Source organism: Melanaphis sacchari, unplaced genomic scaffold (assembly GCF_002803265.2).
Source record: "Melanaphis sacchari strain LSU unplaced genomic scaffold, SCAv2.0 Contig64_pilon_pilon, whole genome shotgun sequence".
Classification (NCBI taxonomy): Eukaryota; Metazoa; Arthropoda; class Insecta; order Hemiptera; family Aphididae; genus Melanaphis; species Melanaphis sacchari.
The window spans coordinates 572,996-794,582 of record NW_020271462.1 but is presented as its reverse complement, the minus strand read 5'-3'; the positions used below and the strand labels follow the sequence as shown (position 1 = coordinate 794,582).

At 26.3% G+C, this 221,587-nt stretch overlaps 8 protein-coding genes and 2 long non-coding RNA genes across 11 annotated transcripts in view; 4 read left to right on the top strand and 6 right to left on the bottom strand.

Annotated features, from left to right (window-relative positions):
• Positions 1–17,495: 17,495 nt before the first annotated feature.
• Positions 17,496–18,900, top strand: LOC112600382 (cilia- and flagella-associated protein 251-like). Its single transcript, XM_025347577.1, has 4 exons — positions 17,496–17,531; positions 17,828–18,056; positions 18,117–18,229; positions 18,844–18,900. Exons 1-4 carry the CDS (start codon positions 17,496–17,498, stop codon positions 18,898–18,900), a joined length of 435 nt encoding a protein of 144 aa, XP_025203362.1.
• Positions 18,901–22,964: 4,064 nt separating this feature from the next.
• Positions 22,965–26,995, top strand: LOC112600464 (farnesyl pyrophosphate synthase-like; the record flags this gene model as incomplete). Its single annotated transcript, XM_025347696.1, has 8 exons — positions 22,965–23,180; positions 23,315–23,483; positions 23,563–23,703; positions 25,729–25,932; positions 26,200–26,364; positions 26,445–26,522; positions 26,582–26,716; positions 26,807–26,995. Coding segments are annotated over exons 1-8 (1,179 nt in total), but the record flags the coding sequence as incomplete, so codon positions are not given.
• A 3,389-nt stretch (positions 26,996–30,384) lies between these two features.
• On the top strand, positions 30,385–33,978 carry LOC112600475 (telomeric repeat-binding factor 2-interacting protein 1-like). Its single transcript, XM_025347711.1, has 7 exons — positions 30,385–30,974; positions 31,447–31,607; positions 32,198–32,308; positions 32,836–32,916; positions 33,003–33,120; positions 33,342–33,469; positions 33,578–33,978. Exons 1-7 carry the CDS (start codon positions 30,846–30,848, stop codon positions 33,678–33,680), a joined length of 831 nt encoding a protein of 276 aa, XP_025203496.1. The 5' UTR covers positions 30,385–30,845; the 3' UTR covers positions 33,681–33,978.
• Positions 33,979–35,242: 1,264 nt separating this feature from the next.
• On the bottom strand, positions 35,243–37,048 carry LOC112600455 (tigger transposable element-derived protein 4-like). Its single transcript, XM_025347683.1, has one exon. It carries the CDS (start codon positions 36,734–36,736, stop codon positions 35,243–35,245), a length of 1,494 nt encoding a protein of 497 aa, XP_025203468.1. The 5' UTR covers positions 36,737–37,048.
• Positions 37,049–41,730: 4,682 nt separating this feature from the next.
• Positions 41,731–42,113, bottom strand: LOC112600481. Its single transcript, XR_003115002.1, has 3 exons — positions 42,078–42,113; positions 41,952–42,011; positions 41,731–41,860 (listed from the first exon to the last, which is right to left on the bottom strand). It is a non-coding gene; the product is annotated as an uncharacterized LOC112600481 (long non-coding RNA).
• Positions 42,105–42,514, bottom strand: LOC112600482. Its single transcript, XR_003115003.1, has 3 exons — positions 42,468–42,514; positions 42,342–42,401; positions 42,105–42,143 (listed from the first exon to the last, which is right to left on the bottom strand). It is a non-coding gene; the product is annotated as an uncharacterized LOC112600482 (long non-coding RNA).
• Positions 42,515–58,197: 15,683 nt separating this feature from the next.
• On the bottom strand, positions 58,198–68,344 carry LOC112600466 (cyclin-dependent kinase 9-like). Its single transcript, XM_025347697.1, has 8 exons — positions 68,014–68,344; positions 63,471–63,783; positions 60,917–61,001; positions 59,414–59,504; positions 59,181–59,347; positions 58,984–59,102; positions 58,650–58,920; positions 58,198–58,589 (listed from the first exon to the last, which is right to left on the bottom strand). The coding sequence occupies exons 2-8, from the start codon at positions 63,722–63,724 to the stop codon at positions 58,284–58,286; spliced, it is 1,293 nt and encodes a 430-aa protein (XP_025203482.1). The 5' UTR covers positions 63,725–63,783; positions 68,014–68,344; the 3' UTR covers positions 58,198–58,283.
• An 8,373-nt stretch (positions 68,345–76,717) lies between these two features.
• On the bottom strand, positions 76,718–94,531 carry LOC112600456 (peptidyl-prolyl cis-trans isomerase-like). Its single transcript, XM_025347684.1, has 5 exons — positions 94,373–94,531; positions 91,269–91,476; positions 81,010–81,129; positions 79,476–79,701; positions 76,718–77,152 (listed from the first exon to the last, which is right to left on the bottom strand). Exons 1-5 carry the CDS (start codon positions 94,439–94,441, stop codon positions 77,041–77,043), a joined length of 735 nt encoding a protein of 244 aa, XP_025203469.1. The 5' UTR covers positions 94,442–94,531; the 3' UTR covers positions 76,718–77,040.
• Positions 94,532–95,631: 1,100 nt separating this feature from the next.
• Positions 95,632–194,892, bottom strand: LOC112600430 (zinc finger protein ush-like). Of its 2 annotated transcripts, none has more exons than XM_025347644.1 (8): positions 194,189–194,892; positions 107,441–107,833; positions 105,898–105,999; positions 104,060–104,226; positions 99,750–100,253; positions 97,512–98,711; positions 96,843–97,073; positions 95,632–96,324 (listed from the first exon to the last, which is right to left on the bottom strand). In XM_025347644.1, the coding sequence occupies exons 1-8, from the start codon at positions 194,271–194,273 to the stop codon at positions 95,752–95,754; spliced, it is 3,255 nt and encodes a 1,084-aa protein (XP_025203429.1). In that variant the 5' UTR covers positions 194,274–194,892; the 3' UTR covers positions 95,632–95,751. The 2 variants fall into 2 exon arrangements, with proteins under 2 accessions (XP_025203429.1, XP_025203430.1); XM_025347645.1 differs by lacking the exon at positions 194,189–194,892 and adding an exon at positions 123,160–123,345.
• Positions 194,893–219,800: 24,908 nt separating this feature from the next.
• The window catches only part of LOC112600429 (cytochrome c1, heme protein, mitochondrial-like), a 4,094-nt gene continuing 2,307 nt past the window's right edge, over positions 219,801–221,587 (top strand). Inside the window, exon 1 of the mRNA XM_025347643.1 lies at positions 219,801–219,967. The gene's annotated coding sequence lies outside the window, so the exon portion shown is untranslated. The remainder of the gene's footprint in view (positions 219,968–221,587) is intronic.

The following is a 221,587-nucleotide window of genomic DNA, read 5'->3' as shown; positions in this document are numbered from 1 at the left end:
TATTCAACAAAAATCACACAGTTCCGATGAAACGTTTTTGTAATAGTTTCAATTTTTGAATTGACAAATAATATCGTATTATAATATCGATTGGTCACGTACGACTAAAATATCATATTTATTTTGACGACAATTATTGCTGATGTTTCAGCCATACGTCGCATTGTAATAGCGTTAATAAAATCAATAGATTTTACTTTTAATTGTATAGAAAAATGATAAACTGTGAGCACGCTGTACTTATAAACAATAGACAATGAGTCAAAGAGGTACACGGTTTTAGCCACCACTATTGTTACTAAAGGATCAACAGAGCAATAAAACCAAAAGTTTTTGTTCTTTATTATATAGACAAAATTATTTTTAAAACAAAATAAAATATTATTAACTATATTTATATATAGTAAATTATATATATATAATAAATAAGTAATATTAAACAGTAAACACTACATTATGTCAACGGTTACACCAATTAATGATGGTCGCCTGACGTTTATAGGTACATAATCATAACAATCAAAATATATACAGTGAATTTACGCAAAATCGAGTACAGCTTATTACATAGAACATATTTTCATTTTAAAATTATTTGTCTTATAATAGCCAAGGATATTTCTTATCCTTTGGCATTTTTTTAGATCGGTTTATAATTTATATAGTTTGTTCTAATTTTTCTCAATTATCTAGTACTTTTTGTTTACAATGGGTAGTATCTCATCAGAGTTAAAGATATATATTTTAGGCTCTTGTGAACATACCGTAAATGATAATTTACGATTAGATCAACAGAATTCTATGCCAAAAGTACTAGATAATTGAAAATTAGAACAAACTATATAAATATATAAACCGATCTAAAATAAATGCCAAAAGGATAAGAAATATCCTTGGCTATTATAAGTAGACAAATAATTTTTAAAATGAAAATATGTCTATGTGTATGAATAATGCTGTACGCTTTGATTTTGCGTAAATTCACTGCTTATATATTTTGATTAGGTATGATTACCGTTGTAAGGATATACATATGTTACTGTGTGTTGCACCGTAATCTATAATAACTCCGGAAACACGTGGTGAGGTTGAACTCTTCCTAACTGCTTCGGACAAAATTCTTATATTTGGAGTTAGATATTAGTCCTTGAGACTAGTGCAAGGAACACATGAAAATAATAATATAACTTTCAACGTCATGACCAGTTAAAATCCAGAACCTTATTCTCGGAATAAAAATAATTGATTTTGGCGTCGAGTTTAAAAATGTCCAATAATATTGGTATTGATTGTAAAATATGTTAAGTAAGATGATTCAGACAACAAGTATGGGTATATTGCATTCCTGGTTAAAAATTAACTTGGTAAATATCCTCTACTTAAATTAATTTTTTTAAATCAATATAGGAGACTGATGGAATAGTGTAATCTAACATACTTACTTTAAATATTTTAATAAATTGCTTGATTTTTATTTTCCTTGCACCACAATTATCGATAATACTAGCTTGCTGACGATTAGATTAAATCTGGCACTATTAACCCAAATACTAAAAAATTGATTTATTGATAAATATATATATATATATATCAATAAAAATTATTAATTTAAGTACCTAATTTTTATGAAAATAAACTTTTATTTAATTTTGAAGATTATTATCTAACATGGACAACTAGTTGGCTACTAATAAAATAACAATGTAGCTAACTGGACTAAAATTTATTAGTTACAATATTTATTACGTATGCGACATGTAAGTTTGTTTTAATATATAGAATTATTTTATTTTTATACTTACTCACAGATGCCAGTCTCAGTACACTTTTAATAAAGTATAGACATATTTTTATTCAAAGTAATAAGAAATTATTTTAGTGTGCAGTGATAGGATTTTCATTCTCAACGTTCAACATTATATGCACCTTGATTGTATAATATCCATTATTAAACATGCAGACGACAGTACAGATAAACGATAACGTCGATAACTTATCGGAGAGTAATTTGAAGTGCCGTAGGTTAATCGGTTTATTAAATATTGTAAGTTTAAAAACTTAATTTAGTAAGTCATAAAATAAAAAATCTTAAATTTTAACTTTCAGCGATAATAAAAACTGACAAACAATAGTGTTAAAGTTGAAGTACATACATAAGTTTTTGATAAAATTGATTTTTCATCATAATTCCTAAAGGAATAAGTGTAATAATTTATAACTTACGATAAATATTTACAATACCATTTTTAAGAATTAATCTAGTTTAAAAAATATTTTGTTAGGTACTTTTGTGGCTCTATTATATTATACTTATATATATTTAAAATATTAGTTTTTTCTATTTACTTTAAAAATAGATTTGTTTCTTACTTTTTTAATCAATAGCTTAAAAATTACTTATACATGACATAAACATGCATCGAAATAGACATGGGTATAGTTAGAATTTTAATCAGGGGAACAGTTGATAACCTGCCTTTTTTTTTGCTTTTTTGATTTTATAGTAAAACTTATACGTTTCGTATAAGAAATAAAATTTTTAATAGATATTTATCTATTTTCCATAATTTATAACGATTTTAATATAAATAATCTTTTGACTAAGGGTCTATCCGAAATTTGTAAGATTCATTTTTATTACACCTTATGATGATCTCATATCGGTGCAAGGCCGCATTATTTACTGTGATGAACGCGTAAATAATATTTAATATTAAATACAATTTTTTTCGATTTCTTAACATGTCCATAATCCAATGTCATTCACAACGAGAATACAATTTGTTATTTTTTTAAACACAATGATTTATTTTTAAATTCTAGTATATCATAGCCATCAAATGTAATTGTTCAATGACGATATACACACAAATGCAACTTAGGTGCTCGATGATGTTTATTATTACTGTTATATTTTAATACCATACTATTTATTTTCAGATATTACTTATTGGTGTAATACTGACATTGATATCATCTTATACCGTCTTCTTAATTTATAAAGATGGTACGTATGAACAATTATTTATTTTAATAAAAAGTCCTAAAAATAAATATGATTAGACCTAGTTTTTACGCTTTAGGAATTTTACTCGTTAATGCTTATACACAATTATATTGGACAAAATGTTCTCTATTAGATGTTGTTTACAGATGAAATTCTGGTTTTTATTATGGTTTCTTATTTTAAAATTATGTGTTATCTTATGCAATAATACTTCTTGTCTTATTGAAAATTATTTATTTTTTTAAATCATTGAATTGAGAAGATATTGTCTTTCTATATTATATTATAAATTATCCTTGACTTAACGATTTGTAAAATATATATTTTTATAATTACTATTAATTTAGTACTGGCAGGAGCCCACTTAAAAAAAAAAAAAAAATTGAACCTTTTGTATATAATATATATATATATGTTTGTGTGTGTGTGTGCATAAATTGTTTAATATTATTTAATTTATTGGTATTTTTAGCATTAAAAGTAAATAGAAAATGTAAGTTAAGAATTAACAGTCATTAATTGTAAAATAATTAAATTTACAAATGTATAACTCTTGCTTTCTTTTACTAAAACAGTATTTATATCATACGTATTATTTTAATTTAATTTAAAATAAATAATTTTATTTTTTAGAGTATTTTAAGGATTCAAATCTTAACTATACTTCTGATGTATATCTATATATTGATATCGTTGTAATAATTGTGATGATCGTGTTGGCCTGTACGTTAGTAATATGTAACTTTGGATTATTAAATCGAAACACGGTAAATAATTGAATTACGAATTACAAAGTTGAAAAAACCATTTAATTTTTTTTTATTAAGTTAAAATTTATGCATATTTTCTTAAGATAAATTAAATTAAAAAAATAATAATATTTATTTAGTAATAAATTATTTAAATTTCTAGTAAAAAAAGCTTTTTAGTTTTGCTATATGAATAAATATTATTAATGAAATCCGTTATCCTTAACTAATTTTTAAATTTGACTATTTTTAAATTTCATAAGAACTATTTGAGAGCTACTCACTCAACCATTAAAAGTAATATTAATCATTATTTCTTGCATAAGTTCTTTTGGTTTTGGATTCTATTTATGTATTATTCTACGTATATTAATTCATAATTAGTTTTTAAAACACGTGATCTTAAATATAAAAATAAATATCAATTACTTATATCTTATTATTATTAATAGTAGTGAGATTAGATTATATTTCCATATTATGAGAATTATATATGTATAATTGATGGACATTAATATTTTTCTTTTTTAGCCTATTGATGGAAGAATTATTAAAAAATGGCTGATTTCCCATACAGTCTTCGTTTTTTTCTTTGTTGCATTTTTTGTCGTCCAGCTAATAATTGATTATAAATTTACAATTGTACTTATTATTACGGGTGGCCTGATTATCGGTATGTTTTTAAATTTTAAATTCCATACAACTAAATTAATTTGGATATTGATTTTTTATAGTGCCATTGATTGAGATAATAATTGTCTACAATTTTTATCAAAAAATTACAAAATCTCGTTAAGAAAATCGGCCTTCTGCAAGTGCTTAAATCTTGCCGTACCACCAATGATAACATAAAAATGCTTTAAATTAATCATAAATATGTCATAGAGCTTATTTTTTAATACAGTTATTATGCGCATATATGTTTTAAAATATAAAAATAAATATAAAATAAATTTATAACTTGTTTCTACAATGTACTACAATGTTTTTATACAATTTAGACATATTCTTATTAAAAGTAATAGGTAAAAATATTAAAATACTGTAATAAGGAAAAAATATGGGAATTAAAGTTTTAAATAAAAGTAATAAAAGTACGATAAAAGGGTAGATGTATGATGCGGCTGGACTAACACAAGGGACACAAGCCTTGTATGTAAGTCCGGTATTAATAAATATTGAATATAATTGTTCTCGTGTTATTACCTTCCTCCTGTTCTTCGGAGCGTTATCGAGGTTTTGTGTTCAAGAATGTAATCAAGTACATCATTATACTAATTAGATAGAAACAAAACCTGTACTATGATTTTAGTATTTTAAACATGCACCTTACCTGATTCGCCGCAGTGAATACTTATAGTACGTTCCTCGGAGAAATATGTAAGATGACACAAGTTACGATACGACTTAAGGAAAACTTAAGTTTAAATAAGAAAAAAAAACTCTGATTTAACTTAGAAAAAAAAAAGAAGTCCAGCTGTCGCTCGCAGAGTTTTGTGTGTATGTCGTATGGTGGTTTTAGGAACGCTTATCTGGTGCGCCTGCACTCGGTGGCTTGGCTGGTGTTCATGCACTCATCGCTTAGCTGATGCTCAAGCACTGATAAGAGAAGACGACGTGGTCAAGTCAGCCAGAGTCGCAGGCGATACCATAGAAAAAAAGGACTCAGCGTTTTTCGAAGAAATAGTCTTTCTTCTAGACGACAGAGAGCTTCATTGTCCTATGAGTCATAGGCTATGACTTGTCTCTGGTGGTTAACGAAATTGGTTCACACGATTTGCGAGACATTGTCACAACTCATGTGTCAATCCCTTTGTGACCATATAACCATATAATATAAGTCGTTTTCTTTCATCAGTGCTTGAGTACTTGAGAAGGATGTTTATAGGGTTTAGTCTGCGTGCGACAACTTGACCGTTAATTTATTTGATTGAATTTTATGTATATGTAATAAATAATATGTGAGCATATCATTACAATACTGTCAAAAATTTAGATTCCCGACGTTCAATAATTTTATAAAAACCTACTTATTGTAGTATAAAATATGTAGCAAACAGTACAAACGAAAGATCGCCTACAACTGAGTAGAATCGATGTAGAATAATTATTGATATAATAAATACCTATTATAAACAGAAAAACTTGATTAATATTAATCAAATAAAAAATTTCTAATTCTTTTCGTCATAATTAATTTGGAATTTTTCTTTATTCAGTAAGAAATATGTAAATGTAATGACTTGATGTATGCCAAACATTTATATAAATATTAAATGTTTTTTTTTTTTTTTTTAACTAATTTGAAATATTTTAGAGTAAAAATTTAAAAATAATCAATAATTTCTCATACTTATAAGTTATTAGTTATTAATCCGTAGTTCAAAATGTTTTTTAAAGTATATGAAGAATGTCAAACTAATTGTATCTGATATTTCATTCTGAACATCCAAGAGATAAAATTTTTTGGTCCACAAGACATACAGTAGATATCTTATGTATGTTAAAAAATTTTGTACAGCGTTATTTAAGATATACATTAGATACATAAATATAGAAATTAATCTTCAAGGGATATTCATGCAATATTTCTTTGCTATATGGTATATTATATAACATAATTGATTTTTTAAAACCTGTAATTTCTAAAAATGAGAATTTTTAACTAATTTACGCTTTCATACTATCTACATTTTTTTTTCAATTGTTTACTTTGTGTAAACTTATAAATAATTACTAAAATATTATTTAATATTTTCTCTAATATTTTGTTTATTAACAAATAAAAAACCAAAAACCTAATAGAAAGTTTATGTTAAACTACTTAAATAATCGGGAATTTTGAAACATTTCATTCGTACTTCAATCAACAGTTTTATAAATATAATTTAATAATGAGTATATTTTTAAAAATTTTAATTGAAAATGTTTATGCAAATACTTTTTTAAAATAAATAGTGCCAATTTAAATATTCAAAACTCTTCAAAACATAAATCCGCTTTATTAAAATGTACTAAAATCAGTAAAGTAGTTTGATTTTAAAGATTTAAAAAAATAAAAATATATCGCATTACTCATTTATTAAGTGTGTTGTATTTAATGACATTGAATAAATAATCAAACTACGTATATTATGTATCGTGTGTAATAGACTTTTATGTTTTTTATTAGATTTTATTAATACAATTGTAGAAACTATGACCAAATATTATGTATTACATATAATTATATAAATGACTTTTTCATATGACTTATTAATTATTAGTTTTTATGATTATGTTTTTAGAAAATACGCAATTATATTGAGTTAACTGATAAAAATTTCAAATCATAACGTTACAATTTTAAAATTTAAATATACCTCAGAAATGGTAGCATTTGTTTTCAATTCTAAAATACAGCAAAATAATGATAGTGCAAATTATCGATTATACATTTATGTAAAAGAAAATACAGAAGTATTATTATTTTACCATAGTAGGTATATTGGTAGAAATAGGAATCAAACCATGTTAAGATTGGCAAAAACCAGTGATGAAAAAACCGGAAGGTACATGAACACGAGTTGCGTCCCATAAAAAATGTATACACGAATTGCGTCCCAAATAATCTAAGGCGCAATTCCTGTATTTTAATTCTTAAACATCTAATAAAAATAAATAAATAAATAAAAATAATTATAAATAAAATCACAAGTCAATCAAAAAGTTGTTTACCAAATTTAATAAAAAAGTATATAGACCGTTAAATCACTTAGATATATTCAAAATCAATATAGCCCATATTGTAATATATAAATAAATAATAGTAATAATGTTATTAATCACAATTTCAGTCAAAAATTAATTTATTAATAAATATCAACTATAACATAATATCAGAGCCCATGCTCTCTTGTAATTAATACACCACGTAGAATCCCTGATAACGAAATAAAATTTTTGCTATTTAACCAATATAATGGGACGTAATTCGTGTATACCTTTTTCACAGGACATAACTCAGCTGTCCCGAATCAAAAACGTGTTTAGTGTAAAAATCCCTGCTTTACCTCAATTTTTTTTTATTCATTTTATCTTATTTTTTAAATTATAGTTTTAGTATAAAATATTTTAGAGTAGAATTTTAAAAGTATTTTAATTGGGTTATAATAGTATTTAAAGTATAATTAAGCTGAGTGTAATAGTACGGGTATATCTCGCAAAATGTTGGTCTACTCGGGTCTATTGCTCGCTCACCTATCTTTAAATACTTATAAAGTTATAAGTTATAACTAATAATTGAATTGATAATAATTTAATGGTCCTTTAAAAATGGTTTAGTGGGCCCATGAGAAATCCATTATATTTCAATAATTAATTAGGTAAATAATTATCTAGATTAGTCAATTTTTTATACAACCGGCCACGCTACCGCTAATGTAATAATATGAGTATATTATAATGTTTCCTAGGAACGTCGTAGTATTACAATAGAGAAAAAAATATTGCACTAATAGGATACACTACGGATAATTTATTAATGCAGAGTTATATAAATTTATAATTTTGTCCACAAAATAATAAAAGAAAATATAGAAATGACTAATAATAACCAAACGCGATTTCAGATCCTTAAAAATCCTGAAAAAAGTGCGGATATTATTTTCAAAAATAACATTGATACTCCATTTGTAAGTAAACATTTTAATTACGATTGATATTGCTTACTTAAGTTGTATCGTTATTTTTGTTGATAAAAATTTCAATTAGACAGGATAATTTTTGTTAATACAGCCTTATATTGTTCCAATCAATTAATAAGGTCTTGAAAAGAAAACAACGTTTTATTTAATTTGATATAGGTATTTATAATATTATATTTAAAAAAAAAATTTTATCATTAACACTTACAAAGTCGTGAAAAATCATACATTTTATGAAAATATCGAATATTAAACAAACAGTTTCTCTTATTAAGTATTTAAAGTTTTGGTGAATGGTGAAAATATTATAGTCACTGCTGATTAAATACGTGTTTCTTTAAGATTTGACTGTTAATATCTAACAACTGCTATTGGCCCTTTAGGATTAGTTAAAATAATTAATAAATTATACAAATTATACAGTTATCAAATAAATTCATATGTTATGTATTTGTTCATTTTTTTTTTCAATAGAGCCCTATGTGGACTTTTGGATGGAACTGTAAAATCGGATTGAAAAGTATCATAAACAAAGATTTTAACAAAACTAAATCACTGCTGATATTTTTTGTTAGTGACCAATTTGGTATTGTTTTTGAGTATAATACTATAAGCAAAGAAAAAAATATGAACATGTTAATCGGCCATGTAAATATAATACTATAAAATATCTAACCGAATTTTTAAATTCTGTCTGCAACTTTGATTAATCAATAAAAACAATTAACATTTTAAATTTTACATAACCGAATATTATAGGCAATATATTGTATAGTCAACAATTTCTATATTCCGTCATTTACTTTTTTTCAATAAAAGGCGTGGGAGTTGTTTTAGGCAATTTCTTGTGATGTATTGGTATTCATATAATATATGTAGCACAAACTTTGGTGATAAATAACAATCATATAGATATAAATAGGCTTATCATATAATTTTTTTATTTTGACTTCTATATTATTTTTCTATGAATAATTGTTGATTTTGTATTAAACTACATCATAATTTAATACGAATTAATAAAATAACTTTATTGTTAAAGGATTTAATAATATTGGCTTAGCACATTTTGTTTAAAATGTAGTTTAATTACTACTTTAATAAAATGGATAACACAATTTGCTGAAAACGGAAATAATAAGTTAGGAATAAAATTATGAATATATAGATACTACGTTTTAGAAAAATATGAGAAATAAGATCTATGATTTAGTACAGGAAATATTGCGTTTTAAAAAAAAAAGTGGATATAGAACGTTTTGGAAAATAAATTATTGGAAATAACAGGTTTTGAAAAAAAGTAATAGTATAAATTGAATTTTATTTGGGACAAAAAAATAACGGTTTGATTGATTTCTCGCAATTTTATCCATAAGAATCGATGTAGGTACCTATAACCTACCTACCTATAACTCGATTTTATTGAAAATGGAGATAACATGATTTGTATCGGGAAATCTCAATTACGTGTTTCATATTTAGTATTTACTATTTATTCATCATCATTCATTTACATTCAATGGATTTCAGCGCAATAATATTTGTAGTTTTGATGTCAATCCGGACGGTTGTTGGGTCGTCACAGTTGACAAAGGCGACGATTCAATGCTAATAGTTTGGAATAATTTACTTAGGTATTAATTGTCTAAAATAGTTGAAATGTTTGATCACTAAATTAATGTAAATATGTATTGTAATTTAATATTAATATTAAAGTCATTGTTACTGTTGTATGGATAAAAGGGATTGGTGCATCATGTATACTACTATAATTAGCGTTATAATATCTTATGTTATGTTGTGAATTTTAACTTGTTCATTTGGTTTTCCAAATAATAATAAAGTAGAACCTCGATTATCTGTACCCTCTATTATCTGAACATAAATACATATCAATTGATATAGCTGAACGTATTGGCCGATAGATCAATTTTATAATTTTTATCATAATTATTTATAATTAGTGATATGTTTATAAAAGTAGTATGTAATCCATAAAACTTTTTAATACATAATAAATTAATATAATGTAATAATTATAAATAGGTATAATATAATAGATACACGTATATTACATTTAGAATTTTTAAAAAATTTTCAATACGTATTAAAACTAAATATGATTCTTGCAATTAGTTTAGCTAATTGAAATACTTAAAAATGAAAAACAAGTAGAAAAGAATTTTTATTTTTTTATTTATGTTTGTAAATCATAAACAAAAAAATTTAGATACTCGAAACTTTTAACAAATGTTTACATATATAATAATATATACTTTCTTTATAATATTCTTAGATTTTAAAAATTGTTGACTCTTTTTGACCTTTGACATTATTGATTTTTTTTTCTTTAAAATTTTTCTTTTAACTAAACAATATCAAAAAACATAATAAAATATTTTTTATATAAGTGTGCTTAAAGTTAGGTTTTAAAATAATTTTAATTCGAGGTTTCTCATTTTTTTATAAACACCTCAGCTTAAATTTTATCAAAGCTAGATATTCACACATAAAATAACAATTTCTCATTAAACAGTTTTTTAAAAATTTTTTTGTAATTCTTTAATAATTTTAAATACTTGAAATTTTCACCAAATATTTAAATTGGTATTGTTTATACGTCTTGATATTTTATTGAATGCGTGATATTTTTATGATTATGGATCAATAGTATGAAATTTCGAAAAAAAAAAGAAAAAATACATGTCCGTGTCATTAAATATCGATTTGTATAAAAATTTATTAAATTGCATTAAAACATAGTTAAAGAGAAATTATTTAATTCTAATAAATTTAATTTATTCTAATAAGTATTTCAATAAATATAAGAATTTACTTAACTTCAGGGGACCAAAATTAATAAAATAATGAATCAAAACTGATAATTTGATCACAAAAATGATCAAATAAAAAGCCCTACCAGAATCCATTAAAAATTATAGTATTTTGCTATTAATTGTTACTTTAACAAAGAATAACGATATCGGTTATTTTATTGTAATTTAAAAATATTATTTTTTGTTCTTGAAATTTTTAAAATATATTTTTATATTTTATACATACAATGATATTTTAAAACGTAGTGTTTTTGACAAAATAAATAAAAAAATAATCAGATTAATTTTATTACAATGTAAATATATCATAAAATATACTTAATAATATGTCTATGTTAAGACTGACGTATCATCTTTTCTTAGAATCCGTCTTTCGTATACAATAATTTATCATTAAGTTCAAGTTTAACACATAACATGCATTATAATTTTTAACGGTTTAATCCTCAACGGTGAGGTACATTTATACTATATAGCAGAATGGTATCTTACTTTCCTTCCTTATTTTAGGACTCCAGTTTTTTCGGTATTGTCACCATTTAAAATGGGAATATCTATTGTAAAATTCAGCGTCGATTCACAATATGTGATTACAGTATCGGTTGCAGATACTAACGGTAAACAGACGATTAGCATATGGAAATATTCAACGGGCAATGATGAAACGATTTGTACGTAACAGCAATGTGTAAATGTACTTTAGTGCACACGTAATTTAAATTAACATTGTATTATTTTCGTTGAAATATATTAATTGGTTCCATTTATTCCATTAATTAGGTTCAACAAAACTCGATAATAATATTGATACGATTGTGCATCTGTCATGTTGTTATGATAATTCAAATTTCTACTGTCTGACTACCGAAAAGCTTGTATTTTTTATAACTCTGGAAAAAATGGATATAAATAAAAAAAATAAAAAAAATCCACAAACAAATGAAGACTATACGAATAAATTAATTACCACTGTTCCGGCCCAAAATATGCAAAAAAAATATAATTATACACAGTCGGCGTATTTAACAAACAATCGTCAAGTTGTATCAGGATCTACTGGAGGTACCTGAAATACAAATAAATGTTTTTTAATTTGTGTAGTAAGGTATCTTAAAATATTTTAATATGTCTTTTTTGTTTAATCCGTTATTAGGTTGGGTAACTATATGGGATGATACTGATTATGATGTATTGGAAATAACAAATGAACCGATAACGAACAATAAACTATATTTAAAACACGTCAAATTAGACGAGCATTCTATTACTACTATAATTTGTATCCAAAAGTATTAACCACTATTAGGAAGCTTTTATAACTTTCTCAGTGTACTTTTTTCCAGCTATATAGTAACAGGCAATACGAACGGTGATATATTTTTTTACGATAAATCATTGTGGGTACTGTACCACTTGAACATGTTTGTAGGTGATCCCATTTCTTGCATTGATGCAATGCTTGACACTCAAATGCGTGTAGAAAATGGTTGGTATTAATGATCTAGTTTTATAATGTATATGTTTCCGGAGTTATATTCTCAGATGTAGTATAATAATACTTTACCCTAGTGAAAGGAAATTTAAGTACGCATGAAAATTCAGAAAAAGAAATCTTGCTCGTTGATGACTCTTTGTCGTGGTGTGACAATAGCCCCGAAGTCGGTGTCGATTTCACCACCAATCAAGATTTTACATGCAGACCATTTTACATAAGTAATCATACTTTATATTTAACTACGCACTACGTAAATCAATCAGAAGAAATTATTGCTCATTAAGTTGCATATTTGTAAATGTATCTACATTAGGCACGAGAAACTGTAAAATTTATCACATCGATATTTCCAACAAGAGTTTTGATTATATATTTGAACAGTGTGAAGTGGAGTTAATTACCGCATTAGAAGTAAGAAACCGGTAAGAGGGCGCATTTTTGGTGTGTATATTTTACGACGGTACTCACAATGCTATAATAGAAATTATGTTATTCATATTAATATAGAAATGAATTAATAATGGGTAATTCAATCGGAGGACTCGTTAAGTATAACTACAAAGAGAATAAAATTATCAATAGCGTAGTCGGCGATCAGGAAACTATAGAAGACCATCGAGTCACTTGTATAAAATATTCTCCAAATGGCATGTATTATTTGCACGAAAAAAACTAAAAATATATTTATTTATATACTATAATATAACCACATAGTTTTATTATACGATTGAGATGCTCTTCTTTTAGGATTTTATCTTTGTTACGGTCGTGCCGATGGATTATTTCAGTTTATTGATCCTTCAAGCTTAACAAAATATACAATAAATAACAAATCATTTAAGTGGAACAATTCAGCAGTTAAACACATAACGTTTAACAAGTCTTCAACGTATGTGGCTTATACTGTAAGTTTTACTAATATGAAATTTTATTTAAAATGCAATGTATGCTGTATAAACTACATATGATATAGTATTTATATTATGTATATACATTGTAATTTTATAAATAATATCCATCACGAGTATTTTAAATATTAATAAACTTATATTTATATCGTCACAAATTTCACGAACTTATTAACAAGTGTAAACGTGGGAGTCTAATAAATATTCTAGTTGCAAACATCAATCAAATATTTATTTTTAAGTATGACTTTTATGGTTTTTCATGATTTTTAAAACCCTTACATTTATGGTAAAGCCGTATAGGTAATATAGGACACTTATAATGTAGATAGTAGGCATGTACATCTTTACATAATATAATATAGAGTATAACTATGAGAAAATAAGTAAAATTTCGAAGAAAAATATTGTCTTTTGATTTTATTATTTAATGTATTTAATTTATTATTATGTTTAGATAGTGTTTGATCATTTATTCATACGGGTAGTATACTGGACATTTTGTACATTATAATAATATATAATCTGATTAGTATTACCACAGTCAGTCTATCACAGTGTTTCACAACTTTTTTACTCTGACAACTGGCGATGCACAAATATACGGATATATTTTATAACACATATTAAATTAGAACTAAAAATAAATATTGTCAATAAAATACTTATAAAACATAAAGCACAGATATTTCAATTTTTTAACTGTAATCCTCGTTTATTTGCTTTGCCATAAATGCATGTAAACACATCTTCAAATAATCATTATTAAATTAAGATTTTCAATAGCTTTATTGTCGTTGATGATCTGAAAACATTTAGTTTATCCTTAGACCCTTAGTTAAATAGAATTTGTTACACTATTTATTATATAGTTGTAGAATTTATACATGATACAGAATTATCGTAAATATGTGATATATTTATTATTGAGATTTCTATTTTTTTTTTTTTTTTTTGATGATTTAAATTTTATTTTGGTGACTCTTGGTTTGATAAATACTAATATAATAATATCTCCTATACACTACGATGTTCAAGTTCAAGTATTATATTTTCTGATTTTCAAACATATATTATAATGCTGCAGGACGATTTGTTTGGTATATATCTATATGGCATTATACAACTGCAGGATTCGAACGAATTCACGGTTAAATATTACGGGTGTTACGAAGTTCACGAGGGAATTATTCGAAATATTTTAATAGACGAGTACGAAAATAATAATACGATTTACAGTCTCGGCGCGGATCACAGAATAATCGCATTAAATATCGATAAAACGTAATTATTATAGTACAATTAATCACTACAATAATTGGACGCTTAAACTGAGCTTATTGTTTTATAATAGCCCAATTGTAGTATTAATGACATATATAATTGATATCATGTAAAAACTATATCAATTTTTTTTTATCGATACTCAGATGTGATTGTTTTGAAATTTTTACAGAAAAGATAACATGCATCTCAAACTCGTGAAAATTATGAGAACAGAATCATATAACGAACCTCAATGTATGATGAGATCGAACATAGAAAATGATAAATTTAATTTTATTATTACCGGCAATGATGTACATACCTACATAGCGTTTAATCTATTAACGGTTTACTATAAATTGTTATTTTTTCATTATGTTTTTACGGTTTTATATAGTTACGTATATCCTTGTGGAACGACAAACGGTGCATTCGTACCACTCTAGGAGTCAATCTTAAAAGTCAAATACGAGTAATGAAAGTAAATATTATACTTAATAATTAACAATATTAAGACTAGCAAAATATGGCATCTAAACAGAATAAAGGTACAGTCTCGAACACAAAAAAAATTAAGTTTCTCATTATTTTAAATATTTATTTTATTTTTGAACATTTTTAAGAGTTTTTGAGTCACTTATCGAGTCATTCAAGTAATTCCTGGAATTTTTAAAAATTTTCATAAATATTATATCCCATGTTTCTTGTAATTCATTTGTTTTATCGTAACTTTAATCGCATCACATATTTTATACAATTATCTGTTCTTAGTATTATGGGACGCACGAATTAAACTTGACACTCGTTAGTTTTTGTTTAGATTCTTTTCGAATATTTAATGATGTTTTTAAAGTCATAGTAAGGTGGATATTATTATTATATTTAATTTTCAATTTAAAGTATGCTATAAAATATTAGACTACAAAATTCCCTTGCAATCATTTAAATCTTATTTTATTAAAATAATACAATTTATTAGTATTGCGAAAAATTTTATTTTTACAAATCACAATATTTAAAAATATTTACAATTTCTATGGTATATTTTATTTTTATTTTTCTTAATTTCGTAATGACCGATTTTCTTACGAGAATATCCCACTCCCATGTGTAAAATATTAGGTATATAAACATAATGATTTAAAACGATCCCTATCAAAAACCTTTCGAAAATCGACCTGATCGAGTGAATGTTAATGATATATTCTACCACTGTAAAGTATTCGATATGTTTATTATCAAGTAGTTGATTATTTCAGATATACACAGATGTTAACAAAAAAATTATATTTCCAGGAGGGTCACAAAAAGTTCAACAATAATATATTTTTTTGCACTGACACAGATATTGGAATTTTACGACAGCCTATTGATGGAAACCCATACAAAAACGCGGCAGTGCTTGGTTCCGGAACAAAAGTCAGTTGTCCTTTAATGATCAAATATTAATTTACCTCTACATGTATTTTGAGGTAATAAAAACAGTATCTATGATTCCATGAATGGAATTAGTGTCCCATAATCCAGTAAATTATGCAAACCATTAAGGTAGTGTAATTTTATATTGATCACGTTGTAGCTGCAAGCTGTATGTTTTTTGAATTATTTATTAATTATTGATCTTGTAAAGATGAAAAATAATTATAAGCTATTAATATAATTACGTATTATGTATTTTGTGTTTCAATATATTTTTTTTTTTTTAGATTATCAATTTTGGCGTTTCAATGAGTTGCAAGTATATTTTTGTTATTAACGAAAATAGCTCTTCGATGATAATTTGGTCTGTGAATATGAGGTAATAAAATGCGTCTTATTCAAATAATAATTATACAAATAAAAATACAAAATTAATTGAATATGTTTGCAAATAAAACTTAAAGATTACTTATAAAAATATGCATTTGTACTTACATATGTTATTATGCATAATTTATTTTCCATTTGACTGCAATTTCTTTTACAATAATTTCTTTGTTTCTATAATTTTTTAAGCTCTCGAATAGTCTTTTAATTTATGTATATATATTGTGTATCGATTGACAATTTAGTGTGATCAGTTAAAGGTATGCGCTTTGAAAAAATAATTTTAATAGTTTTCATACTTAACTATCCAACAATTTACGAAAAAAAAGATAACAATTTCAATAAAGCATGATAATCACGACCTAAACGACTCGATTTCTATGATTAGAATCATTTTTCAAATTTGTACGCGATTATTTATATTTATATTTATTCTATAGTATAGAACATATATATATATATATATATATACACAAGTTAAACCTAATAGTTAACCCCTCGGTATATTTTTGTGTAAATTCTAAAAAATATTTTTAATTTTTTGCTAAGTTTTTTAGATGAGTTAGAGAAACACGGTGGTGTTGGTTTAAAACCATACAGTTCTCTTCTAGAAGGCGGTGAAAATGGACTAGAAATTACAGAGTTAAAAGAATATTTTTCTTGTGTTCAATTAGCAAACAGCCGAAATCCAGAAACCACAGTTATCAACAAATACGTGGAAGTTTACAATATCTCTTTTCTCATGAGAGCCATGGGATATTTTCCTTCTGAAACAGAAGTAAATCTGATAATGGGCACAGCCTCTATTTTTGATTATAAAATGTCCATGCAATATATCGACTTTTATCAATTGTTTTTTGCTATACTAGGTTGGTATTATAATAGGTACATAATATACTAATCTAAAATCATAAATCACGTGTTGTATATATATAATATTGTGTTCATAACTATTTATAATACACAGCAAATAAGGGCTGTAATACCATATTTTTTATTGCCTATTAGAATATTATAATATACAATAGTTTAAATAATATAATCGTTTGATACAAATGTATTGGTTATTTTCAGTTGTCAAATATGCTTTATGAATTGTTCAATAGAACAGGCAATCCTACCACGATTACATTCGAAGAATTTGTTATTTTGTATTTGAATTATAGGCCACAATTAAGAATTAAATGTGAAGAACTCCGTGCGGCGTTCAATGAATTAATACAAAATGATCAATTTGTAAATGCTTATGGAGAAAACAACATATTGACAAGGGAATCGTTTGTACACATGATGAAAACTAAAGGTCAAATAACGATCATTAGTAAATATTTTGCCCTTCTAAATAATTTTTGTTATAATTTAGGTGAAAAGATTAACCCTCATGAATTAGAAATTATTTTGAATACATTGCTAAAAACAACAAGAGACATAGGTTCAAATACTAATGCCGACTTGATTCACTTGGCTTTGCCATTCGTACGTATATTTATAAAACACATTTTAAAAATGTTAATATTTAATAATTTAAATTACTATTCTATTTTATATGCTATTTAGTTATCCTGATTTATACTTATCATGACAATACGATTTTATTTAAATATAGCTTTTGTTGATACCTCATACTAGTCATATTTTCTGTCATAGTCATTCCTTTGAGGTCCATTCACTTTTAAATATTGCTAGCTATTCGCTCAAAAACTTAATTAGATACTCTTTATACATCATATATCTACATCAAGTTTGTACAGAGCCACCAGTCTAATTAACGCTTAATTGTTAATTTTTTTTTTTTTTTCATACAAGATGTTTGACTTGTAAGAATATATTTTATAATTGTTTAATATAATATCAAATACTATTGCATTATAATAAAAATATGATTGAGTCATATGTAATGAATTTAAGTTAATAATATTTGTATATGCTAAAATACACTATTTTCATAAATAAAGAAAAATATAAATCATAATTCACAGATTCACAGCATATATTTTCAATTTTTTTTTTTTGTTCTCATAATTATCTATGTATGCAAAATGTTTAATCTATTGAATAGCTAGATACATTAATTTATGTTTAAATTACAGACATACACGTTTGAAGAAATGTTCACTGATTTATTAGGATTCCAAAGTACAGACTGAACAAAAAACGAAAATCAAAATATTTTGTACGTGTCTATGTACTAAATATAGAATAATATGTTACATAAATGCATGGTTGTAATGATTTTTTTCTTTCAATAAATTTTAACTTGTAGAGACTAGAGCCTGAAAGTTTATGCACTAAAAATTATTGAAATATGTAAGCACTTTTTTGGTTAAAAATACTGATATATTACCGTTAATTTATTTTTTCAAATTTATAAATATAAGTAAAAAAACTTTTTAACACAACAATTTTTATTTTTATTATGTAGATTGATAGTTTATTATACATTTCAAAATTAAATTAATAATTTCAGTTATTGAAATAATATGTGTCAAAAATAAATCACAGAATTAGTAACTTCCCTTTAAAATGTTAAAAAAAAAAAAGAAATCTAAGAATTGGTTGTCTATATTCGTTTGCTCATGTTTTAATTTTGTTCATACTACATGACGAATGACAATACACTACACATATTTTAAGCAATGATTTAAAAAAGTCTGTCATCTTTTTAGAACCAACAACGGCAACAACTAAAAACCAAAAATATATGTTAAGTATTAGTATATACTATATTAGTAGTGTTGAATGAGGATTATAATTTATAATGTAGATCGACAAAATATAAAATAACAATACAAATCACAATTATACAATAGATAATATTTCACTATAACTAAAAAAACATATATACCAAAATAAAAGGAAAATTGTCTTCTATAGTTCTATACAATGCAAGTACCTACTATGCTCATTTTTAACGAGAAATTCATGACGTACACATAAACACAATACTAAAATATGCAGTTACAACGTGTATTTGGTTGCCTTGTTTGTATACAAGTCACCTTACGACCCTGTTATAGAAATGCATAACCGAATGATTTACATTTACAGTAGCCCATGTGTTACTATATGGTGTCATATTTTATAATATTTAACAGTTACTAAAATGTTTATTTTTACAAGTATTATAGCTACTGTACAATATTTTTTACGTAAAAATACTTAGATATTCGTGATTGTAATAACCGTTGCTAAAAAATATTTAAACCTACTTTCCCTAATTATCACGGGATTTTACTCTAAATCTCAAACTCATTCGTAATAAATAATACCATTTAGTTTATATAATATGTACTATATATACTCAATGATGATACTCTTATAATAAAATTGTATAATCCCAATGAATAAAATTTTTTCTTACCAGAACATTCCCCGTATCATTTATTTCATTTTTACTCATTTGAGTGATAGGCTTTCAAACTTAGGACACTAACTTAGGACTTTACCTTCATACGTTCTATGCCAGCGTTTCTCAACCTATGGTACGCGTATCACTAGTGGTACGCAGAAAGCTCAAAGGTGGTACTTGAATGAAAAATAAATATTTATCATAAAATAAAATATTATTTCGTTTATTTGATTACTAAACCAAATACGAGTAGTCGGTTTTACTCACGTTAAAGATAGAAATTTAGATAAACAATAATCTCTATAATGTTGTAATGTTTGGTTGATTTATGTTTTAACAAATTGTACATGCTTAATTTTACTCTTGTTTAATAAATCTTAATAATCTATAAATTTTTTTTTAAACAAAATGAAAAAATAGAGTTTTCTAAATTAAATGGTACGTGAAAATTTTCAAGATGTATAGGTGGTACTCGGAAGTTAAAAGATTGAGAATCGCTGTTCTATGCTAATGACCAAAATTTAATTTGGCTAGATCTCTGCTATCTTATGCAGAACCGTATAGGTACGACGGTATATACGTTTACTGTTTCGTTTTCTCCAGGTTTAGGCCTTATTATCATTATGATAATAATATCTAACGCTATAAAATCTTAAAACCTTATGACCAACATTATATTATATCCCTACGCTGTGAAGATAGAACGTCAAATGATTGTAAGAAAGTTTAATAAAATATAGGGTCGGAAACATATATATCACATAAAAATAAACTTACAGTGTTAATCCTCTTAGGTCCGTGTGATAGCTATGTTTGCCTCTCTGCAAACAACTGTAACACACACTCATACTCTCGACTCTCCCCCCCCCCCCGCCGAACTCGACACCAGCAGCGACACTCCTCGTTCGCACGGCAGCGGTGGTGCAGTTTACATAGTATTTTGTCGCCCAGTAGATATTTTAACTAATATTATACTGGGTGACAATGATTTTTTTGTAAAAATGACGATATTTAAAATTCTTGTTTAATTTTGTTATTTATTTATATTTATATCATTTCGTTTGATAACTTTAATTTGGGAGTACAAATAATTATTTAGATTTTCTACAGTAGAAACCCATGTGACCGTTCATCGAAGGTAATCATAGAATAATACAATATGCAAGAAGTAATTTATTCCACGCTACAATACGATATGTTTTATCTGGTTGTCAGTCATCTAGGAAAATATCTACTAATTAATTGTTTTCGATTTTATTTTAGTCCTTGTTCCTACAAGCTATTAACTGAATATTTATTTCACTTTGAATCTTTAAACGTTCAAAATTCAATACATACGACAACTTTTGTGTTTCGGTAAGTGTAAAATAATTTAAGATCTAATTTTTTATACTGAAACTTATAATAATACAGTTTTTTCAATAATTATTGATGTATAAATAACAACAATATTGTTTGAAATATATACTTAAATAATACGTATAACATATTACGTACTTTGTTATAAATCAAAATATATTAATATACAGACAATTTATTTTTGACGGTCAGTAAAAGCTGACTACAGTGTTATAGTATAAAGTTACGTCGTAACACAAATAATTTCAGTATAATACACTAATAACCCAAAACGGGGATATCACAACTATCACACGTAAATAATGTATAGACCAGATAGTGTTTCTCAAACTTAATTTCACCACACTTAAAATATTTCATACTTTGCGACAAGCAATAAACAAATAATAATAGTGGATAAATTTAATTTCAATTGCAGGTAATATACAATTTGTCGATTTATCAGATAACTTATTTTTAATCATCAAAGAAATTATATCAAATAGTTATTAGTTTTTGTAAATCATATTAAAAATATTTGAATATTTTGTGTCATTTAATGAACTTCGTGACACAATTATACTTATTTATGTGTTGTAAGTTTTGATGGTATTGTTAGACATAGGTAAAATTTTGTTTATTTAATACTGAAAAGTTTTTTTTAAACTTTTATGTTGATTTTGATTATGGCGGTGTAACGTGATTTTTTATTAATGTTACCCAGTGATAATTCTTTAAAATATCCCATTATGTCACTTCAGCATAATTTGATTCTCGGGCCTTACGTATGTTATTGGCACGTTAAAACATATTATAATAGTGTGTCCGTATATGCTACATAATATATAATATATATATTATAATATAATGTTAATGTCCGTTTATAGGCCTATACTATACGACATTTCCTATCTCTTAGGAATATTCTAAATTAAATTTTCACAATTATGATTTATGACAGTACTTACTGGGGGAAATAACATTTTATTTCACAAACTTAAAATCTAAATTTTACATTGACTAATGGATAACTAACATTTAATTATTAAATTAAAATTAGACTTGTACATAATATAATGTTGAAGTCACCAAAAATTCTTCTTATTATCCTCTTATATTTTTGTGCATGGAATATTTATCATTAGAATATAATTTACAGTGTTTATAGTTCACTGAAAGTAAAATCGAATAATACATCGAAACAGTACGTAAAAAATAATTGTTTTTCTGGTAAATTTTAGGTCTATAATATTTTTACATCACTGTATTATAATATTATAGTCAGGAGTCGTAACGCAACAGATGAAGATGAGCGATAACGTAATGGTGGCCTTGCGGCCACACCTCCCTACCACCTTCATACGGAATTTTATAACACAAGTCGTTGGATGACATGTAATATATATGCCGCACTGCTACGACGCAATCAGTTCAGAGTCAGCCGTCTGGTGTCTGCATTCCTGCAATCTAAACCTGTTGAACGGGTCGTCACTCGTCTCACGCATATCGTACCGTACGCAAGATATTATAAAAATTAAAAAGTGATTTTCTTTGCCCTGTCACATTGATTTTCGTCATAAACCGCTCGATCTATAAACGAATAACGTTCTACATAAGTCTATCATCTACCTTGGTATAAGATATGAACAAAATACTTAGTACGTTCGAGAGAACCCTGAACAAGCGGACCGCTTTTTCGCTATTCCACACGGCTACAGCGAATCGAGATAATCAATTTCGGTAAGTTCGGAATACGCCTCAGTATATTATTATAATGATATAATTTACATATATATACAAGCATCATATTTAATCATAGAATGACATATACCATTATACTATATTTTTTTTAAACGATTCGTCCCATTTTTTAGATCTACGAGTGTGGTTTGCCCGCCGCAGTTGACTCCGGTTTCAATCGGTTCATCGATCAGCAAGGACGAGTATGAAAAATTCATGGCAGTATTCCCAGAAATTGTCAACGATTTGACGGACAACGACCTTAACTTAGACGTGCCCGACGTCAGTAAGTGGCTCGAAAAGGTATGTGCCGGTGATTTTGCTTTGCAGCAACATATTATCATAATGTATAATGTATATTACAATTTCTTTTATTATATAGCTGTTGCGATATAACGTACCTAGTGGTAAGAATAACCGAGGACTGACGTTGGTACTATCATTCAAGATGTTATCCTCGCCATCTGTCCAGACCAATGAAAATCTTAAATTATCCTATATACTAGGATGGTGTGTCGAAATCGTAAGTCGTTTTGGATTTTAACTGCAGAAAAAAAATTACTATTTAGTACTATTGAATTAATAGTTTTAAATGTTACCAAAATATTAAAAATGAATTTAAAATGTAAAGCTTTTAGTTCACTAAGCAAATGATATGATGATCAAAATATTTAGATAAATTAAAATGTTTGTAGATGAGATCTGTTGGTTCTTATTCTTTTTAAGATGTCAAAAAATAACTTTTCTGAAATAAGTTTTTATTTCTATAATATCCTTATATTGTTTTAGAATTTATATGATTAAAAATTCATTACACAATTTCTGAAATTCATGCTTCTATGTTAAATTATGATGTTATAGGTATCTTAAGTACATTTATTGAATTTACAAAAGAGTTGGTAGAATGGAATAAAAATTAACCACATTTTATTTTAGAATACTTATTATACTTGACATATTGTCTCCGATTATTCTCTCTTTTATCGATAAGAATCATTTTATTTTATTATTTTTAAATTAATTTATTTGATTATAATAATTATTGCCATTTACAATAATTGTTATTAATTATTATTATTCATGGATGGCTTAATAATAAATATAGTTTTTTATACATAGATTCAATTTAAATAATACAAATATTATTTTTTATAGATTAAGGCTTGACTAAATGGATATATATTACCCATGAAATATATTTTTTATACTTGAATTCCATAATATTATATCATTATATACAAAAAATGATTTTAAAGGAAAATGGTCTGTCAGCTTATATTGCTAAATACATTGTACGCTAACTAGTAACTACGCCATACTGCAAATAAATAAATAACCAAATATCTGTTATTATGATAAATATTGATATCAAACGAAACTAATTTATTATGCTATTAATAAAACGGTATATTGATTTAATTTTTGTCAAAAATATTTATTATAGGTACTTAATTATTATAATAATATATAGGTATAAGGTTTATACTACGTATATTACATTATTATTATTAATTTTTGGGTAAAATTAGTCAACACCATCTTACTGTAAAACCGTTAAATAAGTTAATAGTATAAAATATATAGGTAATATTTTAAAATTAATTTACTTATTTTGAAAATTTTGTTACGTAAATTATATGTGAAAGTTAACTCGAATAGTATTTTTAAAATATAACAAAATAAAATATGTATGAAAAAAATGTAATTTTATCAACATTTTAAATTCATATGCTTATTAAAAAAATGACACCAATTATTTTTAGTATATTTTTTACAGGTATAATAAAGTAAAATAAAGCTTTTAAGCGGTCCTTTATTACATTTTCAAAAATATTGACCAATAAATAATAGTTAAATTTTAAATATCTATAAATAACTCAAAAAGAGTCAAAATATTTTAAAAAAAAATTTGAAAATTTTATCATGTAATAATAACATAATTATTTGGTCAAATTTTTCATATACCAGCAGTTGTTTGTTTTTTCATCATTAAAAAATATTAACTTCAATTATGGTTCTTCTAAATTTGGATATAAATTTATTTTTAAACTGAGTTAAATTTGATTTAAAAATAAAAATAATAATATTTTTTTTAACCATATGAATAAAATTTAGCTCATATATTATGATAGAGTAAATATTTTATACTTCAAGATATAATTTTAGACAATTATTTACAATGCCTGTCAATGCAATAGTAATTTTATTTTCAAATATCTATAAATATTCGTACACCTATTAACTACGTATTTCTATTTTTAATTAAAAAATATTGTTATACACAATTGCATTATTTAGTTAGGGTAAGTTAAGAAATTTAAAGTAAATAAACCTACTTCTATCAGGCATCAATTTTTGTGAACTTAACCTTAATTTGTCATTGTTTAGTGATATTACGAAGAATAATAATTGTAAGTACCTACATATTAGAGTATCTATTTAATTGAGAATTAATTAGATAATATTATCTGAATTAATTTTTTGAAGTGTGAAATGCAACGAGTATGGGAAACCAATAAATACACAAATATGTTCATTTTTATTTTAGCTGCAAGCTTATCAATTAGTGTTAGATGACATTATGGATAATGCTATTACCAGACGAGGACGTCCGTGTTGGTATCGACAAAACGATATTAGTCTAATAGCAATTAACGATGGTATTCTCCTAGAACAGGCCATTTACCAATTGCTTAAAAAATATTTCAAGGATAAGCCTTACTATAAAAACATTCTGGAACTGTTCTATGACGTATGTAATAATAAAAAATAGTTTTATATTAATTTTAATGTCGTTCAATTTACACAATTTAAGACCATTCGTTAGACATTTAAAGGCCCTGGGTAAAACCTTTTTATATGGATCATTTTATATCATTGACTGAAAATTAAAAACATAACATTTTATATTATATTCTATACTATTTTAATTGCGGTTTCAGATGTAATTAAAATATAGTAGGGGTTTAGGGCCCTAATCTTGTTTTGAATCGATTTTGACATGAATCAATAATTATAGGTTACAATGAAATCTGCAATGGGTCAGTGTCTCGATATGTTAACTGCGAAAAGCTTCAAGTCTAAAAAACTTGAAAAATACACCATGGATAATTATACAGCTATTGTGAAATATAAAACTGCGTATTATTCATTTTTTCTTCCCGTGTGTCTCGCCATGCATATGGTAAGCACTAAGCACGCAATACGTTTGTGATTTGATCTATAAGTTTATAATATATTGTGTAATAATAATTAATATTGCAGACAAACATAAATGACCAAGAAATATTTAGACAAGCAAAAGCTATATTGCTTGAGATGGGTCAATTCTTTCAAGTTCAAGTATATGCTGTTAATTTAAATCAATTAAAATAAGTGAAGTAAACAGTTTTTATTTTTAGGATGACTTTTTAGATTGCTATGGAGATCCGGAGGTCACGGGAAAAATAGGTACAGACATAGAAGATGGAAAATGTTCGTGGTTGGCTGTAGTAGCTTTACAAAAAGTCAATTCTGAACAAAAAAAAATTATGGAGGTAACATAATATTATGTTACTATAATACTTTATATTATATATTTATATTTTTTGAACGTTTCCCAAATGTTTAATTGTTTATAATTTTAGGACAATTACGGTATTGACGATCCAACCAATGTTGCAGTCATTAAAGATTTGTATGAACAATTGAAATTACCAAATGCGTTTCAACTCTACGAAGAAGATTGTTATAAATTAATAAATTCTCGTATTCAACATTCATCCCAAGGATTGTCACAAGACATGTTTTTCAAATTCTTGGAAAATATTTACCAGAGAACTTTTTAATTTTAAATCTTTACCAATTACATAATATTGGTTAATCGGCATTTATACGCACCTACATTATACATAATAATTATTGTATTATTTAAATTTAGTTAATTAGTTTTATACAGTTTAAAAAAATTAATTTTCTCAAAATATATTATACAGTGCGTCGAGTGAATCATTACTATACTTAATCATAATCATTTTTTTTTATTATTCCATTATTTAACGTACAATATTTACTTACTATTTATAAATAATATAAGTTTAATACCTGTAATTTTTTTAATAATAGCTTTATGACTATATAATAAATACTAAACTATATACTATTTTATTATATCTTATACATTTTATATTTACTTTTTAGTACTTAAGTAATTAAAACTTATGATAATGTTTTAAGATTAGTAATATAACAATACAATATTCTAATTATCTTACAATAAAAGACCATACGTGATGGCAGTGACAATAGAAAAAGTAAAACAACAAAATCTCTTTAAAATAATAAATATTGTAATATAAAGCATTATAAATAACGCTTTACAAATACAAACTCATTGTATTGCGGTTGTTGATGTAAAATTGATATTCCGGTATAACAAACGTACGTATATGAGACAAGCGGAAATCGAAAATCTTAGTTATATTACCTATGCATCCAGATCCGGAAGTAAAAAGGTTATCGAATGTTTACAATATAATATGTATCTATAATATATTTGTTGATCACAAAACAGTTACAAAAACTTAGACTCATTAAAATATGGTCGATAAGGCCAACTTAGATTTAAACATAATAATTTAACAACAATAGACCTCTTTTAAAATAATGTTTACCAATTTTTACGATTACAAAGCTTGAAATTAACATAAATATTTATACATTTTCTATTTGCATTTAACAAATTAATGTGAAAACAATGAAATAATATACCTTGAGTGTTTCTAACGTTTGATATCAATCATCAGCGCTTGCATTGTCGATAACGTTTTTTGTGAGAGCGAAGTGTGAAATATGAACACGTTTCGTCGAATTAGTTGGTCAACAGCCTAACCTACTAAAATAGAAACATCGCATAATACGTCATAGGTCATAGCGTCGCCTTACAAATTGCCTCCTTCCTATACGGCTATAGGTACACACAGGCACGTATACAAAATACAATTGGGGGGGGGGTTACAAAATATAGTAATTCAAATTGTACCGCAACATAATAAAACAATTTCTTCCTCGTTACTCATTATTTTTTAATATGACAATTATTATGCTAAGTATCCAAATTTTATGTATGTCATTTATTCAGAAATAAGTTTATAATAATAATATATAAAATTTTAAATATTATGAACAGAACAAACATTTATTTTATTAGTACCTATGCACATAAAATTACCTATGTAAATTATACTACTAAGTACCTAGATAGAAGAAAAAAATCAAACAATTTATATATAATACATTAAAAAATTTCAAATTAAAGTATAAAATCCCATTTTTGTGGTAACTTAGCAAATCTATCGATAAATTCTACCACATTTAAATCAAAATGTCGGTATATGTTTAGTAGTGCCAATCCAGTAAGTTTAATTTCTCTTATACCTATTGTATCATAAGTACGTTTTAAGTTTTCGTAGAGTTGAGAATGACCGTTCGCAGTAACATTTGTAGGTAATAGATAATGTGGCCAAAATGTACCTTACAGTCAGTGGCGTATTTACGGAGGGGGTTCTCGGGTCTTGACCCCCCCCCCCAGAAAAAAATAATATTAATTTATATTATGTGTTTTTAATGTTTGTATTACAATATTTTTAAAAATAACTTGGGTTTAACTATTAATTGACATTTATTTTCATAATAATAGTGAAATATAATATAATATAAATAATATCATTATTAAATCATAACTCGTATGTATTTTATTATAATGTTTTAAACTTATATTTAATATTAAGAACACCCCCCCCCACAAAAAATTGAAAATACACCACTGCTTACAGTAATGATTTAATAATACATAAATTAGCAATTTAATAGGAATTTTTGGTCATCGATTGAGATATAAGAAAAGATTATTGACAAAATGTGAGTTTTCTAGGTATATAAGGCTTATATCGCAATGTTCAGTTCTCACACATGCGTAATTCTCAGTAATCAGTTTACACTTTTTTGACTATAATACTAGATTATAAACTTGTATTTCATACCCGACTAATATAAACATAAGAAAACTTATCAATAGCTAGTAATAAAAATATTTTATAATAATAGGTGTATAATTTGACTTAATTTTCAAAGAAATTATTTCTGGGGGGGAGGTTGAACCCTAAACCCCCACTGTATACGTGCCTGGGTATACAATGACAAAAGTACTATATACGCCATCAGTTCGTTTAATTTATAAAATATTATTCTTACATATAACTTATAAGTATTATAATCAGTGAGGCGACCGTTCCCTCCCTAATTTATAAAAAAATGCTATGCCCGTAGATTGTAGTTCTTAATAATTAAAAGTTTTTGTTACTAGTGTTACTACAGTATTTCTTTGACAGTGTATTAAATTGAAAAATATTAGATATGAATTATGATATTATTTTTTTGCAGTATCTGTACCTATGTTGTTTTTTCAAAACGATTGCGTTTATCGGCCTTGGAGATTTTCTATTTAAAAGTTTCTCGTTGATACAACTGCCGTCTGACGAGTGATGACTACCGACGTTAGCGCACTTATCAGTTGGTTGAAATTTGAAATTATAATACAAACCCGCTTAATTTGTAATATGTAATAATAATAATAATAATTTGTAATATATAATAATAATAATTTGTAATATATAATAATAATAATAATTATTATTATTATTATTATGATACAGATGTAATACCTGACACGTGTAGCATACATCATACGATGAGGAATGCCTGTAATAACGATTTATGATATTTTATATATTTTTTAAATATTATTAGGTAATTGTTGTTCAGAGGACCGTTGTCTGTGAGTCGTGGTTTGGAGATCCCTAACAAGTATCAATCAATATGTACCCGAAAACAATTTGTTTATTGTTAAGTTCTTTCTACATTAAACATTTTACACTAGTCACTAGATTTAATAACATACGGATACCATATTATTCAAATAAATAGCTATAGCGAATCAGAAATCGTAATTACTAATTTCTTTATAAAAAATATTCAGTTATTTTATTTTTTGTATATTTTTTTACACTTACCGTGGTTCAATTCTGTTCAGACCATGACGTGTTAATATTATTATCAGTTTATCACTTTAGCGATGAGCGGTCGACGGTCGTGAAAGCGTTTTAAACCATCGTGTGATAATCTTACGCAATACGCGTCGTTTTTTTTTTTTAAATAGTTTCACGAACTAAGAAATGAATTTTATCGACGATAGCATCTTAAATTTTTTTAGTTGGAACAACTAACTATTGACGTATTTTTTTTAGTCGATAGTCTTAATTATAATCAATTAGTCCAACGTTGGTTAGTTAAGTGGTCATGAGTAATGATCAACAGTAATGATATGGTGAAAATACAATAATATGGCAATTAACTTAAATATCGACATATCGGCCGGTCTTACGCGTATTATTATGTCTAGTTTGTCTTTAAATGCATTTTTGACATAACCAACGATAAGCAGCGTTGCAGCGAATTGACTACTACCGTCATAAGCGTATCATTACATTGTCAAAATACCTTGTTAGTTGTTATTTCATCATGGTGTCATGGTACCTAATAACGAGGAAATACGGATTAAAAATATGTTTATAGCGTTATTTTCTGTATGAGACGAGAGCACGAGACCATTAAGTACTATCGTCCAAAATGGATATTACGTGGACAGATTTTCATTTGGATGAAAATATATTTTATTTTCACAATGCTGATCTAAAAAGTTTGACGTTTGTGCTCGATAGTGATACAAAAGACAATTTTTATTTGAACCTTTTAACTGTTAGTATTGCTATTGTCGTATTTATAATTATATGTATTACGAAGTAGAGAACAATTGAATTATTTCCTATTTTGTATTATTGATTATACATTTTGCTCTGAATCATACGTGAAATATGTATTTCGCTGAGTTCAAGGAAATAAAAGCATAATTTCTATTATACATATTAATTTGATTAGGTATGGGGGTTAACATAATAATTTTAAAATGTTTTTTTAGTTATTGCTCTTTTTATAATGTTATAGTGTAATACTTTGATTTAACTTAGTTGTTATTTAAACACATTTTTTTTTAAATATTGTATTTGTAAAAACCAATGATCAACAATACATTTTATAATTTAATTGATACCTTAGTGTTGTACTTAGTTACTAATTGACCTTTTTACTCCTATTTGTATATTATATTTTCAGTAAAAACTATTTATATTAATGTTGTTTTATTAACTTTTATGAAATTTTATTTTAACAGAAGTCCTTGGCAAATGTATTAGATGCACCAAATGATCATTCAATGGTGCTTGCAGTACCAGGAAAAACTAATTATTTTCATCCAAAGATCCCAGCGTTTGATGTTAAATATATTGACAATTGTATTAAAATCAATGACTTTCCTGATCCAACCAAATATTTGTGAGTATTACTGTTATTATTCTTTTCTTTTTTTTTTAATTAAATATAATTTATTGGCATTAGAAGAATAATTGAAATATATCACTATAAATCGCATATTCTTGATAATTATAGGTATATACTCAAAAATAGCTAAGCTTAAAATATATGTTAGTAGTTGTAACGGTATTTAAATTTCTTGTCAGAGCATTAAAATACTATGATTTCAAAGTTATGCATTTACTTGACTTTTAAATTGAAATAATTATAATAATAATAATTTTTTTTTTTAGTATGATTATTTGGAAAATAATATAATCTAAAATAATTATTTAGAACAGTTCTATCAATTTACTTGTGCACCATTCCTTTAAATTTATTGTTGTTATGACATAATCTTTTTTTGATTGTAAGTGCAATGAAAAGTGTGTAATATATATGGTAGGATCTGTATATAATTAGAATGATAAATAATAATTTTTTGTACATAAATTTGTATTTTATACATATTATGTATGATGATCATCAACATTTGATATATACATATAAAAATAAATAATATAGTAAAATATTTTTGATACTTAATATTGAAATTCATTTTTTATTTTTAGAATTAAGAACACAAGTACTGCAAATTATACTAAAGATCAAATATTTGATTGTTGGCTACATCAAAATCAATCATGGTCTGATTTAGTCTCAGTTTCGGAAAATCAAAAAAAGTAATGATTATAAAACCAAAATCAAATTTTATAATAATCTTTATTTTTAAGTTTTTAGATATGTTTTGTTGTTTTTGTATTTAAACTTAATTATAAATATATAATAATTATAGTTGATGTTTTATCCTAAAACATACGTTTGTTAATCAATAGTTATTATTACATCTGTGTCATGAAATGGAACCATACTTTCTGCATTTTATTTAATTACACAATATTAATAGCATTTTACAAAATAGATAACAAAAAAATTTTTAATTTAAAAAGTATGTAGATTACGTTTAGTGAGGTATTACAATTTTTTAAATCTTAACAAATACTGTTGTTTTATTTATCACTATTTCCATTGTGATATATATGATAAAATTACCTCTCAATCATATGAAATTTATTTTTATATAAACATATTTAAAATACATTTATCAAAAAAAAAAAAAAATTAGTTAGTTAAAAAATAATGTACATTTTATTATATTTTTAATCTTTACTTGTATATTATTATTGTCTGAAAATTATTTTTATTTTAGCTCTGGTGAAGATTCTGATGATATATTTTCTATAAATTTACATTTAGCTACTACTTCTTTAAGCGGTTCATCTTTAAAAAAGTAAATATTATGCATAATATATTTATCATTGTATGTAAGTTATTTGAAAATATAAATTTAATAATGTTAAAATCATTTTTTTAAAGCACAAGAATACCCTATTCACATAAAGAAGATGTCAGTATTGTAAAATACATTATCAAAAATAAATATGCTTTCAATGTTAATGTGGTATCAATGTGGCAACGTATGGAACATGATAATGTAAGTCAATGAAATGTATTTGAAGTTATAACTTTAGTATTAATTTAAAAAAAAAAAAAATATTTTGTTAATCTCGTGATTTTCCATTTTTATTTATGGTGTGAATTTAAACTTAATTTACTTTCAATACATTTTTAATTTTTTATAATTTAGTAATAATCACAGAAACAAAAATAATGTTTCTTCAAAATTTGTAAAAAGTCATATTTTTTATGTTTCAGGTATGTAAATATCGTTCATGGCAATCGATGAAACAGAGATACTTAAAACATATTAAAAATGATTTAAATTCTAAAAAACATAGTTTTCCATTTCTCACTCCGAAAAAATTGCAAATATTACAACAAGGGTATAGCTTATTTACATATATATATATATATATATATATATATATATATATATATATATATATATATATATATTTAGGTATTAATATAATTGTTAATTTATATTTTAGCTTAAGGTATGGAAAAAAGAAAAATATTGATAGAGAAGCAATCAAATTGAGATGCAATAAAACTCGCAATTTTTATGGGTCAACTACAGATAGCAGTTCCTAATTAATTTCTTTAGTAAAAAAATATACAATTATAATTTACTATAGCAGAGGTTCCCGAACTTTTCACGGTACAACCTATTTCAGTAAATGTTTTAATTTTGGCAATTCACGACATACTAATGACCTTTATTTTTACCATTATTGATCGTTATCTTTAATCTAACAGCAATGTGGTGTACTTAATCTTTGTGAATATTGATATAAGATAAAACTTAATTCAAATGTGGAATGTAGTTGGGGCAAGGAAAGTACTGTATCATATTTATTAGAATTTACTAGTATTATTTATACATAAAATGTATCTGTTCTTTATGTGTATGTGTTTGGTAATATGTTATGATATATTTAAATATTATATTACTATAGAATATATATATATATATATATATATATATAATAAAAAATAGATATATTTTATGTATAAATATGTGGAGCCTCTGTAAAATAGTATTTATTTTCTGTTTAGCATTAAGGATTGGATTTTTGATACTAACCGTGCCTAGTTACAGGTAATTTTTTAAGTTTATATAATTGAAAAATTTAAATTTGTGCATAGTAAATGATCATTAGTGTATATAAAACAATAATTAGTAGAGCACTCCTGTATGTGCATGCTTATGTCAATAACATGTTTTGCGAGTATTAATTATTTTATTGTTTATTTGTTGTTGTTTTAAGTATCAATCTTTCACCAATCATATTAATCAACCTATTATCTTTTACAATTTCTGAAAACATTTGAATTTTTCTTGAAAAAGTATAAAAATGAATGTTTATATTTTTAAATTAATGAATTTATTTCAATATTATCAACAATTTAAAATACTAATACTTAAAAATCTATTAATGAAATTTTGTTTTTAAATAAATTTCACGATGAGTTTTATTATATTTTTAGAAGTTTTATCAGATGATTGGTCTATTTTAGTAGAAATTAGAGGGAATTTTAGATCCAAAGTATTAATATTTTTTGTTTGCACTGCATTTTAATTTTTAAATGCTTTCAGTATCACATTTAGAACGTTGTTATGTTAAATCACAATTAAAGCTCAAAAATTATAGAAATTGTATTATAGATATTATCTTGTATTTTAAAATGATATATTTGATTTCCCAAACTTAATAATAATAAAACAATTATTTATTTTTTGCAAGTACAAATGCATTTTTATTTCTTTATTAAAAATACTTATTTTAACTTAGCTTTTTTGTATGTATAATACAACAAAACAACAAAATGTATACAAGTTATAAATATACCTAATATCATATTGTCAATTGAATAGATTCCAAGACTTAAATCATGAGATTTACCGGATTGATCACTTAAAGTGTATTACATATATAAATCATGTTGTTACTACTATTTATAGAAACATGTTCGATTTGATAATGTCAAATAATAAATACAGTCGACTCTCGGTAACTCGAAGTTCAAGGGGGAAAAAAAAATTCGACTTACTAAAAATTTCGAGTTATCAAAAACTTTTAAAAAGTATGTTTATTTTTAAATTAAGTATTATACATTAAAAAAATTAAAAAAATGTTTTCTTACATTCCTACTTACATATTATTATCATTTTTAAAAAATTGGTGTAAAGTTAATTGTTTTTGTTTATTTAAAACATTGTTCTCAATTCTATTTTCTAAAGTACCTAGTGGTTTAAATAAATCTTCCATACCTTCATTGCCTTCAATATATTTACGTAATGTTTCTAATGCAAGTTTCGCTTCTTTATTTGTAATGGTGGATTGTATTTGTTGGTCTTCAATTTCTTCTTCGTTATCTTCGTCTAATATATCGGAGATAATATCGTTCTCAGTCCATTCTCCACAAATCTCCAAATTTTCATCGACATTGACGTATGACGTAAAAGTTTCATTAAGATTTAATTGATCCCATTCATCGTTATTATCATCAGAAGGTTCATCTAGAATATTTTCAGTCGAAGTTCTAAAACCTGATTTTGTAAAACAGTTTACGATCGTTTCTTTTTTTACGTGTCGCCATGCTTTATCGCATAGCCGTATAGCATCCAATATGTTTATTACAATTTGATTGGTATCATTTATAGCCGATACAATTTTTTTTACCATTTCTTTTCTGTAAAATATTTTAAAATTATTTATAATACCTTGGTCTAATGGTTGTAATACAGACGTAGTATTAGGAGGTAAAAACTGCACTTTAATAGCATTAAAAGTCGAGGTTAAATTGTGTGCAGTACAATTATCAATAAAAAGTAAGATTTTTCTTTTTTCGGAGACCATTTTTTTATCTAATTTCATTAACCACAAATTAAAAATTTCAGACGTCATCCAGGATTTTTTGTTTGCATAATAATCTAATGGTAATGATTTTATTTGTTTAAAACATCGTGGTTTTTTCGACTTACCAATCAGAAGTGGTCTTAATTTTTCTGTGCCCGACATATTTGCCCCTAACAGAAGTGTTACTCTTTCTTTACTATGTTTTCCACCTGAACAAGATTGGCCTTTAAATATGAATGTTTTGTCAGGTAAACATTTGAAAAATAATCCTGTTTCATCTACATTAAAAATATCGTCTGGTGAATAATTTTCGATGAGTTTCGGTAAATTATTTATCCATACGGAACATTTTTGTACATCTACAGCGCCACTTTCACCACAAACTTGTTTAAATACAACGCTATTTCTGATTTTCCAATTTGTTAACCATCCACTGCTAGCTTTAAAATATTCATGCCCTAACTTATGTCCAAACTCTTCAGCTTTTTCTCGTAGAATAGGTCCATTAATTGGAATTTTTCTGTCAAGACATTGTTGAAACCATTTTAATAAACATGATTCTATGTCAGAGTATTCTCCTAGTTTCATTTTTTTTCTAGTTGCCGAGTTTTCGTTAAAGTTTTTTAAAATTACATCTTTATTTTTTATTATTGTAGATAATGTACTCGCCGGAATTCCAAAATCTTTGGCTATGTCTTGTTTTTTTTTTTCGCCTTTTTCAATAATTTTAAGCAAGTTCACTTTTTCTGCAAGTGATAATGTTGTTAATTTTCTTTTTTGAGCCATAATAACCACTGATTAACACTGTCACACTCACACGATAAACGATTAACCGAACGAACAGACGGCAGAACTAAAACTGATTGTATCAAAGTTATCAAGAGTTAAATTACGGTCGGGTTTTACGAAAAATAATCGCCTTGATAAACTATTTTTAGTACTAAATTTGGATAAGAAAATTCGAGATATCAAAAACTTGTCAAATTAATTTTCGAGTTAACAAGATTATTTAAACATTAAGTGTTATTGTTATTTGAAGGGGAATTTTATTTATTCGAGATATCAAGAATTTCGAGTTATCGAGGTTCGAGTTACCGAGAGTCGACTGTAGATGTATCTTGCTTGGAGTTACTACAACAATTATCATATAAACTGTATTCTCTAAATATATTATTCCAAATTTAAAATATTACAAGTAAAACTATTTAAACATAATACATAATATATAGTAAAACAGAACGATATTCTGTTACTATGTAATTCATTTAGGGCTATAAGTTATTACTCTATTCATACTCATTATGCAATATTATGTTGATTTTATGTACCTATGTAATATTTCACTGCAACATGCGTAAAGTTACTAAATTTGTAATTCTAATATATCATATTATATATTGCTGTGATTGTTAATGCTTGCATTTGCTGACATTCAAAAATGATTACATATCTATGACCTTTACTTCAACAATATTATAATTATTATAAAATCATATTTATTCAATGTTATGGATATTATATAAATGTCACAATGTATCATTATTGCAACATAACTAAAAAATATTTTGAAATATTTAATAGTAACAACATAACATACAAGTAATTACTTCATATCTATGTGATATTGATTATTAAATACCTAATAATATTTACAATGTTATCCAAGATCTTTTAGCAATATTGCAATGCAGTTGATTTTTAGGGTATTCGATAAATAATACTTTTTTAATATTTATTTATTTTTTTATTAATCTCTTAAACTTTAACAATAATAATATTTAACTTATTTTATATTATACAAGTTAAAAATGCATAATATATGTAAAAAAAAACAGGGTTTCATATAAAATATCAATAATTTATTATTTATAAAAGAAATATAAAGGCAATAAAGAATAACAAAACATAGTATAGAAAATAAATAATTATAAAATTCAAATTACATTAAGAGTCATATTTACTACATATACAATGTATTATGTATAATATACATTCATAGATGCCTACTCATTATTAATTGTTTCATGCAATAAATGACTTAGTACAGTCATGATTGCTTTGTCTAAACTGGCTAAACTTATACTTGCTACAAAACATGTGTGCTTAATATCAGTAATGGATATAGTAAGACTTTCAAATACCAAATTAAGATTTAATAAATATGAGCCAATGGTTAAAGAAGAAAAAAGGGATGAAAAAAATTCTAAAACCCTCAAAAGTTTATTCACAATTAATTTAATATAGTTGACTTTATTTTCTAGGATACATTTAATAATTACCAAACGATTTTTTTTTAATATATTTAAACTTGTATTTTTCTTTTGATTGTTATTATTAAATTAAGTAAAATTATACCTGGTCTAGTATTAGGTTTAAATTATTTTGCTTAAATAAATTGATATGTTATCATAGTTAGACAACCTTAATTAAAATTATCTTTAAAGCATACCTAATACCATATTATAATATTATATTATGTACTATGCTAATATCACAGTGATGTATTTATAATTAATGTGTTCAAAACTCTAATTTAATTTTAAGTTAATAATAAAATTTATTTGTTTCATGTATCATGTAATTCTTGTATAAAATAAAGGTATTCATTAATCAATCAAAAATATTTCTTTTAAATTATATTCATTCAGAATTATCAATATATGTTTTAATGACTTTAATCGAGATTTGAGTTCACAGTTTGATTATTAGTAGTGTCATTCATTATAGAAGTCTAAAAATTAAATAAATTATATTAATAAAATAGGTGCTTAATTTAAATTGTTATATTTTGAGTAGATACCTATATTATTTTTATCAACAATTCATTATTTTAGAGTAGAATACATTTAAAAATGTATGAACTATCGTGGTCAAATTATATGAATAAGTTGCTGAGAAATAAAACAATTAAAACGTGTTTAAAACTATCGAAAGTAGGAATTTATCTGTAGAAACAGTTATTAGTTATTACTGTTCTATCTACAACCGCCAGAGTAGTCCCCCTCCACTTTGACTCCGTTTATTGTCGAATGTCGATCTCTCGCGTTTGGGTACTAGTGAAGAGAAAAAATTGTTGTTTAAAGTCTAGATTAATATAATAAATATTTTATATCTATAAAAAATGATGGGAATAATCGAATGATCAGTGAAAGAAATAAAAAAATAATTGAATAATCGAATAATTAGTAGTCAAAATAAAAATGATTAATTGACCGAATGTGATTCATTCGATTGAATTATTATTTACATTTTTTGAAGTGGTTATTTAAAATAATCGAATGAAATACTATTAGTGCGAAGTTTATAATGTTTAATATGACATTTGACATTATTGTTAACAAATGACTAATGTCTAACATGTTAATAAATGGACATTCCTATAATTTAGTATTTATTTTATTAATTTGAAATATACCTATATTATTAAATATCGTGAATTTGCTAAGTATCAAATAAAATTATAAGTTTAGGGCAAGAGCCCCTTACACACGAGCGATATTTCATAGTTCACTCTACCAGATCGATTACATTCATCGGATGATGTACCTGCCCATTTGCTCACCTTTTTCTCGTTATACATGGAGTTTTACAGTTATTGTAAACAAACATACATACATATTATCTATATATCAGAATTGGTCATTTAGAAAAATAAAAACAAAGCAATAGTAATTGGTCATTTAAATTAAATAAAAGTCTATCATTTTTAAGATCAATAATAAACAAATGTCTTAGAAAAAATTGATAAGGATCTTATAGAAATATCTGATACCCACTCATTATAAAGAAAAAGATTTAAATACAAAAATAAATATCTAGAAAATATCTTGTAGTTGTTTTCGGATGATATTCGTAATCTGTTTAATAAAAGAGTAAAACACAATAATTGGTTGAAATTAATTTAGATACAGTCATTGTGATTTCAATCATTAATTACTTATGTGATTTAAATTATCTCAGAAAAATGGTTACATAATTTAAAGACTTATCAGTGGCTCCAGGACAAGGAGAATTTTTTAAGACAGCTGCCCTTGTCCCCCTTGTAAAACAGGGAGATAAAAATATTATTTCACACCCCTTCTCCCATTTATCAACAAAAAAAAAAAAAAAAAAAATGTAAATAAAACTATATGTAATAAAAATTAATATTTAAATTAAATTTTAATTAATACTTATTAATTATAAACCCCTCACCAAAAAAATATTTAATATTGAAATTTCAAACATATAGATTTTAATGATTTGGTTATTTTATTAAAAAAGACAACTCAATTTGTGAAATATCTTACAGTAGTCCGTATAACATTCTGTATCCGGGACTCATGAAGCAGTTGTTATGATCCTATATGAGCGCTAGCGTAATGTTTGACCTCAACGCTATCCGCATTTACAGCATGAGTGACTTGCCACGATGATACGATGACAACCGTATGGGCCCTAGAACTGGAGGAGCCCGGAACCTTTGATAAAACAAGCAATAAACAAAATTGCAAATCGTAATGGTTAATACCTTTGTGGTATTATGTTATGCCAAGTATTAATGGGTAATAACACAAGCGACGACAACGGCGCGAAAGTGTAATATACATACATTAGCGGGTAAAATAATATCATATGATTTGATATGATTGTGATAACATAAAAATACAAAAAAAATGCTATATAGTATATTTTAAATTTTAATATAATAAAGTGCTTCTTTTTTTACGTGTCGCATGCCAAATTATTATGTATATCAGCATACATGCTTATTGTAAATTTAATTACAAATTGTTTGTTTTAAAATAAAGTTAAAAAAAAAATTTTAATATTCATATCAAATATCAAACTTATCATATTAAGCATCTATTAATTTCATAATTTATAAACGCAACAATTTAATTTATTTTTACTGTGTATACTTATATGTTTGCCAGTATATGATTAATGATTATTATAACTATGATAGTGTACTGGAGCAGACAAGCAATAATTGAGGACAATTATTTTTTGAAACTATTTTTGTTTGATAGTACTGTTACTGTCTGTCATTTCCTAAAAATCGTTATTGTCGACCAGCGATTTACCTTTCGTGCCTAACAGCGTTACATATTCGCCAAATATTCGATCAATGTTATGTCTTTGTAAGCTGTTAGAGGCATAATTATTATTGGAGAAGGAATAATCTTGTATATTTATTATTTAATTAGCATCACTTACACTATTCACGGAACAACCAATACTATTGTCTATGTGGAACACCGAATACTCTATTCGTCCACTGTATTGAGTAAATAATAGTATGTAATTGTCATAATCACTACTAGATTTTAAAATACTGTATTTTTTTCCATTTTGGGAGGATTTTTATGTAAGAAATATATTTATATCCACAAATGTCAAAAGCTGTAAATCACGTAAAACCTGGTTAGCACTATAGTTAATCTATTAACTAATATAATAAGTTAAATCAACAAAGTGTGTTAATTAATCCAAATACCAACCTTAGAAAATATAGTATAAATCATGTATATTAAGAAGTAAAAGTAAAAAGCTTTAAATATGTAATTGCAATAAATGATATAATGAGTAACTGTAAATACTCCAAAGCAGAAACCATGTAATTCATCCATATGATAGGATTGATAGAAAGCAGAATAAATGTTTAGATTATTTTTAAATAGTTTTTATTTAATTGAAACAACTACTCAATCCTAAATGTATATTAAAAAAATGACTATTATATAAATTATTATTTAATAAATAAGATATTTTAGATAAAATGTTATACATGTGAAAAAAATAAATAGGTTAATTAATAAAAAGTATGATTAAAACGTTATAGTTTTACAAATTGTTTTTATGGTGTTGCATTTTTTGATGTTGAGCTATCTTCAACAAGGTTCAATTTTTTTGGTATTACAGTATAACCTTTAAATTATTAAAAAAAAAAAAAAAAAAACAATATAATAGTAATTTAATTATTTTACAAACATTATTTTACAATAATTTAAGTTCTTACTTAAATAATCAGGTTCGTCACTATCATCATCAATTTCGCAGTCAATATCTGGCCCAACACCTAAAAAAAACAAAATTTGATAACAAAAGTAAAAATTAAAAAAATGAATTAAAAATGTAATCATACCATATGCCAAAAATTTTTTTTTTTTGGGGCGAGTTTTAATTTTTTTTGGTCTTTTGCGTGCATATGCTACAAAATAAAATAAAAATATTAATCAAAATTCTTATTTGCAATAGGGAGGTATATAACTTGCCTATATACGGTACACACTAAATAGTAAATATCTTGTATTTTTTTTGTATGTTTTTACATAATATTGTAACTGACTATTGTACAAATAAAAAATAATTCTAGTAATTAGTTAAAATTAAATGTTTCTATTTTTACTTGAATAATCGGGTTCATTATCTTCATCGTCAATTTCACAGTCAATAACTGGTCCAACACCTTGTAAAAGAAAATGTAATAAGACAATGAAAAACTAAACAATATTAATTATAAACATATTTTTACCATATGGTAAAATTTTTTTTTTGTCCAGTAGATAATCTTGATTTTTTTGTTTTTGTTTTACATTTTCTATGAAATAAAAATATCAATCAAAATTGTTATATATAATAAATTAATAACTTAAACATTAATGATGGTGCCTAAAAAATGATAATGATAATTTATAATGCATTTTTTGAATACTTTTCACTTTATATAAAAGTAACAAATATAATAGTAAATTTGCATTTTAACTTTTAAAAGCTATAAGATATTTCAGATCTTAGTACAATTTGTCACTTTTCCAACAATTTTAGATTGTAAAGTAGACATAATGACATTATTGTGCATTTCTAATAATAATGAACAATTTATTTTTCAAGCTATTTTAAAAAGAATGTATTTCTTATGCCAAAATTAATATTTTATTATGTATTAGCTATCAAAGCATATTAAACAGTTTTAGATACTTAAACTCCGAATAATCAGTAATTATAGTTTTAAAGAATATAACACTATGTAAGTTATCATAAATAGCAATAATTTTGAATTAAAGTAATAAAATTAAAATTTTATTTTAAATACTATTGCAATTGTTTCAAGTAAATGTGGTAAAAAGATAGCTTAACTTTGGTTATAAACCTATAAAAAATAATAAACTACGATGGCGTTGTTACAAGATAACCAACTTTACTAGGGACATTATACCTACATGTGTTGTCACCATTTTTAAGCAAGCTTTTGATGGTATTACAATTGTAAAGCAAATTAAGAGAGTTTTAAAATTGTGATACCTATTTTACATAACTAACACATGATCAACACGTTTTAGTACAATGTCCTCTTAATATAAATAAAAATGAAAAATACTAATTTAATTTATTGAACAATAACTTAATAATCAATATAATTAATATTATGTAATGGAAAATCTTAATACTAAATTTGATAAAATACTTGGTTTACTTCAATATAAATATACTTAAACTAAAACAAAAATATAAGGTTATTTATTTTATTTTAATGACAAATTAGTAGTGAAATTAAAGATAAAACAAAATACTGCAGCACTCATATTAATAATGGTCAACTATATTATATATTTTATTAGGTAATAAAAATTAATTAAAAATGATGGCATCCCTTTCAGATTAATAATGCACATTGCAATAGTGGTTTGCAACATATTTACTATGTTTATATTTTTATATGTATCTAATGTGTCTGAAGTACTTAAAACCCATATTAAAATATTTTACAAACTAGATAAAATATTATTAAAAATGTAATTCTTTTTAATATGATAAAAATGATATGTAGATCATTATATCCAATTTAGTCCTTAAATTTAATTAATTCTTAGAATACTTAATTCATAATCCAAATTATAATTAAGTATGTAAATAATCCTATTATAATCTATACATTAAATAGATAATAGTTACCTATAATAATAAAGATTAAGAAACAACAATATACAATAAATACATAGAATACTACATAACAATATTAGTTATTACCGTTCACTAATTACATACACAAAAAAATATTATGAAAAATATATTTTTATTTTTTTTTAACAATTACCTGAAAATTCATCTTCTTGTTTATTAATTTCTGGAACTTCACTACAACTGGGTTTACAATCTTTTTCTTCCATAATTATCTTAATATATAAAACAACCTAATTATAAAAATTACAAAATTAAAACATAATAAAATATAGTATATTTTTTAATTTTATATAAGCAAAAAAAGATTTTATGAAAATGTTTTGAATTAGAGCATTTTATTTGATACTTTATACTCAAGTAACATATTCCAATATAAATATGAAATTGAAGATATGAATGTTTCAATTTACTATAATTTTATCAAGAATTGTCAATATGATTTAAAGTACAAACTAGACTATACCAAAGCGTCCAAAGCAATTGCATTATCACTGTATGATTCAATATAGCTCTTGAAAGACTGATCAGAAATATAAATTAGAAGATCAAAAACTAAACCTCGGTGAATTGGATTTATTACTTTCATATGCTGATAACATAGTTAATATGAAAAACACAAGAGGTAATGTTATATAAACCACCCAAGAATTGCTGGAGTTGAACAAAATTACAAGGCTAAGAGTAAACCCACATAAAACTAAGTTAATGTGCACATCACAGACAGAGGTAAATAACTTAAATTTAAAAGTGTATAATATTATCTTCAAGAAAGTTAATCAATTCAGTTACCTCATAGTAAATATAAATAGTACAAATATCATGTATGATAAAATAAATAACAGATTAACAATCACTGCAATCAGTATTACAACTGGAGTCTATTAAATCTATTTAAATTAAAAAATGTATCCTCTGAATCAAATAAAACCTTAAAGACTAACTACTTAAGGTTAATATTAACAAATGGATATGAAACTTTGTCAACTACCAAGAAAAACAACTTGATTCTAATTATTTTTAAGAGAAAAATTTTAAGAAAAATCTATGGTACACTATACAATAGAGAAACAAAATAACATGAAAGAAGATATAATATTAAACTACAAACATTTTATGGAAGACCAAACATTCTCTTATGTACAAGAGGTAAAACACTTGAATAGTTAGGACATATTGTACGGACGGAAGGCAAAAATGAACAAATTATTAAACAACTAATGGTGGCAGAAATTAAAGGTAAAATATTTTTAGGCAGACTTAGAACAAGATGAAGGGACTCTGTCATGAAGAATTTAAAAACACTACAAGGAGTTCAGATAGACAGATAAAATGTTGTATAATAGATAAGAATGGTAAAAGTTTGTGATGGTGGTTTTGGACTTCAATAGCCCTTTTACCTGTATTTGATGTTGATACTTCAATTATTGAAAAAAAAAAACATACAGTGAAATCATGAAACTGTAAAAACTTCTTTCAAATACATAATTTTAGATAATTTGTTCATACAAATTGAATAAATAATTTATACATTTTTTAGCTAGTTTATTTAATTATCTACTATTTAATAGCAAATGCTGACTTTGAAATAGAAGTATGCTCATTTATCACATCATATTATAATATTTAATACTAAAAAGAGTTTTACCTACAATTTAGTATTTACTTATACATTTACACACTAACATATCAATAGTACTCATGAGTTACAAAATAAAGTAAGAAATAAAACAAAAACAAATTGTTATAGGTAAATTGTGTACAGTATTTCAATGTTTCTTTGTGATGATAAACACTATTTAGCTAGAGCTTTCACATACCTGAAGAGTTTACCATAGCTACTACCAATATTTACTAAGAGAATAGAACTAATATTTAAGCAAAATATGAATCCTGTGTGTCTATTTATTGAATAAGTGAATTAAAGTATTACATAACATCTGTTTAATATACCTATGGAACAAATTTACCAAATTTAAAATATGATGGTTAAAAACAAAAAATAAAGATTATTAAAAGCGGTTTTTTCTAAAACTTCAAATACACTATTACCAATATATTATACTAATGCAGTATACAATATTATATTTTACTTACCAGATAAATGTTTAAATATCAAGATTTGTAGAGACGTATTAGAAATAGAACACACACATACACATACATCCGAACGTCATTTGCGATATCGATATAAAATAGCACCTAAGTACTCAAATATTGACAATAATGAGCTGAATTTTAAAACACGAGAAACCACCAAGACCCCAGTTCGTCTAATTACACCGGAACTGCCTCGAGATTAGTTGAAAAATCAATAATAAAAATTGATCAGTCATCTGAACACGCCTAAGATTTATTATCTAACATTGAACGCGTAAAAATATTTATGTTATAATCACAGAATGTCAGAAAACACTAAGGTTTATAGATATTATTCACAAACCTTGAATAAATCTATATATACGTTCTATCTATTTAAATAGAGGAATAAATTAAAGGATTGGATGCGCGTTGCCGTTTAGAGGAAAACCCATATCATTATCTATCAAAAGAGCCGAAAGAGGTAAACAACGTAAAAAATTGTTTTCAATAATTCCATAAGAACAGATGTTTGTCTTGATAAATGATAATACGCGTCTAGACATTTTTGTTGATAATGCGCGCATGTGTACACCGTGAACGGATAGAACGCGCCACAAGTAGATCAAAGAGTAAAAAATAAAAATACAGTATCTTCTTGGATTCACTTGGACTAGAATATTCGTTTTTTATTATAGAATCTGCGTGTTTATCGTTTACTTGGAATAACAAAATAAAAATAAATTTAATTTTCGTTTACTTTTATAATTCGTTGATATCAAATCTTATTGACATGAAAAAAGCGTTCATGTGGATGATATGGCCCTGAATCAGGAAATCTGAGTACGATTATACCTAAGTAGTAGATACTCTGCAAGTGGATAGTTACTAAAAGTTAATGGCGTCTTCGAATGACTTTGAATGCGTTATTTGAACCTACCTAATTATCATACGAATAAATAAAAAAAAACCTTCCTAATTCGCACGGGCGTCCGGAGGGGGGCAAGGCACTTGCCCCCTCAAGAATTTCAAATTTGTTTTCCAATGTATTATCTGTAACGCGCCAATTTAGTAAGCATAAATTATTTTAATTTTAATATAACATATATTATATATTATAAATAGAAAAAAAATTATCTTTTACAATATATTGATAATTAATAATTATAAATTATAATTAATTACGAAACATAATAATGTTTTACAAATAAAATATACAAAAAACTCTTCATTTATTTTTAAATTAATTTTGCCCTCTCCCCTCTAGAAAAATGTCTGGTGACGACAATGCTGATTTGTTCTATATAATGTTCAATAAATATATTCGTATATTATAGATTTACAAATAACAAAACTTTTTATAATTATTCCGGGTTTTAATTGTAAGAAAAAAAAATTAATTGATGACGGGCATAAGATACTAATAAATGTTTATGTTTGACGATTACACTATTTAGCTAATATATTAGTAGTTTGAATTGTTTCTTTTTTAAATCATTTAAAATTATTTGTATATGAACTTGGTCTGGTATATTCATTTAAAAAGAATAAATATATTTTAGATTTTATTCACTACAAATAGGTACATGAATTATTAAATCAGATGATTTATAAATTATAATGAACAGAATTCTTAATTTAATTAAAACTTTTCTAAATTAGATATATATGCGCGTTAAATTTATTTTTCAGTTCTTGTAAATGATTTACATATTTAAAAGAACTGAAATCATCTAATAAACAATATGGTGTAGATATTAAAATTATTAACAAACATTAGCATATATATAATACATTATATATTATACGATAAAAAGAAAAACATATTCAAATCATAAAACATAATTAATTTAAATATTTTAAAAATATAAATGTATTTCGAAAATGGTAATATGGTTTAGTATGAGTATAATAGTGGAATGTTTTTAGTTTCTACAGATAATGTTGTTCAATTAGGTATATTAAAACTATTAGTTTTAATGATACAGTATTCATTATATTTGTTTTCAATTATATTATCGTTATATGAACATTACAAATTAAAATGTGTAGACTTTTAAACCATTTAGATTATTTTTCATTTTGTTGAAATTCACAAAATTGTTTGTAGAAGTATTTAATCAAATATAACATAGATACAGGTAAACACATTATCATATTTATTCTTGATAAATCATCATTATATTACAATATTTTGACGAATGAACTATAATTTTTAAGACGATATAATGTATCAAAATGTTATCGAATCTTATACATACGCACACTATAAAAAGTTATTTGTCTATAACAAATCTCATTATACCCGATAGGCGATAACAGATTGATTTTTGAACTGTAGCATACAAAATAAAATTCATTATTATGATTCATTGGGAAACGTATAACCAAAATATAGTATAGTATGAAAAAAAATCAATCAAATGAAAAAAAAAAAAATAAAAAACTGGCAAGTAGGCAATTGTAACTCTGTATAATAAGCGTCAAATTTACTTAATGATTTAGTATTTAAATAAGCCACTGTAATAATGTACGTAAATATGAACATAATGATAATTGGTATTTAGTTTCAAAGATTATATTATTGACATATTTTCATAGTGTTTAAAATTCGAAGCCATCGCAATAATTATGAGTTTCACCGCTAAGCATTTTTATTTTTTAGTTTTTACCACTGGACAATTTTTTCGATATCGTTTCACTATCAGGAAATTTCACCGCCACGTTGGTGTCATTTTTAGCCTTTACCTCTTTTAAAAGTATTATTTTTATACATCATTCAAATAATAATTATTATATATTTGTATTATTATACTTACGCAAACGTCGTATAAACTTATTTTGTAGTGATTTAAATTAGCGGCTATTTATCGATTCTTCGTGGAATTGTTATTACAGTTAAAGTTGTATTAAACATTTTAAACAAATAAATCAAAATATGTTTAATAGTCCAAGTATATTGACTAAAAATATTATTTACAATCGGGTATTTCGTCAATTTACTTCTAAATCAGTTTTATTTATAAGATGTAATTCAAACTTGAGATTTTCACCAAATTTTAATGTTAGTATTTCCCACATACCTATAGTGTTATTGACAAAATATCTAAAAAACGTAATCGTACGCGTTTCTTGTGCTTTGCTGGTAGACCATTAGTTTGTCTTGACCACAACCCGTATTTACGCACACTTGTCAGGGGACTGCATGTTTTCTGGAAAATTTCAAACATCGAACCGATTGTTTAAGTACCCATCTCTCTATTTCGTGCGTTCAAATTGGCACCGCGGACTGGTTGGTTAGGTAGTGGCTCGATAATATCACGCCAATTAACCGCTACCTACTAATTTTATTTTTATATGATTTTGACTCCACAGTCCATCATAACGAAGTCGCGTGCAAACTCCGTTATCGATCGTATCGTGACACGGATTCTATGTAAATAGTCTTTACACGTCGTTTCGTGATATGACGCCAGTTTATTATAATTATTATTCACAATATAATACTGCCTGTACAATTTTAAATTTTAGATTTGTTCATGAACATAAATCTAAAGAAACAAATAACTGATAAATTGAATATTACGTGTATTATCGTCTATAATCAACATAAAAACCCTTTCATCGAGTTACTGACGTCATCGTCGTCCAATTAGTACCTCGAAATCGTTGAATTTAAATCTTACGATTATTAAATACAATTATCAAACAAAAGAATTGTTTATGTAAAAATATCGTTTAAATCGTATTCGTAGTATTCTGGTAGGTACCTATTTAATTTTACAACGTCCAGTGATAAGTGAATTTTATTTGATTGCCACAATATGATATTACATATATTATGAGCCATAACATGATTTAATTCGGTAGATAAAAGAAATTACATATATATCATTAAAGTAATACGCGTCGATTATAAATTCCGCCCGAGATACAGGTACCTAAACACAAAATAACACATGTAAACGGCGCCCGAGTTCGTATCAAGTGTATAAAGTTGATAATATTATGTGAACTGGATCCGGATTGAATTTTAAAAATTAATGGCTATAATTTTGCAAAATCAAACAAAACTACAATATTACAATCTCTAATTTTTATCTACTAATATAATATAAATAATGAATAGAATAAAATTAAAAAAAAAAAAAATTATAATATTAAAATGTACAATATTGAGACGAAATATAATAACATTGCTAATGGCGTATGTAGCCGGATTAGTATTTTGGTTTTTAAGACAAAAATAATTTATGTAACATTATTGAAAAATACACACTATACAATCACAATTATATTTTACAAACGGTACACAGTTTACGTTATACTACCTTATTAGTCTAAATAAAAATTCGGGCGAAGTTTATGAAAAAAAAAAAAAAGGTCGTTTATATACAATTAACGTATTAGGTACCCTAATTATGGTAATTCAATACATGAACTGCAGACAGACGGCATAATTGCCGTAAACAGTCAAACAACTATGTGTGTTTCATTACATTTTTAAGTCTTATGAATTTCGCTGTAAGTGTGTTACGGCCCAATCCTTAAATAACGTACAAATTGCGACCATAAATGTATATATTACATATATATAATATATAACTTTATTAAATATTCACAACAAAATAAAATTAGAAGTGTAATAAAAACACGTAAATATACGTATGTTTAGTCACGAGGCTCTTTCGACTTGTGCGATCGTACAGCACAAGAAATCGATCATAAATATGATGGTTTTAACGCAACCGTACGGACTTAATGCGACAAAAGTAACGTGGCCGGGTCTTTGGCAACAACGTGAAGACGGACTTGTTTACAAGTAAATATCGTACGAATAACTGCTCTACGTCTACTTTTAAAAATCTGACTTATCATATTATATAAAAATATAACTTCTCATACTTATCAAACATTTCGTTTACCGTTATTAGTTTATCGCTATGCATATCCAACATAGGTAATGATAATTACTTGGGCCCAATTCACCGGTTTCTAACACCGATAACGACACGTCGGGCCGCAACTCACCCACATTCCATGAATTTAATTATATTTTTTACTATAACATAAAGGACAATTATTTTCTATAAAAATTAAAAAATTATTAAGTACGAAAAATAACAATTATTAATTATTTATTATTTTATTGATTTAACAGTGATGCGTGTTTTTTTTGTGCAAACGCATGATAAGTAAACAAAATAATTTTTTTAATATTTAGCTTTAATTTTTTTTCTAATAGTAGATACTTAAAATGTATATAGTGTTATTTATAGTGATGTAAAACTTAACATTTTTTGGGCAAATTGCGTGGAGAAAAGTTTCAGGAGCGTAACACAATGCGCAATTTTTACTTTTTAATATTTGAAAAAATACAACACAAATGCCCACAAAATGAATTTAATTCCATATTGTTAGCTAAAATAGTTATAGGTCAAAATCTGTACTAGGTGTTTGGTGTTGTATTTTTTCAAATATAAAAAGGTAAAAAGTGTGCAATCGTGTTGTGTTTTTTTTCCAGGAAAAAGGTAAAAAGTGTGCAATTGTGTTGCACTGTATTTCAGCCAGTCGATCCAATAATTATTAAGGTAATAGTGGTAGACCCGGGGACTACTTCTTAGTATTTACCTACCGACCTACCTCATCTATCCATTCTTTCACGATACCGATTTGGACACGTTAAAAAAAAAAAAGAGAAATCTTAACAATTTAAAACGGGCATGTACCGTTTCCGTTAATATGTGAAATGACCGATTCCGCCATCGCCTGTTTCCGCCACATTAAAAAAGGTTCGATTCCCGTTTCCGCCAATCTACCTGTTATGTTAAAAATATTAGAATATATTCCATATTATTAGAGTATTATTACTATTAAATAAAAAATACATAATATTTGTAATTTTTAGTTTTAATATAAATATAATGATTAAAATAATTAAATAGTCATAATATTTTATTAATTTTGTCTGGACATTTTAAACTAAAATTTTTAAAAATATATTTATATTTGGGTCTGATTTATAAAACTGTTGGTTAAAGTATAAATGTAATGATTTACAATTGTTTGTAGTAAGACTTAAAGTATAAATTATAAATATAACTTAAAAATAATAGGAATATAATATGGAACATATTATAATAATTTTACCATAGCAGGTAGATTGGCGGAAACGGGAATCAAACCTTTTTTAAAGTGGCAGAAACGGGCGATGGCGGAATCGGTCGTTTCACATTTTGGCGGAAACGGGTAATTTCCTCAAAAACAACACAATTCGATATTTGAAATCGATGCGTCGACATTTTTCCGAAAACATATGGCTTTCCACAGACATGTATGCATAAATTGATGTTCTAATAAGCCAAGTGAAAGAAATATATGCAAACACTATAGTATACATTTTTAGTAGAATACTGAATATTGTGCAAAACTCTCATTTTTCTTTCAATATTCATTTGTGGCCCAACTTTTTAGTATTAAAAATAAAATCTATAAAAATAAAGGTTAACACAAAATAAGCGGCAAATGAATAGATATTAACTCTCAAATCATATATTGTTTCTTAACAAGTAATAAGTCTTAACTAAAAATATTATATATGTTATATATATATATGTTTATTTTATTCATACATATTATTTTAAAATTTAAAACTGGTTATTTTCAAATAAGCTTTTAAATTTTAAGTATTTGTCTACAACTTAATAGCTACTATACTATTACTTTCAGAATCAAGAATAAACTTTATTAAAAATAATAATATATATAGTCAATCCTAATCTAAATCAGAAAGAGCTTATTGCTATAGTTAAGGTAAATATTGATTTTTAAATTGTCTTAATGTCTATTTATTGTTTGTTTTTAGAATTCCGAAATCGTCGACGTCTAAAAAACACACACATATATATCTGTATGAATTACAGATATGTGATATGATTTAACCTATTGAACGTTGATATTATTTTCAAACAGATAAGCGTGTATATTATATTACGAATATGATATATAATTTGATCCGTACGAATCAAACTATGGAATATATTAATTAATAATATTTAATGATTTGTAGAAATAGAATATTTTAAAAACATACTAATATGAATCACTGAACAAATAAGTAAAACAGAAAATTATCACTCAAAAGAGTAACACTCATTAAATATTGCGTATAAACGCCGTAAACCATATACGAAAGTTATAAATCCCTAACATTATCCAATAGGTCTAGTAGTTTATGGCCCATAAAATTTATCCAATTTTAAAAACGTTCTAAAAGCAAAAATATTCTATTCTGTTCTGATTGTCTTGTTCGTCTTTTATTTTCAGTTTGTTCGTTAGTCTGTGGCCCATAGGCAAAACTAGAAATTTGTGTAAGAGTAGGCCAACATTTTTTTTAAAGTATCCCTTCCCTTGTCAAAAAAATATAAGCTATTAAAATTGATATATTTTTAAATTGTGGGGTAGTGTGGTACATGGTGTCACAGCTGGCCATAATTCGTGCAGTCATTGGTTCAATCTCTGTATACAGTGCAATAAATTACTACTTGGTATTCTACCCGCTGTTACCGCCAGTCCAACCTACTCCACTAGGAGTGCCGTTCACACGACCATGCACGTGAAAAACTATTTTCTAAGACAACGGGGTAGTAGTAGTTAGACACACTCTGCCCTTCCCAAGTGATAAGTCATGAATGAAGATTGATAAAATCGTTTCAATAAATATATAACGATAAAAAAATGTCAATGTTATAATAAAACTTACTTATACAATTAATACTTTGGGTTTTGATTTTTGTGTTTATATTTTAAATATTTATTTATTGATATTATTATTTTTTTTATTATAATCATATTGCCACAATATACCTATTTCTGTTAACATCGAATTCTAAGGAATTATACCAATAATTATTTAATGCTACACAGCTTATTTGCGAAGTGAATATCGTGTAATCGCAACAAATATAAATGGCTTATCCACATCGACCACTATCGCTATTCCTATACATGATTATATTACTTATAAATATGCGTATATTTATTTATTTATTTATTTATACATTATATACGGATAGGTACCCTTTGGTATTAATTGTACAGTAAGTATAACGTATCAATGTGACAAATAGAATAGTTAACAATAATTAAGATAATAATAATAATAATAATAATAATAATAATAATAATAATAATATAATATGAATACAATAATAAAATAATATAGTGATAATAGTAATTAATCATTAAATAATATATGACATGAATTAATTAAATAACATTTAATATTTTACAAATTGGCTAACAGTTAAAAATACATTTAAACTTAATAAATATTTATCTAAATAATGAAACAAGTATGTATTTAATTTAGTATTTGATTTAAACTTAAGTATACATTTTGTTTAAAAAAATCACGAGTCATAAAGAAGAAATCTATGTGGTCGACTATAAGATTACATAATGAGAGAGCTCTAGGGAAAAAAGATGCGGAACTGTAGTTGTTTTTATAAAAAGGTACATGAAATAAATTCATGAAAAATTTTGATGAAAACATATTGTACAAATCTCCTCACAATTGAAAATAGTACATTATACTGAAATAAATGTATATAAAAAAATTAAATATTAATAAAAATACCTATAACAGTAATTTTCATTTGTTGATTTTAACAAAATATTTTAAGAAAACTATTCTTATTTACTATAATTGATTAATAACTACATTCAGTAGCGTACGCAGGGTTAAAGGAATGCAGGAAATACGCCATTCACTACAGCAGGTAGAAGAAACTAATGATGTAAACAAAAAATAGTTACTATCATATCTGTAACAGACAACAGTAGTTTAGTTTTTTTTCTATATAATTTTTTTTATATAATATAATATTATGAACTATATTACTATATTAGTTCATTTCTGAGGGCGATAACCAGTTAGCATTAGGTCAGGTCATAGCCTGACTAGCTTGACCTTTTGTTTCATCTATGAGTCTGTCTGTCTCATTTAGTACACACACACACACATACACACACATTTTTAAATTTGTAAAAATATACTGTTTTCATATTCTTTCTCTCATAACTGCCATTAAAGATAATTCGATGAACGTCCGGAAAGTATCTATTTCACGTGCATCTTTTTTTATTGCTGTTTCACATGAATTTTATTTTCAATGCGTTTAGTATATTTTAATGGTTTCTAATTTCTACACCCCAGTGATCAGTAATCAGTTATTAATTTTGAACCCGAAGCATTAGCTTCAATCGTCCTATCTTTTAAGGATAATACTGTTTATGAAACATTTTTTTTAGAATAGTAGACTAAGGTACAAATATTTTTTGTTTTTTAATATTTTACAGCAAATATATTTATTTTTAATAGTTAATATTATATTATTATGTAATACGTTTAGTAAATATTATATTTTAAATACAAGTGAAATAAATATCCGTGATTAACCAATTTATTACACGTGAAATAATTTTACAGATTTTCAAATTCAAATACACGTGAACAAAAAGCACATGATAGTTTAAATTCAGATAACATTCAAGAGCTCTACGAAGGAAACTGTATAGTTTCGCTAACAGTTGTAGCTTGTAAGTGTAACACATAATAATCTCTTTAGAAAAAAACCTTCGAACTCTAACCTATAACTTGTTAATGATCTGTTGTATCTGTTTCTGTGTTACTGATTATACTTACCATTATTCATATTTAATTGAAATGTTTCCTAACCATATGTAGGTATGTAAATTTAAAAAGATCGTATATTATGTATTTAAATTCAAGTCATGAAGATAAGTTTTATACCATTCAACGCAATGCTACTAAAATAATACAAGTGGTAAGGTAGTAGGTATTACTGTTCATTTTTATTACTGTTCATTTTATGTTTAAATAAATATTACAAATGTACAAATCAACAGTGAACAGAGCATGCTATAAACGTTTAATTAAAATATAGTATGTATTATGAAAAATAGAAGAATTTAGGCCCAGCAATTAACACATTTCTATTTTTGTTATGTTTTTTATTTATTATTTCTATTCAAATTTAATATATCACGCGTGTATCATATATATATTCTAATAATATTGCAGATATTCGTAATCCATAAATTGTAGGCACCTCGTCACGAACGCCTAAAGTATAATAAATGTGCATCGGAAAAATGTATACACAGAGCAGGCGATTTGACATATGAATTCTGAACTTATTGTGTCAAACACATTTATAATGCTTATATACTCGGTGGCGTATCCAAAATTGTTTTTTAGGAGGGGGGCATATATTGTCTAAAATTTTACCAAATATATTACCCAAAAAAAAAAAAAAAATTAAGGGATCCTGATGTATAGAAAGCAAAAAAAGATTATCAGATAAAAAGGGTCATAAACCGCCAGTTACCCAAAAAGCTAATATTTTCAGTAATAAAAAAAAAATATAATATACGATGGAGAGGCGGACACAGACTCTCTTTAAATATGTCCATGTACATAACATTACAATGCAAATTGGTTTAGTTAATTTTTTATACCTATAGACTACAACACAATGAATGATTCCATAAGATTGTCATTCTAGTTGTCACTGGACTTACGCGTAAGATGTCGCCATAAGCTGTAAATAAAATAATATGAACTATTATTTCTAATTTGTGTTAAATATATAATATTGTTATGGGCTACGAGATACATTGTTAAATATAAGGATATACTATAATATAATATATAATATTGCTAATATAAGTATTAGCATGACCATGACACGTGTTGGGGAGTAAACATATTCTTACAGATCATAACACAAGATAGTAGATACATATTATTATGAATCTCGTTGCATTAGGATCATAATGCATTTTCGGGTGTAATTATCTACTTCTCAACAAGATCATAACAAACATCGCAATAGTGCATTACGCGTGCCGAGGAAATGCATTATTAAGGTTACTCATATGCAACAACACATTGCATTGGCACGTGTTGGCAATTAGGAGCAGATTGCATCCTGGATATTGTTTTTCCAAAAACAAGTATCAAAACAACTCCAAGGATATAAATGGAAATCAAAGCTATGGACTACAATAACAAGAAGCTTTTTCATATATAAGGGAGCCCAGAGACCAGCAACGACAGATGTACCAGAGTCACGAAGACCTGAGCAACTTCACAACACTCAGCCACTTTTTGTATCAGTTACATGAACTTTATTTATACGTAATAAACACATTATTGTTCTTAAGAGTTGTAAATTTCATTTAAATAACACCCTGAGTCTGGATCTGATATTGGCACGCAACAATATACACACATTTAAATAGAAATTATTATTTTTATTTATGTTCAATTTACGTCATAACTAGTGAACATAAACGGTTAGGTGAAAAAATTATTTAAACCGAGGTTTTAACCACGTATAGTGTTTATATTGTGTAAGAGTTGCGTTACAAGTGAAAAAATCAACATAGTTTAAACTCGTTTAAAATCCACAGGAAAATTATTCACCCTATGTGTAATCATCTTTAAGATTAAAACGATCAGCTAGCAGTTTCATTTTAATGGTTCTCTTCGTATACCTAGACATGACAACAAATCAATCATAATAACTATATTTAAAGACTATGTGGTATAAAATAATGAAGAAAACCACGATATATTTTTAAATTATGATAAGAATTTCAATATGATTTGTTAATTCTAGCATAATAATTTATTAGTAGATTAGGTTTTTTTTTAATGAGAATCTCTCACCGTAGTATGGCGTTAATAGATATTACAATGAACATAAAAAATATCAGAGATTTTTATTATTGATACAGATTGCATAAAAGTAAATTTAAAAATTAATAATTATTACATATTTTGTATCACATTTATATAGAAAAATATTATACATATGTTATTTTAAGTTACTATATCTGACATAGTCTTACAATATTTTAAATTCAAACATAAGTACATATTCAAAACTTAGTTCTAATTCAATTAAACAAAAAAAAAAAAAAAAAAAACGATAATAAATGTAAACAGTATTGTATATTAACTAACTAAACAGTAATTAATGATTTAATTAGTTAATATATAATATACATATCAATAAAAATTTTATATGGCCACTAAATATTTTGTAGACAATTTTCAGATAAAAAATTATAAATTCTACAAATATCAGTCTTTTGGTCATTCATAATATGTACATTTTTAATGGATTGTTTAATTAATAAAAAAATTATTTTTATTTACAAAAATATACGATAAATTCATTATCTATTGGATTCAACAGCTATAGGTAAATAATACTTTTTAAAAAATGCGATCAGGAAAGCTAGAGGTAGATGCACCATTGTTAATAGCGTTTGGTTTTTCCAGTTTGGCGATTTGTTGATTATTATTATTAGTTTGCCGTCTAAGCATACTAAATTCATGGCAATGGTTTTTAATTTGCGACATAGCTTTAGATAAATCGCTTGGCATGGGATCTTTCCAAAAAAAGTCATGGTTCAAAGCTGTGTTAGCGTCAAACCTTTTATCCGGGTCTAGTGTTAATAAATGGTCAATAAGATCACATCCCAATTTGTTAGGAAGATAGTGCATAAAATACGTCTCTATCTGTAAAAAACGTTTATCTAAAATCTAAAAAACAAAGTTTGAAAAATTTTAAATACTTACCTTTCGTTTATTTTGTTTTGGTAGTTTAATGCTGTTGTACACTTCGTATTTTACAACTTTAGGCCATACTTCTGGTGTTATTGATCCACATAAAGAGGATATCAAAATTAACTGTTGCATATCCGAAGAACCTTGTAGAATTGGAAAACGAGTCCAGAATTCTGCCATAATGCACCCAGCTCCCCACATATCTATAGCTGTTCCGTAATTACGTTCACCAAGCAGTAACTCAGGAGGACGATACCATAGTGTAACTACACCATTAGTATAACTGCGTACAATTAATAATAATAGATTAAATAAATAGTAAATATTTGAAAGATTTTGTAATTACTTATTTGGTTTATTTTCTAACGGCGTGCTAAATGCGCGAGATAGACCAAAATCTGCCAATTTTAAAATTCCTTTTTTTGTAACCAATATATTTGATGATTTTAAATCTCGATGTAAAATCTATTTAGGTACATTTCATTAGTTTAGTATTTATTACATAAATTTATATAATTCTCATTAAGTGGTAAATCTATTTACCTTATTTAAATGTAAGTAAAATAGACCATTGAACAATTGTTTCATGAATTGTTTAATATCAGCTATATCAATTTTGAATTCTGTATTAGCTATTAAACCAGCCAGATCATGTTCACAAAATTCAAATATCAAAAAAAATGTTGATCGATATTTATTTTCATTACAGGCTATAAAACATTAATATTACATTTATTTTATAAATGTATGTAAAAATAAATTACTCTCAAATTTACCTTTAGTATGACAAACTTCTATCAATTTGATCACATTTTCATGACTTAATTGTTTAAGTATACGAACTTCTCTTAAAGATGTCATCGGAAACTGAAATTTGAAAATATAATATCAACAATCATATTGACTATTACGGAATATTATTATAAAACACCACTAAAATAATCTAGGTATCGATTAAAAATGTATGTTTTTATTTATTTAGGATCTAAATAAATTAACGTGCTTATTTAAGAATAAATTTTCATAAAATATGATAAAATTTGTATGGTTTCAAATTTGCAAAACAAATATATTAAAATGTTGATATAAATATCATTTAATTTGTTATCAATAAAACACCATTTATTCTAATTATTTATAGATTGATGAAAATATGTAATAATTATGTCCATATAGTGAAATTTTTCATTCCATAAAATGAATATAAAAATTTTCCTATGACTGATTTGTAAAATGAAAATATATTTAATGCTAAGAATTTTTACTTATTTAATTATTTTATGCAAGCAGTATTAATTTTTAGTATTTATAACCTAACATTAGTTATCACTAGATATATATTTATTTAAACATGATTTTTTTTTTAATTATCATAAAAAAATTAATTATAACTAGTTGGATTATTAACACTAAAAAAGATTTTTAATTGTTTTTGTAAAGGAAGGTAAACACTTGAGCACGACTTCAACAAAAAGTAAAATGCATTAATTTTTACCATGTTTCACTAAATTTGTTAATTAATAAATAATACCACTATGTATACCATTTTTTTATGTATGTATAAATAAATAAAGAAAAATACATGTTTCAATAAATACATATTCAGTTATAAACACAGTTTATAATAAAATACTGAAATTATAAGTACTTAATAATAACTTTAGTTATAACATTATAATATAAATAATTAAATAGCAATAATATATGTACATTTTACCTTACTATAATAATTTATTGATATTATTCTAATAGAGTTATATAGCAAAAAATACCCCAAAACAAATAATAAAATGTATTTCATATACATATTTACATATTATATTTTTACTATATGTATGGTTAAATGATAAGATTATATGATGGAAAATAACCTTGTCCATTATTTATAATTTCACAAAATGAACAATTTATGACCTAATATACATATTTTATTACATATATTAAATTATTTAAATTTTATATACCAAAATAAATTATAAAATATCATAATTATAAGTTATAACAGTCAAATTATAAAACTAATTGGAAGAGTTATTTGAATTGAAGTTATTTGTATGTTTATTGAATCAATAATAAGAAATTAAAAATAAAAGTAATTGAATTCCTGATTAAAAGGATATTTTTCAAACCTACTTTTCACTGTTATTCAGTGTTGAATTTTGATAAAATATTTTTTGTTATTGTATACTTAACAAACAAATTATTGATACCAAAAATATTTTCTATTATTAAAATTACTTAAATTACATTTCATGAAATATTAATAGACATTAACTTACTCCTTCTGTTTTATGTATTGTATTAATTTTTTTTATAGCCACTATAACATCGGGATTTTTTGTATCTTGAGCTTTGAACACATCACTAAAAATAATATATAATATTATATTTTTAAGGCAGTAAATTTAATTTATTCGTAATAAATTAATTTTTTTAACAACAACAAATAGTATCAATTTATTGAGCTGATATTGATATTGAACAATATAATGTAGAGATTGCAAACGTTATACAGTGAGAACTCTCTAATGCGGAAAAACATGAGACCAATTAAAAAATCCACTTTAAGCAGTTTTTCGCTTTATTGAATAAAACGGAAAAATTCCTGATCATAAATTCGTATCAGTTTTTTACATGAAAAAATTAGTTTACAACATTTATAATTTTTATTTTTTGAGTTAGAGACATATTACATAAGTATAAAGGTTGGGAATTAAATTAGAACATTAGATTTTCCAAAAATCATGTAGAATTTTTGTTTTGTCACTGTTGTTGCTATTTTTCCAATATTAATTATTATATGTATTTGAATAGACATCACTTAGTGTGTACAAGCAAATTATTCAATGTAAGACTGTTGGTGCATAACTGTACCTATACATAAACATACGGGATAAGTTTGTATCGCAGATACGATAACCAAAAAATACAAATTACCTAACTAATATAATGTAGTGCAGTTTTATCTTAATTATTATTGTTTTACAATGTACCTACATATTTATATCAACGTAACATAACGCGTGTCATATTTCCGGATTATACAATGTTTTTACTTGCATTGGACCTACAAAACCGTTCCGTTTCCGCATTAGAAAGATTCCGTTTTATTGAGGTTTAACGTCTATATAAAACGGGCGGAACCTTTCCTTTTTCGGACAGATCACTTTTCAGCCATTTTGAAATGTCCGTTTTCGACCAGTAGGTACCTACACTATTTTATCATCTTGGTACCTATGGTTTTTATCCTGACGACTCCGAACTTTTTCATCTTTTGGGAATTTTGGAATATTCACATTTTGTATTTTTACATATGACTCCGTTTGAATTTCATAAATTATAATCAACTAATACATAATTGGAAGGGGTCTTTGTAAAAACATTGATTAAAATAAGGATGATAAGATTCGCATGCATTTGTGGTTCTAGTTAAGTCAGAACAGCTAGACGTCCAAATAGTAGGAAGAAATATGCTATCTTCATTAATATAAGTGTCTGTTATTAATAAATTGGCAGTTTAACAGAAAAAAATGTGAAAAATATTTCATTGGTAACCAAAATAGTGTACTGGCCGAAAACGGACATTTTAGAATGGCTGAAAAGTGAACTGGCCGAAAAAGGTGCCGCCCTATAAAACTATAGGAACATGCCGAGACCATAGAAAAATTCCGTATTGGATAGTTTTCCGTTTTATTCAGAGTCCGCATTACTGCTTTCACTGTAATAACGTTAAATTTGACAAAAAAACGACTAAAATTTGCAAAGGTAATTATAACAGAAAACGATATACATAAATAATTAAATAACACAAAATATAAAATATATCATCAAACAAAACATAACGCAAAAAGTAATGAGTATATAGTATATTATTAAAAATAATAATTAATTAATAGTTATAAATTTTAAAATATATTAAAAATTTTAATTCTGAATAACGATAAACTCAAAATTTGTATAACGTTTTGATTGTAAATAACGTATAACAATTTTTTTTTCAAATGCAAGCTCTAATATAATGATGTAAATTGTGCTACTGCAGCATGTACAAATATTGTCGAATAATATTAAGTAACAACATTTTGATTAGCTATCTATAGTTTATTAGTAGCCAAATGTTAATAGATGGTACTTCGAGAAGACAAAAGCAGAGTTTGATTAAAATAAGGGAAGTAAAAAACTAAAAATTATAAATGGTAGTATTTGCAAAAAAAAATAAGATTTATAAAATCAATTTTGTTTTTTGTGTTGCTAACAAAAAATGTGTAAGTATTAAAATTTTTAATTTTCTTAAAATATTTATATTTATACTTTCCATAAAAGATAAAATTAAAAAAATTGTTGACCATTTTAAAATAATTTAAAATGATTAACTTTTAAAGATTTTCTTTAATGTAAATATTATAATATTGTTGTTTATGAGTAAAAATTTGAAAATTTAACACGTTACTCTCAAATTTTTATTTATTATTTGTAATAATTAATAAATGAAAAAAAAAATTAATATTTATTATAAAAATATTAAAATTAAAGTATTTAAATTATCATTTTTTCTTTTTTTTTCTATAAGTTGTTACTAAAAAATTTTTATGCAGGTCTTATACTTTTGAAACTGTTAACTACACTAGTTATAAAATGTACTTATACAAAATTATATAGAAATGAAGAATATTTTTTTATTTTTTTTATTTTTATTTTTATTTTTTTTTTTTAATTAAAAATTTCATAATTTTTTTAATAATAAATATAATTATTTATATTGTTATAACGCATAACAAAACAATCTTAAAAATAGTAATGATTGCGTTAAAAAACAAATTTAATTATACTTACCCGTAGCTTCCTTTACCAATCTGCACCAATGGTTGGTATTTATTCACGTCATTGCTGAATTCAAATCCATTGAGTTTTTCAAATTGTTCCAAATATTTTTCTTTTTCCAATTTCAAATTATGAGTAACTTTCAACTCCAGTGAAGGCGACGGCAGCGGCTCAGGCGAATAGCTGTTTTTTGCCGAAGTCATGAATTTTATAAACTCATTCGAAAATTCTTGAGCAGCTGGTAATTTTTCTTTATTGTTTTCCATGGTTAGTTAACAATCGGTTTATGAAACGTATCACAAGGGCACATAAACTCGTAATGACACTGAAGAAATTATTGCAAAATTACAGTTCAATTTTTACAGTAATGAAAATATATTATGGTAATTGATGGAAATTATGACTGTAGATCACAAACACTTCAAATGAGAATCACCGGACAACCAGCGTGAATCAATTGAATACAAATTCTGAATACAATTGATGGAGCTTCTCTAATACTGGTTTGTATAATTCACCACTAACATGTGTGGGTGACTACAGCGCGCTGTGTGGAGATTTTTAGGTAGTCGGTAAACATTGCTCACGTTTCCTATTGTACTATGTACCTACCTACCTGGAAATTTGGCCTTTAGTCCTGGATAATACTATGCGTATTGTTAGTGACCGATAAAAACGGTCATGACCGAATTACAATTGGCATGACCGTTCAGCCTACGCGTTTTATCGGTTGCCGATTTAAAAAGCGCGGTAAACATTTTAATTTAAAATATAGTACTGAAAATTTTTACACTTGAAAATATTGAGGTTCACAAAATCGTGAAAAAATGATGTATATTTTTTTATTTATTTAATAAAGTGTTATAAGCTGGAGGTATTACAGCCTACGAGTACGAAACAGAAGATTATCACTTAACAGACTTATCTGGTTGTTGCTTTGTTTCACCAAAAGTATTTCAATAATGAACATTTGTTTTTGCATAAATTGTATCTCATTTTTCAATGTTAATATTTAATAAAATATATTTAATAAAACTGCTCAGCTCGGACTCTAAACGATGAACGTGTTGGCTTTACACAGGGATCGAAATTGTTTAAAATTTTAATAGTTTCGGTTTTTAGTACAATTTAAAATTTTTTAGTTTTGATTTAGATTTTATAATTGAATTTTTAAATTCTTCGGTTTTTGCAAATTGTTTAATAATTCAGTTGGGTAGTTGAGTTTTTTTTTAACCATCTAGGGTTCGAAAATGTTTTATAAGATTCTTTATAAGTTTTTTTAATAAAAATAAAAATTTACTATTAAATTTATGACTGAAGTATACCTATACGTATTTACACTTATATAATAAATTATTGGTTTGTAAAGTTCCTTGTTCAAAGACAATGAGTCATCTTGATTCGTATAAGAAATTTGCAAAAAACACAACTAGAGTATTTATTTTTACATTTAAGATAATATTATAAAAATAATATGAAAAAACCTAGATTTTGAAGATAAAAAAAAAAATTCAAAAAAATCTTTATTGGGTCATCACAGTGAAATACGCGTACACTAGTGACCTTATTCATTTCAGAAACGCCCTGTATAACCTAGCACTTTGAGAGGTTTACTTTCAATAATATTAATACGATGACCGAAGTTTAAAAACGATGTAATATATACCAAGATCCTTACACAAAAAAAACTCACTGGAGAAAAATATCATTAATGGAGTAAGAATAAGAGATTGGATTATGTTGCTTGAAAAGTTATGACATGAAATCTATCAAAATTAAGCTTTAGGCTGAGGTATTCTACACATGAAAAAACAAGTTAAGCTCAGATTGGAGTAGGAGATAACTTCCCTGATCAATATTTTTAAATTATGTATTTAAAAAAAATATTAGGTCAATTTGTATTGTAAATTATTAATAAAAAAAAAAAAAAAAAAAAATTAAAAATAATATATAATATGTATAATTCTAAAGCATGCAATTTATTATTTGTTTGAATATGGAGTAGTATTATAATTTATGGCAATAGCTATTATATTTTAGATTTAATTTAAAGCAGGTGATATAATATATTTTGAAAAAAAAACTTTTTTACAATTGGAAATGTCTTTAAAATATCTAGGTTTTTGTTTTTCGTATCCAAATAAAATGGTGCTTAAATAGTTGAACCATTACTATTATCATTATTTAATTGAACACTTTCAGCAGCCAAATGATCTAATGAATATTTACTCTGTTTTAAAATACCATAAAATTTTTATCACTATCATTTAGAATCATTTTCATTAGGATTTGAATTTATAAAATTACATTCAGATAAAAAAATATTTTAAGCACAGTTAAATACCTAGCAGATATCTGTGAAAGCTTAAACTTTGGATATGATATTGAAGCAATAATATATCGCTTGCTTTTGATATTTACCAAATTAACTATAAAATTAAATCTATTTTGAAGACTTTTAATAATTAATAATGCTAATCAAAATGGTTTGTCTTAATGATATAATGGTAGATGCAATATATCCCAGAAAACAAGATGTTTTGCTTGTAACTGATTAAGTGGAATAGGAAATGGTTTGATAACGAAATAGAATTCTTCTAAGGATAACCAATTTTTTTTTTTTCTTAGTTGTTGAAGTTTTAAATCATTAAATGAAGATATTACAGTTGCTTTATGTATAATTATCTTTTTACAGCGTAAAATGATGAATTCTATCATTTAACAATAAGTACAGGAAATTTGGAACTGCATATTTCACATACCTTGTCTGAAGCAACCATACTTCGACTTAAAAGATTCCAAAAATTACATAATTTATTAAAATAATTTTTAAAATTTGTTAAACACGATTTTTCAAAAATTTATTACACATCAACAGTTGTGATTAGGCTTATGCATTTGTATGTGCAGAGCATGTAATATGATCTGGTAAGCATATATCATCACTTTCCATGTCTTCATAAAAACAATGTGGAGAAATTTACAGTATCAAAATATGCACTAGAAAAATTAACTTTTATCTCAGTATTATGATCCTCACATACAGATTCACCATCAAACCAGTTATCACTATTAATATTTAAAGACTTCTAACCAATGGATTTTAAAGAATATATTTTGAATGCTTTGTTAAAATTGTTAGCATTACTAGCTATCATAAGAGATATTTTAGAATTCTGGATACTTTATGTATGAGTTATTTCATTCAATATTTCAGTTATATTAAAATATACATAAGTACCTTTAATTCTTCTACAATTAAGAACATATGATTATCTAACATAGGTATTCAGTGACAAGTCATGCCTAAATAATTCTCGTTATTGCAAGACCAAATATCAGTTGTAGTACTAATACAATTTTACTTAGTTATCAAAACAATTATAATAGTAATATATGATGTACATGTTATTTAATTCTTTAGACATACTCTACAATCAAGTAATGAAGTTGTATTATCAAGGCCACATAAATCTTTTACAAGATGTTTGATTGTTGATTTTTCACTTCACCAATGGCCTCATTCTTCTCTATGTACGCAAAAGTGAAGTCAATAAACTAAAATATTTAATAAATATACACTAACAAATTAACAAGTAATAAAATACATGTAAAAAAAAAAAAAATTGCAATGTATAAATTTAATTGTTTTGTATATTTCTGACGATTAAAAATATAATTTTATAAAAATTGAAGGTAGACATTAATTTATCATAATTATTAATTTAATTTATTCTTAAGTCAAAATACTTATATATGATTAGCAAAATATTTTATTGACCAGTTAAATATTGATCAATCTTATATTTTTCTACACTAGCTACTTAATAAGTGAATGTATTGTCAATTTGAATAACAATCTCAATAATCATTTATCTTTCAATTTCTTACACTGTAAGTATTAAATAAATATGAAAACTGCTATCTAAATCTATACTTTTTTATTTAATAAATAAAAATTATTTTTTGAAATAATTAAAAATGTTTTGAGATTTTGCTCATAAATTTGTTGAATTATTGGCTCATTAAATTTTTAAACATAAATCATATTTGAACAGTTCCTATTTCATATTAAGTTGTATAAGAATGAATATATTCATATATCATATCTATAAATATTATTAAAGTTATGTAGATAACTAGTACTTATAAAATACTTACACTCTATATTAGTCACATATATAATGAAATAGGTAGGTAGTAAAATTGTCACTATGTAAGTAAAATTAAACTTTTAAGTATATATCATCTAATTAAAACAAATAATACTTTTTATTTTGATATTTTATTAGAATGCAAGATTGGCAGTTTCTTGTTTTTTTTTACAGATTGTAAATTTTTCTTATCAGTTTAAGCTGCATTAACTTATTCCATAAAATGTGAATGTTTAAACTATAATAGAAAATTTGTAATATGTGTATATATATATATATAGTGTAATGTGGATGCAAAAACAAATACTGAAATCGACACTTTAATTTTAAAGAATTTGGATATTATAATAATAATAACTTATTAATTTTATATAAATAATTATAAGTAATCAATGATCTACCTTAATGTGACTTAAAAAATTCCCAGTCGATCCTTTATGAACATGCATAATTTTATAGCAATATTGGCATTGTGCTGATATTTTATTTTCTTCATAATGGTTTTCATTTATAATTTTGAAAAACTTGCCATCAAATACATAGGTAGGTAACATATTGATTTTGTTTCCATTGTTTCTAAATTATGTGGATCGAATTCACACTCCATTTTTTGTCTTTTTGTTGTTCTTCGAACGGAGAACTTTTTCTTATCCATGGTAACAAAATTCTAAATTTTAAATCGAATAAAACTGGTAACACACAAAAACAAAACTAAACCGAATGTCAACTAAATATTAGTTATTACCAATGCCCAATATCGGCAATATCACACGACGTCAGTACGCCACAATCATATTGTAATCTATACTTTAATGGAATAGGTTTTAAGTACCTATTTATAAATAATTATCAACGATTTAAAATTGGTACCTTTATTTATTATATATAGTATCTACATACTAAATTACTAGTATTACATTTATACATTATACACATTAATACACTATCATAAAAGTATAGATCATACTACCATACTTTAACATATTATATTTACTATTTACAGGATCTATTAATATATAAAAAATACATTAACGTTTAGGTATATAATTAAATAGGTATCTATACCATTTCCAATAATCAATGCATTAGTCTATTTATGATAATTATATGAAGAACTTAAGGGATAATATTTAATATTAATACGGTACATATATTATGTGAGCCAATCAAAATGTCGTTGTGTACTTGTGTACATAATGTGTCTATAGTATCTGTGTGGCTTATCACTTATGGTCTACTTCTAACAACATCATAAGTCACAACCTATTACGACTGTAAAAACCAAATAGAATTAAAATAAATTACGTTAGTGGATGTCTGCACAATATTTGTTTTCTCTCTCAGACTCATCGACCCATGCGTCATATAGTTTTCACAACGCTTTCGCCTAAAATCGTTACTTATGGACTTTAGAATAATCATAGAGTAAAAACGCATAACTCATAAGTACCTAATACAAAAATTATAGAAGATAATATTTTTGAGGGTGTATCATATCGGTTTTATATTTTATTAACATTTGACTTAATATTCAACTTTCAAAAAAAAATTATAAACTTAAATTATGTTTAAAATTGGTTTGAAACAATATTTAGATAAATCGACGTCATAACTTCAAAAATATTATTTTCTATAATTTTTTTTATGAGTGATTTTACTCGAAAATACTTATAATAAATATAAATAATTATAAAATTTTTAAATATATATAAAAAAAAAATGATCCTGCGTAAATGCGTTTTGTACATGTTACACGTGGGCCAGAGAGAGAAAACAAATAGTGCGCTGATATCCTTTTATTACTTTATATTTATAATTTTGTTCCGTTTCTATACTTTTAAGAATCTTGACTAGCGACTAGTGAGAGTGTGATACTGATTTCAACTATTACGATAATAGACAATAGTTGTATACTGAAAGCTAATAAAAAAAAATATGCAACGTTCTATTTTTTATAAAAAATGTATATATCTAGCCAACACAATTTTTCATTTTTCAGTTTAAACTTTAAATTTACTTAGTAAAATAAGTCGTGAGATTGTCTTACGAGTAGAACCGTTTGTCGTATGGAAATGATTTATCATTAAATTCAAATTTAAAACATATACATGTATTGTATTGGTTTATTCAACGACAAGATTCACTTGATATCTATAACTATACAGCAAAATGGTTATTTATTTTTCCTCTTTTCATTTAAGACATTTAATAATATTTTCAATTTAATTTATTTTAATTAATAACATTTTTGATCTATAGACAAAAAATGTTTGTAAAATGAGTTATTTTTATTGTAAAATGATAGGTAAGTGTACAATTAATAAATTCGAATTTTTACAAGAACATTTCACAAATTACAATGACGATAAAAAAAAAAAAAAATACCCATAATGAAAATTACAAATTAATGACTTTGAAGAAACTATCGAGATTTTACACAGTCGAAAAAGTATCATTATTGTACGCATTTTTTGTTATATGGGTATTTTAGGACGTATTTCTACAATGATAGTTTAATGTACCAGTTAAATTATATTTGTCTACCAGCTGTTCGAGACGGCGAGACAACATTATAAAACGTTTAATATTCCTTAATAGCTGATGATACTATAACGATATTTAAACGTTTTACTGTCGTCGCATTACTAATAATTATTAACATTGTTAAAAACCTCACTTAATACCTACATCATACAGTAAAAATGTAGAATATGTGCGTATGTTGGTAGACGGTAGTTGTACAAACTTGAAATCTTGTAAACGTTAAATTAACTATGGTAAAATTTACAGTAGTTATTCTTTTAAGAAAAATTCAGCCACTATTGGCAATTCAAATTCAGGTCAATAAACATAAAATATTTGCGGAAAGATTATTTACCTCAAACTTACTTCAAAAGCCGAAAGGGTGCCATAACGATAGTATTTAGTGTATTAGTAATTTATATACATTTAACAGCATGTTCTAGTTTACTTGTTATGCATTTTTTTTTTTTTTTTTGATAATTTTAATAATTTAAATTACGTTATATTTGCCTAATTCCAATATTGTTTATATCAACTAATATAAAATAAAAACTAATTTAATTAATCGTAGAAAAAAAGGTAAGTGCCTAATGCCTACATAACAAATTTATTGAATAATAAAAATTAGTTAAATAAAATAAAACTAATAAATGCTTAAATTTTGAAACAAATTTGTGATGATAATAATTGTGATAATGGTACTGAATTATAATCGATTTCTATAGTTTGTTTGAAGTCATTTATTTGTAATTTTGATTACAACTATTTTTATCAATACGATAATTATTATTAATAATTAAAATTGTACTTAAATATTCGGTTTTATTCTTCATAAAGTTTTATCTACATTTTATTTGTGGGTTGGGAGGAGTACAAAATAATATGTTTTCCCCCTATGTTTTACAAGCAGGAGGATTAATGCCTTTGTTTTTATCCCACTAATCTATTGCTAAGAAATTAAAATTTTTTTTTACAAGTTATTGCGATAAAAATATAAATATGCATTGCAATATATATCATTTATAGTCAGCATATACTAGTTTGAATTAGCTTTATTAGTTCGATTAAATTAACAAATTAATAACAATAAAATTTTTAATTTATAATTATAAACATATTAAATGTATTAATAGTTCTAGATATTATATATATTTTTTTTTACATTATAAAGACACTGTCATGTCTAGTTATGTGGCCCTGCTTCCTATAGGAGTTGAAGCCGGTGGAGACCTCTTTAAATACAGAAGTTGAGTTATTAAATAGTAAGAATCTGATGATACTTGTGTTATTTAATGTATGACAATTACTTTAATATTATGTATATTTCATACTGTTTATATGTAAAAAAACTGATTGGTGCTTAAACTAATAAAATAAAATAAAAATAATCTTTAAGAATTATAATTACAGTCAATATTGAAAAATAACCCTGAAATAAAATAAAATATAATAACAATTATGTATATTTTCAATCATTTAAATAATGATATTAGATATTGGTGGGTGGAACTGTGATTTTTTGAATAAAATATTCATTTATTGTCCGCGAATTAATCAAAATTAAATTTTTTAATAAAGTCCTATGTGGCATACCTATTGTAAATGATAAATAATTATAATTTTAAGTAGGTACATGCTAAATCTGGAAGAATTTGTCTTGGTAATATTTTGTATTTCTCTTTCTTTGTAGATAACTCTCTATATAATTACCAGTGTTAGAAATATCTAGATAAAATTGATTTATCTTTTATCTTATGTAGCTAACTCTCAACTCATTTATATTTATCTTCATCTAGATAAAATTCTAGATATCTATGAGTACTTATCTAAATAATTTATTTTCATGGGCTAAAAAAAAAAAAAATTAAAATTCAAAATATTATTTTTTTTTAAATGTAAAAAAAAAGTTTTTTGTTTTATTAAATCAGAAATTGACTAGTTATCTTCTAATAAATTTTATTCAAAAATTAACTTTTTTTATTTTTTCAAATTTAAGATTTTTTGTATTGTTAAATCAGAGAATAACTTTTCATATGTTCTAATGAATAAACTACTTTATTTTATATTTACATTTAAAAATGTTTTAAATGATATATTTTTTATACCTAATATTTGTACTTATATCACAAAATATTTGCAAAATCAATGAAATTATCTGATATTTATCTTTATTTAGATAAAATTTAGTGTAATTATCTTTATCTTTATCTAGATAAATCATTAATTATCTATTCCCAACACTGAATTAATTATATATAAGCTACTTAATTATTAAGTCAGTCATATAACTACAATTTATATCTAAGTCTGCTGTTTTTAAATGTTTAATCATCATATATAATAGCTATAGCCTATAACTTATATTACTAAAATACTGGATATTTAAATATAATATTATTATACCGACATCTTAAACATAATCGTATTACGTTTTATAATATAATGTGCTGTTGATCTGGTATTTTATAATATTATTAAATAAAGTTATACAATTGTGTTAGTGCGGCAACTCGTATAGGCAACTTATCGTACACAATCTTATCAATGACTAGGCCGATTTATTATTATTTTTAACTTTGCACTCGATTGATTTTCATCTGTGAGTTATTCTTCTATTGAATATAACTAAAATCTACGACTAGACCTTTCATCGTATTATGTTGTTATCATAAATATGTTGTTTATTGAATTGCAAGCTGCTACAATCACATTTAATCAGCTATAATCTTTCTTATAAAGGGAACCACTGATCTCATATTTTCATCAATAGGTAACGTCTATGATTTTTATGTTCATGTGTAGACATGAGTTATGTTAGAGTAATTTCCCTCACTAACACGAATGATTTGATTCGAAGTCAGAAAGTTCGCCACGCAGTTAAGGCACAATAGAGTGTACATATTTTTTGTGAAAACACAATTGCGTCAATAAAATTTTTTATTAAGATAAGATCGACAATGAACGACGTGAAAGTCGGTGAGTGCCGCGACTACTCGCAAAGAATAGAAAAACAAATAGTAGGGAAACGCGTCGGTTAACATTTTCGGTGGATGTGATGAGGACACTTCAGAGCGTGCATTTATGCGTCGCGTACAAAAGCGTAAGGTAGCGGCGAACCTGGGATTATAATATTTATTATTTTTGTAGATACTGCACAATTTATACTAAAATTTGTAATGTCATGGGAGCTTGGTTATTTCCCAAACCATAAATAAAAATTAATCAGTTTGTTTTTATTAAGTTTATATACTATAAATAACGATATAATTTATGTAAACATAATACACAGTTAGCAGTTACGCATATATGCGTAGAAAAAATATTTTTACAAAACATCAACACTTTTCAGTTAAATTGAGTATTCTATGACTAGTAATATTATCCGATAGTGGTGTTATAAAATAATGGTTCTTCAATTGCTCGGAAGTATAGCCTCCTCAAGCATAATTGACATCATGTCCATTGTTGCTAGTAAAATTAACTGTTCTGCAATAATGCGTGGTTTTTAATATTTAGCGACTTGATAATAACTTCTTTGTAAGATGAAAGTAAGGCCTTAGTCGGGATTTTAGCATGCTTGGAAAAGGTTGATTTTTGTTCACATATTGCTTTTAATTTTGACTTAATGTATGCACATGGTGTATTTATCAAAGTTCTATTTGCTGCTAACAAATGGCGTTTTATTTTATTTGGAAGCATGCTTTCAATAGCTATCACTTTAAAACAAATAACGCACTGTGAACGCTCTTCATTTCTCACTACCGTATACGTAAAATCATAATCCATGTAATTTTCATCATATTTATGGTGCTTTAGTTTTCTTACAATATTTGAACTATCAAATTCCGGATTATTATGCTTAGGTTTGTTTAAAAATTTATCCATTCTTATATTTATTCAATGAAAACTACCATGAAAAAAAAGAAGCGTGTAAACCTTGAGAAATTATATAAATAGATGAGAGCATAATTGTATCATTGCGATTATTTTTTAACTACTGTCTGTAATACAAAGTTTGTCACAGAACACGAAACCGTCAAAAACAATAATCGCCAATAAATCGCATATAAAAAGTCAAGTGACCTACCACCTTGTGTCTAAGCTTTAATCTGAGTCGTTATAAAATCCACTCGGGTAGACTTTATGAATCAAGTAATAGACCTATGTCCTGGACTCTAACGAACGGTCTGTAGTGAGGAGTTTAGTGGTGAAATAAGAATATTCCAGTATTGTATCGGTCGACTTACTCATCGCATTCCATAGAGAGTACTTCCGGTATTTCACTATTTGTTATATCATTTTGTCTTGATTTCTATCTTTTCACAAACGGGCGTTATTGCCAGTGCATCAAGTAATTGTGGCCTTTTTATTTTGTCCTTTTGTATCGCTAAAAGAAAAAAAATGATTTTGTTTTGTTTTGTTGTTTCTTTCAATATTTGTTAATTTTAAATTACATTATTACATAACCATGAATAACAAATTGTTTTTTCTCCCCATTACAATCAAGCCTGGGCAAGTTTATGATAATTTTTAACTGAATTAAGTTAAATTGATAGAATACATTTTGAAAAGTTAAAAGTTAATAGTTAATCTAATTTTTTTTTTAACTCAATTAAGTTATAAGTTATATGGAAATTTTCAATTAACTTATTAACTTAAGTTAAGTTAAGTTATTATTATTATTATTTTTTTTTTTAATGTATAAAATAGCCAGTAAAATAGTTTGAAATTATAAAATTCATAAACATTATTAAGCCTAAAAAATAGATTTACTATACATAAAATAACTAAATTTGGAAAATTAAAATACAGGTGAAAAGAATTAAGTAGTAGGTACTAAAAGATAAATAAAATAAAATATAATTTTTTAATTTATTAAAACAAATTTTATACATTTTTAAACAAGTAAATGATATCAAAATGGAATTTTTTTTTTAAATTTCCTTAATTTGGGTATGATTAAAAGTAACTCGTTATTTATTAAGTTAATACCAATAAAAATCAATTAAGTTAAAAATTAATTTAAAAAAGTTAAGTTAAAAAGTTAAAATTAACTTAACTTTAACTTTTTAACTCTTTTATGCCCAGACTTGATTACAATTAATAATTATAATATTCAATTAATGTTTAAACAAATAATAACGACTTTCAATTTAATTTTAAAACAACTAAATTTTACATTTCATACATTAATTAACTAAGGTCTAAGAACTAAAAGAACTTATACTAAAAAGATAAGTAAATTAAATAAATTGTTTTAATATATGTCTATTACGTTTTAAATTAAATTTGATGAAAATTAGTTGTTACATTTTATTGGTAATAGATACCTGAAATAATTGTTGATTTAGTTGCCTATCTAGCACCTAGAAAGAGTATGATTTGTCATACAAAAATATTTGTTTTTGAACTCGTATACATTCATAAAATCAGTTAATTTCAGGAATTTTGTTAACTAAAATATATAACTATAATCTAAGTATAAAAATTAAATACTATTCGTAGGTAAGTGCATCATTTGAGAACAGCCGGATAGATTTGGCTTATTATTTTTGTTTTTAATATTTATTATAGCTCTAATAAGTTTTTATAAAAAGAATAATTGAAAAAGTTATCTAGAAAATTGGAAACTCCAGGAAAAACTAAAAGCGATTTTAGCCATGTGATTTTTGTAGGAACTTGGAACCATATACGTGGATTTTCTGAAATTTAGCACACATGTAGAGTTCTAATAATAACACTATATTATGGTTTAATGTTTAATTATAAATACTTTTTTTAATTGAACACTTTGAGTGCAAGAATTTTATTTAAACCACTCTGTATATAAGTTTATGATTATCGAGATAAAATGTCTCTAGAATGAACTCCTCCTAAAGTTGAATAATCATTATAAAAATAGTCAATAGAGACAATGATCAATCAAAATATTTTTTTCCTCATTTTTGTACTTAGTGTGAATTTGTGAAATACTATTGAAGATAAACATCTTCAATAGTATTTCACAAATTCACAGATCAATCACAAACAAATTAATAGAAATTTGAATGTCTGTCGGAATAGCTAGTATAGGTTTATATAAAATCAAGTCAACATATTAATTTACAACTGAGATATTAGTACATTACAATTTACTAAATCTTTCAACCCTATACTGTTTAATAATTGAAGATATTAATAAAAAATACAGACATAAGCTATTTTAGCTATCATAAATCACTATAGAAGTTCAATAAACATGTTCATGGTTCAGTGTTACATAATTATACAGTATTCATATTGTTATGTATTCCCAATCCCAATGTACATAAATAGGTTCTGCGTTTTTTTCGACATACTCGTTTGAAATTGTTGAATAAAATCGCAACAAAAAATAGTTAGATTTTCATTACTAGAAATGTTCGTTTATAAATAATACATTTATCCATTATTATGGATTTATTTTACCTTGCACAAGAAAGAAAACAAATGTTTATCATGTAGAAATTTATTAAGAAAATACGTAAATTACAGAAAAATAGTGTGATAAGGAAATATATGAATTATTTTAAACAAACGGAATTCAAAATATATTATGCGCATACAAATATAAACAGGTATGTCGTATGTGTAATAAGTAGTAAGTACCTACATATAATATATATGAATATTATTTGTGGAGATATAATTTGTTTGTTATTGCTGTCTACGCGTAAAAAAAAATCATTCAGATTGTAATATTATGCATATAGCTTTTAAACGAAAAATGAAAAACGTTCGATTTTTATCCCATTATTTTGTGTGGAACAATGAATAATATTTAGCCAATTATTGTTGTTTATTATGTTGATTGTTGGTGTACACACGTCCAGATATCTATGTCGCTTGGTGTTTGTAGTCATGTTGTGTACTAGCTTCGTTACTCATTAGAGAATCGCTTTATTGATTTGAGCTATCATCCACTGGAATAGTAATAATATAGCCGTAGACATTGAAACTGGTAGAGCAGACGCTCTTATCCATTTCCAAACATTCGAACTGTAACAAATAAAATAAAATAAAATCAATTATTTAAAAAATCTAAAGTATTTTATTCGTGTAGTGTTGGTCAAAAAACTTTATCTTTGGCAGATGATTCAAGTTTATAACGATTATACATCAAGAATAATATATAGTATTAATAAATTTCAATAAATATAAATTTATTAAATTTAAACTAAAGGAAGAACATTTTAATAGAAATCGTTTATAATTACGATCAAATGGTCAGGAAAAATAGTCCATAACAACTTGCATTCTGTATTATATATATTAATTATTGTATTTTTCATACTGATTGTAAATAATATTCATTTTAAAATAATTATAATAAATAAAAACTAAAACAACTAACATTTAAAAAGAATGTAGATATATATAAATTAATAAATTATAGGTATAAAATGCTAAAATAAAAATATATAGATTTAGACCAATCAACGTAGTTAATACTAAATATATAGGAAACAATTCTAAGTACATCTACATCTACTAAATAATACTGCAGTAGTGTACCTAATTAGTGAGGAATGAAAAAATTTTATTACATACCTATTATAGATTAAATATACTAGTATATTTAATCTATGATACCGACTAACATAGAATAAATAATACGAATAAATGCGGTATGAATAATTGTTATAATGGCATTTACGGTATCAGAAAAAAATGTGTCACAATAACTGATAGTTTTAGAGACCAAATTTAAAGATAAATTATTACAAAATAGTAAGTTAACATTGTATATACTAGTATATACATTTATTCAAATCATAACATTTTAATTGATAGTTGTAACTTATAAGTTATAATAATTATGTTTACTGTAATATCATATATGAATCTGTTTAGTGACCGTGAGCCCATTATCTTTTAGAAAAATAATAAAAATAAAAAAAGAGTCGGATTTTTAAGGTTTTTGGACTGATGGATGTTACTGGTGTCAGACTAGCGAAGGCTTACTGTACTATTAAAATTTAGTATATTTCTATTACACATTAGTACATTACCAATACCTATACCATTATTATTCATTACATATTAATGTTATAGTTTTCGTTTGTAATATTTTTTTTTTGAATATGTTATACTTATTTTCTTTTCTATTTTATGCATTTCAAAGTTTACATTTCAATTTCAAAATTTGATGTTTGAACTGATTAACATATTTTGCCTGATCTCGATATTTATAATTCTTGTCATTAACCAGCCGATAATATGCCCCAAATATTTCGTGCTCATTATAGATAAACTATTTATCTAAATTTATTAATAATATATGTCAATAAATCTGTATGGTAATTATTATAGCGTAATTACAACCGATAAAAATTAGCATATAAAACATAGGAATTCTATCAGGAACTTCAATTAAGCTCGGTATGTCAATTTAAAATGTGTCATTATAAAAGATTTCTATTTTATATATTATTGACGTTAAAATAAATTCAATTTAACTACGAAAAAAACTAGTCTGATTCCACTTATGCCCTCAAATAAGTAATTACTAAACAAAACAATTTATACTTTGCACTTAACAAAAACAGAATATAATATTGAATTATAAAAAATGTACATAGTTTTGTATCTGATAAATCATTTTTATTTGTAACAATTGAAATAATTTGTTCAAGATCAATATCTAATATTCAATATTTTTTTCTCTAAACTCTGTCAACTAAGGCCCAAAGTTAAGTTCCAATATGCCATCAGAACAGTTCGCCGTTGACGCAAAATACAGTTGTTGCAATAAACATTTATTTATTAAAACCGACATAGTGTGACGAGTATAATATAACTAATAAATTTAATTCTCGTTGGATAACCTGTTGGGAAATTTAACGTTAACTATAAATATTGAAGTGTATTAGATTGATACTCGAAAGGCTATACAACTTAAAGTCACTCATTAAAATTACTCATTTGTAGGTGTCAAAAATCGAAATAATACAGATTATAGATAGAATCTTATCAAATATCAATCAACACTTTAAACCAATGTTCATATTTTTAAACTTTAATTTTATAGTCTATAAGATGTGTGATGACTGATAATCATTTGATTATTAATGCGGTTACAGGGTAAAATTTTGTTTACCGACTAGTCGCATCACACATTTTTTATCATTCATATTACATTTCCTATTTATGAAATATATTTACAGATTGAACCGTCGCATTTATCTATATTTCTGTATACTGTATAGTTACAAAGCACGAGAAAACAAAATTGAACACAGTGGACCAAATGGGTCATATAGGCTATAATATGCTTTCGTATTCGGATTCGGACCGATCACGTTCGCAATCTGTGTCTTACTTGCGCGGATGGTCCGTGACGTCGAATGGCGGCCGCCGCTTCAGCAAGCCGCATTTCGTTATTCGTATCTCTTTAGTGGGCCTGCCCAGATGGTCTGTCAGCTGCTGTTCAACGGCGTGTATGACCTCCTGTCCTTCGATCACGATGCCGAACATTACGTGCTCTCCATCCAAACTCGGCGTGGACCTGGTCGTTATGAAAAACTGACATCCGTTTGTGTCTGGACCTGCACCGGATTGAGAAAAAAGATATCACTCGACTATAATTTGTATTGAACGTGATTTGATTACTGTACGCTGAGACGGTAATTTAATTTATCTGTCGGTTGATGGTACAAGGGGCGATGGACAGACACGGAATATGCTAAAATTAAATTATAACGGGTGCAAGGAACAGCGCTATTCATTATTTATTATTTATAAACGCCAATCCTAAATAATAATATTGTACATCGCCTGAGATAGTATTGGGTTGCGACGATGTTACATTAATTGTACCTACGCGTGGCGTAATTTCGTTAGAGTATTTTTCAAGCAATGAAATTATTATTTGATTATTTTATAAAACCTAACTCAACACGTTTTCCCCCTTATCCTCTCGCCAAAAAATAATAGATTATGATTTTCACTGTTGGGTAATATGAAACTGGTTATTTACGATTCTATATTATGTACACTTTCATTCACACAATTCTACATAAAAATAAATTCGCGACGTTGCTAGGAAATTTTATTTTAAAAATTATTTTAGGTATCAAATTCCTTGATAATATAGTTATAAGAAAATGATAAATGCATAAGAAAAATAGATAATGATAATTCACCATAAATTTATGCAATAAATAAATAAAATCAAATTGATATAATTTAATTTTTATCACATTTATTGGTACTCAATATCAAGAGAAAAAATTATGGTATACTAATTTTATTTATTTATTTTTTATTATTACTATTATTTTTTATAATAGGTACAATAGAATTTAAAAACAAATAATCATTATTCTTATTATATATATAATATAAATATAATATAATAATATAATAATATAATATAAATTATTATATATATAATAATACGTATTAAACTATCATTATTAGTTAAAATACTAAGAAAAAAATTGAAATCAACTATACCTATCATATTGTTTTATACATTTTATTATTAATCTTTTGTTTTATTATCCTAAAAAAAATTGTTTTATTTTTATTTGAATAAAATTTGAAAACAAATAATCATTATTATATATTTTTTTAGTCTGATCTAACAAAGTTTGCAGCAATTTTTGTGTGTGAAATCGTGTTACATTTAAGTAGAATAAAAAAAATATTTTATATAACAAAAATTTGCAGAATTGGATATATTAAAAGGTATATTATGCGAAATCGTGTGTTAAAGGTAAATGATTTAAGCTAAATATATTTAGTTGAACTGGTCCAAAATTGATCGCATAATATAACATTTAGATCATTTTCGACGTGATTCCGTGAACCATATAGTTTTTAAGCTTATTATACATTTTTGAAATACTGACCAGAATTAGCCATTCCTACAAATCCTGGCTTTGTAGCGTTCACTTTCAGATTTTCATCGGGAAATGTGTCACCGTATATGCTTATAGACCCGCTTCCGTCATTGTTCAATATGTCTCCACCTGTGGATATCATGCATGATATTAGTTTTTTAGTGAATACTCGTACATATTACTCATCATTCATACTGTTTCATAAATTTCAAACGATTGAGGAATCATATTACATAAATATTTAAGTATTTAATCTTGATAAATTGTTAATTTTCAACATACGAATCAATAATTTATGCATATACAATAATAATAATAATTTACGTAATATATAGATATAATATAAAATGTTTATTTATTAAATACGTTTAGACATTTTGTGCTTGCAAAGCATAGAGATTGTAGTATTATACAACTTATGTGTTAAAAAGTCTACAGAACCTATACTTAGACATGACGTCATGTCCTTATTTTTAATAGTATTATTATAACTAACGTTAAACGTTCATAATAACAAAGATTTAATGAAAACCTTTAAGTATATTATATTATATTGATTTTTGTTACGTAAACAAATTAGTACATACATAATGAGATTAATAGCGTTATTGATTTTAATTTCACTTATTGCATAGACTATTTTGTTGAAAGTTTTAATAGACCACTATATTAGTTAGGTATGCCTATCAATGTTATGTATAATATAATTGATTAAGCATTTAAATTATAAATCAAAGTAGCTAAGAATTGAACTTTATTTGGAAGTTAATAATATAATAGATATTCAGGTACTTTAAGTTTTTCTGATCATCATAGCATGTAAATAATTTGATTTGGTATATGAATACAATATGAGATACGAGAGGAGTAATAATAACCTTAATATGTAAAAATAAAAAAGTCATCATTTTAAAATTTGAATATTATAATATGATATTTTTTTTTATATATCTACTTATTTCTCGACCACTGAATTTCGATTAAACTTAAATAACAAATGAAATATCCATCAAAATAAATTGTATATGAAATTGAGATTTTGAGCGGAGCGGAGCGATGGATGTATTTATTTATAATAATAATTCATTTATTTTTTTGTGTATATTATCATAAACTCATAACATTTTGAAGTGAACAATATTATGTTTCAATTTTTAAGATTAAGGATCTTGGAAGTAAATCGGATGTATTGATACTTTCGTAGATTTTAAGTAGAAAATTTCCAATAATTTTCAAATTAATTAAGAAAATAAAAATATTTAAGCAACGTCTGCAGTTTTCAAAATGAAAAAATTTAAAAAAATTTAAATTTACACCAAATACTTGTAATAAAAATATATTAACATGGTTTAGTTTTTAAAATAATTAACTCTTTTTGAGCATTCTATACTAACATTTAAAATTTTCAAAATGTTTTAATTTTTTTTACAAATATCAATGAAAAAAATTTGTCGGCCAAAAAACTAAAATTTAAGAGGAGATTTCTCATCACATTTTTATTTAAATTATTTAAAAATAAATTGTCCTAGTTACGAATATTTGCAAATTATTATGCAGATAAAATAATATGCAAAATATTTAGTTTTCCATAAGACAAATAGTTTATTTTGAAATGAAAAACTCCAAACAATTTAAAAGCACAATTTTTCATGTAAATTTTAAGCTTAAATTTGGAAAATATTAAATAAAAAAATAAAAAAAAATTACAAAATTATTTTATTGTAGGTAACTCAAAAATATTGTTTATGAGAACTTGAAATTTTTATATAATATGTTATCTATTTTATTTATTACACACAATGACATTTTCAAAACGTTTAGATTAATTTTAAGCTAGGTATTGCCAATTTACATCAGGAGTCAAAAACCTATTAGGTACTCACACCATTTTGTAAAAAGTTGATATTGACTCAAAATTATTTACCATAATACATTTTATAAATATTAAATATATAATATTATAATGTTTAATATTGATAAAAAATAAATGTAATGTTTTCGGCAAAAATGTAGTCGACAATTGCTGCAATAATAATAGTAAAAAATAAATAACTTTAATGTTAATATCAAAAACGTATCATGAATTAATGTATTTATTTATTTAGACAGATCTCTAAAATGGATTTGTTTTCGCTTTATATTATTATTATTTTTTTTTTTACAATGATTTACCTATCAATAAATTCAAATTTAATACCTTTATTATACATATTATAACGACTTGCTAGTTGCTAGTGACGACTGACGAGATATATTGCATGATAAAACGGTTTCTAACTTTAACCTTTTTTAAAGTTTATGTTGATTAGATCTTTTTTATTTGAGTTATATTTCATTGTTGCTCAAAATATGTTAACAATACAGACTCAAAAATGTTCACCTTCATGTAAATACATTATATCTCATAGTAATTGTATGATATTATAATAAACTATAATAATTAATAATATAATATATTCATATTATATAATTATAGTTTATTAAGTATTAGTATTATCCTGTTAAATATTTGTCGGGGTAGAAGTATTTGGTAGCAAACAGATTCGTATGACCTAATCGCTATATCTCTATTGCCTTACCGTTGCAATATTCGTATTACTTTTCATAGAATTTTTTTTTTTATATTCACAAAACCAACCAAACTGAATCGAATAAAAAAATGCCTTACGAAATAATAAGAAAAATATTTATTTATACATATGGTAAACTATTATTTATCTTAAATTATGATATAATTCGTATTGAAATTAAATACAAGTTATAATTTTAAATCGTACGTGTTTACTAAAGTCTCAAAAGTTCAATTGGAATTTTTTTTTTTTAAGATTTTAGAGCTGAACTAAACGTCTTAAATTCAATTAATTTCAATATTCAAACCATTTTTTATGATTAATATTTTATGTATATATATGTATTTTAAATAAAACCTGCAAAGGCATCAGTTGAAAATAAGTGTTAAATTTTCTATTCTCAGGACTATTATTTTTAAGTTTACAACTAAATAATTAAAACAAATTTCATAATTCGGCAAACGTACCATTTTTAGTCGAATTTTAACAATTTAAATTAATTGTTTAAGACAACAGCTTTAAGTGAAAAAAAATATTCAATTTCTAAGAAATGTCAAAAAAACTATTGAGAATTTTGAAAAAGTATTTATCTAGTCTTTAAAGAACTAACCGATGTAATTTTTGATCTAAAGATAGGTTTAGATGGATTTTTGGATCTATGTATGGCTGTATGTCTCGCCGAAAACGTATACCTAAATTAAATTTTAAAAAAAGACGAAAAAATAAAAATATAATTTTAAAACCAATCATCAAGTAGTACCTACATTCCTCCATTCAGAATCTAAAATCGTAATTCAATGTTAACGATTATTTGGTGTAAATTTAATTTAAGCATGTAAAATAGGTATTATTTTTTTAGCTTCAACCCCCAATAAATTATTTTGGAGGCTAAGCCAGAAAGCTCCCGTAATCCCTCAGCTCACCGATCTCCGTCTATGAGTATTTATTGTACCTGTATAACTTAATATTTTTAACAAACCTCATTGGCATGTCAAATTATTTATTAATATTTTAAATTCCCAGCGTTATAATTATATAAATATATTGGCGCCTAAAAAAACGATTAAACGACTTAAACGAAGGCGTTAAACTCGCGTCGACAACATACCTCAGTTGAAACGGTCAGAAATTCGCATTATATACAGTCTGCACTGCCGGGAATCTCGAATAATTACCGTATTCAAATAATTCCAACAATTTACGAGTGTATAGATATTATATTTATATGCATCACAGGTATATAATATCATGTTATTATCAGTATATGTTCACTATCCGTCTACGCGCGCACTGTCGCTGCAAAATCGATTGAAAAGAGATAAACCGAAATGGAAAATAAAAATAAAACCTATATATTCGTTTAAAAAGATCGAGAGACGTATTCGCATTATTATTATCATTATTATTTTTTCCCAAAGATATTATTAAATAAAAAAAAAAAAAAAAAAATGAAAAAAATGAAAAAAATAAAAAAATAATGTATTCGTATTGCGATCGGACGGATTCGATTTAAATCGTTTTATTATGTCTCGCACTCTGGCTGCGCGTTTACTGCCCCGCATGTAATACACGCGCGCGATTGTCGTAGACGATAATCGCTAGACGGTCCGGCTTGTACGCATATAATGTGATACGCGTGCATAATAATATTATTTCAGTATTATAAAAAATAAACATATTTATATACGTATACAGAGGGTACTCGAGCGCGTATCGCATACAATATCAATTCGATATAACGTCACGAAACGGGAACAGTTTGAGTAAAATAATAATAATAATAATAATATATAATATTATAATATTATTATTATTACGTAATATATATATATATATATATATATATATATAAGTGCACGGCCCTCGTTATTTTTATTTATATATAATATTTTCATGTACGCGCGTGCGGGTTGCAGTAAATTCGACGTTTGTCTTCATCCTCGTTGTCGTCGTCGTCGTTGTTACTGCTGTAGCGTAGTTATAATAATATTATTATTATATATTATTATTGTACGCTATCTTTCGTCGCCGGGTCATTTACCCAAATATAGTAATACAAGGTGAAAAAACTTGTAAACCCGAACGCGTGTTAGTGTGTGTGTAAGCTCGTGTATATCCAAGTTCGTGTGCGTTCGTGTGCGTGAATAATATAATGCCGACCCGGTGATTGGACAGTATCACTGACGGGGATCTCAAATTCAACAATAAAAACCGTCCAGCAGGAATACACATTCGGCGGCGATTTCGATCAGCGATAGTCATCTGAGTATAAAATGGCAGTCGGCTGAATATAAATTGACTAGATTTCAATCTGTGATAATCGTCGAAAACTGACTGCGCGTATTATATTAGATATGTACAGGATATTATGTACAGGGTGATCACCGTGTATGATCTCTGCTCGGTGATCGCTCCAATTTTTTCCTTTAACAATGAATTCATTCAAAGTCATGAATGTTTTTGTACTAATTGAGATAGGATACCTGCACGTGTTGTTTAATAAGTTCGTTTAAAAAGTTATTTTTGTTGAACAACTAGCATTTAATCAGCATGGATTTGCATGACTATTGACGGAATTTGTATGCTAGAGTTTTGCATCTCAAATCGCAAAAATTATTCTGCCAAAATTTAATACGTGATTAGTATCTTCGAATTTGCATGATTATCTCCGAAATTAGCACAATAATATTTCAAACAATTTCTCAAAAGCAAGATTAAAAGATTAAATATTTTTCAATCACAAATTTCAGCAACAGTTTTTAAATTATTTTTCATAACAATATTTCAAAAAATAATTTTTAACAGTTTCGCAATAGTGATATCTCAACATCAATATTTCGAAAAAAGAACTTTTCAACTATGGTGTCATAAAAAAAAAAATTAAAAAAAATAGGTTAACTATTTTTTAACAACTATATTTTTCAATAATTTTTTTCCCATTAATATTTCAACGACAATTTTTGAACAATAATGCTAATTATAACTTATAACTTTTATCGTATGGTTACAGATATTATTAATATTTTTTTTTTTATTTATATTTAATATTTTAAAATGCCACGTGAAACTTATCGAGACGCTGAAAATTTATATTGTAGTTTATTACAATAAATGTCATAGGTAAATTAATAAGTATATGGGTAAATTTTACGTAGGTTTCACTACTTTAAATTGTTGTTGAAATATTGACGCGGAAAGATTGTTTATAAAGATTGATTTTATAATCTATACTTCATTGAAAAGTTCTTTTTTTTTTTTTTTTTTGAAATATTGTAGTTGTGTATATTATTACTGGCGACGTGCGAAATGGCTGAACGAGTTTTGCTCGTTATAAGACACGTGCGAATTCCGGAGACAGTCGTGCAAATGTATGATAATCACGTGCTAAATGTTGGCATAGCAGTTTTTTTAATATAGTTAGATGTTCGAGTAGGGCGGTGTTGGAGAGACGTCAGCCGAATTTCATAACAGTGGTGTATAGTTGGTTAATGTGCGTTGAGGAGGGGACTCAGACGATTTAATCAGACAACGAAAAACCAAAATATCTAAACTAAAAATCCACGTATGAATAAATTATATGTAATAATAACAAGTGTACCTAAAAGTATATAATCATCTACCCATACTCACTTTGCACATAAAAAATTTCAATTATCATTCTTAATAAGTTGCATTAGTAAGAAATTTCTAACCCAAACGTCTATGTACAAGTCGGCAAACTACCCTCCTGATTATAGTGGTATATAATCAAATTCTTGAAAATTCTATTAAGGTGTATTCAACAGAATTTTTGAACACCCAGGAATTGGAAAATAATAATGAAACTTTTTAACAAAGTATACGGCATTTGGATTATTAAAATTTTATATTTAAAACACGAGAGCCGGGTAATTATAGCTGATACTATGTTTTAAATTTTAATACATTTATATGATAAATAATTTATTATATAATACAGCAGTATACACGGAATTTCACTAGAAACAACTGTGTACCTTATTAAAAGGTAATAAATTATTCAATTTAAATGATAGAGAGTTTTCAGTTTCAACAAAAGCTATCGATTGTTATTAAATGAAATAGATAAAAATAACCAAAACCATGTTTATAATTTAAAAATGTTATGAAACAACGCGATCGTTTAGTATTGTATGCATAGTAAAATAATATAATAATAAATAAACTATAATACTTAGTATATATACTAGTAAAATAAGTATTTTTTAATGAGTACTATAAAAATTATAAAGTCCTAGAATGGAAAAAAAATATTGATTTTTTATAATTATTATAAAAAAATTTTGCTCGTGAGAATCAATGTGGCAACTATAAAATTCGTTGGTGACGTGCCAAGAAAAAATTTTCAGCAAAAATAATATGAGTGCAATTTTATTTTGCAATTTATAATTTTTATATACCTATGTATATATTCGTATACCTACTATTATTTTATCAGTAAAAATACTAAAACAGGTAAGTAAAATTTGGCCCAATTATCGACCACTTAAATTTTATATTTACTTAAATCAGTTCGATATGAACTGACCGTCTTTATATGTAAATATAGTTTAGTGTCTTATATAGTGCTGTATAGGCTAAGGTAAATTAAATTATTTACTTTTGTTAGATAAGACACGTCATCGTAAAAAACGTAAGTTGTAAGTGAATACTTACATGGTTATAGTCTATATTATATATCTAGTTAATAAATAGTTTATATTTAACTCTAAAGCCTTGAAATTAGTTTATAACTTAAAAGTTAGAAATTAAAATGGAAAAAAATTTAATTGGTGTCAGTATCAAAAGCTGACAATTGTTAATAATATGTATTTCATGATGGTATTTATGTATTTTAAGATAGGTAAAAATAATATATTATAGTATTAATGCTGTGTATGCAATTTAAATTTAAATTACAAGCGTTGAAGTGTATCGAATGACAATTTTATACAATTATTTTAATTTTTAGACTTATAGAACGATATTGTATAGGTGTATCAGTTTTCAAAAATACATTTTTGATTAGACTATCCTCCCTCCCCTCCTCCCGAATTCTCGAGACGTTCAACGAGCAAATCTAACATAATAAATATATAATATTATAATAACACTGCTTTTGCACACCGTTTTGGAGTCAGAAATTCGATCAAAAAACGTAGGAAAGCATTCGAAATCGCATCAGACATACAAAAAAAAAAAAAAACTACATACGTATACAATACGTATTACGTGCTTATATAATAACACTATAACTACATAAAAGATAAAATACGTATTAGTTAGCAACGTTTCCGTTTAAGGACATATATATACATAGCAATATAGCCACTGGCGCAAGTGTTATTGAGACTGATTTCGACTTATGCGACGACAATGGTTACGACGATAATAGTATAACTATAACAGTAAAACGCAATAATATTATTATAATATTATAGTACGCACTGTCCAAAAATGTGAACGTCGAAAACCGAATGTGGTCGGAGTGAATGACGTATGTGTACGATATTGTGATAATAAAACACTATCGCCGGAAAATGTTTGTACTGTGCAATTTTTAGCTTGACAATCTTTTCTGTAGGTAAGTCATAAGTTTTGAGTTATAATCAACAAATATTAGTAAATTTTTGACCCTTTATTATATTTTCAATAATTTCTCCACTATTGCTATTTATATTTATTGTAAATTACGTAAATTTAGAATTTAAAATGTACCTATGTCATAAAACTTAAAATATTTTTAAGTTCATGTGCACACTGCACATACCGTAATCATTGAACTGAAAAACTTATAGATTAATTCATTGAATTAATTAATTTTTTATTTTAATAAGTTTTTAAAGATTAAGGTTGTGGTGGAGATTACATGTAATGTATATTTATTTTTTGGGTGTGGCGCATATTATTACATAACATAGGCACGTTTTTATTGGTTCATTTTTTGGCGAAAATTACATTCACCGATCATGTGATAATGCGTACCAAACGGCAAGTTCCCATTTAGGTTGGTTTGGGATGCAAGCAAAAACAATTTTAGTGCACATTTTATAACTATTGATTTCTGTTGTCTGCAGCAGAACCTACGCAAACATTGCAAACTACGTGAAGCGATTAATATTTAAATATCATTCAAACATGAAATAGACATATTCTCGACTAGGATATACTATGTTATATAATTATAATATTATGTAATTTAACGTACTTCCCAGAAATTTAAGGGAGGTGGTATTAACTTACCATACAGTTTAAAAGCACATAACGAGCTCCTCATGTTACATCAACACAAACAATTTAATATTGTTCACACTATGTGAGTCAAAATAATTTAACTATTTAACTTCCAATTTTAAATTATATTATTATTTTATTATCAACGCATATATAATAAACATATTTTAAGTCATTTAAAAATAATAGTGTTGCCATTTTGATTAAAATATAGATAGATACAATTTCTCATTGATCATACATATACTTATGTAACTATGTAAGTACCAGAGGCATAGAAAACGGCCCGTTCAATTTACCTGCAAACTCAAATTTATTATCCATTGAGACTATTAAAATGTTGTTATTAGTTTTCGTCAACCCAGTGTCGTTACATATACATATTTATAATACTTTATTTATTCATTCAGATTTCACTGAGAGATTATAATACTTTAAGTATAAATAAATCATTTGTATAATATACTGATTCGTTTAGAATTTAAAAATCAGAAAATTTAATAGTACTTTGTTACAATTTGTTTTTACATAAAAAGTTATTTTCAACAAAACTGTAAAAAGCATGAAAAAAAACATCATTCAAAGATTGAATAATACTAAATTAAAATAAATCCTTATCGGTTTAATTCTCTCCCTCGGCCTCTTCATACATTCTGTAATAACCATTTATTTTTCAATCAATATTATATTATTAACTTATTTTAACCTACAATTAAAATGGCCCTTAAGTATATACTTATAAAAAAACGACATGTAAGCCTATAATGTATTTTAATTAAATACTTATTTGTACAAATAAAATTATATAAATACTAAATATATTTTTATGATAAATTTATATTACTATTGAAGTCAATTATTTTTATTATTAGTAATGCAATAGGTTAAATTAATTTTGCCAAAAATATCTTTTTTTGTAAAAAAACATAATGATATATCTACGATTAAAATTTAAAGTATTACTCAAAATAATTATTATTTTTGATTTATAACAAAATAACTTAAACCATCGATCTTTGTTTAAATATCTAATTTCGTCCTAATTTGATCATAAAATATTTATAAAGAAACTGTATTTATATATTTTTAAAATTTTTAATTTCAGTATGAATAATTCACGAGAAAACTTTTGTTAAATTTTCAAGTTTTATGATCTAAAAAAAATGTTGAATTTCAAATACGTGATGTCTATAAATAGCTAACAAAAAGAACTTTGTAAATTATACCATGTATATAAGAAGTAATAATTTAAAGGTTTTGTTAAAATGTCTAGTATCTACAGTTAATCAGTTTCGAATTACAACATTTTCATATGCGACGCTGAATGGTTACTAAATACCCTCTGTAGATTGAAACTATTATTTAAAATAATATTTCAATTGCCTAATTTACAAGTTCAAAATATTTCGGCAAATCAATGGTGGATATTTGACTCAGGACAAGTGTTATGGTTTTTTTTTAACGAACCTTGAATGACGAACTTATTGAATACCCGATGGAATTTGGTGCCAGCGTAAGTTCGGCCGTTTATACCTTCTGTCAGAATGGTGATAAAGTTAGTCACCGTTTTCGGTGCAATTTCACCAAAAAGACCGATTTCAATCGTACCCAACTCTGTTCCAGCTACCTCCACATCCAAGTATGCCACGTCGGTCACCGTGAACGTCTGGAGGTCCTATACATAATTATAAATATACATAAATTTATATAATATATATGTTTTTACGAAATATATCAAACTCTGTCAACACGAATTGTACCGCGTGCCGACTTCCTACATCAATGCAAGTGAATGTAGGGATGCATTTAGGTCTACAATCAGTGTTAGACAAATAAAGTACTACTAATAGATGATTTAAGTTTAAAGCTATAATTATAGTTGTTAAAAATTGATAAAATTTAATAATAATTATTTATTGAAGTTTTCGATACTAAATGAAAATAAAATGATGATGACTACATCATTGATATGTTTAAACAAAAATTGTTTTACTGCAAAAAAACTAGTTAGAGAAAATTCATGCATGGATTAATAATTTAACATTGTTTTTGATTAATTTTATTTTACTTTAAACTATGTATATAATATTTATAAATTTTTATCTTTGGTAAATCATAGTTTTTTTCTCAATACCAAAGAATCGCCAACTGTATACAATTTTAATACATAAATTTACTCTCATCAGACAGGCAAGTAGCATAACTTTTAAGTAAAAGTAGGTACTTTATTGGGTCGAAAAATCAATAATAGGTTAACTAAAAAATTACTTTTTAATAAAAAAAATTGACTTCTATCATTATGCATCACAAAAAAATTGATACTATTTTTTAATATAACAATTATTTACAATAATACATTATTATGCATAATATAATGTATGCATAAATGATATATTATGAAATTAAAATTAATAAATTAAATTATCACAGTAAAATAAAATTAATAAATTATTTTATACTTTTTACTATACAATTATCAAAATAAAAAAAATGACGTCAAATAATAATTATAATATTAATGTTTTATTGGTCTGTGATTGTATATATACTAATTTACATTCCTACGACCCGCACTGTAGCAATTTAATTACTTTCAAAAAATACTCGTCGAATAAACGTTTTGAATTATTGTTATCAAAATTAAATCATCTTAAAAAGTTAAAAAAAAAAAAATAACTTTTGAATTCGTTGTTGCCCGGATAATAATTATTACTCTGCAGACTTTATAGTATCAGAGTACATGATTATACCGTCTCCGTCGTCTATCAAGTGATTAGACTTATAATAATTAAAGCATAGAAACTAACAAGTTACTTTTACCACGAAAAAATCGTGTTCAATTCAAAACACACAATTGTTGCACTTTTAACATATTATGATGGTACAATTATGTGTTGTGGCGGCAATTTGTCCGAGCTTATACAACGATAGGCGAGCCGAAAAACGGTGACTGCCAGCACCGGAACATCAAACATACATACTATATGATATAATATTATTATGATGGTCAGCTAGAGGGTAAAAGGGAATAAGTAATTATTTATATTTATATTTTGAAATCGAAAAATGTGCCAGATCAATTTTTAATAGATCATCGTGATCCATAATATACTATGTTGTATGTTGTATTAATCTAGCATGATGGTCACCCGCCTAATTTTCCTTCGACTGAAGCTTTCATTAAAATAAAAAGTACTGATTTTTAAAATGTTTAGGCGCATGCAGTTTTAACGACCATATTATTTCCAAGTACGCACATTGATTTGTTTAAATGTGTGCTAACATCATATTCGTCTTAACACTTGTTAACTCTTAACTTTACAAAATTATAATTTATAAACTCGTTTGAAATTAAAAAAGTGTTACGCTTTTAGTACCTATATAAAATTAAAATTATTGGTAATAATTAGAGCCCAGAAATTGATGATCTAAAAATCTTTAACTTGATCTTTGACTTATAAACATCAAAAAATGACTTAAAAATTATCCTAAAAATACCAAAAAAAAAATATTTTCAAAAATTACGTTTTTTTTTTTTTTTAAATAAATTATCAAAAAATCATCGTTTTTAAATAAATTTTTTTAATCATTTATTATTTTATTTATCTGAATTTAAACAATGCTAAAATTTCTATACTTTTATTATTTTTAGAAAAATAATTGAAAGATTGGGCTGTACAATACGTTAGTTTTTTCAAATATTTAGTTTTGCCAAAATAATATAAAAGAAAAATGTAAAAAAAATTTACCAAAATCAGTAAAAAATGATCGTATAACCAAAAATTACTAAAAAATGGTTTAATTGAATTTTACATGACATAATTCACATTTTTGTAAAGACAAGTCTCGTATAAAAGCATTAGAAAAAATATGCAAATGCATCAAGTTCCAAGCCCAAGTAATAACTAATAAATATTCAAAAATTGTAAAAAAAATATAATTTTTTTTCCAAAATGTTTATTTGCTGTGACAACAGAAGAGTCATAACTTTTTAAAATAACGATAGTGTATAGACACTCAAACGAATCACTTTGCATAATAGAGGTTTATTATAATATTTTAAAATTGAAATCCAGCGGAACTTGAACATAAAGATGAGAAGCTGTTTTGATGAGTGGTCAAAAAATGTATAGTCCATTTAAACAGCTCTCTTATACCGTTTGGATGAATGAAATTATTTTTGTCTTCGTTAGCAATACCTACGGAATTTAATGCGTATTAAGTGTTTATTAATCGTTTACAGTACATTAATATACTACAATATCTATATGACAATATAATATATTCTTGAAGTGCTTACAATATACATAACTACTAATAATTAAGAATTTATATATTGTATGTGTTTTTTTTTTTTTTTTTTTTTAATTGATGATATATATTAATATACAGTTTATTATAAATTGATTTGCGTATAAAACTGTCATATTCGTTCGCCTAAAACCGTATTTTCGCCGTATTTTCGGTGGAATGAACGAGAGCCCGGAACAGACCACACTCGCCGATTGGCTCCAATGATCGACGCCGGACATTTTCCGCAAAACGAGAGTTTTCGCCAACAATATACTTACGGTCGCATGGCATCCGCCGTCGACGATTGCCACCAACGCGCACACGACCGCAGGGAAATTGAAAACCATCGTTCACACACACGCAGAGAGACGACCCGCACTGAAGGAGACGACGGTAAAATAATTAATATTATTAGTCTGTACGACGTGTGCTGAACAACTGACGTGACCGAATGCGGCCGTGTAACGCAGGTTATTTGTACAGGGCGATTATCGTTTTTCTACGGATTCCTCTATTATATGTTTCCACCGCGGGGGTAGAATTACAGCGATTGGGGTACTAACCACAAGTCACTATCATCATAGCAAAAACGAAAACAACAATAACAATAACACACGTAGGGCACGTACACGTAATGCAGCAGGACTATATTTTATTACAATGTTATTATATTTATATACTTTAAACAGTCTATAGTAAAAACATCAAACGTTTTCGTTTCCATAATAATAGTAATAATAATTATATCATAAAATAAGAACGTAATAATAATAATAATAATAATAATAATAATAATATCGCGCTGTACAATATATAATAATATAATATACGAGGATGGATATTTTTATATATAGTTACCGCTTATAACATAAATACTACTTTAACTCGTTAGAATAATAATAATATGATATTATGTAGTAATAATGACAATATGTTAGAAATATAGGTGTTGATTACTCTGAACAATATTAACTAAAAATAATAATATAATGCAAATAATAGTAAATAAAGAAACAAAACAAATACAATATATATATAAATGAAAACAACGTCTGGAAATGATATCTCTTTAATAAATTGTTTAATTATTCAGTTAAAAAAAAATATATATATTTATATATATTAAAAGTTAAAACATGATCGATTCTAATATAATATGCCATATTGCATGCGTATCGTAACGACACACATGGAAACGGTGGTATATTATAATATTTAAATTTTACAGTAAACATATAGATAATAATAATAATCATTACCATCATCGTAATAATAGTTAATTTAATATTATTTGGAAATGCAAACGAAGAATATTAGAGTCGTCGTTTTTCAGTGATCACTGTTTGTATAGGTACAGTTTGCAACAAGTTGTCCGTCAACGTCGTCGTTATAATATATTATGCGTATAACAATATTATATTTATATAGGATCGCCATCGTTGGCCGCAAGTCGTTAGCATATTATACGTTAAAATAATTATAAATGATGATGATGATGATGATAATAATAATAATAATAATAATAATAATAAAAATAGTAATAATAATAATAATAATCATATAATAATAATAATCAAAATAATAATGTTAATAATAAAAATTTAATACAACAACCGTAGGATTTATCGGTCGACTGCGCGCGTTATATGCACGTCACCTAAGTGACGGTGGCCGTCTTGGCGTTTTCCGTGTTGCACTTGTACTCGGCGCTGTTCCGGCAGTAGTACTTTTTGTGCGCGATGAACGTGGACAGATAGTTGAACGATATGTCGCACGCCTTGCAATATTTCGCGGTGATGCCGGCCCGCTTGTTGCCGACGGCGGTCTGCAGTTGCAGTTGCGGCGGCGGCAGTTGTTGCTGCAGCAGGTCGTCGGACGCCGCGGCCGGCTGTTCGCTCTGTGGACGGTAGCCGCCGGTGGTCGACTCGTCCGCCGACGGTGCAGCCATGCCGTTGACCGGTTCCTGCTTGATGGTCACCAGCTCTTTTGGCTCGTCGTCCACGACGACGATGGCGGCCGCGGCTGTGGACGACAAAGACGACGACGGCGACGGCGACGATGACGACAAAGAGGCGGTGGCGGCGGCGGCGGCGGTGGCAGTCTTAACGAGGACGGTCGACGGTGCAGACGGCTTGTCCGTGGAATCCGAAGTCGTCGGCGTCTTGGCACGTCCGTCGACCATCGATGACGCCGAGTTCTCGTCGATCAGACACGTCACGTAATCTTCTTCCTGCACGGACAAATGTTTCAAACACTTTACATAATGTTTCAATAGTGGCGAGTATAAGAAAAATCAGGTCCGGATTCAAGGTTAATATATATATATAGTTGATTTTTTTTACTTTTGAATAAAATATTATTTGATTTTTGTATTGTTATTATGACGTGTGTGTTAGATAGGGGTACTTAATGACCAGAAAATAAATCACTCTTAAATAAAAAGAAATGTTAACAAGGGGTGGCAAAAAAAAGAAATATTGATGGTGTTGGAGTAAATCTATCTGTAAGTTTCACGTTAAATACACGTAAATTAATAATTTTTTAAGTGATTCTATTGTTTTAAACATACAAATATTTAGTAATTCAATCATACGATGTTCTGAATTTTTTTATTGTAAATTTAGTCGCTAAACAGTAATTTAGCAACTAATTAAACAGGTAGGATGATATAATATTGTATAATAATACGAGTATTATATAATATATCATTGAAAAAACAAAGCGCTCGAAAACGGCTTAGGGACTCACCATGAGATCCGGAATCATACGTTTGTTGAAGTGCATGCGGATGTGTGTTCTGAGACCCCTGAGTGTGTTGCCCTTGTACTGGCAAATAGTGCATACGAACGCCCTTATGCCGTTATGATTGTCCAAATGTTTTTGAGCAGCCGACGCGCTTGAGCACACGGCGCCGCACACCGGACACTTCCAACAGTTGGCTGGTTGACATTGGTGATGATGTGTCCCGTCGATGTTCATCTGCGGAAAATGTTGCAATTAAAACATATATAATAGTTGCACGTAGTTATAGTATAAATGTATAATCCAATATACTCTAATGGGTTATTATTTATTTCTATTGCAGTAGTCAATGAGGAGTCTGTGAAATCTTAAATCTTGCTCTATATATATATCAGAAATCAACAAGAGCCATTTTATAAATTTAGAAAATTTTGAGAAAGATTATACATATATTTGTTCCAAGGAAGTAATAGAAAAATTAAAAAATTAAACGAAAATTAATGCATTTAATTCACCATCAAAAAAAAAAAAAAAAAATGCATTGTCTTGCTGGCCTGCAATTAAAGGTCCTCCAAGGGTCACCATTAATTGATGACTCCCAGCTCTACACGGGTGCTGGGGGGGCTAGTCCCCCTCTTTATCCACAAAGATCTAACCCGAGATTGACACACTTACTTTGCACTTTGGACATTTTAACGGCAGTGCGAGCGGCGCCGCCTTATTTTCAACAGGTTCTTGCAGCGCCACGGCAGTTCTATTCGGGCAGTAGAAAGTCTGATGCGTGGTGAGGTTATCGAACGACGAGAACTTGACGCCGCACGTGGAGCATATGAACTGGATCATAGGTGGCTTGAGCACTGGCGTGGGGCTCGCGCTGTCCTTGGACGACTGCGGCGACGACACCGTCAGCGGCTTGGGTCCTGGCGATCCTTCGGGGCTCGTCTTGTCCGCGTCACCGTCCCCGCCATCCGGGGGTGGACGGGACGCGCAGTAGTGCTTCTTGTGCGCCAGGAAATTCTCGTACTTGCAGAACACAATGTTGCAGCTCTCGCACTTGGACGGGCCCTGTTTCAAGTAAAACTGATGGTGCGCGGGAGGCATGCCGCCACCGTCTTGCGTCGAGTTCGAAGTCAGTCGGAGCGTCATGTCAGGCGTGAAGTACGGCAACATGGGGGCCGGGTTTAGGAGTTCACCAAGGCCGCGCGACTGGACGCCGGGCGGCATCGGGGCCACGACGGCCGAGGACAATATCGATTTGTGCATCACGCTGAACCTTTGATGCGCAGCCGGCATGTGGTGCAACGCCGCGTGATGCGGCGGCTCACCGTTGTTGGTCGGTTCCTGTTTGACGCCGTCTTGCATTCGGCCACTCGGCGCGTGCAACAGACTGGACACGCTGAACTTTCCACCGTTCCGGTCGGTGCCGTCGTACACGGCCGTTACCGGAACGGACTTGCCGCAATGCTGTACCATGCCGTTAGTCGGCGGCTGCAGCGGCAGCGGGTTGTGGTTGCGAAGGTGGTGGTGCTGCTGTTGCTGTTGTTGCTGCTGCTGTTGCAGTTGCTGATTGTGGTGGTGGTTCACTCCGAGTCGGTGTTGTGGCGTCTTGCTGCCGCCACCGTCGCCGCCACCGGATGTCGGAGAAGACGACGGCGACAGTATCATGCAAGGAATGGATGGCGCGCACACTATGTCCTCGGCGTCAGTTACGTTACCGTCGCTCCGTCTGTTCTCCTTTTCCTCTTCACCGTCCGTGCAGCCGGCAGCGTCCTGCGACGACTTGGCCGCGCGCTTCAGTCGCAGGTCAAGCGGCGACGACGGTTGCGCTGCCGGTCTCATTTTCGTCTCCGGGCTGATGGACTCCGCTTTTTTGGGCTATAACAATAACCATAATGTTCGTCGATTTTAAACATACTCAAAACACAGAATACATTTTAATATTATAAAAAACAGTTGTAAATTTGTTATTTTCCATACACCTGTATGGGCTATATGCCATACATCAGAGGTCCCGTTATGCCGAATAATATTAAGGGAAATAAAAAAAATGTTTGATACAGAGAAATTCGAGATGTTGAATGTTATTCTAATAGCAATTTCAAAGGAATTGAAATTAGGTTCGAGACAACGAAAAATTTGATATAGTTAGAATCTTCTGTACAGGGCTGTGAACTGATAAATAAAACAAAACAATTTATATTAAATATGCATGTTCTTGCGTGTTCATTAAAAAATTTACGAAATAAGATATCATAAGACTTTCAAAATATTTAAACTCTTGCAATTTAAAAATGAAAAGAAAAAATAATTTTTAAATATTTAAAAACATGATATTATTAAATTCAAAAATATTAAACAATAAAAAATAATATAATTTTTATAAGAGTATTTTACAACATAATTTCTAAAATATTTCAATATAAAAAAGCTGATAAAATGAGAATATTTGGAGACAATTTGCAAACATACGCAAAACAATGTGTTTATAAATTGGTGTATGCGTTCCTTTATAGATATATAATATTATATTATATAGCATAAAAATAGTGTAAACAAAATTTTGATCGAAATTGACTCTTTTTATAAACATCAAAAACTAATTATGAAAAGAAAAAAAAATGTAATACTAAATTGGCTAAACTGAAATAAACAAGTTTATGATATAATTTGTTTAATATTCAGTATTAGCACTTTTCTCTTAACAATGGGTAAATGTATAGTTGTATAGTAATCCAAAGTTGCTAGTTTTAAACTTTATTCTGAATACAATCCAAGTCTAACATTAACTCAATAGTGAATATATTACACACATTCGCCTACTAATTTTTTCCGTCATCGCCGCGAGTATCAGTGCAGAGTATAATATGAGATACAATAAATTCACGAATATAACAGTTTTTATCAATTACTTACCGGTGAATAGAATTCTTCCGGCGGAGACTGCGAGTGGGCTCTTTGTATATTGTCGTTGTTAGCAATCATGTTGAATTTAGTGGGCACCAGCGCCTGGGCAATGGGCTGAAGCGTGCCGTCGGATAGGACGATGCATGCGGTATCGGTAGGCGGAGACGGGCCTATGTCCGCCGATAGGGCAGATAGGACGCTTGCATTTTGTACGAGTGTGTAAGGAACTACGATGACAGGATTAGTGGGCAGTGCCAGGTAAGTGGGCACCACGCCGGTGGGCGACGGGTTGTTAGGCATAGGCGAACTGGACGGGGTTGGCTTGACCACGTGCCGTGTGTTGCAATAATGCGTCTTATGCGCCTGGTACGTTCGCAGGTTAGAGAACCGGATGTCACAGTTCTGGCAGTACCGGTCCACCACCGATGGGTCAGCATTGTCCGACGGACACGGCGGCGATTGCACCAACACTGGTGATATGGAATGCATACGCATGTGCCTGTTCAGACTCACCTGAAACGAATTGAAATTTTACATGGAGGTTTCGAAAGTACTCAGAAAGAACTTAATATATGTATATGTATAAGTGTACTATATGGAGGTCCACAGAAAACTTATAAAAAAGGGTCTTAATAAAATCAAAAAGTGCAATAAAAAAAATAAATCTATACTAAAGTTAGAATATCAATAAAATGTTTATTCAAGCAATAATATAGGTAAAAACTTTAACAATAGTTGAAGTCCAGGAGAGGAATGTATAGTCTTTCTCCCTTCCCAGGCGCCCAAGTATACCATCCAATTAACTTACTGCGGTTATACATTATTATTAATATGGCCGGGGCTTATTATTATGACTTTAAAACTCTATAACGCTATAATCTGTACTTATAACAATATGTCCAAAAAACATCAAAGTATGCCCTTAAAACAATATCAAATATATGATATTACAAATAATTAATTCTTGTTATTTAAAAATAAACTATACATTTTGAACATTAATCATTTTTAACAGTTTAATACAATATGAACGTAAAGGCATATTATAAACTAAAACTATAAAGTACTCTACGTGGTGTAAATTTAATAACAATATTTCTAGAGATTAACTATAATTTTAAAAAAAATTTTTAAAATCTAAAATTTAAAAAAAAAAAGAACTAAAAGATGTAAACAGTTTACAAAAAATTACCTATATACTATAAAAAATGTCATATTATAATAAGTAGGGCTGTACAATTAATGCATTAGAAAACCTTAAAATATGCGTTAAAAATGTCAAAAAATGCAATAAAATATGCACTTAAAATGTCAAAAAATGCAATAAAATATGCACTTAAAATGCAAAATATGCAATATAAAATGCTAAAAATTATAGTATAAAATACACTTAAAATAGTTTTTGATTTAATTTTTATATTTATATTGATATAAAAAGATATTATAAATTTAGTAGGTACATTACATTTTATATGTATAAAAATGTTGATTTAATTTGAATTTTGTATAGTACTATTCACCTAAAACATTTTTTAATATTTTTTTTTATGTATACATTTTGTTAATAATTAGGTTTTTAAAAATGTTAATAGACAGAATTTAATTAAAAATATCGGAAAATGAACTAAAAATAAAAATATGACCTAAAAAATTAAAAATGTTCAAAAAAATGCAAAATAAAAGTTTCATAAATGGATTTGTTGTTACATAATTCAAATTGTGTACTGACAAAGCTACGTTTCACAATCGCCCAAAAGAAAAAAAAGCACTTTCCTACAAATTCACAGCCCTAATAATAAGTAATATGTAAAATAAAATTTAAATTAACTGTCACTACTCGTATCAAACGGAATTAAAATTCACTCTGCAATCAATTAAATCATGAGAATAAATACAAACAAGTTGTTTTTAGTAAAACTTATAAAACTCTAAAAATATTTAAATGTGCTGTTTTTACTGATAATATGTACCCAACTATGCATTTTAATTACAGGAATATTTTATCATAGATTTCGTCTGAGATATATTTTTGAAACTGTATTTGATTATACATACATGTTATGCTAGTATGATGTATGTACAGAGTGATTCCTTATTCTTGAACTAGGAAATATTAATAATAATAACTAAGGGTATAAAAAAGGATTTTTATTTATTTTAGAAAAAAGAATTGGTAATTGTAAAAAAATGTAAGATAGTGTGTTTTTAAACGTAAAAAAAAAATCATTCAAAATGTTATCGATTTTTTTTTAAATATTGCCTGGTTGACGATTAAAGAATCACCCTGTATACGTGTATAATATGTATATAGGTTCTTTTTTCATAAAGATATAGTTTTCCAATTTTTACAACAGTTGTATAAAAAGTATTACCTAATATTAATCGTCAACCACCACAGTATTTTCACACCATGTTTTAAAATGTAAATTTAATTTGTGAATTATAATTGAAACATAATATCGAAAAAGTTATTCAGCGATTTAAAAACATGTGACTTGTATATTTTCTATTACGTTGAATATTTTAAGTATTGATCGATTGGATATATATGAAACGTTTGCTAATATACCTATAATCTCATGCAAAGTCATCATGTTTCTGTTAATATTAAAATCGAAGATGATACCACCCAAAATATTGTTTTCTCTTTTACACTCTTTACTAAGTAAAATCCAGTTTATTAAAATAAAAACAGATATTCTTAGAGAATAACGAATATATATTGATAATTTTATAAAACGTGTAAATAGTAATACTTAATAAACTATGATCTTGTGTAATTATATTAATATCTCCAAACGTATATAAACAAAGTAAATTATATTGTTGTATTATGATTTATAACTATAATAGCCACTTAAATTAATATATTAATTTGTATGAAATAAAATATTAATTAATTGATTTAGGTATTTATATATAAAATAAAATCAAAAAATATTTGTATTTTGTATATATATATATATATATATGTATAAGAGAAAAAAAATGTTCACTGATGTATATGTTTTGTAGTATGTAAATGACTGTTGTAATATAAGCTTTAACTTTTAAGCCTTCAGTTTTGGATTTACCAAACGGGATTTTACAACGTTATTAAACGTGCGTGAGAAACCAAGATAACAGATCTTGGCATGTCGTCACGTATTTTATTTATCTTTAATATATTTTCATTGTTTTCATTTCATTTATGCGAGTATTTCATAATTATTTTCGGGTCTAAAGAAATCGTATCTACAATACTATAGTATATAATACTGTCTAGCAGACAGTACTTTTGAAATTATTACAACTAAAAAATACATGGCACAGCATTACTATTGTCTAAAATATTTATATTTGTAAATTAGTATTAAAATATCTATACATTTAACCGAGATAAAAAAATAAAAAAAACCTTATTCTGTTCGTTACACAAATAGGGGTATTTTAATTAAATTGTTATCTACCATCAGTTTATATTTTTTCTATTATTCATATTGTATTAAAGGTAATTAATATCCTACCCATAATGGTATGAATATTATAATATTTAGCTGGTAACAATATTAAATATATGTTTACTATTTACCTCTCTTAATAATACTATATACCTAGCATTCTGTAAAAAATAACATCTGTATAATATGTTAACCTGAATTTAAAGTTTAAATGTAAAATTATTTTGAGCATAATTTTGCCTAAATAGTAATGTATTGTATAAACGAAACAATACGTTTGTATAATCAATTCATTAATTTATAATACCACATGATTTTCCAAATTTATATTATTATTACATGAAATTGATTCAAACACTTTTAGTTTATTCGTAATTTGCATTTTGTAACATAACATTTTTAAAACCATATAGATTTAATTCAATCGAATTTTTATTTATTATGCTGTATAAATACGTGAATAATATTACAATATTACAGCATTTCGTAAAAAACAAATAAAAATAATTTTAAATTTTACTATAAAATTAGCCTGAATTTTTTTAACAAAATCAGGAATATTGTTGGATATAGGTACGTTGCTCTAAAATGTACACTCGCTATTACTACGGTCTACGGTAGTAAATGTCATTTTTACACATTATTAAAATAAAATTATAAATTTATATGACAAGAAATTTTTTAAAATGTATAAAATCTGTACATTCTATCATTTTAAAGAAGTTAAATTAAAATGTAGTTATAACAATTTATTATTATTATTATTATAAGTTATAATTATGTGTGTAGTATATTAATTTATCATCGAATAATTAATCAATCATAATCTCGTTTATAAAAGTCATGTTGGATCAAGTCTAAAAATAAATAGACACATACTTTTTTATCGGCGCTGTATGAACAGTGAGGGCACTTGTACTGTTTGCCCGTTCTCATCGACTTAGCGGACGGTTCGACAGACGACGGACGGCTGTCTGTGTCGTTGCCCAGGGTCACCTCATCGGGCTCGACGACCATCGGTAATTTGACATCGTCCGATTCTGAATCTGTCGATAGTAAATATTTAATCATATAAATACATATTGAAATAATATTATACGCAGTAGGGTGGCAATCTAGTAATTCAGTCATCTTTTTATTTTCAATAATAATGAGATTATAAAGCTCGATGGCGTATCTGGGAAACTATATAACTGTTCCCGAAATTTTAGAAAAATGTAAAAATATATTCAGAGTCATTTGAACGGATAATATGTAAACCATAATCATGTATTAAAATAAATTTAAATTTGTTCTAAAATTACTAAAAAATCTAAAATACTTAGTTAAGCTTCTTTCATGAAACATATTATTTCTTCCCCTCAATCAATAAAATCTTGACTATACCACTGAACGTTTGTAAAACCTATAAACTCAACTGACAATCCTGATAAGCTTGATACATATTTTATTTAAGAAAACTGTAAGAGAATGCGATTAGGAATATTCATACTGGGAAAAAATAGAAATAAAACATTAGATGATTACAACGATAATAATCACGGAATGTAATATATTATTATGATTTATGGGTAATATTTTTATGATACTAAAGATATCTATACTATACTACATTATTTTATTATACAGAATAATAACAATATGTATGTAGTGTATAAGTAATTTAATACTTTTTAAATTCTGGGTGAAGCTAGAGAAGTAATGATTTTACAAAGAAACTTATTTTTTTTTTTTTTTTTTTTTTGAGAACCATTTTTCAAGCAAATGACTTATTTTGATTTTCGTTTGGTACATGAGTACATGTTTTCCTGATAATTATAGATTATAAATTACAATATTTTACTTTATTTTGCCCCTCTATTTCTCTAAAATTATTGTTACACACATATATTATTATTACTAATTCCTACACACAAATTTACACAATATGCATACGCTAGAAAATTGCCTATATTTAACTCCTTAAAAACATAATACAGTAAAACTTCTAAACACCGGACACTCTATCAATTCTGTTCGCTATTTAGAGATGGTATCTAGGTAATTGAAAAATAAACAATATCAAAAAAAAAAAAAAAAATATACACATTTGTATACACGAATATACTTATACATATTATTACTTAAAAAAAATTAATTACTCAATGAGACGGGAATTTCGGCCATTTCTTACGGATAAGATAAACTATAATAGTAAAATAATGTGCGAAAATTAAAAATGTACATATAATAAAATGCACTTAGATAATAATAATTAATAACAATAAAAACTATCAAAATCTAGCCATAAAAATATCCGCTTTTTAAAGGTGGTCCGTTAAGGAAGATTTCCCTGTATGTTGAATACATAACTTTACATGTGTAACATACCAAAGATCGCTAAGATCCGTTTTATATTGAATGAAATTTTGAAATACAACCATTACTCAATGATCTATTTGATGATAGATACACTTAATTACTAAATACCAAATTGAGTTCCCCAGTTTTTAATTTTTAATCTATATATTCTAATAATGTATACTTCTATAGTCTTATACTCTTATATAATATCTTGAAATATCGATGCAACTCTACCGTACCTACTACAAATTCGGAAGATTCGATAAATATACAAAGACTTCGAGATTGCACTGCGATGCAGCAGGTCTACAACAAGTGCATTCGACGAATTTCTAAGATCTCGAATCGTTTTTTACATAATACAATATTATTACCTTTTTTGTGTCTGCGTGAACAATAGTACGTCTGATGGGCGTCCAGCGTGCTCAGTGAACTGAATCGTATCCCGCACGGGTTGCAAATGAATATTTGTATCGCTGCAAACAAACACACCACAGATTAAATAAAATGTCGTGAATGATTCGATTTATGATAATAATAATACGTAATAATGATGATGATAACAATATGTATGGTTATCCGGCACAAGCACGGATGACTGAATACAATGATATTCAGGTGCCATTTCAAGACAGAGGTTTTTTCTAATTATTAGTCATTTCACCCCAAAAACAATAAAACATCGGTATGTCTATATAATTATCAGTTTTTACATAAAGTATAACATTATATGCATATATTTACTTTGAAATTTTACATTTGTAGATTATTCTAAATAATAATAATATTTTTATTTTTATAATTCTTATTGTTGGTTAATTTAGAAACAGTATATATTATTTTTATATTATTGATATGTTAACAAAAAATCTCATTTTTCTCTGTTTTTTTAATTGTAAATTCTACTTGAGCACTTATAGTTTAAAATATATCAACAATTTGTAAACTAATTTTAAAAACAATTAATTAAGAATATGATAAATCACTTTGATAAAAAAAAAAAAAAAACAGTGAACAATTTGACCTAGAAAATTAATGTACCGGGTTAGATATACCTGTGTATAATACTATAATATGTATATATCTATACATATATAGGTAAGGATTATTTTTATTTAATATACTCTGTACTTGACCAAAGTATCATGTTACTCTATATACATATACTATATAGGATGTCTATGCACATTTTGTTTGTCTTTTTATACCCACATACATAGGTAAGTAATATATAATATAATTTTCTATACAACTTATACTGCATAAATTTAAATAATGAAAATCAGAAACTTAAAATTTTAAAATATGTACCTTGATAAGTAAACATATATAAATTGACTGGAAATAATACTTTAAAAAATATTATTAATTTTTAAATGCTCCAGTCTGGCTGGCAATACCAATAGAGAAAAAATTAAAAATTAAGTCAAATCAATTTTATATTTCAATGATTTCAAAGATCTTTTTATTATTATTTGTAAAAACTGTTCAATTGTAAAACAACTACTCAGGATACACTTTTAGTTGAAAATCCCAAAGTTATACACTACAGTATACAATATTTAATTTTTTTTGATTTCATAAATTAAAAAAAAATTATTTAAGTTTGAAAAATACAACAATAACGCATTTTCAAACAATAATAAATTTTTCTATTTATTATCATGATAACCAAAGCTTTTTAATATTATAATCTCATACGTAATAACACAACAGTCAACAATAAATGGGTCTCACACTTTATAAGTTACTTTAAATTTATTTTTAAGTATTCTCAAGATGAATTTGAATTTATTCTCAAAACTGTATTAACATTTCCATTATCAAACTCCTTAAAAAACGCGGGGGTTTTTTTTAAAGGGGTTTTCGAAACAGTATACATAGGTATTTAAAAATATATATTGGCTATATGAATACCTCTAGGTGCGGTAATAGTAACTACGTTGTGATTAGACTCGCCGATCGCCGACGATGACAGTGACGACGACGAAGACGATGAAGACGACGATTCCGAAGATGAAGCAGCTGCAGCGGCCGTTACAGTCGCTGATGGTGGCGGTGGTGGTGGCAGTGGAGGCGGCTGTGGCGGTGACGGCTTGTCTGTAAGCGACCATCTGGCTGGATCAGTGGCTAAATTCGGATTAAGTCTTAACGTTGAGTGATGGTCATTGGAGGGTGGTGGCTCTTCCGGTTCTTGTCGCGAAGACGGCGATAGTTGTTGCTGTTGTTCTGTTTTTACCTCACATTTTACTGTCGCGTCACTATCACTGACCACTTCATCGTTTGTGGTCCATTCGCTATCTTCGCCGGCTGCGAAATTATAAAAAATAAACAGTTAGTAAGAAAAACAGACTAATTCACATTTATATTATTATACATAAATATCATTGGTCATTTGTTGGGGGTTAGATTATACGCTTATTTAATATTTACGATTGTAAATTTTATTTCATATAATTCATCTCTTTTTATAACACTGAAATCTTATATTTAGCTAACAGAGAAAATTCCATCATCCGAATAAGTTCTCTAGATGCTCAATTATTTTACGAGTGAATATTTATACGTATAGTTTTATCAACACAAACTGCCTTCTACAGAATAGGTATAGAAACATTTAATAATCGCCAACTCCACGTCTAAATGTTTATCTTAATTTTTGCAGAAAACAACCAATCACAGTCTTATTTTCAAAAATATGCAAAATTCACACAAGAAATTTGTAATTTCTATAAATCAAATTGTTGATTGAATATTCGTTTATAAGGTTTATATAATCATATTATTTAACTTCGCAAATTATACCTATACAAAATCAGTCAGCTAATTTTAATAAAACTGAATGCGTAAACTGTGTAGGTAGCGCAACCTTATAATAGTTATTAAATGAAAAAATTATTTTTGTTAAATTTTCTAATCATAGTTCATTTTAAGGAATTTAAAAGTTGAATATGCGTATAGTAAACTTTTTTGTGTGCCTACCTGTTTACCTACCTACCTATATATATATTTGACTTTATATACACAAACAACTTACTAAAAATCTGTATATACAAATATTTTTTGATAATTTCCGCATATTAAAATTATATTGTAATAGAGTAATATTAGATAGAATAAATCACACACAAAACCCTATTTTTACTTTTATGTTTGTTCACAAAAGCTTAATGTCAACTGTTGTTGATTTCGCGGACTTAACAATTTTCGTAGAACTAAAAAGAAACAAATATAAAAATAATGTACTAAAAGTGTTAACAGAAAATATGGGATTTGCTATTAAATTGCTTCGTTTCCGCTTTCGCTTTCGTTTCATCCGCAGTTTACACAAAATAATATACCGTATATATTGTTTAATTTTGTATATATAAAAAAAAAAAATAATAATAAACTTTTAAGCGTCTAAAAATGTATTTTTGTGTGTGATTTTTTTTAATTTCTGATGTTGATAAAAAAATGTCTCTTTTGCAGAAGAAATCGGGAACATCAAAAATTGTCTATCACAGTACAGTGTGAGAACAAATGTCCACAAAATCCATTACCGATCCGACTGTTCAACAAACCCCGCTGTACACGTGCATAATAATTAACCCGTGACTTTAACACGCATAATAATGATATAATAATCTTAAACGGGCAGCAATGAAAATAAAATAATATATTATTATTATTGTATCTACCTGTTGTACGCGCTACAAACTGTTTGGTCGACAATTAGTAAGCCGTCGATACATAATATGCATTATAATAGGTGCATGGAATACATACAAACCGCGTTGGCTATTGTCTCGAAAGTCATCCAACCGGTTTGGTATTCGGTTCGACGATGATATTTATCTATTATATGATATTTATACAAATGTTCGATACGCAAACGATAACACAAAAGTTTATCGGAATTTCCGTTTTTTTTTTCACCGTTTTAAACGACACTAATAACTACATAGTACATGATATATAATTTTATATAAATTTTTTTTTTAATAAATTGCCAAATCACGTTGTACGAGTACACGATATGCCACATTATATCTACCGAGATGGTTTATACTTATTTTTTTTTTTTACCAAACGATATTTTTCGGGTAATTTCGACGGATCGTGATTGGTTCTTAAACAATAGCCGATTAAAATTAGTGTGTGCGGCAAGGAACCTACAACATACGTTTATAATGTTATGTGTATATAGTATTTAAGATGTTACTTTAGATACGCAACGGGTAATCTAGATGATGGAAACTATGCTAGACGCCGTTAAAAATCCATGAACAACTAATTAAAAACGAATTTATGTATACGCTACATATGTGTTACTACAATATCGTTTCGAATCTATTACGTCAATAATTCAATATGAATTGTAAATGGCGATTTTCATTAAGCTAATGCGTCGTCGTGGAATTTCTTTCTTCGTAAATAATTGGAAGCCATCATTATGATCGAAATATAATTAATGAAACATTTTTGTATTTAATTTACTATACCATGATAATGAAAAAAAATATATACATACATATACCATATAGGTTCAAGTTTTAAAGTCTAAAAAGAGTTTATATCTTTACCATCATCTAAGTACATAGGCGCCTACTGGGGTTGGGAAAAGACGGGGAACTTTTCGGGACTCCTCCCCTTTTTCAAATAACAAAATAATAATACGAGTATAAATAATTAATTTAATTATAATATTATGTGGGTTACAATTTTTTTTATTGTAGTTATTAAAACGTATTTCGTTGTTTCTAGATAGTATAACAGTATAAATATTAATTATTATTTATTGAAATCGCATTAAATCTTTATTTAACTTGAATGGAGAGCAATTTTTTTATTGTTTCACACCTGAAATTTTACAAATGGATGGCATTCATGCTTTAGCCTTTCAAAATCTTTTCAGTATACAGGACAATATGAACATGTAGGTATTCGGTACTTGTATAATATTATACTTATTAATATATAATATAACTCGTTAAATCAATATAATAAAATATTTAATCAATAAATATAATAATATTATATATGTTATATATTATATTATATTATATGTCAGAATTGACATTATGATGGAGTCGACCATAACAATAAACACGCATCGTATTTATTCGTAATTTCATATAATTGATGTTATCAAATATGCAAACGTATGGACCAATTGCGCCAAAAACAAAGTTTTTGTTTAGGGTTAGTGCACCAATATTGCGTTCCTTATATTTTAGGATCAGTGTACCAATTACTCTTGTTTTTAAATTTTCCTATCTTCAAATATGAAAATATTGTTGTTCAATCTAATTCCATCAACATCGGCATAATTAAACTACACACAAAATGCTTAAAAATTAAAAATTAATTTATTGATCAATTGATTACTCGTCTAAGTGACTGGTTATAATATACTTTATAAAAGTATCGGGAATTTTATAAAACATTATTATTATACGCATATTTGATCATACAAGTATGAATTTGAGTGATAGATGAAAATAAGTTTTAATTATCGTTGGATATTTATCAGCCTAATATTGTTTTGTTGCACAATATATAGATACATGTACTATATAGGATAACACATTGATGATAGCCGTTACTTATATCTTGTTATATAGTATTAATTTGAATTGTAAAAAAGTTTAAATGTGAATTATTATGTAACTGATATAACTTTAATTTTGAATAATTGACTATATTTATTTATTTTTATTATATCATGTATTTAATATTTATACTCGCGAAACAATCGATGTGTGTATTAATTTATTATATAATTATAACTAACTAATAAGTTTTCATTAAGTATTTTAAATTTTGAGCGTAATTGGTTTATCGACTCTAAAATGTATAGAGCTTAATTGATCTATCGCTCCTAAAATATTTAGAGCAGCGCAATTGATATACCTATAAAATAGTAATTTTAAGCGCAATTAGTTAACTCCCATTGGATATATCTAGGAGAGGAGGGTTTTTTGTACCAAGCTTGTCAAATTGTTCAAGTTTTAATTTAAAAGATTAATATTTTTGCGTATAATTATTTACATTTTGCAACTGGTACCTTTTGAACACGTTTCGTAATAATATAGATAGACATAGACACCAGTAAAATGTAATCAAGGAGATTCAATACCGATCGCTTTTAAGGAATTAAAAATGTAGACTTATTTAATTATGAATAACTAACATGGCCGAGATTGAATCCCTTTAAAATACGAATTACGTTTTAAAGAATTCCGAGCGTTTAATAATATTAATGTGATGATGTACTTAAAATTATATTTTTCCTGTCAATTCGGTTATTATAAATCAGCTGAAACATTCGATACTGATGGATACATCTAGTTGATGATTGTTTTTTAATTTTTTGTAAACATGCGTATCAGCTACAATGACGATACATATATACATTATTATTATAATACATGTAGGTTGGGCACGGGTATTACACACCGAGATTAGATAACGAGCGCCGACCGTGCGATACTATACGATGCAGATAAATGTGTTAGGTACTACACAATAATTTATATATATAACAACGTATGTGATGTATTATATTGCTTGTAAGAGACGTTTAGGTTACGTTCGGTTTCAGACGTTTATTGTTTTTTAAGTGTTTGTTTATTTTAAATTATATTTTCAAACAAGAAGTATTGTTACGCTTTTGCCTTTCCCACTCTTCAACACCTGCCAAACACGGTTTTTCTTTATTTTTACTTCAAGTGTTACTTATATTGTAATTTTATTAATATTATCTACCACGCCGAACGCGTAAAGATACGGTGGACGATAAGCATTGAAATTTTAATGTTTGAAAAAAAATTAATTATTTTCCTGTTAACAGTACACGATTACAATAATAATAAAATATTAATATGCATGCAGTAATAATTCACTGTTGCGATTACCATGAATGGCACACGGGGATAAAGACCACTAACGACGACGGATACATGCGATGTGGGACGATAGGAATGCGGTAGACTGAAAAATTTTTTTTGTCGAATCAACTAAAATAAAACGTTTTGCGAAATGCACATGTAGTGCATATAATGCTTGAATAATTAAGTACGTAGCACCTCTATGAGAGTTACTGTACATTATGTTAATACTTATTACGATAAATTATTGTCATTAGCCATAAATAAACTATGCATTTTAACCTTGTACAACTGTATAAGATATATCATAGTTCAAAACGCTCTGTCATCGTTTTCGTGTTTTTATTTTTATTTTGCTAAGAGAAAACTACAGCAGCATTTATATGTGACATCCAAACGTATACATAATAGTTGCGCAGGATTAAATAATCTAAGTCTCTGACCTAAAAACTATAATAATACGACCGTTTTGTGTAGTTTTTTTTTAAATTTATATACATTCACAATGTACGTAAAAATGGGTTAGGTACGAATATATGTAAATGTGCATTGACTATGTTCACGGTTCTTATATATAGGTATTTAAAATAATATAATACATAAAATATTACATATACGACTATCCAGACATAATTATTCCTTTATCACAAATGTGAAATATATCTGCAGGTGGATAATCCGTTTTGTCGCATCACAACAAATTTTCATTTTTATTAAACGGCCTATGATTTTTTTTTTCTGTAATATTTTAAAGTACGATACATTCAAAATCAACATATTCTTCCAGTCTATATACATTTATATAATAATAGTATAGTAGTGGCCTGGTGTGGCGCGGTAGTTGGACACAGTCATCAATGTGTTCTGAGGTCAAGCATCGGCCGACGTCGCTGATCACCCGAGTTCTTACTTTTTAGTGACGAATCCATAACGCACACACATACACACACGTGTTCCAACCCTAATAATCAAATCTTACACAAAAATCTTACTATTCCTATCCACAGCTAGTTACACAGCCTTAGTTGCCGGGCTTAAATAAGATCAATAAAAAAAAAAAAAAAAATAACAATAATATTAATAGTATAATTGATTTGTCGTTTTAATACTGTAAAAAACTAAACATTAGAATGTATTGTTCATAAACGATCTTAATTGCTTATTTATATCCTAAATAGTCAAAATCAAATTTATGTCTATAAATATTATATGCGTAATTGCAAGTTGATTAAAGTTATCCATACCATGTAATGAGTTATTATGTTTCAAGCTTTGGTGTAAAATATTATGACTTCTAATATAATATAATAAAAATGAAAAATAAAATAACATATTTTTATTGAAGTAAATACGGGTACACTCAGAAGTGCATTTAGGTTTTCTCCGACAATTGTCACCTCTTTTACCGCATAAAATATATAAGATAAAATTATAAACTTAAAAAAATATTACCATCTATAAAAAAAAAAAAAATTAAACATTACTTAATTAATATTGTTTTTTCATAAAAGAAAAAGTTTCACTGAATAACCACGTGTACAAAAAAAGCGTAGTTTTAATATCCGATTCGGCTGAAATTTTTCGCTTCCAAAATATTGCCTTTTCTACGCCCGTGTCTATATAGATATGTATCAAATACAATCATAGACACACGGCAGTAAATTAAAAAAAAAACATTTTATATTTAATTATGTATAAAACTAATATTAGTCATAATAGTATCACAGGAAAAATATTTTTTCTCGCAATAGAAAATAAACTATACTACAATAATTTAATATTTTTAATATATTATACATATGTCAAGAAGAACCTAAAAAATAGCAATATAACAACCCTCCTTCTCATGCATAATATTATGTATTTTTCTTAGTAAATTTCTCACAACATATTATAATATAATAATATGATATATCCAAAATTGTCGAATAGGTTTTATAACACGTAGTGAAATAATGACTAATAAACATTTTATTTTATACCTTAAAGCTACACATATATATTTATCGACTCGGATAAAATATCGTAGAAGAGTCAGTTGAAACGTTATTACCACTACTGGCACCACTTACTACGTAACCTGTACAATCAGTAATATATTATATTATATTATCTACGCGTGTGTCATCTACAAATCGTAGCTTTTATCATTTAGTTTTGGAATACTTAAAATCGAAACGAACAATCTATAAATCACGTTCAATGAGGAGTAAGAACCCGCACGACGGCGACTCGCCCACAGTATATATATATATATATATATATATTAGTATTATAGTGTTTTTATATGGTGGCGACCGGCTTATCCACAAACCGTTATCGCGCAGTCCTTCTTAACTGCTGCTGCCACGTAATATTAGCCCGAGTGCCTAAAAAATATTATAAGATTGTGTTGGTTTTTGGAACAGGATAAGTGATTGCTCCAAGAGAAAAAATATCATTTGCTGCTAAAATTATAGGAATTGAATGCAAGTTAGTTTTTTTTTTTAAACCATTTGAGTTAATCTGTAAATTTATAATATTATTAGCTTTTTAAAAACACAACATTATAAGACCGAATAATTTTAATGATATCTAACGCGAAACACATAAAAATGTGCACGCAACATGTTACAAAGGATATTTTTTTTCGTGGAAATTCTATTTATTTTGAAGTCATAACATAATAATATTATACACGTCACTTATTTTTTTTATTGATAAAACTGTTTATAATTTTCTTCTCGTTCCGAACGACAGATATCTACACTATAATAATATAATAGCATAATCTGTGTACCAAACTCTTAAACCTATGCGTGGGGTCCTACTTATTTAAACGTTTATTATTGTCATATAGGTATTATAATACGATCTATATTTTGTACGATACAATGAAGGTTCCATAATATTATGTTGTACCCTGCTATAAACTATTATAATATTATAACTATAAGCCATAATATAGTGTGTCATGGATGTATGTTAAATCACCCATCAAATAATACACATATTATCTATATATAGGTAGACGCATAAAGATCATATATCGTAATAAACTCATAGTATATATTTTATTGTTATTATTATATTGTACGTAGGTATTAATAGGTAAAATATAATATAGAATGGGACACCAGTTTAAGTAGTTGTACAACATATGCATACAAAGTGGTTCTATCTCGAATAGAACGAGGTGTAAATAAACGCCTCGTAAAGGGATAGGCTATATTATATACCCAACGATTTTGAAACCTAAAAGTCTGTACACGGACAATCGTTGCGTAAAGAAAAACTAAATACTAATATAAAAAAAAAAAATTAAATAAGATACTTACATTGCACTTAAACATGCATGCATACACAGTGTCGTTAATTAATGAAAAAAATACAAACAGTTAACATCATAATATAAAATTAAAATTATCAATAATATAATAATATTATTAAGAGATTTTCGAGCATTCAAAGCCAAATTTCTACCACATGAAAACCATTAAAATAGGGAGCAAATAAAGTGATAAATATTTACATTTAAATTTAAAAAGTTTTAGAAACGCCTGCAGCTGGCTGTAATATAGTGCCATTCCACTCGCTCGTGTTTTTTGTGAGGCCTTAACAAGTATGAACAATATGACAAATATTCGTTTAGCAGAACAAATTTTGTGTTTTTAACTATGTAATACGTGTAAAGACAGATAATTAATTTTTTTTTTTTTATAGATATTAAAATTTTGAAGCGAATTTATTGCGATCAGTATTATCTAACGATTTACACAATTAGGTACACTATTTATGAATATAAATCGCAAAGTTTGATGTAATCGATCAAATATAAAACATGTAATGTTTATAACTCGAGGAATAAAACAGCAGCGTGTGCACGTTTTCTCCGTAAATATCGTATTAAATGTAACACCAAAAATTTGTTCGTATAATATTACGCATTCACATATTTTTATATATACACACAATAATATACAAGTAACGAGTGACGAGTTATAAAACAATTTAAAAAAATTGTCTACCATCCCAAACGCCAGTGGTATATTTTAAACACTAAAATGTCTGGTCGCGCCACCACCGTGTGTTATGCATACACTTACCTATAGTAAGTGTGCACGGTCGTGTAAAACAGTCATGTCGAGAGGCATATTGTATATACATATACCTCTACTTATAATACGTATTATAATATAGGAGTTTCGCTTACGTATTTATCATTATTATTATTATTTATACATATATAATATATAAAACGAGCGTGTATACATAGGTAAACGAAACACGTTTTGCCGATTGCGTGTTCGCGTCCGCAGATAACCGCGGCGGCGCACATTAATTTTCGAATTTTCCGCGCGCGTATTCGGGCGGCGGCAGTGCGGTTTATCGGGGCGAGAGAAGCGACGACTCCTCTTGTGTCCACGCGCACTTGTTAAACGCTGTGTATACACAACATTACGTCGTCGTCGTCCGCTCGTACGTTCGGACGGCGACGGCGGCGATAGAAGAGGAGCTGATCGTCGACGACCGATATCGGTCAACGGTTTTCGGGCTGCCGCCGCCGATACGTACGAGAGATTACGACGACGAGGCGGCGGCGGCGGTCCCGCAACAATGTTGTGTAACGTACATTATCATACATATATAATGCACTGTATGTATATAGGTACTTCTTCGCTAACGCGATAATCGAATCGTGACAAAACCCTCTGTAATTAGCTCGGAACTAACTATATGCTTGTCCGCCGTGCGTTCGCGTGTGCGCGTGAGAGAGAGAGAGAGAGAGAGAGAGAGAGAACTCGCGAGTCCTACATAATAATAACGATAATAATATATGCATTATGCGTTATATTGGATTCGGTCGTGGAATATAATATCGTTGCGAATAAGAGAGACGACCGGACGCGTTTTTTCCGTCGGGGGATGTATAGTGTTTGTATAGATAATATGTACCTAATAGAACAACTAATAGAAGGTATATTAAAACAGGGCGATTCACCAAGAGCGTTCACGACATTTTTATCCTTTAACAACGTTCAAAGTGTACAGTATATTTTCAAATACTTAGACTTTTGACACGAGTTGAAGAGAATTCTGTAGAGATATACGCTTCTTTTTTTTGATGTGAGCCACGATTTATCGTTTTTTTTTATTTTTCTGTAAACTGTTACCTAGGTGATTTTAATTTTTTTAAATTGTTGACACGTTCAAGTTAAAATAAAGACAAATATTGTTTCTGAGTTACAAAACTCGATGCGTGCTAAAGATAATAGTTGATGATATAGGTAATAATTTTATACAAAATATTAAGTAAATATATTATGTACCTATAGTTTAATACTCATTATATACTAGGACAAATGTTTACAAATTTTTACAAATTATGTATAACATTTAAAAAGAATCATATTAAATAGTAATTACTAATTACTATAATTTTTAAATCATCGTGGCTTTTATTCCTGCCTGTTATTATGAACTATTATTGTTGTAGAAAATGTAATGACTCAAAATCTAATTATTGTTCGAATTTTGATTTTGATTCATCAAATTCAATAAAAGTAATTAGCTCAATAAATAACATTAAAAAACCAGGCTTTCATTTAAAACAAATCCAAGTATTTAAAAATATATTAAAATAATTGTACATGCCAACATTTCAAAAATCAGCATTTGTATAAATTTAATAATAATATGAGCTTACTTATAATGAATCACTCTGTATAATGATCAGCTGCGTTTTCTAGAAGAACAACACAAGGAGAAACGTAAAAATAGATACCTATAGGTCCTACTATAATATTTATGACTTGCGCGTTGAATTGGTTTCCAAGTATTACTTTTACAAATACACTACATAATTCAGGTGTTTTGTTCCTTGTTTTAAAACAGATTATAATAATAGTATGTTTTATCAAGAGCTCTTTAAAAAAAGCAAATAAAAAATAAAATCTTCGTCGTTTTAAATTTCTTTGTTTTATCCTACAATATAAAATTATTGTATACAACTTTTATCGTTATTTGTTGTTTATTAATTTTTGTGATCACAAATTATTGTTTTGTGTATTCTTATTAATTATTCTACTATAATAATTTCACATTACCTAATTATCCTGTCTTATTTTTTTTATAATATAAGTTACACTATATACTTTATTTGAAGGCCTTTGAATAAATAAATAAGATATGTGTCTATATACCTATTTTTTTAAATTTACATATCACTTCTTTTTTAATTTGTATATACATCATCAATTAATGGAAACATTTTGAAAAAAAAAAAGGTGTATACTCAAATTAATGTATTAAAATTTATAATATTTGTTGTAATTTAGCAATGCAACCATAATAATAAATAAAATTGTATATAATCTATGATGTTATTATTAATATATTATTATGCGTTCACGATAGTTTGTTGTACTATAATATTATCAATTTGCGACATTTTTACACGTCATTCATCATAATTAACAATCGCCTTACCCGATCGTCGTTGAGTTTGTCAAAAGTTATTTTTCATCGATAAAATTTCCGTTTAGTATGATGTAGATTGTGTGGTAATATTTAAAGCATTATGAATATGTAAGACCGGTACAAAAACTTTAAACTTAAAATAATAAAAAACAAAGTCATGTCTGTTTGTTTAGGGGAAAGAGTGACGCACGATGATTTTGGCGAAGGATATCATCTTTATCATCTTCATCGTCGTTAGAAAAGTTTCCATGGTGGTAGGAGAAACGTTAAAGTCGTATAATACGATTAAGATAGTTACTGCGATACATTATAATAATATACAATGCATATTATAATAATATACTACACTATACAGCTATTCAACAATATAGGCAAAATGTATACAGATGTGGATATAATTTTATATCAATGAAAAAAATGGGGATGCTGAAGTCTTCAATATATTTCAGTTGTAAAACATTTTATGATCACAAATTACAAATAATGATCAATTTTGTCAATACCCCTTCTCAAAACAGTAAATAATTACATTTTTAATAATGACTAAATATGCCTACATATTAATTTATATTATTAAAAAATAATAAATAATTTACATTTACCACAAACGACATACAATTGAGGCCACCGATTTCAATCCCATTTACGTCATACCTTCCAAAAAATACGCCTATACAGTATATATACACATACAGTATTCAAAAGTTGTTTCAAACTTTGTGAACACCTGATTGTATAATATTTTACGTACTTGGACATGTTTACGATATTTATAGAGTATCGATTAACACCACATTTTTTCAGCGTTCATCATCATAATATTTGTGTATGTTGCGCGGAGACTGCATACTTACGCATATATAATATAATATATATATATTATGTACAATATATTTATATATACATAAATATTATATGTACACGTGCGACATGCGAATGATATGCGGTTTGCGTAATCAGGTCGTTATTATTTAGTTTTGCTTAGGTAATTGTTTATATTTTAAATTTTTTTAGATATAGGCGAATTTTTAGATTTATACAAGTTTGACAGTTCGTTGATATTATACACAGTAATATAGTCACTCGGTTGACCGACCCTGCTTATAATGAATATGATATAATTTCTGTATCTAGTTTCATCATGGTCAATAACCTATTATTAAACAAATATAAGGTTTCAATTTATTGATAATATATAGTTAAATCTATTAAATATTTGACAAGTCGAAACATTCGTGGCATTTAATAATAAAATAAATACGAATCTGTATTAATGCACGGACTTCTATTAACATATATTTGTGAATAGATATTATCAAAGTAGGTATAATTAATAAATGAACAATTAATTTAAAATTTTTTTTTCAATAATTTAAGATTATATTGATTGTAAACATTTATACATGTAAATAAATTAATGAATAATTTGAATTCTATGAACAATTTTTCTTATCAGTACCTGATTAACATGTACCGTATGAAGAAATAACACTCAAATATTCACTTTAAAATTATAAATGTAAGTAATATTTGTATGCATAATCCTTATTTTTACAAATACAAATATTATATTGATATAACAAAATAAAAAAGTGAATTGTATACTAAATTTCTGACCACATTAATATTATATAATATGATATAATAATAAATCACCATTACTTAGTTCATTCATATTAATATATTATGTAGGTATTTAAATTAATTTAAAATGTTAGTATTTTGAATTACTTGTTTATTTAATAATAATAATATATGTATTAAGTATTAATAAATTATCATTTAATCTCAAAATTCCGTTAGTTCTCATGATCGTGACACCCACGCGTGAACGAAACCATGATTATAATGAATAGGAAAAGATCTAAACAAATTTATTTTTAAAAAAAGAGCATATAATGTGGTATATATAGGTACTTTTGGCGAATGCAGATACATTACAACGATATTATACATTTCTAGGGTCAATGATTTATTCGACATAATAATATTCGATGCACATATACAAAACTGAGTTCTTTAATAATATTATAGTATGAAACATTAAAAATATAATGGTGTTTTATTTATTTATTTTTTATCGAACTCGCAGATAATAGGAAAAACGAAATGAGTTTCTCTTTAAATGCTTATAATAATATAATCTTTAGATTTTACGTGCATTATTTGAACACCCTGAGTTTAAGGTTATAACAGGAAATTCGAAAAATTACAAACAGAAACTATGAGTCGGTTCTTCAGAGACGCTAATAAATACTTATTATCTGATCCCAATCTCCTGTTTACCGTGTTGGAATCCTTTCACACACATAAATGTATTATCGCCGTAGCAGCGCGCAAGGAACGCACAGATAAAACGTCGGTTATCTAACTGTTATCTACCCTACTAAAATGGTGTATTGGACGGAGAAATGGGTTTAGTTGCATTATGGATTTTGTGTGTGGCCATTACAAATGAAATGTAGTGGGAGACTATCTCACGTCAAAACGCGATTGGTATAGGTACACTATATATTATAATATGTGCATGTGTGTGTGAGTATTGCGTACCACAATCGTGTATAATATAGATTATTTTAAAATAAATGTTGGATTTTTGTGTACAAGTTGTTTAACGATTACTCATAAAAAAAATACTAAAAATAATTAACGAGAAAAAATCTATTCATAATTTTGTAATACTGACAAAATCATTGATTTTCAATTACAACTGAATATTCATTAAATAGATCGGCAAAAGGCCTTGTCCTCCAAGAAAATAAAAACATGTATCTAATTATACATATACAATATACAACAATATTATATAAACACAGGTTTAAACATTAAGTTCTGAACAAATCGTATAAAATTAAAGCAAATTTTTTTATGTCGTTTAACGGAAAACTTATATTTACTAAATTGTATGTCGTTACTCATTATAATATATAGTTATTTTGTAAATGAAATATTACGTTGAAACAGTGAAAGGTTTTTGATTTGATATCCGACTACGTTTTGTTAAGCAAAAGTCAGACACGACTTAAAAATATTACTATAGAATTATTATTGATGATTGTTATCAGAGTTATGGCTCCCTATCTTGACTCGACCTCGAAGCATAATAATTTATATCGCCCTATAATCGGTCAAATCTTATCAGTGGCATTTGGAATTCGGTCGGCTGCCGGTGATATTTTCCACCTGACTTATCAGTTTTTTCCCAGTGATATAGTAGCAGCGGGAAGTTTATCGGCTGTCGAAATCAATATTAATAATCGACTTTATTATATATTTTATACGCCTATCTATCGAGTCCATTATAGTTATTATTTTCTTTCAATTCGGTCTGTCTGACAATTAAAATTAACTATGCACCTAATTTTTCACATCCTAATGTAATAAGGAATATACGAGTAGTATCAAGTTCTCAGTATGATGCGTATAAATTAAACATATGAATTAAAATGTAGACTTCCGCTACCCGAGAGATATTCATTTAATTAGATGCGAGGTAAATTAAAAATACATTTAAAATATGCGTACTTCCAGTTAACAATATATTATTCATTAAATTAATTTTACGTAAATATACATTAATGGTCAAATAAGAAATATTTGACAATATGTTAAAAGCAATAATTATTTGTAATAATATTTTTTTTCATCTAATTATTCTAATTGTATTTATACTACTTATTTGATTAAATATTTATATTATATTTACAATACTATATTATAATACTCAAACATTTTAAAAGTACGAGATAAATAAAAATGTACTAATTAATATATTAATTTTTCATTATATTTTGTGTTACTCTCTCTCTCTATATATATATATATATCGTTATTTATTATAAATTATGATTATATATGTTTACATATTTACATATTTTATATTTAATAAAAATAAGCGAACGTAGTTACATAAAACTATCCAACGATTATTATCTTAAAATCGGTGTTTTTGTTTACACTTTTACCATATTGTTAAAACATGATATCAGCTGTGACGACTTAGAATCATAAAGTAAATCGTAGTCTAACAAAAAAAAAAAAAAAAAAAAACAAAAATAAAACGTAAGGTAAACATTTCATTTTCGAGATAATGAGATGTACAAACAAAACTCTTGTTGATTAAGCAAGAAATAATTGTATCACCTAATTGAATATTAAATAAATAGTAATAATAATAAAAATTTGATTTCAATGATAATAAATTTTAATATTATCATAATATCAAAAGCAAATTAATATTTGAAAAACAAAAATCGATTGTTTTTTAATTTAACTGTACAATTTATTAAAAACTATATTGCTTACTTATGCTTTTGATTGAATGTCGGATCACTTTCACCATTTTAAATTCGTCAAAGCGGAAAATACAAACTTCAAAGTTTAATAGCAAAAGAACAGGAAAAAAAATAAAATCAGCGACTCGCGCAAAGTGCAACGAGCACCAGACCAATTCAATAGTGGTTTGTGTCGGTACGATTGAAAACGTATTCAAACGACAACTGAGCGCGATATGTGCGTGACACATACAATATACGGATACCATCTAAAACCACTAGATGCGTCAACAGATTAACTACAATATTAGTGCTGTACGCGATAAACGGAATAATAATAATATCATAATAATCGTAATAATAATAATTATAATACGTAGAACGCGTGTGTGATAAATATTCGTCGGAGTTCAGAGCGCAGTTTTGTTATGGGCATCGAGTGAGAGCCACGCGCGACTACAACTGTAGCAAACAAACCAATAATTAATAATATAAACATAATTATGTAAATGATTTTTTTTTTGTATTATAATTATAATGTTTTCTGCGAAGCGATTGATCGAAAACGGAACAAATTTATGTATATTAATAGTATTGTTACCCTGAAAATCGAACTAATGTACGACCAGTTTTATTTTTCGAAAATTATTTGCTATTGGCGTGACGTAATACGAGACATGTTTGTAAGCTTTGAACTGCGATTCCGAGTGCTAGAGCAATGTTTGTATAATTATATATATTAATAAAATATTATTATTATGACGGTATATCAACACTCTTCATTATCGCTCGTCGGCCAATAGTTGTATCACAATATGTATTATATAAATAACCAGAACAACTACACAAGCGGCATAGTCAGACCAACATCAATATAATATAGTATACAAAATGGTGTAATATAACACGACCGTCGACCCTCGAGCATACAAACAGAATTATGCGAAATAGTGTTTTTGCACACTACGTAGTTTTTTGCTAATAGTCGTTTTCCAAACGATATTGATATTATATTATTGTTATGACGTATCAATGTATCATATTTAACAAGAACACGACGCTTTTAAGAGGACGTCGCCCCCGTCGTATGTCTCCGTCTAACTAACGTACAACGTACTAAAATGTAAATGTTCAGCAGTTCCAAGTTTGTCTTGTTAGCATAAATATAAGAGCTAATTGACTTATTAATTATTGCTATTACCTATCAAAATTAAATGTCACATTGGTTTTTTATAATGTTTTAATTTTTAAGCGGGTTATGAATAATATGTATAAAATCATTAACATTAAAAAATTATCATGACTCGCTTAAAAATTAAAACATTGTAAAACACTGATGGGAGAACACATATTATAATGTTTTTGCCTTTAAGTCCAATCATAGGTCAATACACTCTAATTTTATTTAAAATAACAGCAATAAATTAGTTTTGTTAAATGCAAATTTACTTTACATTTGTAAGACGGTGGTGTACCGTATAACGTTCTTTTAATCTACTACGATAATAATAATATGTATAGTATAATATAATTTGACAATTTTCAATCGGGTAAGTGCAAATAGCAGGCATTATAGATAATAATATAATGAGGTGGTTTATTCGAAGTGTACACGTCATATGAAATTGTTTGGCCGCAGTCTGGACAATGCACGCGTATTATATACGTGTATATTACATTAAATGTGTTCATAATAACATACATTATTCGTTTTCTTGGATTACGCGACAGACTATAATATTATTATTATTATATTATCGTCACGTGTGCGTCACCACAACGGTTAACGTAACATAGAACGTAGTAGGTATACAATATCGAAAATAAAACTTCGACGATCTCACATTAACACTAAACATTATGATAATTTATAGCGATTGGTTTTTTTTCGAATTCGAATCATTTGGTCTTTATAACATTATAACTACATAATATTATGATAAGATGCGGTACAACATACGACATACATCCAATTACATAATGTTCGCGTCTGATGCAACTTACGGTGAGGGAGTACCTAGGGGGACGACTTAGGAATATGTAGAAAAAACGAATAAACGTTACATGTTAGACGTCGCTCTACGTTCACTTCTTGGTGCGAGCGTGAGGACGAAGAGTGGTGAGTGGTGAGGTTTAACGCCACACTCGTATAATATGTCACAATGATCGCGCGTAAATCTACACGTATCATATCGTGTGTACATTATTATGTGCAAAGTACACTGTCGCCGACCAGATAATATATACGTACAATTGGCGACCTGGAACTTGGGGGGAGGGAGCAGAAGCGCTAACGGTACGTGTACGGGGTTAGTGACGATGATGACGATAATAATAATAATATGATAAATCCCGTCGGGTCGCATTAACCTTCAGTGTAATATCATTCACTGTTATTATAGCAGGTGCCTGTATACAGTATTACACGATAATGATGACAGAAACGACAGCAGGTCGTGTATGACTCGGCGACGCGACAAGCGAGCGCAAGAGAGATCCACGAGAGCACAAACGTAAATACGAATGGTGAGTGAAAAAAAAAACCAAACCGAACCCAGCTGATAACAGCGGCGACGCGGTATTGACATAACTCTATATACCTACCGGGTAGACACCCGTTCGTCGTTGACGATAACCGTATATACGGGGGTGAAAGTGCGGGAGAAACACAGTTCCAAGATTTACAGGACCCGCGACAAAATAATATATATATATATATATATATATATATATATATATAAATGCTTATCGGTCGGTAGCAGCGATCTGTTAAAGGGAATTAAAGAATGAGAAAAAAAATGATAATGGAAGGACTTCTGCGGGTGGTGGCCCGCCGGAGGAGGATATATCTGTCTATATTTCTCTCTCTCTCTCTGTATATACATACACACACACATTTACATATATATATATATGTGTGTGTGTGTGTGTGTTTGTGTGTGTATGTATGTAGGCAATAGAGAGAGAGGTGGACGAATTTAATTTACTACCTGACGTCGTGTTGAGGTGAGCTTAATTCTGGTAACCCTCACTGCCGTCGCACCAACGCCAAACGTCCACCCACCTGCTCAACCACTATACTACTCGGTAGGTATTTTTATATATATATAATATATGCTGCAAGTGTATCGGTAACTCGCACTGTATACATATTATATATACTATTTACGAGTATATATATATATATATATATGAATGTATATGTATATCTATAGTCTATATAAAGGCGCGACCCGCCTCTGGGCCGCCACCGTTATCTCGGCGTTCCAGGCCAACCGCCTTTATCGCCCGATGCCAGGAATACACTAACGGTCTCTCACGCAGAGCGGCGTGGTTTACACTCTCTCGCCCCAATCGCCCGCTCGCGTCAACCCTTTAGAAGCGGAGATATTTTCAACGGCGTTGTACGGGGGTGACGACGAGGTAGGTGTATATATACCACTCGGGCGCGAGTGTGTATGTGCGTGTATGTGCGCGCGCGCGGCATATAGTTATATAATAATATAACATAATATATATGATGTATATATATATATATAAATATATGTGTGTGTGTGTGTGTATAAGCACATTTGCGCGGTGCTTCGGGTCCCAGCCGAGGCGTTATCGGACAACGTTCGGTCAATGTAAACACTAAATAGGCTTAAAGGGATATTTGAAAAAAAAATAAAAATAACGTGTGTATGATAATAAAATGTTTTTTATTATTATTATTATTATTATTATTATTATTATCATCGTCGCATCGAAGGGGAATAATATATTTCTCCACCATCTGTCTTCTTACCTCTCCTCATCACACCCCACACACTCCTTCATCAGTCATCACTTCCATCCACCCCGTCGGCCACTTGAAGTTCACAACGGCTAGACTATATACGGGAAAATTGAAAATAGATAATATGTACGTACACATATTTGCGAAATTATATATACGACGTAAAAATATTATATATATGTATAATAGTATTATAATATATAAACGTGGTTAACATAAATACATTTATTTTCATGATGGCAGAACACTTATCTATACGTACCTGATGGTGAAATAAAAAAAAACTGCTTTCGTGTGTTTAGGTACATCATTGAAATATAATCCGAGTATAATATATTATTATTATTCAGTATACACGCATACATACATACATTCTACATAAGTACATAAATATTACATACATTCATATGTACATAATATGAGTACGGGTTAAAAATGACAAAACGGCAAAAATCGATTTCGCATCGGATCTGATTGCGCTTTACATATATTTATCACACTATACACATGATATTATACTGCAGTCGCACAGTGGGCTGTACTACGACGCATTTGTATACGCCTCTAGAGAAATTAAAAAAATGTAATATGTCTCAATATCCCGCTGGCGGAAATAATGAACAAACATACTCAAATTTTGTAATAAAGACAATATTTCAATGTTCTAAAAAAATAAGTACAGGACAGGTATTGTATTGTTCATGATTATTAATTTATAGTTTAGCGGAAACCTGTTTATAGCATTTTTGATTTACTGTTACATTAAATAATTAAGCACATATTATATTATACGCATACCTAGACCAGTACTTTTTTCGTGTTTCTTAATTTTTATAATTCTTTGAAAATTACTGATAAGATAACGTTCATGGTTATTTTTTAATATTTAATTAATGAATTATAAGCATAAGATTACTTGAAAATCTGAAGTACAGATACAATATAATATTTTGATACTTAATTGGAATATGTAAATGGATTCAATATAATTTATAACATATTATATAAATACAATGTCACAATAATATATAAATCTATAGTATTAACTTATAATTTAAATTATAGAATTTTTATAATACAATTTAAATATAACTAATGCATTCACTTTTTATGTAATCATGAGGTACGTAGTATATTTTAAAATTAATAAAATATTTAAATCATAATTATATTTAAAAATAAATATATTAGGTATTAATCAATAAAATCAACTATACAACTACAAAAATATATATTGTCATTAAAATATACAAAATTAAAATTATTTTTACTCGAATTTTTTTTTTTTTTTGATTTCTTAATCTAATATAACACGTGTAATACAATCTATTCGCATAATGGATTGTATAAAATATTTTCAAGGTTTTAAGATATTAATTTAATATCATCGAGCTGACAAGATAAAAACTTGCTATCATCGATACGTTATTCTTATCCAAAATAATGTTAACAAATAAATTATAATTTGTATTTTTCATTTCATGCATTATCTGCAAAATGTAATTTACTTTTCGACTTCTTTGTCTTCTAATTATATTGTTTTTTCAAATCTTTATATCGAAACAATTCTATTGTGTGTGGGTATGATGGAGGTGCAAAATTAAAATACGAAAAGAAATTTAATGCAAGACTCGTTAGTTGAAATTAAAACCAATTTAATCTACTATCAACATTTAGTTAATCATTCAGGGGCTTGGGAAATTTATTTTCCCCGTTTATATATTATACGTAAGATATATTTGCCGAGTATGTTAGAGACTGGAAATTTATTTGAAAAAAAAATGATTTTAATAAATAAACATAAACAAATTGTTTTTAAGAGCTTATATTGCTATTATAAAAATAGCCTAGGTATTAATTGCAATTAAAATTTAAAATTCGTGAATTTTAAAACATTCAAAACAAAGTTTCTAACAACACGATTATATATTATGTTTATTGCAACCATAAAATAGATCGATTATTAATTATTATAATAAATGGCAAAAGTTTTCAAGTAAAAAATAGAAAAAAATTCAAGTATTTAATAGAAAACCTAAACTTACGTGTCTACATAATAGTCGATTATTCGAAACAATTACCGGGACTATGATCACAAAAGTAATGCATTGGACATTTATTTAAAAAGATGGCGTGCGCGAGTATAACGGACAAGCGTGTTATATACTTAAACTGTCATGTATGTAGTGTGTTGAATTTAAACTACAATAATAACTAAAAAAAAATTGATCGAAATTAATCATATGTAAATTACATTACAATTTTCTATCAACAAATAAAAAACGTTGTAATCTTGTGCATTTCATTAATTAGAATTATAAAACACATACTTTAAATAAAAATCAAAATCAAAATTGAACACACAAGTATATGATTAAATAATATTAATAATAATAGTAATAATAACTTATTTTTCTAATTCACTCAGCAGAATATAATATTATATGAAATATAAATATACATTTATAATTATTGGCTATAGGTACTGTATAAAAATCTGATAAATTGAAACGCAAAACTATTTCATAATGAATTAATATACAATAATAAAATGGCTTAAAATTTCGAAATGTGAAATTAATTTAAATATGTTATATGAACATTTTACTATAATTTTAACTACATAACAAGAATAACAATAATAACAACAGTAATAACTAGAAATCAGAATAATATGTGATAAAAACGATGCTAGTATACAAAGAAAATGGGTCAATATATATATATATACTAATATGCACAAAATGTATTTAAATATGTTTCAATATGTATCATAAATTTACACAGTAAAAAAAAAATATTAATTTTTGTTTTAATCATGTTTTTATTACAATTGAAACTAAATAAAATTAATGTTGTATCTTTAAACATTAAAATATTGTCAGTTCACAAATCACTTCAATACAAAAGAAATCATTATTTTGGTTTTTTGTAAAAGTTCAAATACTTTAAATAAAACAAATTTTAAATAACAGCATAATAATAAAAATTATTTTAACAAAATAATAAAAGAATAGTTCAAATTTTTTATGCAGACAACGAACAAATACTAATTTGAAAACAATTTTGAGAAATTAATTTTTAGTCATTTTGCTTATCAAATAATAGTTATTCAATAATGACAATATTACTTTCTTTTTAAGTAGGTAATATCTAAAAAATCCATGTAATCAAAATTAAGAAATTAAATGATTTGATTATTTACCAAAATTGTATAAAATATACAGATAATTTGCACTAATGACAAAGTAAACCTCAACCGTATAAATATGTAATTACATATAAAATAAAATTTAATCTACAGAATCAGTTCGATTTGATAATACAGGCATTTTTAATCCTCAATTAAGTGCATAAATTCAATATAAATATGCAAATACATATAATTTATATGATCTTTAATAACTAATAACAGTAATAAGTAATAACTGTTAACAATATAATTACATATTTTTAAATAGAACAAAATTAGATTAAAAATGATGTAGTGTGTCGACTACAATCAGGAAGAAAAATATAAACGATACTTGCGTTTTAGTATTTAAATTTTTTTATCAAAACGTAGAATATTATAATAATCACGTCTTAACCAATCCTCGTGTGTCTTCATTATATATATTATACTAATACAGCTGTACGTCTATACGCATGTATATAATATTTAACCTATCTACCTACAATAAGAAATTGGCTATGGATCTACAACGATATCTAATAACTACTGATAATCACTTAACCTCGTCTTGTCATATGGTGTTGTAATATTATATATAACACAAATTAATTGTTAATATAATCAAACGCGTTACTGGAGGATAGGTGCTTATAAAATGATACACAGGTACGTATAGAATTATATATATATATAGAATATATGTACGCTGTACGCACGCGACCATTATAACTACTACAGATTGTAGCACATGTAAGTATATACAATTAATTATTTTTGGTTTCATATAAATTAGGCGTATACTGCATTAACGTGTAAAATGTTGTCAGTATACGGTTTTGGTATTGATGACGAAAACATTGCTGCGGAAATGCGTGTTCTCTAAAATTGAGTGAATATTTTGTTGCTCCTGGGTTTTTTTTCTTAGTCGACTAAAAATTGCACACATAATTGCATAATATTAAACGATATCCCGCGTCGGCGAGATAAAATTCTATCAGTGACCGACATTTTCAGAAGCCGAAATACTACATAATCATAAATATCAAACGACAGTGGACAGAACATAATATACAAGAAATTGCAGTTTAGTTATAATCACCAATATAGTCTCCACAGACGTCATCGCGGCGATTAGAACTATAATACAGTATCACGTTTGTGTGTCTAATTATTAAACTAAGCATATAACATACTTTATTTAGAGAGTTATAGTTACTATAGTGTAATAATATAAATTATAATACAGTCTAAACTGTTAGAGTAATAGTAAAGGGTACCAACTGAATTTACGATCAACAAATCGTTTATCCATCACATTATAATTACTATTCTATAAAGATTAAGTCGACATATTATACCTATCTGATTTTATGAACTTAAACATATTAATAATAGACTTTTATTAAACTATAATAGAAATAAATATTTGGTGTTAAACGAAGGTTATCTCAATTCATATTTTAATTCGATGATTATAATAATATACAGGCAACAACGAAATATTACATAATATTGTTATAGATGATCTATGACTACAAAATAATGTTGTCTAGCGTTTATAAAAACAAAATTTTTGATAAATATTTCAAAACGAGAATTGTGATTGATTTAATATTATAAATATAGGTACTAAAATTGTGTTGTAAACAGTTTTATTTTTCAAATACTTAATTAAATTTTCCTATTATAAAAAAAAAAAAAACTATCAAGAAATTGATATTAACTTTATTAACTTAAGTAAAATAATATAAGGTTTAATTTTTTTTTTTTTTTGCAACTGTATATATTTACGAGATTGTTCAAATTTTACATTCTAAAATAAATATGCTAGGGATTAAACACTAAATTCTTGAAAGTTTACTGAGGCTTACTGTTTTGAAATGAAAAAGTTGAATTTAAAAGTCTTGACCTTTTATTTCATAAGACCTTATCGAAGAAATTCTATCGGACACGTGTCTATGCAGGATATATTATATTTACTCTTTCTTCGATAGTCGTTTTAAACGGAATTCACATTCCATCTCGTATCCGAATAATACCCCTAACTATTCCCCTATACATCGAGTGGTTTTCTCGGGTCTGGTAGTCAGGATTTTTCGAAATCATTGTTGAAAAGGAATTGATCAGATAGACAAAATAACGGCGTCGAAGGAGTTATACAACACAGATAAGGAAGCGAGGGCGGGTATTCGATGTGTATTTTGGTGGTGAAAAATTGCTTATCCAACCGTGAAGAGTGCTCATCGTCAGATAAGGTAATCACCTTATTTTATATAGTGTAAAAGGTTGGGGGATGGTGGTGCAGACAGCGGTGGTAGTGTGTGTTTTTCTCATCCCTTTTTCACCCGACTACCTATCTTTTCCCTACTGGTGGCAGTGGCTGGCCTTACAGGATGCTCAGGATAATCGGCGGCGGCGGCTACCTGATGTCTATTTAATTTTCTCTGTTATCAAACCCCGTCCTTGACTTAACTTACTATCAGTGGATGCGCTAAACATATCCTTATCGCTAACACAAAAAATAAATAATAAAGTAAACAAATAGATAGAGGACTGAATAAATGGACACCAACAATAGATGACGCGGAAAAAGTAACATTGCCAAAAAAAAACCATGTACATGAATACTGCTATATAATAGAGTACACATATATAATGTGTATAGTGTATACTATGTACAAACACACACTTATTTAATATGTGACTAACGATTCAAACTACATAATACTTATTATATAAATATAATATAAATCATCATTATTGTTTCTAAAACAACAACATAATATAAGTGTCGAACATTTTTTTCTGTATCGTTAGAATTACGACTCATTTTTTAACAGACATAGCATGTTTATGAAATATGCTCTGCAATGGATATTATACACTATATATATACATATATAATTATTATATTTTATTATATTCAATCAGATACAATACATATAAAAACGTTCATTCAGTAGACGGTCTGAACTTATTTAAAATACAATTTCAACAGGACATTCGTCGTTATCTTAGATCGTTTTTTTTACTGTGGATATAGAGAGGGAGACGGAACGAGTAGGAATGGTTAGATAAAAATGTAAGGTGCTGACGGAATGAAAAATTATGTATGAAGTATCATGTGTTAAGCGCAACGAGAATTGAAATTTTCTACCCGCGACCCCATTTCTTGTTTTTGGCGTTTATCTCACGGAATCGAACTCGATTTTACACTGCTGAAGAAAAAAAAAAAATAAAAAGAGGAAAGATTTTCTTTTCTTTTTTTTTAGCGTTGGCGTAGGACTTGTCGATGAAGTATCATGATTGCAAGCCACCAGAATATAATGAAAATTCATAAAAAAAAGAACAGTCGACAAATCTATATATATATACACATGCGTTCGCTCATATATATATATATATACTCAGGAGTCCACATGAGAATAGATATAGCTTAGTCTACTCGAAAAATTATTATCTGACTTGGAGTGTAGGACAATGAACGTGTGTTATATACTTATATTTATGTGGTGCAGTAAAAATACCATGTTTTGTCGAAGAAGCAAGTCCGTAATGTTTTTATTTAAATGCATAACTACTATTAAAAAATTGTATCACATTTTGTTCTCGACACATTGTCATGAAATTGTTTAATGAATCCTCTTAAACGGGTTGAGTTGGGCTTTCAACATTTTTTAATTATCGTCAATGTAATCTTTTCGAGAAAAAAACTGATTGTTAAGTATTAATTTATGTGCTTAAAAATGACATTTAAGTAGTTTGAATGTCGCGTAAACCCTTAAAAGACTTTTACTTCTCAAGATAATATACGACTATATAATTAATGGGAAACTTGAGTTTTGGATCTATATAACAAGGAATAGGCGAGTGATTATGTAAAAAGATTACTTCATTTTTATTTTTATTTAATAATATAATATAATATTAAACGGCGAGCATAATAATTAATATTATAAAATGTATCACTCAAATATTTGATTATGATAAAGATTCCTCTTGCGGTAAATCAATAATAGAATATTATATATTTCATTATTTCGTTGCAATAATTAGATATTCAAAATAAAATACGTGTATAGGACACCTGATTGAATAATATTTAGCGTTTCTATCATAAAAAATAAATCGCTGTAAAAAACATAATTCTTACGCACACAATTACACAAACATGAAACATTTAACATATACATATAGAAATATATTATGCTTTATATTATGTAGTATGGTTGTTTGATAAATTATGAATAACAGTTATTATTTGTTTTTGTTTATTTACTACAATGGACGTATATATGGTGATATATGGCTATATCATACATAATTACCATATTGATAACAATTAATAATTTTTTTTTTTCATAAGTTATTTAGGGATAAACAAATATGTTTTTTAGGTCAGTGACTCATCTATATTTTATATATACATAAATATATTATAAATATACATTATAATAACGGCGAGAGAGTTCTGAGTTGTGTCCTTCTGTGTTTTAATCAGCTCAATCTTACCACGACGACTACAACGATAATCGCGCGCAATATGCAAAATCGATTGCAACGTACTTCAAGTAAAACGCGTGTCGGTTCGCTCTCCCTTCGCATAATCCTTTCGTGTTCGCAGAACCCGATGAAAATAATGTACGTGGTTGGTATGATAAGCGATGCGTACAAAAAAAAATATTTCCACAGTAAATCTTTGTAATCTCACGTTTAATGGACATTAAGTAGTAAAGTAGTTTTGGTTTGTTGGCCCAATAATTCCCCGATGATAACGAAAACGATGACTTCAAGTGGCGTGATCACGGTGGCGATGACCTGACCAACTCGTTTTAAGCATGAATATTATTATTATTATTATTACTATTACTATTACCGGAAAATGGTGAGATTTCAATAATTATTGCTCTCTGTTCGAAGTTTGCGTTTTTTTTGTCCGTGTACCATAATGTCATGTGCGTGAAGCACGTTTCTTTTAAGTATACAATATCTCAGTCAATAACAAATGTAATATGACATTTAACCGACAACGGTAATATTTTGAATCATGTATAAATAAAAAAAAATTAAGCCACGTCATACACTTATTACCATAGGTAAGTGGTTTTCGGTAGATCTGATTATTTTATGACTTACATTTATAATTTATGAAAATAACGTACATTTTTATTATAATATACTAAAGTACTAAAGGTTTACCTATGTTGTCATAACTTATTATGTACAATTTGATATTATACTATAATTATTGTTGCATAAGATTAAATGATAAAAGTCCTCCCAGTGTACAAAATAATATCAAAGAAACAAATTTTTGATTGAATATACAGTCTATACATAAAATATATGTTTACTATGTTATTTAGTGTATTTACGTAAAATTATAGTTAATTATGCATAATGATAAAATAATTTTATACAAAAATAATATTTTCGATAACATTTTTAATAATTCTTATATTTTTTTGAATTTATTTTATAGTAGTATATAATAGGAAGAAAATACTAAATTATACCAACATTTAAATTCTTATCATCATGTATTGAAAATACATTGAAGATGTATAAATTTATTTAGAATAAAAGACCATTTTATATGAAATAATAATTTATCAAAATATTAGTAGAAAAACTTTTAAAAATTTAATTTAAATAAAGATTTTAAATGTAAATATTTGATAAAGTTAAAATTCTTTTTATCTCTCTTAACATTTTTTTTTTTTTTATTAAGGAGTACATGTACCTACATTGTTCAATACATAAATTTGATCTTAGAATACATATCATTTAAATATTTTTATGAGAAGGTAAAAATCAATCTATTAATATAACACAATAAATATTTAATTTCCACAACATGACAATAATATGAAAAATAAGTAATTTAAAATAATCACTTTTAAAATCTAACCAATTTAAACCATTAGTGCAAGTTTGGAAATAATAATGATCTCTGTTTATATTTACACAATAATAAAAAATAATGAAATTAATTTGGTTTAGTAGTTTTACCTTTCATTGTAATTTATACTTCTATTAAATTAGAAATAAATAAATATATAATCGTTAAACATTAACATAACACTTATGATGCGCATTGTGATTTACTATTAAAAGTACCTAATTATTTAGGTAAATAAATGAAACGTAACAATACATGTAATTTTTTTTCATTATAATACAAATACGTAAGTGATTGAATAAAATTATTTATTTAACTGTTTACTATGAAAACTTATCAAATATTTATGCTAATTATTTGACAATATTTATAGATATACTATTGTTAAAAAAAATTACTCAGAATTCTGAAGAAAAAAATAATAAGTAACCCATATAATGCATATAATATGTATATTATTTGTTATATAGTAACGTTATTAATGTTATTATTAATTAACAATATATGACAATATATTATAAACATTAATATTGGATCATATATTATATTATAAACATAAAATAAATAATACAAGTATAGTAGGTAAATAGTATGTAAAAAACCCAACAGCAAACAAAGATGATTTTAAATTAAAGTAACGCAATACGATTGTTAATATATGCGGTGTTAACAACTTACCAATAAGTTTTTCATTTCACATAACAAAGATTACCATCAACATAAAATTATATTGAGTATATACTAACATACGAATTATTTCATATAAATCGACCATTCGAGAGACCATCATATAGTTATATTGGTATGCACATATTAATATATATTATAATATAATGACTAATGAGTAATAACAGAATAGTACGCTTTAATATAAATTTAAATTAGACGTTCAAAAGAATAAATAGAAAAAAAAAGAAACGATATGGTTTTAAATGTAGATGTAGGTAAATTGTCCAAGTGACTCGTATGCATAAATATATGTGTGTGTGTTTTCTACACCACGATTGAATTTCTGGCCATAGTCACGGTGTTTTTAGTTTGTGCCTCAATATTAAGTATTACTATGTACAATTTAAAATAATATTGTTTACGATGCTTTCGTTGACATTTAAACAACACACGCATTCTCGTAAACGCAGACGATATAATGTATAAATATATTAAATAGTGCGGAACTGCGATCAAAACAACACACGCATATATTTTAATGTATAATAATAATAATACAATGTAATATATTATAACTAATATTTAAACGTAGGTACCAATAGTGCTAGGCAGGTTCTGGCACACATGAAAGCCATTATAATTAGAAAATAAAACATTTTTACGCTTGATCCGATTGTGCTGGAAAATGCGTGATACTATAAAATAATATAATATATACATCGACAATCGCGGAGATTTGGCCGTATACACAATATATTATATTTTAATACATATACTGTACATAACATAATATTATTATTATATAGATAGGTATAAACTTATTACCGTGTTCCTTCTAGAACCGGTCCATAACGAATACGTTAACGCACTAAGACGGGACGTGACAAGACCGCGGATACCGTGTGCATTTCGGCCAATACTGTTGCCACAGTAGGTCACGATTTACGACTTTTATGATAATAATATTATATTTTATCATTCTAACATACATATTATTAGCACGCGCGCGCGAGTGTTTGCGTATTGTTGTATAATTGAGGCGGACAATTTTGATTGACTCATCGGTTTTGGTGTTCCAGGCAAATTTTCTTTAACGACAATAAGATTTTAATTAAACTTGGACAGTTTTTTTAGTTGTTTATATACAATAAAATATAGGTTTGGCCGTGTCTAAACACTTGAAATAATAAGTAACGATCAATCAATTCACATTATGTCATTATAACATTATAATATATTAATATGTAAGTAGTTATATACATATTATATTGGGAAATGAGAGGTATCTATATAACTTCTTTTTTTTTTTGTTTCATCTCGTTTTTCTAAAATGTCTAGAACTACTGTACTTATAAGTTTATTAGTTATTACATTATATCATTATCAGGCTGATTCGTTTGTAAGAAAATTTACAATAATCAATATTACCTATATTTTTTAATTTTCGAGAAGGGGGAGGTAACCCTCCCGTATATTATGTGCCTACATATTATTATTATATACTGTTTATATAGACATCATCACTCGGTAAGCCAAAATATTCAATGGATAAGGGATTTATTAACTTGCAATTGCACAATACCATTAGATAATTAAATATTATTCTAGTTTTTTTGCGTTTCTGTAGGATTACTTCTCCGTTTAAATAAGCTTTTGTCATAAGAAACACCTTAATTAAGTATAGTTTGAAACTTTAAAACTATATTTATTCACACCTATATACATATAATAACCTACATTTTAGATATAAATATATAATATGATCCTAATTCTCTTATTCTTTTTCTGGAATAAAAAAAAAAAAAACGGTTTGCAGTAATTTATTGTTATAAAATTGCTATAGATATAACGGTTACAATATCGAGTGTTGTAATCAAAATACTTGAATATTGGAAATATTTGGACAGAAAAAAATGGTCGATAATTAAATCAGTTAAGAATAGAAATTCAACCGTTAATACAATAATTTATATGCAAAGCGTTTATTGTTAATAGTACTTATAATGCCATAATATAGTTATGTAATAAATAGCTTAATACTACTTGTAAATCAATATTTTAAGTTACCTATAACAAAATAAAATAGTATTATCCGCATAAACTCGATAATTGAAAAATATATTATATGCTAAACAGACTTAAATTTTGCTCGGTTTGATAATTATTTTTTTTTATCTTATTTACGTTTTATGACTTTTTTGTCAGTCATGACTATAAATCCTCTAATAAATATAACGAATTTTCAATCGACCGGATTTTTAGACATTATATAAACGTAATTTTTTATATTTTATAGTCAAACAGATGGTATATAGATAATAATATACTTGAGAATAAAATATATAGGTTTAATTTTTTATAAAAGAATAAAAAAAAGCTTAATAATATCGTGTGCACTGTTTTCTTGTGTGATCTATTTATATTTAGATAAAACGCTTATATACTATTTGACGTTAGTAAAGTAGAAGTCAATTTCATAGATCATACAAGATAAAATATACACTATTACTACATAAGATAAAATTTTTTCACAAATTTAAGTTAAAAAAAAAAAAAATGAAAAACTTATATAAGTAATAAAATATGTTACAGTAGGAATGCAAATATTAACGCTAACTACTAGGAGTAATTTTTGACTAAATACATTTGTATAATACGTAATTAGATCATAGTTCATCAGATAATTTTAGAATGGAAACCAACAGCTACTATAATGTTATGTAAGAAGGTGTATCGTACAAACATATTTAAATAGTAAAATGTCTAGTCGTTATATATATACACATCATTTGACGATGATATGGTGTGAAAATTAAGAGATTGTTTTTTTGGAAAAGTTTACCGACTCATACAACAGCTCAACTCTCTCGACCGCAATAAACTTATCTCTCTTTAACCGGATTTGGTGGAGATGCAATCATCGGATGGTGGTAATTCCATAAAATATGTGAACGGTGGATAATATTCTGAACATTCAATGGAAAATCTTATCTGAATTGATAAAAAAAAAAAAAAACTGATAATGGATAATTTATCAAAGGGGAGATAATAATAACGATTCAGAAAGTTATCTGTCGGGAGGAAAAAGATATTACGCTTTTTTTTGTAACTGATAAAAAAATATATACGTTTCGTTGGGGAAGAGTAATGTTTCCGGTCGAACGACCGGATGTGCGTCGGAAGTCAAATGAAATAATGATAACAATCTAAGTATATACAAATGTTGTAGTATACTTATCTATGTAGATATTTTTCATTTAGTCTAAAGATACTTACATGAAATGATACCAATTATATTTTATTAAACGCGTGGGAAATTGGGGATGACATTTTGAATGTCTAGGAATTAATAAATAGTGTCCAGACATAGATAATTTATAACTTCATTGTCTTTTAATTTTAATAATTTTAGTTAAAAATATATATCAATAATATATTATATTTCTGAATAATTATTATATTTTTAAATTAGAAAACTAAATAAAAAATAATATTTATTTAACTAAAATAATCTGTAAAAATAAAATCTAAAAATACGCGTACTTATTGTAATATTATATAGTTTTTGAGACTTCTTACCGATACAATATAAATAAATAATAAACTTTAATAAAATATTTGGTAACTTCCATTAACCTTCAAACCATCTGAAATTTAGTTGAGTGTTACTTAAATTTAAACTCACTAACCGGTTTATGTATATTTAATAGCGACCTCACACGTATATCGGGACATCGACATCGGGTAAAAATAAATCATAAATCAATGTGCATAATACGATTTTGCTCGCAGCCGCACTGATACGATCGATTTAAAAACATACATTACATTATATGATATCAGTCTGTCCAATTATTATCGATCGAAACAAAATAATAATAATTATTATTATTTCAAACATTAACGAACGGAACTTTCGATACATTTCATATTTGCAATAAAAGTCCCTTTTAATGGTTTAATAAATTCGCGTGCGCCATCAATGCATCTGATAAAGAATAGCACACGATAAGTAAACGCGAGGAAAAATGAAAGAGAAAAATAATAGAGGGCTATAACTAGTACGCATCGATCGAACGTGTTTGGTACAGAGTGGAAGTCTTTAGGACGTTTTCCTTCCTGGATAAAAAAAAAAATACAGATACACAAATATATAAAATATGGCAAAACATGATTGTTAATTATTATAAAACCAGGTATATTTAGAAACTCATCACGATTCAAAAAGTCAATATAGTTTTTTAAAACCGACAAGTAACCATTACAACGGGTTACATTTTTAACAGCATATCGAATTTTTAAACTTGCAAGTATAAATTCTGATGTAGATGTATTAAATGTAATGTTGCATATTTCTTATTAATAAGTACACGATTTACACAAATAATAACTAAAATAATATAATATTATTATTAAAATGTACAAATGAAAAATTTATAAATTTAATTTTTAAAGATACTGTAGTCTTATATTATTATTTTTAAATAATATAACCATTTAAAGATTAGACGCACTATAAATAATGAAGTTGTAATATTTTAACATTTAATATGTTATCTATTTTTAATATCACAAAATCCAAGTGATTTTGGAGAAGTAATTATAATTAAATGCATCCGCATCCCATTAATTGAAACGCAACGTAGATATATTCACATCGATTAATATATCGATTATTAATTTTAATATAATAAAACGCATAGATTTGTGTAGATGGTATGGTGAAAATAATATTAAAAATTGATTCTAGACTGAAATAAGTATGATATTAATTTTAATGATTTGAGTTTAAAAAGAATTTAGGATTATGGACTGCTACATAAGTGCCTATAATAAATAATGAATAGCAAGAAACAAATGTGTTTTATATTATTATCTTAATGATTTAGTTATTTATCTATACAATTATTTAATATACATCTCGTTTAATTGGAACCATATGACTAGACTATTATTAAAAATGTTTTAAAGATTATCACTTTTAACTTCGATAAAAAGTTTCAATTGAACCAAATTTTAAATTATTATCATTAATATTAATTTTAATGTTTTTTACTTATGTATTAGCGTCATTACTCATTATAATCAGACAATATTCCAGTCAGTAATTGACCAAATGTACAATTTAATATTTATTATTTGAATTATTAATTTTTTTCTAATGGTTATGCCTAATACCAATCAACGAATCTTAATTATCTATATATTTTATTTGCAATAATCACCTTTCTATTTTTAAACTCATAACTTTATGAGTGGTAAACGCTTTTAAGAATTAAATAACGTCCTCCGATGTTGATTAAGTATTATGTTAAAAAATAATAAATAAAATAACGATAATTCATCTCCCCTTTTATTTTTAGACACCTTATTTCGCCACAAATTTCATAATCCACGCAGTTCATACTTCTATAGACACAAAATATTGTTATATTTTCATAAGTAAAAATATAGGTGTGTGATCAAAAAAAAAAAAAGTTTGAAAACGGATTAAAATACCGTCTATCATTTTAAGTAATCTTACGTTTATAAAGTTAGCATAAAACAATAATCGAATACAAATTTCGTTATTATAAGTGTTTTTGTAAATGTCAATTTGTAGGTATGCGCGTTTAGGTATAATAATATACATAATATCATTATACCTACGTAATCGAGTTCTTTTAATGATACTCATTATTTCGAAAACTATTAACGATTTTGAAAATTTATTTTTTTACAAAATCTGGAGTAATTAAAACATTACTTTTTTAAACGTTTATATATTTTAATTTCATAATGATGTGCAAAATATTTTCTGAAGTATTTCGACGTATAAAAATAAAATTTTGGATCAGTAGGTAGTTAATTAATTATAACTTACAACTTTATGAGTTACTACTCAGTAATTGTTAATCCAACCTTTAACGCAGAAATTATGTAATTAATATAGTTTTCAAAATAATAATTGTATTAAGCTGGGTTTTACACCGTGTCATCTAGATTTAAATACATTAAACTTGTAAATTGTAAGTAACGCATTACTTACATTTTAGTATCTACATATTAAATATACTCGTACAGAACACGATACAACATGAGATGACATGACACAGACGCTGAAAGAATTATCCGGTGTTAAAGATCATAACAAATGTCTGGTGAATCAGTGTATGAAATAAAAGTATAAAAATTCTAAACGTGAATTATTATTCATTGTTACAAAGTTCTACTTTCGAATCAGAAACACTTTTTTTATAATGACGAATTCGTTTGAAATCCTGCAAGTATACCAAATTATTATTATTATACCAAATAATAATAATAATAACAAAATCATATTATGGGTAATGTGTATTTTAAACTATAATGTCTTTAGATGGATATAAACATTTTATACAAAGATAATATTATTATTATAGTCACACATATTGTATTAGATCGCATTATAACAAAAATGTGTATTAAGAAATTTAGAATATTTAAACGATTTTCATACTTAATCGAATTTTATTCATTAATATTTAATACAATGACATTTCATGACAATATTGTAAGAAATCAATACAATTGTAAATAAGTTTAAAAATCATTGTCAGTCGTATATTTTAATTGAATATATTATGATATGTTATTGAATACATGTATTTAATATTACATAATATATTCACCTTGCTCGATTACTGATTATAAAAAATTTAATGTACGAGTATTTTCACTATAAACTATACATTTTGTAAAAAATAATGACAAAAATAAATAATACATTTTTGTTTAATATAAATGTAGGTATAGCTATTATTATTATATTATGCACATATTCGGTAGAATTAAAGTTATTTAAATACATAAAAATAAAAATTTTATTTTAATTTTTCTTTAACGACCTTATTTACTGTTTAAAATATATATAAACATATACTTATATTTTTTTATGTATATTTTATTTTTATTTCAATTGTTATCAATGCAGGCGACCTGCCTTTTTTTAAATTATGTATTTCTAACAATAACAAGATTTACGAGGTACAACGTGTATAGTAATTTCGATAAAACGACCTGTACGAAATTACACCTTTTTGCCCCGTTTTTTATCATTCGATGCCTTACCAGCGAAATTGCGTGACACGGAGCATCCAATTTTCAATGTTCACCGCGATTGTATCCATGGGCACGATATTACGTATTTATAATATAATATTATTATGTATCTAATACGCGTTATCAAATTTTTTTCGACAATCATTTTTAATTATTCCAAGTTGAAAAAAAAATAAAACAAACAAATCGTTAATGTACAGCAGATACATCAATAACCTGTGAGTGTAAATATAGGTATACACATAACAAATGTACACGCGGGCACGATAATAATAATATATTCAACATACAATTATATCACTATATGTATTTGGACCGTTCCGTGTTTTCATTATAATAATACGCGATGTGTAAATGTGATTTGGTGTTATTTTCGAATTTACGATTTAATGAAGAGATCTGGTCGAATGTTTTAATAACATTTAAATATTATTCGATATAGTCTCACACTTGAAATATACACATACACTAATATATTATATATATATAATGTATAGCTGAACATGTATCGATTGTCGAAATCAACGAGCCCCATCTACCACATTTCCCATACACGTGAAATAGCATGCGACCTCGACGAATGCGTTAAACAAGTTGTTCGATAAAGATCGTTTTGTACACGTTAGGTTTATTTAATTTTTTTCTTTCTACTCAAGTCTGTACGCCAGCAGATCCTAACGGAAATCACCAACGGATTTCTCTAAAAAGAAATTTCACTTAAATGTAGTATATTTGTTTATAGGCCAGATGTAATATTAATAAATATAATATGTATAATGTCGAAAGAAAACTAGGTATACAATGATCTATTGTTTTTACATATTTTATAAATATGAAACAAATAGGCAAGTTTTTGTAATGAAAAATAAAATACTTCAAACGTAGATAAAAGCTGCTCGTAATGTGTCAATTTAATGTAAATTTCAAGTTTTACCATTTATTTATCTGATTAACATTGGTGTTATATACATACATAGCAAAATAATTACCTATACATATTATTATATTATATATTATCACAGCACACTATTCTCTTTTATAGATTTAAACTGTGACAGACATTATGGACAGATAAATACTATATGACAACGGACATTTTTTTTTAAAACTATAAGAATACGAGTATACTATTATTATTTATAACTATAATGTAAATTACGCTATACTGCTATCGCAATTGTATAAAACTAATAATAAAAAAAAAAAAAAAAAATGTTTAGTTCTCGAAAGACAAAAAAATGTAAAATTATTTTACTTACATACGTCATTAGTATATACTATATACATTATACACCTATTTATATTATTAGTGTAAGTATACATAATATTTTATACGATATTATTAATAATATTAATTTTATTAACTACTTATTTATAATAGTCAAATAAAGTTATAGATAAATTTAAAATTTGAAATTATTTATGGTATTTAAGAACTGTATTGTGTTCTACACTGACAAACTTATTTTCAAACGAAAACTACATTTTTTTTATCGTGCATTGCGAAGCAGATGATTTAAAAAAAATGTATGTATATAGGTAAATAAAAATTTAAACAAATAATTTATAAATGATTAAATTTATGTACCAAGAAAGTATATTATTATCCACAATAATAAGTTTGAAAATATGAGGGTTATTATGATTTAAAAATTTTTAAAGTGTAATTATTAATTATTATTAACATATTAAAATTTTTTAAATTTCTAAAAATCACACAGTATTAAGTACTTTCTTAACATAATTATTACAGACTAATTATTACATCTGTTTTGCATTTAATGTAAAACTAATTAACTAATATTCATATACTTCAAGATTAAATATTATTATCTTTTGTAAGTATATGTTGTTAATAACCCATAGCTTGTTTAAATTTTGATTTAAATGTATCAATATTATAAAAAAATGTATTAACTATATTTTCATTAAAATAGAGAGATTCTTGTTTAAAAAAATGTAATTTTACCACCGCTAAGATGCCTATCGAATAAAATGAAAAGTATTTTAGAACCTATATGAAAATATGATCTAAGTATACTAAAATTTTCAAAAATCATTCGATTAAAACATAAATGCATATTAAGGATAAAAGAGTACGAGCATCCTTGTTAAATCAACCTGTACATAATAAACAAATCACCGCTCTCTCGTACATAATAAAATCAATAATAAATACCTATAGATATATGTATAGTATAATAATAATATGTCGAGTGTATTGCGAGACATATATATTATATTGTACGCGTGCACCTATACAGACTACAGAGTGTAGATTTTACACGCATTTCGAAAACAACTGAATCCGGTATAGGTCGCAAAGATGGAAATCTTTTGAGTTTTTTTCCCTGCTCATATTTCCCGCGGCGTAACTGAGGAGAGGGGACGGGAGGAGAAACCTATCAACGTATCTCTCACACACACATACATACAAAGTATTTTATATATATATAGAAATTTATATACAAAGCGGGTCAGACATACGGGATTTGCGACGGATAGGATTTCTTCGGACTCTCAGTGCGTGCGCGAAAGTATTAGGTATACTACAGCAATTGCTGCGTACCTATATAATGTATGTATTTATTATCGTTATACCTACGTACCTACACGAAATGCACATACCGACGAGGTAATAATGGAAATTCAATTGACCGATGACGGGACACCACCCAATATTAACTGCGCACCCCGTCCAAAGGATTTACGATTCATCTTCGATGTGTGTGTGTGTTCATCGTGCAGTGTTATGCTGAGAGACAGAAAAAACAAAACGGATATGTTTTAGATTGCAATCGACGTGAACAGTTCGAAAATGTCAACGCCGCCGTCGGTGTATTTGTATATTTATGTACGTATACATAGGTATAAGTGTATTAAATGTACTTGTATACAATATTATAAAAACTTAACTACATGTGCATGTGTGCTCGCGAGTGAACGTGTAAAACAGGGTGGGTGCTTTAGTTGCTTGTATAGCGTGTCTACTGTCTATGGATGAGTGTGAAAAACACAACTGACACCTGGTCCCTTGTTCATCTCATAAAAAACAATTTTGCTCAAATATTTTTGAATCAACAAGTCGTGTACTGCAATATAGCCAAACACGCGTACTACATCATTGTAAATATTATGTAACAACGAAAAAACGCCAATTTTGTATGTACTGAGTGAATGTTTTATTATAAGTAAATATGTAAATATTAAGAAGAGTTATCATTATTTCCTAAAATATTGAGTCTTAATGATATTGCTTATAGTAATAAATTGTGGGTGATTTTAACCTCTGCCAAAATGCCGTTTAGATAAAAATGTTATAAAAGAGTCTTCGTCAGTTTTATTTTTTACCGGTAATGGGTGTATGGAAACTGTCAGTATTAGGATCTTCTCACACTAAATACATTGATATTCATTTTGATGACATACATCAATATTGTGGTGCAATAATAAAAATTTCAATGTATTTATTAAAACTATTGAAACGAAGAAACATAATATTACTTTGAAAAATTCGTCAAGTGATACTCACATTACTTCATCACTTTATGCTTTCCAATTCCTTCGTATTCATTTTATGCTGTTACCTGATTTTTTTTTTCTGGCGGAGTTTACACGAATCCAGTAATTGTTGATAATGCCTGAATTTACACTATTAACACGTTAACATTTAAATACCACCGATGGCACTATAAAAAAGTAATTAGTACATAAACGCAAAATTAGACGAAAAGAGTTCAAGTTTTCTGGACATAAATTAAGATGTTTTGTATTTTAATTATTTTAAACACTGACTTCCAATAAAATGTCGCTACTTGCACGGTCGTATAAAGCCACTATCAATAACCGTTGCACACGCATAACTATATATTATGTATTGTCTGTGGTGAAAATTATTATTCTATTACCAAATATATGTATTATGTTTGTACCATATTCCAGTATATTATTTTATATCGCAATATTTACGTGACCTAAGCTGAACATTCTAATTTCTAGAAGTAGGAGTGAATATAGTTGTCGTTACGAATCGCGCTAACATATTTTCTGTGTACTGAGAGCTATTTCTTGCGATAGTCGCATACATTGCGATCTCAGGGAAATTGTCGATAATTATGTAAGAAATTTATTCACTTAAATCGCGATGTGATATATAGTTTATTATACTGGTGGATTTTTTTTCTCACTAGTTCCGATCAACGAATTTCTTAAACGATAATTTATAGCTTATAATATCTTAAAGGATACAATTGTGGATTATTATTATTCCTAAAATGAGTCATAATTTGTATACATAAATATATTTATATAGGTACTATATAGTACCTACCTACTCATGACCATAATGTACAACACACATAAAAACGAACAAAAATCGTTTGATTAAGATCATCTCAAAAATATATTATGATTTAACGATATAAGTATAGATTGACGAATATAGAAACACTGTATATTATATTATAACGAATGAATCTCGCGATCGACAAGTGATAAACGATCGTTGACTCTAAGCACATCGGGGAGTCTAAACCGTGATTTAAAATTTTTTTCGCATAACAATTTTAATCCCCCTCTCCAATTCGTAACCTGATATCAGCCAGTTATTATATCATATACTACTGATAAAAGCGATGTATACATATAACGTACATCTATAGTTGCGTAACTAGGTGATGGGGTTAAATGGTCATCCCACCAAAAACAAAATGTCATTCTTCATGGAAATGTATAAATAAAAAATGCTTCTCTCCAATCTATATACATCTATATAGTATCAGTATTTTATTGTACATCCAACCCGAAAAACTATCCTGAATGTGTTCCTGAAAGGGGCTCGAATAAAATTATGTGCTTTATGCAAAATTGACGCATTTAAGAACTGAGACGGATCAATATTACACGTGGTCTCGGTAAAACATTAAATTATATACATAGGCATGTGAATATAAACCGCGGGAAATGTGCGGCTGCAAAAACCGGACGTCCGACAAGCGGAGAAGGGGAAACGGCTGTGGCGTCGGCGGCGGCACCGACTCGTTTCATGTGAACCCCGGACAATGCGCCGCATATAAAATAATAATAATAACGATGATAATACGCTTCTCCTCGTCGCAGCATCACATTGTCGTTGTCGTCGTCGTCGTCATCGCCGCTGCCGCTGCCGCTGCCGCCGCAGCCACCACCGACAGATAATAATGGAAAAGACGCGCTCGTCTTGTCCGGTGAGCCGCCATCGCGCTATTATTATTTGTCGACGCCAGCGGCGCGCGCACTCGTATTCATACACACACACACACACGCGCGCGCGCGCGCACGCCGCGCGCGTATAACGCATATAACGTCGCCGACGACAGCCGCGACAGAGTAGATAGAAAGGCTGAAGTGAGTAGCGCTCGCGCGGTTTAACATCAAATTAGTACATAGTAAAACGACCGCCGCCACCGCCGCGCACGTTTATACGGTTTTCCACCGGTTTTATAAATAATAATACCTATGCGTTTTATACAGCTATCAGCGACGGCGGATCGGCGCGCGAGCATAAATTGTCCATCGTTCGTCCCATCGGCGCTGATAAGACGCGGCCGGGACGTTACGCGCGCGCGACCGCGATCGCGCGGTTTTGCCGAGACAGCCGCGATCTTTGACGCGCGCGCGGCTAAACGCCGTCCTGCCGCAATTGTCAATGTGGCCGCCGCCTCGACTGCTACCTGTATAATGTGTATACATACGCTCGCTACATAATGTGCACAAGAAAGATTCTGCTCAGAGATAACATACGTATATAATATACATATATATATAATTTATCAAGTATATAATAAGAGGGAGTTATTATTATACCTACATATTATATAGGTATCTAATATATTATGTGTATGCGAGAACCTATACGTTCAACACACGTCGATGTACTACTGCATACATAACGGTCGTATGTATAAGAGACAGAAAATTAATATCGAATCCGTCATGCCCTATACACCTACCTATACGTAAACAGGCGGTTGAGACTACCTATACGTATACATTTGCCGACAAAGAGTTAAATGCACAACTTTACTCGTGTATAATGCTGAGTGTAAGTACACGCCAGATACGCCTGTGAATTGTCATAACAAGCGCAATATAATCGTGCCTCATTATTCATATTATTATAATTGATAAAATATATATATCAAGTGCATATTAGAGAGCCTCAAACAGCGCCCAACGAACTGAAAAATTTGCGGGGGATGTGATTAACTTTAATAGTGCTAATAACTTCAATATTTGTATGCTGCGTAAATATCTTTATAGAATCACTCTGTTCGAGATTTCAAAAATCAAAAATATAGATGGAAAATAATAAAATCACTGCAAAGAGCAAAACACGGTAGAATAGTACGTAGCTAACATAACTAACATTTTTCACAAAAAAAATCACAAATAATAGAGTATTCTCCCGGCAATATAGACACATTAACTTGATAAATATAATATTTGTCGAAGTGTCAATAGAAAATACACAAAAAAAAATAATAAATTATTATGACAGATGTGTAATAGTTAAAGGGTAGGTAGTATATTTTTATGGTATTTAGAATTTTGTAGTTTAAGTACTGTAAACATGCGTTGTTTTTGATGACATCGCTACAACATTATGATGAATCGATTTGGTGTGCACTACACACATCACCTTCAAATAAATTCTGCATAAATGCGTTTGTATTATCACAACAATACCAATATTATTGTTTTATCTATAACGACTGTTCGCGGAATATTTTATTTCAACTTTTTATCCAAACAATATCGCGATATATATAAATTGATCGGTAGTGCGTACCTACATAATAAGTGTTAGCACGGGAATCCATAAACCGCACGTATAAAACCATGTGCCACACCGAATAGAAATTAATAAATTATATTATAATAGGTACAGTTGAAATGTGAAAAACATTTATCACCGTAAAATGGTGGTTGCGAACCATACATATATATAATCTAATATTGACACGTGATCGCGAGTGCTGATTGTTTCAGTGAATACGTTATAATATATTTTATAATATATGGTTAGAACATTTATAAATTAAAAATGCGTTCTCTATGGCAATGAAAAAATAAACCTATATACGTGTATATTACAAATGTCCCTGCGCGTATCAACTCCTACATATCAAAATGATCGTATAAACTTTATACTATAAAGTATGATTCACGGTATTTCAATATTATAGTGTCGCGTTTCTTGTATGCATCACTGATCTAGATAAACAAATAATTCTGTGTGCTATTATATTATGCGAATGTGAATTCGCGTGGGTACAATGTTCACTATACATAGTGAATATATATGTAATGCATTTATTGGTATCTGCGACTATATAAAGTCGACTCTCAATAATTCAAACCTTCAATAATTCGAAGCCTTCAGTAATTCGAAGTAAATACTCGGTCCCTTGAAAATCACACGGTAATTCGAACAAAAACTATGTATTTAAGTACACTCGATAATTCGAAATTCAATTTTGAGAAAACTGGCCACTAACACTTGAAAATTCAAAGTACCTATCATTCGTTCAACGCTCGGAAATTCGAAGTATATTCACCAAATGTATTTTATCTGTATTCTTATAATCTTTTTGTTTATAATTTACTATCATGTGAGATTTAGCTTATTATTTTCGATAACTATAGAATATTATCATAAGAACCTTATCATTTTATAAATTTTATTTCTTAATCGTCTCTAATCGTAATTTAACTCGTCGAGTCGTCGATAACTCTAATAAATCTAGTATGTACCACCCTAATTTACTGAAATAATTAATATTTACAATAATAAAAAAAAAAATTTTTCTTAACTCTCTATAATTCGATATTCTTTTTGCCCTCTCGTTATTTTGAATTCTCGGTAATTCGAAGTTTTTCAACAGTCCCGTCAACTTTGAACTATCAAGAGTCGACTGTAATAATTGTTTACAATAAGATGCGAACAAATCCGCCGTCGACGACTTGCGAGGTCGCGATTATTCCCTATGCGCATAAATGTAATACTGAAATGTATTATCGATCAGTGTTATACGACTTAAAGAAGAACTTCATACAAAAACTCAAAAAATAAATTACATTGATTTTCAAAACGAACACGATTTAAAAAAATATTTTCGATTAAACAATTAGGTAGGTATATATAGAAAAGCAATTTTGGTAGTAAAATTTTTATCCATATACCAATATAATTTATACAGTTATAATTATAAAACGAGCATACAAATAATATAATAAATATTAAATAAAATATAGATTCGTTTATAGAAGCGTGTCAAAGGTATTGAAATATGATAAGTAATTATATTATAATATAGATGCGTGATTGTATTCAACAAAAGTTTGGCCAACAACAGTTAAGGCATTTATTGTAATGTCCATGATCATTGATCATGACTGAGTATACTTATAATCGTATCAACGTTTATAAATCGTATTAATTATTCTTCGATTATTGTTATCAAGATGTTCTTCATAAGATTTCTCGAAATCGCTATTACGGCGCAACATGAAGTTACGACAATTATAAAATACATGTTAATATCGTCAATCCATAAATAATGGGGAGGGGACCTGAAAAAAATATCAATGATCATTGCTAGTATCATTGTCAGTCTCATTATATTAACTGCCATTCAATAGGCTATTAACTATAAACTATACTGCGAAATTTAGCTTTACCGGTTAATTAACTCATCGATGGGTTCAAATGAGAAGAAAATATGTGTATGCAACGATTTCATTATTATTATCAACATAATCTAACTATAATAATGTTAATGTTATTGGTATAATAATATAACTACTGTATTTGCATTCAAGTCTCTTCAATATGTAAATTATGTATATATATATATATATCCAATACTTACGAGTATAGGTTATAACTTATAATACCGAAAATATGTTGATCTATTATACTACACCTGAGTATATATAGAGTTTATATATATATAAAGTAATATATTTATATATGATGTATATACCATATGATTTTTCGAATATAAAACTCTGAAGCAAAATCACATACACAAAAGTTCTCTCGATATAATAGATTTTGAAAAACTGTTCTCGACGGCCCAACATTAAACATAACTCATTTAATTATTTCACGATATTTATGATAATTTACGCAGCTGAGATTTCCTAAACGGTTTGATTAACTAATAAAATCATGTAAATAGTAGGTATGATGATAATATAATACTACCTGCGAAATTTTAGGTAAGCGGTCGGCCAGCGCATTTTAAAAAGTGAGTTAATAATTACATTTAATAATATAGTGGTATAGGTATTTATGCATGTGATTAAATCACAATATGTTATGATGACATGTAAAAATGATGCAATGAGACGAAAAAGTATGAGAACTTTTCGGAACCCAAAAATATAGGTTAATACAGCACAATGTGTTATTACATCACCGCCACAAAAACCAGCGACTGTGGACGTCCCGATGAGCGTGTTATTCGAATGTCAAAAAAGCGTCTTTTGACACCGCATAGCTTGCGTGGTCTGATTTAGCCATAGTATAACTAAACATTATAGCAACATTATTAATATTATTACCTATATATATAATGGGTACTATACATGTATAGGTTATACTATGTACGTTCGGAGGCGAGAGCGAACGGGGAAACCCGGCCCGCCTGGCGCTGATTGATGGACCACGTCGAGCGCTGTTCTCGTAGAAGACATTAGCCGCGAACATCGTCACAGATGCGCGTGCATGCGGAGGCTGTGGCAGGCGATGGTGTGACAACGGCGGCGGCGTGATCATCACTCACCAGGATAAAATATATAATGCGGGCAGAAGGTCGGAGTTGATTCGGCGGAGGTATATATACGCGACTGCGTGCCGCCTTTCCAACCCTTTTTCCGGCGGTAGAGACATTGATGGGAGTGGTGAAGGCTATACAGGAAATGAAAACCGGCCCGCGCGTATACACGGTATATGATAATAATAATACGGCTCTAGATCTTCGGCCGCCGGCGATGAACTAATTTAAACCCTCGTCACACCGTGTGTCCGAGAGAGACCCGATGATCAGTCAAGCGAATATTTTCTGACTCGTCGTTCATCATCTGCCCGATGCTGCGGACTTCCATGACCACCACCCTATCCCCTCCCCCCACTGTCATCACTGTCGTCCAATCGTTTTTTGTGGGAAGGGATGAGAAGGGTTCTCCCGCTGCCACCTCGGTGTTTCATCACCCTTCTCTTACTCATGCCATCATATGGCGGGCGCGACGCCGATCTCATCGGATTTCGCGAGAGTCTACGGGCATAATGCTCTGCACATACCGGACCGGGCCATACCCGCCATCGTATATATATATTTATACATAAATTCCTGTGCGTGCGTTGTGTAAAAACGAATAGGATGTGAGCTGCAATATTATGTTGGGAAGTGCATATAATATATACATTATATATTTATATATCATAAATATAAGTTTTATCATATATTATATGTACACATCGTATGTACTCTGTTTAACCGACGTTTTATAATACCCCAAAACGATATTTTACTCGCTCTAACAAAGGTTACTGAAATAACGAAGTTAAAAAGGAAACGTAAAAAAAAATTGATACCTATTCATTATTTTGTCGTTCCATATATATTATTCTAACGCGCGACGTTATATCGTGACATATCGCAAAACATATAAGCGAGTATTAATATATTATCTTGTTATTATTTACTATAATATAGTCACAACAAATCATCGACAAAACGGTCAAAAGGTTCCCGAAATGGGATTGGATTTTCATTTTACTGTGGGATATTGGTAATGGCAGTAATCACATGCGATTTGTGCACAAATATAAGTATATCATGCGCTATATATATACATACAGCACTATACGCATTTATTTTATGCACAAAGGATCGTATATATTTATTCCAAACAAAGAAAGTGTTCAAATTTTAACATTATAAAGGTCGCATATAATATAGGTATGATATAGTGTAATAATACCATTTCACTAAATCAAAATTTTGATTTTATCATTTTTTACGTAATATATCTTATATTAAAATAGTATCAACCTATACTACGTTATACAAGCTAAACTCCGAAGCATTAAGCGCGGTAAAAAAATGTTATATTTCAACTTATTGGCATCATTATCTATTTAACTTAGGTTATATATTAGATTTATATTAGCTCAATATAAATTTGCGTATGGGGTATCCGTCATCCGGGTATACATATAATATAGATACATTAAGCAAATAGAATAATGATCATATTTTGATTAATTTAATAAACTCTTAGACACGTTTTTGTTTTTGATGATTAGAAACTTTTTATACTGTTAATTATAAATCATAATTATCTACAACATTTATCAGTTATTAGGTATTTAAAATTATCACAAGTATAAAATATTCTATTTTTTATAGACTAAAAACTAATAAACACTCAATCAAATATGGGTGCAATTATAATTTATAATAATAATTTTTGTATATTGAAAGTACCTATATTTAAGCACGTATTTATATATACATATATATTAATATTTTATTATTTTAATAAGCCAGTATATTAAATGATATCTTACAGTAATTATAAAGCCGACATAAATTTTTTTATTAAAAATGGATTTCAATATTAAAATTAATTAAGCATCAATATATATTATATATATTATCTACTATAAATTATGAACTTTTCATGTTTTATCAGTTTAATAATTTTTTTTTGTATGTGTACTTATTTAATAGCTTAACACATTAAAAACTCGATACATTTATGAATTTGTATGAGAAACTTTTAACAGTACTTACATATCATATGATTATAAGATTAATTTTTTTTTTTTTTGGAATTATAATATTTTATATTAATATTTAAAAACTAACTTGGTTAAATAATTTAACGGGTACATTAAAATGGCAAGAACTTAAGAGTCCTTATCGCGCGAGTCAAACAAAGATGATTAAAAATATAAAGAGAATACAAATAATTTGTAGTTATTGAAATGTTAGCCAAAGCATGTCCAGTGCTATAAAATACTGCGTACGGATACAAATTTATCTGATCTTAATACCTTTTTAGGGCAAGGTTTTATGCGTCTCCGTAAGAGGTTTACTTTTGCCAATCGCGATTACATTTTGCAAATTTGAACTTTCACCATTCGTGTGACTACACAGCGTTTAACAATATAAAACAAACTGAAATTTTTGCTGACAAGTGATTGTAAAAAATATATATAAATTAAGCATTTAACTTGATTGAAGTTATCTAATAACATTAGAGCTAAGAATTTGTTTGAGTGACAAATTTGACTATATACATATGTTATAGTTATAGTCTTACGTGATCGAACAAGTAATCATACCTATGAATTATAATATAGTCATATAAGAACAACGATATTGATGATTTCATCATGACATCTTAATTTAAATACTCTTATCGGATCATTATACACTTCCCAATTAAATGTAAATAATTAACGAATTGCAGGAAATAAGTTTCAAACATAATATTATGTTAATACTATCTATAGTATACATATACAGTATAAGTGTGACAAACAGTTATAATCTTGTTCGTCAACTAAATAATATAATGAAATATTATCGCTTTGCTAATATACAGCATATAGAGCTATATGCTTATAGAGCATATAAGTCGTATAAAAGCATATATAAGAGAACATATAAGAGCATATATAGTTTGGAAAGATAACAAAACAATAAACTTTAACATTAAGATACAATATATACGGTGAGTTTTTAAATTATGGTCTTTATATACGTCTTTATGTAACATTAATTGAAATAAAACATTTTAATGTGCTAACACGGTACAAGAAATGTGCATGCCTATTATTAATTATGTAACCAAATATAGACAAAAAACACATACAAAATATTATTTTATAACATATATAAATATTCAGATAACGATGATTATAAACGTAACACAGAGTTTTTTTGAAATTTACTGATTGGGTATAATAAATTAGATAAAAAAAATAAATAAAAATAAATGTACGAGTATATAAACGCGCCATCTACATAATATAACTAAATAAAATACTTCGGGCGTGTTTAGAAATTTTGTAAGATTGATTGGTAAATAATGTGGATTTAATCAATTATGAGATGCAGGTATATAAACACGATCGTGAAATAAAATGTCCGAAAATTTCGATCGGATGCGTAAAACACTTGAAATTCGACATGCCACTCTAACAGTCACTCACTGCGTATGTCCCTATTATCATATTATCACGCCGCCGTCACGCTCATAAAGTGCCTACCTGCCCACCTGCTGTACGGATACTTCCTTTTCCTTCCGTTACAAATCGTCATTTAACAATAATGCGTACGTACACTTGCGCATAAATATATATATATACATTATATCGTACGTATATTCGACGCGCAGCAAAACCACACAACCGGAGGCGCTTTAATCCGCCTCCGCCGTCAGCCGCATAAGTCATGTTCACGCGCGCGCGGTCCACGGTATAATAATATATTTCCACCACCCCGCCACCACACAACCAGTTCATGTCCATTTTATAAACGCCGAGTATATATCCCCCCGGCGGCGGTTGGGAAAAGCGATAACTCGATATCGTAATAATAATAATATCGTTATTAAGTCGTTCGGGCCGTGACGAGAGTCTCACTCCCGCCCACAGACTCGAGATTTCTCGCGTGCAGTATTATTTGTTCGCGCGGACGATATGCGCGCGTGTGCCGAGGGACTACACACAGAGCGTCGTATAAGAAAAAAAATAAAGGAAAAAATACGAACATATAATATTATACCTATATACACGAATATAGGGGGAAAAAAGAGAGTAAAACCGACACGTACGGAAAGAAATATATAAATAAATGGTCTACGCCTGGACACCTCGTATCGTGTACGACGATATATATACACGCACACCTATGTATACATAATATACTGGACGCAGTTTACGCCCTCTTCACCGCCGATCATCCTATCGTCGCTTATCGTCTTTCTCATCGTTCGATGCGCGCGCGTGCGCGTGTATGTGTGTGAACCCAATAAACAATCCTTCGCGAGTGCTGTTTTATACACACCACCACAGAACCACATTTCGGCATCAGTGGACGAACGATGGACGTAAATAAGTTAATGATGTTGGTGGGGGACATCTTAGTCAACGGTGTTAATTTCGTGTATTTTTTTTAATATTATAATATTATATAATTATTGTGTACAGTCCAAATCTTTGGTGATAATGACGATCTAGTGCTGGGAGGGAAAAAGAGTTTTTATGATGTGGCAAAGTCATCCCTTTGAAAATGTTGTGGTGTACATAAAAGAAATATTTCATATTAATGAGAAAAAGTTTTATCAACCACCGGTTTTGATTTCGAGGAATGAATAGGGGAGTATCAATTGATCTGTATCGTTTCAGTCCAGTGCCAGCCCTAGGGGGGGGGGGGGCAAGCGGCGCAACCGCACCGGGCCCCGCACTTGTGGGGGGCTCCACAAGTTATGTAATACGAATATCACTTTAATCTATAAATAAACATAATATTGTGCCAGTAGTACGCGAACTATATATATAGCTATACTGCAGTTACACGCATATATATTTTGTAAAATTGTTTATCGTCGACGACGATCAATGACTGTAAAAAATTATAAAAAAATAAAGTAAGTCCCTAAGAAAAAAAAAAATATAGATATTTATAAATAATTAATAAATTAATATATATGAGGCCCCGCAAAATTCTGCACCGAAAACCATCGGGCCGACACTGTTTCAGTTTACACATATAGTAGTATAATAGCACCAATGCTGAATCAGAAACTAATGATTAACTGTACACGTTACAGATATTATACGATAAGCTTTCAAAGAGATTTTATCATAATTTTTAATTGTTATTACTATGGACTATGTAAGTGTAGTGCAATGAGAAACAAGCACCTCCCTCCCTGTTTCCATACAGCGTACGGCTATAGATGATTTTCAAGTTCTCTAGGAATGGGATGTCAGAAACGTATACAGGGAGTAATAATTTTAATGTATAATAAGATCTTCTAGATCATTCATAGTTCACCCTGTGTATTTCTGTATCTGTTTATAGAGATTAAATTATTAGTATACAAGATATTTTACAAAAACTTTTTTTATTCGAGGGGGTAAAATAGAATTACAAGACTGGTGAATCCTTATTCGCTCCGAATTACGGAACATGCATAATACCTTATCTAAAATTAATACATACTATGTATATTACATATATTACACACGTCATAAGTAGTAATATATGTAATGCTTTCTCGAATTCCAGATAAGTGTGTATGGGAATTTGAATTTTTACGTGCATACGTCCACGTCGTAAACGGTTGCATACAACGCGACGTGCTGCTTGGCCTGGCTGTCGAGTTAAATATTTTGACGCGTAAAATTCGCTCTCCAACATTAACTATATGACGTATCTAAATTGGTACTTGTAGCTTATACAATCAAATAAAAAATAAAAAACCTACATTACCTATAATACGTATTATAGGAAGTACTGTAAACTTAAAAATTGTATTTTATCGCTAAAATCTTTAAAGAGATGGGTTTTAAAAAAACATTGTCAGATTTAGCTTAATATTTCATACATTATTACACATTATTATACATTTATCTTATTTATCTCTGATTTCATACTTATTTTTTAATTTCAATAAAACGAAACACAAAATATAAAATATAATATTTATTGTGGTCAGAATATTGGTTAAAATATCACATTATTATCATATTTATTAAGTACTTATTATCTATGTTATATTATTTTTATAACATTACTTATTATTTATATTTTGATTTTTCTTAGTTCCTGAACGTATTGAAGATCTTAAGATATTGATTTAAGTAAGTAAAATACTTTATTAAATATATATATATATACATTTTTAAAATGAAAATTAATGTATTATATATTAAGTATATTTTCATTACTAACACAATACACTTTGCTATGCAAAATTATAATGTATATTATTTACGTGATATATTAAAAAAAATATTCTGACCTTATAAATAAGAACCACCCTATTGTACCTACTACATTTACATATCATACCTGACTTAGTTAAAGCAAGCCTTATTTCATCGCTGCACATCTTTTAAACTGCAATAGTATGTGTATTATATACGTTACATCGTCATTAGTGCAAGCCGTACCTCAATGTGCGTATTCTGCAGACCTCTAAAAACTTGTCACCCAAAAGGAAAATTTACCCTCACCCGAACCTCTACTCGACAACCACCCTTAAGCTGATCAGATTTGGTTTCATAATCTCTACGGGAACGTTTAATGTATGCAATGAGATTATTATAATAATATTGTTTATTTTTATCCATGATGTTCTTAAACAGTGTTAGTATTTTATCTCAATCATTTTTTAGAGCAGGATATTTTAAATTGCCAGGTTAATTATTTCTATTGTTTTTATAAAGGATTTTTGATAGAAATATTATGAAGCATAGGATTTAAAAATATATCTATAGAGTATAGATAACTATATTTTTTCAAATCATTGAAGTCCGATAAGTAATATATTTATAAGAATTGCATTTGTGATGCATCTGTTGTATTTCACATGAAAAGATTAAAAGTGTAAAATAATAAAATGTTCCTAGAAATTTAATTTTATATCATTTAAACTTAAATAAATATTATCTCCTTTGAAGTATCGTACTCACTTACTCCAAAAAATTTGTTACTCTAGAAAACATCTTTGATAATTCTTTTGGAATAACTCGGAGTAGTTGTGTGAACATTTTTTGACAAGTGTAACATATATTTCGCAGTACAGCACTTTTCACCTTTTACATCAATATCGATTACTTTTTTAGTATATAAATATTATTCGGGTTATTGTAAAAAAATTTAAAAATACAAGCAAATCTATAACTCTGACACATGTTTTTATATGGAATAGAATTATCTTTCATTTTCAGTGAATAACTATTTTTAGAAGTTTTTTGCTGATCAAAATATCAAATAGTTTAGATTACGGAAGTACAGAATTTTTTTTAAACTATGTTATCACGTTTACTAAACTTACTCGCCTATTAGAGTATTTAAAGTATTCAAAATATTATATTGAAAGCACTTTCAAAAGATTTATTATTATTATATGTCTACTCAATTTATAGTTAGATATAATATGGTATTTCTTAAAAAATCTATGAAATAATTATTATAAAAGTTCATCGTAAATGTTGAATAACATTTTTATTGTATGTATTTATTGTTAACTTTACTTCTGATGTGAATTTATTCAATAATAAAATAAATTTCAATTTTAAACTGCTCATTTTATTATTATATTTTTCTCTCTTTCTCTCTTTCCGTGCTTATTGTGGAGGATTGGAGACCATAGTTCACATCTGCATTCAATTGTTTATAAAATAATATGATAGCTATAAACAATATATATGGCAGATAAATGTTGAAAATGTCAGTGTGCAAAATATTTTCCATATAAAAGATAAAAATTAACAAACCGATCTGCATTTCTCGAGGTTTTAAGACGTGCGTCATATTACAATATACCATAATATATGATATTATATACCATAAGCGATCGTGTATTTGTCATCCATGTCTAACAGTGTAGGGCTTGAAAGATTTTTTAGTACAAACCAGATAACTTAGGCTGCTACATATAATATAAATATATTTTATTATATACTATAAATACATTGTAAAGCCTCAAATCTCGTATACCTAATGTTTTAAATAAAATCGTTAGAGATCATGGGCGGAGTACTCTTTAGGTACAATAGTGAATGATGATAAGTGCTAACCTCAGCGAGTTTTACCAGTGTATTAAATATTTACTCCTAATATATTAATTAGACCAAATAACCACAACGTCAAGCAACTATTGATCATACTATTTGTTGTAAATATTATATACTTAACCTAGGGATTATTGTTATGTGAATGTAAAATCTGCTCTCGTTCCACAATCACTGGGTATATATACATATTTTCGGTTTAATAATATGTCAATGTTGTCAGCCAAATATTATCATGCTATATTATTATATGTCACCGCTTTCCATTATAATATTTTATGCATATATATCAACGAACGGACATCGATATTCGACCATTATATACATACACATCCTGTAATCGCATCGTACACGCTTATGATGCGATACTATAATATCGATAATAATTAATTATTATTATTTTTACGGTATGCAGCATATACACATTACTATTATGTATTAATTTAGAAACAAACCGCATTACTCAACAAAGAATACTTTAAAATATTTCATAATATTAAATTAATATAGAGTATAATACGCTTGAGATGTCCGGAAGTAGTCGGAATATTCATCGATATCGTAACGTATATTCAACACAGACGAGTCGCGCGCACATGTGAGCTCGATCAATTATTTATCTCCGACGATAAATACGTCAAGTTTTATCCGTTGGATATGTGTGTGTGTGTGTGTGCACGAGTGTGTGAGAGTGTGTATATACACATACAGGATGGACCGCGTATAGGAAAATCTGTCAAGTTTTATCTGTCGTGACGGAGAGGACGAGAGCGCTTGCATATTATTCATAATATATATATATATATATGTATAACACAAACATGGAAATCTGTCTCGCGTTGCACACAAAATATAATGCAGACGGCTGTATAATATATATAATATAATATGCTTTATCGCCGTCAATTGATTTGTTGGCGTATATTATAATATGTATATAGTCTATATATTATATATTATTATTATTATATTATCTAATATCTATTCTAACTCTTTTTTTTTATTATAAAATAATAATATTATATAGAGTACCTAATACTATTAGGTAGTTATAATGCACACGTACAAAAACCGCATTATACACTAGCACACGTATGCATATTACATTATTATTATACGGTGGTGATAATAATAATATTTTATTTTATATAGGTACACCGCGACGTTATCGATTCGATAATTGTTTTATGAGTGACAAATTCGAAATGGTTTAAACTCTATATAGACTTCTCGCGCGAGCGTAAAGAAATAAAAATTCAATAATTCATTAAAACCAAACTGATAATAAAAAAAAAACCACAAACAAGTTATTTGAAAGATTAATCACACTGATAGGGTGTTATTTCAACATGGCGCAAGACATTACTTTATATTTAAAAAAAACTAAATGTGTTATAGTGCGATTTATACTTATATAAATATACAATAAATATATACGAGCGAAATATTTATGTATATGTGTGTGTGTGTGAGAGAGAGAGAGTATAAAATGCTACCAAATAATACATTATTATTTGAAATCACGAACAAATATGCCATTAAGATTATTGGGAGTTAGTGTAAAAATGCATATAATATTATGTTGTAGACCATGTATATAATATATTTAATACGTGCGTATAGCCCAATGTCCATATTATAATATACGTCCGATTCGTTTGACACTTATATAGCTCCGGATTATAGAGTAACTCGTTAAATTAGCATATCCCTTTTAGATGTCCAAATTATAATTTTGTAATTTTGATACTATCTATTATATATTGTATAAATAAGACAGATATGTTTTTTATTTTTATTTTGCATATTTTTACATTTTATTTCAATAACTGTGTATTTATCTCTTTATATACCTTTACTTATAACAGTTTGAATTTGATTAGGATACGAAATAAAACAATAATTTCCATACATTTCTTTCATTTAAAAATTTAAAATGTTTAATAATAATTTATACATCGTATTCCATACCTACACTACAATATTGTTGTAAATAAATATCATATTATTGAATTCGTTAACGTAATAAAAACATTCTATACTTAAAACTTTTTGGCTATTTAGAAAATGCATGAAATCTCATACATAGATATGATATATATATATATATATATATATATATATATACTACAAAATAATTATTTCTAATAATATTGTATTACTTACATTCATGCATGCATGTTAATGTCAGATTTTTAAAATATTATGTAAAAATAAAAATCTAAAAACTTTTTAAACAAAACTAAAATTAGTATACAGTACTTGTAAAAAAGGTTTCATATAAAATAAAAATCTAAATTTAATACTACAATTTATTTATCTTATTACGAGCAGTTTATCAACTGTTTGATTTGAATGAAATTAAAATATAATTGATGTGTTACAATATTTTTCAAGTATACTTTTTAACAACACATTGTGAAAATGAGCAACAGTATATATTATCTTATCATTATTGCCTATATACTCGTAATATTTTATATTTTTAATAGTTATTGACAATAATGATAAATGTTTTATTTAAATTCTTTAATATGGCATCATAAAAGCAAAGCGATTTTATTAATAACATAAATATTTTAACTTTCCAGCAAAAAATTAACCATATACAATTTTTGGTTGTGATTTTCTAAAGTAAAAAACATTTTTATTTACATTTTAAAACATTTTAAACTTAACATTAAAAAAAAAAGAAGAAGAATGGATATAAACATTTTAGTATAGGTACATATAATTAAGTGTTCTTTCAAGACTAGAATGAAAATGTGAAAATGTTTTTTAAGTTACAAAAATGTTACACCGAAAAAGTTTTGAAATAAAAATTACTTTAATAATAAATAATTAATTCGATTAAACATACATTATTCTATATAAAAATGTCATACTTTTGTTTAATGTAATCAATATCAGGTTATTATATTGAATCAACAAATTAAACTCTTAAATAATCAAAGATCATTATATATATATATATAGGGACCTTATTATGATTTATAAGGCTCATAGGGAATTAATAAACACTCCAAAACTAAAACATCAATGGATTACCATTATATACACTATAGACCTTATCTCTTTTGTGTCTGATAATTGGAACATTAATTATTTGATTTCTACAAATGTCTAAAAAATCATATTGATTTGTTCCGATTACTAATCAAAAAAAAGATAATGTTTGTGTATACAATTATTAAACCGTAAATAGAAGTTTAGTTGTCTTACAAGTATAAAATAAAAAGTAGTATGACATTAAAATGGATAAGCTTAAACAGTTTTAAAATTAATTATATAATTTTTTTTTAATCAGCATTTTTATGCGTAAATAACTATAGAAGATGCACTATAATAGTAGGTACTACATTGTCAAACATGGTTGAAAACTGCAATTTTACATCGAAAAAAATGCTTATAAAAAACACACTTAAATGCATACATTTAAGAACATTACTGTGTGTGTATAATGTGTATATGTATAAAACATAAGCTTGCAAAATATAAATAAAAACAGATTTTCAATTCATTATTAATTAGTATAGATATTATACAGCAATGAAAGTTATTCAGATAATTGAAGGCTAGCGTTTTCTTGACTGTTTAAATTGTTTAACCTAATTTTTCGATACGTATCCAATATACATCATTAGAATAGTAGAATAGTATATTATACAGCAGTATCAGTAAAAGATTTTGAAAAATAGAGTATCAATTATGTACATAAATATTAAATAGTTAAAAATGTAATTGTGAACTTAAAATATTCAATCATCGTTTCACTGAATTTTGTTTTAATTAATTTATAAAAAGTAATGAAGACAGTAGAGACTAGAGAGTATTAATTAAACTAATAAATAATGAGGAAGAATTAGAAAATTATTGAAAAAAGATGTATCATTTCTTCTTGGCCAACATAATATTGATGGAAGAATCAATAAAAGCAAATGGAAAAAAATTCTCTAAAGAAAAACATTCAGAACGGAAAGGAGAAATTATTGCTGTAAGTCACAAATAATACGATATGAAAGAATAACAACGAATAAAGATAAATAATGAACAACCAAGTTCATATTAACGAGACTTGGAACTAAACTTCAAAATCCAACTTTGGACCGTGTAAATATAATAAAACAGGCAGTCAACACAGCAGGTATGGGTGTACGAATATAGATATATTATAATATAGATGACATATGATGATTTTGTAACAATATAATAATAATATTATGTATATAACCACGGTTAGCTTAGGTAACCAGAATACTAGATATCTAACTATATATATATTTATATTCGTATAATATAATATCGTAGCTGAAGAGACCGTGAACGGACGGTGCGAGGTTTGTATATGCGGACGATTTTGCTGTAGCCACGTTCACAATCGGCCGGGACATCTCGAGTCTGTCGATTCCTGTTCGTTGGAGAGAAGTTTTTCCGTAGGTGGTGCGAGGGGATCGAGGTAGCAACGGCAGCCGTCCGATGTTCATGCTATATAGGGTGGGTTCCGGAGAACACGAGCTCGGGGGTTAATCCGCCTCCCCTTCGGCAGTGTCCCGAGATAAAAAGTACACACTCACACACACACATACATATATATATATATACACATGTAATGATGATATAATATAATATACGCGAGAGCAGATAACGCGCGGTGGCTTGAACAAGTTGTACGAGGATACGATAAATAAGTTTTGTGAGTAAAACACGTTCGTCGAATAATAAAATATCAACTAAGCGTGGGTACCAATAACATCATACTCACCTACCCGCTAAACTATGTATATATGTTGACGTAATTTTACGTAATATTATTTAACCCGCTACTGGAAGAATTTTTACTAACTGTAGCGATACGGATATACAATATTTGAGTGTTGCTAATAATATGTGCACTATCAAAAATAATAGGTATTATAATGTATTATCAGTGTACCAATGTCATTACCTAATAATATTAAATTATGTGTATGTTGTCGTGTATACTAATTGAAGTTAAAATATATTACCGGAAGTATATTGCAAAGGAGTTTAATGTTAAAATAAATATATAAGTGTAGGCAATCTGCACATTGCAGTACTGTAATGCGCGCTCTAGTGTGATTAAAACAATATATTATAGCAGAGATTCTCAAACTGGAGGCTGTCAATAAACTTTATTAAAACTGAAAGAAAAATTTCTCAAATATTTTGATCCGCAACGAAAGACATTCGTTTAAACAATTTATGGATTATTAATCCATTTATTAAATCAGTCAAAATTGAATCATCATGATCAAATTAAGAAAAAAATAATTGAGTTAAATTCAGATAAAGGGTTGGAATAGATTTTTATAGTAACAAAATCATATGTCAATTTTGGATCAGAGTTCAGAATAAGTATGCCGCATTAACTAACGAGGTTTCAAAAAAATGTATTTCTTTTATAACTACATATTTATGCGAAACTGCAGGATTTTTGACGATGACTACAATTAAAAATAAATAAGAAATCGGTTTGATTTATCACCAACCCTGAAGATAAGTTTAACCAAATTTATAGAACCGAAAATTGATAATATAATTTCTTATCAAAAATAGTTTACAAGACATCAAATTTAAAAAATATTAACGCACCTACCTAAATATAAAGTTTACTTTTTTTTTTAAATGTATTTGAAATAAACTTATAATTATTTCAAATGTTAGTTCCATGAATTTATCAATTACTTATTATTTTTATTTTAATATAATTAAAATCATATTAATTTATTGTTAATTTTTAATGTTACCATAATACAAAGGTCACTCAAAATCTTGGTGACATTATGGGGGGTCATGGCCTTTAAAGATTGAGAACCGCTATATTATAGTATAAAATATATATAGGTATCGTGTTCGCTACTATAATATAGATACTTGTATTGCGATCTCAGTGCGATATCTAATAATATTATATTATATTATATGTACTGTAGTTTACGGTTTCAAATATTTTCAACGTTGTGCTTTTATTGTTCTCAAAACGTTAAAATTTAAAAAAAAAGAAAAGAAAAACGAACACTTCAAGTTAAATGATGCAATCTCAACGACTGCCAGGATTAAAACACTTGGAGAAGGTGATATTCGATAACTTCGTAATCTTTTCGTTTCAACATTGCATTCTTTGTTTTACATTTAATTTTTAAAGAAAAAAACAGGTGATTAATGAATAGTGATAAAATGATAACAAATGATCATTACCAGTTGGCACGAATGGTAAATACTGGGATAGACGCGCAGTATAATGAAAACGTGCAGCCTTATCGACTGATATCATCTAGCGTCGTGTACTCTTTTTTAAAAATTTTTTTTTTTACACAACTGTTCAAGTATGAGTATTATAGACATTCCGGTACTTAAAACAAAAACTTAATTCTATCATTTCGAATAGGTTCAATATCAACACAGATAATACTTAAATGGCCATTATACTTTGAAAGTAATAGGTATACATTATTATATTAGAAGTATACTGCGGTCTGCAGTACATATATGTAGTGTACTAATGTCTATAATATACAATAGGTATCGTATTTAAAATATTATGTAAATACTGATTATTATTTAATATTGAATTATTTAAGTCAACGCTAATAAAAGAACGTATCATTATGTGTTATGATTTATGAAGCTCAATGTTGTTTTTAAAATTTAATAGTTTAATCTAAATATCTGAGTAATATAATGAATTTAATTAGAATACTTAATAAGATAATACTACTAAATAACGCGTAACGGCCGCGTTCAAATTATTATTATTGAATATCCTGTTGTTTATGATTTAGTATAGTTACCACTTGCCCACAGCAGTAGCATGTGTCGGAGATACATTATTATTAAGAGAGCACACAGTATTGTTACCATTAAAGGGTTTCATAAAGACAATTTAGTTAAAATATTAAAAAATATCAAAATTCTATAACTTTAGAAAAAACCTTACTTTTTAAGTAGAAATAGATTTGTTGACTAGAGCATAATCACTAAATTCATCTAAAAATATAATCTTTTACTCTAGTTCATGTACTTTCGCAAAAATCGTTGGAAAAGCATTGTTGTTTTTTTTTTTTTTTTTTTGTGGTAATTAACTTGACTATTGGTGTTATAAATGTTAAACGATTATTTTTTAAATATAATCAACTAAAACATAGTACTTATAGTCTATACACTTTTCTTCTAAATTGTTATTACAAATATTAACGAAATATTAAAAAAAAAAACTCCACTTAGTTAAAATAATGTACGTATAAGGATAACACATGAGGTGAAAGCAAAAAGTAATCGAAAAACGAACTTAATAAAATAAATAACTTAATAAAAAATGTAATACATATTACTTTCTTTATCCTTGTCTTTTTGACACTATAATATTATTTCATTTTTTTTTTTTTTTTTAATATTATTTAATAAAAATATTATTTTTTTAAACTAAGAACATTAATTATTTTTTTAAGAATATTTTTATTTTAAAAAAACATATGAGTATTTTTATATTGCCATGATATAATTTATTTTACATAGGTACTCAAATCTCGCTTAAAAATTAAAATATCAAAAAAATGCTGACGCAAAACAAATAATGTTTTTACCTTTAAGTTAAATAATAAGTCAATTAAATCTATTATAGCTAATACCACGATGCATCGTGAAGTTGGAACGATCGAACTTAAGTTTACTATAAATTAATGTTGTGTGCTTGTAAAACGAAGTCAACACAATATGCGAGTGTGACGTCCTCTTAATAAGCCTTGAGTTGACATTTTCAGATATCTACATAAAATTTTAGTCTTGTTGGAATAATGATAACTAACGTTGAAAACTTTAAAATGTCACGAACACTTCAATACTATACGAATAAAACGAATGAAAAAAAATTGCAATTAATTTATACTATTAAGTTTATACGTAGGTACTGGGTACCTATGAGATAACATATTATCATTAAATCTTAGATGGCTACAAAGAAAAACAAATAGACGAATTTATTCGATATGGAAACACAGATAAAATATGTCAAAATTTCACAGACCATCGAATACGGATGAGATAAGAAAGAAGTGTATGTACATACTTTTTTTTGCTTCTTATCATATACACGTCAGAAAACGCGTAAACAATAGAATAAATGGACTACATTTCGTACATCTTTGTTGTTAATGAAAAAGTACGAACGAAAAAAGTGCCAAAAAATAATAATAATAAATATCTATCTCCTGGTGGAGTGGTGCAGTGGGGTGGAAGTGGAACGCTAGATCGACCGTCGTTTCTCGATAACATTGTAAGTACGTATCCGGTGGTTGTTTGATAAAAGCGTTTAAAGTGTGTGCGGAGAGGGTGGGCGTCGAGGGATAGGCTGCGAAATTTGGCGTACATACATTTCGAATTGAATAACGCACGAGGAACCGGATAAGAATGACATTCCACAGATAAACGAAACTCGCATGTGCCCGGCACCGTTAGTAATACGAAATCATAGTATATGAAACGATAAAAAAAAAAAATAGTCGAAAAAAGTTATTATTGACAAACTAAATATTCATAATATTATATATTATATTATGTGATACGTTTATAGTGTGAAGTACGAGTAGTTATTATACAAATGCAAGTTATAAATGTATCACATAAATATATAATTATTATAATACATTTATGGTGAAAAGTCGATTAAATTAAGAAGGAAGATGTCATATTATATTGTAGTTACTTCGTTGCACCCCATAACTTGCAGCAGTGCAAATAAGTTGAAAGCAACGAAATAAATATTATAAACATATTTATCGTTTAAACGATAAGTAAAATAATACTAATCGCCTGCAGGAAACCATAACGGACGACCGTTAAATAACTACTAATCAAATGATTTCCGACAAAGAAAGTGTTTATTGCCGTAAAACAAATTTCCGCTGCGACTTGTATAATGAACTTTGACCGGCTAAATTTAGATTTGTAAACATTAATAAAAGTGTAACAATGATTGTTTAATTGCGTTTATTGAATTAGTTTAGTTTTGTTAAAATATAGACAAATGTAGTCTGGTTTATTAGTTTAAAGATAGCTTATACATATGTATTGACTGAACACAGATTAGTGGTGTCAAATCGATCTAAATTAATAGTCCGATATGAAATAATGGCACGAGAACAATAACATATTAAGTAAATTATAAAAAAAAACGTATACCTTAAGATAAAATACTTTTTATCAATCAGACCTAAAAATGTAAAAAAACCATTTATGTTTGATTAATTACGTACAATATTTATAGAAAAAACTAAATTAAATCATATTAAAAGTATTATGATCAGATTCCAAATTTAAAAATAAAATCAGAAATAGTATTAAAACAACTACAGGCCTGCACGCCAGGTATACCTAAAAATTTCTAAAAGTAAAAGTAGAATAGCATTAAAATGTGATGTTAGCCTAAAAAATCAACAAAATTTAAGCAAACACAGCTATAATTTGTATTGATTCCAACTCAACATTTTAAACTGAATGATATTGCATATTTAACCATACGTACATGGTAAGCATGAATATTCGCCACACGCAAATTTCCGAAGACATTGGACTTTTTGAATAATCAAATAGAATTCAAATTAAACTCTTAAAAATATACTAAAAAAAAAAACACGCATGCATTGTACTAAATTAAAATTTTCTTTGTACAGTTACACATTGTATATTTATTTCACATTTTGATCGATTACTTATGTGAAAACCATAATTTAAATGATAATACAATTAAACAAAATAAAAATATTAAAATCTCATGAGTATTACTATTTTAAGTTTTACTAGCTACTTTAAATAATAATTACATTAATTTATACTTTAAAAATATTTGAAAATAATTATTCCCGTTATTTCTTTTAACAATCATTTCGAATTTATTCAAATTATAATTTTTGGTATTTTTAAAAATAAATACTTATAGATACGTATTGATAATTGATATAAGGACCATATTTTCAAATTTTTTAGCCTTTTAACTTGCATCTTTTGACAATTATGACAACTATGTATAAACCGTTCTTTTTAAAACGAGAACCAACCTTTTTTCTTATAAGTTTTTAAGAAGAAAATTGTTTTTGAAATAGTTGAAGCATATAAAAAAATGTATAAGTTTTAAGTAGGTATTTGGCATAATGAAGAAGATATATATGTAGATTAGATAATTTAAAAATGATAACAGTTACTAATTAGTATTAATTTTTTAATATATTTTAATAATATAACAATTTTTCAGGTATAATAAATTCTATAGACTAAATATAACATATATTTTATACTCAATACAAAATAATTTTCAGTAATATCTATTATCCATAATATTTAAAGTTCTTTAGCTCATAAATTACTCGTTTTTACTATGATTCTATGATTTTAGCGCGTAAACATTTACAAAAATAAACTTCTTAACAATTTACAATAAAAAAATGTCTCTTTAAAAAAAAAAATGCTTGTACTAATACAAAATACTCCTTAACATTTAAGGCTTAAATGTCAAAAACATTCAAAAGTATTTGAAAATATGGTCTCTTAAAATATATTTAAAAATTCTAAAAATTAAAATTAAAATAAATGCACTATAAAAAAAAAAATATACACATGGTTGATTGCCAATTAACTATCTAATAATGATTTTATATTTTTAATATGTTGTTAAAAAGAAAATATACTACAATAATAATGTATTAACTTAGAATTAAAATAAATAATTCCTGTAATTTCTATACTAATAAAAAATTTAATTGAAGAAAAAATCTATAATACTAATCAATAATAATTATTATTGTTATTGATGTTATGCAATGTCGTTTGCGATCGAAAGTATAACACGATGTAATAGTAGGGGTGATCTTTTAGTCGGTTACCACCATTTGCATGTGGTATTGTGTCTAGCCAGAGTGAGAGAGTGATACACAAAGCCAAGATTAGTTGAACCGATTAAGAAAGAAACAAATAATAAATAAACCGAGCAGAAAATATTATTATCTGATCGACGTCTATAACCAGATTAAATCGACGGCCAGTTTGCGACCCGCTTTCCACCTAATACGGACCTAACCTACCTACCTATACCAATGTACCATCGGACAAAAGTCGTTCATATAATTTGTTACTGTGCACAAGATAAAAAATAATAATAATAATAATAAAAATAATAGTTGCAACGTGATTAAATCGTAGAGGTTTTATTTTAATTGAGAGAAAGAGCCATCGTGCAAAGTTGTTATTCTTCTTAGACCAACAGATGTTGCCATATAATACATCACGATATTTGCTCCCGCAAGTGACCTTTTACCATGACCCAACAAGTGGGTAATAAAATTATATCCTTAGGGAAACATTACCCAACAACAATACTAAACATTCTCGATATTATTTTCACCTTATGCCAGTATAAATGGGCATGTTAAAATGGTCCTGCTATACAATATAATCAAATGTAGAGTGATATAATATTGTTATTTTAATTTTTATAGTTAATAGTAGTACTTAAAGGTAATAAGATTGTGATTGTTTTTGTTATCTTACAATAATTATTTTAAACATTAATATTAAAGTTTTTAATTGATTAATACTTAGTTTATAAGTTGCTTTGGAGTTTTAATAAAAAAGATGTATGTATAAAAATTAGCAAATATTGTCACTTTAAAAAAAAATATTTATATTTATAAATATTAATTATATAATTTTAAAAGTAGAATTCGGAAATTACAATTAATAGTCTCACTTGAGAAATACATTTCTGTAGATCGGTGAATTATTGAGGTCTATACAGAGTATTATTATAGTTTTCTAAAATTAAATAAAACAATTAGGGTAAGAAGCAGGGAAAGATTTAGTAAAATAAAAATTATAAACATATTATTATAATATGATATGATAATGTCAGGATAATAAAATTAAAACGTAATTGTTATAGATTATTTTATTAAGAACAAATATCATTATATTAAGTATAAGTAGGTACAACAAAATATTAATCTTTATGATACACTTAATGATTTGTATGAAAATTTGTCTAGTTATATTATAAAGTTTGATAAATTAATTTTGATAATAATCGTTTGCATTTTGAAGTGGTATTAGAATATTTTGAATACGCAGTATACGTATAAACAAAATTATATTGTATAGATGAATCGAATCTACTAAAACTATCCTATAGGTATTTACAGTATAACGTACATATTGGATAATATAACAAGAGTACCACTTAATAATATTTGTTCTACTTAAAAATCTTGAGCAATTTTAATTTAAATATATATTATTATAACTGGCGTCCTTTACATTACTATAATATAATTGTATATAAAATGCTTATGACAAAACGCGTATTCATGGGCTATGATAAATATAATATTCACGAATACTAAGTATAATCAACTAAATTTAGTGTTCACAAGTAAGTAATCATATTTAAAAACAGATTGTGATCATAAAATTATATTATTTATTAAAATGAAAAAACTAACATTATTTCTTAAAACTGATATATTAAATAAGTTTATTAAAAATACATTCACCATAATTAATGTCATATTCAATTCGACTGTGGTTATAAAGATATTGTATGTATATGTATATTAAAGTGTTGAGTGATAAAGTTCAATTTTTATATTATTATGCTTTCGATAAACATTTATTTTTCGATTAGCCTAATATCTAAATAATAATCATTAATTTATTATAATCTAGTTAGTATGCATATGCATTATATTGTGCATAATTTAAAATTTATGTATGGGTGCAATAAATAATAGTAATTATAAGCTTGCATCACTGAGATTTCTTAAAATAATTCCTACATAAAAATATATATTGATACAATGAGGGTAGAATTTTCCTTATGTAGTAATATCGATGACTGGTAACTAGGTTACCAGCTAGGTTACCTCATTTAAAATTACATAGTTTCTCTAAAATAATTTATTATAAGTATATAGCATATTCGCAACTGTTATCTGTTGACAAACTTCAACGATTTAATTCCATGAATTAAAAAAAAAAAATTACCAACTAGTTAGTAGGGTTGAATACTTTTAAAAATATATTATAATTTTATAAGTGATAATAAGTATACATGGATTATAAAGAATTTGATATAGTACCTAATAATATAGCTATTAAAGGTACCAGTATTATGTGCAAGCGCTTAATTTATAATGTTAATCCAGCCTTTGAACCACATGTTTTATCTCAAATATACTATAAATGTTTAATATTATAATATTATTATTTAAAAAACAAATTTATTATATGAAAATAGAAAATGTACTTCAATAATTCAATTAATTGTTATAATATCATATTGTTACATATTTTTTATATATTTATACATTTTAGGTTATTATTTTCTTACAAAAACATTGTCTACAATACCATGTTGCTATCATTTTATTGTTTTAAGTACTTAATACTATAATTCTTTATTTTCATGCATGATATGGATCACGGCCTTAGAAGATAAGGTTATACACTGGCTTATCACTGCAGTTGCATGCGTTTGCACAACATTTTTAGTACCTACCTATTAGTGCAACCAGTCAAACTTTCAGTATTTTAGGTCAGTAATATATTATGAATATTATGATTAATCGATGTATGTTTTTTTTTATGATTCTAACACGTTTTGTTGTGTTTAAAACCATTAAAATTCTAAACATATAATAATTATTTAATTTAAAATAATTATTATCTATTAACTGTGAAATCAAAGTTCAAATTAAAATTGATTGTACATTTTTACCTATCTAAACATAACCTCAATACATGCAGTTTGACTTGTGGTGTTAACTATACATAAATAAACAATGATCAAAACTTAGCAGAAATTCTTTCTCAATACCTACGTTACAACTGAATTGCATTTGACATGATAAATAGATAAAATTTCTATACGGCGTACACCTTATTAATTCTAAGTCCGTGATAAATATATTGATATAAAATTAGGTAAAAATATAAAAATACATTTTATTGAATTACCTACCTTATAATGAAACAAATAATTTATGCAGAAAACAATTATTATTTTACCATATTTCGTCGTCAACTAATATCAATAGATATTTAGTTATTTTATTCTGACTTCAAGGTTTTACAGGGAAATGTGACATATCCATTGTAAAGAATACTCCACGCGTATAACTTAAGTAGAAATTTTTATTCATACAACTACACTTACCTGAAACAAAAATATTAATAATAATGATTAAAATATTGTATTATTCATTAAATTAGTTTCTAATACAGTAATAATATAAATTGTAAAAGCAGTAAATTAATTTTTAATCAGCCTGATAAGTTGGATAAGCTGACTGAAATCGGACTTTGGTGTTGTTTTGATTAAAATGGAATCTACAGGAATTGGAGAAAAATCTTTTGAAAGTACTCTTATGTATCTATAGTATACTTATCATAGGTTCCATTCAGTTCGTATCATCATAGTTTCTACAATATGCAAGTAAATAAATGTTTTACTATGTAAACATATTTACGTTTTGCATAAAATATATTATTTAGTAATTTACATTATACCTATTAAAATAGTACTTGATATTTTGCAAAACGCTATTAGTCATGTTTTTCTAACAATAATAATAATATCAATTTATTAGTAATGAAATCACAATAATTTTGAGGATAAATAAAATTAATATATAAAATTTTATAAAAACAGCCATAAGTCAACAAATAATTTTTGGTACTACTTAAAGTAACATGGATTAAATAAATTATAATACAATTATAAATTAATTACTTAAATAAAATAAAACAATCTCTCTTTCTTTTTTCGATTTTTATTATTCAATATTTAAGTTTATATAGGTCGTACAACATACGCTTAATTATGATTAATCCACTTAATATCAAGTGTCACGAATGCATACACACACGCATACATAGCACATACATGTAACTACATCATAATAACTACATAATACAAACAATTAAAAGTAATTTTAAAATGCGATAAAATACACATACCGAATTATAATCTGCAGGTTTATTATTTTTCCAACTTACGAATTAAAATATTTTTAACTATGTTTTGAAATTACAAAAGCAATAATTTTTATTTCTTATAAGATAATAAATGACAAAAAATGGTTAAAATAATTAAAATCCTATAATACACAAATGTATGAGTATAGTGCAATTGTTTGACAAGAAAACAATTAAAATAAAAACAATTCAATGACACATTAGAAAATTACATACACGATAACAAGAATGTATATTAATAATTTATATTTCAACGTTAATAAATTAATAAATTCACCTTTAATGACGAGTCTTTGAATGAGTTGCTATAAATTTTATAAACAACTTTGCGTAAATTATAAAATTATTTTTAAATTTATTTTTATTAAATTACAGTATCGAGTGATATATAAAATTCAAAAACGTGTATAAATATTAAATATATCAAAATGAAATTAATCAGTTACAATTCATTTGAAATATTAATACATACACTAAATGCAGTGTCAAGCACAAAAATCGTCATCTATTGACTATTAGTCATTGCAAAACTTCAAGGACAACTGCTACTCGATAAATCAATTTCTTATTAGCGATAACAAATCAAACAAACCGGTCAAATTGAATAAGATGACGACGGACATTAACTTATTTAATCACAATTTTATTATTATCGCTATAATGGTATAAATTCACTAGGAATTATTATTAAAATTACTGACTTATAAAATCAATTTAAAACAAAGAAATGTATATGTGTTTTATTTTAAGATGTATAATTAAACTTTAGAGAAGAAAGTAGATAAATTTCATACTTATCTATTATTCAGAAACGTTATCTGAACGATGATCACGTATTAGTGTTAATTTTCACTATAATATTAAAACACGTGAAAAATCACAGTTTTATTTTAAATAATTGATCAGGCAAATCTCATTTATTTTTTTTTTGTTTTACTTAATTAATACGAATGTGAAGTCATAACGTGAAACACATAATTTCTAATAATATATATAATATTATATATATTTTTTTATTTATTCATTATATGTTTATTGTACATGCGTAATATATATATATACATCTATGCATTTACCTATATAAGGGACATTTAACTATTTTTTTAATGATCAATTTATCCACTATACATTTATATCAACATACTAAAAATAATTACTTGGTTTAAAATTATCTTTGATATCATTTTTATCGGTGAGTTTGTTTATAATTGTAAATTTGTTTTTTTTTTTATTGGTTGTATATTAATATAAAAATAACCTTACCTAATAATAATAATTATTATTATTATAGACTCGACGGAAATGAACATGCAACTGATTAGATACTAAATATACATACCTATCATACACATTAATTACATTATAACGTTTTAATATAGATACATACACATTTTAAAGATGTATAGGTATTTAAAAATTGTAGACCAATTTGTACAGTGATGAATACAATATTATCTATGGCCATACAATAATTACTCCACATAAATTGTGATTGTACATAAAGCATTTCAAGTGAAACGATTCATATCAACGATATTGATTACAATATACTAGTGTGTAATATTATAAATTACATAGGACTGTGCTCGCCTCCTGCATCATTTTATATTTAGTGAACATTATGACGCTATTTGTCGTATAATTGCAATTTTGTAAATAGTATCCTGAGGCACCGACCATTAAGCGGTGAGCCATTTTGTTTTCAACGACAATACGATTCGCAATTTTTTATGTGACGATTCCAATAAAAAATCGACATGTAAATGCGCTATTGGACAAATGAAACTTGTGTGCAGTGTACACATTTTTTAAATTATAGTGTTACGTGAGAGTTTTGCGTACATGCGATTCGGTGATATTGTGTTCTGTGACAGTCAGCACTCACAGCAGAGTTTGAATTCATACGTGTATTACTATTATTTTTTATATTTTCCTTTATTTTAGTCAATGATAAGATAAAGGTTTAAAAAAAATGACTGATGCGTAATATGTGATAAACGAACCTATTGATCGTATAGTAATACATAATACGTTTTGTATTATGTATAAAGAATTTAAAATAATGTACATGTTTTATAATGGATCAATAAACCATACTCCATAAATATAATACATAAAAGTGAATGAACAAATTGTTTACATTTATTTTATACAGTATACAATATTATAATAATAATATTATGCTGGAATTATCAGATAAAGGCGTGTCTCGTGTAATTTGTGACAAAAATCTTATAATTATTTCCTGTGTTACGAACATATGCGTTTTTATATTAAATTGGTGTTCTTTATATTTTTGAAAAATCTCTGATAAGAAATCTGATATTTACCATTTCAATTGCCAAGGATTTTATTATAAAAATATATGATTTAATTTTAATATTACTATTATTTATCAGTTACTAAGTTCATTTGACTTCCTTTATAAATTTACTCGTATAATATTACTTAAACGAGTATTTAAATTTGATTTGCTACATTGTAGCAGCTACAATAAAACGCTTTAGTCACTTCAAATACTGCTATTGCAGGTATTATAACAATATTAGAAAAATAAATAACTTTCCTGGTTTCATGATTATTTTTACGAAGAATCAATTTTTTTTTTAATCATTCCTTCTTAGGACAAACCACAGTCTGCGATATTATAGACCTATATCATAGTAAATTTAACAGATTCGAACAGCTTATGTGTATAATGGTATTATATGGCCTCTAGTATATAACATTATCGAGCTAACTATAATACCGGTAGGAATTCGTAAATTTATTTTTTATTTGATGACGTAAATACGGAGGTATATCGTATATACGCGAGGCTCAAGCTTCATGATAAACCAATATCGCGATGTCGCATCGTCTCTTATTATATAGTCTTTGCGAACGCAATCAATAGTCGTTTCACGTATAATATTAAGTAGATTTAATAGTATTAAATATTTCGTAATAATCAAATTTTTTGTTAGTTTTTCCACATAACATTCTCGTAAGCCTGTACACCATTTACAATATACGTCACTTTTAAACTTAATATAAAACATGCAGTTGTTGGAAAGCCGTTATTTTTTCTCATAGTGTATGATTTATTTTGTCGATAAAATCTCGCGCAGAAAACGACTCGGAGAAATCGATCCCCCCCCCCCAACCAATAACTCACGGATCGGATCCGCATCCGCCGCTGCGGCAGTTGCCACTGCTGCAGTAAGCGAGGGCCGAAAACCACTTAACCGGATTAGTAATATTATTATTAAAAATACGTATTCCAATGGCCGGGTGTTTCAAAACCGAACAACAACACATGAGAACATACAGACATCGTGTGCATTATCGCTATCAGTAATGTGGTTTTTTTTTTTTTTTTATCAACCTTGAATGAAATAAAAATAAAAAAATTATTTTTAAGAACACACACACACACACACACACACACACGATATACACTTCTAAGAGCTGTTAGTTATTAATATTTAATACGGTTCACAGAGATTGGATCGATAAATGGACAATACTGGATTGATCAGCACGTGTAATCGTCACGGTTTTCGTCGTCTATTGCCGAGCCATCGCTCGCGCGGCTCGTTGACTCGTGCTTATATCTATATTATTACGGACGTGGCACGGCTTATTTAACCGTAGTACACCATTGCAAACTACTGTGATTTTCGAATAGGCGTAAAAGACAAAAAAATACAATTTAACACGCGTTGTTAAATATATATTACTTATATTATCGGGAAGAAAACTGAAATATTTAGATTTATAAACGAGACACTTATCTCTTATTTAAAGACTCTGTTAGAAAAAACTATGCTCACACTACCACCATGACTGCTAATAATATTACACTCGTGTAATTCGTTAGTATTATATAGGCCAATGAAAACAGCTATTTCCTTTCCATGATTCATTTTCGAACTCTTTTTACCACCTAGCGGTTGAACGTTGAACCGGGTATTCGATAATCCGTCTATGTCCATAAGTAACTACATAATATCAGTTCATATCCCTTTCTCTCAAAAATAACAATACTGCACGACAACGACGACGATTACGACGACGACACGCGATGATAATGATCGTATGGTTACAGCACGAGAGATGGCTCTTTACGCGCCACGGCGGCGACCGATTAAATCTATCACGGAACCGAGGGCCGAGGGGCGCCCTTTCATCCCCACACCCACCAACCGCCGTTCAAATTATAACAAACTTACAAACGTTGTGCACACATTATATATAACAATATACAGAGCGACGACGGTGAGTGCATGGCTGTTTGCCGCGGTAAACATGTATACATACACTGTACACACGTATTATGGTAGAGTTGATGGCCGAACCCATGGACCAAGTTAATTCCGGTACACGAGCCTTGGCTAGACGCATAGCCCCAATGTAATAACTATAAAACACTTTACCACACACCACTCTGTATACGTACGTCAATCTACTACCCTCTCTCGCCTTGCTATATCGCTGCGCCCGTATATACACGCCCACACACACATACACATGTGCTATATCTCTACGTACTTAAATCCCTACCCACCACCACCGCCACCACCGTATTACTTGACGCTCGCTCGATTGTGTGTGTGTGTGTTTATGTGTGTATATAATTCCACGGCGTTATCTACACGTCGTCCATCGTTATCAGCGTGCCCGGTAGAAACGACCGTCTAAAAACCTTTTGCCGACGCACACACACACACACACACACACACACAGACTAACGTGTTATCTCTCACAACATACACACTTACACACACACACTGCGTATTTGTACGTATAATATATAAATATACCGTGCATATGTATACAGCGTGTGCGCGTTCCTTATCAGTATCATGCCGGTAGGGTCTATCCGTCTAACCGTGACCGGTTGTATACAAGTATACAACAAGCGGGCACATACATACACCCACACGTACACCGGACACCAGTCGTCGAGCGGAGATAGTATAATATGGAGCTGTGGTATATGGTTGTACAGCGTAGTGGTGGAAGAGTGTGCGCAAGGGGACCGAGAAAGATAACCGGGTACTTATCATTGTACGCGGCTAGGGCGTAAAAACAATGCGCCGTATAATTTTTTCTTTTTATACCCCCCCCCCTACCTACTTCCACGATAGTACCGAAATAGATAACGATCCCCAGTATCTCAATAATAATAATATAATATACAAACATACAATTAATACGATATGATATATTTTATTATACCAAACAACCTTATATATATAGACTGCATAAAAACGATATCAACACAGTATAAAAATATTATATTTATGGTCAGTTTAGATTTTTACCATGAAAATATTTCTGTTCCGATAAATGGGAATAGAAATTATATTATGATAATTATATGCGCAACATTATTTATTTAATGAAAACAGTAAGTCAGTAAAGGCATCTAGTTTTTGTGAACATTTAATAACTAAAAAATATTATAATAAACTATGCTATGATACAGCTAGATACTTTTTACAATTTTTTTTCGGTTATAATAATATTACAACGAAATATAATATTTTGTGAACTGAAAAAATACACTTATTTTATTGCCATTGCTTGAGTATTGTTCAAATATCGCTTAAGTAAACATCACAAAGACTAATATTTATTCAACATATATTAACCTGCGGATAGACATTAAAATAAATATCATTTTTTGATTTAATTATGAATTAAATTTTATAATATAATATTGAACATTGTAAAAATAAAGGATAATAGGTCTACGATGAAAATGTTTGAAAGATATGACAACTATAGTGAATAGATTAATTTTAGTAATTAATAATAATATATTAACATTTATAATTTGTATAATAAAGTATAATAAACACTAAATCCAATATTACATTTATTTTATATTTTTTAAATATAAAGACTTTCGTCCTTAATATATAAACATTTTAATAAGCAATAAATTACTCGTACAGATTTTGGTTTTGACGTGTCAACATTTCCAGAAAATGTATTCGCTAAATAATTTACAGTAAAAAAGATATTTCTTAGGTATTACAAAAATCTGAAAAATTTGAAATTTTGGTCTTTAAATAAGTATACTCTTAATTAAGTATTCAAAAATTCTATATCATTAAATACCTATCATCGGTACAAATTTAAAATTTAGGTAAAACTATGTGTTTTGTTCTAAAATTGATTACTAACCTATTTATATTTTTATAGGAATATTAAGCAAATTTAAACATTTTTAAATTGGTCACGTCATGTTTTTATGCAATATCCATATAATTTATTATTTAATAGTACTATAACTATTGAAGTATAGCGATGTGAGAATAACTGTTTTCGTATTTTATTTTTTTATTAAAAATGTTAAGATTATATTTCCTTCCTTAACTATGTAATACATCTCTGATGTACCTACATTTTACATGAAACATTTAATAATTTTACTTAAAAATGGCAAGCCTTAAAAATTCTAATTTAAATGACTTATAAATTAAACTACAACTTTAAAAGTAAATATTTAGACATTTTGTAAAAGTTACAAGTCTTATTTATTATAATAAATTAAAATTTACTTTTCTAAATTAATTATGAATTTCTTGATTACAAAAAAATAACTGCGATAGATATCTTTCTATATTTCATACACGATAAAAATGCAATAATTAAATATTACACTAATAATATTTCCATTACAAATAAAACTATTAATCTTACGCAATGTTGTTACTATTTAATGTAATATTTATTACTTATAAATTATAACTTATAAGTTATAACTAACAAAGTAACAAACAAAGGTGAAATATTTTTTTTACTCATAAAATATGTAGACTAATATACCTAAACTAGTACATGCAGAATACCTAGTTTTTCTTTTAATGATACTAATTAGATAACGCGAAATAAATTATTTAGTATTTTGATATTTTATGATGCAGATAAGGTAACGGTTAAACGACATTCGTTATTCTACACAATGACAAACACTGGTATTATGAAATCTAATAGATATTTAAAGTGTTTATGAACACGTTAAAAATAAACAGGTTTATTGAATAACTTTGTTAAATAAAATATGGCATGAACAATAAAAATAGTTAATTTTAAATATACTATGATTATTTTATTTATATGTTATACATTTTTACTTTACAATTTTCCAAGAGAATTTATAAAAAAAAAATTCTATGAGGAGATATTATTTTTTATGTAATTGACGTCCAAAAGATATATTTTTTTAGTTATAATATTAAATTAATAATAAAACTGCCCTAAATAAAAATGTATTAACGTTTCAAATATTTTATATAAGTGAATAAAATAACAAAATTATTGTGAATAATTGGAGGGACAAGACAATGCCAATGTTCCCCCTATTTAAAGTGGTTATATGAATGTCATGTTTGCAATGAAGACATAATACTGAGTAAGTTATTTTAAATTTTAAAAAACTGTTGACAAATATAAAAATATTACCATAATATTATCAATAAAAAGTAAAAATAAACAACAATCGAAGAATATAAAGGACTAACAAAATGATGTACTTTAAAAATAATAATGACTATTTCAATTTCTTGAACATTTGCAATAATTATTATACTTAATCCTAAGATATATTTTAAGAAACCAAGTCATTTTATTGAAAAATATTCCTTCTTAAGCACTTATTTACATATAATTAAACTAAAATAATTTTATAGATGTCTATGCTTATACCTCAAAAAAAATAGCTAAAAGGTATAAAATATCATCTATTTATACTAACGTCAATATTTAAGCGTTAATATTTTTTTAATTTGGGAATAAATTACAAAATAACATATACCTACCGTCATCTATATTTTGAGCTATACTAACACACTGATAAATAGACGGATAACAGAATAAAACAAAACACCAATTTACAACTATATAATCATCCAATATAACGTAAGTACGCAGTTTTTTATAATGCATACTGATTTATGTAGATAATTAGTATTTATTATTATAATAACTTTACTATATTTTCATTGTATTCAAATTTTTGTCCTTTTCACGAAAAATTCGTAAGTCACTATTATTTAAATAAATTTATATATTTTAATATTTTAATTTATTATTTAACAGAATAAAATATTAATTATAAACAAGGCACATAAAAAACAATATTATAATCATTTAAGTCATATGGCATATACGATCCAATGATATCTCATATCTGATAAATTATTGACAAATATATGTAAATCAGAAATCACACAAAAGTCAAACCGGTATCAAAACAGTATAATGGTTTGTGTATACCTACTGTAGACTCATACACACTTAACCTAACGCATTTTACGCATTAGTTACTAATTAGTAATATTAATCCACATTATAATAAACACATAAAGTTAAATGTTAATACATTATACATTTATACCTCTACATTTATTTTTACTCTGCATTATGTATTTTCAAACAAAATTAGAATTTGGAAACTAAGATTTTTGTGAAATCTTATAGGGTATAGATAATAGAATAGTTAACAATAGAAAAACGACACTCCAAAATCTAAACATTTATAGGTAAGCTTACCTAAAGTCAGTGTAAAACGTAAACTAAAAAATTAAAACAAACAGCTATTATAGTCATTGAATTATGCATAAATTATTAATTAATTAATAATTATTAAACAGTTTTAATGTATGCGCGGCTTATGATGCTAGAGAAGTCTTGCGCCCTTAGTATTATTATGTACAATAATTATATATTTTGACTATAAACGGCTATTTTCAAAATAACTTTTACATTTAATAAAATACATTTTTGAAATTAGTTTAATGCAGTTTTAACTAACTCTACATAGACACTTAAAAATTTGCTTAAAAGTTTTATATGTTTATCCGGTTTACTGGTATAATTTATATAATTTAATATATTATAAACCAATACATTTATAGATTGATTTAAAATTCCTAGGAATACCTAGTAAAGTATTAGTAACCAAATCAAATTTCTATTTCTGATAATGAATTTAAATTTATCTGATAATCAAACACGATAACAAATTAAAACGATGGTTAATAAAATTAATACACTGTGCACGCTGAAGTTTAAAATAAATTACGATTTTCTAAGAATAAAGAATACAAACAATATATTATGATTAACTACAAATAGAAATACGTTTGATGTTTTATTGGGAATTGAATAAGAAACTAATATAGTAAAAAGGATTATAATTTATCAATAGTGACATCATATCGGAATATACACAACTGGCAAAGAGCAAATAAGATAATCTTAACTCCAAGTGTTTAAAAAAATTTAATTTAGTCAACATTATTGTAGTTAACAAAAATCATAAGTTGTTACGTAATCTAGCATTTAAAATTTATTATTTAAAAAACAATTATTTTTAATGAATATTGAAATACAAGACAAAAATATATTTTAATACTTTATCATTTTTTTTTTAAATACGAAATTAATTGTTTTTGATCTAGTGTACTGTAGTAAATTTTAAACCAATTACAAAGATAAATTATTAACAAGTTTAATGGTATTTTGTTTTAATCATTATTATCGTTATAATTATTCTTATCAATATCTACTATGAAGTGTATACTACAAAATGTTATTTGAAACCTATTGAATAGCTAAAAATAATAAAGTATATATTTACTTTTAAAATAAAACGATTAATTTTCTTTTAATTCTAACATCTTCAAGTGATATAACATCATAATTTTTACGAATTATTAATCTAAACTTGACCCAGTAATGGCTATATTAACGCAAAATTCACCAAAACCATGTTAAAAAAATTTTATTATATTTATAGCAAAAAAATGTTTAGTAAAAAGTTAATAAATTATAATAAAAAAATCCAGTGAATACCTACTATATATTATTAAGTCCGGGCATAACTTTATAGCACACAGTTGACGAAACGAGGTAAAAAGCGATTTAAATACGAAAGGTGACACAGACGTGTCATGGCAGTAACAATAGAATTAAATCCTCAACATATGCACAACTTTGGTTTAAAAAAAATAATAATAGTGTAAATGTGTAAGCATGCATAGATAAAATAATAATATTTTTGGTATAGGTCCAACTGGTAACGAGAAATGGTGAAATCCCATTATTATTTGTATGTATTTTATGTTTGTAATATATTATTATTTATTATATTTCATATATATATAACAGATGAAAAAAATACGATGGCGTTATCATTGACAATTTGCAACGAATGAAAAATCATATTTTCATTCATCGAGTGAACGGAAAATGGGAGAAATAGAATTATGAACGTCAGCTAAAAAATATTGAATGAGAAGAGTTTTTATCTGGAGTTGAACAAATATTAAATAAGTACATAGCACAATAAAATGTTGATTAAAATATTATTTTGAAACCGTAAATTATATTACGTATAGTAATAATGATTAATATCTTATCATTGATCAATTTTATAGCTTACAGAAAATCAAGCATATATTGGAGGTATTAAGATCGCATCAATTCTGTTAAATACTCAAGTAAAAGTATTTAAATACTTTTTAAATACTCGAATGCATATTTAAATAAAAAATTCTAAAAATTACTTGGAAATATAATTTAAAATACTTTTACATTTTATATTCAATTACCTTTATCAATAAAAAAATTATTTATAATATGTCAGTATATGTCAGTAGTTATTTGTATGCCATACTATACATATAAAATAGTATATATTTTCAAGAAATTTAAAAGTTCATTTTTATTTATGTACATACCTAGTTTCAAATTTGCTTATTATCATTTTCAGAAGCATGTGTCCCTCGATCTATTAGTAATAAACCAATCAGCGTAATATTAATACCTATACTTTAACTACAATTATCAATCAGCTTAATATATTACTATTAGTAGGCTACTTTTAAAATTATTAATAATTTTTATTTTTGATCTGCTAAAGTTTGTACTAGAAACCAGATTCAATTCGCTAATTTACTATTCAAAACCGCTATTAAAGTTTAATATTGATGTATTTTTCGACTTCTTATCATTTATAGTGTATACATATTATATCCACATAAAAAAAAACACACACACACACATTTGTAAAATTAATTCATTCATTGCTCTATTCAGAATTTAAAATGTTTTTAAAAAAAAATAAGTATTTGTATTTATCTATACTTTTTTTTAAGTATCTGTATTAGTTTTTACTCAAATAATTTTTTTACTGAATATTTAATTCAAAAAGAAATATCTGTATCTATTACTTGAAAACTTTTAAATATAAAATAATTTAAGTTGATATTAAAAATATGTTTATTAATTTATTATACTTTTTCGAGTGATCAATTAAAAATTCAAATTTGAAACCACAATTAAATAATTTATATTTTATCTTACTACTTATAGAATTTAAAATATTTAGGATAACATTATAAATAAAATTAATTACAGAGTTAAATATATAACTAAAAATATCTTTATCTTGATAGAACTATTTGAATCGTTAGTGTATTTTTCTTGACCCCCTTATACCTATTTACTATATAAACGCCACTATTGTGATTGGATAATACGTGAGAAACCCTATTCTATTCATGGCTATTAATTTCCTTTAGATTCAGCAGTAGAATAATACTGCTGTAACACTATAACAATGTTCAATGACTTTTAAAAGATTAGAAACTCAAAAAACATAATTTATTTTCAACTAAATCAAGTTTCATCATATTTAAATATCTCATTTTCAAATTTTTCATTTATTACCATTAAAAATTATATAATTAATTCAAAAACCGAAGAACTTGCTTTAACTGTATTGTAGGTTATAAGTTTAACAAGATATTGAATAGGATAGTATTGTAATGATGTGTTAATTGTATATTTAATGATAAATCTAGATAGGTTAGGCCGAATACTTAAAGATTCTGAGCAAAGAATACTTAAAGATTAACATCTATTTTTAAAGATAGTTTATGTATATACAATTAGTTAGAATATTTTTAAAATATTATTGCGTATAAAAAAATTCTAACACACTTAGTGAAATATTTAAAATTTTAATTCCCTACCATAGGTAATTTTCAAAGATTAATAATATAACATAAATCGTTTAAGGAAAATTGTTATTTTATGTTGAAGTATCTAATTCCGTTAACATTTGGACATCAAACAAAAAGAAAATGCTTATGTTAAAATGACTTCATACCTAAGCCATAACCTAGATAATTTAAAAACATTAAATGAAACATCGTTAATAACATCCTCGTTTATGATATATTATTGAATATTTTATTTGTAAGTTGCAGTAATTTACGACACGTAACTATAAAAGAGTCATTTGTCGTATCAATTATTTACTATTTATAAAACAATTGGAAACAACAAAAATGTTCCTGGATACTTTAATTATTATTTTGAGTATTTCGGAAGAGATGCAGTCAACGAGTATATGGTATAATAAGGAGGAGGTTATATGATAAATTGATAAAGATAAGAAAAAATAAGTTTGGTTTATATACGTATATAAAGGTTTCGTAAACAAGGAACGCCTAATGGTCACGTTGTGTCTTACTCATAACCGTCCATCCGTGACCCTAGAAAATAAAAAGATAAGAAAATTTTTTTCACTGACTCTTTTTATCCGTGAGAATCGATGACGTAATTATACAAATATTTGAATACGTACAATCGTGTATTACCTGTTGTCGTTTTTTCCCCTCATCATCATCAGTCTAAACTTATACTAATATGATAGCCGATAGGTATATAAAACATGTCGAAGTAATCAAAAATACTAGAGGTCAACATCACACTAATGGTATATTATAACTTGCATATTCAGATAGACTTTAATAAAAATGACAACATCTTTTTCATTATTTTTATCGATACAATAATAGTTAAATTAAACAATGTGCAATAAGATATTATATACAGATACCTAATCTAGTATAAATATATATATTTTTTTAATAATAATTTAAGTATATTTAATCAAGTTAAATGATACAAATAGTAAGTTATAGGTATAACATTTCTAATTGCTTTTATAAATAAATACCAAAAAATTTAACTAAAATTTTACTGTTTATTATTTTTACTTATAAGTGAAATTCTATTTTTATTAATAATTATCTTGTACAATTATTATACCTCAAATATCTATAAAAATATATAATAGTATTCAATAAAAGTATACATTTTGAAAATATATTGTTTTAATTAGATTGATATTTAAAAGCATATTTTATAAATAAGTTAATATAAATTGAAATGTTATTTCAATAAAAAAGTAACTACCGTTGTGAGATAGGATTAATTTAGAATAACTATAATGTTTTTAGGCAATGTCGGCAAAGGTCCTTTTACTTGTAACTCTTAATTCTAAGAATTGTTGATTACAGTGATTGTTCATTATTATAATTTTATATAATTGTTATCTAATTATAAATCACTTGATCCCTGACAGCATATAACTTATTTTATTATCACCGAATCGTATTAAGTGAAAATAATATATAGTATCTACTTTTTAACGTTCTATTCAAGACAGACGTATAAGAACAAAACACTTTATGTACATTACCATTATCTATACAAATGATTTAAGAGACACTTATCCATAACGACGATGTTTTTACTTTATTATCATTTATTTTTTATACTGATTTCTTATCATTTAATATACATATAAATGTAAAACTTAAACAAATTTCACGATAAATATATTATTTATTTTCAACTTAAAAAGTACTAAGTATGTTTATGCAATTGAATCAATTTAGTAGGAAGTTTTAATATTAATAACATTTTATCGTTTTCAAAATATATTACATTGTATTACATGCCTAATGCCTATACTTACTTAAACCTAATCTACTTATTATTTATTTTCTTTTTAAATTTAAATTGTCTTAATATTTTAAAATCTTAAAAATTTATTGTGACTTTAAACATTTGATTCAAATATAATAACTTTTTGATCAGAATTAAAACTATTTGAAAAATAATTTATACCTGCTTTTAACTTTTCAATCCTATTTCTTTTTTACAATTTTTTTTTCATAATTGCCTATTTATTTTAATTAAATATATAATTCATATAACATTATATAATTCGATATTAATATAAATTAAAAACAAATATATTGTAATTTTATCATAGTAAATGGAATTTAAAAAAAAATAGGAAATAGTATATCATAACACTTAAATCTAAAGTGTTAATAATTATACCATATTTATCGACCAACATTGTATGTATAAATAATATCAAAGTTTAATAGCTCAAAATTCTCAAACGTTTTTGCACCTTTATTCTTTGTACAAAGTAGGAATATGATTACATAGATTATACTATTATATAAAACTATAGAGTAAAAACTATATTATACTAATAATGTACATCGATCAAATAAGTAAAAAACTTGAGTATTTAAGATTATAATATATTATGCATATGAACACAAAACAAATATAGTAATATACTATCTGTTCAAACGAGTCTTTATAGATTAATTTGAAGGAGGTATTTATTAATAAAATATTTGTAATCAACTATAACTTAAAAATAATTAAAACTTACTTTTATTACATTAAAAATAACAAAAATGAAAAACTATTACTTTTAAATACCATTTATATTTTGTGAAGGACCGTCATTGACCCCATCTTTCCACTTCTACACAATGAAGTACCTGTATCTGTTTAGATATTTATTATTTATTTATTTATTAATTGATTATTATTTTTATTAGGTATATATTAATTTATACTAAATTATAAATTTTAGTTTCAATCATTCAATTCTGAATAAATTAAACACTCGTCATATTATATTATCATATAATTAATTTTACAATTATTTATAAAACAAAATATTTTTAAAATGTTCGCCTTTATAATTGTAATATTTTTTTCCAATTTTCAATTCTAATTTATAACAATTATCAACTATAAGAAGTGTTACATTTTTATTATCAAGCCACAGTTTTATTACAGTTTTATTCAAGTCACTCAATTTCCTTATAAAAACACCCTAATTTAATACAGTTTACGATGTAACAGTTCTCTTTAAAATGTTTTTTGTATAAAAACAACATTACTTTAATAAAATAACCTAACCTAATCTATGTTGGAAAATTAGTTAAGGATTTTATTTTATATTTATGTAATATGATTTACAACTAACAAGCAAGTATTTATGAAAATATCTGCGAAATTCTTTAAAACCCTATTAAGTAACTATTATTTTTTTTATTTACAATTTACAACAATGATAACTAATAAAAAGTGTTGTAACTTTAGTATACAAAAATATTTGGAACTTAATTTGATAGGTAACAATCTTTATTTCTTAAATGTATTTAAATATTAATTTAAAATACTAAACAAATCTTAATAAAGATAAAAACATATAATTGAACATTTGTAGCTTGTCGAAGATTATCTACACATAAAAACCATCATGCGCATCTATATTAAACGTATTTCATTATTAATCTCTTCTGAAATGCTTAATAGCGTTAAGTCAAACAACCATTCGGTGTTTAAAATATAATAATACAATATTTATTATTATTTTTATGTTAGAATGGGGCGGGGTGAGATTTATCCGTAGAGATTATAATTAAAAGAGGGTGTATGGAAAGATAACGAAAAAAACTACAACCCAGAGATGACTATCGTTCGGTAACATTGAGAGATTTAGAGATGAAAACGCAGGCCTGGGTCGAGTTATCCAATAATGTTATCAGCAGGATAATGTGAATGCGCCGGGTCCCATCAGCTCTCGGCTAATCTGAACGACTCATCTGGGGAGTCCAACCGAGATGATAGAGCACGAACTATCAAACATCATCAAGGGCAAACCTATATAACCAGTCTACGCAAGTGTATATATACATACACGTGCATATAAAATGCGTGTGTGTGTTATTATCGCAACTATGAGATAGGTCACAGGACCCAATGTGTGACAAACAACATTTCTTTTTTCCATTTATAACAATATGCAGCACAAAATATATCATATCGTAAAATCCGTTTTTGTTTTATTCACAAACAAAAAATATAAGATAATAACAACAATATTTATTATTCATGTCTGTTTAAACTTCCAGATTTCGATAAAATTATCTCAAATATATAAATTTAAAATAATTTAAGACACTTTCGTATTGCACAAGTAATGTAACTGACAACTATTATTGATTAAAATTCTATTTAAAATAAAATTTAAAGAAATAAAATTATATATTTTTAATACTAAGTACTTTTAAAATATATTGTAATAATAACGAAAATAATATAAAAGACTTCGTAAAGTTATACAACCTATAAGAGAGATGTGAATTTATAATTGTTTTATTTTATTAGTAGGTATGCTGCTACAATAATGTTTTTAATAACATGATGTACGATATTATGTATTTTGATTCAAATTTTTTTTAAATAGTCAAATATAATTTTCCAATGAATTCATTATGTGTACTAGAAAATGTACAAAATAAAATCAATGATCACAATCTATGATATGAAAAGGTAGTTTTATGTCATAAAATAAACATGTATAATTTGAATTTAATCTATTTATTTGATTTTTTGCATAATTATTTTTAAAAAAAATCTGTATTATGTACCTGATTAAAATACAAGGCATGTACTCGTATTATCTTAGTCTTATATGAATTAAACCAAGTTTAAATAAAAACTGTTTCTAAATTAATAATAAAATTCAGAAATCTTAATTAATTCCACATTTGTAATAAAATATAATATACATTTGTGAGTATAAAAAGTATTGATATTTAAAAGCAATCATTAAAAAAATAAAATTACTTAACTAATCATTCGCTTATGGAGAAGATATCTATTCTATTCTCAAAGTAGATAGGGATAAACTGGCGCAATTTTCGATGAAATCACAATTTAAATTTTAAATTAATATTAGGATTAAATATAATTCAGTAATAATTGTTTTATTATACTCGTAGATACCTATGTATCTTATATCAAATATAGCTATAACTTTTAAGTTATAACTTATGATATTTATTTTTATATCGATTTATTCATTATAATTTGTACAATGTCATTCCTATATAGGACTCGAGACGGATAATCGCTTATTGTAGATTTGACAAAAACCGCCACGATACTAAAGTCAGCGATTATCGTACGCAACACTCAACGTCCACGTGTTCGGCGGACCACTCGATAACCCTTGATAGATATCTTTGCGTATTTTTTTTCTTCGCACTCTCTTACTCTTGGGATTTATTATTAATTTTATCAGAACCAAATCCTCTCTAAACGTCTACACACTGCAAGTCTCACACCACGCGACAACCATCATAATATATAAATATATATTATCGTCATCGGACGCGAATAATTATTATTGTTGCGATAATATTATTATAAATGAATATAATTATATAAATAAAGATAACGATAATAATAATCACCTATCACATATCGGTAATGCGAGCAAAAAGCATTGTGCGTAAACTTATTATAGCCTTATAGGAGTATTTTATTATAATATACTTATAAGTATTATAATATAATTGAATCTTACGTTTCAGCGGCTTCGGGTTGCTCTGTTTCCTTCTAGACATTACGGCTGTTTTCCTCTGACTAACTGTCGGCGATGAGCATCTCATGCACGACTGCCAGTCATTATCAATTAACAGCGGTAGTGGTGATGGCAATTGTAGCAGTGACAGGACAACTGCGATAAACGACGCGTTTTTCAATATTTACTCTTCACGCACACCAGCCCCGGGCAGATATAGATAACGCGGTGCAGGTGGCGACAATACGACTGATTTTATAGCGTCGACTAAACGGTGTCGAACATTTAGATTTAAATACTTTACCTAATATATAGTATTACATATTTCAATGTGTGAAACAATATAGTGGGTTCAGACGTGCAAATTGTTTGACGTAAAAAAAAAAAAAAATACCAACGACAACGAATGTAGTTTCTAAAAACTTTTTACGGTGCAACAATTTGATGGACGAAATATTTTTCTTAAAGTTTTTTTTTTTCGGATTGTTTTTTACGGTAGTGTTAAATTTTTATGTATAAGGTTATTCGAAATTCAATAGGTATTTACTAATAGCAAAACACGCGAATTTTTTTTTCTTTAATCTTCCGTGGTTACATTACGGTTACGGATGGTAATTTTTAAACGTATTATTTTGATGGAGTCAGAGTGCGAGCGCGCACGCGCTCAATTCGCGGACATGTACGGAACAACAAACTTCACGAGTCGGACGCGGCAATGCGACTGACGACGACGGCGGCGGCACACTGTACGATACGACGGAGGCGGTAGCGGCGGCGCCGGACCGGCCACACCGTTATCGGCAAACGAACCCACATAATATTATTATTATTATAAATTATTATTATTATTATTATTATAAATTATTTTTATTATTATAAATTATTATTATTATTATAAATTATAATGTTAAACATTAAATTATTATATTATTCAGACCTCAAGTGATTCTCAAGTATTCTTAAATATTGATATTGCAGTTAATTTTGTTCAAATTTTAGTTTAATAGAATTGTGAAATTCAATTGTCGAAATTCCACACTGCGACTTATATATAATTTAGTATTCATAAATTATAATATACTTGCACGAACCAGTTGGGCACAAAATCCTCAAATAGTAAATTTTAATAGGTACATTATAATTAAAAACTTGATTTTTGTACAGCATACACTTGAAAAATGTGTAATTAAAACGCCGAAATGTATAAAAATTAAATTATTTATGTATTAATTAGAGAATAACTATTCTTTCTATTAGCGTCAAATTATATTTTCATTAGATTTAGTTAATATTTAATAATTATTATATAATATTAATTCTGCATATACTATGTATATAATACAGTTATTCATCTCCAAATTTCTAAGTTTTTTCTAAAACTGCAGTGGTTATTTATTTTACCTATCTAAAGTATAATATAGATGCTCACACAGTCTCACGGTCGTACGGTTCCTATTATTGTCACATATTCGTTATCATTATAATATCGCGTTATAATAAGTTCCAAGTCCAAAAAATTAAAAATTAAAATGACGATAAAGTAATGCACAACTTTAAATAATAGCTTCTGAGTATCGGTAATAATACAAAAACGTGAATTTTGATTAATACAATTTAAAACCCTGAAACTTAGAATTATGTACAAACTAAATTTTATTAAAATTAATCTACCAATTTAATTCGAATTTATAATATAGTTCTTTAGAATGTGGTTAATATATAATAAAAATTTACAATTACACGAGAATTCGCTCTTTAATTAATAATTATAATGATATCATGCAGAAAGAGTGAAGTATTGAAAATTTAGTATGTCCTTATAGATGATCTTTTTAAGATTTTCAAAAAAAAATTTGCACAAGCCTACTTCAACCTTTAGGATTGTCCTAATCCTAATATATCCTATTATTAAAATATATATTTAGGTATAATCATATAAGGTACCCTATATTAGTACAATTTAATTAGCTCCTGAATCTAGATATAAAATATTTTTTCCTTAAAACTTACCTAGGTACCTATTTCATTTAATTAGTTCTTATATTTTGACTATAATTAGTTGGCTCACAATACATTTATTCTAAAAATACGTGGATTACAAAAATGGTATTTAAAATTTAAGTTTTATGCGTTAGTATAAATGATAACATATATCTTAATAATAAAAAGCTAAATAAATCACGTATCATCAGATATCGTAGCTTATTATTACTGTTGGTTTAATAATATTATAAATCGAACAAAACAAAATATGAACATAGTATAACATATTTATAATTATAAATAAAAATAATAAAATATAACATATATATTATAATCTATTTAAGGGTTAAGGCCAATACTTTTATTCTTTTATATTTGTGGTAATTATAGTGTTTTTTTGTTTTTGAGAACTAATTATAAGTTATATAATTTCACAGTTTTAGGAGCAAATTCAATGGCCATATATAAATTTCCCTAATATTGATTGTATACCAGCCTATATTGTGTTGTATAGTGCATTTCTACAAACTACAGTAGTACATTGTAACATTATATCAATTTAAAAACCCTATTCGGGTGAGAATATTTAAAATAGTTAAAAGTTATAAATTACAATTACTTAAGTAGACATATTAAACAGAACAGCAGTTCCTAAACTTTTTTAGTTTATTCATCCCCAAAAATAAAAAGTTCAATCACACTTCCTTTAAATAAATTAAATAAATATTTTTATTATTACATAGTACTATACTAGTATTTCTAGTGTGTATGTGCAATATCAATATTTATATCACGCTTCCCTTGTTATAAGTGCTTTCGTCTCCCAAGGAACCGTGCATCACACTTTGGGGACCGCTGATTAGAAGATATAATTATCTTCTTGACTTTGTAATTTTTAATTTTAATAAATTGTTTTTATTGCCGATTAAATATTCCCAACTATTATTACTACTTCTATATTTAAAAACTAAAAAAATATACAATTATTTCAGGTAGGACGGAATTTTATAAATTTATATTATTATCGTAATCGTGTCTATTAAATATTATTTGAATATAATATGAAATATTAAAAGTATAAAAAATATAAAAATAAAATTATGTAAATAAAATAAAAAATATTATAAATACTCATATTATAGTATTCACTTCACATATAGGTTATTTAAATATAAATTATAGTTTTTTTAACTTCTAATTTAATTGTATAGACTAAAAGGAATCAAAATAATATTACATATCTTTGCGAGGATACTAATTATTTCACAGGGTAGTAAAAACTAAAAATACAAAATTTATATATTTGATTAGATTTTAAATAAATAGACATTTGACTTTTAAAGTTTTAGAATACTATCATGTATCTCATCATATTGCATATGTAATTTTTTTTTTTTATTATTATTATTATTCATAAAAGTTAAAACTAACATTCTATTTGCTTAATATTTTAAAAATCAAAAATACTTTGAACACTAATTTGAATCTTTAATAAAATATAAATCAGTATATGGTACCTTTTACAATTATTTTGAATAATAATTATTAATTTAGTTTCTTGTTATTAGTGATTGCAATTAACTAAATGGATGAAATTACGCGTCTATATTTATTTAAAGAAGATAACTTAGAAATTATAAGTACATCTAAGAAATCACTATAAATAATTTTCTTTTTTAATTAATTTAAAATTTGTACATGCCATTTATTTAAAAAGTAAAATAAATTAAAAATTATTCCTAAGTTAATTTTAAAAATTCCTTTATTCCTTTTAAAATATGTAGATTTACAGTAGCGTTTTATTTGTCCCCAAACGAAATTTAAAAGAATTTACTTAGAATATCTCGATTACTCAGTAATAGATAAGTATTTACTTGTAAGTCATTACTAATAAGTCTCTAGTCGGCATTCACTTTTAGACTTTATTAAAGGTAAGACGATAAAGTGCTAGATTAAAGATATTGATAGATTATAATATAGATAAATGATTAACAAGATTTTTGATTATCAAAATATTTTAATTTCTATAGTTATTTTATAAAATATAAAATATACATATTGTAAGATATAACAAAAAATTTAAAAAAAGAAAAAATTCTAGGTACTATACAATTTAACTTTTGAAAAATAGTGCTCTCATAGCAGTTATAATAAAAAAAATATGTATACAAATATATATAGTTTAATTCCATTATATGATTATCATTCATTATCTACATAAAACATTTTACCAAAAAAAATCCAAAATATTATTGAAGATCATTGCGAGTATTAAATAATATGAATGTACATAAATTTGATTTAATTTGCAATATGTATAAACAGTTCAACCTATGCAAGACAACCCACATCCTCTTTATATCAAAACTTTATATACTCATATGTTTTTATCTTTGTCTGACTATTGATTTATATTTTAAATACACATATTACATAACATATAATAACTGTGAATCTTTGTAAACCATTGTCCGTTGTAATCAGTGTATCATTTGGACCAAGTACAGACTGCAGAAAAACAGCGAGACTCTTACGGATTCAATCGCAGATAATAAAAAATATATAAATCACAAAAACGATGATCAAAATAAAATATAAAATTTTAGTATGATTACTAATAAATAAGTATTTAAAAATTGTTATTATTCCACGAAAAAGATATAAAAACTAATTTAGGTCCTAAATTACAATAATTTATAAGTTTGCAGTAATATTTTTTTGATTACAATTTTTTCTAACTTTTAACTATACATTTGCATAATAGATTGCAATAGTCTTGTTATATGAAAATATCCGTTTTAGTTGATTTTTTATTTTTAAAATAGTTGAAACACTCATTTATTATTAATCTCTGAAGACCGTAACAGACATAACTGTAATGGAAATTTTCATTTAAAATAAATATACAATACACCTACATATACAAAAAATTATTTATATTGAGAAAAATCAAGAAACTTTATTTATTTAGTTTATAAAATTATACTAATTTCATTGTAAAAATAAATACTATACATTGCTGAAGAAAACAAAAACCTCAAAAGCATATGTAAGATTTGAACAGTAATATAATAATATAAATATAATATACAAGTTTTTATGTACGTATATAAAATAATATATTATACTATTTCATTTTTACCCAATACTAGAACATTAATCTTTCAAGCAGACAGCTACGACGCTCGTTTTGATATAGTGTAAAAAATTAAGCACATTCTACATTTGATTTATGCTGAATGTTTTATCAATCATCATACAAATTCCAACAATAACCGAATCACAGTACATCAGAAATTCAGAAATCAACCTTTATATATAATTTACATTACAATGCTATATCATATGATAATGATATTTCCGATTAGCGACATACGAATGGACGTTTCAAAGTAATTTTCAACTCCATAAATGGTTATCAAAATGATTCTTATTTAAGACAATTTATTATAACAGATACAATCTATCATGTATATGGTATATCATATTTTATTCATTATATCTATCGATTTTAAAAACTATATAAGACAGAATAGTAAAGCATATCTAAATTTATAGCTTAAATATTATTTAATTTTTACGATGTCCAACGCGAATAAAAACTGATAATACTTCGTTTTTAAGGCTGATCAAAACATCAATTCATAATTATTAATACTAAAAAAGTTTGTTCCAAATTAATTTTTAGACTATGGAATAATTTTAAAATAATTTTTGTATGTTGAGCTATCTTGGTTAATTATTTTTTATTAAGTTATCTTAAACCGTGAATATAATTTATTATGCATTCATACCCAGACATATAGTTATAGTTATATGTAATATTACATTTTATTTTTTAATACTCTATGCATTAAAGTTTAAATATTATATTAAAATTATATCAACTATTATGAATATAACTATAAATATTAGAGATATTTAATACCTGCTAAATTAAATGCAATGTTCATCATCAGTGAAAATTTAAATAAATGTCATATCATTTATAATTTAAAAATATCATAAATAAATTCCTATGATTTAATGTACTACTATGTTCTAGTAATAAAAGAAAAATTATAACAATTACAATAAAACAAACTAAAGCATTATTTTTCATCCTACAAAGGATTGTAAATACATAATTTTGAAAAATTTATTAAATTACTCGTAAATGTCTAATAAAAATAAAATATAGATACATATATTAAGTTTCAGATATTCTTAATTAAACATTTTTTGAATATTAATGATCGAAAAAATGCTATAATGATAAATTTTCAAATATTCAAGTAAGAACAATAATAACTTAAAAACTAGAAAGTATTTTAAATATTAATTCTGAAATACGTTTTATAAATATTTAAATATTTTAAAATAACCTTATAATTACCGTTTCGCATATAAAACAACTATCAAATTAACCTCATTATCTTAATATTTGTGAGCATTTGTAACAGTGGAGTGGTCATGGGAGGAGAGGAGTGAGCTAAGGGAGATATATTCCTCTCCCATGGGTCATATTTATGTGTACTATACTTCTATTTGGTATTTAAATCCTGTGACCAACAATAATTTCCTTGTATTTGTAAAAGTTTCAGCTGTTTGCTTTGCTTTTACTGTGCAACTTAGTATTGCTTTACAAAGCAAACAACTGGATCTATCAAAAGTGATATCAGATGTGTTGGTCATAAAAAGTGATCTAAAAAGTCTATGCAGTGATGCAGATAATCAATTTAAACAAATATTTAATGACATTGTCATATTGGTAAAAAATGTTAATAATGAATTAAAAATACCCCGAATATGTGAAAGATAAACTCAAAGAGTAAACTTTATTCCTGAACACAGAAATATATTTTAAATGTTCTATTGTTATTCCTTTTCTCGTCTATTTAATTAAATCAATGAATTCGTTTTAATTAATGGCTTGCTGATGCCTTGTCACTTAAAACACTTATTCCGACTTATTTAAATATTTACAACGACGAAAAAATTATAAAAGCTGCTAAAATATACACCCTAGATCTTGATGATATTACATCAAGGTACACTCAAAGCTATCAAAAGTAATCAAAATACTATTCCAAAACCTAATTTTGCTATCGATTCATTTTATTTTAACACCAAACTTCAACCAACCATTAAAATATTTTGACGATTATTTACCACGTTACTATTTACCTCTTCCACTTCTAAAAGAACGTCGTCTGAACTAAATCGCTCAAAAACTTATTTAAGAAGTATTATAATTAAAGACAAACTGAATGGATTAAATATGGCTTAAATTAACAAAAAAGAGCTATTAAATGAAAGTTAAATAATAACTACATTAGCTCAACATTTACCTGAGAGGATACTGCTTTAAAAGCAGTGAAAATGATTGAACTCAGAATTATTATTATAAATTGTATTTTAATAAATATTATTAAAACTATTTTTAAATGCATATTAATGAAAATACTTTTATAAACTCAGTGGTGAGAGAGAGGTGTAAAGCGTGAACTATCAAATCCTCCTTTACTTAAAACCTGCCATAATTTTTAATAAAAAAAGTGTTTAGTCCCTCCTATTTAAAAATCCTGACTACGCCACAGATTTTCAACAACTTTATTTTAGAATTTTGTAAGTCGTTTTCTTAGTTATAGCTAGTTCCTCAAAAAGGGATCAATTTCACGTAGCCTCCCTCTTCCATCCAATTATTAAATCGACTCCGACAAAATTAATTATGGGTATATAATTTGATCGTAAAATACCTAATTTTAGATTCTGAACGGAATGTTAAATGTATTATTTTACTAACATCTATGTTTTTTTATGCCAAAATACACTTTGTCTAGTAGAAAACTTTAAGGGTAATTTATAATAAAAAACAGTTTCTATTTACTTTTTGGTGTAATTTAAAATGATTAACCGTAAATACTTTACATTTTTACCAAATATTTATAATATTATTTTTTATAAGAGATAACATTTTCAAAATATTTTGATTCTTTTTGAGCTATACGTACTAGATGATTCTTTTGTCAAATAATATGCATTATTTAAAAATTGATTAACGTTTTTGAAAATATTTTTATCTAATTTCAGGTTGAAATAAAACAAAAAAAATGTAATTTAAATTATATATTTTTTTTTTAATGTATACACAAGGTCCAGTATATACATATTTTTTTATCGTTATATTGTTTTAAGTTTCTTACTTTTTTGAATGATAATATATACATTTTTTAATTTATATTCTGAAATAGAATTTTTTTAGAGTATTTTGATACATACAAATCTAAATTTAGACGAGTAATTAGGTTAGGTTAGTTTGAATATAAGTATTCAAAGTTTAGATATAAAACTTTATGAAATTGTTCAAACAGTTTGTAACTAGTAACTATCATACATCCATATTCATTATGATATTACAAATTCTAAAAGTTTGTTAAAAATAATTTAAAATACAGCATGATAAGTTGCAAACTTGCTTCCAATAGAAAAGTCGTTTAATGTAAAAAAAATGATGAGGTAGTATTGTAGTAAATTAATATGATTTATCCTATAAAAATTACATTTATTATATCATAAATATTTAATTGTTATAATAATATTAATTTATACTATGTTATATTAATATATATAACTCATAATTTAATACCATCTTTCTGTTAATACCGTAAGACAGTAAAAATAAACTTATAGTAACATAGTATAAACAAATAATATTTAAAATATTATTCCGTGTAATACAATTCATAGAAATATAATATATGTAAAACTCGTAAAAGTTTTAACTCTCTATGAATAATGCTTTTGATTTAAATCAAAATAATTAACAACATTATTCATTAATAAAATAAATATTTTTATCCAAATTTGAAATTTAAATGTCTATAAAATTAAATTTCTTCATATTCTTTTTAGATTTGGATGGTTTCACTATGAACTATTTATGGGGAATCTTTTATTCAATTTTCAATATTTAGATATAAAATGAAAAATTTTTATCAATTTATAATAACAAAATAGTTTGTAATTGTTTGCGATTTACGAATTTTGACAAAATTCTGACTTCAAAATCGGCTGAATCCGAATTGCATACCACATTATAAAGAGATCTGTCTAAATTTCATGCCATGTACACACGAGTTTATTTATCATGCACTTATGTGCACAACTTTATAATAAAATTTATAAAATTATAAAATAATACACATAGAAAAGTTAGGTTTAAAATAAATAAAATAATATTTTTTCATAATTTTTAATTATAACGTTGAATATGACTATATAGTTTATAGACAATATTATTATTATTATTATTATTATTACATATAATAAATTGTATAACCTATATTGAAATTATGATGTTCAATATCCAATATGTCAAAAAAATTACATCAAATTTTATAATGTTAATATTTATTTGAAATACCACGAAAAATGATGTAAAATATATTCACATAATAAACTACAATCATCTTATATTATTTAATACTTAATATTCACAGTATCACCTTCTCAAATATGTATATATTTTATTGTAATGTAATTAAAGACCATTCCTTTATCCTTCAGTAGAAAATTAAGTTAAATTATTTTATTTAAAAAAAATTTACAGAATATGCAATTCGAACAGATCCTTTTAAGAGATGACATGCAATTTGAACATTTCAGTTTATGTTTATTATTTTGGCATACATCGGAAGCACCATCAAAATCATATTAAAAATAATTAACTTTATGTATATTTTTTAGATTTTATGCTTTTGAGTATAAACTAGTATGTGGGATTTTTTATAAATTTTCAAAGACTTTTATCAAGCAAATAACTTTGTATTTACATATAAATAAAAAAAAAATTTAATTTTCTATAAATTACTTAAAAAATCAAAATATTTTAAAAATTATACTTTATTTTACTTAAACATAAAAATTATAATGAAAACATTTAGTGAACATTTCAAGTGTCTATGATTGTTCATCTTTATATTATAACAAAATAGATAAATAAATTTAATCAAAAATTGGTTTATCATAAATATTCCTGTTTTCCCTTAATATTTTGTTTGTTTCTCCCAATTAAATAAAAATAAGCGGAATTTTTATTTTTACCTCCCTAAAGTACAAACTAAATCTAATTTTTTATTCAAAACTATCCTTTAAGTTGAAAATACGAGTTTTTTATCGACTATTTATCATGTACAGAAATAGAACCATTTTGGAGTATTTTAAAAATAGTTTTGTGAGAAAGATGGTTTATTTCTTTTGTTGTGTGTTAAAAATTGCGATTATCTAACATCCTAACATGAAAAAGTCCCTTTAATAAATATATATTATTAAACACTAACAGATACATAGAATACAAATATAAATACACACACACACACACACACACATATATATATAACGTTTTAAAACGTACAACAAAATAAATTGAAAGTAATAAATACTATAAAGGATTTACCGTTTATTGTACAAAAGAATAAATGTCAATAATAGTTTAAAATGTTAAATAAAATACTTAAATTACTAAGTATATACACAATAAATGAAGGCAATGAAATACATTTTTAAAGCCACGGATTACTTGTAATGAAGGAAAAGAAAATTTCATTTTTAATTTAAAGTAATATTGGTAATAAAAATCGTTACTTAATGTTTTAATGCTTATATATACACGTTATCAAGAGAAATGGAAAATTTCAAGAGACCCTAACGCTATCTATACAAATATACATATTACATACTACTTATATTAATATATTAAAAATCATATGTAGGTATTAATTAACATATTATGTTGTTCACTATAAACTACAGTGAACTATTTGATTAAGAATCAATAAATATTTGGTGCATATTTCATTTATCTAAAGTTATTTTTTTGAATGAATGAATGATACTAAAAAAAACAAAATCGATTTTGAATAAAAATTTTCGCGTTTTCTTAATTTTTTATTTATTTTTCCCGAAATTTCGAAAAATACTGGCCTCTTTAGTCCTCTCTAAAGTATAAACTATGTACAATCTTCTATCAAAAACTACCCTCAAAGTTGAAGATTGAAATATTTTTCATCTACTTATCATCTACAGATATAAAAAAAATACACATAATTATAAAATCAATACATTCAACTAAAATATAATATCTAATCATTACTATTTACGCAGAAACTAACATAATAAGGTTTCATGATATAATATTTTAGTATAAAATATCTTTAGCTTCGTTGCAGTAACTATACTTTATTTATGCTTATAGTTTAAAAAATTTAATTCATTTTAGGTATAGGACATGTACGGATATTAATCGTCTGTTTGACGGTCAAATGTATGAAAAATATATAAAAATGTTTCCAAAAAATAGTGTCTTTAATGTATCTTGTATTTAAAAAGTTATCTGCTCAAAAGCTTATTTGTTAAAATTTAAATCAAAACTATAGTAAACTAATTAAGTCTAGAACGTAGTTCGATTTATCTCACATAGAAAACAGGTTTTTCGTGTATAGGTGTATAATTTTGTTATTGTTTGATTAGTATCAATAAGCAATCTAAAAGTACAGCAATATGCGTTATGAAAAATCTCATACATGCCAATATGGCAATATCGATAATGAAACTACTTTTATCTAAAATACATTATGGTCGTAGTAGGTATAAACGGTACAGTACAACAAAATACAAATAGATACGCAGTTTATTACATTATATACATTATAGAGAACTACGCGCTTTTAAAAATGGACATCAGCATTTTAAATAGTATTAATGGCGGTGTAGATTTAATTATTAATAATTATTAATACATAAAAATAAAAAGTATCTTAGAAAAATATATGATAAACATGTTTTTAATAGGATTTGTGTAAAACAATATAGGTATATCATGTTAACAAAAATTATTATTTTTCTGAAAATCAATATTCTCAGGGAGTCAATCCAATAAATATAGAAACAAGAACTAAGAAGAATAAAATAAAAAATGTATAGAAGAGAAAACCTATATTAGTACCTATAGGTACTAGGATACAATTTAATGTACAGTTATATAATTTACTAATTAATTTAGTATTTTTATTTTCATTAATATTTGGGTTTATTTTATTATTTTTTAGTACATATTAATGATTATTTTTTAAAGAATGACAACTGAAAAATATTTATTCGAACAGATAATTTTTCGAATACATAACTCTTGGACAATTGACTAGCACCCGACATACACTATATAGGTAATTTAAATTATTCATCAATAGTTAGCTTAAATAGAATAATTCAATTCCCCTCTCATTTGTATACATTGCTAACGCACTAACTTTTATCAATCTTAAATACTGAAAATTTTAATATTTAAATTTATTTATAGGTACTGTTATTATATTATGCAATTTTAAAATATAATTATATTTTTCCTAAAAAATGTTTGTTGGAGTATGTTTAAACTTAAATTAGCACATTTAATGTACTATCAATTTATTAAAATATGCTAAATATATGGTTATAAGCTAATATAATAGAAATAAGAGCTAATTATAAAAAATACACGGGACAAATATTGCAGATTTTATGATGATTACAATGATAAAATGACCATATATAAATATGTATATATATTATATGTATATGAAATATTATATGAATATATGATAATATAATATGAATTATGCAGAGATTACTTTCACTTTTTAGAATTTAGATTAATATAAACGAATAATAAGCATCTAATGTAGAATCAAGTATATGTTACGTGGAAGTTCCTCATTCTTTATAGATATAAATCAATTGTACTAAATAATAACTTATCTATTAACATTGCTTACTCCTATAGTAATACATGTTCATTTCAGATTATAACCTATTCAAAAAGACACTATAATATTTTTCCATTAACATTCAAAAATATTCAGAATACTAATATAATAATTTCTAATTAAATATAAAACTTTAAATCATAACTTATTGTTATTCCAAATTCTAAAAAATTAAATAACAATATGATTTTCTAAACATATTATATATACATAGGTCAATGAGGTAGAAATCGGTGATTTTATTTTTTGTTTAAATAGCACGCGAACAACATAGAATTAAGACAAGTTTCTATTTTATCGATTGGTCTAGAAAAGCAAATTCTGAAAACAAATTTAAATATATCTTTTGTTAAATTTACTAGAGATTGGCTTAGCTTCAATTTTGATTTTATAACTCTAAATCCCTTCTATCCCCCCCAATAATAATAATATATTATTTACGAATATGTATAAAAAAAAGTATAGAAATCAAATATTCTTGTATTTAAATTTTTAGAGAAGTTAAAATCAAAATTTAAATATATGGGAAAGTCAGTCTCAAGTATTATTTACAAAAAATTCAAATAGATTTTCAGAATTTTAACTCATTATGTACTTTACTAAATCAATCGGTACGTCAGATGTTGGAATAAAAACATGTTTAAATTTTTTTATTTAATTGTATGCCTGTTTGACAAAAACGAAAAATCACAATTTTTCATCCACTAAGCAATATGAATTTGAAATTAATAAAAATATAGTTCATAATATTATTATTTATTATCTTTGGTTCACGAATAAATTATCGTCAATACTATAGTTTTGATAAGATCTACTGTGAACACGATGTTAATTCAAATTAATACTAAAATGTATTATGTTATACAAGACTTTTTAATTAATTTTTAACTATTATGGTTTACAGAAGTATAAATCTTAGGACTATTTATTTGTCTTTATTAAAGTAAAAATTTCAGTATTGATGGTATTGTATATTTTATTGTATTTTAAATGCAACTTTATAAAATACTGTATAAATCATAACCGTGTAAATAAATTATTTTCATAACAATCTTTATTTATTATTTAATAACGTTCAAATATATCTAATATATTAAATTTTTTATAAAATATATATACTTTATAGTTCAAAATTATCATATAACTTTATTTAAATTTAAACTGTTTTTTTTTTTTTAGTTATTACATAGTTGGTTAATTACATCTGTAGTTCTTTCTGTTACACTCTGTAGTCTGTATAGTATAAATACAAATACTTGATATGTATATATAAATATATTTAAATTAAATCATAACGTTGTGTTTCTTTGATATAATAATCGATTACCATATTTTTGTGTGACAAAAAATATGACTACAACTTGTGATTAAAGGAATTATAATTCAATTTATTTATTAAAATATAAAAATAAATTACAAATTATAAATATTACTTAAATACATATATTTACAACCAAAAAATACTTAAGAAAAATACATAATTTATAGACACTTGACGAAACGTAAATTTTTCATCCATCATAAAAACGAATAAGAGTTTAATCACAACGCGTGTCTAATATTACTCGACGTATGTTACTAATATTAATAATGTTTTTAAAATAATGACACAAAATTAGAGAAAACAATAAAACCTACGTATTTTGATAGAGACGTATAGGTAGAGCAGAGTAGTAAATTACACGGTGGTATTTTATAAATATTAAAGTTATACATACCTATACAGTTTGTGTATAGTCTATTAGCTATAGATTAATTTTATCGTCAAGATACGTTATTCATAGATAATTACGAAGTTACAATTAAAATACGTACAAATATCAAACCACATTGAGTAAATTTTCAGAAAATGTTTTAAGCGTTTATACAGGTATAGTCTGTATTAAATATTAGTCTATATCTAATGCGCGTAATAAGAAATAAATGTTCTTATCTCAATCTTTACACAGTTAGCTTGCAATCATAGAAATATTGGTATAACTAAATACGTTCCTCCAATAGTATTTTAACACACAAAAATATAAGTAATTAATTTTAAATGAATTATTATATACTTTATACTACTTAAAATTATGTTTGATGTTACCAACATATAAAAAAATCACATTCTAATACCTGGTAGAGATACTGTTAGGTTACGTACTATATGGCAAGACTATTTTATTTATATATATACGTATATAGTATATGAATAATATATTATATCTGAACTTATAATACATATTGCATTAGTAAAATTATTAAATTAGAAATTTATTTCAAGAGTTTTTTCATAATGAATTTCCCTATTGATTATCAATTTGTGTACTTAAACGTTAGTTACATTTGAAAAACTCACTGTATTCAAATATACATTTAATATTTTTTTTTAGTTTATTTAAATACCGATAACTATACTTATTTATTAGTTGGTACTAGTTTTTCGATAACATTAAATTTTCATTAGGTTAAATTTTAATCAACTATTTATCAAGATTCTACTTTTTTACATAAATATTAAACTCTAACTAAAGATAAATACATATATTTATATGAGTAAATTATTTCTTATAATTTAATGCGAAAATATGGATGTAATATTATTAGAGTTTAGGTTTTTTTCTCAAAGAAACAAAATAATTGGATTAATAAAATCAGCAACACTCTATACTACATACAATTGGCATGGTATGACAAATTCATTACACCAAATTTGAAATCATTAAAGCATGACCATTAAAACAGGTATAAAAACTGTTATTGTCGTAATATACATAATATACATTTTAATAAATAAATCAATTACAAAAGAATATATCACACTATAGCTTTTAATATATAATATAATTATAAACACTATGAATTATTAATTTATTTAACGTATGTCGTACAATAAACAGCGATATAACTCAAGTTAACACGATAAATTTCAATTAAAAGAATCCACAAACTTATACAAATATTATTTGGGGAGTTCATCCGAATAATTGAATTGTCATATTATTATTACCCTCTCATTATACGCCAAATCATTCAGTATTTCAAAGAACGAAATAATCTACTTTATAAATATTATGTCGACATTAGTAATTAGTGATTAGTATATTATTAGTGACCATGATTATTTTACCAAAATATTAAATAATACATTTTTATTGCATTAAAAGGATAATAATATACCTAAAAACCATTAATTATTAATACCTAAACCAGTTATATTCTTGATTTAAAATAAATACATATGTTTTCTATTAAATAATAAATACCCATATTGTATATTATTATATATTTATATCTACACAATACATACAGATATATAAATTTGTATTTCTAAGCTGAAATCTTAATAAATATTTTAAATTTATAAGTCCAATAAGCGGTGACCACTGTAGTCAAAATTTTCACTAAATTGGAATTTAAATAAATATCGATGTTATTTAATTATTTTATAATTATAATTTCAAAATATTAATTATAGATTTAAAATATTTCGCTATCACGTAAGTACAATACTATTTTCTGTATACATATTGATATATATTCTATATAAATCTTTATTCACATCATATACACACTACACAGTACGTCAGTATTAACTTCATAATCAATAACAATAATCACATTTTATATACTTGCAACATTAAAAATTGTCGTAAATATTTTCAATTTTGTTAAAATTCATAAAATAATAAGTATATTAAATATTAAATAATAGTTTGTTGAATTTTTACTTACAAATTATTAAATATATAAATTTAAATGAAAAGAAAAATAGATTTATGTAACCAATCTATTTTATTTAAACACAAACTAATTGAAATCGGTAATAACCGTGATTGAAACAAAGACAAATTATTTATTTTTGGTATGAAAAAAAATGTAGTAAAATATTTTAATGTAAATTTTTTTGTTATTCTTGTGTTTTAATTTATATATATATATATATATATATATTGTATGTTATATAAAAAAAATTAAAGAATAACTATAATACCTAACCGTATTCAATAAAATTATTTGTTTTTATAAAAACTAAATTAAACAGGAAATAAGAACAAAATCATAATAATATCTAAATTTAATAATATATATTATATAATATATATATTACTTTATAAACTAATATAATACCAATATAAATAAATACAAAAAAAAATACTCTACTGTAATATCATTTTAAATTTTTTTCCAATTTTTAAGCTATAATTAATATAAATACATTTTTTTAGTGCATTTTTTAAGTTTTATAAGTCATTTTCGCATTTTTTAAGAGCATTTTTTGAGATTTTTTAGGACAATAAAATCCCAGCCTTACTTATAACTTTATATCTATAGACTATAGTGTTCTGTGTTATGCTAAAAATTACCATCATACGCGATTATTTAACGAAGGTTAACCTTAAATTTTCTAAACCTATTCATATAGTCATACTTATATTTTAATAATAATAAATAGGTTAATAATATAATGCATTTATAAATAATGGAGATATATGAAATTGGCTATTCGAGTAAGAAACCTGTGAATAATATAGATGACTTTGTGCATCTTACCTTAATGCCAATACTCGATCATCTGGTAAAATGTCGGCTGGAGAAGTTTGAGAATCGTTTCGTCATTACATAAGCACATCACTTTATATAATACATTTTATACAATAAAATTTTATAAATGGATATACGTGAATCCAAAAATCAAATAAATTATACATGAAAACGGTGCAATTAATAACTGAGACGGATACGAACTACGGAGAAAACAGACGGCCATGTTGACGGACAAAATATCGTCAATACACTCAATACTCAATACCCGCTTAGCATACAATAGACGTAGGTAAACAATATGGTCAACGGTTAAACCGTGCAGGTTTAGAACTTAACAGAATTCGCCGAAAAATATTTCAAAGTTTCCAGAACTCATCTATCCACGAATCAAAACGTGCAAGTGAAGATCTATATAAACATAATAAACCATTAACCAACTAGTTCTCCCGTAAGTCGGCAACCGCAGTAAGCTCGGCCATGGCGACCACTATCCGTTATCATTGTATGTTTTTATGTGAGTTCTCTTTGCAAGTGGTTAAGTAGGTAACCACGATATTTTCCGTCAATCGTACGATAACAACAATTAAACACAATTGGATGGGCCTATTTTAGATGTAACATTTTTTTGGCCCACAGTTACGCCACTATTTACATCTTGTGGTCTTGAAAGTTGAAGTTGAATTAACATATTACCAGCTATTACATTTATATGAGTAGGTACCGTGTTAAATATTACATATTTGATATTGATTAGGTTTATCTGGCATCTGCCATCTACGTATACCTACAACACAATAATAAATACACAGAAAGACGCGACACGATCAATGCAGTATGAAGGTACCTTTAATAATCAACGATCGCATTGCCTTTCGTTTTCTTTGCGTTCACATTGACTTATGTGTTTACTACAGTTCTGGCACTTGACAATGATTTTGAATAAAATGTTGATAATACAAATCTTGAACGAGTCTCAATATGTCACTTCTGTGTATACCCCGATGAAACACGCCGACAGTTTTTCCAGAATTGTCAATGTAAAATCCATATCATATTATTATTCACAGATTTTTAAACTCTCTGTAAGTTCTTTATTAATTATTAGCTTATATATTGTTTATTTTTATTTATAACTATGGTTAGGTTTGAGAAATCCGAGTAATCCTTTCCTAAAATAGTCGAGCGACAATGCGACGTAATATAGTTATATAAATGCTTTAAGTTATTGTCGTTTCGCAATATGTAAACGTGTAATCATTTTTAAGTATTTAATTATCCCTATAGTAGTTGTTCTCAGTTTTTTATGCAAATAGGCGCATTGCATTTAATGTTTTAAACATAGACAATAGATGATAATTGAAAAACTTTTAAGTTTAGCCTCCCCTGCCATTCCTCAAATTAAATGTCTTCTAATTGTTTTTCGCTGTATTTATGTATAATTACCATAAGTATTATGCGATTTCTTACATCCATATTATATGCTTTATATTACTACCTATCAATATTTATAAATTCATGACGCACAATATTGTAGTGTTGGAGAAATAACTATGATTATTGATTAATAAATGATTAAAGTTTAAAAAGATAACATTTCTAACTTAAAATTACAAAAGCAATTTCAATAAATATACATTCATTGAAGTTATCATTGATAATTAAGTCATAAATACTCCATAATTAATAATTTAGTCATTATCTACAAATAATTTTATTAGTTTGATTTTTATTGATTTTTAAGTATACTTTAAATTATTATTATATTATATTAATCCATATAGTTTGAGACTTACTTACAGTTTGATGATTGAATATTAAGTTAAATTCTTATATTTTTAGTTAAAGAAATAAGGTTTAAAACTATTCATCATCGGTTAGTCATAATTTATTTACTGTACCCGGATTAGTAATCACTAATCATTAATTATTTTAATGCGCTAGCTGCATTAATATTGCAGATATACATATATTCTATGCATAAACCGTATTAATAAGTAAATTTATTATTTTGACCAATAAATAAGAACAGTATAAAATGTACAATGCGTATGAAAGAATAAAACGTATAGGTTTTGTCTTAATATAGAATGTAAAATATTCCAGTTTTTAAATAATGGTCGATGGACCATTTATGCATTGTGGGATCTAGATTTATACTGAAATTTTATTTCACGAGAGATGGATATTACACTACTAACTAATAACTTATCTTTATTTAGCACGCATGTGCCTAATATTAAATGTTAAAAAATTAAAAAATGCATTAAAAAGTTGAAAATCCCTAAAAAAAGTATGAAATCCGTTAAAATGCAAAAAATGATTTGTGGTTAAAACATGAAGTACTTGAAATACATTTTTAGCTTGGAAAGCATCGTGTGAGATAATCGATTAAAAGAAGCGAACGCATTGAAATCCGAGCCCTAATAATGACTAATAAAATATATATGACAATTTTACTAAAAACTAGCTCAAATTCATTAATTATTTAAACATAAAAAAATGAATTACTTATACTAATACTTTTAGTAAAATAAATTATTATTGTAAAATATATTTAGAAATAAAGTCTTAGCCGTCGTCTCCGCTTAGAATCGTTTTTCGCAAGTATAAAATGAGATGAGATATGTCATAAATAAATTGTCTCGCTAAATAAATATTTTCAAAACCAGCACAGATATATTTTGATCACGGAACAGATATTTAATTTCTCTCAAATTGGTATCTGTAGGCCCCTCCCTCTATAAATATAAAACTGATAACGGTATATATATACTGTCAAATATAATATACCTACTTAAAAAAAAGTAACATTGATTGAGATTTTATTTACCTATCCAAATGTTTAAATATTAATTTTAAGAGTAATAACTTTAAGTTGTATATTAAACAAGCCACAAGCTGCTTTATAATCTGTTCAGTTATACCAGCTGGCTACGCCCGCTTCACGTACACATGTAATACATGTCTACGCCTTCTCAAATTACCAAGTTAGTGACATTTTTTATCGATAATATGTTTAGTGTTCATTCAAAACACAATTGTCTGTATTTTTAAATTGGTAATTTTTCGTTGATTATTACATAGATAGCTTATATTTAGTATGATATACAAAGTGATTTTAACCACATTAATTATTTTTAAATCTATTAATGTTTTTGAAAATATTTTTCTTACATAATTTATTGTCAAAATAAAAAAAAAATCACTTTTTTAATAAATTTAAATTTTTTAATATGTTTAATCATTATTATTTTTTCAGAGCAGTTTAATTAATAGTTTTAGAGAAAAAAATTTAAAAATGTTCTGTTAAAAAATTGTGGATATTTTATATTGAAAAAATTCGATTGCAAAATCAACAACGAAGTAACGCAGCGTTCTCCACAATGTTGTTTGTGGCCCGCACTAAAATTACATTTTACATTCAAAAATCCAAAATTCTATGAACAGCGAATAAAATAAAATATTTATTTTGTAATTTCGATTATTATTATTATATATATGATAAAATGATTAAATTATGTCGTGTACTACTGTCGCTATTTTTTATCTTATCTTATTATTTTTATTTATTATCATTAAAAATGTATGCGGACCGCTAGTCATTTTCAAAAATTGCATTTAGCTCTTTCTAAAATCCTAGCGAGAACCGCTGAGGTAACGGAATGAAACAAAGATGAAGAACTGTTAGTTGAATAGGTATTATTCATCTTGTTTCAAATATATCTCAGTTATATCTTGTGACGTGAACAAATTTTCCATTCGTTAAAACTTTCAATACAAAACTCGAAATTAATTTTTATTATCTCATGCCGGTACTAGTTGCATAATAATAATTTAATATAAATAGTACAATACTTTTAAACATTATTTTGTAAAAATAATGTTATTTCGAGTTCACTTATTTATACATATAGTACATACAGAGTGTTTCACGATAAACTGACAATTGCAATTGAACATTTTCAACTATTTTTTTTTAATTGTCAATAATTGTCGTCTGCATTACCTTTAAAATATTTTTCGATTTTTCTAACATTTTGTATGCAAAATTAAAAAATATTTAAAAAAAATCAAGATAGCTATTTTGTAAATCCGATTTTTAGAAAAACTTTGGTATCTTAAGTTTTTTCTAAGGTTGAGTCAATAATTTTTAAAGTTTGCTTAAATTCAAATTTATTTCTTGTTTATCAATGTTACAGCGATTATCGATTATCGATTATCGATTATCCAGAAAATCTATTTGAAATAATTTAAAATTGTGCAAACTTCAAAAAATCGTAGAAAATAAACGGTTGAACATTTTTCATTTTTTTTTTTTTTGCGAACATGTTTTAAAAATTATATCAAAAAAGTGGCTATTTTGATTTTTTTAAATATCGAATAGAAATTTTTTTAATTTTTTAATTAATAATTGAAAAAAAAAATCGAAAAATAAATTTAAATGTAGCGCAAATTACAATTGATAATTTAATAAAAAAAAAAGCTAAAATGTTCAATAGAACAAAAATTATTGCAATTGTCAGTCAACCGTGAAATATTGCCTGATATTAATTTTTTTCAAAGTCGTATAAACATTAATTTTATTGTAAAAGACTTATTACTGCAATTGATATTTTTATTGCAGTTTTGTATGATTCAACAAAGTTACTGTTATGTATCGACTACTCACTCTAAACAAAAATTATTATTAAAAAATACGGCATAAATACAAGTCATACAAAAGATGACTCGTTTAATACGGTACATTCCACAAATATAGGTACACGTAAAAAAATAATGCAACAAAAATAAAGTATTGAAAAGTATTGCGCACTAGTTGATCGCTAACCATTTGAGCCTAGAGTGTTTCTATTCTAATTGTTGCTAGAAAATTTGATTTGGAACCGATGATAAAATATTATAATGAAAAACGATTCTGATTAAAGTACTCGGTTGATCCTAAAAACACGGTCAACATTTTTTCCACAGTTAGCTACTTTTTGACTTTTTCTCTAAAATCAAAAACTTAAATGTATAATAATATAACTATATGTAATAGCTAAAAAGCTTAAAAAATTAATACAAAATTCCAAGTAATTTGTTTTAAAAATAGCTTAAAAATTTCAAAAATTTATAATTACATTTTTTTTGTTATATAAGCGTTAGTCTCTGCTTACAACCATTTTTCGTATTCAATATAATCTATAATTAAATTAAAATTTAACATATCTATTACCATATGACTTACTCAATGGTAATATCAATGGCAATAACTAATAAGCTATACTCGTCACCTATACCGTATAGCAGAACAGTTATCTATTTTTCTCCTTTTTGATTATAATATTAATAATTATTAAATATTTATAAAATTCTAATGTTAAAAAAAAATTATATATGATATTTTTATATAATTTATTTAAATAGATAATTGTATTAAAAAAATAATACTAAACATTTTTTATAATATGTTACATAAAATTTAACACATTTACACACTCTATACTACCGCAACATACTATATAGCTTAATACTATAGTATTAATATTATAATTTAAAACTAACTTTTATAATAATAGTATATATTTAAAAAAATTTAATTAATGTTTTAAAAATTTTTTTGTCTTTGTGAAGTCTTATAACTGTCAAGTGAAAGTTAAATTTTTATAAATGAAGACAAATATTAGAAACAATAATATGATATTTAATCCGTGACAATATTTCATGCCGGTTTTTTTATGATTTTATTTTATTGTTCAATTTGTTTTTAATTATACATAATAAATTCTAGAATGTATACTAGAATGTACATAGTTGGATACATATTATAAAATTTTACTAATGTATTGTTAATTAATATTTTCTAATCGAAAAGCTTAAAATTTAGAGAATCCGTTTCAGACTAAATTAAATCAGAAAAACACATTGATAATCTCATATATATATATTTATATAATTCAATATACTGATTAAATATAGTATGTATTTATTTAAAAACAAAAAGTTAAAAAAAAAGTTTGATGACAGTCACATTCGCACGTTTTCAAATAAAACATGTTAAGTACACACCCATTTCCCGATGTTATCGCTCGACTTTCGTGATAATATTAATTACAAATCGATTATTTGTTTGTTTGTGTATATATGGGTGGGTATATTATTATACATAAGGGTAAATGTTTTATCTTTAAATTTCAATATTACGTTATTACTAACCTAACTTTATAATACAAGAGGTCACAGATATGCGTAGCCAGTATTTAAGTGTGCACTAATATACGATGGATGTATACCTGGACCAAAATTGTTTTTTTCTATAAATCAAATTGAATTTGTAATCTTAACAATATATTATATTTTTATGCACACTATAAATATAATGCAGCATTAATTACCTCTCTGATATTATCATTTCGAAAAGAAATAACATGCCTAATTTAGTGGATAACTATTATATACATTTTATTAAATTAAACTAAAAAATTAACTTTATAATATTTTGAGTAATACGTGTATATATACATATTTGATTTTTTTTTTGCTTTATTTTAATGAAATATGTCAAATGGGAGGTTTTTTTAATCCATTATTCCTAAGACATTTATTATTATTTCAATTAAGCTTATCGTTTAAATCAAAACAGATTGCTAAACAAAAAATTATATTGAAAAAATATTTTTACTAATTTATGTATACTAGTCTATGCCGATATTTATATTACATAATATATTAATATGTCATATTAATTTGATTAATTTTTGTTTTTGCTCTGTTTAATATCTTCAAGAACTTATAACATATTTTAATAATGATAATTAGGTATTCGTACTACCACATTAAGGCAACTGTTCTCAGTAAAGATTTTTATACATGTCAAAAAGGATTATTTTGTATAGTAAATTACTACTTAGTCAGATGAAAATATTAAAAAAAAAAAAAAAATTTAAATTTTTCAACTATACTTAGGCCACCTATAATAAATTTTTATGTTTTTAAAATTCAAAAAATATTTATATTTGAATGTTCAGTATAAATGACCTATGAAAAAAAAATATAGTATTAAGTACGTGTGTCATCATAATGAATTTATATATTACAATAATAATAATTATAGTGATAGGTACAATATTATTATATTAAATACATAAAAATACTATCAGACTACCTATATAGTATTATTATTATTATTATTATTAATTTAAAATTATAGTAGGTATGTGAATATTTAATTAGCATATAGGTACCTACATAATTTTGCATCAACGATGAAGTTATTGATCAATACAATTATATTATTTATAATGTTTACAATGTAAACTTTACATTATGTTACCTATTAAATAAGCTAACGGAGAAAAATGTCTTTTACTAATAATATAATAAGACAATAATTATTTTAGATATAAATATATCTAACTTTTATAGAAAAATAAAAAATTATTTACGAAAACTATATAAATGTCAAAACGTGGTGGATTTCATATATTATTATTATCTATTTACTTCTGAAGATGCAGCGATATTTTTTTAAATCAATAATATTTCTACTAATTAATTAATCATTGTTTAATAACAATGTTATAAAATATAATAAAATACTCCAAATTTTTTACTACTATAATTGTTAAATAAAATCATTAATTAATTGATGTAGTAAAATAAAAATGTTACAAATTACAAATAATTACAAATAATTACGATAAAACAAATATTATTTTTTTTATTCAAGAAAACGAATAATTAAAAAAAAATTTAGTGTCAATTGTGCAATTTATAAGCAAATGTATAGGTAAAATAATGTTGAGGAAAAACTCAAGTATTTTTGTGGCTTAATTCCTATTCGTTGAACTTGACACAATTAAAAACAAATCAAATTTTTAAAACCATATTAGATAACATACTATATTACTATAATAATCATGACAAATTATAATATTATAATATTATTAGGATAATTATAAATTATAATATTATCCTCGATCTTCGGTAAATTAAAAAAATCAATGTCTGCACCTAATACCGTATTAAAAAAATTTGTAGTAGCGAATGTTTTTCGATTGCTCAAGTTCAGAGCTTTAGATATTCTATAAGACTATAAATTATAATAATACTACGTTTGTCCCACAATTTTTATTTAAGGTCACGAACAGAATACGCTGATAGTCGGATTGATTATCTTAAGTGATAGTGGCGGCGAATACATAGATTGACGAGTGGTGGTGGTGGCCCATTTGCGATATTATCACCGGTGTTCGTTATCAGCGTATTGGACGGCGACCGTTTTTTCAGTGTTGGTCACACTGCGACTGTGCCCTTGCTATCGAATACAGCTGTAGGTCGTACGTTTTGGCTGGTGAAATATTCCACCTTATCCGTTTTCTTGAGGCCGTTCCGTAGCCAATTTTTCTTCATTTCTAACCATCTTCGCCGACAACGACCGGGCGGGCGTTACATTAAGGAAGCCCTACCAGGACGTTTTCCGTTGATCTACTGCCGTCCTGATTGTCAAGTCTAATCGCAGCCGCACCGATGACGAGCACTTTCTCATTTTTTAAGGCCGCCTCTAGGTGGTCGAAAAACCATAAATTTGTAAGTAGCTCGTGTCTCCTATATCCACATCTATTTTTCACCCAACTACTAACGCTGCACGTCGTCCACCTTTGTTGTGGATTAAGTATTCCAAGTTTCTATGGCTGTCATATCATGCCTAACGCCCAACAACACCCGTTTACTGTAAATCTGGAGTCTATCATTTTGTACATTGTGATGGTCAATTACAGTGTGTTAAGGTCAATAGTTTTATATGGGGATGGTAATTAGAATATTCGATCTAAATTTTAGAATTCTGCTTCATAATGTTTATACTAATATGTTTGACATAATATAAATGTATAATCATAAAATGTATTGCATGTTCTTGTTTCATATTCTTATTTCGATATTATTTATTGGTTATATGTTTTGTTAATAAAAAATTTAATTGTTATCAATAAGTTTATGTATTAATATACATTATTTTAATACTTAAAATGGTCACAAGGCTGAAATATATTTCTGTTTTATTATTTCCAATTAACTTTAATATTATTTACAATCTAATTCTATTATAAAATCTTATAAAATACAATTTTCAGAAGATATATTTTTATGATATTTGAGTTGATTGTACATAAATATGCATTTTTGAATTTTAAATGAAATAGTATCCAAATGTTCAATTTTTTACTCAAAATATATTCAAAACTTAATTTACAATATTATGCAGATAAAAAATGATTCCATATATTTATACTTTTTAATACTTTAAATTTATTAAATACATCACAGAACATATTATTACATTATTTTAAAAGTGGAATTAATTTTTGATTAGTTAAGTATAAACTATTATTGTTCACAAAAGTAATGCACAAGCAATTAAACCTAGGAATAAAACTTAATATTAGTAAATATAATTAATTTCTAAATTTCTTAAATTATTTGTTTGGTAAATAAAAAATAACTTTTATTGATGTAGCTAACAATATTAATAAACAATTATAATAGAAATTTATCTTAAGTCAAATAAATTTGAAATTATTATTTTTCTAAACTTAAATGTATAGGTGCTTTCCTTAATTACTATGACTACTAATTTAATTATTACGCTATTATATTGATTCTATTATTATTATTTTTTTTTATAAATAAAAAAAGCTTAATAAATTCACTAGTATGAATATACACAGTATACACATAATTATAAGTAGGTCACTTTGTCACTTCTTTTTGTAAAAACATATCGGTATATTTTTAGCAGCCTACTAAAGATATTAGTTATAAAAATTATATTATGCAATATTCATATATTTTTTAAAGTTATTAAACCATATTTCAATTACTGAATAGTTAAATAGTTAATTACTGTTCTTTAAGAATTTTTTTATAAAACAGTTTTAATCATATCAGAATCTTTGTTAAGCTAGTTTAAAAAAATTGTTTACTTTATAAAATTTAAATTAATTACATTATATTTCATTGAGTTACTAAACACAATTTTGTTTATTTTTAGTTTTTGACCAGTTTTGGCGTGTTAGCTGGTGGTGGTAGTTCCCTAATTTATGCACTTGAACAGTCAATTCATGCTTCT

Excerpts from the sequence above, each read along its gene's own strand:
- LOC112600382 (XM_025347577.1), top strand. The coding sequence starts at position 17,496 with ATGAGAGCCATGGGATATTTTCCTTCTGAAACAGAA. Across the intron at positions 18,057-18,116 it reads ACACATGATGAAAACTAAAG|GTGAAAAGATTAACCCTCAT; the intron begins GTCAAATAACGA and ends GTTATAATTTAG. Across the intron at positions 18,230-18,843 it reads TTCACTTGGCTTTGCCATTC|ACATACACGTTTGAAGAAAT; the intron begins GTACGTATATTT and ends TTTAAATTACAG.
- LOC112600475 (XM_025347711.1), top strand. The coding sequence starts at position 30,846 with ATGGATATTACGTGGACAGATTTTCATTTGGATGAAAATATATTTTAT. Across the intron at positions 33,121-33,341 it reads AACGTATGGAACATGATAAT|GTATGTAAATATCGTTCATG; the intron begins GTAAGTCAATGA and ends TTTATGTTTCAG. Across the intron at positions 33,470-33,577 it reads TTGCAAATATTACAACAAGG|CTTAAGGTATGGAAAAAAGA; the intron begins GTATAGCTTATT and ends TTTATATTTTAG.
- LOC112600455 (XM_025347683.1), bottom strand. The coding sequence starts at position 36,736 with ATGGCTCAAAAAAGAAAATTAACAACATTATCACTTGCAGAAAAAGTG.
- LOC112600466 (XM_025347697.1), bottom strand. The coding sequence starts at position 63,724 with ATGGAAAACAATAAAGAAAAATTACCAGCTGCTCAAGAATTTTCGAAT. Across the intron at positions 61,002-63,470 it reads ATTGGTAAAGGAAGCTACGG|TGATGTGTTCAAAGCTCAAG; the intron begins GTAAGTATAATT and ends TATTATTTTTAG. Across the intron at positions 58,921-58,983 it reads TTAGAAAATAAACCAAATAA|TTATACTAATGGTGTAGTTA; the intron begins GTAATTACAAAA and ends AATTGTACGCAG.
- LOC112600456 (XM_025347684.1), bottom strand. The coding sequence starts at position 94,441 with ATGGTTTTCAATTTCCCTGCGGTCGTGTGCGCGTTGGTGGCAATCGTC. Across the intron at positions 91,477-94,372 it reads ACGGCGGATGCCATGCGACC|GACCTCCAGACGTTCACGGT; the intron begins GTAAGTATATTG and ends AATTATGTATAG. Across the intron at positions 77,153-79,475 it reads GTCACGGACCATCCGCGCAA|TTCGAATGTTTGGAAATGGA; the intron begins GTAAGACACAGA and ends TATTTGTTACAG.
- LOC112600430 (XM_025347644.1), bottom strand. The coding sequence starts at position 194,273 with ATGAGATGCTCATCGCCGACAGTTAGTCAGAGGAAAACAGCCGTAATG. Across the intron at positions 104,227-105,897 it reads TTCACGCAGACACAAAAAAG|ATTCAGAATCGGACGATGTC; the intron begins GTAATAATATTG and ends TACTATCGACAG. Across the intron at positions 98,712-99,749 it reads CGGAAGAATTCTATTCACCG|CCCAAAAAAGCGGAGTCCAT; the intron begins GTAAGTAATTGA and ends TTATTGTTATAG.